Genomic DNA, 288,358 nt, shown 5'->3' with positions numbered 1-288,358 from the left:
GTCTATTATGAATAAAGCTACTATGAACATAGTTGAGCAAATGTCCCTTGTTGTACGGTAGAGCTTCTTTCAGGGATATGCCCAGGAGTGGGCATGGAGGAAGAGGATACAGGTAGTCCAGATGAGACTTTATATTCTGAAGTCAGATGTTAGGGGAGGAAGGCTCACCTTTCTGAGGACTAGTGCAGGGAGGGAGGATTGGATAAGGAGGCAATGAGGGAGGGGGCTAGAATCAGGATGTAAAGTTAAACAAATTTAAATTTAAAAAAACTAACTTTTTTTTTTCTGGAGAAAAAGGCAGAGGCACAAACATGGAAATCCATTATCCCTGAGCAGAACTTGTGAGACACGCACTTAGTGACTCACCCACTGTGCATTATCACACACCATGAGAACAAACCAAGAATCAACATGGGAAAATCTGAACATCTTCAGTAGTTGTCCACATAAACATACTCTTATTAGCAAGATGCTTCATGTGAAATCTTGCTTTCGTATCCAATTGATTGAATGTTGTCACGCTTCATGAATTACCTTCTACTGAAAATGTAAGGTGTTAAATCCAGAATTTGGTAACAGGTAATCAAAGCTTAGATAAATAATTTTCAATATTTTTATTCTTGTCACTAGGGAACAAGAGTAAAAATAGAGAAATAACAAGAGTCTTTTTCCTTGAAAATCTGATTTCAGGTTTAATATTATCATCCACTTTGAGAATAACAATGAAGCATTTTGACTACTGATAGTAAAAAGCTTAAAAGACTGTTTGGCTTCATTTTATTAAAATTATTGAATTACTTGCACAAAACATGCACAAGATTAAGCCAGTGGAAGTTCCAGCACTGATGGAGTAGATGATCTCCAACCCCCACAACTTATTGAGACGCTATAGGCAGTCAATTCACACACTCAAGGAGATGATCCCAAACTCACGCACACTTAGAAAGGGTAGTGGGTTGTTAAAAAAAAAAGCACAAAAACTACAAAGATGTAAAGTTAGGAGAGGGTTTGTTGGGGAACAATATGAGCTGGTTAAAAGGAGAAAAAAATGGTTCTAATTCTCCTTACCCACCTCCTTCCTCTTTTTAAGACAGGATTTTTCTGTGTGGAACCCACATTTTAGACCAAGCAAGACTCAAATGCAGAGATTAACCTGCCTCTGCCTCCTTGAATGCTGGGTTTAATGCCATGCTATCATTTCTGGCTTCAGAATTTCTTTTATACACATATGAAATTATGAAGAATAAAGAAAATTGTTCTAGAAACCAATTTGAATAAGAAAAAGTGAGCATTCTAAATTTTCTTCTAAGAACCAGCTGTCATAGTGTTAACTTTTATTAAAAATGACATTACTTTTAATAACCTGATTAAGAATGCCTTTCAATATCAAAACTTGTTAAAGTTGAGGTTCCCTATTTCCATGCACACTGTTGCTTGATAACATTCAAAGGCAGTATATTTTCTAATTGAACCAATAACTGACCAGTGGAGCAGATGTAAATATTTGAAATCACACTATTTTCATAAAAATTCTATAAGAAGAACCATTTTGTGAACAATTAAATTGTAGAAAAATTTATGTGAGAAGACTTCTCCATGACTTAGAGACAATGCATGTAATATTTGTGTGTTTAGGAATATATTTATAATTTTAAAATAGTATAGAAAAGAGAAGGGTTTTGTCCAAATTGACTTTTGAAATAATTTTTGGAAGTGTATAGTATTAAGCATGGTAATGTTTTGCGCTTATATTTTTGGTGTCTTAAAGACATATATTGAAGTGTTTAACATAACAGGAGACAATGTCATGGAATTACAGGATGAGCAATGGAGGAGTGGATAGATACAAGAGAAAACACATCTCAAAAGATGATAAATCTTGGAACTGCGAGGGGCCGATTTTGACTTATATGCATGACTACCTTTTTGTATGTATCCAAAAATTTACATAGTGTCAAAATGGGGGAAAAAGGGCTTTTTGTTTATTTTTCTACAACTGTACAAGAGACAACTAAAAATATAGTTTTCTTGGCAAGAAAGGTATTATTTGTTCATTATTTCCTGCCAGAAAGCTTGTTGGTTTCATTTTGCTTAAATTTCAATATCTGAAATGGCCATGCCTTGGTTTTTGGAAATTAATGTTATAAATCTTGCTATGTGACAAACTACATCTTTAGCTTTGAAATATTTTCTTCTACTGCATGCTTAAGTATCATTTGGTTTAATTTGTTCTGATTTACACAGGCATTCCATGTTGTTCTCCACAAAAAAATATTTCTGTTTCTCAGTTAAAGTTTATTTTTGTCTGAATTCGGAGGTATAAAATGCTGCTTTTTTTCTTGTTCTATTTCTTCTGTTTTTAATTAAGTCTGAAACAATTAAACATTCTTTCAGAGTTCTGAAGTTTTACTTGCCCATGTTATTAATATCTTCAATCTATTGTTTGTCTTTTAGCTACTTCCATTTTAATAATTTCTCCGTCTTTCAAATCTTTTCCTTTATATTCTTATTTTCCTACTTTCTAAGAAGAACAAAGGAAATATAGATTAAAATTTCTTGCCATACAAATCAGCCAGATTTCTAAAATATGCTATTTTCTGAATATGGTTGCTTGTACCCATCAATCAGATCTCTTGGGCAGTATCAGAAGAAGCTACCTAGATCAGCAGTTACTGGTGTCTCGGTTTAATTTATATTCAAAGCCCCTTAAAGAATTTAGCCAATTTAGTGCAGTCTTCATTGCTATATTTATTCCATTTTTGCTACCAAGAGTTTGCAATTTCAGAGCCCCTACATTGTATAGAATATCTTGTTCTGTGTTACCTTTTTTGGTGTTTGTGTCACCAGTCTCAGAATCCAAAACACACATACACACACCAACACACACAACATAATGTACTTCCCATGAGACAATGTTCCTCCTGGGGATGTACTCAAGAATAAAGTATTACCTATGTAGTCATTGACACTGGTTTATGTAGAGAGAATTTTAGGCTATTTGCGGTATTTTGGGCTTAAGTCAGTACTGTGTTGCAGAGTTTCCCTTATTCTCTTAGCTTCTAGATATGGTTCTTAGCATAGAGGAGCACTGTTCTCATCTGCAAATAACATCTCAAGATATATTCTCTTTCAGAAAGACTGATACACTCTCGGGTGATAATTCTTAGTGATCAGAAGCACTGCATGCTTTGAAAATCTCTTCTCAATAGTATCCAAATGACCTGACAGTGGACCAACATTCATGGTTACACCTATACCAGATGAAATAGAATCATATAAATGCTATATATTTATTGTGGCAAAGCAAAGGCAGTCCCAAAGGACAAGTGAATGGCATGCCCAATGATTATTAATTAGAATGAGTTTTGAACTAATATTTGAAAACCATTTTTTTTTTAAATTGCGGGATGTGTCTTTCAGTACTCAGCTGGCATAAAATCAAGAACTCTAGTCCGTGACCTCACATAACAATTCGCTGGTGCACCTTTTGCAATTTAGTCCTGAAGAATTCATTAAGAAGTGATATTACCTTAAAATTAAAATTAAATAATCATGTTAATTATTGAAGAGAATGGTGAGTGACTGGTAAATTGGTTTGGAATTTTATCAGGCTAAAATAACCGGAACCACGTTCTTCGGAAAAGAACTTTAGAGTCTTTGTCCAAATATTTTCTGAGAGAAATGCTTACTCCTGATCATCTGCTCTCTCACTTCTCTCTGTAAAGCTAATGTCCTTATTCAACCAGGGCTCTTCATTGCATTGCAGATAATTAATTGTGCTGCCCACTCAGTTGACTACTGATGTAAGCATATTCTATCTTATAGCATAAAGGATGCTATAGCCTCATGCAAAAGAATCCCCTGTTGTCCAAATATCATCAAAACTGTATTTGCAAAAATCAGAGAAGACTGCTCAGAGGAAAAGTAGTTCATTTATTTCTCCTATTCTTGGCTTCATCACTGCTTTAGACTGTTAATAAGCTGGACACTTATATTTTGGTCCCTGGCTTGTGCACTGTGGGTATACTGTCACTTTGTTTTTAGGAAAATAACACTATTGGGCATGATGAGTCACGTATTCTCTCTAAAATTGGCTCCATCCATAATTTTATCCTAGCTGTCCCATGACTTCATCCCTTTACTATCAATGCCAGTACAAATGTCTAATTGCCTATGACCATAGCTTTGTGCCATCACTGCTTCATCTTTTACACTGATGCCCACTTGTATTTTTTGATTAATTTATTTATCTGTTCACTTTACATTGACTGTAACCCCCTCCCTCCTCTACTTCCAGCCCCACCCTACTCTCTCTTCCCCCATACCATCTCTCCTTCTCCCCGGAATAGGGGAACGCCCCCGCCCCCGCAGCCCACCCCAGCACATCAACTTGCATCATGACTGAGTACATCCTCATCCCCTATGGCCTAGCAAGGCAGCCCTGCCAGGGGAAAGGGATCAGATGTAACCGAAGGACAGCTTACGTTTCATGTGGGTCCCCTAGTAAGGGGAGTGGGACTGTCTCAGACATGAACTCTGTTGCCTGCTTTTATTACTTCCTCCACTTGTATTCTTAACATTAAAAAATATACATTTTTGACCATGTCTCCTGGATGGGGAGGCCTGGTGGCACTCAGAGGAAGGATAGCAGGCTACCACGAAGAGACTTGATACCCTATGAGCATATACAGGGGGAGGAGGTCCCCCCCAGTCATAGTCATAGGGGAGGCAGTAAGGGGGAAATGGGAAGGAGGGAGGAATGGGAGGATGCAAGGGATGGGATAACCATTGAGATGTAATATGAATAAATTAATAAAATATATAAAAAGAAAAATTAATAAAAAAATATATACATAAGGGCTAAAGAACTGTCTCAGCTGTTAAGAACACTTGCCAATCTTGCAGAGGACATGGGTCCAGTTCCCAGCACCCACATCATGGCTCAAACCTTTCTGTTGTAACACGTGCAAGGGATCCAACATCTCCTCTAACTTGTGTGGGCTCCTGTGTGCACATGATACACAAACACTCAAGCACACGAACACAGACATAAAATAAATTGCTGATTGCAATATCACCCATATCTAGAATGGCACTACATTTTTAAAAAGGTCAAAAAGTACCATAAAGGAGAAGAATGACAACATTGGAAACTAATATAGATTGCCACATCATCCTGGCTGGACATTGTTCTTTTTATTAGTAATTCTGTCTTACATCCTTATGCAATTGTTCTTTTATTCTCTGTAGGAGGAAACTGAGGTTCTTGATAGGGAAAATTATCAGATGTGACACAGAGACAAATACAGAGCTAGATACCTAGGTCAGCCATTTCCCCCTCAATTATATGCTATCCATTAACTGGACACTCATAAATCAAACTCTGATGTTTATTTTTATTAAGCAAAGTATTTTTTATTGGGGATAAGTTATCTTCTATGTAGACTCATGGAACAAAGTTTTTTATTTCAGTCTACATTCTCATATACTTTATATAATTTAAATATTGTTTAGTATTGGGAAAGTTGTGTTTTTTCCTGGGTTCTTCACTAGCAAGTTCAGAAAGATTTTTTGTTTTTGTTGTTTGTTCATCTGTTTCTTTTTCCAAGTTAGGTTTTACCATACAGTATTGAATACCAATCTCAAGCTTGAATTTATTCTACTTTATTTACGTTCCTATCTCTGTCCACTATGGTTTCCTTTTCACTTACATTTAGGGTATAGAGTGTTAGTTAAATGTCCTCAAAGAACCTTTTGAGTAGGATGGCAATGTAGATGAACAGATGTATTAAATACATACAAATAATTATATTCTGGCAGCTGATTATTTTTCAGTGTTATAAAATTACCTTTTTTGAGAATCCTTTAGCATTATGCTCTCACTTTCCTGTGAATGAGGCGTAAGGAGCAACTGACACAAAAAGAAACAGTGCCAAGCAGGCATGTCCATTTGGGTGCATCCAAACAAGGGAAGAATGCGCCTTGGGTTCTTGTCTATTCCAGATGAATACTAGTGGGATGAAGAGTTACAATGAAGTCCTCACATCCTGCAGGTTGTTCAGTAGGAGGAGGAGGAGAATGAGGAGAAGGAGCAGAAGGAGGAGGTGGGAGGAGGAGGAGGAGGAAGAGGAGAAAGAGGAAGAGGAGGAGGAGGAAGATGAAGAAGAGCAGCAGCAGCAGCATTTTCATGTGCACTCACTGGCCTATGTCTTAGTTGGTTTTTTTTTTTTTATCCCCAAGACTCATTTTTCTGACCTCCTCTAACAGCATGAAGGATCTCATCAAAAGTGCTAACTTTGCTTTTAGTGCCACATTCTTCTATGTCATGGGTCAGTTTTTCATCTCTTTCTTTATTTGTTGTCCATTTTTTTGTGTGTGGGCATGGGTGGTGAACCTTTAATGGCATTCTATTTTGTCTCTCAGCCTTTAGTTCCTCTATCCTCCATTGTAGCAGGTGGTAGAATGCTTATTCATAGCCCCAGAGAAAGAATAGAGGAAGACAGAGAAGAAAAAAAGTTTGCAAGTATCTCTCTCTTGTTCTAGTGACCCATGAGTATAAGTGTATGAATATGTTTTCGTGGAAGTAGGAATAAGAATAAGGAGCACATATGTGAGCAATGGTCATGACAGGGTGATCAGAAGGGATGAGCGAAAGCAGAAAATGGTCAGGTAAAATAAAAGGTTCATAGGGATGGGTCACGCCTCTTATAGTACTGACAGGAGGATGAGGCTCTATGCCATGTCTAGGCAAGACAGATCATGCTATCCATTATGAGAATCCCAGGCACCCTAATTAAACTCCAGAACAAGAGATAGCTGTTGCTTTGGTAAGGAAGCCAAGGAAACTGGTGATTCCTTTCAGCCAATTAGATGGTAGCCTAAAAGAATGGTGACCAACATGGACAACAATGCAGGAATAATTTTCCAGTGGTGACAGGGGTGGACTCTTGCCAGACCTCTAATACCCAGGATCAAAAACAGAACTGACTCATTAAAAGATAATTTTAAAAGTGTTATTTTGACAAGCCTCAGTTTATAACTAATATTTGTGTTCTACACCTGTATAAGAAACTCCAGATTCCTTGTGGGCCCAGACACAAAACAAATTAATCACTCAAAAATACTAAACTAAATTGAAAGCATACAAATAAGCAAATATGAGTGAGATATTGAGATCTAGATTTAGAAAGATATTATATTGAAGGTATAATTTCTAAGTACTTTTCAGAACATCTTGTTATTTGACTATTGTGAAGACAGAATTAAAAACTGCCCTATAAAAATTTTTTTGTTTCTACAAGATTCATACATGTTACAAGAGTTGTGAAGAACAATTAATAACCTAATGTAAATTAACTTTTAAGTCTGTGATACCATTTTGATAATATAATTTTAGGTTCATACTATGAATCTTAAAATATGATCCTAAAGCATCATTTGCTCTCATTTGTTATTTTTGTTTGTTTGCTTGTTTATTTTGCAGACAGATGTAACATATAGGAAATGATTAACAATGACCACAGTTACGTTCTGAGTTAATTTTTATTTTTATTAACTTTCCATGCTTATATAAACATGGGCAATAGATCATTCTTTCAAATGACTATAGCTTTTCTAGTGCTTTGCCTCCCTGTTTCAGTGTGATGCTGGGAGGCTACATCCTATGCTGAATATCTGGACTACTTCTGTAAGACAGAGGATTAAACTCCCAGGTAACACAAAACATAAAATTAGCTTTCATGCAGTGATTTCCTAACCATTTCAGAGGGGCAGTATGTCTTTGCTATTGCTGCTCTCCTTAGGGTTTTAGGACAGTAAGAGGTTAATACTCTGGTAGTATCCTCTTACTCAAGTGCAGTTAATTTACTGTGAAACTTGAGATCTACTCTAGTATCCTAGTTTGCTTTTTATTGGTGAAATAAATACCATGGTCAAAAACAACTTGGGGAGGAAACAGGGTTCATTTGACTTACACTTCCAGGTCATGGTCTGTCATTTAGGGGAGAGAGGACAGAAACTAGCAAGAGAAGAGGCAGCAACCAGGAGTTAGGACCTAAAGCAGAGACTATGAAAAGATGCTGTTTAGCTGATGCCCATGGCTTGATCCCCGTGACTTTCCAGGCCTGCTTTCTCAGACACTGTTGTATCTTCCCAGAGATAACACTGTCCACAGAGAGTTGAGCCCTCCCACATCAATCATCTATTAAGAAGATGCTCCACAGACATGCTCACAGGTCAATCTGATTATGGCAATTACTCTAATGGGGGTTCCTTTTTCCAAGATATATTCAGATTTATGTAAATTTGACAAAAACAGACAGGCAAAAGACACACACACACACACACACACACACACACACACACACACACACACACACGCAAGCAAAAATCCCTAAACCACACAAAGGCTAATTACAGTTCACTCATCCCAATGTGATGATGCCAGTGGCTTGGAGGCTTGAGAACATTAACACACCTCTCATATTTCAGCAAAATCGCTATCTAAGCCCTTTCAAGGAAAACAAAACCCAGATATGTTTTGTGCACAACATACTTCACAGCATAATTAGTAAAACTATGAAGCCACAAGCTGGTCCAAGTCAGCCCACTGCAACAAGACTATGGAGACCAGAGACTTGGAAAGTGAATACATTTTACAAGGTTAATAGGCAGCCACTTGGCCAGGAAGAGGAGTCATCTGGAGTCAGATGTGGAGAGTAGCCTGCATTGCCAATAAAATAATTTAGGACTAATATACACAGAAAGAGAGTCAGACAAACAATGTTCATTTTTAGCTTTTACTAACCAGACTTACCTAATTCAAGCCTTTTTCTCTTTTTTAAAATTAATTTATTCATATATATTAGTAATTTATTCATATTTCCTCTCAATTGGTATCCCATCCATTGTATCCTCCCATTTCTCCCTCCCTCCTGCTTTCCCCCTACTCCCCTCCCCTATGACTGTGACTGAGGGGGACCTCCTCCCCCTGTATATGCTCATAGGGTATCAAGTCGCTCCTTGATAGCCTGGTATCCTTCCTCTGAGTGCCACCAGGTCTCCCCATCGAGGCGACGTGGTCAAACATGGGGCTACAGAGTTCAAGTAAAAGTCAATCCCCACTCTTCACTCAACTGTGGAGAATGTCCTGTCCATTGGCAAGATCTGAGTAGGGGGTTAGAAGTATACTGCACGTATTGTCCTTGGCTGGTGCCATAGTTTGAGCAGGAACCATGGGCCCAGATCCTCCCATCATAATGTTCTTCTTGTAGGTTTCTAGGACCCTCTGGATCCTTCTATTTCCCCACTCTCCCATGCTTCTCTCACCTAGAGTCCCAATAGGATGTCCTCCCCTCTGTCCCACTTTCCTGGTAAGTGAAGGCTTTCCTGGAACATGCCCCTTGGGCTAGTGTCCAGATATAAGTGAGTATATACCATTTGACTCTTTCTGCTTCTGGGTTAACTCACTCATTATGATCATTTCTAGTTCAATCCATTTGTCCACAAATTTCGGGAATTCCTTGTTTTTAATAGCTGAGTAGTATTCCATAGTGTAAATGTACCACAGTTTCTTTATCCATTCTTCTACTGAGGGACACTCAGGCTGTTTCCATGATCTGGCTGCTATGAACACAGTTGAGCGTATGTCCTTGTTGTGTGCTGGAGCATCTTAAATATATATATTTGTTATCCCATCCCTTGTATCTTCCCATTCCTCCCTCCCTCCCATTTTCACCCTTCATGCCTTTATTTTGTGACATAGAAAGTTGTACTGTGTTGATTGCTAACATTAGTATTTTATGATTTTGACATTATAAATGATACTTAATTACTTATCAAGAATAGATAGTTATTACCAAAGGTCTTACAGACCTACTACTTAGGGAGCAACAACATCTTCCAATTAGTTGTCTAAAACAGTTCTATTTGTTTTACCTTCTTACTGTGCGAAATATATTTGCAGAAAGCCTTCATTGAAAGTTTAATAAAAATTACAGGGTGGTCACTAGCAGTCAAGCATAAGCTGTCAGTAACCCACAGGTCTCCTCTCTATCACAGGAATCCATCTCCAATCAGGGCTCTTTCCTTCCTAGCAGTAACTATGTAGATTTGACTAATTTAGTTTAGCTTCGAGCTTCGAGTGAATGGACTCATTTTTTTCTTCTATTCTTTTCAATTTTGCTGAAAAGTATGACTGAAAATAAGAACCATAACTGTACCCTGAATGTTATTCCATTCTGTGATATCACAATTGCTTATGTATTCCACTCTTCAGAGCATTTAGATTTAATTCAGTTTAGAGATACCTGACACCATATGTAATGAATGTATTTCCTGTGCATTCTACAGCACAGGCATCTATGTCATAGAAGACATGCTGTGGGGGAGAGTGTGGGGAGGCAAGAGCTTAGGACCTGCATCCTGTGGACACAATTAGATTGACACTACATCATTTGCAGTCTTTCAACTTTATATACTTAAATTCTTAGGCTCTTTGAACATGGCCTTTTCCCCACCTGTACATTTGACAGGCTAACTAGGCTACTATTTTCAACTACTGATTCTTCACTAATCACTCCATCACTAATACATAAACTGCCTATGTCTGAGGTATTGTGTTAGGCCCCAGGACATACGGAGCCTATATAAGGTGACACAAGGAGACCATATAATGATAAACAAATGCCCCCGTATGAATGTTGTTTGTATCACAAGACTCTCAATGCAGCAGTGCAGAACTGCAAGCATCTTTCTGGTGATGACGAAAGAGCATGTTCAAAAGCAGGTCACAAAATCCTTGCCTTTTATACATAATATTTTCTAAAGTAACAGGAAAATATGTTGGGGTGTTGTTTTGAATGTTGTAGGTTATAGGTATTTGGGTTGAAAAAGTGCTGATTAAATGAACTAAGGGTGTCTCAAAGCAGGAAATAATTGTGCATTAAGCTTGATGTCAGAATAATGTTTAATCAGTTTAGTTTTAAATAGAAATTGTGATTTCATTTAAATTCAATAGATACTCTTTTCTGAGTGCCTCTGCTTCTGCACATGCATCCACTGTGCTCATAATTGCAAAATTAGTGCATGTAAACCATGTTCAATGGCCCTGAATCATTACAGCTTCAGTATTCAGTCACAAATATATGTTTGTGTGCATAAGGCAGAATAAAAGAAGAGTAAGAAAGAACCTGAGGAAAAAATCTAGCACTGAATATCAAGTAAAAAACTGTGCAGCACAGCAATTCTCTTATTCCCATACTAATTTGCTAGAAGAGTTAATTCAGATAACCCACGTCTAGCAGTGGTCGGCACAGCATGCAACAGGAGAATTATATAGCATCTGGAGATGAATTAAAAGGTGATTTTTTTCCCCAAAGCATAGCACCACGATGTTCTTAATCCATTAAACATCATATTATTTTAGACGAATGCTTCTTTTAAATAGATGTTTTCTCCCACTGACAGCACTTTTTAAATATTCCATAGCGCAGAATCTCTTGGTTTTTACAACTTGTCCCTGCATTACTCCAGTAGGAAACATGAGTCACTTACAAAATAACTACCTCCAAAAAGTTCTGCTCTTCAAAACGAAGGTGTTAAACAGCAACTGCCGAAAGAATGCTCAAAGTTCACACTGAGGGATTTGTGTTGAACACAAGACACAAGCGGCACGGTTCTGTCTGCAGCGGACAAAGAAAGGCTACCAGCTTATTCCAGGCACCTACCAACCAGACAGTCTGCCAGCATGGTTTCCAGTCACAATACAAATGATTTCCGGCTAGATATTAGGAAATAGGGTAGATTTATAGTGGCGGGGGAAGCTGATAAAACCACTGACAAGATGTAGCTTGTGGAAGTAAACAAGTTAAGCAGAAGGAAAAGCCGGGAGAGAAGTGCAGGCATATGTATGTGCATTTGCTTAAAACGCAATGTTGACTTCAAAATGACTGGAAGAGAGAGCTCTCTTTTCCCCGTGTTCCCCTCCAGGCACAGAATTTCAACAGGAGACTTTCACATTTCATTGTCTGCCTGCTGCTAGAAATCCGGTACAGTGTATGTAAGCCTTCTATTACCGCTGTTACTTTACAATTCCGCGCAACAGCCCCCTTGGCTATGAGTGAATGGCGGCTACAGAAGTGTACCCTGTCAGGTAAGAAAAGTGAGAGGGGTAAGAGTGCCCCGGGTTTTACAGACTTCTCTCCATCTAAATATGGTATGCACACTTCTTTTGCTTCACGATTTTGGGAAACTACACACACACACACACACAGAGACACACACAGAGAGACACACACATACACAACACATAAACACACACATACACACACACACACACACACACACACACACACACACACACACACACACTCCACTACAGAGAACGCGGCAGGGCGTTTCAAGTTAGAGAAAAGCTCTTCTTGGGTTATATAATTTTAATTATGTCTTCCTTCTGGCATTTTAGCAGGTGGCATTTCAGTGATCATTGAAGCTCCAGCATCTGTGCATGCCAGTGTGTTATGCGAGTTGCCAGTCCACTGATCTAGAATTACATTATTGTCACCGTCATTTATAGGTGCAATAAAAAGGAGGTCCTCTAGCATCTTTCCTCGTTTGTAGCAAAGAGTTATCCTTGAATCCCTTCTATTGTATTCTTAGGAACACTCTTTCTGCTCCCAAATTTTCATTCTCATCACCATTTCGGCTCCTTTGAGGACTTTCACTTATAGCACCCATGGTGCTCAGACAGACAAGGCCATGCTGTCAGAACCAACAGCTTAACTCTGTAGGTGATTGATGTATGTAGGTGAATGACTGAAGATGCCAAATCTACCTCAAAAAAGATGACATATGGACATTTCAGGACAATTGTATCCTATGTAATTACACTATAGGGACACTTCTGGCTTTTATGCAAGGCTTAATGCCTGTTGTAGTGTCTACCATAGAGTTCCTGGGGTCAGGCATTTGAGGAATGCATCCAATATGCACTGAGTATATTCTGTATGCCAGGCCCCCTCTTGGAACTGGGAGAGAAAAACTTAGAGAAATTTCCCCACTTAATAGGAGGGGAGTTACTCTACATAAAGGTTTCCATGGTTCATGTGCAAATGGAGAATGAGAGTCAGCCTCTCATAGGTTCTCACGGAGACACATCCATTAATCAAGGTTTCCATTCCCTGCTTCTGGTTTCCTGCACCTTTAATAACCATCTTTTGTTGAGTACCAATTCCTGCAATGAACAACAATGGCAACAAACCTTGAAGAGATAAATTGTTTGCTAATTGGAATTGGAAACATTACCTTGTGTTTCACAATACTTCATATGCATTTCATGAAGCTTTTATAAAACACTATTTCATATTACTAATTATCAGAGAAGTCAAGGCCTATTGTATGTGTTTGACTGCAATACAGGTCATAGTAGATTCAGAGCAGAAAGATTTTTTTCCCTCACCAAGGCCTCTTTAAGTACTGTCTACAATATATTTCCTCCTTTATTTTGCTTTTTAAATCACTTCCTAGCTTTTCACAGATGAGACAAACTTAAGATAGTCATAAATCTTGTTATTTTCTAATTTCTACAAGCTGGGGCCTAACCTAGGCTCAGTACTTCATATACATGGTAAGTATCATCAACTTCTCTGCTGTCAGTTCTGGTCCCTTTACCCCTTTTCCTCACAGAGCATTTTGACTTTCAGTGCTCCAGAATAGATCGGGGAAAAATGTGAAAAAAAATGTTTGCATTATGCAGATTTTGATGTCTAAATGTTGGCTTTTCTGCCTCTAACATGTTTCAGAGGTACTTTCAGACTCTTGGTGCAAACAGTCTCCCAGTTGCATATCGATGACAATCATGACGTCTTTTCTGTTTGTCTCCTTGGTCCTGTTTTGCAGTTGTCCATCCTGTATGTTTCCCTCAGTAAGATTATTTCATCCTTAAAGCTGATTTTATGTCTCCAAGTTGACATTCACTTCAGAATGGCCTTGCCCATCTCTTTCTGAGAGGCTCACACTAGGCTCGGGATCAAGGGGAAATGTAAGCTTGCCAACCTTATCTCTGGACTGAAGAGCCTATCAGAGCAAGTCTTAGGTCCATGGCAACACAATCCTGCCCACTTGACATCCACTGGACTTTGTAATTTTTGCAGGCACCTGTCAGGTATCCATAATTATTTCCCTAGTCCTCCGGAGACTCAGATACTTAAGATGTCCATGGAAGGAGTTCACACAGGGCATACAGCGAAGAGGCAAACTGTATGCAGAGATGAAACCCATCTTAGCACCACATACTCATTTCTAACAAAACCCTGTCTATTTCTCCATGTTTTTAGAGCCTATAACCAGAATGACACTTACTCGATCTAATGGAGCCAGAGATGGTTGGTTTAAACAGCTGTTGATGTCCTACAGTTCTAGATGTTGAAAGGGCCAAGATTCAGTTCCTAAAGACAGGCTCTCTTAAATGGAGTTTATTTTCCTATAGGTTCTCAGACTATAGCATAAGCACCCCTATCTCATAAACTACACGTATCTCCCCAAAACTCATCTGCATATATTACAGCACCAATTATTACAGATTTTGCACCTGATCTTGAAGAGTAATAAAATTCTGACATAGATTGACGCAGATACATTTCACTTTATTTCCAGTTTTGAAGAATTATATGTGCCAATTGAGAACACTCTGCTGTGCAGGGGTCCTGGGTTTCAGATTTATGAACAGCTGAAATGCTGAAAAATGTCATTGGAAAATACTTTGAAACACATGAGTACTTTAACAATTACCCTCTTTCTTCTGTTTGTAAAGATTCTTCTCATTTTTATAATTCTAATATTTTCTGTTTTTCATTAAGTCTTTGAAGACAAACCTTACATATGAGCAATAACTAAATAAAATTCAGGTGAGCCTACTACTTTATTAAGTATTTCATGATATGGTGTTAATTATTATATGTTTGTTTATTATTCCTATTTTCCTCATGTATATGGAAACCATGGGCTTTAGACTCAATCAATTGAGCAATAATAACTTAGGAAATGAACGTTTCCCCTGTGCAATGGGAGCCAATACACAACTTTTCTTGCTGAACACTTGCAATATGACTAGTGCAACTAAATAGCAACATTTTTAATTCTTCTTATAAAATTAGAGTTGAGATAAAATAACTACAATCATTTAAGATGTATAGTTTCAGGTGGCTTAGCATGGCAACATAGTATCTTGATTCCTAAATATTTTTCTTTGCACAAAATCCAGAATAATATCCAACCTACAATATTTTTTGCTGTAAAACTCAGAAAGCAATTAAGATATATAATTCTATTATTTCACATCAGGAAATACCATCACATAAAAGTATCTAGTTGGTGATATTAGAAGTCACCTACATCTATAAAGCCATACATATATGCATCATTTGTTCTTGATAAGAGAAATTTATGTTAATGAGTATTCATGATCTGAGACTGAGTCTATGTGCATCTGACAAAATGAATGAAGACACAAGGGTTTGTACATATGGATAATCTGCATTGTTATTTGCATATTGAATGTGGGGGTCACTTGGGTATCTTTTTTCTTCTTTATAGATTCATTCTAAACATCCAAGAGTTGGGAAAAAACAAAGAACACAAATGAAGGGGTAAGATTTCTAAAAAGTCGACAATGAACTTGGCTCTTTCTGGGCTTATTGGGAGCCCTCTAGATTCCTTTTAGTTGACCTAGTATATTTAGCATATTTCTTCCTGTTTTCTTGTTTTGTAACTACTGTTCAGTAGTTTGCCAAAACTCCTAGCTGCTAGGTGGCTGCCTATTTATTCACCAATTTAAGTGAAATGCTATGGGTTTCTGTGTGTTATGGGCACCCTTGAGATTTTGCTCTTCTACCCTGTAATTTGATTCTATGAGCAGCACAGAGGAACTGGTCATGCAAATGGACGATGTCATATGTGAGTTTTGAATCAGTTCTAAACCAGCAACATATCTATTACTTGAGGGCTGCAATAGTCTTCAGTTCCTTCTAGACTTTCCGTTTGGACTGACGCTCAACGTGATGGAAGGAAGCCAGATAAGGCTTTGCTGGGCCCAAACTCATAAGAGGTATCCCATCAAGTTCATATTTAATTGCCTTTTATATTTTGAGAACAAATTCCAAGGGAAAAATATGTTTTGCTTAAAACCAGCTATTCTCATTATACCAGTGGCTTTAGTCCAGTCTGATAACTTTATATAATGTAGCATGTTTAGAATCGGCTGGGAAATGACATTATCAGACACAATGGTGGTTACACAATCAAGCCCAGGGAAACCCTTCTGAATAAAGGTGGTGAGTAAAGACGACAACAACTGAAAACAGCAAATTCAATTATCTTCCTGTTGCATTCAAGAACTGAACGTCTTTCACATACATCTCAGTACCTTAAAACACATCAACTCAAGTATAAATGGTGATATGAATATAGCAATATTATCCTGATTCTTCCCTGAAGATCATTCCACTTCTTAACCTCAGGTCAGCCATTAATATTTTTCTGAATTTCCAGGCATTTATTTTCACTACGTGTGGCAATTTAGCAAAGCCATCTATATTTTCCTTACATACCTACTGTGCTTTTAGGCAGAGGCGCTGTCTCCCACACGTCCTCTGTGTCTCTTAGCATCCTTTATTATGCTGGAAAGATAGGAAGCATCTAAGAAATAGGTGTTTATCAATTTATTAGTAGAATGGTTAAAGCCAACCATTCTTCTCAAGGAAATTTAGAGGGTATTTGTTATATTTATGGGCAGTAAGTACATATTAATACTTCAGTTACTGAGAGAATGTCACCTGCACTTTAACACTGCAGACATCTTGGTTCAGGAAAATATAACTGTTCTTATTTATGCATTAGATCCTTTTTTTGTGGTTATTGTGACAGGTTAGACTAGCCATCACCATTTCCATGTGAATGCCTAACTAAACCGCAGGCAGTCTTCTAATGCTTAGTAGGGTATACTATAAACATGGAATCAGTCCTACAATGTGACATGAATGGAGGCAACTGAAGGAAAGACAATGTCTGGGATATCACAGCTACTTAACCAGGATAAGCAGGGCACATTGTACTCCCCAGGACAGTGAGAGGTGCTCTAGCAAGCTTCCCATAGCTCGTTATTCAGATGGATGGAAAAGAAAGAAAAAAAAAAAGGTAAAGGCATTCTGGGAATAGCTCTGTCTATGGCCCTCCATACACTCCCAGTACTGATTGTGAAAGAACGTTGAACACCAATTCCCGATTAAACATGTGACTCTACATTTGGTTTGGGATCATTGGAATCCATGTTTCTTCCTCAGTAACACCTAAGATACTCAGAGTTGGTTTTCTAGGATACCAAGACTACTGGGTTGTCTTCTAGTACTCTGCATTAAACTACCATAGGAAACGAAGCTTGCTATTTCACAACTTTTTCTCCAAACTCATGTCTTAATCTCTGCCTCTAATTCCTCCAGGGTTGGGAACACTATTAGTCATTGAATTGTGCTGTCCTCTCTATTTTGCTTACTCCTTCCATATGCGCACTGAAGAAGAGAATGTGAAATAAAGCAGAAGATGGAAGGTTAATTCATTGATTTCTGGAGACCTGAGCATTTCAAAAATGCTAGGAAAGTACAGGAACTGTGGGGCTCTGTGTCAATTTGGGAATCAATGGTTTGATGAAAACAATAAATATAAGTGATTCTAAAATTGCTTTCAATCAGAGGAGCATAAAGGAGTTATAAGTTAGAGGGTCCAAGATGGAAATAAGTAACAGGCCAACCGTAAGTGACTATTAAAGCATGACCAAGGTTTGCCACTTTAAAAAGCTATGAAACTTTTAGACTGCAGATCAAAATGGAACTTTGCAGCACAGTAAATAGTGCTTAAACTAAAGAGCTGCTATTGCAATACATCGAGGTGATGGTGCTTTGAAATTCATACAGTACAATTACTGGATGAAATGTGCACACAGCTCATTACAGCACCAGGAACAACTACCACGTTAAGAAAATGTGCTTTCAGACAACTTAGTGTTTGTTAGAAAGTTATTACCTCCATTGACCATGAATCTGATGCTTTGCAATTCATGGGATGAAACAGTAAGTAAAATTATGAAACTACTCTGAGATATAGATTTCAGTGTGCACGAGGTAGGATAAAATATATTTATCTCAATAAATTAGAGACACAGGTAATGAACAGATAATAAACACTAAAAATGGTTTCCTTCACTTGGAAAGCATTAATATATATTAACTTGGAAAATGCATGTTAAATCAAAATGAGCAGGAAAGGAATATACATTGCATGGCAGTCACTTCAATGATTATCAGAATAGTAAGTATAATCATTTTGAAATCTTGATGAAAGATGAAAGCACATTTAAGTGAACAGAGACAACTGCCAAGTCATTGGTGATATTAAAAGTCATTGTTTTTTGACACTTTCTAGTCTATTATTAATGGCCTTAAATTGAGTACACTTTCTGAGCTTCTGGGAAGAAATTTAATGAAATTTAAGTAGTACACACAAAGGCTTGAATTCAATCTGGCTATACACAATGGAAGGATTCCACATTTCATACAAATAGTGTTATATAGAAGGTTCACTCTACTCTTTTGCATTGAAATCAAGGAACTGCCTTCAAATTTTGTGGGTAGAATAAGGAGGTGTAAGCCAGAAAGGGACACATGGTTTAGAAGTAACGTAACACATACATGACAAAAATGGCTGCTGCAGAGTGAGTATTATACCCTAATCAGAAACCTGACTCCGATAAACTATGGCTAATTGCCCAAAGTGAAAAATCTTGTCACCAAGTGTCTTTGGCCAGAGTTAGTTACAGGGTCATTCAACTGCCAAGTGAGGATGCTTGCTCAGCTCTCTGTGACAGGATGTTAACACTGTCTCTTGTTGCTGTTTAGAAAACAGATGGATAGATTGTGTGGTTCTTGTAGGTAAACTGTCCAAAGCACTTATCAAACATAGTTGAAAACATACAGCCAACATCTCCTCTGTCTAATGTTATGGCTAATAGTAAGAGGCCATTAATTAGGAGGCAAGTTTGTACTTAAGATTTTAGCTACCTTAGTAGTATGCTTAAATTGACTTCTCAATCAACAATATAATTTCAAATTCTTTTAGTGAAGCTGGCATGAAACTTATCTGGGTCTGATTCATAGCATGACAAATGTAATTGTATATAAAAATTATATTTTTACTTACATTATCTCTTGTTGCACTGCATACAAAATATGGAGGTTTAGAGGACAGTAGAGGTACCAAGGTACTTTGTGGACATTGTGGAACTCACTAATACCAGATACTCACACACCCCTCTCTCTCTCTCTCTCTCTCTCTCTCTCTCTCTCTCTCTCTCTCTCTCTCTCTCTCTCTCTCTCTCTCTCTCTCTCTCTTCCTCCTTCTCCTCTTCTTCTTCCTTCTCTATCTCTGTCTCTGTCTCTCCCTCCCCCTCCCTCTCTCTTATTTAAATGAAAGCAAGGTTTGGTTTTTTCTCTTGACTTCTTTAGCTTTTTCTTGGTTTGCCAATGTTATGAGTTTCACTTAAGCCATGGGATATTATAAAGAATTTAATTTGTTGGGCAAAATTTTAATAAACTTTTAAGTTAGTGAAAGTATCTTTCACCTTGATCATGCCTCCTCCTGCTTCTTTTCCTCCTCCTCCTTCTCATTTTACTGTTGTGGATTGAACCTAATTCTTTAAATATGACAGGTAATCAGTCTACCACCGATTTATATCCCAAGAACTAATAATAGGAATTAAGCATATCCAATGCTGACCAATTAGAATATACATAAATACTTATCAGCTTTGCATAATTAGACTTTCCACTCACCAATAAAATATTATTTTCCATTTTTAAATGTATGTTTTTAATTTCTAAATTTAAGGAATTCTGTGTATGCATAAGACTTAATATAGATAAAATACATTCTTAAGTCAAGTTACATTTATCATCCTAGGAATCAGACCTAGATAAATTACAAGCCAGCTTCAATAAGAGAATTTGAAATTATATTGTAGATTGAGAAATCAGTGTAAGCGTACTACTTAGGTACCTGGAATCCTTCTAAACTTTCAAGGACAGTCCTGCCTCCTAATTAATGGCCTCTTGCTATTAGCCATAACATTAGATAGGGGATGTTGGCTATATGTTTTCAGCTATATCTGATAAGTGGTTGGACAGTTTACCAACAAGAACCACACAATGTAGTAACAATCCATTGTTGAAATAATGTCAAACCACTATCATGACATCCTATGATGCTTAGAGGGTCAGAATCTCATTTAAAAGGATAGAGCCTATTAGTTGTGCAGATACCCTTTTCTATGTTGTATGCCTGCGTGTCCTTTCAACTTCTTGAGAAGTGGATATGGGCCACAGAAAGAACTAGAGAAAGAAAGTCATAGGGGTGTCCTCGCACAGGTAAATAAACTACTTTTTAAAAAATAACATAACATATTTTTCCAGAAGGGCCTATAGATTAGATTCATGGCCTTCAATATTTCTGGTCAGAGAGAATGAGACACACATTTCTCATCTTAGTACAGAAGCCCATGTATCAATATTATATTGACGAATACCATCGTCCATCAGCCCCTGAACTATATTGTTGGAGGAGGAAGAAATCAATTTGTTTCTGCATGCACTTGGGTCTTAGTTTATCTTCATGATCAGCACAGCTGCATTGAAGTGCACCAAAGAGACAGTAACACAGAACCTCTAGGTGTATCTGGAAGCCCATTTACAGAGGAGATAATGTAAGCAGGGAAATCCTGCACTGTAGAGCCATCTCATGTGCTGGAGATCAGCTAAATAAAAAGTGAACATAGAAGGCCACTAGTGAGGGCACACACTGTCCTTTGTTTATACGAGCTGCTCTGGTCCACGACACAGTACTTACTGTGATGGACTCAAACATGAGAGCTTTGAGCTAAACTGACTGTTCATCCCAGAGTTACCTTTACAGGTATTTTGTCAGCGTGATTAAGGTCTTCTGAATACTCGTCCCCAAAATATGGCACAGTGAGTTTGAGAAAAGAGCCAAAGCTAAGGGGTGTCACTCTCTCTGTCCCTTTACCCTTAACACTTGAAGCAGATTCTAAGATGGCTGAGATGCACTCCTAAAGGATAGGAATGCAACTCAGAGACATCAAGAAGACGAACAGTCATAAGATTTATCTTTGCTGAGGCTGGGGTTGTTGCTTCAGCTATCCCTTCAGGTTTCACATTTAACAGTGGCAGACTGTATCACCAATTTATAACTAGGGACAATCTCTGAAATTCTAGTATGGGTTCTTTAAAACTTGAGTTAATGTTTTGTTTGTTTGCTGTTGTTTGTTTATTTGTTTGTGGTGATCAATGGTAAATGATACATTCTGGGCAATGCTCTACCACAAAGCTGCCTCGCCTGCCCTTCAGCGTTGCTCTTTGAGTGGTAGTGTGCTGCTGAGCACTGGACAAAGAGGGAGGTACCTGGTCCTTAAAGCAGTGTTGTCTTCAGACTGAAGCGAAAGGATTCTGGGCACCAGGAGACATAGCAGGAAAACTGCGTTTTAACCCAGGACTCTGCCAGGATGCTTCCTTCCAGCTCTCATCTTTTCTATTTTCTTGAAAATGTTGATGGCATTTTACTTATTGTCAAGGACTTGCACGTTGAATGATTACATAACGTACTTCATTGATCTCAAAATTTAGCAAAATAAAAACTTTTCCCAAGTATTTTCAGGCAAAAGCTGCTCTGTTTCCCACTGTTTTTTTTTTCCTTTTCATGCCTTTTCTAACAGTCAGTCTACCTATGGTTTGTGCCAACAGACCTCATTTACTTAGCCAGGTTTGCTGAGGATAATTCTGCTCTTTGAGTCCTTAGAGTATATAATACTCTAGGGCTCTTTTGCACTTCTCCGCATAATAGTCAGATTTGTCTAGTTAATGATTCTCCATGGAGACCTTCAATTTAAATCATAGCCAAAACCAAAATAAGTTTTAAGAAAAATGAGATTAAATAAACCTACACATTCTGCTTAATGTTTTACTCCTCAGAGAGAGGAAAAAATATAAACATGAGGATTCTAAAGATAAATGAGTCTACAACTCCAACAATATACAAATATATACAAATATACAAAAGTAGATTTGGTGCCTTAATCACATCCAGCCTCCGATATGTGTATTTGCTTAGAAGAATGTCGTTCTCTCAGCTTCTGACTCACTCTGGACCAATAGGACTTCCAGGAAGCCGGCTTGTCAAAATACAAAAACAAACCAAAAAAAAATAAAACCTATATAATAAATTTGTTTGGAGAATGCAATTGTTGGGTTGTTATAGTTTATATTAGCAGCTCTCAGAAATTGGATACCATTTTAAAATTCCCAATAAATAGTTACATACATTTAAAATTATTAAAGCATTATTAAAACACATTCAATTGAATTGTTATAATTTCTTAATAGGCTCAGACACAAAATATGTCTTCCCGTTATGACTCGCTGCTACAATATCCATATTAAATAGTTATTTGTAAACTCAATGGACCCACAATAAATCTCAAAGCACGTATATTGTTTCAAATGACACACTCCTGAAGCAGAATTATCTTGTCAAAGAAACGAACAAATGTACCCTCAGCAGTTAATAGACTGACTTACTTGCATTCAGAATGTTTTCCCCTTTGGAAATAGAGGAAAAACATGGAAATCTTACAAAAGAAAAATGATTTCATGGTTCACCTATGTAAGTAGCACACATGGCTTGCAAGCTGCTCTCAAGCTGCCACAATCCAGCAGGAATAAATGGACAGCAATTAAACAAGCATGCTAATTATCATGAACTCTGAGGACGGTGTGTACACAGTGCCAGGAGGCATCCATTCATTTTTATGCCAAGACGCACATTATTTCATCGCAGTACAAATCACCAAACCATTTGAAATCTACATGAAGGTAAGACACTCTTGTTAATTGAGATGTCTTTGAGCAAACTATACTGGGTGAAGAATGACTTGCCTTCTAATATAAATTTCCACAATGAGAAGAGGATAACCATTAGAGTGAACACATTTATACTGACTGTGACACATCCTCACAATTTCTAAATAATTAGTCAGGGTGAGAATTTCAGCCAAAAACACCAGGCAAACAAGTCGTATTGACTAATAAAGAAGCGAGTCAACAAAACAGAATAATTTGTTAATTAACTGATTTTTTTTCAAGATTAATACTTAATCTCTAATCTCCAGACAGTGTTTGCTTCTCTTCAACTAGGAATTGTTACATCCTTATATTTCCCTGAAACTTTTGATTTATATGCAACTTCCTTTGTTTTTTATATTAGCCAGAAGACAAACAACAGAAACGAACAGTAGATACTTTAACATCTCCATCCATTTAGATCCAATAGTTGAATTTTTAAAAATATTTTCATTGTTAAACTTAATCCTTAACTCTTTTTCTCAAAATTGTGCTACCTAATTTTATTATATTTATTATTCTTTCATATAATAATTCCAACCCTAGACACCTCTCCCTCCATTGTTCCCAGCTTCTCTCCACCTGGACTGCCCACTCCAGATTCAGTGTTTCTCCGTTTCACTTCAGAAAGGAGCAGGTTTTCCAGTGATATCAAGTGCACACGGCATAACAAGATTTAATTAGACAAGATACAAACCTTCATATCAAGTCCAGACAAGGCAACCCAGGAAGGGGGAAAATGTCCCAGTCTAAAAAGCTAGTCCAAACTTAGCTTTCACAGACATTTTTATGTTCAAATCAGTGACTTTGTCAAATGATTTATCAGCAGTAACAGCTTCATTTAATTCATTGTTTTAGTGAAATTCTAAGTCATAGAATTCAAGTCTAAAGAATTGTCTTTATTGAAGAGAGTCACCCAAAGGTAATTCAAATTTCCCTTAATCCCATTGACCTGTGTTGCCAAAATATGCTTCATTCTAGTTTGTGTTCATGTACAAGAGGCAAAGAGGCAAAGAGCTATTATAATGGAGGAAGATGATTTTTTGAAGGGCCAGGGCTGAAACTCTGTCCTCTGCATGGGTGGGACCAAGAGGGTGCCTTTTTTTTTTTTAAATCAAAGTAGCAGAGATCCCTAAGGAATCATCCGGAGACCTAGATGTGTGTATTTTAACCTGGCCGTTAAAAATGCAGTACAAACTTGTAGATATAGCCCTGCTAATATGGGTGGCCTCCTCAGCGAGAGGTCTAAGAGGGTGAAATGTATTACAGCCGCTGTATCTAAGAGAAATCTGTCAAATGAAAGAATTGGCCACCTCTTCTGAAGGCAAAGGCCATCAGGGAACACTATGGGAAAGTCCTCGTCAAAAGCACAACTCCTCCCACTGAAAGACATGGTTGAAAACATCTGCTAATCATAGAGAAGTGAACCATCTTTGTCTTGCTCTCTACTGGCCCCTCCTGAGCTGAAAGTGAGGTTATCTTGCTTAGGAACAAAGGTCAAAGAAAGAAAAGTTTAAGTAAAATTTACAAATTTTACCAGACTCTGGGAGCTGATCATTTTGTTCTGTACTCGAGGTCCTTGGGTAATTTGTAGTGATTGGTCGTTCAGTCTAGGTTTTCCAGTATATGTAAAATACAATCCTTCATTAGAAAAGCAAGGAGACAACAGAAGACAAAAATAATGAGTGCTTCTAAGTATATCCTAGGAAGCCTGTATAATCATTTAAGGCAATTATATCTCTGCAGGGGGAAAATGTGTAGAGAATCAGACAACTGAAGATAAACAAAGTTGGCCCGAAATTCTACTTGTAGGATTAAGTCAGACTATTTCCTGTGTGAGTCATGTCTATGTATGTCCATGTTGTAGTTTTTATTTCCTCTCTGTGATTGTCTCCTGGGATAGAGTTTCTAAGAAAAGCCAGATTTTAAGTAGGTTGCTCACTTAATGAAGCTATTAAGAGTTGCATATTCTATTCAGATCAGTGTGACCAAACTGTCATATGGGATTTTCTTTCAGACCTTTCTAAATCAAACTGAATTGATTGGGAAGGTTTCTAAAGTAGACCTCTACAACACAGAAGAAAACAGAAGAGAAAGGTCAGAGAAGAGGCTCAGCCAGGAAAGATATTGCCACCAAGTTAGATGACTTGAGTCCAATTCCTCAACCCTGCATGATTAAAAGAAATAAAGAATTGCCCACCCCAAATTGGTCCTGTGATGTCCACATGCAAAATATGGCATACATGGAATTCCCCAGAAACACAAAAAGGTAAAAATGTAATCATATTTTTTTAATTAGAAGCTGGACTGTGATGGCTACAAAATATATCTGCCAGATGTTCTTATGGTCACATACCTTACCTAGGGTAATCTTCAGTGAGGAAGTGTCACAAAGTTTCTGATAAGATCAAGTGAGATCTAGGAATCTCCTAGGCATTCTCCCAAATAAATAACCTAATACGTACAATCCTAATACATTGGAAGTATAGATATGCATATAGAGATGTGGTTATTGGTAAAAAGGTAATCAAATATTTTATATTAAAATGGAAATGTGAATGAAATATAATAAATTATTAATAGAATTCCCAAAGGTCACAGGTATCACTGGGAGATTTCAAGAAAAAGGGACCAGGAAAAATACTTTAAAAATGTGACCAAAATACTAGACAGCACTGATAAATGCAGGTCCTAAGATGAAAATTGCTGATTTTAATAACTAATGAAATCAAGCATTCACATACAATATCATAACTTCATTGACAAATAGGAAACTCATGGGGAGACTACAATTCAGATCACCTGACTAGAAATGCCTTTTTAAAGACAGGCGATGAGCAGAACTACATGCTTAATAACAATAGGATGCAATACTCAAATACTAAAGAATATTTGTTTAGGTTTATACATTCTAGCATCAAACTGCCATATGTTTACTTCTTAACTCATTAGTTTCTGTTTCTGAGGTAGCATCTTGAGGATGTACGCTAATAGAGTAGAGTTGGGGCAAGACGCAGGAAAACAAGTCTGGCCGATTTCCAGAAAATAGTGCCTCTAACAGAGAATTGTAGCCCAGAGAAACTTCAGAATCTTCAGCATGCCAAGAATAACAACTAACTCATGCAAAAGTAACATCTCAAGCACTCTAATAAGAATTTTTATTAAGAGGAATGGGATAATGGAGAAAATGAGTAATGTCCATTATAACATAAAAGTGAATAACCTGTTTTAAGGAGCCAGAAACAAACAAACAAAATAACAGAATATCTAGGGAAAACAAAAAGCAAGAGAAATAATGTCACATTTTGAAAATACCAATGGTGTTACTGTCTTTGCAAACAACAAAAGTTATCATTACCACAGGCATACATTAATATCACAGTAAAAAAATAAATTTAAATTTTGTTATATCACTTCCTTTTTAGTTGTCTTACAAATTAACAATGATAGACTATAAAGAACCAACACATACTATGATAATGATTCCTGGTCGGGGTGGAGCTTCTAACTCAATTTCTGGTGTGTGTTTATCCTACCAGGCCTGCAGCTCTAGAATTTCAGAACATGGTTACTGACTTCATTCTGCAACACATCATGAAGCCACCTGCACTGTCGCTATCCAAGGCATCTCAATTAAACGAGAAGCCAGCCAGTAATGGCCACTAAAAATGTGTCTTCAGATATGCCCATGGCCACAGGACATGCCTAGAGATTCTGAAACTTCTGGGACCTGTGAGGGTTACTGATCACAGGTTGGAATGACTTAACATATAAACCTCTGTATTGACAGATGTCTCCTCATCATTAGACACATTGGTGTCAGAACAGAGATCCCAAGATAAGAGACTTCCATGGAGTCTTCCAAAGGCCCAGGCAGATTATGGTGCATAAGACTGAAGTTATCTTTGTTTTGTACCTGTAGCTATTACTACTACTCCAGACCCTGAGTTGATAACATTTTTTAAAAATGTTGCATATATTATACAACATAAAGGACATGAATTGTTTTAGTGTTTGTTCTTACCTTGACTCTGAATCCAAGTAACACTCTGTGAGTGCAAGATTTACAAGCACATGTTGGACTGTAAGTTTGTGTGTGTGTGTGTGTGTGTGTGTGTGTGTGTGTGTGTGTGTGTCTAAGCATGCGCATGGGTATGTATGCTAGCACGCATGCATGTATGGAAGTGTGTGTGTGTGTGTGTGTGTGTGTGTGTGTGTGTGTGTGTGTGTATTTTATTGGAGTCTGAGTGTAGGGTGTTGCACATGCTAAACAAGAGCCACACCATGGTGCTATAAGCTATTCTAACTACAACTTATTTACAAAATGCTGCCACTAACCTTCCCAGACTGGTCTGCAGTTTCCTTGTGATGCTTACACTTCAGTTTCCTCGGCAGCTGGGATTACATGCATGATTGTTCACTATGCAGATTTATAACCTAACATCACTTTAAAGTTATAGGCTAATATAGTGCTGACCTTGACATAAAAAAAGAAGTCAGCGATACCAGCTTACTGCAAGAAATAAAGACGAGAAGGAGAAAGAGAAAACAAAGAGATGAGAAGGAAACTTCAAACCAAATATTGCCTCTTGTTACTAAAATGTGTTCTCAGTAAATCTAAACTAATAGTGTGGTAAACAGCCAAGACTGCGGGCCATTGTTTATGCTGTGATCCATTCAATTGCACAACTACTAGCCCTGACTACTCAGATAAACTGATCTCATTATATTACTAGGGGCTGAAAACAAGACTTGATTATTAAAGAATAAAACATTACTATACAATAATGTATAACATAGTGAATGAGAATTAAGATGTAGAGGACTACAAAAAATTCTTTACTATTAATCTGTATGGTAAATACATTAACTGCTTAATAGTACTCAAGGAGTTAGCAATCGCATATTATTTTACCTTTATATGACTCAAATCAAGTGTGGGGATCACTAAAGTCATTTACCTAGATGAATAAATATTCTATATTTAAGGGACCCTTCTTGTTTTCTTTGTTGATTTGACGCAGAGGTAGGGCTACACTGTTTGGGAAGCTGGGAGAAGTCAGTCAGCTCATTGTTATGCTATCTTTCTCATTAATAAAAAATATTCTTAGATGGAATGAAAGTTAATCTTGTCCTCTCATAGAACAAGAATATTCAGAACCTCAGGCCATAAAAATGCACAGGATAGAGTAATAACTCTTCATTCTTTAAATAATTATAATATTCAGGAAAAATAAGACATCAGTATTATTCAACAAGAAGTGCCAAGAGGTTGCTAACCTGTGGTCATGATATTTCAATATGTTGTCTTTATGATAATAAGTGGGGGCTTTCCATTCATCTTTTAAACAACTTGAAAATCATTGCAAAATTGTCTCTCCATATTTCGTCCATAAAATTGCTTCAATAATTTAGTTTTAAGTGTTCTAAAAAGGAATCTTAAATGAAAGGAGATGGAAAAGCACAGGAGATAAAAAAAAAGGAAGGAGAAAATAAAGAGTGAAATGAGATAAAAATGGAAAATTGGTGGAGAAAAAGAAATAAATGATTGAAACGGGGAAATTCAATCTAAATTAAGAAAGCTGTAGGAACAACAACAACAACAAAAAAATCAGATTTCTCCTAACTTTGTAACATACAAACCTGTCCTTAAAATCTGTATTGCATTTAAAAGTTAGAATGGCAAAATTTTATGATGGTGGATGGAGGATTAAGATTGGAATTTTATAGTTTCTAAGAAAGAAAGAGTCAATTCTCCGTAATAATATGACCCCTGGTGCATTGAACATGCCACAGGGTAGGGTCCACACTCAAGAGTAGCTGGGCAACCGAAACTGGACTTGATGAGTTTTAAAAGAAAAAGAGAGAGAGAGAGAGAGAGAGAGAGAGAGAGAGAGAGAGAGAGAGAGAGACTGGTTGATCGAGAATTGAATTTGGATGAGTAGTGAGTAGGGTGAAGAGAAAAAATTATATTAAATGTGTTGTATGAAACTCTTAATAAATAATAAAAATTTTATTTGTTTTTTATAAAAATCAGTTTATTTATTTAAACTTTATTTCATTAGCCAAGACAGCTGTTCCTCACAGGAGAGCAGCCTATTTCTGCACAGGCCTCCTGCAGGTATTCCTTCACTGGTAAGAACAAGGGAAGGGGTACTTTGTCACTAGTATGCCAGGTAAAGTTCATGGGCTTTTTTTCATTTTAGTTTTATGTTTACAATGTTATTACATTATTCCCTCCTTCACTTCCCTCCTTCCAACATCTCCCAAATATGCCTCTGTACACTTTTTAATTTTTATTTTATTGCCTCTTTCTTCATTTACTTATCACACACACACACACACACACACACACACATACACATATAAATTTCTATATACAATGTGCTTAGCCTGTATAATGCTACTTATATTTATGTTTTCAGGGTTATCCATTTGATATTGACTACCCAGTTGATATATTCCTCCAAGCAGAAGACCCTCTTAGCTGCCTTTAATTCATTGTGTATGGTTGAGGCCTGTGGGTTTTCCTCAGTCTTCTCTGTCCTGTGTCACTTGCTGATGTCGTTTTTCATCTCTTGTTTATGCAGTCAGGAACTACTCACAGTCTCACCAATATGATTTCCATACATAGGCTTTTATAAAGGTCCACTGTGTCCTGAGAGTGCTTTCTGACTATGCCCTGGACCTCATGAGCACTTTGAATCTGAGGTCTTTATCCTTTGATTTGTTATTATCAATGGCATTGCTGAGTAAAGATTAACTCAACACCATGTATGCTGAAAAGCTCACAAATTGATAATTGTATACTGTGTCTCCATCCAAAATGTTCACATGAAGCATATGCAAATATGCATATAGATATATTTAATATTAGAAATCCTATAGAACAGTTTCAATCTTGACACTTTCACTTTTCTGAAAGGCCTCCTCACTGAATTAATTCCTACATTTCTTCTAAGCCTCACGTTGTTTAGTAGGAACTCTCATGTGCAGAGTGTTGCAAAAGAGGAAATATACTCAGAACATAATTCACAAAGGGTATATCACTTTCACAGTATGATTAATATAAGATGAAGCAATTTTAAGACTCATAATAATAAACTCTGTTTATGTTCAGCTGTTTTCCATAAGAAATTCAAATCAAATTATGCTAAATAAAAATTAGTAATGAGCTCCTCAGAGGAATTTTGATATTATTTGCAGTAAAGCAGTATCTTTATGAGAGCCATTAATTAGTGTATCTTTTATCTCAAGAGGGACACCCAGGGTTGGATCCTTTGATCTTCATTTAACCTTCTAGAGGGCCTCTGTAAAAACAACCTGCAATCTTCTGGAAGGTGAGAGTGAGAGCTTCAAAGAGCAAACACCCAGAAAAACAAACACAATGATTTTTTTTATGTACTACTTATTCACTTGTTTTTACTATAGTTAAAATAACCGGGCCGGAGAGATGGCTCAGAGGTTAAGAGCACTGGCTGCCCTTCCAAAGGTCCTGAGTTCAATTCCCAGCAACCACATGGTAGTTCATAACCATCTGTAATAAGATCTGGTGCCCTCTGTACATGCAGACAGAACACTGTATACATAATACATAAATAAATCCTTTCAAAAAACCTTTTCCAACTGTAACCATAATGTCTACGTGTATAGTACATAATCCTGGTGTTTCTGTCTTTAACTCTGAACTCTATTACACAGCACTATATTGTTTTGTTTTAATTTTTCCTTTTTAAATAATTTATATATTTATTTATTTGCTTCACATCCTGATCACAGCGTCCTCCCTTCCCTCCTCCAGGTCCACCTCCCCTCCCTCGTCCCCATTCCTTCTCTCTATTTCTCAGGAAAGGGGATCCCTACATACATGTCCACCCCAGCTCATCAAGTCACAACAGGACGGAGCAAGTCCTCTTCCTCTATGGGACTATCAGTCTTCCATTAGAATGCATCATTATGAGGTATGTCATGCTAACAAAGGGAATTATTTTTTAGGGGATGTGCAAATTACCTGATATTTATTGGTTTAAACATCACGTTTATGATCTTGCAGTTCTCGGGTCCAGAATCTTGCAATCAGTTTTAGTGTCAGCAAGCATTGGCTCTTTAAGTGAGAACCCCTTTTCCCTTATCCCTACCTCACTCTGACTTTATTTGTGGACGTCTATCTTCAAAACTGGACTTAAGTCTGTGTCACCACAGCTCTGTCTCCTTTCAGCCAGATTACCCCCATGTCTTATGTGGGTAGAATGCATCACCCTGTGATACACTCAGGCTCACCAAGAAATCACAATACATTCTCCATTGCAAGACTCTTATCCTAATCACTTCTAAGTTTCGTTCACAGGAACTCTTATAAGTTTAGGAAGAGGGTTTGCCCATTTCTAGGGAGCTATTATTCAGTCATATTCTCTTTGCTAAAGAAGAAGAGCCTGGAACACATTGGCACAAGAGACAACTTCCTAAACAGAAAACCAACAGCCCAGGCCTTAAGGTCAACAATGAATAAATGAGACCTCATGAGGCTGAGAAGCTTCTGTAAGGCAGGAGACACTGTCAACAGAACAAAGTGACAGCCTACAGACTGGGAAAAGATCTTCACCAACCCTACATCTTACAAAGGTCTAATATCCAAAATATATAAAGAACTCAAGAAATTAAACACCACCAAACCAAATAACCCAATTGAGAAATGGGGCTCAGAACTACACAGAGAACTGTCAACAGAGGAATATTGACTGGCTGAGAAACACCTAAAGAAATGCTCAACATCTTTACTCATCAGAGAAATACAAATAAAAACGGCTCTGAGATTCCATCTTACACCCACCAGAATGGCTAAGATAAAAAATTCAAGTGACACCACATGCTGGCGAGGATGTAGAGAAAGAGAAACACTCCTTCCTTGCTGGTGGGAATGCAAACTTGTATAACCACTTTGGAAATCTATCTGGTGCTATCTCATAAAACTGGGAATAGGCTTCCTCAAGACCCAGCTATTCCACTCCTTAGAATATACCCAGAATATGCTCCATTTATAATAGTCAGAACATGGAAACAGCCTAAGTGTCCCTCAGTAGAAGAATGGATACAGAAACTGTGGTACATTTACACTATGGAATACTACTCAGCTATTAAAAACAAGAAATTCCCAAATTTTGTGGATAAATGGATAGAACTAGAAATGATCATAATGAGTGAGTTAAACCAGAAGCAGAAAGACTCAAATGGTATATACTCACTTATATCTGAACACTAGCCCAAGGGGCATGTCCCATGAAAGCCTTCACTTACCAGGAAAGTGGGACAAACTGGACGACATCCTATTGGAACTTTAGGTGAGAGAGCCTGGGAGAATGGGGAAACCAAAGGATCCAGAAAGTCCTAAAAACCTACAAGAAGAACATAATGGGCAGATCTGGGCCCACGGGTCCTGCTCAAACTATGGCACCAGCCAAGGGCTATATGTGTAGTAAACATCGAACCCCTACACAGATCTAGCCAATGGACGGGACATTCTCCACAGTGGAGTGGAGAGTGGAGACTGACTATCACACGAACTCTGGTGCCCCATATTTGACCACATCCCCTTGATGGGGAGGACTGGTGGCACTCAGAGGAAGGATAGCAGACTAACAAGAAGAGACTTGATACCCTATGAGCATATACAGGGGGAGGAGGTCCCCCTCAGTCACAGTCATAGGGGAGGGGAGTAGGGGGAAAGCAGGAGGGAGGGAGGAATGGGAGGATACAATGAATGGGATAACAATTGAGATGTATTATGAATGAATTAATAATAAAAAAAGAAAATATACACCCAGAAAAAAGATGCATATCCATCACATATGAGAAAGTCATTCACCATATTCCCGTAACACCTAAAGTCATAACCCATTAAAAATCAATTCAAGGTAAAAACTGATTTATAAATAACTGTGCTGTCTAGTTTTATGTTAACAACTTCATACCAGTCATTTTGAAAGAAAGAACCTCAATTGAGCAAGTGCCTCAAACTCTTTGACCTCTGGTAAGGATGTGGTGCATTTTCATGACTGATGGTCGATGTGGGCAGATCTATCAGACTGTGTGTAATGTCCCTTGGCTGTAAGAAAGTTGAACAAGCCGTGAGACTCTAGCTGTAAGCAGCACCCTTGTGTGGCCTCTGTACATTCCTGCCTCCTGGTTCCTGTCTTGGCTGCCTGTTCTGAGTTCCTTAGATAATGAACTATATGCTGTAAGAGGAAAATAAAAACCTCTGCCCCCAATTTGGCTTTGGTCATGGTGTTTTATCAAAGCAGTAGAAACCCTGATTAAGACAAAATTCACTGTGAGGATCTAAATTTCCTCCAAAGTCATTTAAGTCAGGTGTAGGCTAAGTTTGAGGGCCATACAATCTGAGAAAACTTTGCTCTATTGTCATCAGCAGTTCTCAACCCGTGGGCCACAAGCTTTTGGGCAAACCTTTATCCCCAAAACATTTACATTATGGTTCAAAACAGTAGTACATTTACAGTTGTAAGGGAGGAAGAAAAATAACATTATGGGTGGAGATCATCACAACATGAGGAATTGTATGAAAGATGCAGCATTGTGAAAGTTGATAAACATTGGTTTACATGAACTTGTACAATTACCTAATAAAATATCTTACCTCCAAAATAAAATGGTAGTGGTGCCTAGGAATGTAAGGGGAGGAAAACAGAAAGAAGAAAGGAGTCACTGGTTCTAAGCATTTTCAAATCCAACTGATCAGACTTTGTAAAGCTTTGGTGATGAAGAGGAATATCTTGCAGTGTGCAGGGTTACCCACTAAGGCCTTACTTAAGCCACAAACATTCTTCCAATTCATGGCATAAAAAGAATACTGGTACAGTGTGCCTCAGTATTGGGTTAGGGTTAGGGTTAGGGTTAGGGTTATATATATATATATATATATATATATATATATATATATATATATATATATATTCTTTGTTAATAATGGAAATTTTGTTTTTGTTTTTTAAATGTCTTCACATTACATTACTTCTATTGACAGGACTAATTCAAAATAAATAAATATATATACATATATATATGTGTATGTATATGTATGTATGTATGTATGTATGTATGTATGTATGTATTCCAGCATTAGCAGAGTGATACCAAAACTATGTCATCAAAATATCATCAATATATTGAAAAAATATAATAAAAATTATCATTGTAGATGTCTATATTATCCTGAAATTTAGCTAAGTATGTTTTGCCAAATAGAAAACTTGCATAATGTGGTTTTATTTTTTAGTGACATACAATAGTTACTCCAGGGTAATCTGGCCTGTGCAATGACATATGTACTTTAAGATAAATTTTAAAACTTCTGCATAGATTCAGAAGATAGGATGTACATGACCCTCAATTACAAATGTTTAAATTAATAGATGCATTCCTTAGCTCTAGGACCCCATATTTGTGTTTCATACAGCCACATTGAAACCCTATATGATTAAGAGATCCCAGAAGGTCACATTGTTAAAATAATACAGATGGCATCAATTTGTTTTGATATTTACTCAATACTAATCTCATAGCAAAAATTCAAATGAATATGAGGAATGGATTGTTTACTTTAAATGAAAATTCTCCCTGGAACAGAATTGTGGTGTCTTTGGAATACGAGCCAACAAAGCCTCTAATTCCACAAGCCAGCTCCCAAAGCAGGGGAAGAAATTTGGCTAGATGAGCTCTGCAAAGCCAACAAACAAATACACACACAAACAAAACCCTTTAATCAAAATTCCATATTTAAAGATAATGATACAGGGAAAGCCCCCCCCCTTATCAATTCTGATAAATTATTGCAAATTAAGACAAATACGTGAGAATTATTATGATAATTTGAATGAAAATGACCATCATAAACTCATATTTTTGAATATTTGTTGCACAGTTGGTGGAACTGTTTAGGAAGGATTCAGACATGTGGCCTTTTTGAAGTAAGGATGTCACTGGGGCCTGGCTTTGAGGTTTCAAAAGCCCATGATATTCCGAATTGGCTCTCTCTCTCTGCCTGGAGCTAGTGGATCACAAGATGAGCCATGTCTGCCTGCTGCTGCCACACCCCCGGACATAATGATCATGAACTCTACCTCTGGAGTTTTTTTCATAAGTTTCCTTGGCCATGGTGCTTTGGCCCCGCAATAGAAAAGTAAATAAGACAACTGTCAAACAGAAATCATGGACTGGGCAACTTACTCTTCTAATCCTGCACCATGTGATCAGAATTCAGAGATGGCAAACTTCTCAGCTGAAAAACATTTGCTATATTATGTTGAAAGATGGGGTTTAGACAACCACCAGAAATAGAAATGTGTCATCCAGAGCAAATCATCCAACACCAAAAGGGAGGAATATAAGGTAATTTTATCATAGCCATTTACCCTCTCAAAATCAAGTTTCCTTCATAAGAAGGATAAAGTCGGGAGGAGGGTGTGGGGGTGAGCCAGAAGGAGTTATAGGGCACCATGAAAATGAATATGATAAAACTCAATTATTGCATGTATGAAATACTCAAAGGATAAATAAAAACTTCATTTTGGAAATAAAGAGAGAGATCTGCACATGGACCTCAGTTGCATAATTCCCTACTTCCTGCTTCTTTATGACAGTGACAGCTTTGTTGGGTACAGTGCTCTCAGCTTCCTTTGGTACTTTGGCGATCACACTGCACTTTCCTGGCTTGCTATGTTTCTGCTGAGAAGTCAGCTGTCAGTTAAAGAAGACAGAAGACACCCTTGTGTGCTATTGGTTTCTCTCATCACTGTGGGAACCCTCTAGCTGTAGCTCTCCCTGTAGCATGCTTAGATTACACAGACTTCCATGAGTTCAGTGAGGCGACCTTTGATCTTCCGTACCTGGATATTTCTATCATCGTCTAGGTTTAAGAAATTTTCTGTGATCATCTCTTTGATCTCTGTACCTCAATGCATTCCTAAGTCTTTCTTGAATGACCTATCTCTTTGTCCTTATTTTTTTTCTGTTTTTTCCTCCTCTGTACATTTTCAGTCTGTCTTCAAGCATAGCACTTCACTATTCTACTTTGTTTACCCAGTTACTGAAACTTACCACATTTTAAGTTTTACTTAGCATACTTTGCAAGGCATGGAATTCTGTTGAAAACTCTAACACTGCTTCCAACACTAAAGTTTTTATCTCAGAATACTGAGGCATTTCTCAGTGCTTCCTAGATGCTCATTGAGTTTCCTTAAAACAACTGTTTTAAACTATCCCATTGAGAGTCTTTCCCCACTAGGTCTTAAAGATCTACTGCCTAACAGCACACAGGGATGATGTAATTTGCTGAGCTCGTGGTATTCCTGAAGGTCCTGATTCTTGTTGGTATGCAGGATGATCAGTACCTTGTAGGATTAGGACTTGCATTTTCCTTCATCACATTACTTTGTTAGTTTTCTGCTTTTTTTCTCCCCACAGTTCCCATCGGGCTGATTATTCCTTTTGAACCTATAACCAATTCATTGCTTAGCATCACTCCTATGGCACCTTCTATGTCTAGGTACCCTGCAAGGGCACTGTAGGGGTATTCTTATCATTCCCCTTTTAGAGGACAAGTTAAGCCCAGATTTCTCCAATCTGTAGTTGGTATGTTGTTCAACATGAACTGGAAGAGTGCCTTAAATGTTTAGTCAGTCCCCACAAGCCTTTCCATGGGTCCCAAGTTTACCCAGATCTAGCGTGCAGTCACCGCCAGGCTCCTCACAGAATCACCATGAAGGACCAGCCACAGTCTACTATGCCATGCTTATGTTCACTGATGTCCTAAAACTGTGTCACATCTTGAGTGCAGAGACAACGAAGAGTAGAGCATATCTCATAATGCTTTCTTGCAGTGCAATGGGTGTCCCAGTGCTGAGGTGGATTTAAAGCCCAAGACTGGCAATCACTAATGCTGGCTAGGCAATAAGTGAGTGGTAAGTGGATCCATCGCTGAAACCAGGGATGTTCCAGAAGCCTCATTCCCCAACAAATCTGGATTTCAAGGCTATGGGATCATCCCAGTGCCAGACTTAACACCATGACCCTAAGTTCTTCAACAAAGTCCATTGCTCAATACTCTATTGATTTGCACTATGTATCAAGAAGAATCAGATTGGTGAAGGCAACCCCTTTGGGCACTAGGGTTGCTACTAATCTGGGTCATGATCTAGACTCGTACCCAATGTCCCAGTCCACAGTAATACAGGTCAAAACACAAGCGTAATCTACTAGACTATACATCTCTTCTTGGAACTAAGGTAGGTATAAAAGCTCTATCTTAAGACAGTAGCCAGAGCATATGTACTACTACAGTTGTTGTATGTTACAGTCTTTTCACCACTGTTACAGAGATGCTATACTCTGCCACACAGAACTGATAATCACAAGTCTATATTTGTACAGTATAGAGAAATGGATATGCTCAGCATACCACTTCACATTGACAAGGATTCAGGCTAATACTCATCTGGCCCACTGAAAGACACATGGTACAGGATAGGTGCTAGGCTCTTGTCTATGAGATCTGGATTTTGATTTTATGGCTAGTGTTGCATCTTACTGCTGTAGGCATGGTGTTGAAGACCAAAATAAAGTCCTATGTTTGAATTCATATGCTGCTTCCGAGATTGAAGTATTGTTTTTCTTTCCTACCATCATACATGAGGACTGTAGATAGCAGCTGACTCTTTGCTGGTTGGACGTTGAAGTCAAGCAGCTCAGACACGTGCAGTGGACTGGACTTGGCTATCACAAGCCTCTGCTTAGCCTTGCGTTTTACTACAGAGGAGGCAGTAGCATCACTCTCAAACCTGATTGGAGTTAGAGAAAGGAAGCACCCGCAACTCATTTCTTCTGGCCTTCTTCCTCCAGTATTTTCCTTTTATTATAGAAAAATGTAGCACTATGGTCTCTCACCTGTACTGAAAATAGTTGCTGTGTGAAAAGCTATTTACACAGCTGTGCCTCTGGGGTAAAGAGCCTCGGAGCATGTTTCTTAACCACTGACCACTCTGAAAAATAATTTTAATGACAGAACCAAGAAAAATGTGGTTTTTCAGAAATGTTTGTCCAAAAGTGGGGTGTGTTACAATGTGTCCAGCATTATAGTGGTATTTCTTGAACCACTGAATGTACTGAGTTAAAGTTGTAATCTGTCCAGTTGATACAACGTATATTGTTTAAATTCATTGAGACACTCCCTTACTATTTTGTGTTATTTCATTCTCTGACTTGATATTTATTAATGAGATTTGATTCTATCTTATACATCCTTAAATATAAACTGAAACAGCCATTCACTGCTCTTGCAGAAATCTGGGCTCAGATTCCAGCACCCATATTAGGCAGCTCACAATAACCTGTAACTCCAGTTCTATAGAATCTGATGCCATCTTCTGGCCTCTGAAGGCACCAAGCACTCATATGGTGCACATGCATACACATAGGTACTCACACATACACATAAATTGAAAATAAAATGAAAAAAATTCAAAAATAAAAATGTATAAAATATTAATACAGTGCATAGTTTAGTATATCGTAAGATATTTAACAAGTTAAAAATCCCTAAAAAAATCAGTTGATAGTAGGTAGTATTGGAATAATTACAACCATGTTGTTTATAATATTCATTATCAAAATCACCTGAAGAAGTTTTAGATGTAATCAATTACACTATATCCCAGTGAAAGGCCTATTAAAAAAAAAAAAAAAAAACAAGGGACCAGTTCAAGAAACACAGTCCCACAAACCAGAAAATTCTCACTTTTGTCAGGTTGTTAGTGTACTGTTTTATCTTGTATCTTCTTGGATCCTTTAATACTCCCAACACAATGACCTTGGTGCAGAGGGACTTTCTACTTAATTTTTTCTTAATTCATTGAAGACCTTTGAAGAAAAAGTTTATTCCACAGTTGGAAAGAGATATTACTAATCTGATTTAACTCAAAAGACCCAAAGGGAAGGGGAGACACAGGACATAGCCAATGCAAACACTGCAGGACTCTGAGGAGACAACAACACTGAGTCCGAGGTGGCTGTAGAATAAATCAATCACTCAGTCACACTGAAAGGCATATAATAACCAATCACATTTCCTTTCACCTCATTCAGAATGAGTTGTAATTAATATTTCACCAATTTAGGTTTCAGTGGTTATTTAATTAGTACTCAGCCACCATTCCACCTGGAGACATGAAAATGAGACAGATCAGCCACTGCTCTCCCTATAGACACTAAAGTCCATGTATGATGGGAAGGTAAAAAAACATCTGGGAGTAGAAAATGCTGGTAAAGTTGTCATAGATAACAACAAAAACAAAATAGGCATGCTAGGAGGGGAAGAGAATGTGCATTAGGAAACTAATAGCTCACATTTGCCATTGGTTTGCTCTGGGTTGAACTATAACAGAATTCCATCTCTGTTAATGAGAACTACCATTAAGGCAGGCTGCAGTAGGTGTAAAAGCACGCATTGCTCTTCCACCAGTTACCCCTGTGATCTGTGTAAGTACACTTTACAGATTTACAAGACCTGGAATGTAATATTCCAAGGCAGTTTCAAGTCTACCAAAGCAAGAAAGTTGTTACGTAAAGTTTTATAAATAACAAATGAGTAAGAACAACAAAAAGCCCCAGGAAGTTCACATAGTTAAGAAATAAGCATGACACAATAACTATACAAGTAGAGTCAAAACTGCGACGTGAGCACTGTTAGCTGCCTCACACGCATCTGCACACCACTGTGCTCTGAGCACACAGCACTTATGTAACACAAGATAAACAGTGAGTTATGCACCAACAGTGGATTACAGCACAAGGAGTGCTATATTTGAGAATCGAGCGAACCAGAATCCATTCATCACCCCTCGGCTTTGGATGACAAAATTAAAGGAAATTAATTAAAGTACATTTCATAGTGTAGACAGAAATACATATAAAGCTGCTTATTTGTACCCTCAGCTTGCTTGGTTCCATTAATTTGAGAACAAAGTTTAAGGGGTGTGTGTGTGTGTGTGTGTGTGTGTGTGTGTGTGTGTGTGTGTGTTAGAGCAACAATGTATCTGTGATATAAATAGCAATGCATGGAGGATAACTTAGAATATATCATACTCTTGGCTTGATAGTACATCCCTGTAACCCCAGTATGAGAAAGAGAATCATGCATATAAGGTCAGCCTGTGTTACAGAGTAAGACTCTGTTTTGAAAAAAAAAGAAGAGGGGGAGGGGGAGGGGAGGAGAGGAATGGGGAAGGGAAGAAGAAGAAGAGAATGTGATGAGTTAGAAATGAATAGGAGGTACCATGCTTGCCTTGCATGGATGAAGCCCTGGGTTCCATCAGAAGTACTGCATAAACTGTGCATATTGACACACACATAGAATTTCAGCACTTTACAGGTCAGTCAGGAGTTCAAGGTCATCCTCAGCTACAAAAAAAGAGTTGTCGCTGGAGATATGTAAGTCTGTGTCACCAAAGCAAACAAACACAAACCAAAAATATAAATGATGGGGAAAGAATGTAATATTAGAGGGGAGGGTGGACACCAAAAACCAAACCAAACCAAACAAACAAACAAAATAAGCAAGGTCCTCTAAATCAACATGCAACATGTGAGCTCATATGAACTCACAGAGACTGAAGTAGGAGGAGCCAAGGATGTTCATGAAGGTCATGAATGACGTGAAAGATTTTAGTCTTGCATTTTATTCTGTGCATCATGTGAAGGAAGAAGCTAAGAGAGGGGAGATGAGGACATAACAGCACTTCTTGAGAGCTACAGAAATAAGTGAAAGTAGGTTGTGTTTATCTTGGGAATGTTCCAAAAGTGGTGCAGATACAGTTGAGCCTAGAGCTCTGCTTACAGCTGAGGTCAACATTTAAACATCTCAAAAACAACCTGTTTTGTCAAAAAGTCTTGGATTTTTATCCCCATCAAAAACTGGTGTGGGAGGAGTAGAAGAAGGGAAAAGAAATCTTTTGGTAGGTGGAGGTAGTCTCTTCTTCTAGGAATAAGAGTGATGGTCTACAATAGTAATTACTGGAGATGGCACATTCAGGATAATCGGTACCAAGAGAGACTATCTCTCTAGCTCATTTCTTCTGCATCTTTCTGGCTCCTTACAGCTGAGTCACCAGTTTTGTCCAAGCCAGCACACAAGTCTAACCACAAGCCCAAGAACAAATCCTAGGTGAATCACTATGCGTTTGAGCGTTAGTGCCATTTTCAGGTGGGGCTTATTAGTGGAGTGTGGGAAATGTCCTATTTAGCTGATGTTTTCTCTTTTCTGTAACTGTCTAGTACATACCTCAGGCTTCCTCCATGAGTCCTCCTTGAAACAGTTTACACCCCTCTCAGAATGAGACTGTCTCCAGGACCTCTCCACATTGAGATGTACTTTTCATCCCTCACTTGATGTAGGTGGCTCGTCTTTACTTATTATAACACTCGTTCCCGACCAGAATTTTTATTTTATTTTTTACAAAAGGGCCTATTTCCTAAAAAAAAAAAAAAAAGCTTCATGTGATTGTGGTTCACTCTCACTGTGCATCTCCCATTTACAGCCCCCACCTCTCCCTTTTTCCAGGTCATCCTCAAGGCCTGAAATGTATGGGACTACTCTTCAGTATGTTTTCAAGCATCTGAGCAACTTCACTGAAGGTTACCAACACCAACAAGCTGGAAAGTCCAGCTGCTTCATCGCACTGTTTTTGGAGTAGTTGCCTTCTCGAGAAACCTGCAGTTTCTCAGACGGACCCTGCAGTAGTAACACAATGACACCACATGCTTGCGAGCAATCTGGATCATGCCTGTAGATGCTTTAATTCTGTTTCTTTTCTTTTCTTTTCTTTTCTTTTCTTTTCTTTTTCCTTCTGCTTTCTTTTGTATGGTGGTAATGACGTCGACACTTCTGAACTTCTTGCTGACTTGCAAGTAGAAGAATTATGATAATGAACTCACAAATTTTTTATTCAATATGGGAGGAAATATTCTAAGGCTTGGCTCCATCGTGGAAAATATCCATGGCACACCAGTATCACAGAAGTCCGTCTACAAGATGTTCGTCTTATATAATATACTGGCGCATTCTCTCTCTCTCTCTCTAACCAGATTGTGACTTCTTCCCACCAGCCAAAAACCTGACATGTTCTTGGAAATGTGTCTTCCAGTTTTTAAAAAGAAGCGAAAATGAACATTTACACTCTAGGAAATTATTTCGTCCACAAAATAAATGGGTGAATTTTCCCTCATGGGTCGAGACCTCCCTGCCCTTCAGTGAAATTTGTTGAAGTCAAATTTGCCAAATATGAATGTGGCCTTTTATCAGGGGATGCTCCTAATTGGGTCAGGGAAGCACCATTCCTCTTATTGTAGAAGTTCTCAAGTCTGGGTGCATATTAAATATCTACTGAATATTAAAGTCAGAGGTTAATGCTTGAGTGTTATCCTCTGGGGCCTTTGACTTAATTGACCCAAAGAGAGGCCCAAGGTTGGTAGGTTTTTTTTTTTTTACAACCAATAATGAATAATATCTAAAGGGTCAGTTTCTCTGCCTTCCCTCTAGATTGGGCACAGAATCCTGCTCAGAATGGAGTATCTATCACTATTCCCTTCAAGTCTTACAAACTGAAATGAGTAATACACTTAAGGAGACCCAGAAGAGTATCCGTTGTAGTGCAGCCATCTTTCTACTTGAGAGCCCAAAGAGCTTTCCTGGAGACAGCCTCAGTCTCCTAATTTCTGACGCCTTAGAACAGATGGCTTGTCTTAACAAAACATTTCGCTATTTTTAACACACTTGATGATTTGAGGATAGAGTCTTCTCCCAGATTGCACAGAATTGTTCAGTAGATTTCAAGGCAAACTTATTCCTGCCAGGTAAAGGTGCCACCACCCCTAATAGTGTGTTATGTGGCACCACTTCATCCTTGCTTCATTTTGTGAGAGCAATATATCTCATTACTTTACATCCTTCAATAAATGCAGGATTTCATTTTATAATGCTTCCAAAGGTCTCCTCCAAATAGAACGTGCTTTTTAAAAATGAATGCTACTGACAGGAAAACTGTTTCTCTGCCCAATGCCACCTGCTATTTAAAATATTCAATATTTATTTTATGATTTTATTCTAGTTTTGCTCTTTAGGAAATGCCACTAGTGATATAATAAATGCTATCCCATTAAGTGACATATTTTCCTTTCAAATATCCTTCAATGCTGTCATGAAATAAAATCACATTGCAAATGCATTATCTGGAATCTGTCAGGTGAAATAAAGTGCATTTTAATACTTTCTGGGGAGGGCTGCAAGTGATTTACATTAACCATTTTTCTCCTTTTCCAAACAAAATAGGTCCACAGTATTATAAGGAATAAATGCAGGTGAATTAAAACAATCTTTTCTTCAGCTAGTGAATAGGTATATTTAAAATGAAATATTCAGGCTTACTGACAACTTAAGTACAAGTTTTTAAAATGCTTTTGTGAAAATTTTAAAGATAAGGCTAGTAATTAACAATAGAGATAGTACTGACTTAGAAAGTTTGATTTACTTGTGGGTTTGTTTGTATGCACAGGTGCCTGTGTGTGTGTGTGTATGTGTGCGCACACACACGTCTGTTTGTGTGTGTGTGTGTGTGTGTGTGTGTGTGTGTGTGTATGAGAGAGAGAGAGAGAGAGAGAGAGAGAGAGAGAGAGAGAGAGAGAGAGAAAGAGAGACAGACAGACAGACAGACAGACAGAGACAGAGACAGATATTCTAATTGTATTTATGTTTATCACACCATGGCAAGAACCCTGAGAAGTAAAAAATGGCTTCAGATACCCTGAGATTGGACTTACACAGCTTTGAGAGCTACAGCTTGGGGTCTGGGTACTGAACTCCGGCCTTCTGCAAGAGCAATAGGTGGTGTTCTTAGCCACTTTGTTTTTTGAGAAATTGTCTATAACTGAACCTGAAGCTCACACATTTGTCTAGACATACTGGCCATCCAACTGTGGGAATCCACTTGTTCCTGCCTCACCTGCTTAGGGTTAGGGACATAAACCACTGACCTTTTTAAGGATGGTGGGGACCTTTTAGTTCCTTCTCTTTGCTCAGCAGTCACATTACCAACTCTCCAACTCCTTTACTTTATCACTGCTTTTGTCATGAAGACTAGTCTTTCCTTTTCTTTAAGTATTTTTAAATTTTTAGATATGCATTTATATTATTGTGCATGTATACAAAAAACTACTTATAGCAAGAAGAACCATGACACATTCAGGAATTATATAATTGTTATATTCACAGTGTTTTGGCTATTTGTATTTGGCCATTTTGAAGAAAACATCTTTCCTATCATGGTGGCTCTAAAATTCTGAATGTAAATCAATCTCCGTCTTGACATTATCAACTTAAAACACCTATCTAGACCTAAAAACATCTTAACCCCTGAACAACTAAGCTTAATTGTAAAACTAAACTTTCTGGTCTTCAACCCCATCAGAGAGTTGAGAAAGAATAAAATTGATTACCTGAGTATACCGGGAGTGCAGGTTAGTAGCTTTCCAAATGAGAAGATGAAAGATACCGTTTTCTACTTGAGCAGTCACCCAAAACTCTCTATTACACTGGAGCATCATCTTCACCCTTCTGGGCCAATATATCCGACAGACATATTTGTGAGGCAGGAACTACTGAGGACTTGCTTACCCTGTCTTGTCAGAGTTTGGCTATTGATTCTGCCTGCACCCAAAGTTGCCCCTTTTTTTGGCAGAATTTTGTCTGTAGTAGAAACAAGGATGCTTGCCCAGTGGCTTGCTTGCCACACTTGAAGCTATGTCCATAAAGAAGCTCTTTGATGCTCATCATCCTCTTGGAAGTAGGCTGGATGTTGCCAGCAGTTAACCTCTCGTTGCCAGCAGTTAACCTCTCTCATTGTCAATGAATCTTTAAAATAATGAAAACGTTTTTTAAAAGCCATATTCTGTATGTCTCTGAGGTTTTAGAAGACCTTACCTAATTATTTTACCTTAACTTTCTATAGAATCATATCTATTTGTTGCACCTAAGATGTATATTCTTGTGATAAAAATAGACTGCTAATTGATATGATTATGATTTGATCAACTAGCAATTAACTTGTATATTTTATTTATCCTAAACAGCCTACAATAGCACTATCAAAGTATTAGAAGTAAACCCTGTATTATAATTGAGTTATATGGGTAAAATACCTCATATTAGAGTAGAAATATATGCAATGTGTGGGAAGAATAATCTTACTTTTGAATTATATACCACCGTATCTAATATTAAACTTATTTTTGCATCTATATACAAAATTCTATACCAGTGACTTAAAAACAACCTTGTGAGCAACAATTGAGGCATTAAGTTGAGGAGTAGATTCACTAATCTATTTTTTGTTCTATCTTCCATATATATTTCTATATTCCCCCAACTTTCTTTTCAAACCCTATCTCCAACATCCTAAGAATGTAAGATATAGGAAAAAAGAAATCTCTGAGTCCAACCTTGTTTTCTCTCTAAATAGGACAAATAATAACTTGTAACCAAGTCCCATTGAAAATAACCCTCTATAGTCCATCAAAGCAACCAAAAACATACTCGACCCTCCCTTAAAGGAAATGGGTCATTGTTCTTTTAAGGTTTCTTCTGGCTGATTTGGGATAAATAATACCTTCCTTGAGGCATGAATAAAATTAGGGAAATGGGTAAACAAGCTAGGAATAGCATTTGTGGTCCAATTTCTTTTTTTTTTTTTTAACTTTTAAAGAAATTTCTTTAAGTAATTTATTCAGATTACATCTTATTTGTTATCCCCTCACTTGTATCTTCCCATTCCCCTCCCATCCTCTTTCAATCTATTCCCATCCCCTAGGTCTGTGACAGAAGGGGGCCCTGTTCCCCACTATAAGAGCCTATCAGGTCTCTTACTGGTAGCCTGCTTACTCTTCCTCTGAGTGTACCAGGTCTCCCCAGGAAGGAGAGGTTGTTTAATAGCAGACACCAGAGTTCATGTCCAAGTAAGTCCCTGCTCTCCACACAATGATAGAGAATGTGCTGCTAGATCTGGACAGAGGTTCTAGGTTTACTGCATGAATTGTCCTTGGTTGGTACCATAGTTTGAGCCAACCCAACTAGGTTCAGATCCACCAGCCTTAATGGTCTTCTTGTAGGATTCTAGGAACCTATGGATCCTTCTATTTCCCAATTCTTCCTTACCTCTTTCACTTAGAGTCACATTAGGAAGTCCCATTATCCATCCCAATCTCTGGCTAAGTGAAGACTCTCCTGGGACATCTCTGTTGATCTAGTGTCCAATTATCAGTGAGTATATGTCATGTGCCTCTTTCTGGGTCAAGGTTAACTCACTCAGGATGATCATTTCTAGTTCCATCCATTTGCCTGCAAGTTTCAGGATTTCCTTGTTTTTAACAGCTGAGTAGTATTCCATAGTGCAAATGAACCACAGTTTCTTTATCCATTCTTCAACTGAGGGACATCAAGATTGTTTCCAAGCTCTGGCTATTACAAATAAGGCTACTATGAACAGGGTTGAGCATGTGTCCTTGTTGTGTAGTGGAGCATCTTTTGGGTATATTACAAAGAGTGGGATAGCTGGGTCTTGAGGTAGCCCTATTCCCAGTTTTCTGAGATAGTGCCATATTGATTTCCAAAATGGTTGTAGACGTTTGCACATATGCTGTCACTTGAGTTTTTTATCTTAGGCATTCTGATGAGTGTAAGATGGAATCTCAGAGTGTTTTGATTTACATTTCTCTGATGACCAAAGACATTGAGCATTTCTTTAAATGTTTCTCAGCCATTTGATATTTCTCTGTTGAGAATTCTCTGCTTATTTCTGAGCCCCATTTCTTAATTCAGTTATTGAGTTTGGTGGTATTTAATTTTTGAGCTTTTTATATATTTTGGATATTAGTCCTTTGTCACATGCAGGATTCACGAAGATCTTTTCCCAGTCTACAGGCTGTCACTTTGTTCTGTTAACAAGTGTCGTCTGGCTTACAGAAGTTTCTCAGCCTCATGAAGTCCCATTTATTAATTGTTGACCTTAGAGCCTAGGCTGTTGGAGTTCTGTTCAGGAAGTTGTTTCTTGTGCTCATGATTTCCAGGCTCTTCCCCACTTTTTATTTTAAAAGATTTAATGTGTTTGGTTTTATGTTGAGGTCTTTAATCCACTTGGACTTGATTTTTGTGCATGATGATAAATATGGATGTACTGGCATTTTTCTACATGTAGACATCCAGTTAGACCAGCACCATTTGTTAAAGATGCTATGCTTTTTCCATTGAATAGATTTGGCTTCTTTGTCAAAAAAATAAGTGTCCATATGTGTGTAGATTTATTTCAGGGTCTTCAATTTGATTCCATTGGTCACCAGCCTGTTGCTATTCCAGGACCATGCTGTTTTAATTACAGTTGCTCTATAGTACAGTTTGAGATCAGGTATAGAGATTCCTCCAGAGGATCTTTTATTGTACAGGATTGCTTTAGCTATTCTGGGAATTTTGTTTTTCCAAATTAAGTTGAGAATTGAAATTTCAATTTCTTTAAAAAATTGTGTCTGTATTTTGATAGGGATTGCACTGAATCTGTAAATTGCCTTTGGTAAGATGGCCATTTTTTACTATGTTAGTTCTTCTCCTGATCCATGAACAAGGGAGATCCTTCCATCTTCTGATGTCATCTTCATTCTCCTTCTTCAGATTTGAAAGTTTTTTTTTTTCAAACAAGCCTGTCACTTGCTTGGTTAGAGTTCTTCCTAGATTCCTCATATTGCTTGGGGCTATCGTGAAGGGTGTAGTTTCTCTAATTTCTTTTTCAGCACATTTGTCATTTGTATGCAGGAGAGCTACTGGTTTTTTTTTTTTTTTAGTTAATTTTGTATCCAGTTACTTTACTGAAAGTATTTATCAGCTGTAGGAGTTCTCTGGTGGAATTATGGGGGTCACTTATGTACACTATCATATCATCTGTGAATAGGGATAATTTATCTTCCTCCTTTCCCATTTGGATACGCTTGATCTCCTTTTGTTGTCTTATTGCTCTGGCTAGAACTTCCAGAACTATATTGAAGAGATATGATGAAAGTGGGTAGCCTTGTCTGGTCCCTGATTTTAGAGACATTTCCTTGAGTTTCTCTCCATTTAATTTGATGTTGGCTAATGGCTTTCTGTATATAGCCTTTATTATGTTGGGGTATGTGCCTTATATCCCTGATCTGAATGGGTGTTGGATTTTATCAAATGCTTTTTCTGCATCTAAGGAGATGGTCATGTGGGGTTTTTTTCTTTCAGTTTTTTTTTTATGATGGATTACATTGATGGATTTCTGTATATTAAACCATCCCTGCATGCCTGGAATGAAGCCTACCAGGTCTATTTTATTGAGTATTTTTGCATCAATGTTCATAAGAGAAATTGGTGTGAAAATCTCTGTCTTTGTTGGGTCTTTGTGAGGTTTAGGTATTAAGATGACTGTGGCTTCATAGAAAAAGTTTAGTAATGTTCCATCCATTTCTATTTTGTGGAGTAGCTTGAAGAGTAATGGTATGATCTCTTCTTTGAAGGTATGACAGAATTCTGCCCTGAAACCATCTGGCCTTGGGCTTTTTTATTTATTTATTTATTTATTTATTTATTTATTGGTTGGGAGACTATTAATAACAGCTTCTATTTCTGTAGGAGAAATATGACTATTTAATTTGTTTATCTGATCTTGATTCAACTTGCAAGTTGTCCATTTCTTTAGATTTTCATATTTTGTGGCATACAAATCTTTGAAGTATGACCTTATGATTCTTTGCATTTCTTCAGTGTCTGTTTTTATGTCTCCCTTTTCATTTCTGATTTTGTTGATTTGGATAGTGTCTCTTTGCCTTTTAGTTCGTTTGGCAGACAGTTTATCTATCTTGGCTAGGATTCTGCCTGTTCTGTCCAGGCTGTGGAGCCTAAGTTCAGTGCCACTTGAGAGAGCAGATACTGCCTTCTGGCTTGTGGTAATTGGTTGGGCTTCTGTCCCATCCCTTCAAGCAGGTTCAGTCCTGTCTGGGCATGTGTGGATACTCCTGCTGGGTTTCTGCAGCTGGTCAGGCTCCGCCAGAGCTTCTGGGAATGGCTCCCTGGGTTGGGGTGGGTGGCTATTTTTCTGCCTGATCTCCTTCAGGCCAATCCAGACCCTACTGAGAGTGTGGGAGCCCCTGCTGAGCTGTGGTAGTTAGATAGGCATCTGCCTGGTCCTCTCAGGCCAGATCAATTCTGCCCACATGTGTGTGAACAGTCTGCTGGGATGGAGGTTTCTGCCCCATCCATTTGAACCTTGTGGCCTTAGATCAGTCAACCTGAGAGTGTGGCTTTGGAGCTGTGGCTGGAGGGCATGTCCACAGTTGCTTGGGGTCCTGTGTGGGCCTTGGGTCCCTCTGTGGACTACCAGGCCTGATCCATACTCTTAGGTCCTCCTGGGCCAGTGGGAGCACATGGAGGCAAGCAGGCTTGGTGTTTGGGCTTTGGTTTTGTGCCCCTGTGATGGCCCACCTGTGGGGCTTTCTCGAGACTTGCAGGTAGGTCTGAGGTCAGAAACACCCATTTTCCTGCGTTTTTCTCATGCCAGCAGCTCCAGGCTGGAGTTCACAGTTCAGTCTCCTCAGACACCAAGCTCCTGATTATAAGGCCCAGCAGCTGCTCATTGGTAGGAATAGGTCCAGACCCTGGGAGCTGGGCACCCTTCCTCCATGGGTCAGTTGGGTGGCCCGAAGAAGGACCCACCTGTGCTCTGCACTTTGTGGACCCCTTTCACCTAGGGTTCTTCAGGTCTTGTGGTATGTAGCTCCCAGCCTGGTCCCTAGTGTCCTTCCAGCAGAACATAGATCCTGTGTGGTCAGTGCCATCTTGGAACAATCCCCCCTCCAGGTCCAATTACTAAATGTTGAGAAATTCTAGGTTTAATTAGAGTCCTGTGTAGGACAAGTCTGAAATGCTGGACCAATTGCGACTGGAAGCTTTCTTCGAAGGTGGAGGACTAGTCTTTCAACAGTATAAGAAATGACATACAATATAGGTTATAATACTTTATAATCTGTTTTTTGCCATCAGATGTTTATTACAGAAGCTCTATGAGACTTTGTGTGAGCTAAGACATCGCCTCTTCTACAGTACCTTATCCAGATCTGATTTCACACTTGAAGCTTCATTATATTACTCTACTTAATTAATTCAACATCTGATTTCATAAGATTTTCCCCAACTGACAAAATCAAATGGTTCCTTTAATGGGATAATAAAGCTAATTTAATTTTACATGTATTGTTCCATTTATGTGGGTGATTATATATCCAAGTTTAGGAATGGCATATTGTTGTTCAAATGTTAATGGGGATAGAGGCCTCCCACTGCATCTTTTAATGCCCTGTCTTGGTTGAAGCAAATAAATATAATAAAGTAAAGTGCATCTTACTTGCAGTGAGGACTTCTGCTCTAACAGGGGTTTCTGAAGCCAGTGACTTGATTCCCTTTAACTCCAGGTTCACAGCCAGTGAAATGAGGGTTAGAAAGTCAGCCGCAGTTAAAGCTATAGTCTTTGGGGACCCTCAAATAATGAAAGTGCAACTAGGGGGCTCTAGCATCTAGAAAGCACTTATGCAGCCCCACATCATCCAACCTGACTCCTATTTCATCTATTTTACAATTAAAGCCCAATTCTGGAAAGGGGAAGATTTATTTTTAAAATCTAACTTTAAAACTAAAGAGGAAATGATTTAAAAGACACTTGCCACTGGAGGAAGGGCTATATACGTGGGAGGGTCTGAAAGGGGGAAAGGGAAGGGGAAATGATGTCATCATAATTTTAAAATACACAGGACCATAGTTTGAAAATCAGTACAAGAATAGGCCAGGATCATCTTCGGTTTCAAGAAGTGAGCATTTTTACCCTTAGAGCCCAGCTCCTGTATGAAAAGCCCTAAGCCTCCAGAAGGCAAATTTTGCATAGTAACAGAAGATATTGTCCAGACTTCAATATTAGAGGATGAGTGTATCTGGAGAGTTCTACAGCTTGAGACTATTACTCCCATTTTTAATCCAGTTTGGTACATCAGAATGACTTGGAAAGCTTTTAACACCTGGCAGCACCCCACGTATCCAGTGCCAGAATCCGGGGAAAAGAGAGATGGATGTGTTGGTATACATTTTGTAAACACATTTTCAAGCCATTCTGCTCTTCATTCCCAATTAAAAACCATCATTTGCATTACTGTTTTATAGTTTCACTCCTCAGCCTTCTATTTGATTTCCCAATTTAAAATTAATGCTGGCTCAACCTGCTTTATATGAAAATGCTGAAGTGCTTCAAAATCTGAAATGTACAGAGTAATATGACACAAATGGAAAATTCGACACCTGGTCTCATAGGGCAGGCTGTGGTCAAAGTTCAGGCAAAGTAAACATATTATATAAAATTACCTTAACTTAACTATATATATATATATATATATATATATATATATATATATATATATATGGTAAACCTGAAATGTAAGTCCATTTTATGTTTAGACTTGGCTCCCATCCCAAAGATACTCCATTATTAGGCGGACATTCCAAGACCCAAAACTATCCACAATGTAAATATCTTGTGGTCCAAAGCATTTTAGATATGAGATGCCAACCCAGGATTGGTCTCTGCAGTGATCTAATAAGCTAGGTTTGAGAAACAGAATTTCATTTTCACCCTTATTTTCTTCAGAAAGAATGAGCAGCGCAGTGGTGCACAAAATGGCCTGCTCGGGCACCTGGAGAGCTCCTGAACTCAGCTGAACTTCATTAGCATCTATAGAGGAATGTTTGTGCTAGATTCCTGCTGGAGAACAGATAACCAGAATCCCCACTGTGCGTCTACTTCAATTGCAGTCTCCATCAATTAGCAAAGGCACTAAAGGCATGGTGTAGGGAATCAACTTGCTTTCACTTCACCACTGCAAACAGCAGGACAAAGAGGAGGGGTGGGGGGAGAGAAATAAAAGATCAAAGGATCTGGGTACCACTTGCTTTCCTTGGAGTATCTTCCATAAACGCACATGGAACTTTATAAATAGTTCCACCTCTGGGTTTGCAGGTGGAAAACTGGGATGCACATCAATAGAACTCTTTGGGCAGACACCCTCCTGAGTTTGAGCTGCAGCATGGAACTCCTATGGCCTTCAAGGCTATGTCTTGGATCAACTTCCAAGCACTTTTCGGTATAACTATTTTGGTTAAGGGAAGTCTGTGTAGCACAGCAGTATCTCTGAAATTGTGGCATTTTATTTTACAGCCCAATTTCTTTGTTTCCTAGTAATGAGACTTTTGGAAACTCTACAACCCGTCAAGCCATTAGTTCCCTGACTCAAAAGTTATGACGAGATGTTACTCGTTACTCCTCCCACGGTTCCAATAGTCATTCTGCCATAGATCTGAGGCTGCCCCTTCAGCAGGATATAGTAAACTCAGGATGTGGCTACCAACACATAACAAATAAGATGACAAGCATCACAGGTGACAAGCAAAATAGAAGGAGGTGGCAATGCATCTGAGACTATTTCGCTCAAGAGAGGCAGAAAGATAAGAAAGTATAAGTTATAGACTAAGTGCTGTTGGGAAATAGCTAATTTTATTGAGGTTTTGATGCAGTTGGTAGAGGAGGGTAGAGGTAGGGTGTTCTCTTAAGGGGCAGAGGTGGAAGTAAACTGGTAAGGGAAACATGGTCAAACAGAGGCAGGAGAGTGTGGGCTCCTTGTGGAGAGCAACATGAAGGCAGTGTGGACAAGCCCCCAGATTCTCCACTTTCTCCTCTGTAGCATCACTGGGCTTCACTGAGGTAAAGACTAAAGGAAATGACTACTTCTCAGTATTTAGGGAGTTGCTGCCATTGTGGGTGGCAGAGGATACTGGGGACACTGCTGATGATCTGGAAGGAGACAGAGCTCAAATACACACACACACACACACACACACACACACACAGAGAGAGAGAGAGAGAGAGAGAGAGAGAGAGAGACAGACAGACAGACAGACAGACAGAGAGACAGACAGAGAGACAGACAGAGACAGAGACACAGAGACAGAGACAGAGACACAGAGAGAGACAGAGACATAAAGAGAGAGAGAGAATTATTTGCTTCAAGAAGATTTTGGAATATGTTATAGAAGTCTGGGATTTTGGCCTACAAGAGGTGGTGAGATGTAGGATAGGAAGCAAGGGAAGCCCTCGGTGAATGGGTGTTACTGACATGGGCATGGCTATGTCAAAAACGCCAAAGACTCTAACATGTGGAGAACAGGTAAAACTCTCCCTGGGCTAGAATCAGGGAAAGAGCAAAGGGAAAGCCTCCTTTCCTGGTCCTTGTGTGGGTGTTGCTAGTCTGTCCAGAAAATGTCCACTGTAGCTTTCTTTGCCTACCTGAATCCTGCTCCCTAACATAGAGAGTTCCTACCGAGACTAGCTAAACCAGCCTCTTTGTTCAGCTGTAAGCAATAGCCTGCCCCACCTCTCTTTTCAGTATACAATAAACACCCAGCCCACCCTATCCCATCTTTTCTACATTCCTGTGTCTGTCCATTCTTCATTCCCTTGCCATCCCAATCAGGCCAACTGTTGGAGCAACACTGGATAGAATAATAAAGGTTTTATACATGAACAAGAGTTACCATAACAACAAAATATCAAACAAGCATGAGTAGGGATGAGAGCATGAATCCCTGGGAGAGAAAGGCCAGATGCTTAGGGGGATGCCGTGAGCAGAGGTTAAGGTACCAACAATGAAGGGAGATGTGCATAGGAATTGATAATGCAAACAACTAAGGGTTGATTTTAGCCAGATATGAGTAACTAAGGCTCTGCAGCAAGGATTCAGGTCTCATCCAACAGACAAAAAAATTTACAGCTATGGCCTCAACAGGAATTAAATATAGCTTATTTTAACGCCAAATTTGAATGACTGGCACAAGCACAGAGATTTAGGTTACCTTAAATTCCATGAAAGCAGTTGCCTGAAGTCTTTATAGTAACAAAAAATTACAAATCATAACAATTTTCACATACATTGTTTGAAACATCGAAGAGGTATTTGTAGGACAAGTTCCTACAGGTTTGTAATGTTATGTGATAACATTTTTAGTTTGGGCACTGGGTGAAAGTTATTCAAAGGCGTTTATCAATCTGTCACAGGATGTTAGTTCTGACATGGGGGTGAGCAAGGGATGACTATGTGATGTGGGTGAGGTTGAAGCTAGCCAAAGATAAGGTGATAGACCTCAACCTTGAACATCCCTCCCCCCATTACTGCAGTTCTAATAAGTCAATCAGTGTTTGAAGATGACCCTTCCTTCTAAGAGTTCTCATTGACATGAGGCTATTTGGAATAACATGTTCCAATGTGGAAATGATTTTATTAAGTTTATATAGCTACAAAGCAAAAAAGGAAGTCATAAATAAATATATAAATAAATAAATAAATAAATCCAGTGGGTAGGTTGCAGGGAAGCAGTGAAATCTGGACTAGAGGTTTCAGATGTTATCCGATTAACACATTCTTAGCTTTTGTGTTGGTAGATGCTTGTGATCAATACAGCCCCCAAACTGTTCTAAGGATCAGCAGAGCATTCTGTGAGCCTCCATTGTTCATCATGTGCTGTGCCAGCCGCTCAGGGGGAAATGCAGTGTCAAACAGCAAGACTTCTCTAGCATACACCTATCCTGTGCACGTAGGGACGATGTTCCCTCGCGGGGCTCTGATCTTCACAGACCAGGATAGATAGACGGCACCATTTCAATGACAGCTAATAGTCTCATCTTTACAGCTCTTGAACTCCAGGTCCTATCCATAACGGGATCGGCTTTTATTGTCAGCATTTCAAAAGTAAAATGGACACCTTTGCTCAAGTCCAAATACCTGGTTACTGACGGGGCTGGTACTCTCAGCACAAGCGCACTTTGATTCTAGCCCTGGTTGTATCTTAATAACCCTGGTGGGGTGTGTGTGTGTGTGTGTGTGTGTGTGTGTGTGTGTGTGTGTGTGTGTGTGTGTGTGTTGTGTGTGTGTGCGCGCGCGCACGCGCGTATGTTTGAAAATACATTCTTGCAAGTTTCTGAAACTTTGAGAACACAAAATCTACTGTAGAAAGTCTGATAGTTAATAGTATACTACGTTTAAAAATGCACAGCCAAATTTTAGCCAGAAAATATAAAACTTTAATCACAAAACTTGAACCCTGGAAGAAGTTCATTTAGGAAAAGGTTGAAACACACTTTGCAAATTACACACGTGTGAAGGGCTTGGCCTACTTGCACTGAACAAGGTTCTGTAACGCACACTCAATAGGTACTGCAGCCAGGCTGACTGGCTGGAAAACAATGAGTTAAAAGAACTTATTCAGGACTTACAAACTGTTCCACACTTTAAGAAACCCCGGCACTTCTACACTGAAAAGGATGTTTCTCCACTGAGGCCAGAAAATTGGGGAAAGTTTTCAGTAGTATAAAATAGCATAATTTGCTCCTTGTGAGGGCATTAAGGGGGATGGGCTCCTAACTCCAGAGGCCTGTGGCCCCAACTCTAGAACCAAGGAAGGTGGGTAGAGTAGCCACTGCAAGTCTGAAGGCTGTGTGGGCCTTACCCAAGAGAGAAGCCAGGCAGGAAGACTTTAAACAGCGGGACAGTCAACGTCCTCATTGCCTGCTCTTTTCAGATTTTCTGCCTTAAGATGCAGAAAATAACCAAGTTGGACCACTATATTGGCTTCTTTTGGAACTTCTTTTTAGAGTAAGTATTTCTCTTTCAATTAGAAAGCATTCTTCAGAATATGACCACATTTGCCCTGACTTTGGGTCCTAAACCATTATAAATGAGTAAGTTCCCATCAAAACTCTGAACAAGGATATAAAATGTTGTCATTGTACTTGGACGGTGAATGAATCCAACCATTATGATGAATAAAAAAAAGAAACTAGGATTATTTATTTTTATTTATTTTTAACTGTTATTTCTTTTTCTCTCATGTAGTGCACCTCAACAACAGCTTCCCCTCCTCCTACCAGTCCCCCAAGCCCCCTGCCAGGCACTCCTCCTCAATTTCACTTCAGAAAAGGGCAGGCCTCTCAGGGATAGCAGCCAAACCTGGCACATCAAATTGAAATGATACTAGGCACCTCCCCTTGTATTAAGGCTGGACAAGGTGACCCAGTGGGAAGAAGAGGGTTCCAAAAGTAGGCAGAAGAGTCAGAGACAACCTCTCTTCCTGCTGTTAGGAGTCCCATAAGAAGACCAAGCTACACAACCATAACACATATGCAGAGGTCATAGGTCAGAACCATACTGGCTCCCTGGTTGTCAGTTCTGTCTCTGTTAGTTGATTCTGTGGGTTTTCTTGCAGAGTCTTGGATCCTTCGGGCTCCTCCCCCTCTTCCACAGGATTCCCTGAGAGCCTTGGAATGTCTGGTTATAGGCCTCTGCATCTGTTCCCATCAGTTGCTGGTGAAGCCTCTCCGATGATGATTATGCTAGGCTCCTGTCTCGGAGTATAGCAGAATATCAGGAATCATTTGATTGACTTTTTTTTTCTGATCATGTTTGGTTCTACTCTCATTGCCTGGGATGTCCAGCTCTGGTTCCTAGCCCTCCTGGCAGTGTCAGGGGTGGGCTTCCTCTCAAGGTATGCTCTCAGGCTAGCCACTCCCCAATTTCTTAAACACAGTTGGTGACAATGAAATCCCTCCAATGATTTAATTAATGTTTAAGAATCACATAAGTTTAGACAACATTGGCTCCCTCCATCTCGTCCACTGCCTTGACTCTAACTTTGTTCCACCTGCAAAGATGGATGACTGGGATTTTATAGACCGCAGTCACCAAGTTTAGTTTCAAGGTGTGTGCTTAGCTGTGCAATCTTCCATGTAATATAAGTTGAGCAATGGCTGTTTTTGAAAGTTCTGGTGTCCAATCTGATTTTAAAATTGTATTGCGGGTTGAATGATTCTCATGTGCCAGTGCTTTTTAAAAATCTGGGAGGCAGAAGAAGAAAGAGATGGTCACAGGAGAGACAGAAGGGACAAAACATAAAGATGAGGAATTAAGTTTTATCATAATGTCTAAGCACTGGCAATATCGTCAAGTAAAGAAAATGAAGTCATGGGATTGGACTGAGGGGGTGATAGATCTAACTTTGTAAAAATTCACACTTGATTTGTAGTTACACTATCCTGTGAGTGGGTGGGCACACATGAACTGTAGCACGTGTATGGAGGTCAGAGAACAACCTTTGGAAGTGGTTTCTCTCCTTCCAACACGGGTTCAGGACAAAACTCAGGTCTTCAGACTGCAGTAAAGTATCCTTGCTTGCTGACATCCTTTCTGGCCCAGAAGTTCGTCTCAGAATTCATAAAGTAGCAATAGAGTTAAAACAAAACTAAAACTAAAGCTTGTAGTTTGGAAATGGGAACAGTTGCGAATCCCAAACTGGATCACCAATTCTGAACCAGTGACGCATTTCCATGTGGAAGGATGTTGTTTAGTGATGGAATGACTCGACATTCTATATCTAAATTAAATACTAGAAAGTTTATAAATGGAGACAGATGACACCCTATAATTCTAAAATGAAGAGCTCGGGTTAATATCAGTAATTTACCTGTGGCACTCCTGTTTCAGCCAAGCTAACATCAACCTCTGATTACAAGGGCCTGATTGGCTACTTAGATGATAGGCTCTGCTCAATATAATGGATGCAAACATAAAAGCATTCTGCTAGCTACATCATCACAGGAAAAAGTTAATTAATCAAAATTAAGAGTGAGCCAAGAAATGAGATCTACCCTGCCATCTTTGGGCACTTACCACTACAAAGGTTTTGTAATTTTGTTTTGTTTTGTTTTTCAAGAGAGTTTCTCTGTATAACCTTGGCTGTCCTGCACTTGCTTTGTAGTCCGGACTGGCCTCAAACTCACAGAGATCCACCTGCCTCTGTCTCCCCAAGTCCTGGGATTACAGCTGCGCACCACTGCACCTGGCTAGGCGTTAAACAATCCTTACACTGGTATCTCTGTACAGTTTACAATGGCTACTCTTTAAACTTCCCTGTGAGTTCCTGTCATACAATGCCTAGTGTCTTCACAATGCTGGCAATGACGAATCAAAGAGCGATTTATTGGATTTTATACAAGTTCTCCTGAAACAGCAGGTAAATACCATCTGGGTTTGCTTTTAGAACCACCAAAGTTCAAACAGAAGTGATTTCTCTAGGATCCCAAGTTCAAAGATGCTGGTCAAGGACGAAGCCTGTGTCTTAGCACTTGCCTAAGTATTGGTTCTCATGCAGCCAGGATTCTATCGGGGAAGTGAAAATCAAAACCTCACTGTGATTTTATGTCAACCAGTAAGAATGGCACAACCTCCATACCACCAAGTATCTCACACACACACACACACACACACACACACACACACACACACACACACACACACACTTTCTCTCTCTGTGCCTCTCTCTCTCTGTCTCTCTCTCTGTCTCTCTCTCTCTCTCTCTCTCTCTCTCTCCAAAGTGCACAGAATCAGAGATCATTATGTTAATCCAGATACACCAGTCTCAAAAATATAAGTATCATATTTTCCTTCAAATGCAGGACTAGATTTTTAAAAGATTTCCAAAAAAGCTATTCTTTTAATTGAAAATACATTCATCTCATAAAAATACATGCAAACCACAGTTTACCCCCTCCACTCCTTTCAGCCCCACCCTCCAATCTCTCTTTCCCAGCTCCAATCCCCCTGCATTTCCACTTCAGAAAAAAAAAAAAAGCAGGGGCTGGAGAGATGGTTCAGTGGTTAGGAGCCCCACCTGCTCTTCAAGAGGTCCTGAGTTCGATTCCCAGCAGCTACATGATGGCTCACAACCATCTATAATGAGATCTGCTGCCCTCTTCTGTAAAGCACTCATATGCAATAAATAAAATAATTAAATCTTTAAAAAAAAAAAGCAGGTCTCAAAAAGACAAGAACCAAACATGACAAAATAAGATTTCAAAAAGACTAGGCAAAAGCTCTCATCTGGAGGCTGAACAAGTCAACCCAAAAAGAGGAGAAGATAACCAAGAGCAGGTAAAAGACTCAGAGACGCATCTGCTTTTATTGCTGAGTCCACAAAAGCACCAAATCAATACCTGTAACATATACACAGAGGTCCTGATGCAGACCCTTGCAGGCCCTGGGATTTCCATGAGCCCACACGAGCTCTGCTTAAGTTGATTCTGTGGGACATGCTCTCCTGGTGACCTCAATCCCCTCTGAATCCTAAAATCTTTCTGCCCACTCTGCTGAGATGTTTCCTGAGGCCCAGATTTACTCCAATTTACTTCCTTTCTGCATGATATCTGGCTGTGGGTCTCTGTACCCACTCACATCTGGTGCCAGGGCAAGCCTCTTTAATGATGGCTGGACAAGGCACCAATCTATGTGTATGGCAGAATATGATGAGGAGGCATTTCACTAGCTTTGGGGGTTAGAGGCAGGCATTCATGACTGGTTCTATCCCAGGTCTCTGTGCTATTCGATCTCCAGTTCCCGGACATGCATGCAGTGTCGTAACCCAGCCACAAAACCTTTGACCTACAATCTGTCCTGTCTGCAAGACATGCTGGGGCCATGATGGCAAAGAACTTCTGGGAGGGGACAAGCAAGGTATGGTATGTATGCATGTATGTATTATGTATGTATGTATACACAGAAGGGGGAAGGGGAACATTAGAAATTACAAATGTGGTTAGTGGGAAGGCAGAAGAGAGCCAAAGGGGATATTGAAGGAATGAATGGGATCCAATTATGTCACACATATCCATTAAGCATAATGAAACTTAATTTTTATAGTTAATAAACACTAATAAAATATTCCAGGAAATTACTAGGATAGGTATTTAGGACAAACTGGAGCATAATGAGCTAAAAATAAACTTCAGACATTTATAGGCCAGTGACTGACTACTGGTCCTGTTGCTTGTTGGCTTCCTCAGACCATGGGAACCATGAGAAACCTCACCACTTATGACTGTGTGTGCCCCACTCTGTTCACCTACATTTTGTCCTTTGTGAGTCAAAATATTTTCAAAATACATAGTAGATGCCAATCCTTGTTTGAAGAATATTCAGGGTTTTTTTTTTGGGGGGGGTGTTGTTTTTTGTTTCGTTTTGTTTTGCCTAGTATGCGAACTGAGAACTTTTTTCTACTGTGAGAATGAATTTTATGTTTTTGGTAATAGTGCTTTGTTTTGGTTTGCTTGCTTTTTTTGTTTTTTGTTTTTGTTTTTGTTTTTGTTTTGTTTTTTTAGAATAGGTATTTTAAGTTTAGGTAAAATGCCAAGCAATGTATCTGTTCCTTCGTGTTTTGTTTCTTACCTACCCAAGAAGTTTGAAATATGTTTTTCTATGTTTTCTTCTAGAAGTTCCAAGTTGTTAGATTTTAAAAATAGACTCATTAGCAATCTGTAATTAGTTTCTATATATGATGTGTACTGGGCTATGGCTCAATTTCCCCCATAAAAGATATACAATTGTTCAAACCATATTCCTTTTGCAATGTAACAGCCTTAGAACCTTATTAAGAAACTAATTGCTTTGACGTGTGTGGGCCTATTTCTAAACCCTCTTTTATAGTTCACTGATATGTGCTGTGTGCTAATATTTATGCAAATGACATTCTATCTGTCTTTATTATTACAGATTCAACTATGTCTTGAAATAAGGTAGTTTGAGTATTATAATAGCTTTTTTTTATTCTCTTTCAAAACTTTTTTGACTTTTTGGGGTGAGGTCATTTTAATTTTCACATGCATTTAGGCACATAAAATTCCAAGAATAATTCTACATTGATCTCATTAAAAGTTGCATTTAATTAGTAGATAAGTTAGAGAGAGATTTATGATCCATAAACATAATTTGTCTCATTTTATATAGAAGATAAGCCTTTTTTTAGAAATATCTTATAAATCTTGGGTTTCAGTTCTTGAGTTTTCATAATTTTGTTAATTTTTTCATTGTTTTTCTTACAATTACATTTTGTTTGATCTTATCTTATACAATAAATGTAAGTATTTTATACTTATTCAACTGTAATGTTTTCAAATTCATACAAAATATATTTTCTTTATGTTGTTTAGGATTTTCTAAATAAAAAATTAATATATTTCTCACTTCTTCACTTATACCATGAGCCAGCCATTTACTTATTTATTTCCTCTAATTTACTGGCTAGCTTTCTCAACAAAAGTTAGAATGGACATGAACAAAGGGTGCCATATTGTTAGGTACCATATTAGGAAATAGTTTACCATTTTGCATATCATTTATAGACTCTCTTTAATATATTAAGGATGTTTTCATTTATTTAAACATTCTGGTAGTTTCTAGTCATCAAAGAATGCTAAATTTGGTCAAATTCTTTTTTACATTTATTAAAATAATCAAAAGCTTTTATTTTTCATTCTGTAAATGCACTGGTGATTGTGAACCTTAAAACATCTCCTTTATTGGATTAAACGATTTAGCATTTGTGCCTTGCTCTGCCATTTGATAATATTGTAATAAAATATCATCCCTCTATGTCAGTGAGGGGAAGTGTTTTCCCTGTTTCTTTTATAGTACCTTGTTGATAACCTGTATGGAGCTTCACCTAGTCTCATAAGAATGAATTTATATGAATTCTATGTCACTTTTTAAAATTAAAAAATGAAATTATCTGGGCTTATGGGAATTATTATTGTTAAATTATTTTCTATAATGGAGATATAAATTATTCTAGTTGTTAGATTTAACATATTTTATAAATTCAATAATCTCTTTTAATACATTTTGAAGTACATTACTACTGATTTAAAAAATCATACTGTAAATATATTCATAATCTTAAAATCATTTTATATTAACACTTTTATAAAGTTTATAGTTCCCCAAAATTTTACCCCTTGGTTAAAACTTTATAGATGCCATAGCTGAAATATATCCTTTATTCCATATTTGGAATTGAACTATACAATTTATAAAAATCATTTAGCATATTTTGTCCATGAATATGTGAATTTTCTCAATTCACACTTTAACTCTTTCAAACTTTAGCTTATGAAAACAAAGGACCCTCTAAACATTTATCCAAATCCAACAGCTTATGGTGCAAAAATTCCATTATTTCTTTCTTAGCTAAAAATATTTCAATGTTTTACACAGAGCTTCAATAAACTTCCTTACTTATAGCCGTAAATAATACCATCTACTTTTGAGACATTTTGAAGTGCGTCTACAAGAGGACATTAGGCATTTGGGAACTTTTTCATTATCTACAGAAAGAAGACTAAATATTAGCTTTTTAATCATATTCCTAACATCAGGCAAAACAGATCTTTAAATTCTTTGACAATGTTGTCCATATTGTACTCTTTTTAATAAAGAGTACATGTATGTACTCTTTATTAAAATCATGTTTATTAAATTTTAAAAACACTAAAAATATGTGAGTTATGAAGTATTTTACAACATGCTGCATCATTTTTCATTAAGTGATTCCGAGCCCCATGTATATGAAATGCTGGAGATAAACAGTGAACACACACACTCTTTCACACATACACACACACACACACACACACACACACACACACACACACCTTGTGCTCTTAGCATAAATATTCTTGTGGATGCAAATGAAAACTGATACTGATGCTGACTCACAGTATTATGCAATATTGGCTTCCATTATCTGTTGTCTTCCTTTACTCCCAACAATTTCTACATTTTACTATTGCCTCAGTCTTAATGGTATTTTTACATATATGGAAGTTTTGTAATTCATGGTTCATGATATAGCTTTATCATTCCTTCTTACAATTACCCAATATTTTGGTCAATGTTTTCTACTCTTCTTCCCTAATTCACTGTCCTGTTACCAGAAGGGATCCACCTCTGCTTCTCTAACGCCTCATCTGTACAGTCACTAAGATGGAGCTCGGATCTGAGCCTACTCCATCGGAGGGTTGGCTTTTCCCTCATTTTTCTTCCTATAGGGCCTAGCACTGTTAGGTCTACCACAGTGTTGGTGTTTAATAAATGTTTGCTCAACGAAAGCAATGAGTGTTGGTATGTCATGCAGATCTTGCACACGTGGCTTTAGGTGTAACAGGTGTCCAGGCATGGAATGAGCTCAGTACAGTAAACCTTAGTGATCACAGGCCCAGCAGCAAGTCATCAGTCCTCGGCCTTTGGACAGATACTAGGACTCACAGTCTGACTCTGGGTGATGTGCTGCAAGTTGTACGGAAGAGTTGGGGGATGGGGAGCTGTCAGGAGCTCCACAAGAAGACTATCAAGGCTGACAGATCTGGATTGGGGTGGTTGTAAAACTGGTGCACCAACCAACGACATTTTAAACAGAGAATCTAGAGCCCCTGTTCAGATGTAGCTTTGTGGGGGTGGGGAGCAAAGGATGCCTCTGACATGAACTCTGGTGCCACAGATTTGATCACTGATCCTTGGCCTTAAGGGAACACAGAGGAAGGGGATGCAGGCTATCCAGATGAGACCTGACAGGCTGTGGTCAGATGGTGGGGGAGGAGGGTCCCACCTGTCAGAGATCTAGGGGAGGGGAATAGGGCAGAAGAGGGAGGGAGGGTGGGGACAAGAAGATAAGAGCAAGGGGATTACAAGCAGATGTAATGTGAATAAATACTACTACTACTAATAATAATAATAATAATAATAATAATAATAATAATAATAATAATAACAACAACAACAACAATAAAAAATAATAAAGAAACTATACCCCAAACTTAAGCACCTATGCTCTGTATGTACACAGAATGGAATACTTGCACATTCACTGTAAAGTATATTAAAATCCCATAATACAGGCAAGGAGAATATGCTAACATTTATATAGTAACAGAAACTTTGGCTTCAAAAAAAAAAATAGCACTGACTTGCTTTGTGGTTAAAGCACAGGTAACTTTAACCATCGCTGCACTGCTTCCATAGTATATGGAATATACTCCAATATGGAATATACTCCAATATAAGCAAACACCCAAATAAAGGATGGGCTGAAACTATTCTAGTTTACTTATTTATTTTGATGCCAAAACATGAGATATAATAATTTTTAATGAACTGTACAAATAGAAGAACATTAGCACCTTCCTAAAAATAAAAAATAAAAAATAAAAAATGAAAGGAAATATGAGCAAGGTTAATTTTCTCTCTCTGCACAATACTGGAGTTCACTTTGCCCCTTAGTCTGATGTGATCCTCTAAGTCTTGGCTTTGATTTGATCATAACCACTATTATATTTAATGTCACATACCTCTTTTTATGTGGGCTGCAGCACATTTTGTATTGAAGCTGAAAGCAATCTTGTTCCAGAACTACAAAATCACCCTACCTTCATCTCCTCCACTTAATATACTCCAATCTATGCCTGAATGGCTCACACAAAAGGCAGCGTTGCAATCCCTACCCTTGGGAAAGTATATATTTTTCTTCAACTATTTCACAGCTCAGTTGATTTTGGTAGAGTTAATGTAAAATATCTCTACATTTATTTAATGTAATATCTCAAACTTTAATCTTGCCTGCTATCATTCAAAATAAAGCATCTCTGTGTTATAGCCCTCCCACTGCAGGGGGGAGGGGAAAATCCTTTCATCTACCATATGTCTTGTAAAAGCAAAACACTGCAAACAGTGTGATTTTTTTTTAGCAACTTCTGCTTTGATGTCCCCTCACTCTAGATCAAAATCTCATAGAATATTCTATCCCTTACTCTCTCCCAATATTCTGAATATGCATAATGTAGGAAGATAAAATCTCCAAAATATCTTCAGGATATACTGCCTTATAGCTGTCAGTACAGAGAGACTTCAGTTGTCCCAAACTAGGCATACATAAAAAAAGAGCAAACCCTGTCCTCTTCAAAGAGAGGGAACATACACATACACATACCACATGTAAGAATTTGAAAAAGAGTTATATCTTTCCATTAGAAAAATATCTTGTTTGGGTTAAAAAGTAAATTAGGTGCTAAAAATAGTCAAGCTAGGTCTGGATAATGAATTTAATGATTAATTAATCTTTTAAAAGTGTCTGCCATATGTCTCAACTATCTTAGGAATATTGACATAAAGAGTTGATTTTAAAAAATGAGATTCAAATGCCATCAGTTGGACTGATAAGGTACAGGCATACTAATATTCAAAAATACTAAATGGGAATATAAGTATTTCTTGAAGTCCTGCTTTATTTTCTTTTCTATGCTTTGAAATACTCCAGAAATTATTTATATTTAAGAAGGGCAGAAAGTGTAAGGAGACATTAGACAGAGAGATGTAACAGTGGATAAATATACTATGAAGGAGTCTAGTTTCACTCAGAGGGGAAAATTCTTTAAATTTAATTTGGAGATAGCTGTTCAAGCTGTTGATCAAACCTCCTCCGACTCAGTCTATACGTTTAAGAAGAAAGAACTGCAATCCAAGGCATTTTTACACCTTTCTCAGATACAGAGTTAGTGACAATGGCTGATTTTCCAAATCTTAGTAAACTTGTAAATATCTCTGGCTATATACAGAACACACAAGTCTTACGTCTTGTCTCTAAGACATCTTATTGGCTTAACAAGCTAATTGTCCTAAAAATGTAGTATCTATGAAACCTGATGCATTGGCCTAAAGTATTATAATAGAATAAAAGAAAGCCTACGCTTGTGGACTCTACCCTGTATGGAATATATGTATAATATGTATACATATAATATGTATAATAATATTAATATATATTATATATATATAATGTAGAATATATGCCCAAAGAAAACCCAATGTTGAAAACCGAATATATTGTCACAATACTCTCCCCAAAATATGCAGTTAGAGTCAGATTATAATTACATTGCTAAAAAGAATAAAAAGTGAAATGTTATTTTAGAGGACTTTTTCAAATTATAGATTCTTTTCTATTTTTAATAATAGTCAACACTAGCTGATTTTCATGTTCATATGCACGACTTATTGGAAATCTTTTGAACACTGTACAATGTCTCTTTGCTACTCAATGAATATTCTAAAGTTAATGTGGTGCCCGCGACGTCACTAGTTTCCAATGGCACACAATTCCCATCACTCATTCACATGTGTGCTTGCCTCCCCTTGTGTCTGCGTTATGTCATTACCACTTTGAAGCAACAAAATGTGGTGATGTGACATCTTGCCAGGTCTGAGACTTAGTCTTCAAGTTTGTGTTTTACCAGCTTTCAAAATAGGAGGGCTCCTGTAGCTCAGAAACTAAAACCAACAATGAACAAGTGGGAAGGATGAACAAGGAAGGAGCTCCTATACAACGGAGGAGATGGCCAATCAAGTGAAGAGTTAGCCTTGATATTAGGAGAAAATCTTTGTCAGTGATACATTGGAGAGAGGCTTAGTTTCTAAAATTCACAAAGAACTCAGAAAACTAAAGACCCAAAAGACAACTCAATTTCAAAATGTGACTGAGTTGGAAGGGTTCACCTGCCCTTAGCCTGGACTGGAGAGCTATGAGCAGCTGATGGCTTCTAGACGGGAGGGAGACAACATCCTTTTTCTTTTCTAAATCAATACAATTTCTCAAATTTATTTATTTTTCTTAAAGCATTGCTTCTAATCGCTGTCAAAAGAGGGGGCTGGAGAGATGGTTCGGCCTTTAGAGGCTGACAACCAAAAATATAAGAGACAACACTCTATATGTATGTAGCTCCTGGTACGTAGGTTGTCTATGCTTAGAAGATGGATTCAAACCCAGGAGTAGATGTCAACACACAGTGGACACAAATAGGGAGAGGAGGGAGAAGGAGGGGGAGAGGGAGGGGGAGGGGGAGAGGGAGGGGGAGGGGGAGAGGGAGGGGGAGGGGGAGAGGGAGTTTGAGGGTTAGGAAGTGGATCTGAAAGAAGTTAGATGGAGGAGTAGAGTGAATATGATCAAAATTCATTGTATAAGATGATGAGATAATAAATAAAAGGGTTTTGAAAATAATTTTTTTAAAGATTTATTTATTTATTGTATATGAGTGCTTTTTCTGCAGAAGAGGGCATCAGATCACATCATAGGTGGTTGTGAGCCACCATGTGGTTGCTGGGAATTGAATTCGGGACCTCTGGAAGAGCAGGCCGCGCTCTTAACCACTGAGCCATCTCTCCAGCCCCGAAAAATAATTTTTGAAATGGGCTGTTGAACAGAACAAAATGTTCTCAAATATACTCCAAGTGGCTAATAAACACCTTAAATAGTGTCCAACATTCTTAGCCTCCAGGGAGACAAGGAATAAAATTCCCTTAAGTTTTTCTCTAACCCAGTGAGAATGCCCATCAGGAATAGAAATGCCAGTAATTGTGGGCACACCACAGGAGAGAAAAGACCTTTGGACACTACTGTTGAGGTAAACTAGTATAGGACATTTGAAAGTGGTCTAAAAGCTTCTCCCAAAATTTAAAGTAGATCTTTCATATGACCCAGCACCATTCCTGGGTGCATACCCAAAGGTCTCCATATCTTACTACAGAGATACTTGTAAATTTATGTTCATTGCTGGTTTATTCACAATAATGTAGAAATAAAGTACATCAAGAGATCCATTGATTTATAGATGGAAAGTTCATATGTGATATATATACACAATGGAACACTACTCCACTTAATGAAATAAATCAGGAAATTTGCAAATAAATGGTTAGGAGCTAAAAAATTATACTAAGATCATCCTGTCCTCCAAGAGACAAACAGAAACTAGGACACAAGAAATTGGTTGCTGTCAGAGAGATGCATTTAGGGAGAGGCAATAAATAGTAGAATACTGGTGAAATGAAGTAGAGAGGGGCAACACTGGAAACAGAAGAGTTGAAGCAGTGGTGGACTGATGGGGATTGGGAAATGAGGGGCAAGTGAAGGAGCAGCCAAAATGAGGTAAACGAAGTTACCTGACAACTTGTGATCCTGGAATCCAAGTTCAAAAAAAAAAATAACACAAGACATAACATACGTGAAATAAAATAACAGAAAGACAATAAAGGGAGCTAAAGAGTAAACAGAAATGAGATGAGACGGGAGTGTGAGAGAAAGAAAGGTAAGAGTGAACTAACCAAAACTAGGAACTATGAAATGGTGTTACTAAACCCCACATGTTTGAAAGCTAATTAAAATGGAATTTAAACAGAAGTGCCACCATATTAGTGAACAATGAATTTGTCAATGCCAGGTACAGGTTGTCTCTGTATAAGTAATTGGTCAGTGTGGCCCCCGAGGCACCCAAACAAAACATCTGTAGATGGTAAGCCCCCATTGCTGGAGACACTACACCATTTGGTTGTAGGACAGAAATCAATCAGCTTTGAACTGACGAGGTAACTACCTATTGGCTAGCTTCCATAGAACTGGAACATCCAGGCAGTTGGCAGGAGGAGAAAAGACCCCAACAAGTGAACCCAGTACCAGACTTTCCATGCTACAATTCCAATTCTCTGTGCAAGATGTGCCCACTAGTACAGTAATGACAATACTGCTTGGGTCTGTAACTAATCACTGTCTTCATTGGATTCAAGGCCTGAGGAAAACAGGGGAATCACAGGTAAGTATTATAAACATGGTCAAAACTTATGCTTAAGAAAGTAATAGATTCTAAGGGAGAATCTATTGATGTTGGTTTTCTGGACAGTCATATTATCAAGCTACCTTTTAACTATTTAAATTTAAATCCATAGGGTTGTCTTGCTCTAAACCTTGGTCACACAAGTTTTTTTTTTTATTTATCACTCTGATTTTTAAAATTATTTAATTTTTGAGATTATATCACTTCTTCCTTCCCTTTTCTCCCTACAAGCCCTCCAATATAGACCTCTTTGCTTTTTCTTAAAATTCATTAATTGATACTACATACATAGATGTGTATACATATACATATATTCCTAAATATAACCTGCTCAGTTTGTATAATATACTGTATGTATGTTTTCAGAGCTGCTCATTTTATAATGAATAACCAAGCAGTGTGTTTTTCTCTGGAGAAGACTTTCTCCTATGTTCAGCATTCCTTAGTTGCCTGAAGTTCTTTGAGTTGGGTTAAAGACTCCTGGGTTTTACCCCCATCCACTTTGACACATCTATTGTTGTCCCTTCTCAGATCATGTGTAGGCAGTAGTGTTGGGGAAATTTCTGACATTACTAGGAAACACAGACTCACAGCCTGAGCCCCCTGGCTCTTACAATCTTTCCCCTACCTCTTCTGAGGAATTGTTTTGTAGACGTATCTGTTGAGACTAGGCCACAGCTCTGCATCTTGATTAGTTGCGGTTTCCTGTACGCATCATGCAATCTTCCAGAGGAGGGAAACAACCAACACTCTTACACACAGCTACGATGCCTATGAATGACAACGAACCAGGATGGCAAGGTAACCATATAAGTGCCATAATCGTGTGAATACCTTGGCTTGGCCGTAGCCAGGAGCTCACTAATTTAAGACCTGCTCATCAAGAGGAAAATCATGCCTGGTACTGGAACCCTAGGCAACTACCTAGGGCTAGTAAAGTCATAGATTTAGAGGAGAAACTACAACCCCCACTTTCCTAAACCGGAATATTTCCTAACCACATTCTAAATACTTGTCCTTAGAGTCACAGGTAAGTATAGTCATCACCCTTCATCGAGGAAAACTCTCATTGCAATGGACAAAGTCCAGAGAGACTTCTTACTACAGAACTGCCTTAGTGGTGAAAGTCCAAATGACACAACACTCTTACTTTTCCCTCCATTCTTCAGTTCTTTCCACCTTCTCTTGCATGGTATTCCCTGAGCCTTCAAAGGCATATGTTGAGACAGATGTCCCATCTATGGATGAACTCTCACATCTCTGAGTGCTTCCACTGGAGCCTCTACAGAGGCAATTAGTGACTGACAGCTGATAATCATAAACATCTGGATTTCTTCTCAGGGCCATGTTAATTTTTCCGCCTTCACATTTATGTTTTAGAGATTTCTAAGTACATCTATTTTTTATATCATTAGTCGAAGATAATAGAGAAGAAACAATAGTCTTCAAAAATAGCATCACAAGGCACAACTTTCTTTTGTCCATGAAAATTCAGCAATGGAAATTCTGTATTTTGGTGGTATACATTCACTTAGTATCTATTTATAATTCGGATATAAATAAGAGTCCTCTTGGGAAAATGATATGGTGCCTATCTCTTGCTTAAAGCCTTGTCAACTAGGGATAGTTGAGAAAAATATCATATGGCTGCAAAGGCAACAGCAGCCCAAACATGCACGGGAGAACCAATAGCTCCAATGTCTTCACAGCGGACTAAGTTCTTCACACACTAGTGAGAACCAATGAAGCTACCCGGCAGCATTATGACTGGTTTTTACAGCAAGTTTCCAAGCAGTTTTACCAGATAATCATCCTGAACAGGAAGAAAGAACATGAAAATTTCTGAGCTCTTCCCATTCCAGGAATGTTTTGAGATTTCACCTCATGATCCTTGAAAGACAGTGGGTGAAGATGTTAAATCCAAGTCTCTAGTTCCTTGTTAGGTTCTAGCTCATTCTGTGGACCATGGATTTTTCTCTATTATCAAGAAACCCCAAATGGTTACCGAAAACAGTTCATCAGTTGATATCTTAAATCAGAACATCCCATCAGAATAGCACATTTCTGCCATATGCAGTTCTGCTGCTGCTGCTACATTTTCAACTTTTAAAGTCCAGGGTAAACTGTTTACTAATGAACTACTATGCAGCTTAGGAACATCTACGTCATGTACTGAACTGATAGCTCATATTCACATAATTACAATGGGTTATGTAGGAACACTCCTTTACAATTTCCCTTCCACCTAACCTAGTAATATCTTATTTACAAACTGGAGACATAAGGTAACAAACATAAATAGATACGCTCATATCAACAATTGCACTTAAGGAAAGTACAGTTGCTGTCCAAGTGTAACTATGTGTGTGGACATGTAAGGAAGACTGAGATAAGCCTTTGGGGAAGAAAAGGATGTGAGTATGAAAGCGAGATGAACAGGAGCATCTAATAATATATGTGATATATTTCAGAGGCAGAAGTCATGGAGAATGAGGCCTTTTGTGGGCCTTTATCATCTTGATAGAAGAACTGTGCATTGAGGTGTCCACACACAAGGCACATTTTATTCAAAGCACTAAGTACTTTATTGAAAAAAAAAAAGTGGTAGAAACTCTAAAAAGTGCTCTGATAAAAAGGCAGCTAAGAAAAACTAATCAGAAAGAGGGTGGATCCCAGTAGGAAGAGTCAAAGTAATGCACATAAAAGAAGAGACAAGTGATTAAATGTATCCAAAGATATAAAAATTGAACATGTGGGTAAGTCAATGAAATAATGAATGAAAAAGAATCCTATGTTTGAGACTTAGAGAAGTTCTATTATAAATGGAAGGTTTGAAAGGGGCAGAATTAATGGCACATGATAAAGTGTAAATTAAAATAACATTGACTAGGGCCAAGATACTACAAAGTGTGACCAAAGAACAAAGAAATAAAGTGAATGCAAGAAGACAGAGCAAGGAGGATGACAGCTAGATATAAAGCACTTAAATCTTATTTTCTATTAAATCCCATTAATTTTTATCTTCACTGGACACGCATTTCCAAGGAATTTTTAAAGTCAAAAATAGAAAAACAATATCCCCCCAGGGGGAATTATAAACTAGTATACCTCTTTGAACTTTGGAATATGTATTTTTTTCCTTAAGTTCTGCTACAATGAAAGGTAATTTTCTTAGACTCTAAAACTTTGATTTGGGATGAAGAAGGTTTTAAAATGAAAAGCAAACGGAGAGAAATAAGGAAGCAGGAGTAAATGATGCTTGGTGCTGGTTGTCAGCACGTTGACATGGAGGAGGCAGGTGGACAGTCACCATTCAGTGAGGTTCTCTGACAAAGGCAGTGAAGTTTCACTTCCGCTTCCTCCTTGGGGTTTTGTTCATGAGTGGCAGGATACTCTGTGTAGATCTGCCTTGTGCAAATGCCTGGATATTTACACCTGACTCTGACCTCAGTTCTCCGTGTTTCATGGTCTCACACAACTATGCGTTGTTGGCTGTTGCTTCTCCTTAATAACAATTTTCTCTCTGTTTCACTAAGGAACTACAATTCATTAGAGATTGTTTTTGCTTTCTGGGTGTACACCTGGTCATATTCCCCTCCCAACAGTGATGTCTCTAATTTTTCAGAACTGCAGTTCTACACAGCAGCCTCGTCTGAAAATTGAGATGGAATCCCACTTTGATCTAGTATCTGATTCAGTGGATTGGAGGGAGGCTCAAGAAATGTGTTTTTAAGTTAAAGATAACACTGATGCTGCAGGTCTTGGGACCAAATGTTGGTTGAAGTGGTGTTGTAATCACTCACGCCAGATCGGCTTTCTCCAGGACTTGGTGTTTGCGCCCAAATAAAACAGTAAACAGGTATAAAAATCCCTTTATTAGAACAATGCTCTCTTTTGTAAACATGAACTAGAAAGCATCTTGAAAATATTCACCATTGTCAACAGCAAACTAATTGTTTGCTATCTACTCTATATGCAGCAGAATATAAGAAACCTTCTTTTCAAAATATGTGAAAATACAAATTATGTAAATATCATAAGTTTAAACTTTAAAATACATTCTGCCCATACGTCCCTGTAATGTTTTAGTTGATCTTGACAAAAGATAAGTTTCTATAAGGTTGATATGAATTACTGTCTAGAGAATGGTAACCCTTTTTTTTCTATTATCTTTAAGTGAGGCTTTGAGCTTTGAAAGATAATTCCAAGAGCTTTTCATGACAATATTTTAATATTACTTCTTAATTCATGTAAGAAGTAAAGCTTTATTCTTCCTTCATGCAATACCAACACTACTACTCACACTTCCCATGTGTGTTAATTGGTTGTTTGTTTACCCCATAAGTTAATGTTATCTTACTGCACTTAGAGAAATATTGTAGAATAAATGATGAAAATGCAGCAATGTTTTTGTTAATATTCACTTGGCCAAATGCTTTGTGAAGTATGTGTACACAGTTTTCTTGGAAGTAAAAGAAGTACTAGGTGTTCAAACTTGGCTGGACCCTTTCCTTTGTCAGCCACAGGGAGATGCTTATGGTACACGGCAGGTTAACTGATGTTCACAGATGAGACCATGATGGTATCAACATGTGGCCTGGGGATCTCCTGCATAAGACAACTCAATCTTGATGTAAAAATCTGTGTTTTCAAGTCATAAAACATCAGCAATAGATACTTTAAAACCATACCTGAAAGTCTGAATTCTAACCTGTACACACTGCAATTACAGAGGACAAAAATGTATGCTGAGCATTAAGCAAGGCATAGTATATACCTGGTATTGCATTATGGAGTGTGTTAAATACTCATTCAATACATTTTTTAAAATTTTGGTTAATAGAGATTCTATCCAGTGACTAGCACAAGCAAAGATGGCTGTATATCATGAGGCTATGGCAACAGATTTAGGTTTTGCTTTGTAAAATCGGTTGTGTAGACACAGTGTTCATTAAAAGAACATTTACAAATGACAGTAGCAATATCCTCTCCTGAGAATTTTTGTTTCATTATCAAGGAAGATATTTTAATAGGTATCCGCAAACAACGTGACTTGCAAAAATATGGTGGTTGCTTTAGAAAATTAAATGTTCAGCCTTGCAAACATATATACGAGTAACATTATACAGATTGAACAGGTTATATTTATCAGTATATATGTATACACAAGCATACATGTACATTTGCATACCAATACATATACATGAAATCATAATTAGTGAAAAGGGGCCATGGGTTTGAAGGAGACCACAGAGGAGTGTATGAAAGGAGTTAGAGGGAAGAAAGGGAATGGAGAAATGATGTGATTCTATTACAATCTTTAAGAAAGATGTCCTACATTAATAAGAATGAGTGTGTCTGATCATCCTCTTACATAATCATTCTACATTTGTGAAGTTTACTAAAATTGTGTTGTAACATACTAAGATAATATCTTAAATACTATGTCTAGTATACAGATAGGGTACAGTGTTAGTTAAAACATCACATTGCAATGGATTGCTAATATCATGACTTAAACAAACACATGATTTGGCAATAGCAGAACGAAAGTTTAGTAAAAATATTTAAGTCATTAATGTGTTCACAACCATTCTTTACAACAATCATTAGACATTAGCTTTTATAAATTAAAAAGAAAACGTGAAAAAGGTTGTGGGTAGGCATCTCCTACAAGACAAAACAAATCGAAGTAGTCTAATATGACTATCTGTCTCTAATCAATGGTTCATGGGGTCAAAATAAGTTCATCACATCAGAACCAAGCCGACCTCAGCCACCCTTCTCTAGATGAACGTCTGCGTTTCCTGTGCACATTTCTGCTGCCAAGGTTCTGAGCATATTTTCATTGCTCTGCATTGAAGACTCCCCAGTAATGCCCAGGCTTAGTCTCTGCCCTCCCTGCTCTGGCTCCCAATATTAGCACAAGCCAGCTTCTGTACATCTTTAGATTTTCTCCAATGCAAAAGGAAGCAAGTAATGACTTTGACTTCAAAATGGCCTTTCAAAAACCAGCTATTGTACTTCAAAGCACCCAAAATTGTAAAAATATAGCCGAACTGAGCAAAACAGGAATTCATCTAATCTCACATTCAAAATGTTATTAGTTTGATAGTCCATGGTTTCTGTAAATGTTAAAAAACGAGCCTTGAATTCAAATTAGTTTACAGTTTTACCTGCCATTTATATTGGAGTTTTAAAAGATTAATGTTCAATGTTTTATTAAAAAGCTATGAACTGTGTCCAAACAGATAAAAAGAAATGTTGAAATAGGTTTCATGTAGGAGAATGTATGGCCTTTATTTTCTGAATAGCAACTTCAATAAATTAAAGTGCTCGATACTGTAGCAGCCAGTGTCAGAAATGAATAGTGAACCTGCCAGCAGAAATGTTTTCAATTTCTTAAGCACTGTCCCGGGCCCTGATTGAATTGATTGGCTTTTTGACACAAAGTTGTAGTGGCAGAGACTTAAGAGGAAGAAAATTCCTCCTTAAAAATACCCAAGATACTCAGTGACAAACAGTATCCAAATGTAATCCAATACATCAAATGCTCTATTTTAAGTAAAACTAAGGTTCTCATAACATCACGTTAGGGATTTTTTCCCCCACAGTAATCGTAACAGAAGAATAAAAATTTTATTATGAAAGTTTAGTTTTTTTTTCAGTGTTTGGGGTTTTGCCTGTTTGTTTTGTGTTTTTGAGACAGGGTCTTACAAGGTAGCCCTGGCTGGTCTGGAAATCACGCTGTAGATCAGGCTGGCTTCAAACTCACAGAGGCCTGTCTGCCTCTGACTCCAGTGCCAGGATTAAAGGCATGTGACAGGATGCCTGACATATTTAACCATAGATTCCACCACACACACACAAAAATTAATGAAACACTCCACTTTAATAGCTATTGCTAATAACCAAGTAAAAGTTAATTGAAGAAGGGAAAAAACTCAGGATATAAATTAATAAATATATCTAAAATACTACTAAACATATATAAATTAATGTCTAGCATACATTTTATATGCCTTATCAGAAGTTCTAATGTATACAGCTCATCAAAATTTCTAGAAAGCACTAGAAGATTAATTCTATATGACCACATCCACATATATGTGCATACTGGCATATATGCATATATGCAAACAAACTAAACTGTGAGAATTAGAACCAGCATTATTGTGAAAATTTAGGTCAATGCTTCTGCATTTACTGTTTTTTTTTAAATAATTTCTTTAGTTATATTTAACCTAATAGAACAATGAGGGTTATTTTGTTGCCATCCAGCAAACAAATTTCTACCCTAGTAATGTTAACTAAGTCATTATTTGGAAAGTAACGTCTTGCACTTTAAATGCGAAAGTTTAACAACTATAAAAACAAATTTAAAATATACATAAAATTAAAAATGAATATGTATCATATATAATAAATATAAAATTAAATACCTATATATAGCAATTTAAATTTTAATACAACCATATTTTTATCAATTACCTTAGAAGTTTTGAAGAAAGCTTTTAGAAAAGTCTAAAATCATGAAAATTTCACTTTGCAAGAACATTTTCAACTCTTGCCTAAATATCAAATCCTACCTATGCATAGCCTCTGTTACGGACAACAACTTTTTACTTCAAACCGCAAATTTTAATTTAGAGTCATAAAAGCAAGAGACAGAATTTAGTTCAATTGTACTGAAAAATGTTCATCTAATATAAAAAATAACATATCTTATTCTACAATTTCAAAATAATGATGCCTTAAGAAATCAAATATCTAGTCTACGTCTCTATCATCAAAAACTTGAGCAAAAACATATCTTAAAAAACCTCTATATTTACAGTTTAGTCAATTTAAAAGTCAAAGGAACTGTAGGCTGCCAGGTATGTGCAAAATATCTCCATTTCAGACATCTCTGTTTATGATCTACTATTAGTGAGATGCTGACTCTCAAAGCAAACAGAGACTAACGCCTGTAGGACCAGGGCTAGGGTGGTAACTCTCTTGACTGAAAGATTTAGCCAGTCCTGGGCGTCACAGTCTACCAACTATGTGGAGTTCCTTATTTACTAAAAGGGCTTGATGTAGTTGGCACTACAAGCATTACTGCAGAGCACTTTTAAACACAGTGAACCATCACTAGAACCAGGATTCAACCCTTCCCTCTGCCTAGAAAATAAAGGAACCCTCAGACCCTGATCACCGTAACTGCAAATCTCAATCTAATTATTATTTCTTATTAGTTTGGTTCTTGGGCTTTTTGTTTGTTTGGTTGGTTGGTTGGTTGGTTGGTTTTTGGTTTTTCTTGAAGAAAAGCAAAGCCACGCTGTTGATCTTTCTACTTGTAGTTAAAATGCGCCCCCCCAACTTTTTTTTTTTTTTTTTGAGATTCCTTAAAATCTCCAAACTAATTCCATATGTTTCTAACTTCATGGTTGGGAAAAAAAAATCAGTTATTTTGCTGCAAAGAAAAACAGTCTCAATTACAGAAATACAAAAATAATGGTAGACATGAATTTTACTAAACGCTTTTCATGAATGTTAAACTAGGAAGGCTAATATGCACAAGAATTCCAGTGGTGCAAATATAATGGTTCTGTATTTCATTGGTTCCTATGAGCCCTGAAAGCAAAATATTATTTATGAAAAAGAGTCCTAAACTATTTACTGTCAAGTTGTTGAATATGAGACATAGGTATGTGTCTTTATGCTTAGCCATTCTAAAAAGATGAAAACACCACTCTAATGATAAGACAAAAAAATGTATAGAATGGAAAGTTGTTATACAATATGGAAATCTGGGCATGTTATTGCTGTAGGGCATACACATCAGACAAAGAAGCAGTTACTGGACATATTCTCCCTTGGAAGTTAGGATAACTGCATGAATTCCTGGCACTCACTCAGCTCCTGAGTCTTGTCCTAAGTAGCACAGTTTGCATCAATCCAGTTTCCACTGCAATGATCCAGAAAGGTCAGCATCACTATTCCTCACTTCTAGACAAACTATAATTTTCAACTTACTTGTTGGGCTTCCTGAACCTTGAAAAGTCCTTGTAGGAGTTACCCACAAGGTTCAACAGGAAATAAATTATTATCCTGGACTTCGAAGCTATGAGAAGAAAAGGGTTTGTTGCTCTTGTTCTTTTATTCAGCGTCTATCATACACATTGCCTATTTCAAAGACAATAGAGGAGATAAAACTTAAAGATGGGGGATGGGGCTGGAGAGATGGCTCAGAGTTTAAGAGTGCTGACTGCTATTCCAGAGGCCCTGAGTTCAATTCCCAGCAACCACATGGTGGCTCACAAGCATCTATAATGAGATTGGGTACCCTCTTCTGGCATGCAGGCACACATGCAGGCAGAACATTGTCTACATAATACATAAATAAATCTTAAAACAAAAGAAAAGAAAACAAAAACCACTTAAAGTTGGCCCACGAAAAATGGAAAGAACTAACCCATCTTGGGAAGATGAAAAGAAGGTGGTGTCTAGTGGTGGAAGTATGTTGGCAGGATGGAAGTGTAATATAAAGTTTTAGTTAATACAATGATTGCAAAGTTGTTAAAAGGGGAAAATAATTGAAAATAAACATGGGCAGGAACATAGTAATTGAAGCACATGCATCAAGCACTGGGAAAGTACTGAAGGATCCCAAGGGAGCCAATAACCACTGAGGGATAATTACTGTGGGAGAAAGAATGTCCGAGTCAGCAAGTAGCTCTCAATAAACTTTGGAAACTGACTCTTTAAGAAAAAGAGTCAAGTACAAAGGATTTATCAAAGAGGAAATAATGGGTTTTGGATATACTACCCTGAGGCAGGAGGATATAGAGTAATGTAATGATTCAATGCTTTAGCCATTCTGGAGAGATCAAACAACTAGCTTAATAATAAGACAGAAACACATGGTATGGAATGGAAAGCCATTATACAGTGTGGAATCTTGGCATGGTATGAGGTCATACACATCAGACAAAGCAGCAAGCACAAAGGTAGCAGGAAACCCGCACGGCTTTTACTGCAGGTGTGATGGATGCCAATGAACATGGCGTCATCTCTCCCAGACTTCATTACTATTACTAGATAAAACACTTTATTCTGTTACTGCAAGAAATAAACAGAAGCCAACCCTGCACGTGGTGTTAGATCATCAACAAACAAAACACCTATGATCCCGGTTTAGTTATTACTTTAATTACTCAGCCAGAATATCCATTCTGATAGAATACAGTGAAGAAATATGGGCTTGGAAAGACAAGTACACAAACTGACCTACTTCAGTCTGGTTCTAAAATTCAACACGTACTTTGACGTTATTGTACATTATTTGCTGACTGTATTAGAGCTAGGCATAGGCATAAGAAAAAGTAATAAGACTACTATCTCTTATGAGACTTGTACCTTCTTTGTTAGCTGAGTTTCGTAGATTGGATAAGACACTTCACAGCCTTAGAAAATACTCTACCTTGTAATATTGAGAAGGCTTATGTAAACATTGCTAGATACCGAGGTAGGCTGCGTGCCCCGGAACATCCCCACTACCTCACTATCTTTTTATCACCCCACCCTATCCCCAGCACTGTACTGTCCCACTTGCTGCACTCCAGCCTCCAACAGAGACATGTTCTTCCTGTTCTTCTAGAGACCTCACATACTGAGAGAAATACAGACCCACACCCTACTTCCTGCTGTATCCCAGCCTCCAACAGAGGCGTGGACTTCACGCTCCACCAACGACCACACAGACTGGGAAAAGCCCAGGCCTCACAGACCAGAAGACCAGAGAAGAAATAGAAACCAAGGAACAAGACACCCTCCTAAGAAAGATAAACTCAGAAATCTGTACCCATCTTTAATATCCCAAACCCACATGTCTAGAGGCCAGTATAGTAACACAAGAAACAACAGCCAATGCATGATGGCACCACCAGAACTTGGCTATCCAAGCCCTGACTACTCCATCACAGAAGAATCACAAAAAAACAGACCTTAATGGCAACTTTATAAAGATGACTGTGGTCCCTCAAGGAAGGAAGGAATAAAGAAATCCAAGGGGGAAAAAACAGATATAAAAAAAACCTGTCAGTTGGATACCTGAAATAAAATGATCTTTGAGAGAGCTGTGAAACACTAAGTCTCAGATGACTTAGCACTAAGTAGCAGAAATTTTAGTGGACATGATTGAAAAAAACTCTTGAGTCCAAATACTTGGGCCCTCAAACTCACCAACCACATTAATACTTCAAATCACCAGCCTCAAGTAAAAGATAAATAAATAAAAAAAATCTAGAAAAAAAAGTGTCTCAGTCATTTTGGATATAATTAGTTTCCTTTCAAAGTTAGGAGAGAAACTGAGCAGGGGGCACTGTTTTTACCTTAGGATCATCCATGTAGCACTCCAAAGGAAACTTCCTGCCAAAGTTTGGCCAAGTTTGAATGCATCAGAGAAAGTGAGACATTACTGGATATAGTGGACAACTATCCATCCTTGTCTTTTCTAGTTCCTCACACTTTCTCCACAGCACTTTGTTATTTTTGTTTATCTGTTTGCTGGTTTGCTTGCTTTGCATGTAAGTATGTAGTCATGAGCCTGCTACTGCAAACATGTGAAGGTCAGAGGAAAATTTATTGCAGTCAGTCTTCTGACTGCATGAGGTACGTCAGAAAAAAAAAAGTGGACTGAGGTTGATAGGATTGATACCAGGTACCTTTGCACATTAGATAATCTGGCAGGCTCCTACAGGACTTTTAAATTTTTTTCCAATATCAACAAATAATCATCCTTGGCACGCAGAGCCTTCAGTTTACTCTTCACAGTGTGTGGCTCCTTGTCAGAACATGAGAGTTGTGTTGTGATACCAGTCCATGGCAGACGCCTGTCTCCCTTCGCCCTGTTCTCAGGGACATGCTTCCCATCACTTCCACCATGTTCTCTCGCTGACCTCTGTGCTAGTCACCTCAGTACTTCGTTATCCAATTAGTCTCTCTTGTTCTTGACACAGTTTCCAGATACCCTGGACTAACTCATGTGATACACTTACGAAGTGACAAACTCCCCAGACAAGTAGAAAAACACACCAATTATGCATCTTAGCATATTAATTACGTACGAAAGCAACAGCAATAATGAACTTTTTAAAAGATTCAAAAAGCCTCATTGAAAAATAAGCAACAATAATTATACTTTTAAAAAAATCAAACATTTCCTGCTCCTCTAGGTTTCACACACTCTCCCCCTCCTCTTGCCTTTCACCTTGTTTTATCAGAATGGCTTAATACATGTCCAAAATTCAGAAAAGTAAAATTGTCACTGAATGCTAAACACATCTTCTGCCTTTATCATTCCCTTCAACATATCTGTATGCTTATTTAATTTGCCACACTAAAAGCCTTTTCATAAAGCCAGTCTGTTTTTCAGCCAGAATTGCTTTTTATTTTTTTATATTTTACCCTAAATAAAAATGAATGTACAATTGTAAAGTTTTATTTTATTATCATAAGATACACTGATACTTACCTTTACTATAAAAGAAAATACATGAATACTGTCTAAATAGGCACCATCATGAACAAGTTGTAACACATGCTATACAAAACCACTTACGATATGACAACATTTAAGAAAGTATTACAAAATGTTATCTGAAGGAGAGATAAACCTGTTTTGTCATTATCCCAAGTGGAATCTTGTGAGAGAACAGGTGGAGTTAACCCACTAGAACAAATCACTTCGTGCGTGATTGTTGCCAGCTGAAAAGATCCCGTGAACAGACTCTGGGAGGAGATATATCAATGAGCCCAAAACTGGATGTGGGGCATTTGGAGACTTGGGATAGTTTTGGCTGTTCATCGCTTCAATTTGAGACTCTCCTAGAGAGAACCACTCAAGGGAAGGCTTCGCGTCTCTACTCCTGCTGAGGTTCCAGGTTCTGGTTGCTCCAGGGTCCAGCAGAAGAAATCCTGCTGGCAATCCCAGGAGAAACGTTCATTGGAACTGATATCCTTACAGTTTGGTTATTCTTTAATCCTCTTTTCCTATTGTTTTGGTTAGTCAGGTTATAAGGGTCGTATGATCAGTTAATAAGTTTGTAATAAAATATATTGGGTAAGAAAACTGAACCTACAATTATCAACCCAGGATGGTGGAGTTTCATGAGTAACCAGGATGAGTGTCACGTGGAAGGGCAGTCAGTGTTCAAAGGCAAATAGGAGTCATCACCAAAGAGACTGGTCCACAAATCAGCATAACAAAGAGGAGAAAATATGCCTATTCTACTTAGAAGGTAGCATGTCTCCTTAGAAAAAGAGAAGCATGAAATTAATGGCCAGCAAAATATAAACCCATTTTGTGTTCTCCTTTGCTAACCTTAACTTATAATCCACAGAATCCAAAGTGTCAGGGTAGTGGTATCCCCAATGCTTGGTGAACACACAGTAGACATTTTCAAGAAAGTTCATATGTACCAGGTATCTGTGCTCAGCTATTCAAATGCTAAGGGGTATGTGAACCTTCCAGTAAACTGGCCTCAAGTACAAAGTTTTTATCTAGAACACAGAAAAGGCAGGAGGCTGTGTGGACACCTCCTGCAGACATGGGATCGACTTTTCTTAGACTAGAAACCAGCATCACTCCGGTTTTAATATTTGTGTTTTGTAAGCATTCAGAGTCTGAGAGTCCTTCTGCTTATGTAATCACAGCTAATCCTCCTGAAGCTCACAGAGCGGGCAGGCCATGTGCTATTTATCCTCATCTTCAAACGAGGAATAAACTATGACTCAAAACATTTGGGTAGATATCAGAAAGTCCACCATGAATGAGGAACTGAGTTCCTTAATATTATGATTCTGGTCAGATTTTAATTTTTAAATTTTAAAAATATTTTGTTATCTTCTTGATTTAATTTCTGCTTAAGTCTTAAATATGGGAAGTCACATGTTTTTTTATATCCCCATGGAAAGGCAGATTAGTACTCAACCCATAGAGACTAGCCTAGAAATGCTTTTACTATTCATTGCATTTACATCAGACTTTTATTTTATAAAGGTACTTCTATTTTATATTCCAATTACAGTATAAATTGATTAGAGTTATGACATTATTTCAAAAGTCATCTCTTCAACATAATCTGTACAGGAAAATCACAAATTTAAAGTATAAACTGCAGTGAGTTTGTGTGTGCTCCAATAAAAATTCCTACAAAGAAGAGGTACAGGAGTGCACATCAATTAGCATTTAGGATTTTCAATGTATATTTTGTTAACTCTTTGGAACTTTCATACAATGCGTTTTGATCTTATTTACCTCCTAATCATACCCTAATTCCTTCTATATCCATCTTCCATCCCTCTCCCCTTCCCAATTTCATGCCCTGCTTTTTAACGATTCACCAAGTTTAATTTGCATTGCCCATATACTTATGGGAGTGGGCTAATCCTCTAAAGTATGGTTGACATCCCAAGAGTGACACTGTTATAAAAGAAACAGACTCTCTGTCCTCCAGAAGATAGCAGCTGCCAGTAGCTTCTGATAAATGAAAGAAATATTACACAGAAAGGAGCATGTCCCTAAAAAGTACCACCTTGGACTGTATTATGCACACGGAAAAGAAATCTTTATTTTATTATCCACATCCATATCCTGAATTTAAAATATGGATTGCCAGCAGTTTCTCAAGAAAAACCAAATATATTCTTACTACTAGATGCAAAACTGTACAACTGATTACTGCAGAGACACATTGGTCATCAAGTATGTGCCCCATCTTAAGGGAGCGTTCAAATATATTAGGAAAGATGGGACATGCGGCCCATGATTATGTTTCAAAGTAGAAAGGTAGTTATCATAAAACCTCTATAGAAATATGACAAAGGAGTTTCAGAGAGGGCAGTACGTTGAGATGGAGTAGTCTGTGAAAGCTTTCTGCACTCCACAGCTTTAGATGGAAAATGTTAACATATCGGAAGAAATATTTCATATCTTGAATGAATGAATATAGTCTGTAATCTCAAAAGCTTAGTCTTACATAGGAAATGGTGATTAGAAGTTATACTAGCAGCAGCAGGATGGAATGAAACTTTAAAAGGTAGTGAACAGAAAACAAGGTTGGGTTTAGGTCTCTTAGTATGGGCTTTCATGCTGGCCTCTATCTTTTTCTGGCAGCCTTTACGCTCTAAGACTTTCAACAAACAAACTGAACAAAGGGACACGTGTCTATTCTTTAAGGTATTGTATGAAAATAGTAGCAATATAAATATAAAAAATACTTTATATAACATAGACAAAACAACTTTTGAGAAAACCCACAGAAACTACATAAACACATATAAGCATGCCCTTATGAGTTATAACTCATATGCATCTTTATAGAATAAGTATTTCTAATGGGAATTCTGCAAGAGTTAACACTTCCCAAATATATATCATATGCCAGAATATATACCACATTCCAAAACTTGAGAATAATTAGGGTCATAGAAGACAAAAAGATTAAAAAGCAAAAATGTCTACGGCTAGAGTGTAAATAAATTTTGGCCACAGCAAATCACCAAAGTCATCCAGGTCATAGAAGATAAAAAGATTAAAAAGCAAGAATGTCTATGGCTAGATTGTAAATAAATTTTTGACACAGCACAATCCCCCAAGTCATCCAAGCTCTAAACCTTGTCTTTCTATTGCCCTAAATATCAAACTTACATCCATAAAAAGAAAAAAAGCACAATGCTGGTTTTTAAACATATGAATAAATTAGGGTTTTCTAGATATCAAGATACCTAGATACATAGAATATTCTCTTTCCTTCCCTCTGGTACATATATAAATGGCATCTATAGAGAAAAGTAGAACACACACACACACACACACACACACACACACACACACACACACACACACACTCATACACACACCAAAAACCAAAAAATAAAAATAAAAATAAAACAAGAAAAATTATAGGTTCCATAGGATTTCAGTTCATGTTACTGTTTCTATGGACGAATGGAATTGGCTAAGATGGTGAAAACTGTCAAGCTACTTGGAAGGTAAGCAATTCTTGTAAATCCTAAATCATACAATTCCTGGGCGGGGGACACAGTACACACAAATTAATTTCCTCATTTTATGTATCTTTAAAAGAAAAATCTTTTGGTTCAACTTCAAACATATTTCCCAGAAACAAGGACAGATAATGATCAGATAATTGGAGAGACAGCACCGGTCACAACCACCTTTAGAAAGGACAGTTCTCGTAGCAAGAGTTTATGACCTTCTCAAAAGCTGTGAGTAAAACGGTAAGAGTCCCAGTGTTTTCTTACAATTAGGCACACTTCTTCTTCCCAGGTATTAGGGACTGTTGTCAGGCCTAGAGAGTCCGCCTCCTATTCAAGATATCCCTGGGAATCAAATGAACAGAACCCGAGGTTATTTAGTAAGATGCAGTAGCCTACACAAGTGGCTGTAAATTGGATGCATGAGGCTCTGCCACAAATTTCTTTGATACCCAGTACCTAAAAGTGACTATTAATTCCCATGGAATATATATGTTTAGAATGATTATCAGGTAATTATCATTTGATCAATACAACCTAACAGGTTAATTGGTAATAACTGCACTGAAGCTTAAAGATTGCATTCAGATAGTATGTGTCAATAATGTCTTGACACGATGGATTTTCAAAGGGAAAACTGAATAGATTTATTTACTTGTGATCTTACAATTCTCACACTAAAATAATGAAAGGTAGATTATTATAGCTTTAGTTGTAATGCCGGATAAATATCCTATCATTAATTGTTAACTACAGATAAAATGGTTAAACCTCAGAATAGGCTTGGTTAGAGAGATCCTTCACTTGGCTTTTCCTAGAAACTCAAAAGTTATTCAGGCAGTTGATATTACCTGTATTATTCCCTTTATATATAAACAAAGCAAATGGACCTTCCAGACTGTTTGTCAAGCTAAGATAACCTTAAATTTTCTAACTCTGTAGAAAAATGAAACAACATTTCAACATGCTTTGGTATGGTACAAATACGTTGCTTAATTTCAAAAATATCAATTACGCAAATTCTTATTACCCAAACATCTTAGCAATTTGCATCCTACAGACATAAATAGTAGTAGAATACGTTAGACAGGCTTAAAAGTTAGACCCAATCGGTCTTTAAGAAACTGTAAAAAATTTGGATTATGGGTTATTTTAATATTTTACTTATTTTATTTGTGCATGTGTGTGAAGCCATGGTCACACACAGTTGTGGAAAAACATGCCCAAGGAAGCAAACTGGGGGTGCTGATCCTTTGGTTCTTGAGTTGCAGGTGTTGGAAAGCTTCCCAATGTGCGTATTGGATTCAAACTCTGGTCCTCAGATAGAAGAGTAACTGCTCTTGTCTGTTAAACCATCTCCTCCATCCCCACTATGGGTTGTTTTAAGTAGGTCAAAGTAGAAATATATATGTAGGAAAATATACAGTATGAAAATACAAATAAATATGTAAATGAGAAACCTATCAAGAGCCAAAATGTACTGAGTCCACAGTTGTCAAACTCTGAGTGGGAGAAGTAATTTAGAGTGACTGTTGCCTTCTGAGAAATATGCAAATGTACTGTGTATATTCCCCTATCCATAAATAACAGAAGGGTCATTCTCCACAGAAACTGATGCAGAAAAAGACCACTATATAAAAGCGACTCACCAAAAGATCTATAACATTGTGAGAGGTCTTCACTAACATATGTATTGGAATTAATGATAGTCTGAATTACCATTCTAATTTAAAATGATGAAAACAACAAACATGTATCTATATATGATGTTCAGAGTTGGGACGGGACTATGTGCGCTAAACTGGAAAGAACTGACAAATCAGGAATGTGCACAGTATTCACTTAACTTTGTTCCCATGAGACAAGACATCATGGGAAGACAAGACAACCACTACAGTACAGCAGTTTATCAAACAGAGGGGTGTGTGTGTGTGTGTGTGTGTGTGTGTGTGTGTGTGTGTGTGTGTGTGTGCGTGCGTGTGCATGTGTGTGTGTGTACGCACAGGCTACTCATCTGAATACTTGTGTTTTTAGATGATGTGGATTTTCTTTTCTTCTCTATCATAAGGATACAAACATCCTCTGTAGCAGAGCGGCCAGAAGAAGCAACTGCTTTTGGGCTCAATTTTCCAAATAAAGTTCACTATGCCAACCTTATCAGTCTAACTTTTTCTCCAGAATTTGGGAAGGGAGAAGTGATGAAGTATAATTGTCCCTGAAGAAACTATGGGAGGCAATGGAAGAAAACAAGATGCTGTGCTCAATGTCATCATCTTAAAGCGCCTTGTTTGGAACTCATATTGGTTCCACATTTTGAAAATCACCTCAAAATTCAAGTTCAAGCTGTTAGTGTAACTGTTCAGCGTTCAATTCAATTGTTAGTATTGTTGGAAATATATTCTGCAGCTGCCTCCTCTGGGTTAACCCAATGTGAAACAGAGCTGCTCAAGGCCAGAGAATGCGAAGAAGAAATGGCCTGATTATGATCTTGCGGAGCTCGGCAGGCACATCTCTGGAGCTACAGCTAAGCACTTGTTGCACATATGACTAGATCAGGGGTATTTTTTTCTCACTTTTTATGATGTTCAGAATCAATCTCCATTGGAAAAATGCTATGGTAGCTGATACAGATATGGGGGTCTTCATTCTCAGATTTTTAGGTCATTTTTAAACTAAAATTAGCCAGTTCATTTATATGTCATTATTTTTATTGGATAAAAAGTCAATTGTACATATGCAATATAGACTACTCTTGTTTTTGGAAGAATTTTACCCTTAAATTTTTATCTATTGGCCCAAATAACAGAAAAAAAAATTCTGTAGGGGATAACCACACAAGTAGAGTTCCTCTCGTTCCTCTGAGATTATTATATTTGATTCAAGATAAGCGGCCTTCATTAACTTCACCTTCTACAGTAGCTGGCACAGAGGAAGCACTAAACAAATATTTGTTAATAAATATTGAAACATTAGAATGATGTTCTAAACATCTCTAAAAGAAAATTCTTTTTCTTATCTGTCTTGCTTAGTATCGTCAACCTCCAGGATCATATGATGGTAAACCAGATGTTGATAACGAACCCGCTCTGCCACTCAATGGTAGAGTGGCTCTGCATCTCTGTGTGATATTCTTTGTGTCTCCCTTCAATTGTCCTCTGCATGGGATGAAGCGTTCATGCTTATTTGAAAGGCTGAGGAAGAGCTTCCCCATGCTTGTGCCTCCAGAGGCAACAAAGCAGTGACTAGTGCTTATCTTTAGGATACGTCTCAAACAAGAAATATCTTTTCCCAATTGTAGAGCCAGCAGGCATGTTTTTATCATCATATTTGAATACAGTTTCTTTTTTTTAAAAAAAAAAATCTTATCTCTTAGAGAACTAACGAAATGACACTGGTGTAAAACTTAAGGTATTTGCTTTCACTTTCTTCTACATAGTTTTTGACCTTCTAGTCTAACAGCCTTACCGGTTTGTTGTCTTTTAGTTTAAGGTATTCACATATGGTAACTAGGGAAAGATTTATGAACAACTGAATTATTTAGACAGGAAATATGATACACCAAAACTGAAACATTTCTATGTTTGTACACCCTGGTTTCTTTAGCTCTTTCCATAGCCATCTACTGTCCGGTATGCCTACACATTGACTCATCCATGTCTGGGACTTACAAAGCCTGAAGTCCTTCCTCAGTGTGTGTGAATGAATGCGCTGCTGCTGCTGCTGCTCCTTACATGAACGCTAGTTGATTCTGCTGTCCCACTGGACCTAGCGTTGGTTCCCCTTCTATATGTACTCAGACAGAGAGTATGGTCCTGCACAACATTAGAAGCTTAGGCATCTACTGAGGAACTGAGGCTAAGACAGAGCACATACCCAGCCTATCCGAGCTCCATTACAAGTTCAGTACCAAGTACCACAGAGCTGACAATTGTTCCTCTAACTCTTGTCCTTCCCTTGCCCGCAACATCTACAGTGGTGTGAAGCTCTGAAGGCTGATCTGCCAATCTCTGCTCCCACAGTCACTTATATTTTCATCTCTTCCCATGCGCTTCGGAAGACTCGTTTCAGAATTTACTCATGGTCAAGTCTTTCACACGTACAAACATATCCATTTTCTCCAAATTCATCTCCCTAAAGCTAACTGTGACCTAATCGATGAAAAACCTAATAAGGATGTGCCCATTTTTACTCTTCCTGACCTGTTCCTCAGGTTGGATTAGCTCATAAGGAAATAATTATGACGTAAAATAATTGCTTTCCTTCTTCTGTGTATTACTCTTGATGCTTTGATGGCTACAATGGATTCTGCTAGGTCTCCTTAACTTTGTCATTTTTGGCTTGTGGTCTCATTAGTGTGTGGCTCCTAAGGTTTCAGTGTATTTCATTCTGCCTAGTACACTTGGGCCATCCTCCTGCTCTAAATATTCTATTTTCATCATTAAAAACCCTTCCCCTACATAAGGGTCCAGAACAACATGGAGAGGCTTCCAGAATTCCCTTCAGACACTCTCTGCAGAAGCTCAGTCCATCTTCAGGATATGCCCTCTTCCTTTCCTAGGTAGTACTCTAATAACTAACTGCAAAATTGTGCTAGTAATCTGGGTAGCCCATGTTTTGTGTTTTCATTCATAATTGGCATATGGTAGGTTCTAACAAAAATTCCAGTAACTAGTTTGTCTAATTATGGATTTGGACATTTTCATAATATAAAACATAATATGAAAAAGTTGGGGATTCACTGAAGAAGTCTATTGCCATTGCATGGAAGTTTGTTATTCTCAGACATCTATTAGTCTTCAAAAATCACTAAGACTAGACAACTGATAATCAGGAACATTGTGTTATTTAAACTACTCTAAGAGGATTCCAAAACAGTATCCCTTTGAAGTATCTTATACTTAGTTGTGAGTAAATGCTATCTTTACCCTAACCAACACTATTTTGCCTCAAAAACCCTATAACTGAAAATATTCTTTTCTCTACTAAGTTTTTTATGAGTAAGGATGGCATGTTTAGAAATGTATTGAGTAACTCAGAACGTTTAAATTATCTCAGCATTTAAGGAATGGACATCCTAACACTTGATAGGAACTGTGAATATTTAATTATCTCTATTACAATGTTTTTAAAATAAAAGTTTTCTTTATTCCTAAAGTTGACATAAATATTTCACTGAAGTTAAATTCTGAATTATACTTTAATACTGTCAGTGTCCACTAAATATAATATTTAGGCTTCAGTTAATTTCCCCATAACTGTATTTCGGGTATTTAGCACCCGAATACAACGTTTGATTAATTCTCTAAGGTTGTTCTATAAGTCATAAACTTATATGCTCTTTTTTTTTTCAATTTTGACATGATATTTCTCATGGGCATTCACTAGATAGTCATAATTTCACATGAAAGATAGAGTCATCCCCCATATTTTGATGATGGAGTGAAGTACTTCCTTATATAAATGCAGAAGTCCTTTTTGTGGACAGAGACTTGCTGTGTAGCCCAGGTCAAACTTGCAGTCCCCTACCTCATGGGCTAGGATGCTAGACATATGTGACTGCTGCTAGCCAGAGGTTTACAGAGACCTTTATCTTATTCCCATCTTGATGGTTATCACAGTATCCTTGGAGATCTCCTCTCTCCCTCCACCACCTCTCTCACTCTTGCTCCTTCTTAACACGTCACGCTGCCCCAAGATTAACATCCCCAAAGAGAGTTAGGCAATTGTCCCTGTATTCATCTACACAGGCTCTGATTTTAATTTGATTTCAGACTGTCTGATTAGCACAAGAAGAAGAAAAAAGGATGTTGATTATGAGCACATGATCAAAATAAAATATCAGCATGGTAGCATGGTAAGTGAATTTAAATAATTCTCAATATCCACAGTGACACAGAATACACATTCTTTCCCATTTTCTTAAGAAAGTCACTTAGACGAGTAAAATTCATGGTCACATCTTTTTTTTTTCCCCAATATGCACAGTGACACAGAATACTCACTCTTTCACATTTTCATAGGAAAGTGACTTATACAAGTTAAATTCATGGTCACATTTTTTTTGTAATCATCTGGTAAAACCAAGAGGGGTGTTAATAACTAGAATATATAAACTGGCCACCTAATTTGGGGTATGTAACCTTGGCAAACATCCTCAAAACATATCTGTTTTATGAAGATTGAATTTTAAGTACATTTGTCTCTCTCCTAATGAGAGAGAGACAGATAGAGACAGAGAGACACAGTGAAAGAGAACAGAAGCCAACAGACTTCAAACTCATCTTGCAGTCATAGTGATGAAAACTGTTAGTCACACACATTCAATTTTTCTTGTTATTTTTTCTTCTTGTTTTAATTACTAATTAAACAGAATGCAAATAAATAAATGTGAAAATTCTGGAGAGATGGGTTATGACAATGGGTAACAAGGTATGAAGAGGGCAATATAAACTTACAGAGGGCAAAACATCATGAAAACCAGAAGAACAATGCTCCCCTTCCTTACAGTAATATGAGCTGTTCACATAGCAAAGGGAGGGGCTTCCTTCTGACATCACTAAACCAGCACATGCACCTGAGAATGTTAAAAGTGACTCCAAGTAGCCGAGCCTCTTTTGATTGTTTTACCAGTTCTCTAAGCATTTTGGATGCCAAATTCAAGGAAATATATACATGCAGATGTACTGTCTTGATTTAACATTCATTAAATAGCACCCTGCAGTTTTATAGCAAGATCTTCCTAAAGTTTGAGTTGTATCAAAGTTAGCGATTTTCTAAAACCACAGCAGTGCCTAAGGTTCTAAGTCTCTTTTGCTTCCTAAGATACTAAATCAATTTTTCAGTTACCCTGTTTCCCACCTGTGTTATGATTCATGCAATATGATAAAAAAAAAGACTGAGCAATAACTTGATGGCACTTCTAGTGAATATATATATATATATATATATATATATATATATATATATATATATTAACCATAGATTCTTCCTGCATGGAATGTAATCTGAATACAGTGTTCTCTCACTTTAGTCCTCCAAGTTCCTCCCTACCTGTTCTCCTATCTGGACCCACTCCTTCCTGTCTCTCCTGAGAAATAACAAGCTTGAGAGAGAAACAACAAAATGTAACCAAAGAAAATATAATAAGATAAAATAAAAGTCATTATATCACATTGGGCAAGTCAAACCAACAGAAAAACAAGAGTCCTAAGAGAAGGCACAAACATCAAAGAAGACCTACTCATTTACACATTCAGGATTCCAAGGGGTGGGGGCAGTGGGGGAGAGAGAGAGAGAGAGAGAGAGAGAGAGAGAGAGAGAGAGAGAGAGAGAGAGAGAGAGAGAGAAGAGAAGAGAAGAGAAGAGAAGAGAAGAGACAGAGACAGAGACAGAGACAGAGACAGAGACAGAGACAGAGACAGAGACAGATAGACCCTGTGATTTATGGTTCAGTCTCGAAGATGTTTTAAAGGGTTTTGTTCTTTTGCCCTCTGTCCACTCTGTCTCCTACAGTCATTCCTGCATTGGGCAGAATTAGATTTTGAAAACTGTTTTCAGAGGCCAGCTGCATGTTCTCTTCAGCATGTCAAGGGGAAAGCAGGAAGGTGGGGTTTCTCACTATGTCCAGATTTTTAATGGCCCTTTTGATAAAGAGGAAGCAACCATCATGCCTACTGTCATCAATTCTACAAGCCACCCTCAAGCTCAGCTTTTCATCCCAACTCTTGACACTAAACTCTTGACATTAAGCAGAACACAGCCTGCTTTCCCAAAGCTTTTGCCTAACTCCTATTCTGCACCTTCAGAATTTAGACCAAGCCATGTTGAAAACATTACACGTGTCTGAGTCCTCAGATTCCATCCCCATTTTTAAGCTCAAAGGTACTGAAAGTAATTAGTTGCTTCTCTTTGTTTGTTTTTGTTTTTCTTTCAAGACAGGGTTTCTCTGTGTAGGCTTGGCTGTCCTGGACTCGCTTAGTAGACCAGGCTAGCCTCGAACTCACAGTGATCCGCCTGCCTCTGCCTCCCGAGTGCTGGGATTAAAGGCATGTGCCACCACCACCTAGCAGCAATTAGTTGCTTCTAAATTGCTAGTAGTGGTCCTTTGTCTGAACCTACCATATCTATATCTTGTATCATGTGTGCCGATATGGTAACCGCACTCAGAGACCATTGCATTTCTTTAGCTCATTTCTCAAAGGCCCCTCATGTTCTCATTTTTACAAATTGGTTTCTGTTTGTTTTTAGTGGAAGTCTTGACCTACTATGAACTATTTCATCCTTCTGGAAATGGAAAGCTTTCATTGTTTAGAAAGTCTAGTTTCCAACTGAAACTCTCATTTGCTTTAACTATTTTAGACTAACAAAAGACAGAGTATCCCCTTTCTGAGGACTACAGGAAGGGGGACGGGGGATGACGGGGGGAGGGTGGGACTGGAAGGAGACAAGGGAGGGAGCTGCAATCGGGATGTGAAGTGAATAAATTAAAAATAAAAACCACAAAAAAAGGATAGAGTGTTTATCAAACACCACTGTACCTTCACCCACATTTCTAAAAGTCTACAAATTGATCCAAGTCAATGAATGAGTACAGGTGAAGCCTCTTGTATACAGGTCCCTCACTGGAAACTTATTCCTTAGCTTGGACTTGGTACTTGTCATTCCATGGTTCCAGTGGAGGAACGCAATGGCTCTTTTCCATCCTGAGTTGGTACTCATGGTCTGGGATGCAGTAGAATCTTAAAGCAGAAAGTATGTATTCCCAGTGGAGACAGCTACAATGAGAGCAAGAATTATTTTGTGTAGGGAAAGACTGAGTTCAGGATGACAAGAAAAGTAGAAGCAGAAGCCCTGAGGCAGTGGGAACCCTCAGCAGCAGAGCCCACTTCTTCTGCGATCTTAATGAGCAAACACACCCTTTCTTTCCCTTCATCTAAAAATGCATTTGAATGTGTAGTTTGCTGCACAGTAATTTTGTTTAAACGTAAACTTTTTAACAGATGATATGTTAAAAAAATACCTGTGCAATTTGATTCTTTAAATTTAGCATGCTTGTTTTGAAACTTAATTGTAATGACACATACAGTTTTTGTTATATACTTTCAAGAACATCTGTGTGTTTCTATTATTTTGGTGATTTTACCAATCCTACTATGAGCATCCTCACTAGAGTATTCTAGTAAGATTTTCCTTTTTCCCCCACACATGCAAATATTTTAGAAAGTATACCTAAAGGTAGAATTGGTATGAAAGAACTATCCACTTTTACAATTTGAGCAATTTTCTCTCAAAAATGGCAATGCTAATTAAATACCAGACACTTTTAATGGACTTTCTTTTCCTCTATTTCCTCACTACTACATTAAGCACACATTTTATTTTGCTCAATCTGATGGCATTGACTCTTGTCTCATTTCATTATATTTCTAGTGCCTCGTTTATTAAGAGATTTTTACATGTGCTAAATATCAAGGCTTTTTGGATTGTATGTATTGCAACATCAGTTCAATCTCTAGGATGCAAATAGTTGAAGGAGAGAACAGAATCCAGCAAGATATATTCTGACCTTCACACATGCACAGTGATATTTTCCACCTCTGTCTCCCCTCCCTCCCCCTCTCCATGCCTACCTCCCCTCTCTCTGTTTGTCACACACACAATCAAGTAGTATATCAATACCTCTATTATTTTCTTCTAAACCAATAAATTCTTACTTTGTACATTGTATCTCTATCTAACCACAATTACTATCTAAAAGTAAATGAGTTATGTATCTAACTTTATGTTATTACATCAGTATTCAATGGCCTCATCATTCTTATCACTCTCTCACTGATCTGCCATGGCATCTGTACCATCTCCCGGGCTCTCAGATAGTCATAGGCTTGCTGCTGAAAGCCACTGTTCTTGGTCATCCTCCAGAACTTGACTGCAAGACCCTATTGATGACATCACATACTTGAGTCATAGAAGCCAGAACAATCAAGCAAGCAAGCTGGTGATGCCGGGGAAACCTTGTCACTAAGGGCTAGCCCTGATAGTGCTAGAAGGTGCTGTGCATGCTCCTGCAGGAGGAAAACACCCACCAATCCCATCCTATCCAGATATGTCTACTGGCTGGCAACCCCTCCTCCAAAAGTATAGGGATCACCTTAGAAAAGAGGAGTGGGAGAACCAGAGAGGATGAGGACCACAACATTGGCAGGGGTGGAGGGTGGTGGGTGGCTACATCAGGACAGCTGCCTTTAATGAACTCCCAGTGGTTGTGACATTAGCGGAAACTTGCAAACACTCAAACCAGACAAAACCTCATGGAAGGAGGGGGTGGGACAGTAAGTGTCTAGCTTAGGAGACACTTAGTCTCCTAAGTGTCTAATAATATTAGTTATTAATAATTGACAGGTGCTCCCTTAAAGGCGTGGTCCTGGTAACTCTAACATCCACCCATGGATGGCTACATACCTAAGAGATTATAGGTATCACTTATGGAACTAGATGAGGTTAAATAATAAAGGCCCAAAGTCGGATGGAGATAGAATATTTTAAGACTTCTAAAAAACACCCAACCCTAGTATAGTTCCACTCCAAAGCAGTCGGTTGAATACAATAGAAGTGTGAATGCCAGTTTCTGTTTGCGTTTCAGAGTCTTCCCATGTTGCTAAAAGAGAAATATGGTATTCTTGCAACATTGGATAATTTTTTTCACTGAGACTAATAAAGGTGCTTGTTCTTTAGTATTAATAACTTGTTAAAACCAATGTGCATGAGTGGCAGCTCTCTCAGTACAGCACTTAATACCACTGATTATAACGGGGCATCAGTTCTACATAGCTTTAAGTAAGTTCCTACCATTGACACCTTAGACACAGATATCCAGTGCAGCAACTATGAAATAACAGCATTACCTCTGGGCATAAGTTACTCAAGGAAAGCACATCTAAAACTAACGGAAGTGCACTCCTTGTTATTTTCTCTATTGTTATCATAGCATCACCTGAATACACAGCCTATTTCAACAGTCTGAAAATATTATATACATCAAGTGCTAATTTCTATTGCTAGAAAATAAGTCAAATTGTGCAGGATAATCCAGTTGGTCAGGCATTTCTTCAAACTGCAAGTATTTTTAGAAAGTGTGTGTGTGTGTGTGTGTGTGTGTGTGTGTGTGTGTGTGTGTGTGGTGTTTGGATACTAGAGAAAGAGTGATGGTCCCTCTTCAGCAATAATTTACTACACTGAAATCTTTACAGTGTATCATCTTGATCCCCCCCTCCCCCAGTACCTGCATTATAAGAAGCCACAGAAATAGAATCTCTTCGCTCCAGAGTATTAGAGCAGGTTTCTCAGCTAAAATTAAAGGAAAACTTCACGCCCAGCTATAGTTCTAAGTCAGACCTCAATTGAGTCTGTCATTGAGCCTTCTAAATTCTAACCAGAGCTGACTTCTCACTTTGCTCCCATCCATGGGAGACCTGCTGGGTTTAGGAGAGAAGACTAAAGCCCAGACAGCCTGAGAGGAACTAGGGGAGTCCTGTTGTTCACAGCAAAGCCCTAGTGTCTGAAGACGGAAGGGCCTCCAGGGGAACTCCAGCACAGTGGCTGCAGTCAAATGGTAGAGTTGACTTGATCTCCTGGGCCAAGTCCTGGACAAACTCCCACGTGTAAGGCCTTAAGGGAAAGGTGTAGAAGTGTATATATTTCTGTAGGTTATCCGCTGATTTAAGGAACATTAAAGTTACTGTTCTGACTGAATCTAACGGTTTGCAGGTTTACTTCGTATATTAAAGAACTAGAGGTAAGAAGTCACAGAGTAATTGCTAATGAGCATGTTTACTTTAGAGGGTGATAAGAAAAAGGTTACAGGAAAGGAAGCTAGCCTGCATAATTTGCATGCCCAAATACAAAAAATAACCATGAGTCAACTGTGGGCCAGAACAGCCTGCTCTCCACCATGGAGAGGAACTGGTCCCAGGTCAGTGTCCTCAAGCTAACCCGGAGATCACAGTGCTCCACCAGCAAGGCCATGTGGATGCCAGGGTGAATCATTTAAATGCATCAGCATCTTTGTTCATGACCGTGAGAAAACAAGCATCTTCTGAATTTTAAACTTGTCTTTCAGGGCAAACCCTCAAAGGCTCACCAAATATTATCCCCCAGGCTGGAACTCCAAAAGGATGCTTGGCATGTAAGAAACTACTTCAAAACGCGAGACTCTCTGTGGACGTAGATCTGTAGAGGTAAATTCCCACTGGAACTCCTGCCCAGCTACTAGCAGAAGGTGAGTTGCCTAAGAAAGCAACTGAGTTAAGTGAAGACCCTGTCAGAATGCAAGTGTCACACCTTGTTTCCCTTTAAGTCAAAAAAATTTTACTTTCTAATTTTTAGTCACCAATAAACTAATGAGTAAGTCAAGGCCTTTAACTATTCAGCTGAAGAACTCTTGATTAAAATTCTAAATTCCCCCATGTACTCATTTTTTCTCATATCTAAAATGAAAAGTGTGAAGTTAGCAGATCTTTAATACTCATCGCCACACTTAAACACTGTGGCTTTTGAAGATAAACAGGAATTATACTCTTTTTAAATATGTTATCTTTTAAAAGGGTGATTATAAGGGACATAGAAAATAATTATCAGTACTTATTTCTAGCATGCCAGGCTAGAACAACAGTCTTTGGCATGAGTAAATCGTCTATATCAAACTAATAGATCGTCAATATATACGTGTTGTTAGAAACACAGACATCCAGTTCATGTTTTTAAAAAGGAGAATCTGCTATAATCACTCCCTTTTGCCTTTTGAGAAGGATTTTTGAGAAAGCAAGCCGACAATGACAAGGTAATGAGATGTATTTGGAGCTACGTAAAGAGAACGTAGCTTGGCCTGAAGAGCCAATTATGTAAGGAAAGCTACAGATTATACCTAAAGCAGAAACATAGAGCCAGAATTCAAAACCCTGAGCGGCCCAGCGTGAGAATTGTGAGCTGGTATTGCAATAGTGAATCCAATAAACCAAGGGCATGAGCTAAGGGCAAAACCTTAAAAAATTAAATGGCAGAATCCAATCATTTGGAACTTAAGAGAAAGAAGCCTGAAAAAATTATTTAGCCACAATCAGAGAATTCCAATCTCATATCTGTACTATAATTTGTTTCAAGTGTTAGTTTGGACAAACAACCTTTTGATTATATTGAAACACTTTAAGTTGTAAAAACAAACCATTGTTTACCTTTTTACCATGTTTAACGTGATTTTTTGTATAAAGCAATTTACACATTTTTCAAAGAAATTATACTAAAATGTATTTTTTAAAGAGGAGTTAAGACTGCATTTAATTCAAGAGTCATAGATTTCTCTTTATTATTTGTGCTACCCATTTCAATTTATTTTTCTTCAATAAACATTTAATTAATAAGAAAATATTCCTTATTATGAAGACACATATATGAACTCATATATATACATATACATATTTATATATATACACATACATACACACACACATACACACACTTAGTTCAGAGCTTATTTCATAGGGAATTTAAAACTTGAAAATCGCTCATGACCTCCTTTAAAACTAACTTCAGAAAATGGCTGCTTCATGCTTCATCAACTGTCTTTAACATAATGAATTATAAAGCATGGTTAAATCACCTTACAGGGACTACTTAAAAGTGAATAAAGTCCCTTTACTTTCCTACTTATTATTCCTCTTAGAAGAAGATTAGGAGGAGATAACAGATGGTTAGTTTTCCATCCCTACTAATCTTAAAGGCAGTCAAATGTCAAATGGTCCGTGTTACCATTGAGCTACTTTTTTGAATATGGTGTAAGTCATTTTTTGAGGGTCACTAGTAGACTAATTATAATTACCCAAATTATTTGATCAAACTGCTATATGCATTTGTCATGTGCTAACTTCTATTAAGTACAATAAACTAATTAATGCTAACACAAAAAAGTTTTAAAGGCACATAATTAAAATCCATAGCAAGCCTTATATAGAAAGTACGGAGATAGTGAGACAAAAGCTGCAATGCTCTCATGTGGAAGCAGAATACTAGGACATTTCTAAGCAGAATATTGTAGAAAACGTTACACTCAAAACCCAGTTATGCGTGTATCTGTGGCAATAAGCCATGGGGGAACTGTGGGTGACCTGGGTTGTTTCTTCTAACTCTCACCAGCAAGAAAATATCTCTGATCCTATGTTAAGAAAAGAAACAGACAACTGAGCCCTTGTCAATCTCCAGAGTCAAGGTGAAACTCTGGAGATCTAGGTCACAGATGGCATACTCAGAGGACAGGCACAAATATTCAGGTTAGGAAAGAAATGTTCAGATTCTGAATGACAAGCAAAAGTAAAGGAGAGAGTAAGAGACACGTTACACACAGAGGCTGAGTGGAAAACACAGAGTCATTTTATGAATAAATGAAGAAAAGAATGGGAGGGAGGGAAAGAAGAAGAGAGGAAAGAAGATAGGAAGGAGGAAGGGGAAGGAAGGAAGGAGGAGGGAAGAAGAAAGGAAAGAAAGAAGGAATGGAAGGAAGGAAGGAAGGAAGGAAGGAAGGAAGGAAGGAAGGAGGCCCAGTCAGTGCTAAGGCTGAGAAAAAAGTATAATCAGAGCAGTCAAGTAATCAAAACAAAACAAATAAACAAACAAACACACCCTCAGTCTTTGAAGCATGTGGACAGCTTTCTTGCTCAGCTGCTAAGTTTCTAGGACATAAGTTTTTTTGTTTTTTTGTTTTTTTGTTTTTTTTTTTTTTTAGCAAAGCTTGCATTCCCAGGTCTCAGAAGGCAGAGACAAGAGGATCCCTATGAGTTCAAGGCAAATCTAGTCTACATAGCAAGTTCCTGCCACCCAAGGGAATACAGTGAGACCCAGGCTTAGAACAGTAACAAGATCCCATTCACTCACTTAACCAAATGTACAGTAAATAAACATTCTCCATATTAATACCAACCTACTCAAAAAAATTAAATATTTTCTTCTTAATAAAATAAGCATTCCTGGCTTTGTGATACAAAATTACACGCAATACTTTGAAAGTGCTATTGCAAGCTGTTTAGGTAAATAACTTATACAAGTTAATTGTTAACTGATAAAAATCATCTTCATATCAATTACTAGTCTATATTTATCACAAGAATATACACGTTGGCTGCAACAGCTAGATAAGATTCTATAGAAAGATAAGGTAAGATAGTTAGATAAGGTCTTCAAAAAGCTCAGAGACATACGGAACATGGCATTTTAAAAAGTTTTTGTTATTTTAAAGATTCATTAACAATGAGACAGGTTAACTACTGGCAACACCCAGCACACCTCAAAGAGGATGATGAGCATCAAAGAACCTCCTTATGGACATGGCTTCCAAAGTAGCAAATAAGCCACTAGGAAAAATGTCTCATTTCTACCACAGACAGAATTCTGCCTTAAAAAGTGCAAGCTTGGATGCAGGCAGAGTCAACAGCCAAACTCTGCCAAGACAGGGTAAGCAAGTCTTCTGTAGTTCCTGCCTCACAAATATGTCTGTCAGATATATTGGTCCAGAATGCTGAAGATGATGCTCCAATGCTGTAGGGAGTTTTGGGTGACTGCCCCAGATAGCAAACTGTATCTGTCATTTTCTCATTTGGGAAGCTGCCAACCTGCATCCCCTGTACACTCAGGTAATTAATTTTATTCTTTCTCAAGTCTCTGTTTGGGTTGAAGACCAGACAGTTTAGTTTTACAATCAAGCTTATTTGTTTAGGGGTTAATATTTTTAGGTCTAGATAGATGTTTTAAGTCGATAATGATGAGACATGATAGATATTGATTTATATTCAGAATTTTAGACACACCAAGATATGAAAGATATTTTCTTCAAGGCTGCCAAATACAAATAGCTAAAGCACTAAGAATGTAACATTTATGTAATTCCTGATTATGTCATGGTCCTTCTTGCTGTAGGTAGTTTATTATATATATATACACACATATATATACATATATATAGGTATGTATAATAATATAAGTATATGTAAAAAAATTAAAAATTAATAAAAAACAATTTAATTATCCAAAAATCTCCTTTTCACATGTCCAATATGCATTCTACATTCAGTTTTACACCTTAAATACTTTTTTTTTTCTTTCCTTTCCTAGTTGCTGACATCTGTAAACTCTACTGAAACAATATCTCAAGCAACTGAGCAGGGAAAACCTTCTCTCCTGCCTGAATGCTTGACTGTGCCTCACATGAGTTGTTGCATTTTTTTCTCTATGCCACATTGATTGTTTCAGGAACCATAATAATGTTGCATTTTGCCTTGCCTCAATTTTACAAAAAGAAAAAAAATGACTAGAAAATGAAAAATGAAAGCATTGTTTTGAAGAAAGTACAATTGGCACAAAATGGAAATGGGTAGTTTTGCCAAAATGATGAATTCTTCACTGATTGGCTCTGTTTCCAATTGCAAGGAAATACAACACTCAGCCTAAGGAACTGCCCGATTTCTATCACTGCAAATTTGGCCTAAAATGCCCCTTTTTACTGATGAACAAAACCAACTAGCATTTGAAATTATCAGTCTAAAAATCAAGGTTAAAAAGAATGTCAGTAATTCAGTCTCACAGGGAGCATCAGTCTTCCAGTGCAGCAGCTATGCAGCTGTTACAGGACTTTTATGAAGAAAAGAAAGCTTGAAACTCTCTCTCGGCAAACTTTTCAAGAAGCAGATAAGATTCCATTATCCTGAGCATAAGAGTCCCTCAGGGCTTCCCCTGGAAAAATGACTACCACGTATGTATGTCTTAGTACCCAACTCACTTATTTTAATTTGAATGAATACTACTCACAAAAACTTTGAAACTATGTCATTGATTATTTTTTTAAAATGGCATCTTTTGTGTAGTGAGTCAGACTTACGAAGTTATTTTAGGGGTGAATTTATTTATGTACTAATAACATTTTGCTTTAATTAACTCTTAAATGTTACTAATTTTCAAAACTTTGTATTGTGAAATTTTAGGACTTGAAAATAACTATGGGCTGTATCTCCCAATTTCATCTACTTGCGTATGGTTTGGAAAGTCACCTACTAATCCTATTTTCAGGTGTTTAGCTGCAGCTAGAAACAGCATCTAAGGAGACGTCTATATCCTGAACTAAGTGTATTCCTATTCATAAAAGCGAGGCAGCTTCACAAGCACTTGTGTGAGTAAATGGTCAAAATAACCCAATTCTGACCTACCCGGAAATCTATTTTGTGTCCAAAAGACAGGAAACAAGAGGAGAGAGTGTCATGTTAGTATCTCACTAGGGGAAATTATGTCATTGCTTGGGGCCTTGGATCCAGTCACAGTTTCATATTCGAAAAGTTAGCTGATACTTTCCATGAGGATCCCTGATATCATCAGTATTCTCTCTGATTTAACCGTTGGTAAATATCAAGGGGCACATATAAGAAAATAATGTACTTTCATCTCCACAGAGCTCGATCTAATAGGATTTAGCACAAGCCTCTGGTGTACTACATAAGAAGCACCTAGCTTTTTATGGGTGGCTTGAGGTTATCAGCTTCCTAAAGGACGACGCCTTACAGGGCTGGTGGAAATGTGAGTCACTGCAGCACTGTGGAGGTCAGTATTGAGGCTTCTGAGAAACTGAAACTAGTACGGTACTACCGCGTGGTCCAACTATTACCACTTCTGCATAGATATCCAAAGGAATCCGGGCCACTCACAGGCATACCTCCACGTCTGCTTGGTTTTGCACTATTCATAGGTGACTAATATGTAAAATCAATCTTGAGCCTCAAAACGGATAACCAGGTAAAGAAAATGTATATAAGAAAATGTATATAAGTATACGCAGTAGAAATTTATTCAGCGATAAAGAATTAAATTATGTTACATATACGAAAATGGGTGGAGCAAAAGATTGTCATTATTTAAAGCTAAATTCAGGAAAAATATACAGCGTTCTATTTTCTGTGTCTGTCTCTCTCTGTGTGTCTCTATGTGTCTCTATGTCTGTCTGTGTGCGTCTGCGTGTCTTGTGCACGTGCACTGCATGCATGCGCATGGGGTGTGTGTGTGTGTGTGTGTGTGTGTGTGTGTGTGTGTGTGTGTGTGTGTGTAACAGTAGAATGTAGGTTATTGGAGAAAAGGAAAGGGACCAATAGAAGTAGGAAGATGGTGTCAAGAAAGGGCAACAGATTTACACATCTTAAGTGATTTTTGTCTTGATTTACTTTTCTTTCTTCCTTAATTAACATAATTCCCTAAAAAGATGACTTGCTATTCTTCATTTTGAGATGAGGGGTTCACTTTCACTCAGCAATGTATTTAAATATGCCGTGGAGAGCTTCTTGAGTGCCTGGGTAGCTACCTACCATGTGGGATTGCATGACCCTCATTTATTCACTTAAATGTTTTCTATTGATTTTTTTTTTAATGTTGTTTTCTAAAACCACAGTCAAGTGACATCAGGTTATAATTCCTACAGGAAATGTTAAAGTGCCGTGAACATAGTTTTATGTTTTTATGTGTGGGTGAGAGCTTTGTGAAAAGAGGAAGAATGAAAGGGTGATGAGGAACCTCACAGAAGTCTAGCCATGCTCCGCTCTGCGCTGGATGTGGAAACCCTGATGGAGACCGGCTCAGATGGAGTCTTGAAGAGCAGCTCAGACTGTGGACCTATGTTAAGTAGAGAAACAGTGAACAAATTCACAATGCCAGGACAATCTCAAAACTAATGGGAAAGGGCAGCTACTGTTGTGTTCCCACCACAAAATACGTAGTAAACAAGGGGGATTAGTCATGACAACACAGGAGTCTAAGGCACTGACTTCAAGACAGACTCCCTCAGCTCTAAGACGTGGGACCCAAGGCAAGTAAAGGGCCAGGTTTCCTCGTGAGCCAGGGTTGGCATCTGATAAGGGGGCTGGCTGGGACACTGCATCTTCTCGAGGATCCAATGCATTAATCTTAAGGAGGAGATCAGCTCAGGGCTTGGCATGCCATAACTTTTGGATGATTAATCGTCATTAATCATTAAAATGTCTGTGTGTATCAGAGGAATCACTCACATCATACAAGCCCTTCCTTAATCAACATATAACAGAAGCTTCTTTGAGTTATAGCTAAGAATATATTAACATTGTTTTCTTTTTGCCCTTTCCATTGATAAAGGTGTGTGTGTGTGTGTGTGTGTGTGTGAATGTTGTACCCTCAGAAGTATCAGATCTCCTGGAGCTAGAGTTAGAGGTGTCTGGGGTCCTGGCAACCAAACTTGCAAGAACTGTTTGCACTTTTCACCACTGTGTTATCTCTCCTGCCCTTTCTTTTTGTCTTTCTTGACAGAAGCTAATGAGGCTGTTATTCCTGTATGGCCTCTATTAGAATAATTGAAAACTTCAATATGTGACTTATAAAAGCTTCTTTGTATTGCCCTGTTCTCGGATTACAATGACAATTGTTTTAGAAAACGATTATGATCATCATTTGCTTCTCTGTGCAGGCATCTGATAGAATCCCATTCCAAGATTCTGCTGAATAAGTGGAAATCATTGTTGTATCCAGACCAGTGCATGAGAAAATTTGACCCAGGCTCTCTGGAACCCAACTATAGCTATCATGAGCAACAAACAGCGAAACAAGCAAGCAACTAGTGGGGGGGGGAGGGAGGGCGGGAGTGGAAAGGAAAGGCTTAGAACTCCCTTCAAAGTTTAGAGATGGGCTACATGCAGATCTGTCTGCTGTAGAAATGAAATCAAGGTCATCAAGCTTAGTGTTGGCTTCGTTCCTAATGCACTCCACACTGGCATCATGAGCAAAAAGAGGTCAACCCTCAGCCTGCCCTCACCATTACTATTCTTTGCAGAGAGTCCTAAAACCATCACAGAGCAAGCCAATGGCTTCTAATGCTGAGGGTTGCCAATGCCCATTTGACCTGTATGCAAGTCAGCCTCCTCCTTCTAAGTTATAAATAGAACTAGTCTAGGCTCTCTGGAGAGCAAAGGCAACAATTTGTTTTAAAAAGTATTCTGGACAGCAACTGGCACCCTGCATACTCTTGATGGATAAATTTCTGAGTTGCTTAGACCCTACTGTCCTTGGTTCTAACTGGCTTTCTTTCTGTGGCTTGTTTTCAGAGAGATTTTTTTTTGACAGTCTCTGCACTCAGGGAGTCTATAGGTCATGTTCGCCAAGCATAGCTCTTAGGGATCCTGGCCTCAAGCCCAGGAAACTTAGGGACTCCAGGATTCTGGAGCCAGAATACTTTTCCTTACCTCGTAAGGGTGACATTGGATTGGCTTACATTCTTGAACCAAAAAAGATAATTCAGATCAGCACAGGTTAGTTTAAATAACTATGAAATACTGATTTTTTTTTAAGGAACATATCGGAGCTGCAGATAGCTCAGTAGTTAAAAACCATGTTGCTCTTCCAGAAAACTCCAGTTCAGTTTTCAGCACCCAGAAGATGACTCAGAGCCATCTCTAGCTCTAGCCCAGGGAATCCAGCTCTCTCGCATGTGGTAGACATATGGAAGCATGCAGACGAAACACCCATGCACATAAAATTAAAACTAATAAAAATAAGTTTAAAAAGATCCATAAAAATCATTGTATTAAAAATAAGTATTGAAACACGTTAATTTTTTATTTTCCGTTCCCAAACATCAGTGTTCTGGTGGGAGACTCCGAGGAAATCTGGAGGTAGGAACAGATGCCAGTCGTCTATCTTATAAAAATTAACAAACAGAAAATCCAATTATATAGCTAGACTTGTTAGGAAATGGGAATGGGGCAAATGTTTGCTTCTTGTGCTTGTGTAGTCTGTTAACGTAAGCATGGAAACACTAAAGACACAAATGAATCAAGCATCGGAGCCAGTTCAGAAGCTGGGTTCAAATAGTTTCATCGTTATACTTGCATAATCTTTGATGCTCTCTTCACTGACAACTTGATGGGCCTTGGAATCACCTAGATGACCCCCCACTCTGGGTGTGTCTTTACTGTAATATCAAAATAAGTTAGTAAAGAGGAGAGGTCTGCCCAGTTTGAATCTGCAGCTGATTGAGATGAGAAAATGTAAGTACCAACATTCCCCGCTCTCTGCTTCCTGGTCCTGCCCAAAGGTGAGACATCAGGGACGTACATTCTTGCAACCATGAGCTCTGTCACTCCTCTCCAGTCAAAACAGAATGTATCCACCCAAACTGTAAGACAAATTTGCTTTTATCAGTCATTTTATCACGTAAAATGTAAGTAAGTATCCACGAACTCTAACTAGTGGATTTTAGATTTTTTTTTTAATGTTGGAATGGATTATATTTGTTGTGTGAAATTTATCATGTAGAAATTCTGAAAATAAATAATCTCAGGGCTTAAACTCTATAAATTATTTAGAAAAAAATCTGCCATTTCCTTTACGTACAATCAAGAGCAGCCTGCGTATTAAAATACATAGAAAGGACTGGGTCCTTTGGAATGTCTTTGATGGAAATTACCTTTAGTTATCTGACTTCTGGTGTTTTAAGGCTGTATATTCTCAGTAAGAGTTTCTCCTACTCTTGAGACTGACCCTTCCTTCTGTGGCTCGACCTTCTCCTGATTGTTTCTTTGTTGTACAGAAGTTCTTCAACTTCCTGAAATCCCATTGGTCAAATCTTGGCTTTATTCCCTGAGCTATTAGAGCCCTATTCAGAAAGTCTTTGCCTGCATTTACACCTTGAAGTGTCCCCCCCCCCCTGCCTTTTTTTCTTATCATTTTCAAACAAATACCGTGATTTCATTCTTTTTTAAAAAGCAAAATAAAACTGACTTGTTGGTATAATGAAACATTTTCCTTCTGCCATTCAAACTGTCGCCCACTTTTAGTTTGGTGAGGAAATCCCATGTCGCTTTTCATTGTAGCTGGACTGACTTCCATTCCTACCAACAGTTGCTGCCACCTCCCTCCATCATCCTTGACATTTATATTTGCTTTCATTATTTTTTGTAGTTAATATTTTGGGAGGAGGAACTTAACCATGGCACATAAATAGAGGGCAGAGAACAACTTAGGGAGTTGGTTCTCTTCTTTCACCATGTGGTCCTGGCGATCAGACATGCAGGTCTTTAGGTTAAGTAGTTAGCATGTCTATCTACTGAGGCATCTCAAAAACCCCTTGATTTGTTTTCTGAGTGAAACAGTCTGACTACGGTGGGAAAAACTCTGAATGTTATCTTAATTTAAATTTCCCCTTATGACTATGGATGGTGAATGTTTTCTCATATGCTTACTGAACATTTGTACTTTATCTTTTGGTAACTGTCTATTCATTTCATTAGCCTACTTACTGCCTGCATTGTTTATTGTCTTGATATTTAGTCTTTGAAGTCCTTCATATATCCGATATAGTATCTTCTATTGGATGTATGCAAGGAAAGAGGTATGCAACTGAAGACAATCATACAAGGCAGCATAAGTCAGAATCAGAAATATTGCAGGCTTTTTCTTATTTGTAGATCATAGGATTTTAGTTAAAATCAAATATAGATGACATGAAAGTAGAAGGGAGACTTCATGGAAGGATTAATGAGAATAGTGGGAGAAGAATGGGAGAAGAAAAAAGAAGGGCAGGAGAGTGCATTGATATGGATAGAGTACATTACATATTTTTATTAAGATGTCTTCATGAGCCTGGCGTGGTAGCACACACCTCTAATCCCATCACTTGAGGAGGCAGAGACAGGCATGTTACTGTGAGTTGGAGGCCAGCTTGGTCCACAGAGCTAGTCTAGGACAGCCAAAGCTACACAGAGAAACCCTGTCTCAAAAATCAAAACAGAACACAACACAAAAAACAAACAAACAAAAAAACCAAAGCAGCAGAAACAAAGATGTCTCCATGACACCCATCACTATGCACAATGAAAATATAGCAATGAAAAAAGTTTTCTTTAAGATCCTGTAATTAAGCTTCATTATAATTATGCTTGCAAGCAAGTCGCAGGCCATCTTGCTGGGGAGCTGTGGAAGCTCACACTTTTATATGCTTTCTGAAAGTACCTCAGGGATAATGTCACTGCGCTATATGGGGCAGTGGTAGAGCAAGTTGGTTTTTTTTCTTCATATCTGGAGACCGGCAGAGGATACTCAAATCTCATTACACATGTCTCTCCTTAAAGTTGTACATACATCCTTTGTCATCTGACTTTTAGCCTCTGTTTCAGGTTCCTGAACTTAGTGTACAGATTCTATAACACCATCTGTAGTTTTATCAAAGTTGGAACAGCCTACACACTTCAGTGCATCTCCTGGTGTAAACATATTATTTATTGCATCCCATCAAACACCTATCATTGTTACAGAAGGCAGTAAAGACCCATTGAGGAAAAAATAAATTCCTTCTGATAAAGGGACTGGAATCTCTGGCCTTGGTGAATCTTTAATACTGACCTGGCTAAGGCACCCTCCCCCCCCACACACACACATACACACACACACAGGAGGCATACCCACCTTGGCCATGCTAAAGAGATGGAGGGATTGATTGCTTTAATGACAGAAGGATGAAAGTATTCATTTTCTTCATTTCTGTATTTCTTTTCAGATTCTGACCAGAGCCTGCATCTGCTCTTGTACTCTGACCTTCTTTGTTCCTTCTCTGTAACCTCCTCTTGCTATTTGGTTGCTTGTTGAACACACTTCTGTCCTCATTACCTAATTTAAATGGCATGGTTCTCTCTCTCTCTTTGTCTGTCGCTGTCTCTCTCTCTCTCTGTGTGTGTGTGTGTGTGTGTCTCTCTCTCTCTGTTTCCCTCTCTGTCTCTCTCTGTCTCTGTCTCCCTCCCTCCCTCCCTCCCTCCCTCCCTCCATCTCTACCTCTCTCTCAATCCCTCTCCCTTTCTTTCTGGTTTAGAATTTTGTTTCATTTAATTTCTTTTAAATTCTAATAAAATTGCCCATTAGCTTCCTTTTGAGCCCATTCTGGAATTATTTTATTAACTGGACTAAGAACTCCAAGAATAAACCAAACCCGTATCTCCCTGGCAGCATGCTTCTCAATGAAACGATTAAAGCTGTTTTCTTCATTTCCTCTTTCCAACCTACACTCAGGTTGGAAATGAAGTATTTCCATTGATCATATTTTAAAGTGTGACAACATTGAAAATAATTTTAAAAATACAAGCAAAATAAGGCTCAAACAGTTCATCCCATTAACACCAATATTCTTAGAACTGGAAAGGATGTGAATATTTTACTTGGCATTCCAAAAGAATCAGATCCTGTGGTGAAACCACACGTGGCTTACGTGAAAGCTGACTTTGCCAAACACTGATGGGGAGAGCTGAGGACAGGTGAAGAAGGAAACCATTAAAAGTGCGTGGTGGGGAAGGGGTGAGGCAGCTTCCTAGCACTGGCTACTGCTTCCCTTGGCTAGAAAGCAAAGAAAAAAATAGACTATGCCTCAGTTAATCCACTTTGGAAGTAAAGAAGCTAGATGCTTCTAACGTGAGGAGCTCATTAGATAAGATGGCAGCCTCTGGTGCTTCTCACAGTCTTTGCCAGGTACAGAGAGGAGATATGATGCGATTCCAAGACTTACAGCGATGACAGGTGACCCCTGGTCAATGTGGAGCGTCAAGAGCAAAAGAGAAATAAGGAGTGGTCACCATACTTCATTATCCTTCCTACATGATAGCCAGATATTATAAGTCATTCTTTAAATGAGATGAATGAGACCAGTATTTGTGTAGTAATTTTTTTTTGGATTGCCTATTAATAGTCAGAAAGCATTATGCTAAGCAAAAGGCAGGAAAGTTTCCTCAAAAGTTAACTCTCCACCACCCGGTATTGTTTTTGTTTTGGTTGTTGTAGTTTTAGTTTTGCTTGTTGTAAATGTGTTTTCATATTTTAAGCAAGTTAGTTCCTTAATATTAACAAGCCAAGGGCAAAACGTTGAAGTGATTTTGTTGTGAAATCTTTTGACCCCCAAACTCTGGTTGCTGCATCAACTCCTTCCCTAAATTTATAAAGGAGATAGAAAGCATGTAACTACTAGAATTTTAGCAGGGCTTTAACTGTTTATTTCTAAGTCTTGGTTAAATGTGAAAGATGAGCTTTACAGGCCTCTAACTTCCTAAAGCAACATGAATTAGAAGTTATATAAAACATATATGACTATCTGTTGAAATCTTCTGCAAGTAATTAGTAGGTAACTGATGCATGATACACTCTGAAGTGTCAGATAATGGCTAGAAAGCTTCAAGATACATCCTATCGGGTCAAGCTAGACAGAGCCCTTTTGCCTTTCGAATTGTATGGAAATAAAAGCTATCCCTGTATTTTGAAAAGATCTCCTCCCAACATGAACACGGTGCTTTCAAGGTAACTTGAAAAGCTGTGGATTAAAATCTGCAAGATGGAGTTATCTCTGCTTGACTTGCCTAGTCAAATGGCATGGGCGGTTCGTGGGAGATAGTTTGAATCTCATAAAAATTATAAATTATTCTATCGGTCCAACTTTCAAGAAGATGCTCACAACCTCTTTACTCTTCTTGAAACTGTTCTGAATAAGGGAAGGAAAGGAGGAAGGTGTTCCGGTAGTGACGCTCTCTGCCAGGTGCGGAAAACCCAAACTGGGAAGCAGAGGATGAAGGACGGGGTGACAGCCACTATCGCTCACTCTAGCTGTGTGTAAGAAACCCAGATAGCATGCCGCAGGCCACTACCTGACAGGAAGAGTCCAACCGAAGGCTGAAAATGGGCAGTGTTTTCTGTTGACAGACAACATCACACATTTAAACTGTGCATAAAATAAACATTCCTCCATTTTTGGGTCACAGTCAACAACTCCTAGAAGTTTATTCATAACAAGCTGGCTCTTACTCCGTCATTATAACATTAAAGGAAAATATTTTAACTCATTTTAAATATGAGTTGATGTTGAGAAAAAGAAACTACTATATTTTCATAAAAGGCAAACACTTCATTTTAGATGCTTTAACTAGTAAAACAATATTTCAGTTAGGTTTTAAGAATCAAGTGATGTATATCACACCCCCATGTCAAGACTCTAGCTAACTTTGTATGACTTACTCTTACACTGCTTAAGAAATATAACTTAGCAAGTATATTAAATATTCTTGTTCTACAGATATTTGGCAATCGTCACACAGAAAGCTTAGTTGTGTAATAGCTCTCCAATTAGAAACAGTCAACACTGAATATCTTCTTAGGTAAATTTAACAGAATTTTATTAGGATATGAGCATATACAGCCACATAATTTATGCAAAATATCTTTTCTATGGCTGTCATTTGTGAAAACAAAAAAAGGTCCAAAATCTGAAAGGTTTTAAAATACAAAATGAAATGATTGTATTAGATATTAAAAATGTACTGAAACATTTCAGCAGTCCAAATTAACAGCCTGATCATAATCCGGAAAAAAACACTTCCATGGAAAAAGTTCTCCTATTTACATATAAGCTAACATAAAATATGGCTTCTTAGTAAGAATGATAATTTAAAATGCTAAATGCCCATTCACATTTTTGAGCATTTTGGCATCTGACAATGACAAAATGCCATGCTGGCATATCAAGGCATAGCCCAGGCATTCTAGGAACAAATCATGTCTTTATTAGAGGGCCTGGTAAATACATGCCACCAAGGGGCAATTTATTAAACAACACACTGGCACATGCCTACTAGCTTATGATATCCTTATAAGTCAAGGTGATATGATATCTATGTGCCAGTCAAGTGCTTCTCTGAATCTACTGCAGGTAGAAAGCCAGGTGAACATATCACCAGGTAAAGACAATCTTTAAATAGTAGTCTTTACATCCAGAGAGATGCAATATATGAGCAAAGTTACCCAAACTTAGTTTTAATACTTTCATTGTTTTAGTATTTAAGCCAATGTCAAGAAAGCAACAGCATATATATACATATATAACAAATATATGTTATATAAATATGTAATATAATATATAATAAATATATAAATATATATATAACATTTTAAAGGTCTGATAACAAGCTCAATTTTAAAATGTTACACAATAACAGTAGTAATATCACTCTCCTCCCCATTTTTTTACTCTTGAAGATTAAGATCCTCAAATCTCCCAGCCAATGGAGCTCGTAATGGGATATGATTAGCAACAAAGCCACCTCACTGATCGTGAGGGCAGAACTAGAAAAGATACGCAACATATCGCAAGGCATAAGAAGAGTAATCGAAACAGACAAGTGTACTTTGTTTGGTCAAAGAGGAAAGACAGTAAGAAAAGTCCTGAAGGGACTAGCGAGATTGATGGAGAGTACAGGCACTTGCTGTGCCACCTTACCAACTGGAGGACTCTGATACCTAGAAGAGAGCATAAATGGAGAAGGGGAGAAGCTGTTCCACTAAGCTTTATCTGACCTGCATAGATGAACTATGACACGCACACACCAGTTCTCTCTCACAAACACACACGTCATACAAGCTCTCCTAGATGTACCTACTTGTTCTTTTCAAATTCACAGGCTCTTTTTTCATTAATTGTTTTTACACGTGTGCATGCACACACACACATACACACACACACACAATGTGCACTCACAACACACACATTTGTAAATATATCAATGCAACCTGCTTTTAAAAAACATCAGAGGCCTAATGGATACATCAGTATCACTTTTCCTGAATCTACGGCTAAGGAAAAGAATCACAGAAGAGGGGACTGAAAGATTGTGAAATCAAAATGCCAGGAAGTCTGCACTGGAATAGCCTTAGAAACAGCTGGGTAAACAACACTGGACCTGTGGAACTGTTAATGCAAATGTTCGTGTGGAAAGGGGCAATTTTGTGGAATTCTACCCTAGACAATGAACTAAAAGCACCTATTGACTAAAACCATATACACCCAAAAAACAAAACGGACTCAGTAGGGGGTGTGTGTGTGTGTGTGTGTGTGTGTGTGTGTGTGTGTGTGTGTGCGCGCACGCGCGCGCGCACGCGTGCGTGTGTGTCTGTGTGTACACAATCAAAATCAAAGAAAAAAGGCTATCAGGAGAGTCCAAGAGAGAGCACACAGGAGAAGGTCTAAAGAGGGCTCCTAGCAAGAGCTGGAGGGAGGGACTGGAAGGAGAAGGTAATGTAAATTCTATTTCAATTAAAAGCACACTGAAAAATGAAATAATTCAATTATAAATCCGACAGGAAAAAAACAACTCGAATAGATACCTCTCACTTGGAGAAGTACAAATGGCCAACAACTGTATGAATGAAATTTAGACATTGGGGAAGTGCTAATCAAAACCACACTGAAACTATGTCATCTCCGAATGCCTATTATCCAAAAAAAAAAAAAAAAAAAAAAAAAGTCTCTGAAAATAATAAATTCTGGAGCAAAAGGTATCCACAGTGTTGGGGGCAAAGCAAATAACCAAGGTTACTCTGCAAAACAGCATGAATGCCCCCATAAAAGTAATAATAAGAATACTTATCTAAAGCTAAAGAGAAAAGACGTTCTGAAGAGCTCTGCCATTACTGTGTGAAAATCTGAAGGGCATGCAGTCAGAATGCAAGAGAGGCACCTACATGTTCACTGGAGCACTGTTCACACTGGCCAAGAGAGGAAGTCAGCTGAGGTGTTAAAAAGTGAATTGTACGGAAGAGTTGGGGGATGGAAAGATGGGGGAGAGGGGAGTTATCAGGTGCTTCACAAGGCTGGCAAATCTGGACCCAGGGGCCCTGCACAAACTGATGCACTGACCAAGGACACTGTAAGCAGAGAACCTAGAGCCCCTGTTCAGATGTAACCAATGGACAGCTCATTACCCACATGGGGGAGGGGGAGGAGGGGAATGCCTCTGACATGAACCCTGGAGCCCTCAATTTGTTCACTGCCCCTTAGGAGAGAGGCCCTGTGGGAAAACAGAGGAAGGAGATACAGGCTATCCTGATGAGACCTGATAGGCTGTGGTCAGAAGGTGGAGGAGGAGGACCCCACCTGTCAGAGGTCTAGGGGAGTGGAATAGGGAGAAAGAGAGAGGGAGGGTGGCATCAGGAAGATAAGAGCGAGGTGATTACAATCAGGATGTAATGTGAATAAGTTATAATAATAAAAGTAAATTTTAAAAACTCAAAAAAGTAGAACCTATACAATACACTAGTGTTCCACAATATACAAAATAATATTGGGGGGAAAATAAGACACAAAAAAGCAAGTGTCACATATTACACATATCACAACTAACTAAAAAAAAATGGCCTGAATGTAGATGAGAGATAATCAGGACCTCTGAAATGAACAGAAAGAGAGAAGACTCTCAGAGGAAGGATAACAGGCTACCAAGAAGAGACTTTATACCCTATGCACATATACAGGGGGAGGAGGTCCTCCTCAGTCACAGTCATAGGGGAGGGGAGTAAGGGAAAAATGGAAGGGATTGAGGAATGGGAGGATACAAGGGATGGGATAACAATTTAGATGTAATATGAATAAATTAATAAAATATATTTTAAAATGGAAAAGAAAGAGAAGGTGGTGAGGACAGGAGAGACATAAAGTTAGACATATTAAATGCATGATACATACATGTGCGGATGTGTGCATGGCCAAACGCTCTCACAGCATTACAATGTGTTACCAAAAAATACTTTCACACTGTATTGAGATCTGTCGCTGCCTGCCAGGAATAAACACAAATACTGATATCATCTGCTATGCTCTTTCTTTCAAACTCTGTACATCCTAATGTTTACATAATCTGTGGAAAGTAGTACACAGTTGGATTTTTAAAATATGGCCTGACAGTCTTGTTCATTAAGCAAGGATGTTTATCAGTTTATATTTTATGCCATTAACAAGATATTTGGCTGTGACTGCACAATCTTATAGCTATGTGTTATTTTTTAATCAGCATTGCAGTTTTATCACCATTAATTTAGTTTTCTGCTCTTACCCTATGCATTCCTTACTTGTCAAAATCTAATGACCCTCTTCAGACAATTCAGGGAATAAAGAGCCAATTTCACTTCATTTAACATTCCCTTGTATCATTTTTTTGTTTGTACATTACATCCCTCCATTCAATTTACCCAATTTCAGCATTATTCTATGAGGCTGAGTTTCATTAGATTTACTTACACATTTATCACCCTCAGTGATCTTTACTGCATCCTGTTTCTCTGGATTAATATTCCCTTCATATAAAAGAGTCTGTTAAAGAAGTTCGGCTAGTGACAAACTGGACGATTTTTTTTTTCTAAAACTGATTGTATTCTATGGTTTGCTTTAAGAACATTTTCATGGGCTATAGATGTTTGCTTTAATTGTCATTTTCATTTGGGGCATGAAGTACATTTCATTGAGTCCTGCCTTCCAGTAGCGTGCTTGAGATTGATAAAGCCCCCCCCCCCACCATGACTGCCTAAACACGAGTGACCAAGGAAAACTGCAGTTTACATGCAAAAGTGGAAGAAGGAAAGACCACCATGCATCAACCATACACAAAGTACTACGGCCAACAAAGAAATGTTCGAAGAGGGGAAGTATTCTCCCCAAGGGGAGAGCATAGCCACTGCTTGTCCAATACTAAACGGTCTGCCAAAAACTCACATACAGGTAACATTATACAGGCTGAGCAGGGGGTGCGTACGTACTCAGGGATATATACATATGTATATGCTTACTTACATAATACTTCATGAAAAGAAGCATGAATTTGAAAGAGAACAAGGTGGGGTGTATGAGAGGGATTGGAGCGATAGAGAGGGGAGGGGAAAATGATGTAGCTGTAATCTCAAAAATAAATGGAAAGTATGAAAAACATATCTACTGAAGGTAATGTGTGCCCTTTCTCTTTCATTTCTGTGCTAAGTGTGGGCAACCTTCTCCTTCTCCTATAATTTATTGGATATATACATTGAACTTTTTCAACGGGTCAGGAGAATTTTCAGGCATTCTCTCATTAAATATTGCTTCTGCTGTTCTTTCTGTCCTATGTCTCGCACCAAATGCATGAAGCCCTTCCCGACCACCTTTTCTGTTTCTACGCTACGATCACTGGTTCATCTGCCGCCACTTTCAGCTCACCAAGTCTCTCCTCTGTTGTCCAATCTGATACTAAACTTGTGATGTTTCTTAGTCTCAATGATTGCATTTTTCATTCCTAATTTCTAGATGATTACTGTTCTAATATGCTACATTGCTTTCATGTAAGTTTTCATGTTTTTGTATTTTATAAAAACAAATGCTACTTATTTTTACAGTAGTAGCATTTTACATTATATTAATAAATTCAACATATTAAGTCCAACTGCATCTATTTTTACTTTCTACTTGAAAAATACTTCAAAATTACAGTAAAGACACAAAAGAACAACATACAGAATATACATAACCTTATGTGACCCACCAGTTAAATATTGTTAACATTTCCTACCTTTGCTTTACCCTTCTATTTATGAACATTTTATATATAATGGGGAAATATGGATAAAAATATCTGAGAATTAAGTCAAGCAGAAACAAACAGAATGTAATGATTCAGAATGAAAGAAGTACCTCTTATCATTAGATCTAGATAGACAGACAGACAGACAAGCAGACAGATAGACGGACAGACAGAGACAAGCTCATTCCCTGAACCTTTGATCCTGACTTGCTTCAAACGATAACAGAGACTTCCTAGCTTAGCAAGGTAGTAAATTTTCTAAGTTATTCTGAATTATGGTTTTTCCTACAGTATGTATTCTGTAGTGGTTAAAAAGATTAATAAAATTCTGCACATAACTATGGAACACTTTCAGGTCAGAGAATCATAACCTATGTGGAAGAGAGGACATATAAAATGAAAACTAGTATAAAAGGAGTTACATCTCTGGAAGAAAAAAAATGAAAATGCTAATTACCGTATTTAATTTATAATAGTAAACTCAATCACTTTCTTAATTACTAAAGAGTGGCATCAGGAAAAATAAAATGCACACACATGATAAATATATGAAAGTGTTTCAGATATCAGCTTGGTGTCCGTCATTTGCACTCTATACAATGTGAGTAAAACTGAGGTAAGTCTATACATGCTGGACACAGCTTCACAGCTTCCTGTCCAGGACGCTCAGCTACCTTGTATTTCACCAGGCACTGGCTCCTAAGTGATGCTCCATGGGGCTTCTTCTTTATCCTATCATAGAGAACACCATGCCAGACCCTTCCAATTCAAAACCCAGTCAAATGAAGAGCTACATCCTTCCTATGTCATCCACTAGGCACACTGGGGCTCACTTTGCCCCTCCCTTCCCACCCTCTATTCCTCACTCACCAGCTCTAGTCACAGCTGTGATGCTTAAGGTATTTGTTGTACACCAGGTTGATTTCGCCTAAAACTCTTCAAATTTCTCCCCAAATCACAAGACCTGGCCCTCATTTAATCCAGGTCTCTGACCAAATCCCACATCTTCTGGTTTCTTTTCTCAGCTGCCCTACTGAAGACACTTTCCACAGTCTACCTACGCACTATCCTCCTTTATATGTAGGACACACACTCTGGAAGTACGATACCATTTAATCTGTGTTCTTGCTCCCTCTCTCCCTCCACCACCTCTTTCAGATGCGGGGTCAAGGAGTGTGCAGGCTTTGCTTTTCCCATTGCTATATTCCAAATCTATACTTGGTATATAAAAGGAACTTAAACAAAATTTAGTTATTTACAAAATTACAATTAATGCAAAATGCTGTTCAATTCTTATAAGATAGTAAAATGATAAATAAGCATTTATGATACTTAGGACATAAAATTCTCTCTCAAAAAAATAATAATTTTCTTTGTGTACCACAATTTAAACTGCAGTGTGAAATAACAAAATAGTACTGTATATGACAGAAGGTACATGAAAGAAACTATAGATAATGCAAACAGAAATTAATTCCAACATCTGAAGACTGTGGGTTTTCCCCACTACTCATTGGATTTTTCTGAGTCTATTGGCTTTCTAGTATGTACAAATATAAACATAAAGTTGTATGTTTGTATTTAATATTTTGTCTCCTTTGCTGAATTTGCAGAAAAGTGGGAGAAAAAAATCAAATTACTCTATCCAAAGGCATGGAAGTACAAAAGAGTAGACATTTATTTAGGATTCTGACATTAAAAAAAAAAAAGTTATATAATTTATCTCTTGTCCTCAGTTTCAATATCCACATGAATGGAGATAATAACGCAATTTATTTTCTTATGTTTTCCTACGTATTAAATAATTTAACAGTTGTAAACTGATTAGCAATCCGGTATCTAAAACATAATATGATTCCAAAATTACCAGCTTTTATTATTCTCAATAAAAAGCCTAATGAGACAAAAATAATTTACTCATTTACTAAAGTGATATCTTACTTCATTTTCAAATTTTGTTGGTATTCCTACTTGTAATAATGAAATGAACACTAAAATACAAATGAAAATGTTTCTATATTTCGACAGGCTGTTGAAAGGCCACAAATATTTCAAATATCAACCAGTTGCTGGGGAAGCTGGGACACAGAGTGAAATGTACAAGGTTAAGTACATAAAGAGAAGAGAAAGACACATCAGTGGCATCCACAAAAGCTGGAATACAGTGAGGAAGAGAAGTTTTATCTCCACACAAATGTATTCTCAGATGCAGTCCTGGAAAACAAGGGAATAAAGTGGTACCCTGGTTGCCATGGCTAGACTTGTGCACAGCTCACCCAGCTGCACACCATCCTGCATCATGAGGTCTCAACGTCTCCTCAGCATCGTTCTGATGCTTTAAGATGGAGAACTTATATATTAGCTTATTTGACAAGAAAGATAAAGTAACTACAACTGTAAAACTTAGCGCTTCAGAAACAACACGGCTTGTACTCATTGTAGCCTCTTGGAAATGAACTGTGAACTTAATATTTCGAGGAGAATATGATAATCAGTGAGCAAAGATAACAAGGTAGACTGTGACATGAAATAAGCTTCATCAAAGTGCCAGCATGACTGCGTTTTCTTCACACATTTAGTGGTGAAGATACACACTTCATACACTTCCTTCCTGTTTTTTGTCAAGTTAATAAATTAACTCGTGTAAAATAGGTATTTTATTAATCCATTTTAATTACCTTCTTGTTTTAAGTGATATTTCATTGCTATAGGCAACATCACCTGATAAGTGTGTGTATATATATACATACATATATACATATATATATTATCATCTTTTTAAATGTACATGTTTAATTACTAAACATATACCATAAAGAATTAAAAGTTAGTACAAGTGAGTGAAGTCTTTTGCAAAAGTGTCCATAATTGTCCTTAATTTGTGGGATTTTTTTTTGAAGAATACTAATTTGAAAATAAACAATATCTTTCATAAAAGTTAAGAATAGAATATTATATCTAGTGGTCTTGAGAAAGTAAAAAGTCCACATAAGGGGAGTTTAGTGGAAGAGAGAAGGTTGGAATGTTAATTTGAAAAGTGGGCAGGAAGTCAGTTTAGGGCCTTTCAGAGTATCTGAACTTGATCTCCTACAGAGGAATAGAACAAAAGGGTGGAAGGGAGAGTGGTGATTGAATTTGCACTGACATGCGGCAGACGTCTGTGTTGCACTACAAACAGGAGAATGTCTCTTCTTCAAGAAGAGGAGACTAAAAATATCCAGATCACCAAAGAGTGGCAAAGAGAATACAACCTCCCAAAAAGACGACTGACATCCAACATAGGAATATTTAAAAAAAAAAGTATATTTCTGTTTTTTTTTTCAAACCAAACCTTAAGTTCAAAAGGCCATAACACATTCTATACCAGAGGCAAGGTAGAGAGAGAGGATTATGTGCACTTCACAACACATTTCAAACTCACTTTCTCCTTTGTGTTTTACCAGCTTTTGCAGTATTTGCTTATAATCTTGTAATGTATTTCTTCCCCCCCCCCCAAAAAAAAACCCCACCATCCTGCATGCCCCTTAGCATACTCCTCAGGTTTGATTGCCATGGTTGCGTGCCCGGCTCAGATGTCTGCAGAGAAGTGCGTGGCTGGCCATTTGATTACCTGTTTCTTTGTGTTTTACATGATGGATCTACTAATGCCTCCAAATCTATGGCCATTTCCATACTTTGCACTATTTCCCTAGGATAGACTCCCAGATGAAATATTAATAGATTTGACAGTATGAATATTTTATGGGTTTTCTCCCATATAATGGCAAATTGCTTTCCAAAAGGGCTGTGCCAGTTTTAATTGCAAGGAGCTGTCTGAAAGCAGCAGTCCCACTTATCCCTGCCAACATGGGACATGATTATTTTTAATATTGTCATTTAGCAGGTGAATAGTCATCACATTGTTCGTATAATTTATTTAGTCCAGTTAATTACAAGATGAGAAAGGAGAACATCCAAATTTAGGAAACTGGCCAAAACTCAATATTCTTGTTGTTATCCTGTGGTCAAGAGGACCTCACAGATCTCACGGGGTCACCAAGTGAGATCAGCTAGCAATACTTCGCATGCCCGTAAGGCCTGGTGATAGGTAAGTGCAAGTGCGGGCATAGAACTGTGGAAGAAATTGCCACCAGCTAGGTCTCTCATCCACTCCTACTCAGCACCATTAACTACCCTCCCAACTGAAACAGGAGGAGTGAAACCAAATATATAAAGATGAACACACGCATCCACGTTTCCAAGTCAAAAAGGAACCACATTTCAAACCACCAATTTCTTTTCTAGCACCTACCACCTCTTGTATAAGAGTAGGATTTGGTTAGTCTGTCCAGAGGATCAAATATACACTCATATAGCTTTTCAGCATGAATTTTCTCATAATAAAAACATTCCAGTAATTTCAACAAATGTAACATCACAGAACTTTAAGGAGACACTTTGTGTACAAACTTTGTCAGTCCCTTCAAATGTTGGGTTTAAAAAAAAAAAAAGCAAGAGGCAAAGCATTTACAGAATGAAATAATATCAGAAAAAAACTATAGAAAAAGATTTTAAAATATAGTGTTATGTAAGTATTGGCAATCTCTGAAGAAGTACAGTGCTTAATTTACAAGTCAAAGTTTGAGTTGGGTTGTAGATGCTAAGGTGGCTCAGACAAGGATTAGTTGTGCCATTTTGGAGAGCGAAAGGGATAGGAATTTGGTTAGGAAAATATCTCCTCACCATTAAGAGCAGGTGTCATCAAATTGTCTGAGGACCGTAATAGAACACAGAGGCTGAAGGAAGGTGAATGTGCCCTCCGCTTAGGTGAGGATGACACTCATCTTTCCCTCAGACAGTGAATCTTCTAAGTAAGTGCTTTACCACTGACTTATAGCCCCAGCCATCATTTCTTTTCTTTAGGAGTTATAATTGATTATGAATAGGTATGAAACAGTCAATTAATTATAACATAGTGCCAATTCCTATCCACATCATTTCTTATATTTAAAACTACAACATCTACAAGTACACAAGAGCACAATTACCCAAAATAATAAATGCCAGTATTTTATCTAATCTTACATATATACATATACGAATTTAAGGCCCTCCTTCATAATACATTTTGTGTCCTTTTATTTCATAAGCAAGGTCTAATGTCTTTCAAAATGATGCAAAATATCCAAGTTAAAACTAAGATATAGCTGTATGACACACACCTTAACCCTCACAGCTTTACTGGGTAAGTAGATAATATCTATGCTCACACTTCTCAATGGGTACTTTAATGAAACTGTGTTTCTTTCCAGTTAATTCAAACATGGTGCACATTAACCAACTTCTGTTACTGGAACAAAGAGAGTTTTTAAGGCTCATGTACACAGTGAATGTCTGGAGTTTTGACCTGTCCAGTATCTACTTTCCACTCTGGTTAATAACGTTCTCTGATTTTGGGTGGTTAAAACTCAAGATGTCAGGACTGGAGCGATGGCTCAGAGGTTAAGAGCATTGACTGCTCTTCCAAAGGTCCTGAGTTCAATTCCCAGCAACCACATAGTGGCTCACAACCATCTATAATGAGATCTGGTGCCCTCTTCTGACCTGCTGGTGTACATGCATGCAGAATACTGTATACATAATAAATAAATAAATCTTAAAAACAAAACAAAAAAACAAAAAAAAAAAAAACAAGATGTCCTCCGACTAAGGTATGGGAATGCACCAAAAGTAGTCCGGGTTCACATCCCATTCTAGTAATGTTGGTTGGAAGCAAAGAAGACAAGAAAGAATTGGTGTTGATTCCTAGCATTGGCAACAGGACCTGGAAAAGAACTCATCAGTTTCTCAGAAGATATCTGTAACCATTCTGTTTCTCTCTGTTGCTTTGGATTCTGTAAGGTACAAAGTACAACCCTTTCTTGCGCTTCTTATTCCTTAAGGTAGTCCTGAGTCATTTCTGTTGGACAAGTCAAAGAAATGTATGAACGTCAATGAAGATCCTTATCAGAAGTTCAGGAGTCTCTGTATTCTGCCTCTTTTTTTGTTTTGACCACTGTTTATAAATGAACCAACATTCACATAAAATTTTGATATTTCAGGGAAAGCTTTAAAAATGCCTAATAAGAAATTTACCTGTCTTATCAATAAATTAATACCTAAATGTTTACTGGGTTTGTGTGTTCGCCCATTAAAAAAATATTTTGTCTACTCTTGCTGTTGTGATATTTTAAAGTTTTATATAATAATGGTGCTCACGGTGCCTAATTACATTCAATGTTTGCAGAATAAATAACGAACATGAATCTCACTCTTCAATTAACGTTCAGTCCACTGGAGGGGGATAAACAGGTATTGAGAATTAAAAGATTGAAAAGCTCTCTATTTGCAGAAAACACAAATAAGCTCCTGTAAGGCTAGGTATTAAGTCATTATTAGTAATTTGTGCTAAGTAAATGTCTTGTTTAATTAATGTGTAATACTTGAGGCATTTATACAGGTAAAATGTTAAGTTGTATAAGGTCAAAATGTATATGTTCTTCATATGTTTATGGATAAAAAGTCTCTAGTCTCACTTAGTTTCAGAACATTTTATGCTAGCTATTCACTTTGTGTGCTCTTTAAATTAGAATGCAATATGGTCATATATTTTCTCAAATAATTACTCCATTTCCCATAATTGTATATTACTCACATTTTTCAGTTTCATATGGATTTGTAATTATTTAATGGTGTGTATTATTTTCAAGTATGTCTGCAGTTTCTCCATATTTGTTTGACGTCTGTTAATAATGCCTGGTAATGGGTGGAAAAATATAATTTGTGATATCTTTAAAGATTTGACAGATTAACTTACCAGTGTGATTTATATTTAAACATATTTGCCTGATATTCTAGATAAATCTTTTTTTTAAAATAATTTTACTGTGCTTCGGACTGAAGCAAACCACACGTTAAGAAGCAAGCGCTCTACCACTACCTAAATCTCCCCACCTTAAGATACCTGCCAGCATTTCTGTAAATTCCATGATAGCCTCTCTGTAATTAATGTGGCAATGTCTCTATATAACTCCACCTGATCATATGTGCATATATACACCTACACACACATTTGATTACATTTATTGCAAATGTCCTTCAGGTAAGTTTTCTGTTTTAATGTCCTCTAATATTGCTTCGTTTAATATATATGTAAGAAAAGTTCACAGTGTTGAATAACTGCAACATTTAACATATAAAGAGCCAAAATATACTTATATATGTATGTATGCATACATGTATATACATATGTATTTATATATACAAAAAGAAAGAGAAAGGGGAGGGAATGGAAGGGTAGAGGAGAGGTTATCTAGGGGAAGAAATAACTATTTATAGATCACCAAGTAATTTGAGGATTGGCCTATTTTGTAGTTTACTCAGCAAGTTTAGAAACTAAAAGATTATCATTAGGAAATGAGGCCAAAATAGTTACTAAAATTGTTTTAAAGATACAGCCCATTCTCTGTTACCTCTTGTTTATTATAAATTATAGCGTCTGTACCCTTTGTAATTAGATAATTCTATTCACTTACAGAAATAAAAATATATATTACTCATATTTGATCTGTGTCTACCCTCAAATATTCAAATTTAAGTAATTATTGATGCTACCATTTTATAGATATGAGCTAGAGTACTGATGGTTCAGAACGCATATTTACAACCTCAGGGTACCGCATACAGAGTATTCATGAGCCCGTGGCACACCTGTATACATTTAGCACGTTCTTTCTTGTCTAACAGCATTGAAACTAACAAACGATAGCACAGTAAGAAAGCCACCCCTGGCATGTCTCTTTACTGAGTGCTAGGACAGAGGGAAAGTTGCCTGAACGTCTAGGTCTGTGGGGAACTGAGTCAGCCTTTATGTCATTTATATATGTCAGAGAAACACTGGACATCAAAGAATGAAAAACAAGCTAACGACAACAATTTAGTATCAAGTACAGTTTATATCATTTATAAACTATCTCCTTAGATAGAAATTTGTTTTTATGACGTTTATTTTACTCTTCTTATCTCTGCACAGGGTATTTTATGATGGAAGTCAGCCACGGTTTCCTTTTCCTTTTTTACGAGAACTAAAAGGAAGACACTAGTTCTTAAAAATCCCTTCATCATTCATTCATTTTAGCTTCCTCTGCTCTGAAATTTCCTTTTTTGGTATGTATGGTGAATTTCTGTTACTGTTCTCATTTTATAAAGCTAACAGATAAGTACCTTTTGAGTTTTTATCTGCCATATGTCTTAATTCTAAAATATTTAAGAACAAAACAATAAAAGGTTGCCAACAGATTGGGAACGTCCCAGAATTTCAGAGACCCTGGAAAGGAAGAAATTTTGGTGTAGAGATTCTATCATGAAGAGCCGACTCTATGAGTCTATAAATATAGCATTAGAGATCATATACATCTGTTTTCTACGGATACAAGAAGTCATGTAGCTACACACATTTCACTGCAAGCCATGTACAACCCAATAAACAGTACACGGCATCTCTAAATGCACCACAATGTATTGCCTTTTTGGTTCTATTACAGTGATCAATGTAATATTAGGTTAGTATTAAGATATATTAAGATGGTATGTGTATATATATATATATATATATATATATACATATATATATGTATATGTATGTGTATGAGTGCATTTCTACTTTCCTGCCTATTTTACAAAATGTTAAACCTCAGAGTGAATGTGTATGCTGATAAACTGCATTTCCTAGCTCCACTTGACTGATTTTAAGTAAAATTGATGCTTAGTCATAGAAAAGGTTTGGGCTAAGGATCTGAGTTCTTCCAACTTTCATACATTTGATTTCTGTTTATCACCTATAGACAGCTTAACCATCTGTGTGCCAACTTTCTTTTGTTATAAAAACACTAGCTTTCTACAGTTTGCATTTGGGAAAGAAAGGGGGGGAAATACCATTAAAAAAATACCATGAAGTGCTAAGAAAGGGATACGTACATATTCTCGGCTCTAGAGAATAAAATATTAATGTGGTGACATCAAAAGGCTTTCCACATCTCATAAACCTAGACTGGATCACTAAAATTTGGAATGTCTTCTTGGATGATGGAAAATCATTGAGAAATAACTGTTAGCACTAAACATCTCATACTAATTCCCCACCCTGCTAGGGCTGCAGAGCAAGCTGGCAGTCGGTCATTATGCAGCACAGCTTCTTGAAAGCATAAATTTCAGTTCCCTCTAATAGGAATATATTATTTACAAACTAGCTTTCCGAAAATTAAACGGGTCCACTGTTCATATGGGGTAAATGATAATGATCCTTTTTAGATATAAGCTAAACATTAACGAAAATAATGGAATGGAAGAAAGCACAGAAAATGAAATTGGAATTATAATTACATACACACACATACATGCACACGTGCGCACGCGAACACACACACACACACACACACACCAAAGGCACAACTTTGCCAAGTTTTATTTGTAACTGAACTGGCTAGGTGATCAACTTGATTTTTAACTAAAGACAGATTTCCCTGGAAGATTCCTAATTGTTTGGGCATTTCTTACCAGAAAATCAGACCACAACGCTTTTAACGGTGATAACCTTAATGGTAACATTGACCCCCACCCCCAATCAAGGATTGTGATTGACCTCTACAAATATCATAGATTTGATACTTTTAACATGGAAAAAGTACAATATATTTCATTAAAAATTATGCTTTTGAATCCATCCTTAGCCACTACCAACTCAATTCTTTTGGATGAAATTTTATATTTATGTGGAATTTGGATCGTCATAAATACCTTTTAAAGGCTGGTGATTTAAATTAATTATGGTAAAGATCAAATGTTTCACACCTTAGTTCCTCTGAAACATATTCTGAGTTGGTTCACTTTTTTTTTTTTTTGAGCTAAAGATGGTTTCAAATTCACAATCCTCCTGCCTCAGCTCCCAGAAGGAAAGCTGGGTTAACAAGTGTGTGCCATCATGCCTGACTGAATTTAAAAGATAGATATCTTGTCATTCTATTGAATGATTTTCTTGGGGGCTCCATTCTTTACACAAACACTCATGCCCACTGTGTGTTCTTGGGGACCTCATACAAAGCTGCAAGACCTACAAGCAAGGTTGTCTTTAGGACTGATTGACAGCTCCAGCACAAATTCAAGTACTTGAGAAGGATAAAGGTTCTATGTTTATTAGCTGAGCAGGTAACTAAATGAAAAACTGAAGTATGGAGTAAGGGTGTAGAAAATGATCAATATTTTAGTTTTTTTATTGTGATCTATTTATGTGAATAGCACATAATGGCAGTTCTCTATCTTTATTCTGTGATAAAGGCCTAACACCTTCAACAACATTCACCTACACAATAGGAAGAAGGTACAATTTGCTAAAATTTACTTGGCTAAGCCAGCAACATAATCAATTACAGATTACTAAAGGGGTTGACAATATTGCCAAATGAATACCATTTCTCATACAAAATAAACTTGTAAATCCGTTTCAAGTGCATAGCAATCATATCCCACCTAGCGCTCGCTCACTCGCTCTCCCTCCCTCTCCCTCTCCACCCCCTCCTCTCCCCCCCCACTGTGTGTGTGTGTGTGTGTGTGTGTGTGTGTTTCTGTGTCTGTCTGTCTGTCTGTCTGTTGTCTGTCTGCCTGTCTGTGTTTGCAGCCTATGCATGCATGGGGAGGAATAAGAACAGAAAGACAAAGACAGGATAAAAATAACTTTCTGCTTTACTACTGATGGAGATTTGCATATCCCCTAAAATTTTTGTTTTTAGGGGAAAAAACGATTTAATAATGGATAAAAAGTAATTTGTAAAAGATAAATAATTTATTACATTTTATTAATATATTCTTATTTTGATTATTTGTCATACATGTTCTATTTCATAAGGTAATTGGACCTATTGCCTTGTTTCTCATACAAAGCATGGCCTTTTTAGAGGAATTACTGAAATTAAAATTTGGTAGAGATCAAAAAGTGAATTTAGTGGCCTGGAGATTTGACAACTTGACGTTTACTTGAGTTAGTAAAATCTCTGTAGAATATAAGGCAGTCTAAGCTCATGGGCCACCCTGTAATCAAACAAGACATAACTGAAGTAAATTTGAAGACTTGGAAGAACTTGAATTGCTAATGGAAACTAAGTGGCTACTTCACCCATAGATACCCACAAAGTGGTGCTGCCCCTCCTCCCTACCCTTACAGCCAGCATCACTGGGCTTGCACATCAACATACTTCTACCTTTATCCTAATTTATGAACATGTACACCTCTCTATGCACTTTAATATATTTATTCTCATTGTTTATAAAATATATTTCTCTAAAAAGATTTATTTTTCAAAGTAGAAGCCTCCCCCTTTAAAAAGGCCACCATAAAATGAGTTCATTATTTTATTCTAAGCCTTGTGACTTACCCTAATATATAATGCCGTCTACTTAGAAGTTACTTGATAGCAACATGAAAAGCATTTAGCCAAAAGCTAGAAGTCTCTTGAGAAGTTCCACTTTTAATCTTGGCAACTATTGTTTATTTCCTTCGGATTTAAGATTATTTGGAATTAATTATTAACAATGTATAACACCTCCCTCAGACACAAAGTAGCATCGCTGCTACTTTACTACTGTAAGTTGCCCATCTCTTTTAGAATAACTTTGTTACTAGACTGAGGGAAAACGGACACTTTACTCTGCAAACTACAAAAAGACATAGAGGCAAAAGCCGGGTTTTTGAACAGCCCCCTCCATGCTACCTACAACATCCAAATGGGCTGCCTTCCTTTCATTTTCACTGTTCTGCCAAACCCGAAATGAGCCAAAACAAAGCGGTTTCTGAATCTTAAGTCTGGACATTTTTTCCCCCTTGTGTTGTATGTAATTTGTTCTGTGCTCAGACAACAGATTTCTCCAATTTAAAAGATAAGCCAGCTTCAAACAGTCAAAGTGGTGTAGCCAGTTCAAGATCCAGGTGCCTGTATTCAGATAATTTTGGTTTTCCCAACACTGCCAGCGAGAGGAGCAGCCAGCCCCACCTCTACAGCTCCTGCAAACCCATCTCCAGTCAGAGACAGAGCCTTCCCCCTACTGAGCTAGGACTGGGAAAGTGCCTCGGTGCTGAAATATTTCACGAAGTTTCAAAGGGAGAGATCCACACGGAGACAACGGATCCCAGAGAAAACAGTCGCTAATACTAAGTTTGTGCGTCCTAAACAGGGATAGGGAATCACTGCAGTGAGCTGTGACCCCCATACTCAGCCTGAGAGCATTACCCAGTAGCAGCGGCGCATAAAATTCGTCTTCTGCGGAAAGGGTTGCAGTGTACATGGAACTCGCAATGGCATAACAATATGGAACATATGGGGAAAAAAATCAGCATGCTCCCTGGAAGAAGCTGGGTACAGAACCCTGGTTATCTTTAAGTCAATGTGCTCAAAATCTGGTGGCTAAGACTCACTCAAGCCTCAAGTTTCTGAGTGCATAGCACTCGCTCTCACCATCTGTCCCAGGACACACCAACCCCAAATAATAGGGCACACCTGTCAAGGCAGCTGGGAAGTAAGGGACTCCTCCAGAATGTTCCTCCAAGGCGCGCACTAGCTCCATTTCACCTCTGTTCATTTTGTCCTGTTGCAACCACCTGAGCCCAAAGGCGCTAATCATTTGGAGAGGAATTCTCCCCCCCCCCCCAAATCTGCGCTCCTGAAAAGTGAACTGAGCCTCCCAGGATCTGACAACCAGAAGTGGCCAGTACCCAAGCCGAGCCTCTGGCCCTCGCCCCACATCAACTTCTCTTTGCTTCAGCAAGATGGGCCAACCATTACTTTCTGCTCCAAAGTCCCTGGCATAAAGTGAGACTTTAGGAGCCTCTAAATGCGCTTCTCCCCTGGCGCGCTAGACCCAAGGGCTCCTTTTCATTAAGGCAATAAAGTTCAATTTGCCCGGCTCCTTTTGAGCCAGGGGAGACTTTCCAATGCACCGAGTTCTCTCTCCTGCCGCGCTAAAAAAAAAAAAAAAAAACATCCTGTTCACTCCATCCCAGCCGGGATCCTTGAAGGGCACCGTTCCACATAAAGGGGACCTACTCCTCTCCTAGTAAAGTGCCCCAAACCTCGTTCGTGTGTGCGCGCGCACACACACACATACCCACACTCTCTCACACACAATGCCATCCACGCGCTGTCAAAGTCTGTCACTGCCTAAGCGAGAAGGCAGGAGCTGAAGCCGCACCGGCATGAGCATCAGCCCCGCCAGGCAGCAGGACTCGCTGTCCAGGTCCGGAACGATGCTCCGGCCACTAGGCGCCCCGCAAGCACCCCAAGATCACAAAGCGGTCTGAAGAGCCGCACCTTACCCACGGGATGCGCGGTCTCTGGCCGTTCAGCTGGCCCGCGGGTCACGGGGACGTTGCAGTCGGGGTCCCGAAGATGCTTATTCTCCGCTGCCGCTGCCCGGATCCCTGGCGCCAGCATCACTTCTTCCCCGCCTCCGCCTCCTCGTGCTCCGCTCTCGCGCCCGCCCCTCCCGGCGGCCTCCTGCAAGCCCCGCGGCGCCGGCCGCGCGCGGTGGACGGCGGCGGAGGCGGCGGCGGCGCCCGCGCGGGCTCCCTCAGCTGCACCAAGCTAGCAGCCGCGGCGGCAGCCGGAGCACCGGAGCCGGGCTGCGATTCCCGGGCGACGGCTCTGGCCTCGGCGACTGACAACGCCCGGCAGCCAATCGCCGCCTTGCCCCGCGCGGCGGGGGGAGACCAATCAGAGCGGAAGGCCCAAGGTTTGCCTCCGCCTTTGCTCAGCAGGCTTGTTTCCGGGAGAGGATGCTGCTGGGGTGTGGGATTGGGGGTGTGGGGGGTGGGGAGACAAAGCTGTAGCGCAGGGTGGGGGACTCGCGGGGGCGGGGGCCCGAAGCCTAAGATGAGGGGAAGAAGCCGGGCCCACAAATCTGGGTCTGGGGCCACTTTCTGGCTATCCGCGGAGACCGTCTTGGCGTGACCCGGTACTCCCGGGTGACTCTCCCTAGAGCCTTGGCACAGAAATTCATTGTCCTGGCATCACTGTGCAGAGGTCTTGGGACCCCAGTAGAAGTGGCTCTGCTGGAGATTGAATCCCTGGAGGTGGTCGCCGCCTTGAAGGGAGCAAGCAAAGTCACCAGACAGCGCCACCGTCCTTCTTGTTTTGGCAGCTGAAAAGTGGTACCTCTACTAGTATAGTAATAAGCCTAGAGATGTCCAAGCTAGGACTGAGATACACTGAGAAACGTTTTCAAACTTCTTTGCGGAATGGACCTTCCTTATCTGTTCTCCATGTAAACTTCAACACCGCAAAGCAACCACCATAGGAAATAAAAACAAAAAACAAAAACAAAGGCAAACATACAGTGACAACCAGTGCAGTTTAAGCAGGTGACTTAAGTTCCTAGCACTTGCAGATTGGTTTTATTTACTCATTGGGTATCAAGTCTAACTGATCCAAGAGGTTTTGTTTTAAATGTGTATGTGCAAATGTGACTAAATACTAAGGGATACTCTTCGGAAACAAAACAAAAACAGAAAGAAAGGAAAGAGAGAAAGAAAAAGAAAGAAAGTGAGAGAAAGAAAGAAAGAAAGAAAGAAAGAAAGAAAGAAAGAAAGAAAGAAAAGCCTCCTTGTAGAGTATTTTAATTTTCCAGTTCAAATTTGCCAAATTAGCCATCGAGATAGCCCATAGGTCTAGTCAAAAGCTTCCACGCTTAATTTCTAGAAACAAGGAAAGCCTATGAAAATGTTAGTGCAAAAGCTTGTAGAGGAAAGCGACAGTCCCCAAGTGATCCTTGCTCCCCATTGGAGATGGTACGAGCCACTCCACATGGCCTTTTGTGAGTGTTAGATAAAAAAAAATCAGTTTTCTACATTTTGACTGCATTATTTTTCTGGAAAATGACTTGGAACTCACTATGTCCCTTATTTTTATTTCTATGCTGCTATTCATTTGGCTAGTCATTAAGTAGCTCAGTTCTTTTGGCAATCAACACCTGTTTCTTCATTTGCCGCTCAAAAAAAAAAAAAAAAAAAAAAAAAAGAAAGAAAAGAAAAGAAAAAAGAAGAAGAAGGAAGGAAGAAAGTATATTCTTTGATTTCTAGAACAAACCTTCCACAACAGTTTTGGACTGTATAAGAAAATATTCACTGTACAATAGACTTGTCTACTATTTGCACTATAGAGAATAGTCAGACCCTCACTGTTTTCTGTGCCTTCCTTCCCCTCAGCCATTTGACCCATCTCGCCAGGCCATGTCTTTCTAAAGAACTGGCTGTGCCAAGGGGCAGTAAGCCTGTTTCTTTATAATTAAGAACTGAGATGTAGTCCACACCTATATAATTCCCTTTATAACTTGGGAGCCTTGAAATTGCTTGCTAATTTTTAAATTATACATGTATGTATATACATACATACATACATGCATGCATACATGTATTCTTATCGCATAATGAGAAAAAGCTGTATCTTCATGGACTACTCAAAGAAACCATATAAGAATCAAGCTCAGGAAAGAAAACCAAGGGTACAATTTATTCAGCGTTTTGGGGGAGGGAGTAGTTGATATCTGTCAAATGGAGGAGTCAAGAAGCTGGTGAGATGGTTCAGAAGGTAAAAGCCCTCCCTGCCAAGCCTGGACATCCACAATCAACCCAGGAGACCCACATTAGAAAGAGAACTGAGAACTGATTCTCTCTATTGTGTGCTCTTACATACACAACCCCATACACACACACATAGAATTAAAAATATAAATAAGTGTTGCCTGCTTAACGGATCTATCTTTTACAAAAGCCATTACAATGTAGAAATGTCTCTAACTAAAAGTAAGCTTACAAAGAACTACAATAAAGCTATTTGGGGCTATAGAAAGACATAGACCAATTAGGACTTCGTAATCAGAGATGCATAAATAGCACACATAATTTTTATAGCTACTTTATTATATATCTCATCCAATGCATGATTTTGTATGATTTTTCTGTGTTAGGTAGTATTTTGCAGCTACTACTCCTGAAAGATTATGAGTTTTGCATAGCATAGTCTTAGTGATTAAGACAATCAAGGGATCATAAAAAATTAAAGGCTTAAAAAGAATCAACAGCCTCATGTATATAACACTAATATATCATTAGTGTTTTGTATTTTCAGCTGGCAGGAAAACAACTCTTCAGAATTAACACCTGACAGGAAGAATTGTGAAGTATTTCAGATCAATGAAGACTTTTTTAAGAAAAAAAAGAAAGAAAACTTTCTAAAAGTAGCTTTAAAATATTACATATTGGTGTCGGTTTCTCTGCATTTCTATGCATGTCAGCATAGGTGTCATGGAATGGTCATGTTATTTGATTATTTAACACACTGATTATATTTAATTGAAATGGTTTGAGGGTATTTTGTTTGCTTTTAATTCCTAATTACATATATTTGATTTTTCTACCTGTTATTAAAAGACGTTTCTTTACTCTTTATTTAAATCCATGGGGACTCACCTAATCAAAAATCATGTCAAGAAATTTTATATTAATTAATACAAACAATCTACCGTGGTCAGTTAGGATGAAAGCAAGAAAGTAGACAAGGTGAGAAATCTGTCTACTTCTACCTTGGCTCTGTCTGTGAGGATGATTTCAGGTCAGGTGTTAAACTTCTCACACTCCTCTTCATCTTAAAAAGAGAGATTGCACAAAATCGAACCTAAAGCTAGCTGCCTTCCTCACACGTGAAGCTTCACTTGTGATTAGTGCTGTTAGCCATGATAGGCTTCTTCAGAGAGGCCATTGTTAAAAAAAAAAAAAAAAAAAAAAAAAGGTAGAGAACATGAACTTAGTAATGATGTGAAGTAATCTAATTCTCACAGTAGCCGCTCCTCAGGGGTGGGAAATGCCTATTACTGCACATTACAGTATTGAGTTCTGAAGAGGCTCTTCTTCCAAAGCTAGGATAGGTTGGTTTTCAAGTACACTATGCTTTCTGTATTGATGTTACCTGGCAAGATTATTTTCCTGTACTCTCTTCCCTGTACTGTTAGAATATGAGACTTTAGAGCCTTGAACATTATAAAGGGTAACACTTGTTTTATTATCTTTTGAAAATTATACTTTTCATGAAGTTATTTTACCCAAATGAGATAATTACATAACTTCAATCGTAAAGAGCCTCATATTTAAAACTAAATGCCTAAGCAATGTAGCTGGGCTCTTCTCTGACTAGATAACAACTTAAAATAACCCATTTTACTAATGACCAGTCTCACCGTGGCTGGTTACCTCTGATCAGGTATCATGCATCCATCTTTCTCACATCTTGCTGGCTGAATCTTGCTCACCTGGCTCTGTCCCAGCATCTTTTCTGCCTACTGGATGTCCAACCTCTTATTTCCTGCCTTGGCTTGACAGATGATGCTTCTGTACAGACACAAGCTATTCTTTCACCATTTCCCCCTTTAAGTCTGAATAAAATCCTCCTTTTCTTTCAATAATAAACTATATACAACAATAATAATTATGAAACAATTATGAAAACTATTAGGTAAGATTTACATTCACATAGTCCAGTCCATATTTTTTGGCAACTTAAGAGAAAGGATTCTGTTATCTATTCTATCTTGGTAAGTTCAGAGCTCTAAACATAAATCATTCTCTATTATAGCTTGCATTAGCAACCTAAAAAAATTCTTCTAAAACTAAAATATCGCTTTAAGTCCCAAACAATTTAAACTTAATTGTAAGACTCTTAACTATCCAATTTTCAACCTATCAGACTTGAGAAGAAAAAAATATTTTGCCAAGTGTGTAGGAAGTGCTGACAAGCAGCCTCCATCAGGAAGAACTGACAGACAGCTGGCTGCCCGGACAGCCACCCAAATTCCCCTACAACACTGGAGCATTAATCCTCAGCCCCCTGCCCCAGTACATCTGACAGACACACCTATGAAGCAAGGACCATGAAGGACCAACTCACTCCATCCTGGCAGAGCCCACTAGTCCACTTCCCCACCTCCAAGTTTGCCCAGTTTGGACAGTATTCCATCTGCAGAGGGAATGGAACACTTCTTTGCCCAGTGCCTAGCATGTCACACCCAAAGCCATCTCCCAGTCAAGGTTCCTTGATGCCAGTCATCCTCTTTGAGGTAGGCTGGGGGGTGCTGACATGTCTCATTGTCCAAGAATCCTTCAAATAGATACATCTCTAAATGCCATAGTCTGTTGTTCTCTGGAGCCTTTGAAGACCACCCATCTATCCATTCGCACATACATAGTGCACAATTATATCTATAGTAAACCTGAACAGGCAAATGTTGGCTGTTTCCAACCATTCACTAACTGTTAAACCCAAGATGTATATTTCTGTGATGATTTAGACTAGTAACTGAAATGACATGAGTCTGATTGACCATTTGTACATATGTGTATCAAAAAATTAACTTAAAAAATTGTAACAGTATACAGTAATCTATACCAATGTGTCAAAAATAACCTTATTTCTGTGTCAAAATATAAAATTCTATACCAATGTAATTGAAGAGCAGATTCAATACTCTACTTCTTTCTCCTATCATTCTTATATTATGCCTATATGATATTTCTATAATATGAGAACATACTACCTGGCAAGAATAAAATAGGAATATAGTATGGTTGTTGGGATGAAAGCTATATGACCCACAAAGATTGAATGCAAAATTAAATCAATACATATCTTGTATATTATGGAAATGTTATATTATTTTTGGTTCAATATTCTGAAATGCAGGTAGAGTCATGACTTTGGAAGAGGGCTCTACACTGTATAATGGATCTGAATTAATATATAAAGTCTCTTAAAGTCTTCAATTATCGATGAACTTTATTGGTACTGCTATTAATAGTATTATTCCTTTAATGAATATTTGTTAATAATTTTATGGGAAAATTAGTACTAAAATTACAGCAAAGATACTCATTTACATTATTAAATTATGACTTCAAATTTTGTGATTTAAAAATAGGCTATTTGGGACTAATGGGATGGCTCATCGGGCAAAGGCACCTGCCACCAAACCTGACAACCCTTCATCGATCCTGTGGATTCATAAGGCAGAAGTAGAGAACTGACTTTTTACAATTTGTTCTCTGACCTCCACTTGTGTGCCATGTGAAACACACACACACACACATACATACACACACGCACACATTTTAAAAATGTAGTTAAAGGGTGTTACTTGATTGTCTAAGAGGATTCAGTATCTTCTAACAGGTTTTTGTTTGTTAATTAATTAGTTAATTAATTAATATTTTCTGTAATACCTGGAGAGAAGATTATATCACATTGGTCTAAACTGAAATGGAAAAATGGAAGAGAGAGAGAGAGAGAGAGAGAGAGAGAGAGAGAGAGAGAGAGAGAGAAAGGAAGAGAGAGTTGCGGACCAGTAGGAAGTAAGAAAGAAACAGGTAAAGACAAGTTTTCAAGGTATTTATGTACCAGCTCTTTATGACGTCATTAATCAACACTTGCATCAGGAACTAGTTAAAGCATAGGACACTGAAATGAGAATTGTTTAAAAAGCTATTTACTTCATTATTACCATAAAAGAATGTACTTTAAGTACCCATCGCAGTACTGGGAGCCCAACACATGTTTTGTCAAGAGTAAGTGAGCACATAAACATGGAGCTACTGGAAAGAGGGAGAAACATGCTCGTACAAATGTTACCCTCTGTAGCACTTAGCATGCGTCCTTACAACATTGCTTAATTTGGGTTTTGTATGAATTAAGTTTTAGCATGCAATTCTGTTTTCTAGAGCTACGTGGGTGGCTGGGAGGAAATGCTTGGAGTTTTACTCTTTTTGCAGGCTGAACCTTTACTTTTCTGCAGTGTTCAATCCCGCCTTCCTTTCTGGTTTCTAATGAATTCTCTGGGTATGGTAGGGTGATTAGAGAGAGTGTCGGTAGGATAATCTTACTAGCCTTGGGAGAAAAGTGCTAATAAAAGGTCAAAACTCAGTTCCTAGGGACTTGGGCTCCTGAACTAATAGCATGAATCATCATTAGCTTTTACTGATGCCAAGTCATGCAAGTCTGTGAAGCTCATACAGAGAGAGAAATTTAGATCAATAGGACTTTATGCTAGCATGCAGTTTGATAATTACTTTCTAGAAGTCAAGTTTGAAAAGCTTTTTTTTCCTTAAGAATTTCTTTCTCTGCTCTGAAAGCCTCTACTTTGAAATACTTGGTACCTGTAAAGGGAAGAAAATCCTAGAGTCTTTAATAGCTGAGTGGTATTCCATAGTGTAAGTGTGCCACAGTTTCTTTATCTATTCTTCAACTGGCTATTATGAATAAGGCTGCTGTGAACATGGTTGAGGATATGTCCTTGTTGTGTGGTGGAGCATTTTCTGGGTGTATTCCAAGGAGTGGAGTAGCTGGGTCTTGAGGAAGCCCTATTTTAATTTTTCTGAGAAAGTGCCAGATAGATTTCCAAAGTGGCTGTACTAGTTTGCAATCCCTCCAGCAACGAAGGAGTGTTCCTCTCTCTCCATATCGTCACCAGCATGTGATGTCACTTGAATTTTTTATCTTAGCCATTCTAATGGGTGTATGATGGAATCTCAGAGTTGTTTTGATTTGCATTTCTCTGATGACTAAAGACATTGAGCATTTCTTTAAGTGTTTCTCAGCCATTTACACTTTTACACATTTACACATTTACGGCATACTAAGCTTTTAAAAAGAAGGAAATCCCAAAATTTGTGGACAAATGGATGGAACTAGAAATGATCATATGGAGTCAGTTAACCCAGAAGCAGAAAGACTCACATGGTATATACTCACTTATAATTGGGCACTAGCCCAAAAGGCATGTCCCATGAAAGTCTTCACTTACCAGGATAGATATGAGGACATCCTACTGGGACTCTAGGTAAGAGAAATATAGGATATGAGGAAATAGAAGGATCCAGAGGGTCCTAGAAACCTACCAGAAGAACATCATGATGGGTGGATCGGGGCCCAGGGAGGTCTGCTCAAAATATTGTACTAACTAAAGACAATGCAAGTAGTAAACATCGAACCTCTACTCTGATCTAGCTAATGCACAGGACATTGTCCACAGTTATGTGGAGAGTGAGGACTGACTCTGAAATGAACTCTGGTGCCCCATATTTGACCACCTCCCCCTTGGTGGGGAGGCCTGATGGCACTCAAAGAAAGAATAAGCAGGTTACCAAAATGAGACTTGATAGCCTATGACCACATAGTAGGGGAGGAGGTCCCCCTTGGTCTTAGACCTAAGGGAGGGGAATAGGGTGAAAATGGGAGGGAGGGAGGAATGGGAGGATACAAATGATGGGACAACAATTTAGTTGTAATCTGAATAAATTAATTAAATAAAAAAAAATCCTACAGTCGCCTTCAATCATTCCTTTTCCTGTTGTTTGTCATATTGATGAGGAGGTTGCCCACATGCATACTTTACTTTCCAGAAACAATATATTGTGTATTTTCAGAAGACATATTTTATATCAGGAATGAGCTTTTAATTTAAAATGTATTTTAATGTTTTATTGGCATACATTCATTATATGTAATTATGGGTTCCGTTATGACATTTTTGTCCATGAAATGATTTTTTTTTATCATATTAGTGTCCTTTTTTCATTTCTTGCCCCCTTCCACTAATTGTCTTCCTCTTTCAACATTCTCCGAATGTCTATAATGCCAGGTTGTAAGGAGTGCTTCAGTACCCTTCGTAAACCTTGCTAGCACAGTGGCTATTGACCTGGTGATGGCAGTTGGACGGAGGCCATGTAGTTGCTAAATGGAGCATGCAAGGCCACTGATGCCTTTGTGGGATACACCCTACATCCAGTGGGAAGGGGTGGAATTAGAGACTTGCACATCACCCCAACATCCACTTTAATCCTAAAGTAAAAACATCCAACAAAATACTTTATGCCTTAGCTAGGTCAAGAACTTTTGAAGCTGAAAGCATGTTTATGAACTTAACCTCGTGTAAAGTCCCAGTTCATTCTGATAGGCACAGCCATGTTCCTTTAGCTGGGAACAGAAAAGGGCTTCCAGTTGTGACCAGAAAGGAAAAGTGCAATTAACACTTTTTGAAGTGGTAGAAAACACTATTATTTATTAATATTTTTATAATTGCAAAGTGAAGAGTCCCTTTTTACGTTTCAAAATTTCCTTACATCTGGCATAGGAGAATTAGAACAATCTTTAATTTTATTTTTCAGATTGTCCTTTTCCAGACTCCTAATGCTTTCTGAAATTATGTACATTATTTTTGTGAAATTACGTACTTACATTATTTCTATTTGGATGACTTCTTCCCCCCCAACCAAGAGATTTGAATTTTTATCAGTTTGATGCAAGATTTCAAGAAATAAAACCTGTTATTTTAACTTAGCTTTTAGAAATTACAATAGTGTTGGTGAGGTTGCCTAGTGATCCCAAGTCCCTGCCTCCAAGTCTGGTGACTTGAATATGATCTCCATGTTTCTAATTATGAAAAGAGAGAACTGACTCCAGAAAACTCTCCATGACCGCCATAGATACAGCATGGTGTATGTACATACACACGCATGTGTGTGCACTCACACATAGAGTGCCCTTCTATGTGTGAAATGTAATAATAACGGCTTCTGCTTTTGTGTATTTCAGTGCTTTGGCTGTGACTTATTGTGTGCATATACTGAATTCTTTTTACCATAATTATGCTCACTAGTTAGACCTATACAGTACTTGACTTTACTCAAGTACTCCACTCTTGGAAAGGCAATTCAGATTAATATCAAGCACTTTTCAACTGAAGCATTAATTATAAATATTTACAAGGAGGAAGTTGCAAAGCATAGATGCATATGGGCCATAAGTCAGCTGCACATGATACATTTTAAGATTTCCATTAAGGCTCAACTATTCTAGAAACATAGAATTTTAGAAGTAGTATTATTTTGCATAAAAAAGATAGATCTGAGTATATTTTACTTGGGTTTGACCATCTTGCCTAGTCTACGCATAGAACCTCTTCCTGCTCAGCTCCCAAACAGCCACCTCCTTTTGGCTTTTAAGTCTTTAGTATAAATCTCTCCAAATAAATCTGCTTCTAAGCCACATGTCATTTCAAGCCTTCTTAATAGGACCCCCGAGGTACATCCTCTAGCCAAGTACACCAGAAATGGTGTAAAAAGAATACCCATTAGACACTATATAAGTTCTCAAGTGCTTGTGGCAGCTTGTAAGTCCCTTAATAGTACACTAGATTGGGTTATTTAAGGTAACTAATTAGTGTCTTTCAGCCTTGTAGAAAAATGTTATTTCTGGGAATTGAAGAGGAACCCCTGAAATCTGAAAGCAACAGATGAAACTGAGCTGGAAGATAATTTCTAACAGCTGGTATTGGCACAGGAACACAAATACTCTTTGCCAGGCTCCAGCTTTTGGAGACAAGAGCATTATAAATTTCTAGAGAGTAAGAGAATAATTACATGAAGTACAAATTCAGATGGGTCAGAAGGGAAAACAAAGACCTAACATATGTGTTAAGCCAACTTTTGTGTTTGACTTCATAAAACATAGTGGATATTAGCCACTTGGTTGTATGTATATTCACTGTGGGGGAGAGGCAAGTGCATACTGCCATGAGCGCATGTAACTTTATGGGTTCTCTGGATGTGAGCTGACTGAAAGTGAAATAATCAAAATTACTTCTTTCAATGACTAACTGAGCATGGTTTTATTTATTTATTTATTTAAAAAAGCATCATTTGAGCGACAGCCTACAGATTGGGAAAAGATCTTCACCAACCCTACATCTGACAAAGGTCTAATATCCAAAATATATAAAGAACTCAAGAAATTAAACACCACCAAACCACATAACCCAATCAAGAAATGGGGCTCAGAACTAAACAGAGAATTATCAACAGAGGAATATTGAATGACTGAGAAACATTTAAAGAAATGCTCAACCTCCTTAGTCATCAGGGAAATGCAAGTAAAAACGACTCTGAGATTCCATCTTACACCCATCAGAATGTCTAAAATAAAAAACTCAAGTGACACAACATGCTGGCGAGGATGTGGAGAGAGAGGAACACTCCTTCATTGCTGTTGGGAATGCAAACTAGTACAGCCACTTTGGAAATTTATCTGGTTCTATCTCAGAAAACTGAGAACAAGGCTTCCTCAAGACCCAGCTATTCTACTCCCTGGAATATACCCAGAAGATGCTCCAGCACACAACAAGAACATTTGCTCAACCATGTTCACAGCAGCCTTATTCATAATAGCCAGATCATGGAAATAGCCTAAGTGTCCCTCAGTAGAAGAATGGATAAAGAAACTGTGGTACATATACACTATGGAATACTACTCAGCTATTAAAAACAAGGAATTCCCGAAATTTGTGGACAAATGGATTGAACTAGAAATGATCATAATGAATGAGTTAACCCAGAAGCAGAAAGAGTCAAATGGTATATACTCACTTATATCTGGACACTAGCCCAAGGGGCATGTTCCAGGAAAGCCTTCACTTACCAGGAAAGTGGGACAAAGGGGACAGCATCCTATTGGGACTCTAGGTGAGAGAAGCATGGGAGAGTGGGGAAATAGAAGGATCCAGAGGGTCCTAGAAACCTACAAGAAGAACATTATGATGGGTGGATCTGGGCCCACGGGTCCTGCTCAAACTATGGCACCAGCCAAGGATAATATGTGCAGTAAACTTCAAACCCCTACCCAGATCTAGCCAATGGACAGGACACTCTTCACAGTTGAGTGGAGAGCAAGGACTGACTCTCACAAGAACTCTGGTGCCCCGTATTTGACCCCGTCCCCTGGATGGGGAAGCCTGGTGGCACCCAGGGGAAGGATAGCAGGCTACCAAGAAGAGACTTGATACTCTATGAGCATATACAGGAGGAGGTCCCCCTCAGGAACAGTCATAGGGGAGGGGAGTAAGGGGAAAATGGGAGGATGGAGGATAAAAGAGATGAGATACCAATTGAGATGTAATATGAATAAATTAATAAAATATATATTTTTTAAAAGCATCATTTCAATTGCTTTAGAAACTCAGCCTCGGAATGTTTGCCAGTGTATGCATATTTTTATTTACATCAAATAGGTTATATCGGGGAGGGGGTTTTACAACTTAATTCTTCTGTTAAAGTTTCACACACGTAAATATTGTGTATAAACCCACCTCTCGCTCTGGCTCCTACCCAATCCAGGATCTTCTTCACAATGTCGGAGTTTAATTACTAATTTGCTTATTTAATCAGTCCGCTCAACGTCAGAGTAGTTTCAAATTGTTTTCCATTCTAAATAATAATATTTACTAATACTAAATAGGATTTAAAACATGGGTTCTGGGAAAAGACCAGTATCAGTTTAAACTTCAAGTCTCCCTCACACAGGATCTGAGAGCCAACAAGCCATCACATTTGTATCCAAGTCTCCTTGCTACCAAAATAGGTCTAACAATATCAGGAAATAATCACTTAGCATTTATTCTTTCTCCTCCCCCCCTTTTCTTTTCTGTTAACTTACACAAGCTAGAGTCACCTGAGGGGAGGAAGCTCAATTGAGGAAATATCCATGTACGTGAGATATTTATTTTATTATGATTGACGTAGGAAGGCCCGAGCCACCGTTTCTCCTTGTATAAGAAAGCAAACCGAGCAAGATTCAGGGACCAAGGCAATAGGCAGTCATCCTCTATGGTCTATGAATCAGCAATTGCTTCTAGTTTCTGCCCTGAACAGAGATAGATGATGTCTAATGTCCTTCTCTGACCTCCGTATGTTTATGTGTGTGTGCCACATATTCCCATACATACGCCACAAATTCGTACATCACACATACGCACAGTAAACACACACAGATGCTATCACACACCACGATGGTGTACACCTACGTTCGTCGTACTCACTTTTCAGCAATGATATGACATAACAGTTATGCCTCTTTGTGTCTACCTAATTTATTTGAACAGTTGGGGTTCTTATGAAATGTTTATCCTCCTACACATTAATAAAACTTTTTTAATCGCAAAAATCTCACATGAGCCAATTTGCCGTTCAGCAAGTGAGTGTATAAACAAACTACCTTAATGTAAAGAATGGCATAATATACCAAGCAGAAAAATAAAGGGATAAGCTGATACACCAGACAAAGATAGGAGTAAATTCAAATTACACAGCTAATTGAAAAAAAAAAAGGCTACTCTGCAAAGGTTGGATGCCGTGTTATTCTGCATTTACGACACTCTATCAGTAACAAAACTACAGAGACAGTGAGCAAATAGTGATTGCCAAAGATTGGATCTGAGGCTGCTAAGTGGATGTGTAGGCTTTGAAATTTCACGAACCTGCTTTATTTGCGGTCCTTTAATGCCTATACCTCCCTTTGAAGCTATCTATCCTAGATAGGAGAGAAAAGAGGTTAATGGGGACAGAAGAAACAGACCTTTTTAGACTCAGGCCCTTGGTTGGATTCCACTCTCTTAATCATAAGGATTCCAGCAGACACCTTGAACAGCAAAGCAGCAATTCAGCAGAAGTGACTGCAACCATAGTAGCCAGAACCTGACTCAGATGCCAGAACCTTAAATCTCATGTGTTCTCTGGAGTGTTTCTCTCTAGGAGCATCTCAAAGTGGAGTGGCGAACAGACAAACAATAGGAAGTGAGGCAAAACCCAAAAAGTCTCTGGCCTTGGAGATTATATATATATCCTCTCAGAGTCAATGTGAGGATGTTTATCAGCTGCCAAAGACCAGGGCCTCACAAGAAGCAGTTTTTCTAGCAGACAAACACCGAGTTTCCTCTTACAAGTCTGTTTCCAGTGGACATACACCGAACACCTTCACACAAGTCTGATTCACTTTCCACACTTGGGATCAAAGAAGAAACTTCATGGGTGGGCCACTATGAACTGCTTAGAGTAGTGAACTCTTCCACATATAAGCAAGGGTGGTTATATGACAAGACACAGTTCTCAGGATTTGATGTAGTTTATAACAGAAATAGTGAAGCTAAACACAAAACAAAGCTAGAAGACAATCTTTCATGGCGCTGGCAGAATGAGCGTGTGTTTAGAAACATATATGGAAGTTTATTTTTCTAAATTAAATTAAATCATATACTTCTCAATTAAGACTTATGTTCTATGTAATGCATACAAGATATTGATAATATGTGTTCATGTGTTGTATATCAATGTGCTGGATGGTTTTATATTAACTAGACACAAGCCAAAGCCATCTGAGAGGAGGAAACCTCAATTAAGAAAATGTCTCTGTAAGATCAGGCTGTAAGAGGGCATGAGGGAAGGAAGCTGGGATCGGGAGGCAAAGAGGGCAGGGGCTACAATCGGGACATAACGTGAACAAATGAAAAATAAAATAAAAATTTTAAAAGAAGATCAGGCTGTATACATGCCTGTAGGACATTTTCTTAGTGATTAATATGGGGTGGCCCAGCTTTTGGAAGTGGGTCACTCCTGGGCTGGCAGTCCTGGATTCTTTTTATTTTCATTCATTAATTAATTTGTATACTTTACATCTCAATAGGAAGTTCCCCTTCGTCCTCTTCTCCCAGTCTTTCCCTTTCATTTCCCCTCCCTTCCTCCTGTGCCCGACCCTTTCTTCTCAAAGAGGGGAAGAACAAGCCAGTAAGTAGCACCCTTCATGGCCTCTTCATAGGCTCCTGCCTCCAGGTTCCAGCCCTGTTGGAGTTCCGGACCCTTCTCCCTTCTGATGAACAGTGATATAAAGTATTAGCCAAATAAACCCTGTCCTCCCCAAGTTACTTGGGTCACGGTGTTTCATCACAACAGTAGAAACCTCAGCTAAGACAAGCAACTATGTCTTCTCTAGGTGGCAGTTATTAACCCTTGATTATGAGATTACTTGATTTTTTTATGAAAGTTATTGTCATAATAAACAGTAGATGTAAGTATTCATAGCAAAATCCCAAATCTTGCTTTAAACATTTCATGCATGACATGGCTCCTTCTCCTCAAAAATTAGAGAAACTTAGTTACTTCTGTGACAGTCAAATATACACATTTTTACATATACACTTATATTATTACACATAAATAAAATAAAGTTCATACAGAAAGAAGAACCATGAAACAATCAGGAATTATATAAATGGTAAATTCATAGTGTTTTGGCTGTTTGTATTTGGCAACCTTGAAGAAAACATCTTTCCTATTTTGGTGAGTCTAAAACTCTGAATGTAAACCAATGTCTGTCATATCTCATCTCTATCAACTTAAAACATCTATCTATGCCTAAAAATAGCCTGAACACTCCTCCAAAACTCTCTATAATGTTGGAGCATCACCTTCAGCCCTCTGGCCCAATATATCTGACAGACATATTTGTGAGATAAAAACTATTGAGGACTTACTTACCCTGTCTTGGCAGAGTTTAGCCATTGACTCTGCCTGTATCCAAGCTTGCCCATTTTTAGGCAGAATTCTGTCTGTGGCAGAAATGAGAGCATTTTCCCCAGTGGCTTGTTTGTCACATTTGGAGCCATCTCCATAAGGAGATTATTTGCTGCTCGTCATCTTCTTTAAGGTAGGCTGGGTATTGCCAGGAGTCAACTTGTCTTGTTGTGAAAGAATCCTTAAAATAATAAAAACATCTTTAAATGCCTATACTCTGTAGGTCTCTGGGGCTTTTGAAGACCTTATCTAATTGTTTTACCTTATATATCTATAGAACCATATCTAGCTGTTAAATCTAGAATGTATATTATTGTGATGACAATAAACATTTATAGCCAAGAGAGCAAGCAAAAACCTACCCAACCCCTCTTAGGGAAAATGGGACAAATAGCTGAGAAACACTTAAAGAAATGTACAGTATCCCTAGTCATCAGGGAAATGTAAATGAGCTTTGTTCCTAATAGCCAGAACCTGGAAACTACCTAGATGTCCCTCACCCAATAAACGGATGAAGAAGCTGTGACCCCCATCTTCATGTGATGGCACAATAGCAAACAGCTGTTTCCAAAGCCATCCAAGTTTACTCCGGCATCAGAGATGTTTGCTACCCCTCTCCTGTCACCTGCTTGATCCTTGGCACATAAGAACCTAATTTAATCCACAGTGTTCTCTTAGCTTAACTCACAGAGAACACAATTCTTAGTATTCCTTCTATATAACTCTCAGTATTTTTTAAATGGTGTGGATTTGTTTGTGTTAGAATATTAGAACACCTTCAAAGTGTACTGAGGAATCTGTTGCTCTGGAAACTCTCACCATATCTCTAAAACCAAACATTTTGCTGATGTGAACTTCTTTTTCCAAGTATAGTTTTATAAAATTGTGTGTGTGGCTGGAGAGATGGCCAGTGGTTAAAAACACTTGCTGCTTTACAGCTTATAACCTTCAGGGACTCCACCTCCAGAATATTGAAAACCTTTGCTGGTCCCTGTGCCCCACTTGCACATGTGTGCATATACCCACATACAGATGCATAAATGAAAATAAAATAAATCTTAAACAAAATTGTGGCAAGTGTTTGCCTTCCATCTTTTGCTTTTCTGTTTATTTGGTTTGTTTTGAAATAGCCATCTATTTCCTTGAAGAATTTTCTCAAGTAAAATTAGAGGAGGATATTAAAGTGGATGACATTGCTTTCTGAATATGAAAAAAACAACAACAGTGTAGACAGTACTGTGTCCTATGCCTCTCCATGCTTACCTCTCCATACTCAGTATTCTTATGCTGGAAGTCACAAACAGGCTATCTCTGATCTTAATACCAGTTTTCTCTAGCCATTTGAGGTCTTACATTTAAATTCTCACTTTCCCTATTTAGGAGATTGAGTTACAGTTCTAAATTTCCAATTTATCCTTTTGTAGATAGGTAATCTCTGCAAACAATCCCCATATACTGGAAAGCAAGCAGAGTCTAGTAAAGACTAGACTTAAATCTTTACTCTAAAGTACTCTTTACTCCAGTAAAGGATGGGAAGAGGCGGTCCTGCCACTCCCTTCTGCCCCCTGGTGTGGGAGTTTAGTATTATCTACTTTTTCTCAACAAGGTCACCCAAGCCCAACTTGCACCCAGCAGCTTTTGGGTGGGCTACCATTTAATCACCAAGGGGAGAGGAAAGCAATGCAGACATCTACAGCAGATTCTATGTCCTCTGCCCTGATACCAGTCTTAAATCCTAGTTGGAAATACGTTTAAATGTATTCGACTTTCTCATTTTCGTTCAAAATGAAGAATGTATTCAGTAAATGTATCATGTTAGATTAATTTTAATATGCCTCTTTTTCCTTGTTTCTGATGTTATAGAGTACAGGAAAAGATAATTAAGTAGTTGTCAACATGAACAAACTAATGATAAATGATGAACCTAAGTTGGGAGCTGTGGCAGGGGGAAAAGAAAAAGCTCCCATTAAAAAGAAAAAATTCTAAACCTCATGTCCTTGTAGCTCAGTCTTACCAAACATCTAAAAAGGAGCTAATGCCAATTCTGGTTAAATGTCCAAAAATGGAGGAATGCTTTAATTATTTTTCTCTTGGTGTGGTAAAACATCATGACCAAGGCGATATATCTAAGAAAGAGTTTGGAGCTCGCCATTTTAGAAGGTGACTACATTCCCATGATTAGGAGCTTGGCAGAAGGCAGGCAGGAATCATACTAGACCAGTAGCTGAGAGCTTTGAACTTGGTCCACAAACACAGGAAGGGAGACTAACTGGGAAAGTCATGGCCTCAAAGCCAGCTCTCAGTGATGTCCTCCAACAAGGCCACACCTCCTAATCCTTCTCAGAGAGTTTCACCAACTGGAGATCTAGGAATCAAACATATAAGCCTATGTGGGTCATTCTTATTCAAACCATGACAGAGAAGAAATAACCCTTCCAAAGATTTTCTATAATTGTGCTAACATTTTGATACAAAAACAAGTTCAAGGCAAAGCAATTTTTTAAAACTTACAGATTCATACACTAGATAAAAATACATACTAAAGAATTATAAAAAATTCTCATCAATATACTGGCAAACTAAATCTAACATCATGTTACAAATGTTTTAAGTATTTTGGATTTTTGGTTTTGTTTTGTTTTTTGTTTTTTTACCATTGTCAAGTGAAATTCAACCAGAGTGAAAAGAAGTCTTAACATATGCAAGTTAATAAGTGTAAAGTGGGACCAATAGATTGAAGGGCAGAAAACATGTGGTGACCTCAGTAGATGCAGAAAGACATTAGATAACATTCTACATCACTTACTGATGGAAATTTAAACACTAGGTATCAAAGAAATGTGCCCCCCAAATCATAGACTATTAATAAGCCAGGGGCTTTTGCTTTGTTGATGAGGAAAGTTGAAAATTGTCCGCAAGATGTGGAGCAAGGATGCCCATTTTCACCACTTTAATTCAGCATAGTGCTGAGTATAGTCTGAGCATCAAGAGAAAAAAATGATTATTCAAATTAGAAACAAGGATGCCAAATTGTCACTATTCTCCGATAACATTATATGAAGAAAAACCTCAACCTCTGCCAAAACCTACTAAAATCAATAAATAAGTTTAGTAAAGTTGAAGGATATAAAATCAACATTAAAAAATTAGTTGTTGCTTCATGTCAGCAATAAATTAACTGAAGTAGAAATGAAGACAGTAATCCCATTTACAACACCTACAAATATATATCTGAGCAAATTTTACCACAGAGCTAAAGATCTCTAGGGAAAAATAATGCATGAAACACTGAGGAGAGAACCTGAAGACACTCATGAGAAAAATGAGTACTACACATTCAATTATTAAAATAAGTAATATTATTATTTAATATTATTAAAAAGTCCGTACTATGCCAAGTCTATAGGGTCAAAGCATACCTTTATCTAATAATACTGGCATTTTTCACAGTACTAAAAACAATGTTAACATTTATAACAAACCACACACACACACACACACACACACACACACACACACACACACACAAAACCAAAACTAAACAAATAAACAAACAAAAAAACTGGGCATAAACCCAAGCCACTTTTGAGGAGGCATGATGCTAATGGGATACTGCTTTCTCGAAAGATTATACACAGCTGCAGGAGTCAAGGCAGCTTGATCTTCGTGTAGAGCGGACATGTCGCTCAACGGTACAGACCAGCGCCTAGAAACACATGTCTAGCCGACTGATCTCAATCAACGCACCAACGACAAGCATTGGAGAACGATGTCAGAAAGACTGGCTACCTGTATGTAGATGAGGGAAGCTTGAATTACAAATTAATATAATGTCTGAGACGGTGATGCTACAAGCAGAGAATAACGGACATCTCTGGAATATTGAAATGTTCAAAGAACCTTTAGAAAAGGCTCCCAAATCATAAGAAAAGAAATATACACAAGTGAATATCTTCTCATCATCAAATACAAATCCATCAATAGGGTGAGGAAGTAAACTATAAACTGTAGGGAGGGGGCTTTCTAAATTACACATCAATTGAGAGCTTAACATCCCAACCATATAGGAAGATTTTCCAAAAATTTCAATAACAAAAAAAAAATGCTGAAATAATATGATTTTTAAAAATAGGAGATTTAAAAGCATTTCAGTAAACATTTCAAAAAGAAGATATACATACCTGAGTGTAGTAGCATGTGCTTATGTTGCCAGGTACTTGACCGACTAGGGAAAGTGCACTTTTTGAGCATAGGAGTTGAGATTAACCTGAACAATTCAGTGAGATCCTTCCTTAAAAATATGTCTCAGCTGGAAAGATAGCTCACAGGATTAAGAGCTTAAACCATCTATAGTGAGGTATGGTGCCCTCTTCTGGCCGGCAGGTGTATATGCAGGCAGAGCACAGTATATACATATATATATATATATATATATATATATATATATATATATATATATATAAAATCAATGAAATTCTAAGTACAATTATGGAAAAATTTGTCTTTGTGATGGATGCGTGTTTTCTAGCACTGGAGAAATATATAATCATGTGTTCTAGGCCAGCCTGGGTTACATAGCACGAAACCACCTCCAGCACTAAAATCAATTAAACACACAAAAGAAAATCATAATGAGATGCCCCCTTCTCACAGTAAGCTAAGCTATCATCAGAAAGGCAAGAGACAATCTGAAAAAGATGAGGAGAAAGTAGAACCCTTTAAACACTGTTGGTGAAAAGGTAAATTTATACAGCCATTATGAAAAACAGTATGAAATTTTGCAAGTGTTTTAAAAAGCAGACCTATCATATGATCCAGAAATATCACTCTGAGGTATCTATCTAAGGAAAACAAATACCAGTGTATTAAAGAAACATCTGCACTTCCATTCTGAGACTGTTGTGTTACCCGCATTAGCCAAGAACTAGAAGTAATCTATGTGTCCATAAAATTAAGAATGAAAAAAAGAGAACGTAATGTGTATATTCAAGGGAAAACTATTCATGCACAAAACTGAAATACTGTCATTTGTAACAGATTGGGTGGGACTGGAGACTATTACATTGAGCAAAATAACCCAGACACAGAACGACAAATATCACATGATCTTATTCCTGTGTGGAATCTTAATTACTTGGAAGTTGAGGACAGAATGACGGTTGGGGAAAGGAGGGTTGTGAGGGAGGAGAGAGGTCAGTCACTGGGCTCTATCTTAGGCTGAGTTACGAGTGAGAAGGCATGACGTGTTGCTGCACAGCAGATGGCTAAAGACAATAACAATGCACTTCCAAACACAGGAACACATTCACAAAGTTTTTGCTATAAAGAAATAGGGTTCATAGGGCTCAAAGAGACAAGCGTGACAGTCAGTCACTGAGTGTATATGGATCTGCACTAATTCTTATGCATATATGCTATGGTTGTGCAGCTTGGTGATCTTGTGGGACTTCGAGGAGTAGGAGTGAATGGGGTCTCTGTTTTGTCTTCTCATGGGACCCTTCCCCTCCTTCTATGTTGCCTCATCCAGCCTCGAAATGAGGGTTTGGGCCCTGTGTTATTGCAACTTATAATGCCGTGCTCAGTCAATACCTCTGGGAGGCGGCACTTTTCTGAAAGGAAACAGAGGGGGAGTGGATTTGGGTGAGAGGGGAGATGGGAGAAACTAGGAGAAGTGGAGGGAGGTGAAACTGTGGTGGGGATTTAATGTATGAGAGAAAAATATGAATAAATAAATAAATAAAATTATGACTGAGGAGATAGATACATTTAACCTGATCAACTATCATACAGTATATATACAAACTGAAGCATCAAGTGTTTCCCTGTTAATATGTATACATTTTTAATGATTTTATGTAATATTTAGAAAAGAAAGACAGTAACATAAAAACCAAAATATAACTTTTTTTGTAAATATGTTACACACTATTACTGCCCCATGAGTGATCCATGATTCTCCCAGGAGCATATATGGATCTAAAAGGATGGATATCTTATCGTACCTGTGTCATTTAAAGAGTAGTTATGAGAGTGAAAATACCTTAGAAAGCATGAGGGCCTTTATAAGCTTGATTTATCTAATATAAATGAGACTGAAATATTAGTGAATAAAGCTCAGAATTTTGCTAATAGTTATTACTCTTTTGATCTCGCTGATAGACAGGGTAATCACTACAAACATGAATAGACAACTCTCATCACTAGGGCCTATTGATATATTAATCACTAGGTTCAGGTAAGACAAAGGCAATTGCGTGAAAATTTTGAACTAGACCCATACTCCTAAAGTGCTGTTCTTCTGCCCCACATGGGTCAGTGGTTGTGGAGGCTTCTAGAAGCTAAAGACAAGGAGACTAATGCTATCTTGATTCCACTAAGGAAGATAATGTTTGATTTGGTTTGGTTTGCTTTAGGAATTTCTGATTTCCAGAACTATAAGATTACATATTTGTGCTAGCCACTATCTGGTAACTTGTTATAGCAGCAGTACAAATCAAAAATACCCACATAGTATTACAAATATAAACATTCGACATGAGCAGAGAAATAAGGCTACAAACAGTACCTCTTCCTCCTCCTCCTCCCCTTTCTTCTTTTTAAATTTGGAAGTGAGATTGATATTTTTTTATTCTCAGTCCCAAGATGCCTCGGGTATCTTTACTTTGGTAAACATTTTATTTATCTGATTATTATACTCTAATTTAGTATCACCTCTTTTTAAAAAATTAAAATCCCACTTCTTATTATGGTGGGATGAAAACAAAGCAATGTTTAAAAACTTTGAGACTGTATTTATTCTTTATGAATTATGGTACTCGGTGACCATGTATTCTCATACTTCTGATTTATTTGTTAAGCTTTCACTGTTGTTTTGACCTGTTTCTGAGTGCTTGAGTCTGTTCCACTGGATTGCCTATCCAGGGTATCTGCAACTTTGTGGTACATTTTTTAAAAATTCTGTTGACCTAGTATATTATTTTATTTGAGGAGCTAGTTTAAGGTATCCATATAATACATATATACACACACACATAATTTATTCACATTGCATACTGATTGTTATCTCCTCTCTCTCATTTTCCTGTTCCCACCATCCCTCTCTTTTTCTCCTTACTCTCCTCTCTTGGCAGCATGAAGGGGGTGGTCCTTCTCCTCCGCCTTCTGACCACAGCCTATCAGGTCTCATCTGGATAGCCTGCATTCTCTTCCTTTGTGTTCCCACAGGGCCTCTCTACCAAGTGGCAGTAATCAAATTGTAGGCATATCCAAGAGCAGTAGACAGCTGGAAATCATCAAACTCGGGGATGAAATCAATAAATTAGGAACAAAGAACAATTCAAAGAATCAAGGAAACCGAGAGCTGGTTCTTTGACAAAATCAACAAGATAGACAAATTCTTAGCCAAACTAACTAAAAGACAGAGAGTGAGTATTCAGATCAACAAAATCAGAAATGAAATGGGAGACATAATGACAGACACAGAAGAAATCCAAAGAATCATTGAGTCTTAGAAAGGCTACATGCCACAAAATTTGAAAAATCTAAACGAAATGTACAATTTTCTTGAAAGCTACCAATGATCAAAATTGAACCAAGATCAGGTAAACAAAAAAAAAAATAGTCCTAAATCTCATAAGGAAATACAGGCAGTCATCAAAAGTCTCCCCCGCCCCCCCCCAAAAAAAAACAGGGCCAGATGGAGTCTGCTGAATTCTACCAGACCTTCACAGAAGAGCTAATACCAATTCTCTTCAAATTGGTCCACAAAATAGAATAAGAAGGAACATTACCAAACTCATTCTATGAGGCAGTAGTCACCTTGATACCTAAACTACAGAAAGACTCAACAAATAAAGAGCATTTCAAACCAACTTTGACGCAAAAATACTCAATAGAATACTCCAAATTGATTCCAAGAACACATCAAAAATATCATTCACCATGACTAAGTAGGCTTTATCCTAGGCATGCAGAGGTGGCTCAATATATGGAAATCCATCAATGTAATCCATCATATAGACAAACTGAAAGAAAGAAAGAAAGAAAAAGATGTTATCTCCTTAGATCCTGAAAAAGCATTTCACAAAATCCCAAAAAAAGGTCTTAGAGAGAGCAGGGATACAAACCACATACCTAAACACAGTAAAGACTGTTTATTTTATTTATATGAGGGCTCTATCTGGATGTACACCTGCATCGCAGAAGAGAGCATCAGATCACATTATAGATGATTGTGAGCCACCATACGTTTGCTGGGAATTAAGCTCAGGGCCTACGGAAGAGCCACCAGGGCTCCTAAATGCTGAGCCATATTTCCAGCCTCTGTTTTATTTGTTTTGTTTTTACTTTATCTACATCAACTGATACTGACTTAATTTTTTTTTTTTTGGGAAACTCAGCACATAGTTTATTTGTCCACTGTCCTGACACTTTTGATGCACCAGCACTCATGTGTTCTATCAAGGAGTCTCATCCACACCCACAAACATTCCTTACGCTGAAGTCCTTTGTCTATGCTTTGGGCTTTTTACCCTTTACCACCTTTTTTTCTCGTAACGAAGGGTTAAAAACATGCTAAAAACACATTTTTATGAACTGAAGATCACTGAAGATTTTTTCATAAAGAGGCTAAGCATCCTAGGCAATCTAGGGTGAAGAAAGAAGGTTTTCAAAATGAAATGATGTTCCCATTGATGTTACAGTACACAGATTTGATACAGCATAAACAGAAAAAATATCTCCTGAGGGAAAATGACATAATAACCCAGAGAGGAGTTGCTAGGAGAAGAGCAGGAGGAGGAATCAAAAGAGAAAGAAACACACAGAAACCACTTAGTTAAATATAACAACATTATAATATGCAAGTTGGAAGCACATACACAACAGGAGAATATTTATAAACAGTTCATCATGCAGTGACTGAGATCTTTGTGAAAAGTAAACACACAGACCTCCTGGGGCAGGTTCTGCTTTGAGGGATAGGAGACATCCATTGGATTTATCCACATAACAGGAACATTGATGTGGATAAGTCTCTTGGGCAATGTATGATTGGAAAGGAGAGTTTTCTCCTTTTTATTGAACATAGCTCCCCCGATTAATTTAATTAAAATGTATTTAATCAACAATAGCAACAGAATAATCTTTTCAATCAGGAAGATGTCCCATTGTGTAACATTTTGGACTTCATTCTTCTTTTTTTTTTTTTTCAATTTTAAAAAATTTTATTTATTTAATCACTTTATAGCCTGATCCCAGTCCCCTCCCTCCTCTGCTCCCAGTCCTGGGCTCACACCTCCCTCTCCCCATTCCGTCCTGTCTTTCTTAGAGAAGGGGAGGCCACAGAAGGAATAATAGCATCTTCTCCCACTGAGGCCAGACAAGGCAACCCACCTAGGGGAAAGGTATCCAAAGGTAGGCAACAGAGTCAGATATAGCCCCAGTTTCCATTGTTAGGGGACACACCTGGTGTCCAAGCTGCCCATCTGCTACATATGTGTAGGGGGTCTAAGTCCAGATAATGCCTGTTTCTTGGTTGGTGGTTCAGTCTCTGTGAGCACCCATGGACCCAGGTTAGTTTACCTGTGGTCTTCTTGTGGTGTTCTTCACTCCTTCAGATCCCTCAGTCCTTCCTCCCACTCTTCCACAAAACTCTGCAAGTCCGGCCTACTGTTTGTCTGTGGGATTTTGCATCTGTTTCCATCAATGAAGATAGCTTAACCACAGCTAAGTTTCTGGAGCTTTTGATAATGGGGAAACAGAAACTTACAATTCCTCCATCTGGTTCATAATAAAAATGCAGCAAAGTAAAATCTAAATGAGGAGTATGAGCGGCTTTTTTCCCCCACCACCACCACCACTCTGACAATCTTATGCAAAATGCATATAGTTCTAAATAGAGTGTAATAAATCTCTCAAAAATATAAACTCACTTTTATGGCAGGTCAATGATGCCTTTTAAACATCAGCACTGAAGACATTAGCTCTATCATGGAGTGAATGTATCAACTGAGGTCCTGTTTAGAGTCTCTTAAATTATTTATTTCATGGGGAGAAATAAACTTTGCACCTCCTCTTCCGGAAACTTTCTCTTTTCTCCCTAGCCTCATCCAACTTATGATGTATGATTGAGGTTAGTAGTAATTTTATATCAAATATGAGCTGGATTGACTCATTAGTTAATATGTTTGAAGTGTAATTCACCACTTGGAATTTAAAAATGCTTCCAAAAAACATCTGTGTCTTATTAGGAATCAAAGCCAGGCATCTCTATTAATACGAAAGACAAATTTTCTGTTCTTTTTTAAGATGAATAAAGTATGTAGCTTTCAGCACATGTGAAACATGAATTGAAAGTTACAGGTAACCATGAAGTTAGCTTGACCTAGCTGCCTTGAGAGGCAATGTGTCATAAGTTTTTCAGATTAGAGTCCATCGCTCCTGGGGTACAATGAGCCTTCCAATTCCTGAGCCCAGTGCACTCCCTCAGGCAGTACAGTGTTCAACAGATTTGTGTTTCTCTGTATGTTCCCTTGTAAGTCAGGTGGGCATGGAAGCTTCACTGAACAACTGGTCTTAGACATTAATCTTGTGTACCCTGCATAGCTTGCAAACATCACTGTATCCTGGTAACTATAACTCTATTGATTTTGGCAGTCGCCATTCTATTCTGTTTCTGATAAAAGCATAAAACATCTGACTGCTCTCAATCAAATTGTCACAGCCTCACTCAGCCTTGTTGTGGCCCCTCCAACCTGGCCTGATTTGATTCCTCAAGGCCGTATCAGGTGAATTTGACCTGGTAACTTAGAGGCTCTTACAGAAGGTAAAGTTCACACATGAAAAAATACCCCTAGATATTTAACACTTATAAACCTTCGTTAAGGACCAAGTTTGAGTAAGTACAATGAAAATACAAGGTGCTCTCAAAATATGGACAGAAATCACAAGACCAAATGGAAGTGTCTTAGGTCACAGAATACTGAACATGTCTGCAGAGGGCAGAGGGGCAGAGGGGCAGAGGGACAGAGCAGCATGCGTACAGTGGCCTGAGCAGCAGCAATGCTAGGGGACAAATGGGTTTGTCAGGCGCTTTTTGCCTGGTTCCAAAGATGCGCAGTTTTCCGTCATCTGCTCCTGCAAACGGAAAGAGGTCACAGATAATGCAAAGCAGGAGACAGCACCAATGCTAAAGCCATTCGTGCTTGTATTTAGAATGTCTTTCTCCCAGTACGTCATTCAGGTACTTGTCATCCGACCAGAATATGAAACTGGAGGCACAGCTATGTTAATCCCTTCTTAAGATCCGTCCTCATCCTTTACCCATCTCTCCAGACACTTTTAGGCTTGGTAACAATGCCCCATGTCTGATGGAATTCTGGGAGACTCCTCTTGTGCCTAACAAGGGCCCTTGGTTATTTTGTATCCTTTCTGTTGTGCTGAGCTAGTTTCTTGCCCTGTTTCCTGCTAGCCAGCCTCCTAAACCTTCTCTAGCTGCTTGCAACTCCCAGCTTCCCTAGGGTATGTTTGTAATCACTCTCCCACCTCTCCTGTTATCTGCTCTGCTTACCAGACTCCACTCCCCCTACTGTAATACCTGAAGTGGTATGCTCCCTAGATCCCTGTTGCACAACCTCTCAACTGCATCAATGAAGCCTTGTGAAAGGGAGACTGTACATCCTGGGATCACAACCTTTAAAAGAATATTTATCTATTTATTTATTTATTATTTGACACACTGTATTTGAACTAACTCACAAATAAAAACTATTACACAGCTAGTTTAAGGGAACAACTCAGACACCGTTCCACTCCTGAGCCTACACTCATAGAAGTCAATATCTATAACAGACGTATTTGCCAATCCATGTTTATTGCTGCTTTATTTACAACTAGTAGCAATATTAATTTAAAGGTAGCAAAAGAAGAACTGGTTGAGGTGGTGTGCACATTTAATAGTATCAATCAAAAGGTGAAGGCAGGGGAATCTTTTTGAGTTTGAAGTCAACATAGAGAGTTCCAGACCAGCCAGTGAGATGATGACAATACTATTTTTGAAACTGCATCTTACTACTGCTACTGAAGTGAAACAAAAATACACATACATACACAAACACACATAAAAGCATGTAAACACATGTATGATGGGTCTGGAGAGATGGCTCAGAGGTTAAGAGCACTGGCTAGTCTTCCAAAGGTTCTAACTTCAATTCCCAGCAACCCCATGGTGGCTCACAACCATTTATAATGAGGTCTAGTGCCTTCTTCTGGTGTGCAGGCACACATGCAGGCAGAATACTATATACACAATCAATAAATAAATCTTTAAAAAACACATGTATGCATACACACACCTATATGCATACAAGCATATGACATACATACACACAGAGCATACAAAAAACACATACACACAAATAGACCTACGCGCACACACATGCATACATACACAAACATGGCATACACATAGATATACAAACATGGACACACAGAAACACATGCACATGTACACATACACACACATATAAATATACACATACACATATGATCACATACACACAAATGCTGTTTCAGTGGATAACTCTTCTATTATCTATCTCTTTTTACTTTTTAAATACCCCAAGTTAGGATTTAGTACTCTAATTCTGGTCAGTATTCCTACGATAACCCATATCTCCCTGTTGTTTTCCTGTTTCTGAAAGGCAGACCTGGGAAAGTATTTTAGCTTCTTAAGGGATTGGTGTGTTTTCTTAGAAGTATCTTTTTAAGAACTTGGTCATGTAAATAAGCCTCAAGAGATGCCGCTAACATGTACCTCCAGTACTGAATAGGTATGACGGAGTATTAGGTCTGAAGTCTGAACTTGCACATGTAAGCATGCCGTCAGACACCCATCCGCTCTCCTCCTTCTGTGGCCCCTGAGGCTTTAGTGTGAGTGGCGCTGGGGACAGGGAACTGATTCTCTGTGAAGCATTGCTGCTTGCTTCACTTAAGAAGTAGAACGGACTAAGAAACTGTGCTACATTTACACTATGGAACACTACTCAGCTATTAAAAACAAGGAATTCCCGAAATTTGTGGACAAATGGATTGATCCAGAAGTTATCATAATGAGTGAGTTCACCCAGAAGCAAAAAGAGACAGACGGTATATACTCTCTTATATCAAGACACTAGTCCAAGGGATACGTACCATGAAAAACTTTACTTACAAGGAAAGTGGGTCAGAGGAGAGGACATCCAATTGAGACTTTAGGTGACAGTAGCATGGAAGAATGGGGAAATAGTAGGATCCACAGGGTCCTGGAAACCTACAAGAAGAACTTTATGACAGGCAGATCTGGGTCCTCCTCAAACTAAGGCACCAGCCAAGGAGAATATAGGCAATAAACTTCGAACCTCTACCAAGGCCTAGCCGTCAAACAGGACATTCTCCACCGTTGAGTGGAGAGTGAGATCTGACTCTCACATGAACTCTGGTGCCCCTTTTCTGACCACGTCCCCTGGATGGGGAGGCCTGGCGACACTCAGAGGAAGGATAGCAAGTTACCAAGAAGAGATTCGATACTCTAAGAGCATATATAGGGGGAGGAGGTCTCCCTCAATCATAGACATAGGGGAGGGGAGAAGGGGGAAGTGGGAGGGAGGGAAGAATAGGAGGAAACAAGGGAAGGGCTAACAATTGAGATGTAATATGAATAAATTAATTAAAAAAGAAGGTGATATATACTTCCGTCTGTTCTCCTTCAGAGCCCCCCTTGTTTGTCTTTTCCTCCCCCCAAAACATCCACTGAGTATTTGTTATATTATAATGTTAGAGTAGACAAAGGTCAGAACTTAAGACAGGAGCTGGGAAGACTTTGCGGGAGGGCAGCCCCCGTCAGGCCTTGCAAGAGGCAGTCGCAGACATCCAGGACAGCCAGCATGCTCCCGACTCCCTTCTGCGCTGGAATGAAAATATCAGTGGGAATTATTCTATAAATGTGGCCATTATGTTTTACTTCTGCTCATATTGAAGTCCGTTCCTATTCCCGGAGGGACTCAAGTGAAAGTAGAAGGGACGCTGTGGTCTGCGCCGGATGGAGACGCCAGCCTGGAGTTTAACATTTTCTGTAGGCAATCTCTCTGTGGGTAATTGAAAGTAGGCTCTTTGAAAAGCCAGTGATTTAATAATTTTCTTATGAATTAAAAAATAGGCATGTGGTCTTCCTTTCTTCTTTCTAAAGCAGCCATTTAAACATCTTCCAGTCTGGGAATATTTCTCGCTTAAATATTTCATAACTCTTAAAAATTAAAAGGCTTAGTATTTAGGGCAAATAGTTCCTGTTTTATTTCACATAACTAGGGCTGAATGTTTAAAGTTCTGACGTCTCCTGGCACAGGGACAAACGGCTGCCGTGTTTTACAGGCACACGGAGAGTGAGGTAATCACTAGTAGAAGAGGCATTGATGTCTTTCTCTGTTACTCACAGCCTTCAGGTCCCACATGTGCTGGTTCCTACCTGACGTCTCCTCTCTGCCACATTCAATTGCTTTCGTTAATTCCATCGATTTAAAAAGAGCAGTTCTGCTTTGTGCTTGCCTTTAAAGGAGGCAGGGGAATTGATGTATTTCCTTCACATCCATTCCCAGCGGTTGATGACATTTTCAATAAGGAAGGTTTTTTTCTTTCAGCTGTTCTTATTTTGCATCACACATGTGCCTTTGGAATACCTCGGCACCAGAACCAGGCACCAATCATGGCGTAATGTGTGGGTACAGACAGGCATACACAGAGAGATACTTGTACATGTGCGAACGAGCACAACAGCCATGTGAAAAGTGCAGCGTGTATAGACTTATGTGTCTTCATATTTATAATGACAGCACATGAGAAATAATAATAATCTGTCAAGAAACCAAACTTGATCAGGTAACCTAACTTCACGCATATTTTCTATAAAAAATGGTAAATCCTTTTGACATATCCATGGGGTATTCTCATGGGTCAAAAGAAACTCAAGGGTCATAATGCTTGTCCTTGCTGCGAGCTTGAAACAAAAGCAAAGAACAAATGAACACTACTGTGTGTGGGTGTATATATATTGGAGCAAACCCAGAACATTGTGTGTGCTATGTCAGCACTTTGCCATTATACGTTCATCCCAATTTATAGCACCTTTATATGGACATATATTGTTAATCTCTGTCTACAATTGATTGCATGTATGTGTGAAATTTCTAGTTAAATAATAGTTAATCTTGACTTTTTATTTTTTTTATCACGTTTTAGAAAATTTCCAAAGACTCTTGACCTCAAAGGTTTTTAAGTGTTTGCTTAAACAATCATAACTATGTCATATGTAAGTGGCTATGGGCAATGAAAATAATAGAAGTATTATCATATGAGTTTTCATACCATAAACATGGGAATGATTGGGTCATTTAAAATTCCCCATGTAACATCAGTTTGCTATAGGTATAATTGTGAATTTTTGCATAAAAAACTTACCATCAGCCTAGCATTTGGTTGTACAATCTAGATAGTCTATAAAAGTTAATGATCACAAAAATATAAACTTCTGGTGCCATCAAAGTGGCTCAGCAGATAGTGAGCTTCTCTAATAATCATGACAACCTAAATTTGATCCCTGTAACTTATGGAAAAGTGGAAGAGAGAACTGACTTCACAAAGCGTACTCTTCCCTCTACACATGCCATAGCATACTTGTACCCCACACACATCTATCTCACAGTAGTACCAATAATATATTTTGTAAAAATATAGAAACTTTTAATAATTGTGTGAAATGAACATTTTGAAAAACTGTTATAACGAGCATCATTAGATATTGTGCACTTATGTGTGTCTATTTTTCAATATGTATTAATTTTTACTATTTTACAAGAACACATATATTTTCTGTAAAGTTTGCCTAGCACTCCTCACAATAATGAAATGGACACATTTCCTTATTGTTCATAAGCCCAGGATGTCACTACTACCTGTTTTTACTAGCCTGTCTAGAACTGCACTTCTTTTGGAGCTATTGATTGAAGCATTATAAACATAGCCCCTGGTTTATATTTCCCAAAAGATCCCAGTCATATCTTTATAATATCCCTGTGATGCTCTAAGAGTGTTAACCAAGACTCAAGCTGTAGATGTACAGGACATCAAAAGTATGTGCCAAAAGTTTTTATTAGGAATTGGGAAAAGCTGAATTATAAACTCAGAACCCAGTCCTTATTGAAAAATTTAGCTAGTATAAAAGTGGGAGAAGTCTCCCACACATAAAGTAATTTATAAAATGACAAAAAGTCATGAGACAGGTACTAGGCAGAAAAGCTGAAAGCAAGAAATGTTTAAGGAATGGAAATCAGATGTGCTCCTTTGGTGCACCAGTCTCCTCAGGCGCCCCCTGAGTGCATGCTTATTGGCTCTGTAGATCTCCTTGTGCAACTCCTGTCTGTTCAAGGTCTTTCTATCCTCTGATTCTTCCATATGACTTCCTAGCCTCTGCCCAAAGTTTGGCTGTGAGTCTCAGCTTCTGCTTCCAGCCTCTGCTGGGTGGAGTCTATGGTAGGCTCCCTTCCTGCTCCCTCTCTTCAACAGCCTCTGTTGGGGTCTCCTACTAAGGGGAACAGGGGATGTTCCTGCCATGGACTCTGTTGCCTACTCTTTCATCACTTCCCCAGGCAAAGTGCCTTACCAGGCCACAGAGGAAGAGGACAGACAGTCCTGATGAGACTTGGTAGGCTGGAGTCAGTTGACAGAGGAGAAGGTTCCCCATCGCTGAGGACTAGGGCAGGGCATTGGCAGGGGTGGGGGTGGGGTGGGAGGGTGGGGGTGGGGTGGGAGGGTTGGGGTGAGGGGTGGGGGGGAGAAGGAGACAAGGTGGGACATGGAGGAGAGGAGGGAGGGGGCTACGACTGGGTTGTAAAGTGAGTAAATTTTTTAAAAAATTAAATTTTAAACAGGGAAAAAAATCAAATGCACTCAGAGGAATTTCAGTTGGAAGCACATGAAAGACATGCAGATGTAAAGTACGTCTCTTGTGCCTTCTTAGCAGCTGGTAGATACTGGTGTCTGATATATTGAAAGAGGAAAAGATTTGAGGTTGGATGTGGGTGGTGCTTATATTTGGACAAACTGTATTTAAGTGACATTGAAATATTCAAGAGAGATTAGCAACTACAAATTATTTACATCATTTCAGAGTTAAGAGGAGGAAGTAAGGAAGCTGATGGATGGGCAGGAGTCATTGATATTAAGGAGATACTTGAAGTCTTCGGCACGGATGGAATTATCAGAGATTAGTTGGGCATACTGAACAAGTGCACTGTGCTTGTATTACATTAAAGGGCATGCATCTGCGTAAGTGAGCACAATTACCACACCAAGTACAGCAGTTCAATGCAGGAATCACCTGGATTGAGAGGAATAAAGTGTACAGACTGGATACTGCAGTTGTGAAGACAAATTTTATCTATTTGATGGAAACACACAGAACTAATGCTTTTTGTTCATTTATAAGAAATATGTATTCAGAGTTGGTGAACTGATGACATTTACAGCAGATGCGTTGGTTTGTTGTAAATGGCTGCGCAGCATTGAAAGGTGCTGATATTGCTGTTTTCTTAATTTTGGCATGAACTATTCAATACATAAACTCACATTTATATATCTAAACATATGCACAACATTAAACTCAGGAATCAAGTGTTCCTTAATCAGTTAATGAGCTAGGGCATGACATTTAATAATTTTTCCGTTATTTGTTCTTAGAGATTGCCAGTGTTAATTATGTTTTATATATCTTCTCAATTACAAAATCATTGAAGCTTTTATCGAGCAATAAATATTCCAGGTTACGTAGAGTTCAAGAAACAATGCATTATTTTGAAATGCACTATTTAAAACTAATTTTGGGGGAGAGAAATAAAATAAAACAACCATACCTGTATCTAGACAAATGAAGACAGTGAGAAAGGTGTGTTTATTGGCTACATCATCTGACCAGCCTGTCTGACTTACAGAGAAAAATGACTTAATGGAGAACATAGACACCATATGAATTTATCATTTATCACCTTCTCACAAGATGTAGATGAAATGAAAAGATGGATACAACAGTGATTCCCACCTTTTTTTTTTTTTAACCTCTTTCAAGTTTTTAGGTCTTCATTAAGAGAGATGTTAAGTAAAATGGTAGTTTGAGGGAAGGATCAGTATAGCTGCATGGTTCCTCTCTATTGACAAAATAAACTGAGCTGGGTACAGAAGAAATAGGCACTGCATTGAGCACACTGCTTCCAAAGAGCTAGCCAGTACATCAAAGCACCTTCTGGATTTGACACAGGGTAACTAACACTTTCTTGGAGCTCCCCACCCCTTCTCGTGTGTGTGTGTGTGTGTGTGTGTGTGTGTGTGCACATGCTTATGTGTTCTTCAGTTAGCATCTCCTTTACGCTTCCACCAATGTCTTAAATTTCAGACCCTGGTGTTCAAGGGTTGGCACTGGATAAAGAAGCAGGAAGTGGAGAGTGCAGAGGGAGGGCCTGCAGCTGTATCACCAGTTTCTATCTCAGAGAGGGTCCCTAAGCTGCTGTAAGCACACAAACTGTATGTGCTGGATCTTGTACTGTCTTAGTTACAGTTTCTATTGCTTTGACCAAACACCACGACCTAAAGCAAGTTGGGAAGGAAAGGGTTTGTTTAGCTTGCATTTCCACATCCTAGTCCGTCACTGAAGGAAGTAAAGACTGCCACTCAAACGGGGCAGGATCTCAGAGGTAGGTGACTGATGCAGAAGCCGATGAGGGGAGCTGCTTACTGCTTTCTCATATAATGCAGAACCGCCAGGCCACAGATGACATCACCCACCATGATCCAGATCAATCCTAATTAAGAAAATTCCCTACAGTTGGACCTCATGGAAACCTTTTTCCCTTCTGTCAGATGACGCTAGCTTGTATCAAGACATAAAACTAGTCAGAACATGTATATTTTCTCTCCTTCTATAAATGAGCAGAGGTTTGTTGGACCCACATACTTGGGTCATATTCCTTCCAGGAGAGCTACGAATGTGACTTGGTACATTTATAAATGACAGTGCTATATTACACTGACAAAAGGTTGTCAAAAGTTATTAAATGCTGTGCCCTTCTAACACTAAGCTTAGCGTTCTTAAAGTCTGAGTGACCTGAAGTCACACACTAACCTCTGCCTTTTGCTCTGAGACCTTCCTTGGCTGTACTGGTGCAATGTATTACTTTGTGCTAATGCCTGGCAATACAGCCCAACAAAGAGTTACCTATATGTGGGGAACTAGGCATCCTATAGCTGTTTTCCTGAAACAGGCTGAGCCTTTAAGGTAAAGAAAAGTGGAAGGAAGACCTGGCATCTCTGTCTTCCTTTTGTGTCTGTATTGGAGGCACAGAGAACGTGTTGTTTTTCACTCCTTCCCCTGAGTAACCCTGAGTTTCAAGAAGGGCAAAACCTCCAGACATGCCCCATCCACCCACCCACCCCAACTCCAGGGTAGTGCCCATTAACAATTTATCTAGCCACCTCTCAAGGCTGGAGCTGGAATAAGGATGGGTTAAGGCTAAGTGGATCTCACACTGAGCCTAGGACTGCTTAATTATACATGCCTTTTCCTCTTTTTATACCCAAGGCCCAAGTCAATACCTGAAACCAGACTTGGGTTCTCGGCCTCTTTATCTCTTCCTCTTTGCAAGGGAACCAATTTGCAAGATGACCCCTCTCTACTTTTCACCACTACTTATCTTTTTAATTGGCTTAATGGTTGGGTTGTAGTTCCTTGAGGGTGGGCCTATGGGAGCTTGAGCTTTTAGAGGGAAATTCTGGCAACACTGGGCCTCTGGAGACTCTGATTTCAGGATTTTTGGGTTGTCAGCCATTCATTACTATCCATATTGTATATCTCATCAAAACAAAACTCCCTAATGTTAGCAAATGGTTTTATTTGTCACTGTGGTGCTCAAATATTCTCACAATGAAATTGCACCCACGTAACTTTTAGTTATTGGTGATTGCAATGGGCTATTTATTTACTTCTTCAGTAAGGTTCAACAGTGGCCATTAACCCAACTCCATTTTATTTTTATTTTTGGAACTGCTACTTTCTTCATTATCTCAACTATTTGATACATGGTACCAGGTAGCATTTCTTCAACCAGTCTAACCACTGTGTGCAGGATGGCTGAGAGTTTTAACATTGCCACCTGTGCCCACTGTCAGTCAGGCAGAAAATCATTTCTTTCTAAAATACCACTCCTGTGTCAGCCTCCTTGAACCACAGGTGACAGCAAGATATCCATGCTGGACTCTCCAAGGACTGGTTTTAAGCCAGAGATTGGACTCTGGTGTTCTTGGATATCAAGCGGGAGGAAGACATTGAAGGTTAGCTGAGGGAATGTCTCAAGGAAGGCCTCAGTCAACCCCATGGTGGCATCTGAGCTGAGTTCTGTTGAACTGTCCTTGCAGTGCTAACTGTTGCCGTGCAACATCGATAGACAGCTTAATAGAAAGCTCTTTTTTTTTTTTAGCAGAAACAGTCTTGTTAGTGGGGCTAAGAGAAATGGGTGCATGGGAACCACAATTTTGTGGAAGGAAGCCCTTAGCTTTAAAGAGGAATTTTCACTGTTCTTTCAAAAAAATTATGATTATGTGAATTGTGCCCACATCTCCAGGCATGAAGGCTATGCCTTTGATCTCAGCACTCAGGAGGCAGAGGCAGGCAGATCACTAAGAGTTTAAGCCTAGCTTGGCTTACATAGTGGCTTCCTGGGCAGCCAAAGCTACAGCCTGAGACTTGGCCCTCCTCCACCCGTCGGAAGACAAGGTTTTAAGAAAGTGTGGGTGGGTGATGTTTGGAAGATAGTGGGGTGGGGAAGGATCTGAGGGGAGCTGGGGGGAAGAGAGTGATCAAAATACATTGTTTGAAATTCTCAAAGACTGCATAAAAATATTATTTAAAGAAAGGCAAAACTGAGGCTGTTTATTCAAACTCCCAAAACTTTGTCTGCCTATTTCCTTTTATAGCCTGCCATATTTCAGTTAAATGCCAAGACCCGCCAAACAAACAACCAAGCACCTGTGTAGTTACATGGATTCCTGAGTTTTTCAGATCCATATGCAACACATTATTATTTTTTAATTATTATTTGAATGCCTCTTTTTTTTTTTTTTTTTTTTTTTTTTTTTTGGTCTGAGAGTTTCATGTGGGAAAGATAATGATTTCACGATTTTCTTTTCTTGTTCTCTCTCTCTCTCTCTGCACATGTCAGTGACTCCCTAAATGTTGGAGCCCTGGCTGGCCTCTAATGTCACAGTGAAAACGCATCAGCTTTCCATCCATTTCCCATTGGTCTTACTGTCTACCAAAAATAATCCTACATTAAGTGATAATGCCAACCTATAAACATTTTAACATTGCTGCTCCTTACAAATTCATTTATATCCAAACATTTGTGAGCTTAAGTTTTTCTCAAAATAATTTAGGAGAAAAATATCCATAGGCAATGAATGATGGGAGGCAGCTTAAATCAGCCACAGGACTTAATCAGTACTGATGAGGCAGGAAAGTGAAGTGTGCATGAGGCCTGTGAGATTAGCATATGAAAGAAAACAGTTGGCAAAGAGGAAGACTGGGAACCTAGCCACTAAGACCCACATGTAATAACCAAGGCCTGGAGAGGTGCAGCTAGTTGCCTATGCAAATGAGCAAGAGACTGCTCACTATGCAAATGACTCATAGAGGTCACTACCCTCTCAGCAGGACACCCTTGAGTTTCTAACCTTCATCCTAGCTCTGATCCACTCCCTTTCTTTGGGAGTCCAATGTCTATAAATGAATTATATCTTCTACTACTGTTCAAAAGCTTTTCCCAGGACACAAAATTCTGGAAATCTCGACGGTGTTCGACAGACTCCAATATCCATTGATACAAGGAGGCTAAATTACTTTTAGAGTGTATTTATTCTAAAGTATCTTCTACGAACTTCCTGGGGACTGAGGCTCAGTATTCATTTGCAACTCCCAATCTTTTCCTGGCTTTACTAACTTGAATCTGAGTATCCGTAGACAGTTTATAGTCTTCACATCAATTCATATTTTGAAAAACAGATGTTATACTAAATTTAATATTTGAAGATTTTAATTACAATAAGTTTGGAAAGCATACTTAGTTCTGAGATTGAGGAAGGCGGGGGTGGGGTGGGGTGGGGAGAGAGAGAGAGAGAGAGAGAGAGAGAGAGAGAGAGAGAGAGAGAGGGAATATCAGATCTCTTTTTCACTTTAACATTAACATCTGGAATTATCGTTTCAAGGTTCTATTTGGGTGATGGGAAACTTCCCTGTTCTCCAGCTGGCCAGGATCCAGTCAGTCATCAGGAGGTAACCAAACCATCAACAGAGACATATTCTATTTCTTCAGATTCCCTGAAAAATTAATATGCCCTTAGAAATTACTCCTGAGATGTGTGTAGGAAATGGTTTGTCTGGAGGAAAAGACCCAAGTGCACACAGTGGCTGCATATCTGAGAATGGGTAGTGTGTTTGAATTCTTCAGCTTTACTGCACTGTGAAAAAAAACCATTGTCCCAACCCAGAGAACGTGCTGCCTGGAGCCCCAAATCTGTCACAAGGATTGATTGTGCAAAAGCTGCAAGAAACAATTCAGTACAATTTTCTGGGAGATGGAACATTTTTAACAAGATTCATTAGGGCGCCACGTCATGAATAAATAACACAAAATTATTATTTGCCAAATCTGCTCTCATGTACTGTCCTTTATATAGTGCTTGGGTCTATCAGAGTTTACATTGACAAGAGAATTATGTTCCCAGGAATATTCATTTCAAAGCTTAACTGTGCTTTAAGTAGTTCTGTGATTTAAATCTTAAGACAGCAATTATTGGGAAATTATTTCATAGTGCTAGTAGTTATACGTTTAAAAATTAACAATTATAGATGCAAAACTGTGTCCCTCTAAGATTTACATTAAGATTTTTTTATAATTTAATTTTTAAAAGAATTTCACACATAAGTACTATATATCTGTATATATTATTTCCACCCTTCCCTTTCTTCCTCCCACTCCTCCAATGAACACCCCCTGAATTCATGACAATATCCATTAACATGATAAAGGGATTTAAATAAAGCTCCATGTCTAAATGAAAAGCTTCAGGGGATCAGATCAATGGCTGTTAACAGAGGGAGAATCTGTTTTATTTAGGCATGAGACCCCTGATAGCTTATTCTGTCTCAAGCAGTGAGCTCTAAACAGATATAGCTATGAACAACACAACTGAGAGTGCTCTCTCTCTCTCTCTCTCTCTCTCTCTCTCTCTCTCTCTCTCTCTCTCTCTCTCTCACACACACACACACACACACACACACATACACGCATATATACACAGACACTGGGGCTGGAGAGATGGCTCAGAAGTTAAGAGCACTGTCTGTTCTTCCAAAAGTCCTGAATTCAATTCCCAGCAAACACATGGTGGCTCACAACCATCTATTATGAGATCTGGTGCCCTCTTCTGGTCTGCAGGCACACATGTGGATGGAATACTTACTGTACAAATGCAAATAAATAAATCTTAAAAAAAAAAAAGAATATAAGAAGTCATATAATTAAGTTTTAGGTAGTTAAGGAGACATTAGTAGCCCTAGAGGCCCAGTATAGTTTGCTCTGACCATACCTCCCATTTTCCTGGTAGCACTAGAAAGACAAACATTATTTTTGCCACTCTTAGGCTTTCTACTAGAAGGTATGACTCTAAGTTACAGCCATAACATTCTGATCTTTTCCAAAGAATAGATCAATTCATACTATTTCCTCCTTCCTCAAGAGTTATTCCAAATCCTCTTATATCATAAAAATAAGAACCTAAGATACAGCTTAGAACCCTTGAGTAGCCCTACTAGTGTTGCTTTTGAAAGTTATCTCTCTTTAACTGTTACCTTTGCTCTGCTTCAAATAAAATTATCTCCCTACTTTTGTAAATATTCATAAAGTTTTCTTTCCAGTTCTTTGGATAAGAGCCTAGGGCCTGGAAATACCTGACTCAACCTTGACCACTGGTAACAAGGTTAGACACAGATACACACAAAGTGAAACCAAGTAAAGTCGTGAAGAATATGGCCTCAGTAGAAATCACTCTTGTAGATGACTTGATCTTGCACATTCCAAGCCTTTAGAATGGAATACATTTTTGTTACTTCAGTCTTCAGACTGTAGTATTTTGTTTTGACAGCCAGAAGAAAATAATATACTCCCTGAAACAATGAAAAAAGTCACTGAATTATTTTGTTTAGTTAGTAAGCTTGATATTTAGCTGAAAGAATTTGTCATAATACAGATGAGCTTGTTATTAATAAAACTATATTTGGGTTTTTAAGGCATCTTTGAAGTTTTGCACGTTCCTACGTATCATCCAGGAAAGGCAACTTGGCAAACAAGAGTAATAGAATACCGTTCTTAATTTAGGAGTGGTTTTGAAATAATTCTTTGGTGTTGTTAATCCCACTGGGCAAGAATAAGAACACTACCACAATATTTGAGCAAAAACTGAAGCAAGGTTCATTAAATACTATGCAGACCTATACCCGAGATTCCTACAGTATAGTGCCAAATTATATTAGATAAGGGCTTATAAAGGCAAAGTCTACAAGCTTCCTTACTTCCCACCTTTGTCCAACCAGGGGTAAGAATACATCCCATACTCTCCCACACTCAGCCCTTTGTTGCTGGCTCACCTGCCATCCCCACATTCAGGGTGGCTCAGCTGCAAGCCCCACATCCAGGGTGGCTCATCTGTAAGCCCCAGGTGGCTCACCTGTAAACCCCACATCCAGGGTGGCTCACCTGTAAACCCCACATCCAGGGTGGCTCACCTGCAAACCCCACATCCAGGGTGGCTCACCTGTAAACCCCACATCCAGGGTGGCTCACCTGTAAACCCCACATCCAGAGTGGTTCACCTGTAAACTCCACATCCAGGGTGGCTCAGCTGCAATCTCCACATCCAGGGGGTTCACCTGTAAACCCCACATCCAGGGTGGTTCACCTGCAAACCCCACAACCTGGGTGGCTCAGCTGCAATCTCCACATCCAGGGTGATTCACCTGCAAGCCTCACATCCAGGGTGGTTTACCTGTAAACCCCACATCCAGGGTGGCTCACCTGTAAACCCCACATCCAGGGTGGCCCACCTGCAAACCCCGCATCTATGGCCTTGCCTTTTGTCTGCTGTGCAGTAGCATTTGCGAGGGAGGGATTCCCTCTCCCTCCTTTTTTCCTTCACCACTGGTGGCAGATGGGAGAGTTGGCCCCCAACAGGGTCATGAGAACAGGAGAGCTGATGCAGTACTGGGTAGAGCAGGCTCAGCACCTCACCTGACCAGCACGGTAGGCTTGTCTTTTGTGTATGAGGCACAGATAAGCCTTCCTGGAGAGTCTGAGTGTGAGAGAGCTGGCCTCAACTTGTCTGCCATGTGGCAGGATAGGCAAAGGACCGATACCCTCCTCACCTTCCACCTTTGTCACCTATGGGAGAAGGGAGAGCTGTCCCTAGAACCATGAAAGGAGGAGAACTGGCCATGTCTCTCACAAGCTGCAGCACTCAAAGAAAGGTCACTGCACCTCCCTTGCCTGGGCAAAACATTAGAGCTGGCCTTGGATATGGGGGTTTTGGTGATATGGGGTTTTTGGATGAGCTGGCCCTAAGGATGTGAGTACAGGATAGCAGGTTCTGCCTCTTCTCTGCTCTGCAGTGGCAGGACAGGGGTGAGACACCCTCTTTCCCTCCCTCATACCTAGCCATCCACGGCAGGGGGAAGAGCTGTCCCTGCGGGCATGAAAGTAAGAGAACTGCCAATGTCTCTCACTGACTGCAGCACTTGGGCCAGTGTGCTCTGCATCTCACCTGGACGACAGGGTAGAGCTGGCCCTGGTTGTCGCGGTTGCTGGTGACCCAGTGCTGAGGGCATGAGAGCTTACTGATCAGCTCAGAATCCTCCCCGGCCCAGATCCGGGGCTCTGAATTGGCTCACACCAGCATCTATCCCATTAATGCACTGCTGGAATGCATGAAGTAGTTTAGTCCTGCAGATCCCAAACTACAGGATCTCCATGATACAAGGCAACAACAGGATATCTGAGATGAGTCCCAGTGCGGTTCTAGTGTTGATAGAGTAGTTAAGCCAGAGGTCTGGAACCAGACCAACGAGTCACTGCAGTGGACATTTGCAAGTGAAGAAGTGTGGACAAAAGAGTATACTATGGGACACACTGTGACACGTTAAAGCTTCCAAACAAGGTTTTTTGTTTTGTTTTGTTTTGTTTTGTTTTCTGCTGGTGGGGAGGTTGCAAAAGTGGATGACAAGCACAAGGGAAGAGGGAGATGAGTGGGACTGAGGTGCATGATATGAGACTCACAAAGAACCAATAAAAATTAAGGAAAAAAAATACATTCTGACGTACTTCCTGCCTAAGTCACTCCTGCCTATGTGTGATCAAGCACATAGCCCATGAAATTGGTGCAACAACCATGCTTGTGTACAGAAGTGAAAACATTGGCTTGTTATCTTATTCGGGCAGCCCCCGGCATTCCAGGAAGTTATCTGTCCTTGGGCAAGTGGGGCAAACAGGTTAGAGGCATTTTTGTTGTATAGGTCTCTTAAGGGTGGTAATTTAAAATTAAAACATGACTTTATCCATCATTGTATTTGTGTAAAACATAAGCAGAGAACTTTATGCTTTCAGTGATATAGACATTAGCCTATTTTAACATTAGACTTTATATAAGTACCAAAAAAAAAAAAAAACCCTCTTTTCTTTTCAAAAATAAATGGGCAAAGTCCCATGAGAGGACTTTTGTAAACTGCGACTTGTGTTTTTAGAAAGATCATTGGTGTTAAGTAACTATACTTCAAGATATCAATTCATTAGTTTTCATGATTTTTTCCTCTATAGAAACTTTCATGTTATATTAGCATAAATGATTATAGAAATAATGCTGTGTCATTAAGATTTCATGAAGAGCAGTGCGAAGTATAATAATTTAATTTAAATAAAAATTTTCTGTGATAGCCTCATAGTTTACCATTTTCTTAGCAGAATTTCACAGTGTTTTAGTAAATTAGATAGAAATGTGTGTTATGAATTGAACTATTGCCTCACAAAAATTATCTGTTGAAGCTCTAACACGTACAGTTACTAAATTTGGAAAAAAGATGTTAAGGATTTAAGAAAGGCTGCATGAAGTCAGATAGATGGTCCATCACTCAAGGACACTGGCATGCTTCATAGAAGAACAAGAGTCCTCTGGGGTGAGTATGCAGAGGGAAGGTAATGTGTGAGACACAGTGAGTAGACTGGTACTAACAAGCCAAGGAAGGCCTAAAAAGCTGCCATCTCTGCATGCCTCTACTTGGGTCTTGAACTTCCCACTTACAAAATCACAAGAAAGTTTTTGTTATTTAAAATCCTTATCCTTAGAAAGACTTCAGAAGCACTGTAGTATGTCTTACCTTCTTTCTGAAAGGCATACTTTCTGTTCAATCCTAAGCCTAATAGATTAAAAAAAAAAAAGCTCTAATTCTGCCTTAAAAAAATATAGTCCCCAGTCTATGTTACTTTTCTGTGTCGACTTCACTGAACTAGTAATGTGTAGGCCTCAGATATTGGCTGAGAACTCACTTGCAAGAGGAAATTTGTTACACTTTCTAAAAAGACATTATTTCCAAGACTGCCTTTTGGTTTCATATTTATAGAAAATCACGGTTTGTGTTGATGTAGGAAAATATGGGATAGGGTCTGTTTCATACATGTATATTCCAAATTTATGCAAAACCACTCATTTATATTCATGCTATTTTTCTCTCAGAATCATCAGATATATTTGAGGAAAGACAAAGTCAGCAGATAATTTAGAAGCCAAATTTTCAAAAGAATGTTTGGATAACAGGAAAAAAACTCATCAAATATTTTTTTGAAAGCCCAACAACCTGTAGCCATATAATCTTTACATTAATATATTCCTTAGAGTAAGCAAAAAATAATAATGTGTAAAATTTATTTAAGTAATTTCTTAAAATTTTTCAGTTGAGTTGAGTTCTGAGTATACCATCCACATTATTTTGAAGGAAAAATTGAAAATATTATTGAATCTTTATAGGCATATTTTGTGATAGCAGGTAATCTTTAAAACAACTTCAATAACTATATTTTTAAACAATAGACAACATTATTCTTTGAGATAGGAATTTGGGGTACAATATTTATACCTTCAAAAATTATGTGTATAAAAAATGGGAGTTATAACTAGGTGCCTTCTTCAATCTTTTTCCACTGTATGTATGTATGTATGTATGTATGCATGTATGTAGTATATATATATATGCTAGCTCATAGGCTTCAGCAATTCTACGTGTCTTTCTTCCTATTCCTCACATTCTTAGATTCATACTGTTGCATCTGCCTTTTATTCTTGTGGTGATGGGAGGTGGAGAGGAATCACTAGTCGGTCACATTTGTCACTCAGGGAAATTAGGTAGTAATTCAAGCAAAATCTTGAAGCAGAAACCATGGAGAAATGCTGTTGGATGCTTGCTTGATGGTTTATGCTCAACTACCTCTCTTTTCTTTCTTTCTTTCTTTCTTTCTTTCTTTCTTTCTTTCTTTCCTCTTCCTTTCTTAAAAGTTTTATATAGTCAGAGGTTTGTTTTTCTTAAGAAACCAGAACAGATAATTTTTATAATAAGGAATGGGAATACCCTTTCTTTCCTTTGCTTTCTCTGGTTTGTATTTTTAAATGTAACAGTCTTGATATTATAGTAATTTCATCATTCCCCCTTCCATTTCTTCCCTCCAAACCCTTCCATAAACTTTTCCTTGCTCTCTTTCAAATTCATGGCCTCTTTTTTGAAAATAGTTAGTGTGTGTATGTGTGTGTGTGTGTGTGTGTGTGTGTGTGTGTGTGTGTATACGTGCATGCATGTATTCTTAAATATATTAATACAAGCATTGTTTGTATAATATTACAGTGCCCAGGACTGACTGTTTGGTATTGGATAACTGTTTGGTGTGCCCTTCTGCAGGTTGCGGCCCATTAGCTTTGCCATTTCCACATCAGCATGTTCATTGGTGTGATTTTTGATCGGCTTATATTTATTCAGGCAGCATTTCTGATGAGAGTTTATGGGTGTAGGTCTTAGCATTCCTTGGCTTTTAACATAGGTGCTGGGGAAATCTAACTTCCAGGCCTCATCCGTGAATGTCAAGTACTTTATCTACAGAGATATGCCTGCCTCTGCTTCCCGAAAATGCTGGGATTAAAAGATGTGGGCGACCATTCTAGGCCTCCTAAATATTTCCCAAATGTGGGAAAACTTGGTATAAAAATATATAGGACAGAAACAAGCCACAAACTTATAGGACTTTGTATCTCAGGGAATTCAGTTTTATTTCATCAGTATTATAGAGGAGGCATATAAGAATTGTGACAAATACCAGCAGTACAAACCCCCAGTCACCATACAACGTAGGAAAAACAGTACCACACGTGCCATTTGAGAGGAAAATGGGGCCACCTTGTTTCACCTCAGCATTCCATTCAGATCAAAACTGAACTCATTGTATTGTGGAAAAGATGCAGGGAGGGTGATACAAGAAAGATGAGATTATGAAATGCTATCTTTATAATTTCATCAAAAGGCTAGCAATGATCCCCAGGGATAACATCATCCCTCAGTGTGAGCTGCAAGTGGCTAGAGACTTCTCAGTCAGCATCACTGTCACTGTAGCGCCTGTCCCGTTTAATCTGCTCTTCCACAGTCAGATGGTGAGCCTGGCACTGCATGCTGGAGAACACACGCTTAGCTGTGCATCCCTGGCTCTGCGCATCTAAGCCCATTTTCCTACCACTCTGAGCGGCTCCCGTGGCTTCACACTGCCAGCATTTGACGTCCTTTCCGAGTTCTCTTAAATACAAGCAAGACATATTTTTAAGTTGATCAACAGAATCTATTAAATGACACCCGAGGATGTTATGCTTCTTGGAAAAAGAAGTGATTTTCACAGTGTTAGAAAAGAAAAGGTGTACATTTTTGTTATTTTCATGGTTTCCTTTAATGTGTAAAAGGTTTACACTGGAAGAGGCTGCAAGGCTTTCCCCTTTAGCTGATAAGCCCTGCTGGAGGCCTGGCTCCGGAGGCAACTGCACAGGGCTGCCTGCAGTCACTCTGTGAGCCGTTTTCTCCAGAGCCAAGGCTAGGGCGTTCTTGGAGGATGCCTTCTGAGATTCAAATACATCAAGTAACTCTGAGATTCTAGATGCACTTTTTAACCTTTTAATTTGGTATTTGCTTGCACAGCAATTTGTTTCATTGGCTGGCTGTAATCGGTGAGGATCTTCTAAAATAGATGTCTTCTGCCTGCCATCATTCAGAGAGGAGACAGCCGTGGCAGCATTGTTATTGTTATTATTATTGAGGTTCTCTCTACCATTTTCTGGCCCCACCTCATCATCAGTGTTTGTAACTGGCAAAATGTCTACACCATCAGGTTCATTGGCATGTTCATTCTTTTCCCTTTCATCACTCTGAACACACACATTATTGTCACTCAGCTCTGTCCCACTCTTCCTCTTATTTTTCAAGCCTTCAGTGTCATTCAGCTTGTCCGGCACATTCCTCTTTGCTTCTTTCTCATCTTTTCTTTCTTCGTACACTTTCGTTTCTCTTATTCCTATAACGTCCTCTTTCTGACAAATATGTAGACAGGGCTGCAAAACAGGGAAGCTATCTTGCTCTCGCCCCTGATATTCCAAACTTTTCACATGTCCTATCAGAGACTCCCTTTTGAATTCTGGGGGGACAGGGCTTAACACTTCGGGTGGCCATTTGGCCTTACTCACTTTGAGCTCTTCCTCAGGGGGAAGGTTTTTCTTAGGCATCTCCTGGCAAGGAGGCCAAACAATTTTTAATTTCCCCCTCTCCCCCCATATTCTCAAATCATTGTTTTGCCACTTGCTGTTACAAACACCTGTATGTTTAGTAAGATCCCCAAGCAAGAGGGTATCTGCTGTGGGGTTTTCACACACATCGGGTTCTCCAGTGGAAAGTAAATCAACTAAGATGTTTTGGTTTTTGCAATTCCATCGATCTTTATGCTGCCTGTGTCCAAAACCTTCATCATAATTTCCTTTAGACTTAAAAAGTTGTTTAAAGTGAGGCTTGCAGTATATTTGTCCATGAAGTGATGCGTAATTTCCCAAGCTGCCAAAAGAAAAGAAATACTATTTAGTTTTCTGTACACTTCCTGTAAATTCATAGAGAACTGTGTAATTATTTTAGTAATGAGTCGGAGATTCAGTAAGACCCATTTATTACTGAAAGGAAGAGTCCGGCTAATTGAAATTCCCGTTATGTGGGTTGTCACTATCACCCACTGTGATGTGTGGCTTTCAGCACTTAGAATTTCACTCCGTATATTACCCAAGGGTAATAGGTGGTCTCAGGTACAGCACGTGCCATTAGACGGAGGGGCTCAATCCTGTGCCAACACAATGACTTCTGAGGCTGGAGTCCAGACACAGAATGGCCAGTGCCAAGAGCTGTTCTTGGTACCACCAAACTTTAAAAAAAAAATAATGAAAAAAAGAACTCTTTGTGACACCAGGCATGGTCGTACGTTCCTTTAGTCCCAGCACTTGGGGGACAGAAGAAGGTGGAGGTCTGTGAGTTTGAGGCCAGTTTGGTTTACATAGAGTGTTCTAGGACAGTCAGAGACACACAGTGAAAGCCTATTGTCCACAAGCAAAAAACAGAAGAAGAAGAAGAAGAAGAAGAAGAAGAAGAAGAAGAAGAAGAAGAAGAAGAAGAAGAAGAAAGAAAGAAAGAAAGAAAGAAAGAAAAAGCAAAAAAGCTCTTTGTGTTTTCAAGAAAAGACTGCATCAAATAAAAAAAGGAAAAGAAAATTGGGTTAGCAGGCTGTTCCAACGTGTCATAGCAGAAGGTAATGAAATAAAACATTTGAGACATTTGAGATAGTCAACGAAAGTAAATATCAGTCAGAGATTTTAATGTTAGCAGAAATGCCTTCCTACCATGAAGGCCACGGGCTGAATATTAGCCGTATGATAGAATGTAAGGAATGCTGGATCCACCAAAGAACTTTCTGATGAGTGTCAAAGAAAATACACTTGAATAACTAGAATATCTAAACAACTACCAGTGCTGGCTGAGCACGAAGCACTAATAAATTCCATGATACTTGGAGGATGGAAATGAAAGGTTAAGGGAGTAGAGCGGGAACTGTGTGCAGTCAGTGTCTAAATGACCTGGCATAGGTGATACAGTAACTTCCCCCTCCCCCCCCCCAAAAAAAAACATTAAGAGTGAGTAAATCAAATCAAGAATAAATTTTATAAAACTTTGGATCATTGTTTGGCACTACTAATACATTTTATTATTCAACTTAAAAAAATGTGTATTTTTGTCTATTGTATCTGTGTTCACTACTTGAGTGCCTGGTACAGGAGGAAGCCAGAATGGGGCATCAGGTCCACTGGAACTGGTGTTAAGGCAGTTGTAAGCAGCCATGTGGTTGCTGGTCTCTTATACCCAGGCTAGCCATGAACTCACTATGGAGCTATGGGTGACTGTAAACCTAGTGCTGGGATTACAGGCTTGCCCTGTAATTACTGTTCTTGGGTGATGCAGCACTCTCTTGCAAACTCATGACCTTGTGCATGTTACACAGATACCTCACCACCTCATTTGCATCACCAGTTCCATTCTGAGGCTAAAGAAATGAATATAAGACATTGTAAATCTGTTATATGTTTTCATAGTACTTGGCACTGAATCTAGGGTTATATATGTGCTAGAAAAGGTCTCTGCCCTGAGGCATATCTCAACCTCACTTTTCATATTTTATTTTTAGAGAGCATGCTATTTGATTGCCCAAAAGGATCGTGATGTTATTTTCACTTCTCAGCTGCAGGGTAGCTTAGAACACAGGTCTGTACCACTGAACCTGGCTCCATCTTCTTTACAGTTGAGGAATGGAGGACAGGACATACAGACATAGAAGGGAAGCGGCCACGTAGGCAAGTTCTGAATTTTGGTTGGGGATATAGTTGAGCTCACAGGGTATAGTGTATGTAAACATTTATTAGTTCTTCCCACTAAGAAGGCTTAGAAACAAAAACTGAAAGAATAGAACAGGTACAGAGTGTGCTGACTTGAAGTAGCGCATGTCATTAGAGCAGGGTTTCTCAACTGTCCTAATGCTGTGACCCTTTAATATAGTTAATTCCTCATGTCATGGTAACCTCCAACCACAAGATTATTTTCCTTGCTACTTTATGACTATCATTTAGCTGATGTTACGAATTGTAAGGTAAATATCTGTGCATTCCGATGGTCTTATGTGAACCCTGTGAAAGGATCATTTGACCCCCTAAAGAGTCTTTCCTCCTCAGTAAAGAAGCCTTACAGCAAGTATGTAATTAGAACTTGTGTTGGGATATGTAAAGCTAGGCTGCATCTGTCACACAAAGAGGAAGCCCAAAAAGGCAAAAGTACTCAGGAGACAACTGAAAGAGAAGAGATTCCTCTGGGCAGGGGGAAGAGAGGTGAGCATCAGTCGATGCATTTGATGTGAACCCAATCAACTACCACCACGAATACATACACATGACTAGTAAGTTTATGAAGACCACATTTTCTTTCTTTCTTTTTTAAAGGAAAATTTTTTAATTAAAATTTTTTTATTTAAGTAATTTATTCAGCTTACATCTCAATTGTTACCCTCTCAAGTGTAACTTCCCGTTCCTCCCTCCCTCCCTCTTTCACCCTATTCCCCACACTTAGGTCTTAAAAAATGGTTACTTGACCAGGAATAGTGTACACTGTGGGTCTAATCTAAAATCTAGCTCTACTTGTCAGTTTGGAAGTACCTAAGACAAAGAGAGGGATGAGATAATTTGTGAGTGTGAGCAATCAGCAACTTCAGACTGGAATGATCTACAGGCCAAATGTTCTGTGCTCATACCAAATAAATTGCCATGCAAGAAGCAAGTGCAGTGGAGGTTTAAAGATTCAAAAAAGAGTTGTAAGACACAACAAAATAAAAAATAAAATACAGTGCTAGAACAATATACAAGGGTGGAAAAATTAAATAAAAAGACATGATCATTAAAATTGTTTTTTTTAGTAATGGGAATGTGTAGAGGTGGTATTTAAAATAGAATACATAAAAGAATCTTCCAATATGGCTAGCAAAGTTTTATTCTTTCTTTTGTTTAGTGGTTATAATGTGTTCTTGCTATTTTTGTTTGTTTATTTCTTTTTTTGTACCGTGTATTCGACTTGTTTGGCCTTCTTTGTATTTTTGACACATCACTTAAAGGTGTAAGTCTTTGAGTCTGCGATTTTGACTCTTCATTATATGTCAACCTTTACTAGAGGAAAACATTACCACAATTAATGTCTATGAGAATTATATTAGATCATGTTGTCAGTAGGAGAAGTGAAAGAAATGAATTGAGGGTTAATTAGGAAAAATAACTAGCCTGTCCATGAAAGTCTAAATAAGCTTTGTGAATGATATAGCCTTCATTGAGGCCTGATGAATGAGTGCATATTAACCTGATGGAGGTCCAGCTGATGGATATGAAACATCCCTAAAAGGAGGGATTTATATGGCACTAGCCAGAAGTATGGGAGAAAAACAGCTATTTACTGGAACTGGAGGGCAGTAATTCGGTGTTGAAAGTAACATGTAACTGAGAAAGACTGGGTACTCTTCAATAATTGGACGGACACAGGGATAGATTTGAACTGCAGGTAAATTAATGTTTTAGAAGCTAGCCTACATTTCAAACAGAAGCAACATCAAATTTGTGTTTTAGAAAGATCATTTTACTACATTAAGGAAGATATTCTTAGGCCAGATTGTTGACAGTGGCACTGGTAACAGAAATTAACACAGGGAGACCAGATTGCTAGCTATGGTGGCTACGGCATGAGCCTAAGTGAGAGACAGTACGTGGAAGGATAGTTGGGTTATGCTTGTGATGGAATGTGCACAGCTTAAGAGGGATTGTAAGTCCTATAGTTAAAGAAGTGGGTAATAGCTTGGGTGTAAGGACTGAAGGAAAAGAATAAATGAACGATAACTTTATGATTCGCTTATGGTTAATGTTCATGTCATTTATGTGTACAGAGGGATAAAAACAAAGCTCAGAGACTGAACGGCAACAGTGAGAAGAGAAGGGTCCCATTGGCGTTCTTATTCTTACTGAGACATCTATTATTGGATATATGGTGCAATCCTGCCCAACAGTACCCCGTTCAGAGTTATCCCTACGTGGAAGACTGTTTAAGTTAAAGGATGGTATGTAATTCACCAGAAGGTAAAATAAATGACAAGAAGGCTGTATGTGCATTGCTGCCTTCTGAAGAGCTCTAACATTTCACTGGTGGTCAGAAAAAGAGTCCCCCGTCTGGGTGCCTGCAAGGGAGCACCCCAAAAGTAGAGGGGGATCATTATGCTGTGTTGTCATAGAAACTAAGGGAAAATGATGTTGCAATCAAGAGTATTTGGCATTGCCAATTAAAGTCAGGAAGCTGATTGTCTGAGAGGTGCACGTTAGATTCAACAAAATAAATTCCGTTCAGCATTATTTCAAACTACAGCCTTACCAAATGCCGTGCTCGTTTCAATGCATCTACTTTGAGACAAGTGGGAAAGGAAAGCTCACAGCACTGTGTTGATTTAGCATGCGTCTTTTTCTTCAGAAATAAACAGCTTTTCCAGGACCTGTCCCTAATATTGTTCCCAATTCCATTTCTTAACTTACATAATGTAGCTCAAACAGATAAGATCTTTACCATCACCTGCTGTGGGATACCAAGTGTCCCTGGAACACATCCAGACCTATTCGTTTACAGCCACACCCTCCTGTTCTCTGTGACCAGCCATTCCTAGACTCCAATGAAACATGAGTCCTGATGGGAACAGAATAGGCTGCCAAATGCCAATATTCACTATGTGCCTCTTACAGAAGGAGTTTAGAGCTTCTAATTTAAAGCTTATTACTTTCAGCCACAACACTAACTTAAAAATTCTGACTTGACCAGCTATGCAGGTTGCTTTCTTACCCAAGTGGTTCCACAACTAGAAAGGTGGCATTTGAAAGGGAAGGGTTGGCAGCTACACTGAGCACACAGTAAAACAGGAGTCACGTCTTGCGTGACTGTAGTAGGCAGATCTGGAAAATTCTACTCTCCAGACCAGCGACTTAACTTGTGGGTTACGGCGGCCCCCTTTTGGGAGTGACAAATTATCTTTTTACAGGGATTGCCTATGACTATAAGAAATATCAGATACTTATATTACTGATTCTTAACAGTAGCACATATTGCAGCTGTAAAGTAACAATAAAAATAATTTCATGGTGGGGGGGGTCACCACAATATGAGGATCTTTACTAAAGGTTCATAGCATTAGGAAGATTGAAGACCAGTGCTCTAGAGACTAGAGATTACACACATGCTCCAGGGTTAGTTAATCTATGCGACACACTCAATAAGACATTTTACCTCAGTTTACTGCTGCAATGGTGGCATCGGAAGCAAGATTTATGAAAATTCTGCTTGTCTGCTACTAGACACTCCATTGGATAAACTGTTTTTTGACAAATTATGCAAATTTCCTTGTCTTGGACCAGCAGTTTCTAAAAATGAAAAAATGAATAAAGACTTCTATATTTCAATTTTTAATAACAATTGTAAAAGCATAAGAAAACAATTATATTAATTATCCGTGCAGATAAAGTGAAAAAGCTGTAAAAATTGCCTTTAGGTCTCTTTGTCTGGACAGTGTATATTAGCAAAGAGGATCTGAAGCAAAAATTCAATGCCTCTACCACATACACCTTGGCTTATTACACACCAGACACATAAGCATGCATGATGCTGACTTATGTTAATGCATTAAACATATAAATTAAACTTTTGAAGAACCTTAAGAAAATGCATCATTTCACACAACTAAACTTCCTATACATATAAAGTTTTACACAAAATCTTAATCTTTAAAACCACATGGATAAATTTTTCTAAAGTACATAAGTTTTATAAGCGGGAAGTTATATAATTTTTAAAATACTTTTTCAACAGTGATAGGTTTGCCTCATGACGCCAACCATTATCTGTCTTGTAATGAAATGCTCCCATACAGCACATGTGCCTGGACCTCTAGTCCTTATGCACCCAGCTTTAGATTTTCCAGCCTTTTGGATCCATATATGTGCTCTTTCTGGTTTTTTTTTCCTGCTTCTCTTACCCACTTCCCATTGCTCTCCTGTGAAGGGTAGTCCTTATAAATAGCAGTAGTTACCTCAATAACCAATGGACATAGATATATTGATTAAATATGGGCTTTGCTTTTCACCATCCTCTGCTGAGAATGACTCAGCTGTTTTTGTCATTGTCACACAGGACAGCAAGGATGCCAAGGTCCTTCTTACAACACCTGGTCCAGTGCTTACACTCTGCGTGTCCATGACTGACAGGATCCCTTTGCCTCTTTGATTCCAGTTGGGATGTTTTTCTCTACTTAACACCAGCTTCTTTGTGTTGTCTATGGTTTTGAGCTGTCTTAACAAAAACTGCACATTTGAAATTAATTAGACAGCTTTGCTTAATTATGCCAGAAGCAAGGACATTAAAAAGCCATATTAACTTGATAAACTAGACACATATGTTGTAAATATGAAAGGCAAAATTATTAATTTCAGTGGTTTTTATTTTTAAGTTTGCTGTTTCCTTCAATCTGTCTAAAAGCATGGACCATATTAATGATGCCTATTAATTATGTCCGATCCTTTTTATCATGAAGCCTCATTATTTGTAAAAAGTGTAGAAAACAGAATAGAGTGAGGCATCTTCTGATGTTAAAAATATCACTATGCTCAAATGATTAATTCCCCATCATCTGAACACAATACATAGTTCTTATCCTCATCGGTGAATGAGGTTAATTTGGGGCTCTTATTCATAAAGGTGAAAATATCACTTATGGAAAACCTTGGTTTCAGTGGATGGTATAGCCTCAACTCAATAACAAAAGCTCATATGTCTAACATTACATCTATAATTTTATCAGATTGTTGAAAATTTTTACAGCATGTTATGCATACTGTGAGTTCTGGCTGGGGCTATCCCTAAGGTGTATTGAATTCAATGTAGAGGCCATTAAAGCATGCAGTTAAAACATATCAATACCAGGCTAACGGTTTTTTATCGGATACCACCATAAAGTACTTAATGAAGTCAATTTTGTCATGACATTTTAATAATAAGTTTGTTCTGCAGCAAAGAAATCATTGCACAATTGCTAAACCCACTACAGTGGTTATGTCTGATGCAATCTTCAAACTGTTATTTAACCTGAGTTTGAACACCAGGTTTAATAACGAATACGGCAGAGCATATTAGATGTTACTGTGAAGAAGAAAGTGGAGAAAGCAAGGGCAGTAGAGAATTCGAAGCTTACAGGGGTAGCGGTTAGCCCTAGCTTGTTACTTGGTTATTTCCACACACTGTTTTAATTGCAAATCTGCTGGCTGTGGCACACACGCTTTCCGATGAGTTAGCCGTCTTTCATGCGCTAAAATCCCATTTACCACTTCTAAAGGCGGATTCCTCCTGGAAGGCCCTGCTCACTTCAGTTGCATGTGCCTCTGAGGTCTCATATCCCAAGCTCTTGAAAACTCTTTCACTCTCCTGCCATGTCTCTTGAAAATCCCTTCTGAAGTTTGTAGGTGAATCTGCAATGTCTAGGATGTGGCCGGCGATCACGTCTTCATAGGTCGGTGGGGCGTGCTTGAAGTTAAAGCCAGATCTACCAGCTTCTGAGCTACTTGATGACGAGGTTGCTACCTTTGACCCAACAATCTGACTGTCGAAAGCATCCATGCCTAAGAAATGCTCCCTCATAGACCTCGCTTCAGAGTAAGCCCTGGGCTGCATTGCAGGCACTTGTTCTTGGTGCTGCCTAGGATGTCTGTAAGAAAAGCCTGTAAACTCAGCATTTCCAGACGATGATAATCCAAATTCCCCCTTACAGAATGTGTGATTCTCTTGTTTCATGTTCTGGTTTATTTCGCCATTTGCATAAGTTCTTCTATCTGTCTGTGCTCCGAAAACCGGGCCATTCTCAAATTCCCTAAACCATCTGTTTATTTCATTTTCACGGCCATTCAGAAAACGTTCAGCCACTTGAACAGTTTGATTGGTGGCTTCAAATCTCTCTGTGTGTTCTGATAGGCGAGGCCCTCCCACCTTGCGGATGATTTCAACTGCATCGTAGCTTTCGGTCTCTGGCATTGCTCTATTGACGGAATTCATTCCGTCTTTATGAACGTAAGTCTCCTTTTTTTCTATCTTCCTCACTTCCTCTTGAGTATCTACAGACTCTCGGAAGGACCCACTAACTACATGGTTTACGTTTACAGGAATTGTGATGGTGGGCGGAGAGTCCCCGCCACGACTTTCTATCTTAATTTGCCTACGGAGTGTGGCGGGGGACATAACCACTTCGGATCTCTTCTCTACAATTGGAACTGGAGTCCCTGGTGAACAGGGCATGGTGCCTCTGGCTAACCTGGCTGTGGTGTCTTTGAGTCTGACAAGTTGTTCTGAGCGACTCCTGGGCGGGGATGGGGGCATGCTTGTTCTGTGAAGACTAGATGTTTGCTCCAGGGGTCTTCTGGGGAGAGGTTCAGTACAACTGTTCTTTTTAGGGGACTGAGAAAGCTCACCCTTTGTGGGGGTTTCTGCTCGGCGGGCAGTGGACTCTATTGTAATGAAAGTTGGTGATGGTGGACGAGTTTTCAAAGAGGGAGGAGCCATCTTACTCTCTTCTCTCTTAGCCTCCTGATATGCTTCAGCAGGATTATGAGTCACTGCCTCATCATGGTGGGTTGCTACTTGGAGGTGTGTTAATTTTTCTTCTACAGTTTTACTTTCTTTCTTCTCAGTGCATTTATTAGAGCTGGCATTAACATTAGACACTTTCAATGACATTTCATTAAGACTGGTAGGTTTATCTCTCTGCTTTCCTGTTGGGGAGGCCATCATGGCTGTTTGAATTATATGTTCACAGTGACCGAGCATATCTTCTGCTCGGGTTTTAATATGTGTTATTTCTTCTTTGACTTTTTCTAAATTATTCTCCATGGCAACACGAACTCCATATTCTCTTTTTTCCTCACTTATCAGCCATACTGGGACAATATTTAACAGCATCTGAAATGTTTTCAGGCCACTTTCATTTGACTCTGCTTCAAACTGTTTTACTCTTGACAAAAGCTGCTGTAGCTCTTCCCGTTTTCTCAAGAATTCCAGTATATTTATGTTACATTTTCCATCATCCTGCAGGGATCCCTTCACAGAGGAAAATGAAGATTTGTTCTCTGTTATCTTTTGCTTTGACTCTTCAGTGTTAAGGAAGGCCTGTCTCTGCTGTGTGCCCTTGTCTCTAAGACATTTTTTCTCCTGCAGAGCATTGTATTGCTGGGGCAGTTTGTTATGCTCAATTGTACTTCCAGAAGTGTGTATTTGTGTCTGCTGAAAGTTCTGCATCTGGGAGTCCAGATGTGTATCTATGATCTTTTGTTGGACTACCCTTGGTACTCTCTGGTCCTGCAGATATTCGTGCTTTCTTTCAACTACTACTCGGTCGTCTTTTGAAGTGCTCATCGAGGACTCCTGACGTTTTTCTTCACTCCCTAGGACATTTCCTCTGTCAACCACGCCAAATCCTCTTTGCTTCTTGGGAACTGTTTGGAGCTTGCTTTTATGGTTTTTCTCTGCATATTCTTTAGGCATTTGTATTGTTACCCTTTTCTCTGCTTTAGGCGACTGAACATACTTTTCGAGCACTGATTGCTTATCAACACACTGCGAACTTGCTTGGGTTTGCTTGATTTCCTGGTTCATTTGTTCAGCGCGGCTTTGAAAGTCAAGCTCAGATTGCTTTACATGGCTTTCAGAACTGAGGTCTGCTCCAGCCAATGTTTGATCTAGAGTTGGAAGCTTGACAGTTTTCACTTTGAAACTTGGGGAGATGGGTTTGCTTTGGGGAAAGGGCAATCTGTCCACATGTTGCTCAAACGTTTGCTGTGTCTTACGTTCTTTGTGCCTTTGGCTAATTTCAGAAGCTGATTTTGATTGGAGGATGTCCCTCGAGCTCTCTATGCCTTCCTTTCTCAGGGAAAGCTTATCTTCTGAAGCTGCTAGAATATGCTGGAGCCGCTCAGTAGCAGCTGACAATGTGGAATCTGTGGAGAGCTGGCTGTCAGAGGATGTGCCTGCATGCACAGCCCTGTTCTTCCAGTCCAGGTTAGGCTGTGCCCTAGTGAAGTCCGCATCCTTTCTGGGTGTGGAGATTGCCTCAGATGCTTTGTGTAACTCTATTTCTTTCTCCTTCTCTGAACAGCTTTGGTGGTGGGGTTCTCTTTTGATGATGCTGTGGCAAGAACTCTCCCGCCTCTGTTTCTCAAGCTCTTCCTCCTTTTGTTGTCTATATTTTTCTTCAGCAATCATTAAAGGTGTCTTAAATTTTCTCACGTAAGGCTTTGGACTTGGTAGTTCTGAACGTGATGGGAGTGAGTGGGATTTAACAAGGGGTGCTGTCTGTTTTCCCCTGGGTGCTGGGATCTCTGGGACTGGCTGAGGGAGTGAATTTGCAGAATCAACGGGCAGCTGTTTTCTTTCACCAAGACTTTTTCTGAGCACTTCCTGCTTTGTCTCTGTGTGTTCACTACTCATTGTTACCATTGATCTTTTCTGATCCTCTGAGAAGGTAGTTTTCATTTCCGTATCTGACAGTGATCTTTCCAGTTCACCACTTGGGGAACACTGGCTCATTTTATCTTTAATTCTCTTGGGAAGTTTGGGTTTGGGGAGTATTGGAGGTGGTGATTTTCCTGTTAGAATTTTGGCCTGTGAGTGCAGCTGATGAGAATCCAAGGCTTCTGTTTGGGAAGACTGTTGTATGATTGCTTCCCTGTGCTTTTCCAGAAGAGAGGAGGAAAGCTGATGTACTGGTTGAGATGGAGTTGGTGGAGGTGGAGGAGGGAGGGATGCTGATAGACATTCTTGTTCAAATTTCTCATCTACTGATGGAGGAAGAGGGAGGTTTGGGAAGCCTTCTAATTCAATCCTTGTCTTCTCTGTGGATGATGAGGGAGGAAACTCATGTTTTTCAGGCAGCAGCATTAAAGGTGGTGGAGGTGGGAGAGGAAATTCAATTTCAGATGATGCATTGGAAGGTGGCGGAGGAGGGGGAGATGGAGGTGGAAGGGAGCCCTCATTTTCTTTTATACTACATTCAGGGTGAAGGTTGATTGGGTTAAGGCACCTCTCCATTGCCATTTTTAACTCTTTGGAAGTATTTGTCTTCATTAGAAAGTCCTGGTTTTCTAAACAAACATCAATTTTCTGTTTTCTGTCAGTTTCCTGAAACATTTTGTGGCTTTTCCCAGAAACTCTCCCTCCTGGTACACTGTGTACGTCCTTATCTACAGGTGAAGGTTGAAGGTTTGTGCCATTTTTCTTCATGTCTTTGTTAGAATACTGCCTTTCCTGACTTACTAAGGCTTGCTTCTGAAAGTCCTTCATCATCCCATGCATTTCTCTAGCTGCCTTGTTGGCCAGATGCTGGGTGGGTTCTGGAGTGTCACTTCGTACCTCTGCTGATATATTAATGTTTTGGGTGTTTCTTTGACTCTTCCTATAAGAATCCTGGAGCTGCCACTTCCAGTGGTCATTCCGTAGTTCACAGGGTTGGGTCTGTTGCTTTCCAAATGCTTTGTCCGCAGACTGGGTTGAGCCAAAGACATTGTCCTTTGATTCTTTCACATTATCTGATTCCTTGGTTTTTAGATTTTCCTTCACTGACATGGTGGCAGTCAACTGTTTACTCATGTGGTCTCTTCTACACAGAAATTCTTTGCTGTCGGTCCAGACACCCATTTTGTCACCCATGTCTAAGACAGTTTTCATAGCTCTGTGTTCTGAGTTAGACATTCTCCTAAGGCTTTTCTCAAGAGCATCATTGTTTTGCTCACGATCAATGACAATCTTTACAGTGCCCTTAGGAGCTTTAGGAAGATTGGCCTCATCTCTTTCTTCTATTAATGACCGATGGCAGGTTGTCTGCGAAGTTTCATCAAGAGTGCCTAGTCCTGCTTTCTGCCTGCTTGCTGACTCAAATGGTCCTGGCACTGGTTGAAGAAGACTTTTTTTGTCTCTCTGGGTAGCTGCTGGATAAATCCCTTTTTGTCTTTCTGAGAATCCTATTATCCCAGGTAGTACATCTTCCTTGATTATTCCTTCTTTATTAACCTCTTTGAAACCCCTCTGTGCTTCTTTCAAAGACCTTAATGATGTTTCAAGATCATCTAGGATCAGCTCTTTCTTCAATATTTCAGTCCTGATATTTGTAGCCTTCTCAAGGGACTCAATGGCTTGCCCAAAATCACTGGAGATGCCACCAGATTGCTTAGACCCTTCCTGTCTGTCGCTTGACTCCTTAAGTGACTTGAGTGAGGTCAGCTTGCCATTGTTCATAGTTTCTTCTGTTTTAGACACTGTTTTCTGATTCATGGCTTGGCTGAGAGAATTCAGGCTTGATTTCAAATCACCTTTTATAATCTCTTCTTTTGATGTCTTATAAGATGAACTCTGAGGCTCAGTCATGAAGACTTTGGCTGTATTATGCACATCTCCTGGGATGATGTCAGTTTCACTAATAGTACGTTCAAATGAAGATTTCCTTTTCTTTAGTAGGAATTTTGTGCCCTCAACATCACCACCAATTATATCTTCCTGTCCTTCTTGCGTTCTATCTGTGTGTGTTTCATTTGACCCTGTTTGGAGTTGTTTGAGGTAATCCAAAGCTCCAGCCTCTATACATGTTGTAAAGAACTGAACATTTCCTCTCTCTGAGGCATCGATTTTTGTCCTTTCAGACATTTTACCATTTGATGTAGAAGATAGCAGATTATGAATGGTGCGCCTCACGTCACCTCCTATGATGTCTTCACGCTCAGGCTTGTCACCAGCATTTTCATGAAGAAGACAATAGATAGTCATGTTAATATCTCCCTTTTCATCTTCTTGAATTAATATACCTTTCTTTGTACATCTTTCCTCTGAGAAAAGATTTTTTATTGCTTGTTTTACATCCCCTTTCATTATCTCTTCCTTTTCAACATGAAATTCAGTTGATCTGCTTAGTAATTGAGTTTTAGTCAAATTGACATTTCCCTTCTCTCCTTCGCTGACACATATCTCTTTCTTTGCACAGTCTCTTTGGGAAAGTAAGTTCATCATTATGTTTCTGATATCAGCCCTGATCACTTCTTCTTTCTGTACCTCAGGAGTTTTTTGGTTCATGAGCTTGTATTTTGCCATTCTGACATCGCCGACTTCATCAGCTTCAATAATAATTCCAGGAGCTTCAACAACTCTTTGGGAGTAAAGGTCTTCCAAGGTTTCTTTGATACTTTTACCAACAATTTCTACCTTTTCTACTCTAGTGTCATTAAATTCATGAATAGGTGTTGTTTCAAAGAGCCATGTCGTTGTCTTGACATCTGATGGAGGAATTTCTTCCTTAATCATTTCTGTGTGACTTTCATCTACTTCCTTAATAGAATCCAGTGTCTGATTTTCAAAAAGCCACACTGCTTGCTTAACATCACCTTTCTGCACATCTTCCTGGGTGACTGTCTTGATATTTTCATATTTGGACCCTTCTCCTAGCTCATCTATGCTGTGAGTTTCAAAGAGCCACGTAGAAGTCTTAACATTGCCCTTTTGAATTTCATTGACACTTACTGTTCTTATATAATTCTTCTTGCCAACATTTTCAGACTCAAAGAATTGCTTACTCATCTCCACATTGCCTCCTTGAATATAGTCAGCAATGGGTACAACATTAGGTGATTTGTCTGAAATCTTATCCAATGGTTGAGTTTCAAATCTGTATCTGACCGAACTCACATCCCCCTTCTGAATGTCTTCCTGAGTGACAGATTTAATAACGTATACATCTTCTGATTCATTAATGGAGTCTAATGGTTTTGTTTCAAAGAGCCACCTTGTTCCCCGTACATCTCCATGAATTACTTCTTCTTTTTTAACTGTCGTCACTTCATGATAAAACCCTTCTTGATCTCGAATTGCATAGAGAGGTTGTGTTTCAAAGAGCATTTTGTAGCTTTTTACATCACCTTTTATTACTTCTTCAGTATTTGTTTCCCTGGTGCTGACACCATCAGATTCTTCTTTAATCTCATCCAAAGAAAATGTCTCAAAAATGAAGCACCCTTTTCTCACATCCCCACCTTGTATGTCTGTCACGGTCTTAACCAATCCATCACCTTCTTGATTTTCTTTTATCATATCAATAGGTTGGTTTTCAAACAGCCACCGACAACTTAATACACTGCCTTTCTGAATGTCTTCAATTTTCAGGGTTTTGATCTTATTCAAAACATTCTCTGAACTGCAACTTATAGAGTCCAAGGACTGATTTTCAAACTTATACTTCATGCCAGAGACATCCCCAGATTGTATATCTGTCTCCACGGGCTTGTTTTCTTTCCCGTCATTCCCCTGTATGTTGTCCAGATTTTCTGTCTCAAAAAGAAAGCATGCTGTCCGAACATCCCCACCTTCTATCTCCTCCTGCTTTACAGTTTGCAGTTTGACTGCTGCTCCGGAGTCATCTTTTATGGCATCAAGTGGCTGTGTTTCAAAAAGCCAGGTACAGGTTCGAACATCACCTTTATGAATATCTTCAGTGTTGGTTATCATGGAAGCTTTTTCATAAAGAGACTCCATTGGCTGGGTCTCAAATAGCCATTTACAGGTTTTGACATCTCCCTTAACAATATCTGTAGTTTCTTCAGTTTTGCTGTCTGTCTCTTCCACATTGCTAAAATATTTAATTGAATCAAGAGGTTGCGTTTCAAACAACCACCTAGCAGATTTCACATTCCCAGCCTGTATTTCTTGAGCAGATATTCCTCTAATTATCTGAAATTTATGAAGACTTTCATCAAATTGGTCAATGGGTCTTGTTTCAAAAAGCCACCTACAGCTTCTTACATCACCTCTTAATATTTCTTCCTGCTGGACTGTCTTTACTTGATGGTATTTTCCAAGATGGTCTTGAATGGCATACAGTGGTGTTGTCTCAAAGAGAGATTTGTTTAACTCCACTGTGCCTCTTGTGACTCCTTCTACCTCAATTTGATGGGATGCATCAACCTTAATTAAATCACTGGATTCAAAGATGCGCGTATAGTTCTTTACCTGGCCTCTGTCAACTGCTTCCAGTCTCACTGTCCGTGTATACTCTTTCTTCTCTTCCCTAATGTCTTCTAAAGGTTGAGTTTCAAAAACCCATTTTTGATGCTTAACATCTCCCTTTTCTTCTTCAGAAGCGGTGATTTTTTGAAGCTTTCCAACATCAGGACTGTCTTTTAAAGCCTCCATTGGAAGAGTTTCAAATAGATGTTTCGTAGTTTTTACATCACCCCCTATTCTTTCCTCAGGTGATGTGGGATCTGTATCAGGAGTGTCTTTTAGAATGTCTAATGGCTGTGTTTCAAACATCCAACACTTTTTAGAAACATCTGTACCTATGACTGCTTCTTTTTTAAGGACAGCCTCATCTGACTCTTCTTTGATTTTCTCCAGAGGTTGAGTTTCAAATAACCACTTTGCTCTACTCACCCCACCTTTGATACTTTCTTCCATGGATATTCCTCGAACAACTTTAATTTCAGTGATATCCTTATTAATCGTGTCCAAAGGCTGTGTTTCGAACATCCAACGTGCTGTTCTAACATCTCCCTTTTCAATGTCTTCTCTTTGCACAGTTTTGATTTCTAGCATTTGGCCTGAACCATCTCTAATGACGTACAGTGGTTGGGTTTCAAAGCACTTTATGCTTCTCTTAACGTTTCCTTTAATTTCTTTGAGTTCTGACCTGAGTTGTAGTAAGTTTACTTCATCCACTGAGTAAAGCTGGCCAAGTTGATCCAATTGTTGAGTTTCAAACATGTATCTCACAGTCTTGACATCTCCCCCAGTTATATCCTTTATAACATTATAGTCTGTTTCTTCTTGGCCTTGATGCATTTTGTTCATTGAATCTAAAGGCCTTGTTTCAAACATACACCTTGCTGTACAAACATCTCCTCTAGCTAGCTCAGGAATCTTCTCAGTGTTTCCTTCAGTGCCAGCAGAAGGAACCCCCAGGGCATCTATTGGTTGTGTCTCAAACATCCAAGTAGTATACTTCACGTCACCCCCAGCAATGAGTTCTTGGTCAGCGATGCCTTTGGAAGTGTACCCTTCATCTGTGGAGCCATTGTTTATAGAATCTAGTGGCTGATTCTCAAAAATCCATCTCATTGACTGTACCTCTCCTTTCAGAATTTCATCCCACTCCAGGTTTTCTCTTCCTGAGTTCAGATCTCTCTGAGTGCTATCATTTGTATTTTCAAAAACATACCGAGCTTGTTGCACATCTGCTGTAGTTGAGTTCCCTGAGTTTGTCTGGCTAGAAACAATTTCAGAAACCTCACTGATGTAATCTTTTTCTAAGTTTTTTCTTAACTCAGGATGTATATGTCTGTAGAGGCGGTTTAATTCATACAAATTTCTTTGTTTAGAATATAAGTCTTTGGGGATTGGTAGTCTTCTAGGGGGGCTGGGGAATTCAGGGGACTGGGAAAATGCTGTCACATCCATTGGCACTTGAAGTACCTCAGGTGGGGGAGGAGGGAATTCTTCCATATTTTCTAAAGGAGTGCCGTTAACTTGTGCCATGGCTGTTGAAGTGAGACTACGATTGTTATAGCTTGAGGCTGAAGTTTCCTTCCTCTGGCTGGTTGATGTGTAAGAAGAAGAAGAAGAAGAAGAAGTACCTACAGCTGATGATGGCTTTAAGGTTTCTTCACTGTCATTTTCAATCTTTAAGGGAAAGAAAATCAAAGCTTAGAATGATGATTATGGTATGGAGATTTCCTGAGCCCCACCTTTCATCTGTCCACACCAGGATTCTCCAGTGATGACTTCCTTGGAAAACAGGTATGCATTGTGTGTAAGCCTACTTGGGAGAACAGTCAATATGCGTTAATAAATACCATTCTACTTTTAATAATAATGCTCTTCCATAAATCAATGGGTCAGTATTTAACATTAACAAGTTTTTTTTCCTCCTTTCTTTTTTCCTTTTGAGACAGAATCTCTTTTGTAACCCTGGCAAACTTTGAACTTGCAGAGTTCTTTCTGTTTCTGCCTTTCAAGTACTGAGATTAAAGGTGTATGTCACAATGCCCAGGTTAACATTTATGCAAACTCTTAATTTCCTCCTCTTTACTTGATGAGCAGAGTAAAGAAATGAGAGAATCTACAGAAAGAGAGAAAACGTCTTGAAGTACTTTCGTGAGATTTTTACATTTGTAGATTTTGAAACAGAACATGTAACCATCTGACATTTAAAGTTGACTTAATTACTTTATTTTATGTTAGAGACTAAAAAGTGTGTATGATTTTCTGCATTCATCTTCTCCAGTGTTTAGGAAGATCTTACTCTACCTCATAGATCAATGCCCTCTTTCTGAAATAGAATAAAAATCTAGTACAAAATTGTCTGTTAAGAAAATGCCACAAAAAGGTAAGTATATTTAAGCATGATTCTAACACCCAATATGTTCCTGTATAGAAAATTTACCCTACCTTTATGCACTTGGCTGGTGCTGTTGTTTCTTTATCACTGTAGAGGAACTTTTCCTGGGCAGACTTTTCAAATTGTTCTTTTAAAATCTTGGTGGAAACCTTCGGAATCTCTTCATCTTCTGGTGTATCAATGACTACAAAGAGAAGTAGGAAACAGGGATGCCGTGCAATGCATAAAATGGTATTTGAGAAGAAAATGCTATGCTGCTTTAAACTCCTTGTCATGTAAAGTAAGGAACAAGACTCACAGGAGACATTTATGCAAACAATATTACTAAATCTAGAAATTTAGAAGTGAAGCAAGAATTGTTAAGGAAGAAACACAGAAAAACATTTGGTGGTGGGGCAGGAGAGATGGTGCAGTGGTTGGGAGAGCTTGCTGCTCTGGCAGGGTTCCTAACCTTAGTTCACAACGCTCATGCTGGGCAGATCACAACAGTTTGGGAGTTGAACTGCAGTGAATCGGATGCACTCTGAAGGCTCTCTCTCTCTCTCTCTCTCTCTCTCTCTCTCTTACACACACACACACACACACACACACACACACACACACACACACACGACATAACTAAAATAAAACCTTAAAATAAAATTGATATAGCTATATTTTCAAAGTTTCTGCATCCATGTTCTAATTCTTTCTTTCTTTATCATTAATTTATTTAGATTACAACTCAATTGTTATCCCATCACTTGTATCCTCTTGTTCCTCCCTCCCTCCTCCCGCTTTCACCCTATTCCCCTCCCCTAGGTCTATTACCGAGGGGGACTTCCTCCCCATGTCCTAATTCTACACTCAGGAAAAAAATAATACCTCTCAAAGAACAAGAAGAGTAGTAGAGGCCTACTTTTCTTATATGTTTTGGATATTTTGGAATAAGTTCTCATTCTACATCTCACTATGGAGTACAGGATAGCCTTGAACCTCAAGCAGTCCTCCAGATTGAGTCTCATACTTGCCAGGATTACTGACATGAGTCACAGAATCTGGCCAGTAGAATGCTTCCTTTTTTAAGCAGCAAGACTCAAATAATACTTAGGACATGGGAGGGTTAAATCTTTCCTTTCCTCTCATCAGCGAAATAAGACTTTCCCCCTTGTACAAGTGGACAGCTCCATTTTATCTTCTACAAACATCTAGAAATTTCCATGTAATCTCACCTCTTCTCTTGCTTGAGATTTAAACATATTAGTTACTAAAGTTATTATTATTATTAATGTAATGTAGGTAATTTTATTGTCAGGATGTTTTATAAGCAATGCATTTTACTCTAGATCCCAGGTTAAAAAATATTCAGTTGTTACCTTATCAATCTTTTGGAGTTTAGGATGAGTTTGTCATAGGTCTGATAGGTAATGAGCTATTTTTAAAAATATTACATGTACTACGATAGTCAAAATTTACTTCTACACAGAAATGCTATCTTGTCCCATTTAGGGACATGAGTCACAGTTACTAAAGTTACTTGGTGGGGAGGACTGGCTTTTTAAAATCTTCCAACTGCAGACACACCAAAAGGACAAAGATAGTGTGGGACCAAGCATTCCTGACTGTTACCTGTTTCTTGAACATATTGATGAAACTGCGAAGCTTGGTTGGTTTCTTCAGAGCACTTTTCATGATGTGACATCTGTGTTTAAAAACAATTTTAAAAGAATAATTGTTTTGAAGAAGTTGGTGATTTGCATAGTGAACATAATCTTCATTTTACAGTGTTTTTCTTCTGAAAATGTGGTATGTGTTTAGCGATGCGATCTGCTATTTCTATTGTTTGTTTTAATGTGCACTCAAGTTATAACAGAACATATGTGAACAGCACCTAACTTTGGGCATATTTTTAGGGTACTTTTTTATTTTTAAAAAATGTTTAAACTGGAAATTAGGGTGAGACACACTGCTGTATATTTATACTAAATACATATAGTAAAAGCATATGCTTATACAAAAGCCAGAAATTCTACACAGTTCTGGAGATCATTTGAAAATGACTGTGTTCCTAAGCAATTACCATTTCTCTTTTGAAGACATCAGTTCCATGTGCTTTAGAAACTTCTTTATTCCTTTGCATTTCTTGTCTGCTGTGGATTGTTTCCTGAAAATGAACAATCAGACATATAAACAGACAGGTAATTTCTTAAGAGATGTCTAAAAATGAACTACTTTATTAAAGTAATTTCTGTGACAGATAATTCTGAAAAGTGGAGGGAAGAGGAGGAAGAGGAAGAGGAGGAGGAGGAGTAAAACCAGGAGCAGGAGCAGCAGTGGTGGCAGCAGGGTCTTTCTCTGTGTAACTGGCTACCAAACAAAATGCTGCAAATATAGTGATTTAAAATGGCATAACGTAATTGTTTTGCACATAGTCAGAAATCCTGACTATGTCTCACTGGGTGTTGACAGGCTTTAAAAGATATCAACTCTTTTCTGCAGGTCCTATGGGAGAACTCATTCCTTTGTGTTTAGAAGCCTCTAGAAGCTGCCACTCTCTTTTGCTCAAGATGCTCTCTTTCACCTAGCTAAATTTATTTCCCACCACCACCTGTCTGATGTCATCTTCAACTTCTAAGGATATTTGTGACTATATTGTGCTGATGCAAATGGACCTGAATTTTTCTCATCATATTATCAGGTGTCTGACAGCTTTATTTAACTGTAATCTTAATCCTAATATGGAAAATAATTGAACATATTCAGAAATTCTGGGGATGAAGATATAGACACCTTTAGAAGCTGTTGTTCAATCTGCTTCCTTCTATGAGTAGCTTTGTGTCTAGTGTGTGAATGAAGATGAAACAAAAACAAATGAAAATAAAAGTATTTTGTTTATTAGACACATTATCCTATGTCCGTAACCTGATATAATATTTATATAGATTATCCAGTATGATGTGATATACAGGGTTTAATTAAAACATAAAACCTTTTAGTATAACCAACATAAACATGGCATAATGTGACAGCAAATATGTGTCTGTCTTTATACATGAGAACATTTTTTTTTTTGTTTGAGTTAGGACAGGAAACTCACCTGAATTGAAATTCCTGATAATATAGGCAATTTTAGTCCTTCTTTTACTGTGGAGCACGGTTATGACACAAGTGACTGCTAAAATCGTATTACCAGAAAATAGTGATGCTTAAACATGCTCGCTGCTGCTCTATTCACAATAGCTAGAAGTCTCTCAACAGAAGAATGAATAAAGAACATGTGGCACACTTACACAATGGAGTATTACTCAGTTGTTTAAAGAAAATGACATCATAAAATTAAATTTGCAGGCAAACGGACAGAACTAGAAACAATTGTCCTATCTGTGCTAACCCAGACCCAGGAAGATAAATATGATATTTGTTTGTTTATGTGTGGGAATTAGCCACTATGTCTATTATAACCAAGCTACATTCTGTAGACCCAGAGAGGCTAGGTATAGAGGAAGGAATTAAAGGGAAGCACATGGATCTCCCTAAGAGAGGAGAATATGGGACTAAGAGGAGAAGATGGAAAAGAGGAGGGGAGATGAGGGAGGCGATGAAGGATGAGATAACCAGAATTGAGAGGCATCGGGGGAACCTAGTTCAGTGGAAATCTCCTTAAAAACGAAGTCAACACTAATGAAGGAGCCGAATAAAGGAGGAGCCAGCGTCCCAGCTGGCCATCTCTTTGTCACCAAAGTCTACAGTACTAGAACTTGGTTACATACAATTGAGCTGATCGCTAAAGTGTTCTGATAGTAATCCCCGAACCATCCCCAGGCTGTTGCCAAGACAATAGGTTGCTCTACAAACTGACAGCAAGACCCTATCACTGAAGACAACATTCGCAGAACACATTGAAGATGGAGAGGGTGAGCGCGTGCCTACATAGAGCCTTCATTCCTATGTCTTAGTGCCTTTGATACAGGAAGGTACTCTGCAGACTACCAAAATAGAAAAATAGACACCAAAACCCATCAACAAACTCTATGATTTACAATGCTCACCTTCTTTAAAAAAACATGCTAGGGCAATGGTAGCACAAAACTTGTGGGAGTAACCAACTAATATCTGCTTTGACTTAAGGCCCAGCCCATGAGATGGAGTCCATACCCTACACCATGTATATGACCCAGAGCCAGAGACTGGGATATAGTGTAAAGCCAAATACTACTGGTCTTAAAAGAATGATAAAATTAAACTTAATGATATTCTCCTAAACTCATAGATCAGTGTCTTACTTAGGAAACATCAGAGAAGCTTCCTCCTGCAGCAGATGGAAATAAATGCAGAGATCCACAGCTAGATTTTATACAGATAAACAGAGACAGAGAGACACAGAGAGGCAGAGACATCTTGGAACAGATGGCTCTAAGTGAGATACCAAATTCATCCCCTCAGTGCTCAGAAAACCACAGAAGAGGAGGTAGAGTGTAATAGCCAGAGGGGACTAAGGACATCAGGAGAACAAATACCTCTAAATCAAATGAGCAAAGCTCATATTAACTCACAGAGACTGAAGCAGCAAAGGCCGGATGGCTCTACACCAGGTTGTCTGTGTATATATTATGTACACATTACAGTTTTCACTTTTGTATTTTTATGGTACTCCTGAATATGTGAATGAGTGTATCTCTGATTCTGGTGCCTTCTCTTGGGATCTTTTTTTTCTGACAGTTTGCCCTATCCAACTTCTATGTGATTGTTTTTGTTTTGTTTTATCTTATCATATTTTATTTTGTTATGTTTTGTTATCTCTTATAAGCATGTTCTTTTCTAATGAGAGGCAGAAGGGAATGAATACAGATGGGATGTGAGGTGGGAAGGAAGCAGGAGGATTGTGGGGAGGGAAAACTAGAATCAGGATATATTGTATAAGAAGGAATTATTTTCCAATAAAAGGGAAACACAATAAAAAAAACCCAAAATATTGGAAAACTATTATTTAAAGATTAAGGCTAACATAAATGAAATTATATAAACTTGGGAAAGAATATACAAAATGGGGGTATGTGCACCAGAATGCATGTGTTTGAAATTATATAAAAATTGGACTCTCACATTCATATTTATGTTTAAGTGATTAATATTATTTTTGAGATTTGATTTTTAAAAATATTATTTGCTATTAGTAAGTAGGAATTATCAAAGTAACTGTGGTCTCATAGAATGAGTTTGGTAATGTTTTTCTGTTTTCTATTTTGCGGAATAGTTTGAAGAGAATTGGTATTAGATCTTCTCTGAAGGTCTGGTAGAATTCTGTGCTGGATATACCAGTGGTTGGGAGACTTTTGGAATGCCTCTATTTCCTTAGGTGTGATAGGACTATCAGTTTGTTTACCAGATCTTGATTCAATTTTGATAGTTGGTAACTAACAAGAAATGTGTCCATTTCATTTAGGTTTTCAAATTTTGTGGCACATAGGCTTTTGAAGTAAGACCTGATGATTCTTTGGATTTCCTCAGTTTCTGTCAGTATGCCTCCCTTTTCATTACTGAGTTTGTTGAATTGAATAAGTCCTATAAAGAATTACATGAAAATACATTGAAACAGATGAAAGAATTGAATAAATTTTATAAATAATAATAGGAAAATTCAATCAAATTGGAGAAAGAAATGAATCAGACTACTCAAGACCTAAAGATGGAATTAGAAGCAACAAGGAAAACAGAAGCTGAGGCAATCTTAGAGTTGGAAAACATAGGGAAGAGAACAGGAATGACGGACACAAGCCATACCAACCGAATACAAGAGATGGAAGAGAGAATCTCAAGTTTGGAAGATATAATCAAAGTTATCAATACATCAATCAAAGAAAACATTAAATCTAAAAAGTTCCCGATACAAAATACCCAAGAAATCTGCGACACTGTAAAAAAGACCAAATCTAAGAATAATAGATATAGACGAAGGAGAAGACTCCAAGCTCCAAGGCCCAGAAAACTTTTTCAACAAAATCATAGGAGAAAACTTTCCCAACTTAAAGAAAGTAATGGCCATAAACACACAAGAAGCCTACAGAACTCCAAATACATTCAACCAGAAAAGAAAATCCTCCCGCTACATAATAATCAAAACACTAAATGTACAGAACAAAGAAAGAAAAGCGGCAAGAGAAAAAGGTCAAGTCACATATAAAGGCAAACCCATCAGATTCACACCTGACTTCTCAACAGAGACTATGAAAGCTAGAGTGGCCTGGACAGAGGTCATGCAAACATTAAGAGACCACAGATGCCAACCCAGACTCCTATACTCAGCAAGACTTTCAATCACCATATATGGATAAAACAAAATATTCCACGACAAAACCAAGTTTAATCAGTAAGCACAAAGCCAGCCTTACAGAAGGTGCTATAAGAAAAACTCCAACTAAAGAAGCTAACTACACTCAGGAAAACATAGAAAACAAATAACTCCATATCCACAAATCCAAAACACAGACACACACACACACTCTAACACCACCAACATTAAAATAAAGGAAATAAAAACCGCTGGTCATTAATATCTGTTAACATTAATGGCCTCCACTCCGCGGTAAAAACACACGGGCTGACAGAATGGATGAAAAAACAGGTTCTATCATTCTGCTGCATACAAGAAACTCACCTCAACGATAAAGATAGATGTTACCTCAGAGTAAAGGGTTGGAAAACTGTATTCCAATCAAACGGGCCGAAGAAGTAAGCTGGAGTAGCCATTCTAGTATTGGATAAAATAGACGTTCAATGAAAATTAATCAAAAGAGATGGAGAAGGCCATTTCATCCTCATCAAAGGAAAAATACACCAAGAGGATGTCTTAATTCTGAACATCTATGCCCCAGATGCAGAAACACCCACATTCATAGAAGAAACGTTACTAAAACTTAAATCTCACATTGAACCCCACACATTGATAGTGGGAGACTTCCACCATCTCTCTCCCCAATAGATCATCAAGACAGAAACTAAATGGAAAGACAAGGAAGCTATGAGGCATCATGAAACAAATGGACCTAACTGATATCTACAGAACACTTCGCCCAAACACAGGATACCCCTTATGGAACCTTCTCCACAACTGACCACATACTTGATCACAAAGCAAACTTCAGCAGATACAAGAAAATCAAAATAATCCCTTGCATTTTATCAGACCACCATGGATTAAAGATGGAACTCAAACACCAAAGAAACAACCAAAAGCCTACAAACTCATGGAAACTGAACAACTCCCTACTCAATGACATTTGGATAAGGGATGAAATAAACAGAGAAATTAAAACCTTCCTAGACTTCCCTGAAACTGAAGGCACAACATACCCAAACTCATAGGACACAAGGAGAGCAGGGCTAAATGGAAATTTCATAGCACTAAGTGCCTTTATAAAGAAACTGGAGAGATTCCATACTAGGAATTTAATAGCACATCTGAAAGCTTTAGAACAAAAAAAAGCAGATAAACCCAAGAGGAGTAGACAGATGGATACCATCAAACTCAGGCATGAAATCAATAAATTGGAAACAAAGAGTTAAATAGTTTAAAGGATCAATTTATAACCTTTTAAAGAATAAAATTAATTAAAGGCATCTTGTTTTTTTGAGACTACACCTTTTGTAATTTTTATTCTACACATAGGGTGTTACTTGTGTGGCTTTCCACAGGGCACTTGCCATGAGAAGCAACAATAATAAACTAAGCAACATGTATTCATTGGTTTTGAGATATACACAATAATCTGATTCCATTGTAGTTTTTCCAGGAAGTAGAATTTAAAAATACCTCCACAGCAAACCACAAAATATAATGGAAAACCTGGGGTTTATACTGTAAAACTTATGTTATGTTTTATTAAGGAGAAACAGATTACCAAGTATATTTTTATAAAGAGAATAGTCTCCAGTCCCTAGTTAAGGACCTATGTACTTCAAATGATATTTTGTATATGCTTTTCACATAATTTCCATTAAAGAAAAGTTTACAATATGAGTGAATCAGAGCAGAAAGGAAGAATAAAATAGCAAATTCCCATTAATACATTACTTCTATTTAAACTACTATTTTCCAGATGTATTGTAAACTCTGAGGAACAGAAGAAAGAGAAGAAAGAAAAAAATTTCTACAAGGATAAATGTAGAAAATAGGTAACCTATGTTGCTTCCAGTAAATTCAAAGATTCCGAATTCCTTGTGACAAGATGCTTAGCATTGTCAGGCTTTACCTACTGGTACTGAAAGCATTGTGTGGGATAGAAAGATAAGAGACACCAAAACACAGGGGAACAAATGATAACTCTTTATCAGTATCAGAGCTTTCCATCTCTAGAGACATAATGAGAGCATCCTTCATTGTTCTTAATGCCAACCAGACTGTGAAATAGCAAAAGGGATTGAGAACAACAGGAGAGCCAGGAGAGGTAAGGAGGAGAACAAGTCCCCCTAACAAAGGTCGTATGAACCCACAGAGGTCTTAGCTGAGGTGTGGTGTGATCACTTCCACTTAGCCAGGTCTCTGTCTGGAAACCCACATGCAAGCACTAGCCTCCCAACATACCACATTTGTCCTATATACTGATTTGTTTTTTGTATTTTGGATTAGTTCACACTACAAAAATTAATTCTTTTGAATAAAGGGAAAATGGGAGGGAGGGAAGAATGGGAGGATACAAGGGATGGGATAACCATTGAGATGTAACAAGAATAAATTAATAAAGGAGAGAGAGAAAAAAAGAAAGGTGACTATCTAACAATAACCTGTTCATATTTTCAACCTTGCTGTATCTGGCCAACGTAAAGTAGTAGCCATTCTTCTTGCATGGGGCATGTACTATGAAGCCAATAACCATATTATTTTCTAATAATTATCAAGATGACATTTAAAAGATGCATTTACTCTGGTGACCATAGACACTTCCACCAATTATTATTCTGAAAGAGTAAGATGAGAAAATTCTCTGTTGTACAAAAGACAAAGGTATAATATTTGTGATAGCAAAACTAGAAATAAATGCATTTTGACATATGTCTAAAAATTTATCACTTTCCAGAGGAAAAAGATATCATTATCATGTACATACTCAAGAAAAACTAGCCAGTGCTTATCACCTCTAAATGCATCTTCTTATAGGAGACGGGAAAACAAAGATAGTACAAGTGCATGTCAATATTATTTATAGTTGTAGGTTTTAACTTTGGCATTTATGTGCCATTGCCGAGTAGAACAGAACTATAACTGCTGCACTAGTTTGATATGTGAGCATCAGTGCATCAATTTTACTGTCCCCTGGTTGCCATAACTTACACAAAGTCTTTCTGAAAATATTCCAAGATCCTGTTTCTATCATTTACTCTGGTTTCCATTTTGCAAGTAGTTCATTTGAATTTTTAAATTTGACTCTTTCCTTCTAGTTTTCTGTTGTCTAGAGTTTAGGATTAGGCTAAAGGATGCATCATTAGAATGCACAGGCAGACCTCAGATTACACAAATAAAATGTAATAAAGAATTCTGGTCAGAACACCACACACAAATTCACATGAAATGATTCATGAAATTGGCTGCTGAAATTAAATTCAACCAGAGACCAGGCCGAATGAGGGAAACATGTGGTTTTGTTCTCAGGTAGATTAGCAATAGCTAGGAATGAGGAGTCAATATTATCCTCCTACTGGACTGGATACACTGTAATCTCTGGTAAACCACTAAATCACACTTCAATTCAGGGTTTCCATTTCCTATTTCCATTAGGAGGAAGAAGAAGAGATTATATATATCCTGAAATATGAAAGACATGTTTAAGCACAATCACAAAACATTATTAAGGTATATGCATAGCTTACATGTATTTTATGTCAACTCATATATTAGTCAGCTCTATTACATACAATATATTAGGAAATTTTCATAGCACTGAAAGTGTTCACCTTCTGACTATCCAATTTGTTGTTGTCATTATGTGAAAAGGCTCTGTTAATTTTTACCCACAAAATGCATATTCATTCTAAGTCTGTTAGAGAAGAAAAAAGCCATTTAAAATGGTAACTATTATTATGTGCTTAAATATCTCTATCTCAGAATAAAAATGAATGGAAAAAAAAAACCGGCAGAATCATGGCTACCTGTCTTTCAAAGTGAAAAAGTATTTCATGCTCAGTATCAGTTGGGACATTTCACATACAACCAGTCTCATTTGTAATGAAAGCAGAAAGGATTGTGGTGTGTTAACTTGGCTGCATTTTGTGTCAAGCAGACATAAATGATACAAAAATATGCCTGTAATCCTGTGCAAAGCATCAGTGGTTTCAAGATTGACAGGACAAGCAGATCTTCCTTTTCAGGGCTAAGTTTAAAAGCTTATGGTTGAGCCAGGCATTTGTGTAGATTTCCATATATCAAGTTAAATATTTCCTTTGCTGTTTTTCTTTAATATTTAAAATAATTGCTAAAAGTTGTAGTATGCTACCTGACATACCCTTGTTGGATTAATGGTTTGATGTTTTTTATATTCATTATATTCATTGAGGGCTTGGCTCAAGTGTTTTGTTTTGTTTTGTTTTTCTTTTTTTATGGCATTTCTGACTTTTCTTCATGTGGTTAGATATTCTTGCTTTGCTCATTCCTATGGCTGTTTACATCTTTGTTATTTAGCTATTATGCTTCACAGCTGTAGTTAACAGGCATAACTGGTAGGTGAAGCTCCTGAAGTGACTATATATAACAGTGACGTGTCACTTAGCTTACAAAACCTACTCAGAGGCTTTGTAAGTTTACTCAGGGCACAGTCAGAACGTGATCAGAACGTGGCATGAGGTGAGCAGTGCAGTAGAAAGGTGCAGACAATGGGTATCCTCAGAAGGAAGAGGAGCTGTAACAAGAAGTGACAAATACACAGACAATAAACAAATGAATGTAGAGAATCTTCAAACCAAGGAAACACATTTTATTTTCCAAGACATGGTTTCTCTGTGTAGCCTTTGGCTGTCCTGGACTCGCTTTGTAGACCAGGCTGGCCTCGAACTCACAGGGACTCACCTACCTCTGCCTCCTGAGTGCTGGGATTAAAGGCTTGCACCACTGCCCGGCAAGAAAACACATTTTCCACTTCCCTTTTAAATATATTCAAGGTTCTAAGAAAACTAGGTCTTGGTCATTTTTTTTTCTTTTAGTAAACTACTTTTCCTCACAGAGCTCATGAACCTAAAGCCAAGCATCATGTAGAAACAGTGATAGAACACACTGGGCAAAATAATTGTGACTTGAAAACCAGATTGTGATAGTTGTAGCCATGACAAATGCATTGTTTAATGTTAAATTTATATAAACTAGTGAAAAACATGTGCTAAGGTGATTGTTAATCCTGATTTTTTTTATGACCTGATATACACAAAAGCAAAATTTTACTTCTTTTAGTAATAATCATGCCTAAAATTATGAGAATTTTTATTATATCAAAGGGTGGGAAACTTAGAATATTAAAAAGTTCAGATATTGACATTCCTTTAAAAAACATTGCCTTCTCACATGATGGTATATGATTTATTTGCACAACCAATTGTATTGCAAAAATATCTCTAGGTATTTGTGCTAAGCATTGCAGACATTATTATAGTAAATTTCTGATATCATATTCTGTTATCTAGCTATCTTTGTATCTATCTATCATCTATCTATCTGTCATCTATCTATCTATCATCTGTCATCTATCTATAATCTATCTTTTATCCACATGTAAGTATCTATTATATATATATATATATCGATTACTCCTTTTTGGATATTTGATTATATATGCATATGCAACTATACACATTCATATTCATTGATATACAGGGCCTCATCTTGAGACAAAAATATTAAATATATACAAATGTGTGTGTGATTAAAAAGTTTATTGCAAGACCCTTGAAGAGAACTGAAGCAAATCATTTTAACTCTCTAATCCAATTTCATTTTGGTTCTATTTAGACATGGTATCAACACTAATTTTAAGTAAAAGATGTTTAGTTTAAAAGTGAAAAGGTCTTGTTCCTTTCCAATTTGTGTCGCCTTGACCTCCTTTAGTCGTCTTATTGCCCTAGCTAGAACATCAAGTACTGTGTTGAATAGATACGTAGAGAGTGGGTAGCCTTGTTTTGTCCCTGATTCAAGTGGAATTGCTTTAAACTTTTCTCCACTTAATTTGATGTTGACTATTGGCTTCCTGTATATTGTCTTCATTGTCTTTAGGTGTGCATCTTGTATCCCTGATCTCTCCAAGACTTTTAACATGAAGGGGTGTTGGATTTTGTCAAAGGATTTTTAAGCACCTAATGAGATGATCATGTGCTTTTTGTTTCTTTGTTTGTTTATATGGTGGATTACACTGAACGGTTTCATATGTTGAACCATCCCTTCATGCCTGGTATGAAGCTACTTGATGATGGTGGATGATGTATCTGATGAGTTCTTGGATTTTTGTTTGTGAGTATTTTATTGAGCATTCTCCCATCAGTTTTCAGAAGGGAATTGGTCTGAAATTATCTCTCTTTGTTCAGTCCTTGTGTGGTTTAGTTATCAAGGTGACTGGACCTTCATAGAATGAATTTGGCAATGCTCCTTTTGTTTCTACTTTGTGGAATAGTTTGAGGAGTATTGGTGTTAGCTCTTCTGTGAAAGCCTAGTAGAATCTGTGTTATACCCATCAAGCCCAGGGCTTTTTTTTTTTTTTGGTAGAATATTAATGACTTCTTCTATTTCCTTAGGAGTTATAGTTTTATTTAAATTGTTTACCTGGTCTTGATTTAATGTTGGTAAGTGGTATCTATCAAGAAAACTATCCATTTCGTTTAAATTTTTCTTATTATATAGCATATAAGTATTAGAAGGAAGACCTAATGACTCTTTGGATTTCTTCAGTGTCTGTTGTTATGTCCCCCTTTTCATTTGGCTAATGGTTTGTCTATCGTGTTGATTTTTGCCTGAAGTTGCCACCTCCTGGAGCAACGTAGGACTTCCAGTGGAGGGACGATGACATGATCACACCCATAAAACCTTCCACCCAAAACTTGCCTTGCCTACAAGAAGTATAGCGATAAAGAAAGATCAGAGAGTGAGGAAATGGCCAATCAATGACTGCCCCAACTTGATACCCACCCCAGGGGACAGAATCAACCCCTGTCACTATTAATGATACAAAACTATGCTTGTAGACAGGAGCCTCACATAACTGCCTTGTGAGAGGCTTCACTCAGAAGCTGATGGAACCAGATGCAGAGACCCACAACCAAACAATAGGCCAAGCCTGAGGAGTTTTGTGGAAGAGTGGGAGGAAGGATTGAGGGGGCTGGAGGGGTAAAGGGCACTTCAAGAAGACCTACAGAGTGAACTAACCTGGGCTCATGGAGGCTCACAGAGACTGAACAACCAACTAAAGGGCATGCATGGGCTGGACCTAGATACCCCAAAACATATATAGCAGATGTGCAGCTTGGTCATCATGTGAGTCCCTTAACAATTAGAGCAATGACTGTCTCTCACTCTGTTGCCTGCCTTTGGATCCCTTCCCCCTAGCTCAGCTGCCTTGTCTGGCCTCAATGGGAGATGCTCTTATTCCTACTGTTACTTGAGGTGCCAGGGTAGGTTGGTACCCCGAGGGGCCTCCAATTCTCTGAGAAGAACAGAGGGGAATAGACAGAGGGGTCATGAGGGTAGGACTGGGAGGAGAGGAGGGAGGGGGATTGGATCAGGCTGTAAAGTTATTAAGAAAATATAATTATTTTAAAAAGTGAAAAAGAATATTTGCCGGGGTGCATTCTGAATACTCAGTGCTGAGTTTCAATGCTGGAACACTAACTGTCCTTTTCTTTTAGCATATTATTTATAGAACCATCAAGTCTGAATCTGAAAGGGCTGAAGATTCATAGAGAGAATATAAAATATGTACTTTCAACTGGGTCACCAAACATATTAGTTACATAAATAACATTGTTTATTTGGCAAATGGAAAAGTGGCCTTCTATAAACATTCAACTTACAATAAATAAAAAATTCTCTCTAGAGGATTTATGTAGAAGTATCTTAAGATATGCACATATATAATATTTCAGTTCCACGTAAACTAAAATATCTTACAATCAAATGGAAACTAGGATTATAAATAATATAATAAAGGGAAAGTGGCCAAAACTGTAAAAACAGTATTACCTATTAACAGTTTTTAAAGACTGAAACATTCCAAGAAAAAGATAGCCAGTGGGATGTTTTCCCTATATAAATTAATATAAACTAAGATGGAAGAGTTCTACCTCCTTCTTGGCCATAGCCCTTAGCTTACTCAAGCAAGGCTAGATAACACTATGTAGATTCCTCTTCAGCCAGAGCTCTCTTTTCTGACCCATTTAACTACTCAGAATCTGAACTGTTCTAATACTCTAACTCACCCTATCCCATCTATCCTTAACTGTACTTATATTAATCATTTACAGTCATAATCATTTTTCTAGAAAGCATATCTGTTCATCTTCGTCCCTGGTAAAACTTCAATGGTTCTTGGTGGCTTGAGAATAAGGTGAGAAATCTTTCACCAGGCATATCATTTTTTTCTAATAGCTTCCTCTTTGTTTATGCCTTCAACATTATCCACGAGCTATTCCCTATATTTACAAATTATAGTTCCATGTTGCATGAGTTGTTCCTCAGCCTAACTTATTCCACGTTTCAACTGAAGTTTCTTCTGCCATCAGGTGCCCTTGATCTTCTATTGCTTGGGCTAGAATTCTTATGTAAGTCCAGAAATAAAAGAAAACAAAGTCTCAATACACACTTACTTTCCCCTAGTGGAGAAGTAGTGGATTTGAATTGTTTCTTTAAAAGAGAGGGAAAAACTGTACATATTGTGGTCCTTCTAACAATCATGATCCCTTAGTCATAGAAGCAATGTCTAAAACATGGTCAGAGGGTAGCCACGTGACCACCTAGCCAGGGTTATTTTTTTTTTTAATAATTTTCTATAGAGTGAACAGCCAGTTCACAGCATTTACTCTATAGTGACTTCCATACTTTTCCCTTTAATAAAAGTCATTGATGTATGACTCTTTATATTGATTATAAACAGTAATAAAGTTTTAAATATTTATTTTTTTATCATCCATACCTCTCACTTTCAAGTACAAGGATCTTGACTGACAATATAAAAAGAAAGAAATTTATTAAAGAGATGATAGCTAGGTCTTGAGGTAGCCCTATTTCAAGTGTTCTGAGAAAGTGTCAGATAGATTTCCAAAGTGGTTGTACAAGTTTACATTCTCACCAGCAAAGAAGGTGTGTTCCTCCTTCTCCACATCCTCGCCAGCATGACTAACTCTGACATGAACTCTGGTGCTCCATATTTGACTACCTCCCCTTGGTGGGGAAGCCTGATGTCACTCAAACAAAGAATAAGCAGGATACCAAGGTGAGACTTGATAGTCTATGACCATATAGTGGGGGAGGGGAATAGGGTGAAAGTGGCAGGGAGGGAGGAATGGGAGGATACAAGTGATGGGATAACAATTGAGTTGTAATCTGAATAAATTGATACAATTTTAAAAAAGAGATGATAAGGGTGTAGTGTGCGTCTCAGGAGGATCTAGGAAAGCAAGAATAACTCTGTATCCAGTAATGATGTAGAATATAGTTGTCATACCGTCTGGGGATGGATCTTGCATTTTACATCATTAACTTCTTATGCTACTCCTTAGCTGGATGCCTGATCAGTGCAGTTTAGCTCAGAGAGAGAGGTGGGGCTTGCATTCTAGAAAGGCTAGTGAATGTGTGATAGTCGCAGTGTCTGCTTGTGGTGTCAGGTTCTGCTTCACTGAGAAGTGAAATCGAAGGAAGTTTGTATGTCCAAATATGTGATCATTTATTTCCTTTGCTAAAAATTAATAATTATGATTTCTGAAGTATTTCTTAATCAAACGGAAACCAGTAAAAAAAAACAAAATAGGATTCATGGCACTCACTTTTTACACTTGACAGCACAATAAACAGTACCCATCAAATCTTTCAGGGAATTGATTTGGCTTATTTATTTGCAGTGGATTTTGCATACATTTATAAGAACTGTATGCAGACCTTGGCAACACAACTTGCTTGCTAAGAATGTCATTAAGAGTTCCTCCTACACAAACCTGCCTGACTGCACTCCCCTTCTGAGTCTGTATGGCCATCAGTCTTTTTCACAGAATGAAATGACATTTTTAATCCTTGTATAAAATCCAAACAAGAAAAATGAAGGAGAAAATAGGTTTGGCTTTAGAATAAGTAACCTAGATTGTCTATGCAAACAAAAACATTTCATTATAAAAACTAATTATAATTAAAGATGAATTAGGTTGATCACTTGGGTTTTCTTTAAAATTAAATAGATGGGAAATGTGATTATCTGTGACTTTATGGATGATGTACCCACTGATGACTTCCAAGGAGAAAGGAAAAAGTTTAGAGTCACAGTCAGAACTGCTGATTTATGCCTGAAGCTCTCCAACAGTTGAAGTGAGAATTAAGGTAAAATCGTCATGTCTAATTTCTACTTTACATGGAATCCTTGCTGCTAAACTGTTGAGGCCTAGGTTGTAGAACGGCCGAAGGAAACAGGACAGCTACCGAAAACATGTTGCAGATATTGCATGTATCTCTAGATACAGAAGGACCATTATGCTGTATAATATCTAATTCCATGAAAATTCTAATTTCAGACAAATCGATTACACATCAGCTTAAAAAATGAAGAAAAGGAGTTGAAGGAGAAATGATGACAAGTACCCAAAGGCTGAGGCAAGATGATCACGTGTTTGAGGCCAGCATTGGCTACACAAGGTGACACTGTCTTAAAGCAAAACAAAACAAAACAAAACAACTTATTATACAATAAAACAAAATATCTTATGAGTATAGTGCTTTAAGCATCAACCAGTAAACTAATATTTTAACACTTCAACACAATAAAGTAGCCAATATGAATTTGCAATTAAAAGACGACAAGAACACTCCATACTTTTTAATGCTTTTTTGTTGTTGTTTGAGAAGCCTACAAAAGTAATTTTCAGGTATGGTGCATTAAAACCCTGATCTCAGCCTCCCTCCCTTTCCCCCTGTATGCCCCCCCCTATTCCTCAGATAGAGGGAAGGCTTCTTCCTTATCAACTGACTCCAGCCCACTAAGTCTCTCCTCAGAATTGCCTGCATCCTCTCCCTCTGCAGCCTGGTAAGGGACTCCGCTAGGGGGAATTCATCAAAGAGCAGGCAGCAGAGTGTATGGCATGGACAGCTCCAGCTCGGCTGCTTCTCAGCAGGAGGTCTAGGTCCTATCCCTGCATTGTCCTTGGTTAGCGCATCAGTCTCCAGTGGCCCTCCTGGGCCCAGATTTCTTGCCTCTGTTGATCTTGGGGAGCTCTTGTTCCCTTCAGGTCCTTTTATCCCCCCATTCTTCCATAAAACTCTCTGCTCTCTGCCCAAAGTTTGGCTGTGAGACTCAGCTTCTGCTTCTCTGCCCTGCTGGGTGGAGTCTTTCAGAGGACATCTATGGTAGGCTCCAGTCTGGTTCCCTCTGTTCAACAGCTTCCAGTGTTTTTTTTGTTTTTGTTTTTGTTTTTGTTTTTGTTTTTTTTTTTTTTTTTTTTTTTTTTTTTTTTTTTGCCTTCTGAAAGAGAATTAAGCATCCTCCAAGTACAGAGTTGCTTTTACAACTTTTCATTGTGAGAATCTCCATAGAGTAGCGAGTAAAAAGGAAAAAAAGACTACAGGGGAAAGAAAATCTTAGTTGACAAAGAAAAAAAACCTAAGGCTTAGATGGTTTATGTAATTTTTAAATGATAAACTACTCCTAAATGGAACTCTAAACTAATAATAATGACCTCGTTGAAGCCTGAAATATTTCCTCCAAATGCTTTGAAATGTTAACAACATATTTTTTCAATTCATATGCTGAGGATGGGCAGTGTACTTTAGACACCACACCAGGAGGTCTTCATGTCTCTCCAGGGCACTGGCATATACTCAAGGACAAGACATTTCTAGTGAACTTGATTTCTCTTGCTGGTATTGATTGAGTGGCCGGTATATTTTATACCCTGTTCTATCAATGGGGAGGGAAATGAAACAGCCCCCATTTCTTCCTTGTTACTAATGAGATGAACAACTTTTTCTTTACTGTAGGTAGATTACTCAGAAGAGAAAGATAAAGAAAAAATCCAAGGAAGGTCCATAAGGAGATACAGTCTTACTCTCTGCTCTTTTATGCTGAGAATTATGAAGAAACTAGAGAAATACTTATACGTGGATATTAGCATAGCATAGATGTCCTATGAGTCTACACTCAGTGGTGGATTGGGACAGATTCTGGGACTCGCTGCTGGACACCGGATGAGAATGGTATGGAAGAATGGGACAGAAGGACCGAGAGTGTCTAGGAGCCCCACAAAGAGACCATCAAGGCTGGCAGATCTGGACTCAGGGCTGGAGGCAGGGGTGGGGCTGCACAATCTGCCATACCAACCAAGGACAATGCACACAGTAAACCTAGACCCCTGTTCAGATCCAGCCAATGGGCACCTGATTCTTCAGGGCTGTGAGGAGAGTGGGGACTGCCCCTGACATGAACTCCAGTGCCCCCAACTTAATCATTTCCCTTGGTGGGGAGACCTGGAGGCACTCCAAGGAAGGGGAAGCAGGCTATCTGGATGAGACCTGATAGGCTGTGGTCATATGGTGAGGGAGGAGGTCCCCTTCTGCTGGAGGTCTAGGGGAGGGTAATAAGGTAAAAGGAGGCACAGGAAGATACAAATGAGGGGATATCAGTCGAGATGCAATCTGAATAAATTACAAAAGTTAAAATAAAATAAAAAAATTCCCAAACATATTTCTGCAACGGAATTGTTTTCAGTACAGAACCACTCAGTGCCTCTTCCTTTTCTCAGGCCTTGTGTTCTCCCAGCTCTTTTTTGGCATCATAATTTCTTTGTAATTATGCAAATTAATTACTAAATGAACATCCAAAGAATAGACAAGCTTGACTCAGTCCAATCATTTTTCAAGGACCCACAAGGAGGAGTTTATTTTGAGAGCTATAGACCGAGAAGTAAACCAGAAACAGATAATGATATCCTCTGATGTCAAGTACTTAAAACGAACACCTATTTTTATAAAAATAAACATATGAATAAAAGCACATTTTTCAGATTTCAATAAATTCTACAAGCATAATGATTTTGTAGTGTGAATGTTTTTCTTTTGTTGTTATGTTTTCTTTGCTTCCTGCAACATACCCAAATGCAAGAACCAAAAACAGTACAGCTTGCTATTTTATTAAAAAAACAACTGAAAACAGAGCAACTTTAACTAGTGTGGTAAGAAAAAAAATCATCCATATACATAGTTGTTCAAAAAGATAACCCATTTTTCTAAGCTACTCTGGGTTTTCTGGTAGAAGAACCAATGTAGTACTATTTTAAGCTTTTCTAAAATTCCATTAAGTATTTCACATAATTATCAACACCAAACACTTTTGAAAGCATTTTGAAAGTGTGGGGAGGTCACTATGTTAATAATTTTTGTCTCCGTTAGGGGACTCAAGTGATGCTTGCCTGGTTCTGGTCCTGTGAGAATGTCCCCTACTTCCTTGATAAATCAATTCTGACTCAATTAAATTTAAAAGAGTGAAAGGTATAAATGTAAGCATGCTTGTCTTCTGTAAATGAAACTGAAATTATGTTCTTTAAACACAAATAGGTCTATAGAAACAGCACCCCACAATACCACTAAAAAGCAGAGGTGCTGTGGCAGTGAGTCTCTAGTAATTGGGATGATCACTTGCTCCTACTAATTCCATTTGGAAAGATGAATAAGACAAAGTTCAGGGGGAAAAAACCCACACAATTCAAGATTTTCTCTTTTTTTGTAATAGTTTTCCTTAAGCCTCTTTGTCTCGTCCTTCACATCCTCCATATAATAACATTTCTCAACCTCTTGAAGCCATCGAGATCAGTTCATTCATTTATTTCTCCTCCTCCTCCTTTTAATAGTAGAGTAACTGACACTGAATGGATGCTCGTACAGATGGCCTTATTTAATTATATAACAATGGAGTCCATAAAAGACTCAGTCCCATGTTCTGCACAGTGCAGGTGGAGATGAGGTTTCTTTTATAATGAGGTACCAGAACGTGCTGCTGTGTTCCCAGGAGGAAGGCAGAGACAACTCCTCTACACTCCAGCAGGATGACTCATACACCAACAGGTTCCACCTCACAAAGCTAAAAGGCAAATTGAGAAGGGACCATGACTGAGGCATTACAGTCATGCCTCAGCGGGCAGTTAGCAATTACCATCAATTGCATTTGGGGACAGCAGAGGCTGCAAATTATTATGCATGACTATAGAGTAATGTGATTGATGTGAGCAGAGCACAGAGGCCTGTCCTACCCCTTTTTTATGAGTACAGCTTGTATCCTAGGAAAAGATTACATATTGGTTTAGTCATGAGAAGGCCTAAATATTTATAGACACTGTTACTACAATTAGTAACATTTTATACTTATAATTAATTAAAGTTCTGTGTCATTCATAAAATATTTTTACTGTCATTGAGATATCAAAGGTTCATATACAAGTGACATTAAGTGCAGATTACATAATACGGTGAATATATTTTTTCACTACAGATGGCCAGAAAAAATTTGTTAAATCTAAGTTTTAAAATTCATAGAATACTAATTTAATAACCTAATGAGTTCATTCAATCCATTGGATTTTTTCATTTAGATTAATGTTTTAGCATACCTTTAATTTATATTGTACTTAATGTATTTTAAAATTATAATCCACCACCTAGATGCATAATCATAGTGTTTTAAATATAATGTATCACTAAGAAGAATATTAACTTAGTTTGGGTTCTCATGTATTATCTGTTTGGCTGTTAATGTTTCCCCATTTTACCATAGCTCCTTTAAAATCCCACTTGCTCCACCTTTCCACCTTTCTTTAACTATAGTAGCCATCTGCGAAGAAAGGACCAAATGAGCAGACAAACACTACTATCAGGAGAGGACAGAGTGCTAAGCAGGAAGTAAGCCTCGGATGACAGAGAAAGGTAGAGGAAAAGAGGGAGAGATAGGAAGAAGGCTAGGAGGAAGAGGAGAAAGAGAAGGAGAGGGAGGAGAGAGAAGGAAGGATCAATTTTGAAATAATGAATTTTGGATCAGATTTGCACCACACTCGTGGTTGCACACTAGGATGACTCTGAGAAAGCCAGGCATTGCAGTACAGACCTGTAGCCCCAGTGCATGGGAAGTGGGAGCAAAAAGGTTAACAGGTAAAATAGTCTCAGTTACATAGTGAGTTCAAGGCCAATCTAGACTACACAGGACTTTGTGGTTCACAAACAAACAACCAGAAACACAAAAGAGTGATTCAGGGCCATACATATTTCCCAATGCTTGATCTATCAAATGAATGAGTTAGTGCTGTGTCCAGTAAGTTGCACAATCTAGGTCCAAATGGAAATGAGCTTCAACGCCAAAATTCCTCCTGAGACTCCCAGACCCAGACAAGTAGGGAAGATGCTTTGATTCTAAATTCTTATATAGTGGATTAGCTGTAGGATTAGGAAGTGCTTTTTCAGGAAGTCTGAATGGATGAATAAGTGCCCTCCTTCAGGCTTAGGGATTTGATGGAATAAGCAGACTGCGGACTCCTGCAAGCCCATCACTACATCCTGGGACTCAACCCAAGAAGTAGTAGGGCACATTTTTCCTCACACAGGTCCCAAGACAGACAAGTGAAAAATTAGTGGGTTTGTTGAAGATCATAGGAAAGTTGACCCTATCTCCTACCTTGAGGAATCCAAGACCTATTATTTTTTTGGCTTGTGTTTTATACCACATAGTTTTTATAGGAAGTACAAAATGCAGTTTATGTACTTTGCAACTTGAGCAAAGGATATTCGTTTAGCATATTATTTTATAGGATTCGATTTCTAGTAAAAATAGTGTTGGGTCCTGCCATGACCTATAGAGATACAGAGAGTTGAGAATGAGCTGGAAAAGGGCAAAGATACTGGTGATTGGTGAAAACTGGTTACAATATGGTACACCAGGAGAACCCTGGGTATAGACACTGGACAAGAAAAGGCACTGATGAAATGGATACGTAAAAACCTGGCATAAAGTTCTGAATTCAAGAGTAGAGAAAAACCAGTCAACTCATGAAACATGTACCTATGAACCCACGATGGGATCGGAGCTGGCGCTTTGATGTTTTTGTTTTTTGTTTTTGTTTTTGTTTGTTTGTTTTTTCGAGACAGGGTTTCTCTGTGTTAGCCTTGGCCATCCTGGACTCACTTTGTAGACCAGGCTGGCCTTGAACTCACAGCGATCCGCCTGCCTCTGCCTCTCGAGTGCTGGGATTAAAGGTGTGCACCACCACGCCCGGCCTCTGGAGGGAACAGTGAAGAACTCTGCAGAGCCAGTGGTTGGCTAAGGCGAAGTCAGCAAGTAGGCTGTTCTTATAATAATCAGTCAGTCAATTGAAGTCTTCAAAGAGCAGTTCTGGCCACACTACAGCTGTGAACTGATGAGGCCACAAGCTCCATTTAGCAAATACTTGATCTGATTCTGAGTCAGCGATAGGTTAATCTTTCGTCACTCCATCCAGAGACATTGAGGAAGTTAAGCAAGTTAAAGTACTGGAGGACTCATCATTATTTTTAATTTTTTTCCAAGCAAGCCTGTTACAGGCAACCTGTATATAGACTCAGTTTTGTGGCAGTATATCTGTAGGTTGTTCCAACTGCAAAAACCATACAATGTCATGAATTACTTTTTCTTCTTACACTTTGCTTTCTTTCTCTTCCACCCAATGACTAAAATGTGTTAAGTCATAATAGACAGTGAAGTAGGTTCAGCATTAGTAAAAACAGGCGAACCAAACCCCTCTATCTGTTCTCTTTTCTTCCTTTCTTCAAGTAGTATAGATTTTCCTCTTCTGCCTAGTTCCATTCATACACTAACTAAATCATCTTTTTCTCATATGTCTTCCCACAATGCTATGAACAAAGTCGACTCCAAAAGCCAATGTCAGCCTATTCAATCGTTTCCACTTAAAAACCAAACTCCATTCGCAGTGGCATCACAGGGACATGCAAGCCTGCACAAAAGAGCCTTTATTCTTTCTCCTTTCCTCTGTCTTCTGAGAGGTTCAACTCATCATCCTTTTCATTTCTTAGATGAGGCTAAGTACTTTTCCTCAGAGAAAGACCTGCTTCTGCTTCTGATTTGTAAAATGTGCACTCAGCAGTGTTACTGATGATCCCAGCACAACACATGCCCAAAGCACATACAGGTATGCTCATTTTAAGCAATTTCTAGTTATTTCTGGAGTGCATAAGAAACTGTTGCTACCTAGAGCTAAACAAAGAATTGACAAGAAGGTTGTGGTATAAAACTAAGCTTTTTTGTGTCCTTACACAAGCATAAAATTAAAAATTATATATATATATATACACATATATATACATATATATTCCAAGTGAATAATAATCACCCTCAATAAAAGGTTGGATATATATGAACTGCTGAGTTAATCCTCTCTCCCAGCCACACATCTTTCTCCTATCTCTCTCTCTACCTCTGCTCTTGTTGTCTGCTTATTAAGATGCAGAAAAAAAAACACCCCAAAAAACAAAGCAAAACAAAACAAACAAACAAAAAACCAAACCAAACCAAACAAACAAACAAAAATAGCCTTACTTGGTGCCAGGACCTTGGTGTTAGATACCAGCAGCCAGAACTTTAAGTCTTTACATTTCAGATCCTTATAAATGAGGCAGTTTGTGGTATTACGTTTACCAGCACAATATAGCATAAGATGGGCAGCTGACCCTGAGAGATTATAATCCAAGCTGTCTCACTCTGGAGGCAGAGGCCCAACACACTCCAGAGTGCTTTATTTTGAGTGCTATTATTTTTTAGTTATAATGACTATTTAAAATAGTGCATATAATTAAGATCCAGGGCAACTTTGGCCATTAACTTTATCACCAGTGATCAGGTTCAGGGCAGAGTTACTAATACCAATTTATGACCCTGAAAATCAATAATATATGTGGCATACATTAAAGGTAGTTTTAAATATGAGCAACTCTGTGGTGTGTACATTCAATGGATAAATATATATTTAGTTTGCTTGAAAATAATTACAGGTCACCTTTATAGAACCCAAAGCACATAGATGTCAGATTGAATCTGTCACAAGCTGTCAGAAATGATTTCTGTAGATATATTGTCCAGGGACCCCTCCAAAGCCATGCACTCTCTCTGAGGATGAATGTTTACACTTGCACGTGTGCAACAGAAGATATATGTGGAAAGCATGTGAGATAGGCAGAGATGTTTTCAACTCTTGCTGAGGTTCAGGGCAGCGTATTCACAGGAAAAACCATTTCCTGGGTGCTCCACCACACTGAGCACATTCAACTGTTTGGAGCCCCATCTGTTCCTTCCTACTCAAACCACAGAATGAAACAAGGAACAGAAAGAAGTCAAGCAACTCCCAAAAGGAAGAGGCTCCTGGGGCTCAACAGTAAGAGAGTGTCTCAGCATCAAACAAAGATGGGGAAAGAGAAAGAAGAGGGAATTCAGTTTAAAAAAAAATTGGATGCTAACTGAATGCTGAGCTTGGGAAGAGGGCTTAGAGTTCTAGAGTAGTAGTGTGGCATCTGAAGATTCTTTTGGAGGGGCTGGCCACATTTTAGAACTAGGCTGCAGTGACATTAAATAACTCCAGACGTGTATAAAATGGTCACTGAGCTGTGCCCATGAAGTGGGTAGATGGTATGATATGCAAACTACATGTTAACAAAGTTTCTGTACAAGGAAGTAAAGAACAAGAGGATGAAAGTACTAAAACCACCAGCCAGAAGCTGTGGCCTGCCACACAGGCATCAAATGGGGAGACTGTGGCAGTTTCTTTCCCGTTATGTGTCCATTCTGCCATGAGCAATGCAGCATATTATGAAGTCCTAATTTAAGGTGGAGGAAACTAAATTTTTAGGATGTTCCTTCCAAACAGTTTGCCATAGTGAATGGATAAAAATTGCTCACTAGTGTTGGAGAGATGGCTCAGTAGTTAGGAGCACTGGCTGCTCCTGCAGAGGACCTGAATAGCTCCCAGCAGCCACATGGCAGCCCTCAATCATCTGTAACTTCAGTTATAGAGGATCTGATACCCTGTCAGGCCTTTGAAGGTACTAGGCACACAGGAATTACATGATATACATGCAGGCAAACATTCATACAGATAAAATCAATTAATCTAAACTAGAGAAATTAAAATTAAAAAGGTGTCCCTTTAAGTGGTATTTGCCTTTTAGCATGAAGGATCAACTGTCTTTTCTAGTAATTCCGAGTAGCTCATTGGGGGGGGGGGAGAGGGAGGGACAGAGAGAGAGAGAGAGAGAGAGAGAGAGAGAGAGAGAGAGAGAGAGAGAGAGAGAGAGACAGAGAGAGACAGAGACAGAGACAGAGACACAGAGAGAAATTATTCCTGCTAGAAGCAAAAATGTTTCTTTCTTTCAAAGGCAAAGTCTACATGAGTGCTGTTAAAAACTAGCACTAATCAGCGTGGGACAAGCATTCATATATGTGTATATATATATGTATATATGCATCTCTCTATATATGAACCTTTATAAATGTTTAGTTGCTTTTAGGTTACAGTTTCATTATGCAGCCCGGTCAAGCAACTGACCTCAAATTTGTGATATTTCTGTTCCAGTTTCCTGGGTGCTGGGATTACAGGTATGCTCTACCACTGAAGCCCCAGCTTTACTCTTCCAAAAGGCCACATTAGTTCTTCCACTAATGCCTCTTCTCCCAGGGAGTGAGGTTGCTTCACTTCTTGAGTAATTTTATTGTGGCCATTTCACTGGGAAACAGCGATGTCACTGTTAAACAGAACCATAAAGCACGACTAGATGACTAGCCCTACATATGCAAATCGGGCATCATCTTGTTCACTGCTTCTGGCGTCTATGAATGATCCTATGTCTTTGTTTTCCTGCTTTGGTTGAGTGCAACACATGGGCTCATGGGTTTGAACACTTCGTTCCTAGCCAGCGGTGCTATTTTGTGATTTTATGAAACCTTTGGATTGTTGCCTAGCTAGCAGGAAAGGGCTGCTGATGGTGGTGGTCGGCGACCCGCCTACTGCTCCTGTTTAGGTCTGGTTCCGGTTCTGAACCATCTGCTTCCGGGTCTTCCGCAATGTGAGACGGAATAACCTTCTGGCGCAGAGGAAACCGCGCCACTACCCTTCTCCACTGTAAAAGACTAAGTCCTTTGAAACTGTGAGGCAAAATAAAGTCCACCCTTTTTGTGGTCTTTCTGTCAGGTGTTTTGCCAAAAGAAAAATAACCAACAGTTTTCTTTCCTGCAGGTATAAAGCAAATCTAAAGGATTTCTAACTTCACAGATAGCTCCATCTCCAAACTTGGTTTACTACAGTTGCCGATCTCTTGAGACAAACTGCTAACAAATAGCCAAGTACCTCGAAAACCTCGACTTCAATACACCAGAAAGGAAAGGGGGCAGATTGCACTTAATTATGGCAACTAATGAAAACTTTACTAACAGTGACATGAAATATCGTTAGAAATCCAACACAAATGTTCGTTCTTCTCACCCTAGTTAAATTGCTTTTCAAATTATTATTACTGCACGCCACCAAATTAAATATATTTGAACAATGGAGGGCTGTGTTCAGAGATTGATCTCAAGTACTTCCAATGAGACAAAGGCTTGAAAATGCTGCCTGATCTGACAATATTTTATGAAAGAACAAAATTAACTACCTGCTACTTACATTCCTGCTGTCCGTCCTCCCTGGTGCCAAAAGCACACATTTTTTAGGGTGCTTTCAGCTGTCTTAAAAAGCTTAAGTGGATAGCTGAGACAATTTTTACTTTTCTCTCTAAAATCAAATTTGACATTTGTCTTATATTCCTAATCAAGATTTAAATTAAAGCCTTTTTTTGATGTTTAGAGAGATTGGATATATTTCCTTTATCTGTCTTATTTTATTATTAATTTAGTAATCTATTTGCTTTACATCCTGATTTAACTTGCAGGTGGATGGAACTAGAAAAGATCATCCTGAGTGAGGTAACCCGGACCTGGAAAGACACACATGTTATATATGAGTACTTATAAGTAAATTTTAGCCATAAAGTTGAGGATAAACCTAGACAAATTGAGACTCACAGGAATCTATGAGAGGTACCCTAGCTAAGACTCCTAGCAGTGAGGGATTTGGAGCCTGAACTGGTCATCTCCTTTAACCAGGCAAGATTTAAGGAGGAGGGATTGGGACACCTTAGATCCATAATTTGTCCTGCCTACAAGATGTGCAGGGGTAAATATTAAGCAGAAATTGAGGGAATGGCCAACCAATGACTAGCCCAGTTCGAGTCCCATGCCATGAAGGGAAGTCTACCTCTGACACTACTAATGATATTCTGCTATACTTGCTGACAGGAGCCTGCCATAACTGTCTTCAGAGATGCTTCACCCAGAATTAATGGAAGCAGATGCAGAGACCCACAGCCATACATTAGCTAGAGCTTGAGGAATCCTGTGGGATAGGGCTAGAAAGGATTGAAAGAGCAGTTGGGTCAAGGACACCGCAGGAAAATGTACTAAAATCAACTAACCTGAGCCCATAGGGGCTCATAGGGAGTGAACCACAAAGCAGAGAAGCCTCCCCTTTTCTAAGGAGAGGGAGAGGAAGAGTGGAGGAGGTGAGAGAAGGTGACTGGGAGGAGAAGAAGGTGGGGAAGCTGCTTTTAATTTTTTTTTTAAACAAAGAATTGACTTGTTTCATTTTCTCACAGGATTCCATACGCAGAGGGCATTCGGTCAAAGACACTTCCTAAATTAATCCTAGTTGTGATTACCTTATATTATAAAGGGTGTTTTAGTGGTTTAGGTTTACTTATCCCTGGGGAGTTGTCGATATTATTCCTATATCTAAAGACAGATAATGAAACTGAAGCTTTAGCAGGTCACTGGAGTTCTGGGTCTGGACATACAGTGTGTGGTTTTTATTGCTTTCCTTTGCTTTGGTGTTTCACAGCACAACACACAAGAATAGTGGACTTGTGCTACTTCCTTTTGGTTACCACAGGATGATTTCTCTACTGATAAACATATGCTGAGAACTGCTATGTAAGTGAATAAGATGCAGGTACCCAAGGTAGTCAGTATGCTCTGGCCACAGCAATTTGTTCAGTGATGAATGGGTATCCTTCATTTCCCTCATCTCTGTCTTGCTGTCTCTGTCTCCCCCCCACCTCTCTCTCTCTCTCTCTCTCTCTCTCTCTCTCTCTCTCTCTGTGTGTGTGTGTGTGTGTGTGTACCCTGGGAGAAAGATTCTCAGTCAGTCTGGGTGGTAATAGAATGAACTAAATGGAACAAGACTAAGTAATAAAGAAGAAACATAATTAAAGTAAAACTTAAAACCAACCAATCAGCAAACAATTATGTAGTTCATATGATGGCCTACACATTGGTTTGTCTTTAAATGATTTATTTTTAATTTTAGGTGTGTGTGTGTGTGTGTGTGTGTGTGTGTGTGTGTGTGTGTGTGTGTGTGTGTGTGTGTGTGTGTACAGTGCCTGAGGAGGCCAAATGAAAGTGATGGATCTCCAGGAGCTGGAAAAGGTGGCTGTGAATCAAGCTATTGATGTAAGAGCAATATGTAGTCTACCATTGGGCTACTCTACTTCAAGTCTTTATATTGTTTTAAGCCTTATGAACTCCAACTTATTTCTGTAAATAAATCCTGGAGCTAGATTCCTTTATAATCTTGATGTTATACCTTAGAAAATTAAGACACAGAGAAGTTAAAGAGCTTGCTAACTCTCACACAGATAACTAAAAAAATAGGAACTTGAACCCTGATGATTCTAATATCTCTTCCCTTGACTCCTACAAAGAGGCCACACTTTGACAACTTTCCAGCTACTGATATATCATCTGTTTTGCAAAATTTTTCCAAACTATAATAACTAGAGAGTTGTACAAATCAGCTTTGATACCCCACAGGAACCTAAATCAATTTCTCATTTGTGAGTAAGACTTGGGTAGACCATAGATTTATTTTATGCTTCCAGATGTGATTACAATTGCACAATTGTGTAGATATTCAGATTAAATGAAAACATGTTGCTATTTGAACAAAAGCTATTGCAAATTTCAGAATGGAGAATAAGTGTTGAACTAAATCCAGGGTTCTTCTAAACAGAGTAGAAAGACCTTATACAATTACAAAGCTGCATACCAATGCAACTTCAGTGTAAGTTAATGACGGAGGCTTTAGATCTATGCCATTCAACATGTGAGTGCAGAGACTGAACTGAACTCTCATTTATGAATCTCAAAGCCTATGGTCTGAGAGTCTATAACACGACTTTCACATTAGTAAAGTGTCTATAAACACGTTCTTGTTTCTGTGAGGAATTTGTTAAGTTATTAACATAGTTATATTTTATATTTTTGACAAATTTTAGTTAATCACATCATCTACACTTGACCCACTCAGTTTCCTATATTTTAACAGTTATATATGAGATCGTAGGTTGACCATGTCTTACTTTCTTGGTCACATTATATGCCCCGAGGCATCATTTGGAAGAAATATATTTAGTTAAATAAAGTACACATTTTTACTTTCCATACAAAGCTAGAACAGGAAAACTATTGTCAAAGTATTGGACTTTTAACTATTCCACCTGATGCCTTGACTGCTTGCCATACATAGCACCCAACCAATTCATATTTATGAAATTTGTTTAGCTCTGCGTTTCCTATGGGTTTTAAAAAATAAAACACACCAACCTTATTTCATATCACAAAATTTCATATCCCAGTTACTTCCTTTCTCATGGAAAACAAAGGCTTAAAGTACATCTGTTTATACCAAAGTTGTGAATTTTCTGAGCTCCAAGCTCTGTTTGATGGGTTTTATTACTTGGGTTTTCACATTTAAAAACCATTACAGCTCATGAAAATATTTGATGATATATGATACTGAAGTAATGAAATGGGAAGGTTTTACATAACAGAAGCCATATTATGTGGTTTTATGTAACATCTGGGTTCTACTGCTTGACGTTTGATGATTTTAAGAAAACAAAATAAAGCTCCCACAACAAACTCTCAACAATGCTTCCTATTCCATCTATGCAAGCAACCAGCAGAGAATTTGGAATAAACCACAACCTAGAAGCCAAATCTCAAGGCAAACTTTATTCTTGGCATTTGTATTTACTCTTTAGTAAGTTATACTCTTTAAATTTCATTTACGTGTGAAATGTAAGACACCTAAAAAGAACATTTCAGCATGGCTCACATGGCATAATATTCCAAGTGAGTAAACCAACACGTTAATATGCTTGAATGATTTTCTAAATGATAATTTTTTTAAATGAGCAGTGAAAATATTCTAATATGAGAGGAGTGTTTTTACGTTGGTGAAGACAAAATCAACTTGAAATGATCTGCACATCACTTACAGTGGCATCCATTACCTGCTCAGACCTGCTTTCATGTTGGTATTGATACTCAGAAAAGGCATTACAGGTTGAAGTCATTTCATCCTTTTCAAATTGTCTCTTCATCTTCGCTAAACCACCAGGCACGGTGCACACTTCTGATTCTTCCATGACCTATGGTGATTTAAGGAGACATTTTAGCATTTCCTCTGCATAGATGGCATGCTCAGGCTAGTCTTTTACTATAGTTGACAGTTATTGATGGGTGGAACACATAAGGAGATATTAACACAAATGATCACCTTAGCCTTCTGTTGAAAGTAAACTGTCCAGTTGGTTTGTAATTTACCAGACTTTTTATATAATGTATCTTGAAAGCACTTAGTAATATCACCCAGTGTCAGATAAATTTTGATTTCTAGATTAAGTTGAATACTGTATTCCTCTAATAATGTACTAGATGACTGGTGGGTATAACAATGAAATCATTTGTAACTCAAAGTAAAGCTGTCATTAAGATTTCAAACATCTGTTCAGGGAAAAGACACATTATCAAGAATAAGTGCTAAAATAATTTTTAGTAACAACAAATTTTATGTCAATTATTTTGGACGAACAAAATGAAGAGCCTTATGTAAAATGACCTAAAACTATCAGTAAAAACTGCCGCTTCTGGCGGTACAGTGCTAGGCGAGCTTTGCATGCATTCACATATATCCCATCATTTCATGCTTCTTGGTATCCTGTGAGCCGTGGACATCCGTTATCTGCACTTTAATATAAGAACCTGGGATTAAGAGATGTGAAGCATCTTATGTTTTTATATGCAGGCCATTGTGTGCAGATATTAAATCTGTCTGTCTGAACCTTGATCTGAATGACATCTGTCTCAACCACCAGCCTCAATGAATAGGCTGGGAAACAGTTGCTCTTCCCCAGAGCTGACACATCTCAGTTCTGGTTTGATCACTGGCATGTCAGCAACACGTGGCACGAATAAGAGGCTTGAACAGGAGGGCATATTTTTAGATGAGAAAACTGATCTCTGTACATAGTTTGGGAAACAACTTGCAGGGCACTAAGAAGCCTTGTCAGATGATAGGACTCCCAGGGAAGTAAAAAAAGGGCCCAGGGATTTGGTTTGTTGACTCAACAACTTCCTTATCCCAGCAGGAGCTCTAGCCCAGCTGGGATGCCAAGTGACATGCAACCTGACCCATGCCAGCCCTTTGCCTGGGAAGTTTCTAGTTCTCTGTGTGAGGGGGTGGAGATTCTGTGACATTTCAGACCACACCGGGACTCCTGAGGTCTGGACCAGTACTGATATAAATAGCTCTGGGAGCAAAGGACCTTGTAAGTCATGGGAGGCCTGACAGATACGTTCACATCCTACAGACTCTGTGTACCCAGGGGCCTGGAGTCTTCACCCAAAATATGGCGTTTCTTGAAAGGTTGTGAGAAATATATCTACCTTAGGATAGGCCACACAAGTAGTAGCATCTGAACTCATGCATCAGAGTTGGATGAGTTCTTGCCAAACACTGTAAATGTTTGCACCCTCATAACATTTTTCTGAGTTCATGCTTTCTCAGTCATTTCAGAATGTGAATATTTGTTAAATGGGAAGAGACAGTTGCATGCTCCTTATGTATTCCATATATAATCTGAAATTTTCCAAATCTTTAAATTTTTTTGTAATCAGATTATATTTTTTATTTTACTTTGAAATATTTTTACATATATATTTACATGCATTATACATATATGCAATAAACTACCTACAGCAAGAAGAACTATGAAACAATCAGGAATAAATGTTACATTTTTAGTGTTTTGGCTATTTGTAATTCCCAATTAATTACTGACATTTGATATATGTTAAGGTCAGTAGAAAATTTGTGATCCATTTTGAAATTTAAGAGAGTAAAGAAAGAGATGGGTGAATTAAGATCACAATATTCTCTTTAAACCCATCTACCATTTATTTAGAATAAATGGCTTCTTTGGATAGATTATATGCAAATAAATATAAGTTTTAAATTTTAGAAATTAATTAATTATTGTCAAGAAGCTTTATAGTTAAATAAAAAGCTATAAGTAATGAAAAATCATATGAATTTTTATTTTATATTTTGTTTTTAGAGAAAGGATTTCTTTGTGTAACAGATCTCCTTGTCCTAGACCCACTTTGTAAACCAGGCTGGCCTTGAACTCATAGAGATCCATCTGCCTCTACTTCCCAAGTGCTGAGATCAAAGACATGTTCCACAACCACCTGGCTGCAAATATGTTTTTTAAGCCTAATTAATTATGCCAAGAAACCAGATACTCTTCCATAATCATTTGTTCAAAGGAGTATCAGTTCTCAATGTCTACAGCTTTCCTCTTACCTACCATTGATTGAAATATAGCTATACCCATCCCTTTCCCTTGACATCTACTTTGGGAGCAGGCACGTTACACATACACAGGAGCACACAGCTGCTGACTTTCAGAACCTTATGAACATTACTACCCCTGCTATTGTTGGGGCCACTGTGACACACTGTAGCTTTTTGTCAAATGGATTCAGATAGGTCTCCCCAATGGTGGATAAAAATGATGCTAAGAATGCCTTGAACTGGTCCTGTAGAGGAAGGGCCACCCAAGTGAGATGGCAAGTTATGCAGTCTGTGGCCATTGCTGGAGTGACACCTGCTCACCGGTTCACTCCGATGGTCTAGCTTTGTTTAGCTCCATGTTCTGAATGGCTCCAACTAATCTGTGTTATTTTTAATGACCTCCTGAGACTGTTTATTGATAAATCGTTCTTAAATTTACTTTTATGCTGTTTCTCAGGTTTGGGCTTGGAAACAAGATCTGGAATCTAATGGCTACCATAGACAAATATATTACACAGTCATCAATTTAAGATGTAAGCCCAATCAGTGGCATAGATTGGTTTTTGGGAGGTATGACTGAAAAGAAACAACATAATTTGGGAAGTTGGACAAAAGGTGATTTTTAATCCTAATTCTGGTAAAACCTGAGCTAAAGTTCCTGAAACAATTTTACATATTGGACAGGGCAACACTTCTTGTTACAGATTTATGGTGTGTGTTAAAAAAAAAAAGATAAAGAGAGTGAGACTACTCTACAGAATCTGGCATTTAAGTTGTTGCTCTGTACAAATTACCCCCTTCTCATGTAAGACTGTCTGCAGACTGCTGCTTTCACATGGGCACACACACACATGTCGAGCCACCATCACCAGCTGGCAGTTCACACAAGGAGGTCACTCTTAGCTGCTCAAGCATGTTTGAGACATATTGAAGTAGGTTTGGGAGAAGAGGTGACTTCTAGAATTTCCACCTGCAACGTTTGTGTCAGTTGTGTAGAGTCACAAGTAGCCTGGTTAGCCTAAGTGATAAAGTGTTTGGCAGCACTGACAAACAAGACTGTTATTGTACTTTGTTTTTCTATATATGGGTTGTTTTTTTTTTTTTGTGAGCTCATAAGTGTTCTTATTTGTTGTAATATTTTCTTGATCATAATATTTGAGACAAATATAGTATGGTAGCTTGAGAGCCAAATACTCTCTTGTATAACATACTCTTGTATAAAAAGAGAGTATAAAATGGTTTAAAAAAGCATCAGCATCATGAATCTAGGAATTTAACTTAGTAATTGTAGAAACTTTTAAAAATGGCTTTCACTAAAGTTTTGGCCTATAACTTGGGAAGAAATAAAAATAATTATATTTTTTCATGTAGAAGATTTTCATATCAGCCTTTTAAAAATATATTTTATTAATTTATTCATATTATATCTCAATTGTTATCCCATCCCTTGTATCCTCCCATTCCTCCCTCCCTCCTGCTTTCTCCCTACTCCCCTCACCTATGACTGTGACTGAGGGGGACCTCTTCCCCCTGTATATGCTCATAGGGTATCAAGTCTCTTCTTGGTAGCCTGCTATCCTTCCTCTGAGTGCCACTAGGCCTCCCCATCAAGGGGACGTGGTCAAATATGGGGTACATGAGTTCGTGTGAAAGTCAGACCCCACTCTCCACTCAACCATAGAGAATGTCCTGTCCAATGGCTAGATCTGGCTAAGGGTTCAAAGTTTACTGCCCGTATTGTCCTTGGCTGGTGTCATAGTTTGAGCAGGACCCCTGGGCCCAGATCCATCTGTCATAATATTCTTCTTGTAAGTTTCTAGGACCCCCTGGATCCTTCTATTTCCCCATTCTCTTATGATTCTCTCACTTAAAGTCCCAATAGAACGTCCTCCCCTCTGACCCACTTTCCTGGTAAGTGAAGACTTTCATTCCATATCAGTCGTAATTTTTATTTCTTGAATAGGATTCTTTAATTTACCTGTGGTGTCCATATTATTTATCTTATAATAAAAGAATAAAGATGTATTTAAGCATTAAGTAGCCTCCAGATACAGCACACTATAGTCTATGGAAAGTTAATAAAATCCAACAGCAGCTAATTCTTTACAATTCATGAATAAGGGCAGAACTCCATTCATCTCACAGTGAGATCTGACATAAATCATGCAGGTAGGCTGGGCAGTTAAACCTTATTTGTTATATGATAAAGATCACTGGATGTATAGGACACATAAGAAGTGATTCTTGTTCAATGCACATTGTCTGTAAACAGTAATAAAATATCAAAATGATTAAAATACCTCCTTTTACTATGTTCTTTATGGGAATTATTTTCAAGAAGAAACATTGGTTTACACTACAAAAGAGTTTTTCCCTCATTTTTTAAAAAGTCAAACAAATTTTTTCTTCATAGCATTTTACATTTTGCCAATTTGAAGATACAAAAATGCTATAGTGAACAGTAGTAAACACAACACTAAGTACACCAGGGTAATGTTGGCATTCCTGACAGCTAGATAATGGAGATCAGAGAGTTAGGATAAATAGAAGAACATATATATTTTCTTCTTCAAACAAAACCTATTAAGCTAGGACAAGATCAGTCAATGACTAAACATAATTAACATTTTATAGGACTATTGTTGACTATTATAACTTCTGTTTTACAAGTGGACTGTGTGCCCACTTTTAGCATTTTTTTAGTGCCTTAGAAAAACCAAATGATATCATGATACTAATCTGTTTTATGACATATCCAATTATGGGAAAAGATCTAAGTTTTCGCAAGCAAAACCATTGCTTACCAAATAGCAATTATTTAATGAGGAATTTTCTCATCTTAGAAATGGTCTGATAGCTTACAGATCACTTTTTTTTTTTTTTGAGGATTTTATACATTTTAATGTTGGCTGGCTGCTTCCATAGCAGTTTAGAACTACAAGTGTAGTGACATTCTTAAAATTACCAGCAGGGGGTGCTCACTAAGAAGACTAGCAGTGTAATGTTTGTTTTGAAAATGATCTACTTACTAACGTAACTTCTGTACACTCATCCCAAATCTACGCAGTATCTAAAATGTATTTTAATGACTATGTAAAAACTTAAATGTCATCTGCAATTGGAGGGCTGTTAATGAGTTTGGCATAGTCAGTCTTGTCTCTAAATAGTTTATAAATGTTAAGTAGCTATTTTTAAACCCTACCTGTGGGATCTTCTCTCTGTCTCTCTGTCTCTGTCTCTGTCTGTCTGTCTGTCTGTCTGTCTCTCTTTCTGTATATATTTATATATGTGTGTATGTGTGTATATACATATACATACATACATACATATATGTATATATATATTTGGGGATTATAATTATAAAAACAATTCTTATATTTCATTAAGCTGAAGGGCGAAGAATACAGAATCTATCAAATTCTTTTAAATAACACTTACTATGGGTTGGCTCTAAAATTGGTGGTCTTTCTGAATCTCATAGTTTTCCATAATTATAGTTGGTTTAGTAAAGTGTCTGCATTGATAATCGCTTTCATTTCTATGTTGATTAAGCCTCTCCAAATGGATTCAATGCATAGCGAGAAAAGCAAAAGAAATTACACTGCAAGGGAATTTAATGAATGATACACAAGGCAAAGGAGGCCAGCACATAAGCCCACATTATTAAGATTTGAAATTAATTCTCAACCTTCCTGAGGAGAACAGTTATAGGTTAAGTGGTAATGATGACAATAATAACACATTTCTGCAGTGCTTTCTGGCTTCCACATAAATTATCTCCTTGCTTCTTTTCCACGACCCTATGTGGCAGATGATTGTTTCCATTCCTCAGCGCAGGAAACTGAAGCTCAGGCAGACGGGTCAAGACAATAGTTCCGGTTCATGCCACCATCAAACAGGCACATCGGAGGCTTCAAATCTGAAGGTCTGTATCAGCTTCACGTTTTGTTTTTAAGTTTTTGACCCTCTGTCAGAAATATAATAATGCCTAGAACTATATTTGTTTTTCAAAAGTAAGGGAAAAAATATGGGCAGACAAGCCTGCATACCACACCATGCAAAAATCTCCAGAGGCGCTTACATTAGCCGAGAAGCTGCGGGCGTCACCCCTGGAAACAGCTGCCTGGTACCTTGCCATCCTCTCCTTCAGAGAGAGCGCCTCGAGGAGGAGATCGGACTGGCCTTCCCTGCCAGCTGTACTACTGGCTTCTCCGGACTTAGTAAGGTTGAAGGTCGCTGAAAACAAATGTAGCATTTTCAGATAGGTGTCAACTTGAGAAGAAAACAGCATCAGCTATGAACAGCCAGGGCTTCTAGAGTACTCGGTCTCTTAACCCGGACCGCAAGTATTACAGCACTCAAAGCTTCTCTGTCAATTTCTTTTCTCCAAGCTTCCAGGCAAAGCTGGAAAATGCGCACACAGGAGAATACCCTCATTACTGCCCGTCCTTCATACTTCTACAGTTAGTATGATGACAAATGATGGTTTCCTAATAGCTACATAATCTTAATTAACATTCAGGCCGGGCGTGATGGTGCACACCTTTAATCCCAGCACTCGGGAGGAAGAGGCAGACGGATCGATGTGAGTTCGAGGCCAGCCTGGTCTACAAAGCGAGTCTAGGACAGCCAAGGCTAACACAAAGAGAACCTGTCTCAAAAAACCAAAAAAAAAAAAAAAACCAAAAAAAAAAAAAAAAAAAAAGAAAGAAAAATTAGCATTCGTCAAGAACCATATCTTGCATTGATGGTAAACTCTGCATAAACATCTCATATGCTTCTCTAAGAATATTGTGGGTAATGCGATTTCCTAAAGTTTACATGAGTGAAAACAGAAGTCCATAGTAGTTAAAATAACAACAACAACAATAACCGCCAGCAACATCAAACTTCCCCAGGATCACACAATTCCAAAGGGGCAAGTTTGAATACAGTTGGATTATTAGCAAGTAAAAAAAAAATTGTTCTTTGTAGCTTTCCTCATGCTAAAACCCTGAAGGAGGTACATGTAGCTAAAAACCACTCTTTCCTTTTATTCAGAAGTAGATGCTACATAGGAAAGACCAATGGTATCACTAGAAATGGCATTTTTCTGTCACCCATATCAAAGAGTTTGCTATTTTTCCTACTAAACCATCTACCAGACACAGAAGAGCTGCACATCTGGTTCCAGTGCAAAGATCTGCTTGCAAGTTTACAGAACCCTAAGGTGAAAGGCTCCTTGTGACTAACTTAGCCTAAGCATATCCTTACACATAAGGCAACATGTTTCTCAGGACTTCCTGTCAGCGAAAGGAACATAAGGACCCCCATAGTCATGTGATTGTCCACTGCTAGGCAGCTCACATGTGCCAAAAACTGGTCTCAAAGCCAGGTTTGACATTTTAATGTAGTGCTTTTCTGCTACTATTTTGCTAGATGGTTGACCACTACTCATTCTAAAATGTGCATGTGCATACATGTGTATATGGATGTGTGAGTATGCATTCACCCCTTAAGCATGCACCTCAAGATTGTCTCCTTAGTGATTGTAGCTTCTGGGACAAAGATACAACCCTTTGGTGTATTTTATTATGTAGGTTGGTTTAATGCAACCACTCTAGACCAAGGTGTAAATCATTTCAAACACTAATGCACCAACCCACTTTCTTCTTTCTCCATTTCTCCTCAGCCCTCAGCCTCCAAGTTAAAACATCTTACTGGTTGTTATGTTTAAGTTTTTTGGTGTCTTTGAGATTTATGTACACAATGGCTTGTAAAAACAACTTTTGTGGTACAAAAAATAACTAACACTACTTGCAGTTTAACTTTCTGACTAGGTATTTGTGACTTCTTATTAGCATAAATATTTTATATGTTTAATAAAAGTATTTTTTTTACCATGTCATAAAATGCAAACTGTAAAGTATCAAGAAGTTGCATGCTATAAGCACTGTGGTTGACTGTACCACAAAGGTCAGCTATCTTGAAATTTAACTGCCTCCCAATGTTCCTGATAAAAATTTCTCAAAAATCACCATAAGTCTTTCATACACCCAAGAAGAGATATTCTAATTTTTCTGCATGTACAATCTATATGCACATATAGGTTCTATTATATTCAGCTGCACTGGTCTCATTTCATCGTGAGTAAGAGCTATACAGTTTTTAATAAAATATGATGCACTAAGTGCTTTTCATAATAAATATAAACTTTATTTTGTATAATAGTAAAAAATTTCATTCCTTTGTGATTAATCTTATCCAAACCTAGTATTCGTCCCCCCGCCCCCATAAAATGTTCTGATAGTGTTTTACACATGAAGTTTTCCATTGCTATTATATTCCAACTTCTGGGAAAATGCTCAAGGTTATTATTAAAGCAATCAGTGGCCTGAGCGCTCAAAGCCTTGGATCCCATTGCCTCATGGCCTTTTAGGCAGTCAAGAAACTACTACATTTTTGATGTGTTCTCCAACCTTTCTTCCCATTGCTCTTAAGTAACTGCATATTCAGCTAGGGGCATGGAGTAGAAACACCATAGTGAGCAAACTGGCAACCAAGTTGCTTCCTGATCTTCTAAGTCAACACCTGCTAATTTCCTATTAAGGAAAAAAATGATTTTCCCTTCCTCGTTCTGTAAGCATGGGACCAGGCACGCCTATTGTGGGGCCAGTCCCATCCGACACAGTACCTCAGCCTTGAGTAGACAGCTCCTTCCTTAAGGGTGTGTGGGGAAGAAAAGAAGACAGTGAGCGACAGGGCGTCATCATTTCTCGATGCAGAACAGCTAACTTAGTTTAGAGAAGAGCACAGATACATTTGAAGTATTTTTCAATGTAGGAGGTAATAGAATGATGAAGAAATATATTTGCTTTCAAATAGTACATGTGGGAAAGTAGAAAATGATGAAAGAAGATTGCTATAAATAAGACAAGAAACAGAGGAAGGACAGCAGGTTACCAAGAAGAGACTTGATACCCTATGAGCATATACAGGGGGAGGAAGTCCCCCTCAGGAACAGTCATAGGGGAGGGGAGTAAGGGGAAAATGGGAGGGAGGGAGGAATGGGAGGATACAAGGGAGGGGATAACCATTGAGATATAATATGAATAAATTAATAAAATTAAAAAAAGACAAGAGAGCAAAGTAAAAGGTCAAAGTGTCCCATGAAGAAGAAAAAAGCCCCAAATATTTAGATGAGCTCTGTTAGGAAGCCTCATAAGTACTAAGATCACAAAAAGACTTTTTTTGGAAGTTGTCTGTCTATGGGCCTTACAGGAAATTCATTGTACAGATGTGTAAGGTATAATCAAAGGAGGACAGCCATTTCCCTGTTGTTTACAGGCAAAGACATCGCTGGGCTTAGAATCCATCACATTCTAAACACTCCAAGTATCCTTTATTGCTTATACCAATGCAAATGACAGTTCATTGAAACATCAATTCTTTATGTGACATAATAAACCACATAAAAAGAAATAACATGGAGAGAATTATGAAATAAAATTAAATATTAAAAAATACAATCTGTTACGAAGACAAGCATTAGACACTGAACACAGGAATGCCTTTCATTAAGTGATCTGTTTGTCTTAGGAAAAGATGCAAATGATCACTTTTGTAATATAATGCATTCTATAATACATAAAACTCAAGTTATTGTGTCCATACATTTGCTTTTCTTCTACAACATTTAGAAATAAACAAACTTAATTGACATCTTTTTCTCCAGGCCACAGAAATTCATTATATCTGTCTTGGTTTTTCTTTCCATGTAGAGTTCATATTTAAAGCAGTTTTAAAGTACACTGGTGCAGTATTTATGCTCAGAGAATTCTTGACCAATTATTTACATCTGCACAACCAGAGAAGACTGTGTATTTACCAGCCTGTGTTTCTTAAAGGTGCTACCATAATGAGTCTCAGTTACCAGACACTAAGTATAGTAAGAAACCATCAATGAGATTATTTCAACCTGAGGTTTTCTCCTACTTTTATGAGTCTGTTTGCGTGGAATGGTACTTAGCAATACATAGCAACTCTCATTGATAAATATCCCGAAAGGTTCATTTATCTATTTAGTATGAACTATTGTCATTTAGCTGGTCAGATAGTTTGCAGTTTGGCATTAAACAGTTTATATATGTTGGATGTTAGAATGAAAATAAGAAGTGATGAGCTTGTCTCATTAAAATTTATCTTACAATACTGAACATTATAAATTCAGTCCTAATAATTTTATACAGTAGCAATGTGAAATAAAGGCCAGCCTCCTGAGACATAAATCCAGGGTCAATGTGTTACTCCAAAGTGCTGCCAGCATCATAAAAATGTCCGCACATAAAATGTCCAATGTGGCAGGGTTCACAGGGACAAGTGCTCTGTCACTGTCTCATTTATAAAGCCAGATTTCTTGTCAGCAAGTTTTCAAAATATAAATACTTCTTATTGCCTTTAAAGCTCTGGAAAAAGCCTTACAAAAAGGATGAGTGCATAATAAAATAATAGATTGTATAGGTTGAAATACATGCAGTAGGCATTAGACACTTTAAAACTGGCTCACCTACCTATAACTTAAATTGACGTGAATCATATGAAATTTCCCTACCAAACATGGAACACGCAAAAGTTTATAATATGTTTAAATGTCATAATGAAACCCATTTTTACATAAAATCATATTCACTAATATAAAAGGAATGCCTTGAAAGAACAAAAATCCTATAGAATGAAATGGAAAATATTTGAGCTTTTTATTCCAGTAAGAAACTGCTAGCTAATGTTGGTTGGGAGGCTGGTATCAGCCAAGCCAGATTCTCAGCAGAGATCAAGGTGAAACGAAAAGATGAGAAGACTTCAAGACTTGAGAAAAACACCAAAAGTATGAAGGTACTATGGCTTGCCACAGATTAAAAATGAGTGACATATTAGCAACAACATGAAAGCAGATGACAGACACAAGGAATAGAGGAAACTCTCAGCTACACATATCACATTGTAAGATATAGTAGAGGAAATACATTGTTGAGAGTGAAAACAGTTCCGTAACCCAGAAGTTAAGCTAATCAAATACCATACCAACTCATTAGTAAAATGCTATGAAAATTTTCCAGTTTATGACTCACTCAGAAATTTATAATTCTATAGGAGCATGAAGAGTCTTTGGGATTAAAAGAACATCATCCAGACACTCTCAGATAATATTTTTATACACTGGATATCATAAGGAACTAGAGAATCAGCCATTGACTAATGAAAAGTTAATTGTATGACCACCAAATGTCTGTGTGAATCTAAACTGATAACCATGAGGAAAAGAATGACTACACCCTAGGTTTAATAGATAGATATATTTCTATAGATATATAAGGTAAAATAGTTAATAAGGTTTTCAAAAGGCTCAGAGCCCTAAAGAATATGGCATTTAAAGATATTTTGATTATTTTAAAGATTCTTTGAATCTTTTAACCTCCTGGCAACACCTATCCTCCCTCAAAGAAGATGATGAGCATCAAAGAACCTTCTTTTGGAGATGGCTTCAAATGCAGCAAACAAGCCACTGGACAAAATGTCCTCGCTTCTGTTACAGACAGAATTCGGCCTAAAAATGGGTATAGTCACTGGCCAAACTCTGCCAAGACACAGTAAGCAAGTCCTCAATAGTTCCTGCCTCACAAGTATATTGGGCCAGAAGGCTGAAGACGATGCACCAATGTTATAGAGAGTTTTGGGTGGCTGTTCAGGCAGCAAACTGTCTCTATTTTTCATTTTGGAAGCTGCCACAGTGTATTTCTGGCTTACTCAGGTAATTAAGTTTTATTCCTTATCAAGTCTCTGATGGGGTTGAAGACAAGATAGTTTTGTCTTGTTTAGGGGTTAAGATGTTTTTAGGTCCAGATAGATGCTTTAAGTTAATAGAGATGAGATGTGATAGACACCAATTTTCATTCAGAATTTTAGATTCACCAAGATAGGAAAAATTTTTTTTCAGGGTTACCAAATACAAATGGCCAAAACAATTCCTGACTGTTTCATTATTCTTCTTGCTGTGTGTAGTTTATTTTATTTATGTGTAATAATATAATGTATATATAAAAATAATATAATAAAAATGAGAATAAAACAGTCCACACTAGCCATGCAACAAAATCAAGCAGCCAAAATCAAGGAGAGCCTCTTACATACTACTTCCAAAAAAAGATAGTTATAAAACCAAATGTGCCAATTATTGAATTAGTAAATTGCATTATTAGTAAATTAGTAAATTGAATTATTGAATTAACATTGTAAGACAGATATTTTTAAAAACTCCCAAAGAGTAGACAATACACTTAAAATCATCTAGAAAGAAAATATTGGTAAAATATATTAAGTACAAATAAAGAAAAGATTTCCAAACTGTATTTTTTCGCTGGCAAAATCATAATGGAATCAAATTCTACAGAGTAATAGAGAGTGTCATTGTATTGTTGAAATACAGTACTCATCTAATACCTGTGGATCTCCATGCTCATTATTATTGTTCAGAAACACAAGATATCATATGCAATAATAAAAGAGACATTTATGAATGGGTGTCTATAATTATATCCTTTCATTTTTGTCAGAGTAAATTAAAAATACATGATTTTAATAATGGAACTAATACGTTTACTTCTGTATATCTACAAAGAATGTAGGGTGTCTTTATTATTCTCCAGAACTCTCACCTTCTTGGAGGAAAACGTTTATAGCCCCAAATGGTAGTGTGCTTCCACAAGGTGAGTATGTGAAGGCAGTCCATAAGCTTTCTGTGCTGTAGGGGTGGGGCTGAGGGCTTGCCAGGGTCATCATCTGAGACACATTCTGTGCCATGTGTGCGTGAGAGAGATGCAGATAGGATGAGACAACAGCAAAGCTGACACACTGTGTAGGAAGAGGTGGGCTGTGACTGTAAGGACACCATAAGGAGATCTTTACCCCTCTGCATGTGGCAAATGAAGTACAGGTTGGGTTGAAGGGTTAAACATTTTTAAAGTGAAGAAAATATTTAGAAGACTATGGGTGGTTTATAAAATGATTTCAAGAGAATCTCATTTATATAAACAGGAAAAAACCTGGAATTTTATGTAGAAAATATAAAAGAATTCAAGGTCAAATATTTTAGACAACGTTTGTGGGAACAAAGAAAATTAGAGATGGAGAATAAGCGATGGGTTTAAGTGTTCAAATTTCAATAAAGATCACCAACAAGTCATCAAAACATTCTTGAGTTATGGGGGAAAGAACTGGAAATGAATTACAAGTGAAAAAGAAGAACCGGGCAGTGCAAAGTCAGACAGTTTTATTTAATACTCGTGATCATACTGTGATGGGGGGCTTATTTTTTTTCCAGGGCAAGCAAGTTTTGTTTATTAACTGATAGTTTTAAAACTTGCGCCTTGCCACACGGCTCATGAGCTGTACACTGGAGGAGTGGCTGGGCATGCTGGCCTCCAGTCTCACTGTCATGCTCTGCTGCAGAGGCCTTCCGTCTCTGGTGTTAGAGCTGACCTCTTTGGGATTCTGACACACACTGAAGACCAGCTGAGACATTCAACCTCACACGCTGAATAATTATCAGATTCTTAATAATTTCATGCAGGAGACAGAGAGTATTGGCCTAGCCAGACCACAGCCTGTAAATCAATGTAACAAATTCCCCTTTAAAAAAATATATAAATATATATACATAAACCATTCTATCAGTTCTGCTCTTCTAGAGAACGCTGACTGACACAGTGTCTTTCTGTTGTGAACTGGTTCGTATTACAGATATAATAAAACATTTAACAAACTCCCAGATGGCTAACACAGTTGTGAGTATGACGAAAAAGAGACTCCAATGCTCAACAGAAAGTTAAACTGTTTAGAAGGAAAAATGATTTGAACCATCTTTCTCTGACATTTCTCTGATGCCACCACTAAAGGCCTTGATGAGGCCCAAGAACAAGTCAAGAATGTGATGGTGGGTTCCCACGGATGCCTGTAAGGCCAAAGGAGTCTTAGATGCCACTTTCAAGATGGCAAGCTCTTTTACAGTGACATAGTAGTTGCCTTGCTATTTATTCTGGATGTCTTATAAAGATGTCAACTGTTTAGTACTTGGGAAATTGATTTAGAATTGAGTTGGGAAAGTGCTGAGCTCAATTTTATTAAATCTAAACATATGACCTATAACCAAATTTGGATCTGTATGATAGCATTAGACATAGCATAGGCTCAGGTTCGTTAGCCAGGATACATTTTTCTATACTTTAAATATTTGCATATCTTTCAGCCAATAAGAAAAATTCATCCCTATAAGCATTTAAAGTACTTCTGTCATGGCAAATATGTAATCAATTGAGTTTTTTATATTCTTATCTTTATTTGAATATTATAAGACCAGGAAATAGATAATAGAATGAAAGAGCAAGAATTCAGCCCAGTTTTTCCTAAATTGTAGCTTTTAACACAGTGAGGAATGACAAGGGAGTATGTGAATGCCACAGTAGCACAAAAACTATCTCACAGCATCCTTCTATCATGCAGATTGTTTCTTTAACCCATCATCCCATCGTCTCACTTTCCCCAAATCCATCATGCTGTTGCAGGTGTACATGTAACTTCCCCCCAATTCCATCCCTACATCCAATTCTACTGAACTTTCTTCATTTACAAGGGGGTGTCTCTTTGCTGCACTGTAAAGAATTAGTCTTTGTCTCCTTATCAAGTCTTCAATTAGAATTTTGTTTACCACCTAGCAGAAGACATCCTGGAAAGGAATTGGCCAAGTAGAATAACAAAAAGAAGAGAAGATGCAACCTAAGTTGGAAAAAATAGGAATTGACCTAAAGATGTTTATATCTCAGACCCTATAACCTATGATATATTAAATTACATAAAGATGCATAATATGGCTATTGCTATGGAGCTAATGAGTTTAATATGGGAAGATTTTCCTAGATGCTTCATAGGTTTAAATTGTAATCCCAAGAGACTTCATAAGTGAAAAAGAGAAACAGGAGATAGCATAGTAAGGACAGAAGAGCATGGGAGAGAGAGAAGCAGTGGTTGCACTGTTGGAGGTAAAAGTGAAACAGACTAGATTGAGCTTCTAGAGTCTGGGACAGTGGCTGTAAAGCTTTTTGGAGGATCTTGGCCTAGAAGTCATCTTGATTTCTAAACAGTAAACCTCCTTGGGGACTCAGGACGCCTACAACAGCAATATAACACATTTTCCCCTGATGTTTGTGAACAAAAAATAGGAGACTGTGCTAGCTTGTTCCTTTAAAAAAATTTTATCTTATACATTGCATTCCAACAACAGTTTCTCTTCCTTTCACTCCTGCCAGTCTTCCCTACTTCTGTCTCCCCCAGATTCATTTTTTTTCCTTTTTCCCTTCAGAAAACTATGTCAAGTTGACACAGCTACAGTTATTTAGGAAAAGGGAACTTCTATAGAGGATATGTTCCCCTGAGCTTGGCCTGTGGGCAATACTTTGCTGCACTTTATTAATTAGCAATTGATATGAGAGGCCCCAAGCAGGACAGGTGGTTGCGGAGTATATAAGAAAGCAAGCTGAAAAAGCCTCGGGATACAACCCAGTAAGAAGTGTTCCTCCACGGCCTCTGCATTATTTCCTGCCTCCAGGTTCTCTTCCTCATTTTCCTAAATGATGGACAACAAGCTGTAAGTTGAAATCAATCCTTTCCTTCCCAAGTTCCTTTTGGTCAAGGTGATTATCATAGCAATATAAACCCTAATTATGACAGAAACCAAAATTATCATTCATTGCACAAATATAGATAGCTGACTAGTAAGTAAGACAGCGAGAGAGAGAAGAGAGAGAGAGAGAGAGAGAGAGAGAGAGAGAGAGTGCACTTGGGTCAAATGTCCATTCACACTGCCCTTTATGGAAACAGCAATAACTTGCTCTATAGATTTTTTCCATAGGCTTTTTCAAGATTCTACCACACCATGGGAATGACTACTGGTCAGAGAGCAATTATGAATGAACAGAATTTAAGCGGAAATTTGATAATCATTAGAATGAAAATATTGCCAGTTTGGGCATATTTGAGAATTTAATCACACTGATGTTAAACATTTTTAATTAATTGCTTAGCTTAGAGAATTGGCTTGTTTAAAAATCAATAATTAAATGAAATGATTTAAGTTTCAATGAAATGGTCAAATAAATTGAACCATTAAATGCTTGTAGATGGTTTATATTTCTCAGCATAAGCTCCGGTTGGCCGTTTTTCTTTTCTAGAACAATCAGACCTCTCACACCATAATCATAGTAAGCTGTCAGTTGCTGAGTACCTATCATATGCCCATCATTTTTCTTGAATTATACATTGATTCTCATATTTGATAGGGAATTAAGTCCTGTTTTACTGATGAAATAATGAAGATAAGATAAAATCAAGAGCTGGGGAAACATTTCAGTGGTAAAGTGGCTGTTGTGATCATTCAAACACATACAATATTGTAACAGCTAAACATTTTTGGAGGACTGTTTGAAACAATGATTTCTAGAATCAACAAAGCCATTGCACACATGAACTCATAGTGACCGTGGTTGCACATACAGACCTGTACAAAACCCGCTCAGTCTAAACTCTAGCATGGAATGTAGGAGAGCCTCCTGAAGGCCTGCCCATAGCTGAGGAGGAATATGTGGTTAATGGCTGCTAGGAGGAAAGCTCGTTTCTATTTAGGATATGGCCCCTGATAGGTTGCCCATGTTTCAGTGGACAGCCCTATATAGTCCCATGGCACTGCTAATGGACTCAGTGGGTTTACTAACTAGAAAAGCCTGTTGGGAGGAAGAAACGATAGGGCTGTTTGCAATGAGTTTGAGGGAAGGTTGTGGGGGGTGGGTTCAATAAAAAACACACTGTACAATTCTCAAGAAAGAATTGAAACATTCTTTAAAACCTGCGTATGCACAACTGTAATCCTAACACTGAAGGGGGAGCCAGGTGGATCCCTACAGCTCACTGCAAGCTAACCAAACAAATCAATGAGCTCTGGGTTCCTGGAAACACACTTCTGAAAACAAACAACAGTAAGCTACCTGGTGTTGACCTCTGGAATTCACATGCATGTAGCGCAGCATTCATATGTGCACACATGCAAACATGCATTTATACACACAGTTTACAAACACATATACACATGTGAATTTGATATAATTAAATACAAAGTGGCTGAAAACATACATGAATTTCTGCAAATGCACTTGTTTTATTCTGAAATGCCCATAATGTAAAGGTATTTTTACTAAAATATTATGTTTACAATTTCAAGTAAAATTTAATTCAGGATACAAATCCTTTCTGCTTCCTGAATAACTGCATATTATCCCACCTAGTTATGATTTCAGTCTAATCTAAGGTAGATCAAAAGGAAACAGCACATTGTATTTCTACAGCCCTGAGTGGGTCCCTTTTCATTCTCATAAGCTTGCGCCTGAAAGTGGAAATCACTGTAGATTGTTCAGTTGCATTGCTTTGGTCATTACAGAGACCACACTAATGCAATGTTAGGTACAGAACCAAGAGAGCAGGGAGAGGAAAGGACGTCACTGAAAGATGGAGAAAGTGCAGAGTAGGGGGTCATGGCTTTCATTTTCTAGTGATTTATTCTGCACCCTGGATGAAGCGTGGAATGAGGCTTCTTTTTTCCCTCGATTTGAATCTATCCTCCTCCACCGCTGAGGGGATTTGGTACCTTGTCCTGGTAAAGCAGTCAATCATTGGCCATTCAGTGCTATCAGAACAAATCAATCATTATATTCAGTCATGATTTCTTGGAAAGAGAAGGAGAGAAAAGTACTAGAGAAATCCTCAAGAAATATGATATGCTAAGAAGTGTTCATCTGACCTTATTTCTAAAACTAGAAATAAAGCAATTTGTGCCACTTTATTGCTGGCTTCTGAGTTAAACAACAAAAAAAGTCCCAGATGGTCATCCTGCTGAGGAAGACAGATTGTCTAAAGACATTCCACGGGCAGCTATCGTTATATAAGTTATCTTTAGGAAGTTGCAGGCATATATTGCACATCTTTGCCAACACTCCAAACCATACTGATTTGCACATAAAAATAGATTAAATGATGAAAGAATTAAAATATCACAACTAGTCTAATGGCAACTCCATCTCTCTTCCAATTTTCTCCACTTAACTAAATAATGGATCTTTAAATTTAGAGATTATACTTATACCTACAAGAAGAACATCATGACGGGTGGGTCAGGGCCTCAGGGTGTGTCTGTTTAAGCTTTTGCACTAACCAAGGACAATACAATAGTAAACACCGAACCTCTACTCTGATCTACCCAATGGACAGGACATTCTCCACAGTTATGTGGAGAGCGGTGACTGATTTTGACATAAACTCTGGTGCTCCATATTTGACCACTTCCCCTTGGTGGGGAGGCCTGGTGGCACTCAGAAAAAGAGTAAGCAGGATACCAAGATGAGACTTGATAACCTGTGACCATATAGTAGGGGAGGAGGTCCCCCTCAGTCTTAGACCTAGGGGAGGGGAATAGGGTGGAAGCGGGAGGGAGGGAGGAATGGGAGGATACAAGTGATGGAATAACAATTGAGTTGCAATCTGAATAAATTAATAAACTTAAAAAAAGAAATTATACTTCTAAATTAAACAGGATGAAGCACATTATTTCCAAGCGTATGGGAGGCAAAGTCACAAAGAGACATGGGATAGATGGTTGGATTTTTCTATCTCTAAAATATAAGTTTGATTACTTATGGAATCTGGGTTAGATCATATCTATTCCCAGTTTATTTATATTGGATCAGCATCTAATTCACTGTAGAAAATTTTATAACTCTATCTCTATCAGTCTTGGTTGGACCTACTTTAGAAAAGCAAGGTACTAGGAGACTAACAATCTGCTTTGGACCCATAATTTTTTATTTCTAATCTTCCTCTGATAATTAATGTTTGACGTTAACTTATTTGCTTAATGTTTTTAAACCTCCTGTTTCTTACCTTTAATTGGGACCTAGGTAGTTGTCTGTGGAGAATATATGTAATCTTATGAAATGAAATATTCCAACATAGTACCTTTCATAGAATAAACTCAACGCTTTCTCTCTTTCACTCATCATAATACTATGATATATCCCTAGATGAAGGTATATGGATTCATATATTTATAAAAGGTATATAGATAAACATGCCTAGGGTGAGAAATAAAACATGTTATAAATATTAAAATTAGTATGTAGCAAAGAGGGGATTTGGCTCTGATATATCTAGTTTTGCATTTCCATAATTTAGGAACACATCCCATCCTGCTTTCTGTCATGATGCCCCAAATCAAACTCAAGACATGAAAATATTGGGTAATTTAGAGTAACGGCTGTAGCAAGGAATAATCGTACACGTGTGATCATACTGCTGATGAAAAGAATATGAAAGAGGAAAATTACTTAATAAAGGAATATGATAGTCACAAGTAGGTTTTACTGGTGTTTTGACAGTAGAGAGTGAAACAAGTTTGTTTGTGAAAATAGATTCAGAGAGACATCCTAGGACACAACACTTTGAGGATTGACCATGCTTGTTAAACAAGCTATTTTTCTGGAAGTCATTTCACTCTTTTAAAGCATTAGTGTGTGCGGGGAGACTCTACAGCAAGCCTTGAACACATCCCAAAGAGCGTGGGTGTTGCAGTAGCTCTTCTCGAACAGCACGATAGAACTACTAACGGCCTGAAAGCAGACATATAAAGAATCCATTGTGAGATATTACTTTTCTTAAGGGCTATAGTTTGTTATATTAAAGGTATAAGAGGTAATTGGTGCTCTGCTCCAGTGTGTGCATTGTGGAGATCACATTCTGATTATTGTTCCCTTTCTGTGGAAAGCTACATTGAAGTGTACACTAAAACCTGGATTTTTTAAAAAAAAGTTTAAAGTGCAGATGTTTATAAATTAAAGCAATAATTATTTATTTTCATTTTTAGTCTAAATTTTATACAGTATACTTGGATAGTATTTTCACTTTAACTCCTCCTAGATCCAGCTTATTTCCCTGCCTACCCAACTTTATATTCTTCCTCTTAAAGAAGAAATTAAAGTGAACAAGAAACAACCCCCTTAAGAAACCCACAAAAATTAAAAAAATAAACAGGTAAAAGACCAATAACACACACACACACACACACACATACAAAACAGATAAATCTAAAAGTCTACAAACATACCATTGAATTAATTTTGTGTTGTCCACCTACTCCTGGTCACGGGGCCTGCCCTGGAGTGTACTGATGTACTCAGTGACACTCCATTGGAGAAAGCTGCTATTTCCTTTGTCAGCAGCGATCAATTGCAGAAAAAGTCAGAACAACTTTGAATCAATCAGGTGCTGCATAAATCTCCCCTGTTACTCTTAGCATGATATAAATACCCTTTGCATCCAATTGCAGTTTGTAATTTCAACAGAGGTCTATGATGTCAGATTCCTAATGATGCAGTGGTTTAAGCCACAGCCTACAAGAGTTGGTGTAATGTGATAGTCTTCCCTGCTTTGGATACACATGGAGTGCACAGTTACTTAAGTCTCATTTGCCCTTAAGTTATAGTTATTTATCTGTAAAATTATGACATTTGCATTTCTCTCTTTTTCCTCAGCTTCAAAGCCTAATCCTGAGAGTAGGCAGAAAGTTGTGGAACTCATGTGGCTTCTTTCACCCCCGTCTTTACAGGAAGAAAATGTCAAAGTCAGTCTATACATACATATCTGATTGAAAGCTGTCCTTTGGCATGCCTATTAAGATAGCTATGTTCATGAGCAGGAAGTATTTAATTAACACTTTCCAGCCAAAGCTTTATTAATTCATGTTCCTTAAACTCAAGTGTAGTAGAAGATGAAGAGAAAAAGGTGAGAAGTGGAAGAGAGAGTGTAAGAAGATGTAAAAATGATCACATACAGGTCTTCCTCATACAGTTTCAAGTAAAGTCTTCATGTGCTTGCAACTTTGTATATATTTCCAAATATACATTTATTTTCTCCACCAAAAACCTTAGGTGGGTCTCTTGAACTTGGTTTGGTCTTCCACTGCATTAGGGCAGTACCCCAAAGTGGCTGGGAACTTATTCTGCAAAGCTAAATATCCTTTCTTTTCTTACTCAAAGTTATTTTTAATATTTAAAACAATAATGACTATATATTTTAACAACTTGCCAGCACACTATTACCATCTGTCTCATAACTTACTGATCTGTAGGTTAACCATTTCGACCTTGATTTTATATTCTCAATCTGAACTTCATCTGTTTTCAAAGGGGCAGCACATATTTTTCCATTACAATGGCTGGCCAGTGACGAGATTAGCTTATTACAAATCTTTTTGTGTGATCGCAAGAAGTAAAAACTACATATAGAAGGCATAAGCAGGTGTTTTTCTTACCAGTGAGTGGCAAAGTTATCCAAACACTTTTGCATAAGGGGTTATTGAATTTTTTATTATTGCCTGGAACTAAAAGTCACAGATTACCAAGAAACAAACTGATGTTTCAGATTAAAATAGTCAGCTTCTCATCTATGTAATATTTTGCATGACGTAATCAGTGGGTACCCTGAAATGTCTTGAAATAACATTACAAATTCCAATGCCTATGGTCTAATGGTCCTCACTGTTTTTTAATGCTATTTTTTTAATGAAAAGAAAGTAAGTCTTAAATTCTGTGATGTAAGTTTTTAAGAAAAGCAGGAAAGTTATGTAAAAGTTAAATTTAGTGATTCTTTAAGAGAATAAAAACAAATGCCTAGCTTGTGAAACTTTACAACAATAAAATCCAATTATTGACCCAAATTTGCCATGCACAGGTATGAGGGAAATGAGTATATCACATGAGCAGGTAAAATTTAAAACTGTGAAAAACATTTGCTGGAAAGTAAATTCAGTAATTGTTGCTAATGAAAAATTTCCAAAAGTAGCCATGTCTTCATCACCTTTCTCAGCTCCTTAATCCCATGAGTTGATTGTAGTGAGGAGATACAAAACCAGCACATGTTTGCCTGTGCACACTCACATAGATTTACACCCATCTTTCTTGGGATGACCATGTACTCAGAAGCAGCATTTTCTTTTATCTGAGTTTTGGTGTATGGGGGTGTCCCAGGACACACTTGAATTGCATGCTTGCTGAGGAAAGGTAATCTAGCACAAAACCCTAATTTTCACTCAGTATCTAGCAAGTTCTGAGGACTGTGATTAAACCCACCAAGCTTGACACTTGGCTGCCTAAGAGAAAGGATCACAGGGGAATCTAATACCTCAGAGCACACTACGTTTTATATAACTCCATGCTTGAGCATGTAGTTCTTAAGAGGCTTATACTGGACACAGATAAAACAATCAGACCAATAGCTAAACACACACACACACACACACACACACACACACACACACACACACACACGTGCGCGCGCACACACACACACCACAAAAGTGGATAATAGGTGGAGCTCCAGTCTTTCCAAGAGATGTTTTTCATTAAGTCTATTTTATCCATGTTACTTCTGACAAACACCTTGCAGTTGGTTGGAAGAAGATGTCTCTCATAAGTCTTGGGCATTTGAATATTTCTTCTGCAAGTGGCTGTTTGAGAGAAGATTAGATTGCATGACCTTGGTGGAGGAGGTATGTAGCTGGAGGCATTTTGAGGTTTTACAAGACATTATTTCCAGGTAGTTCTCTCTGCTTCCTGCTTATCTTTTCAGATTTGAGCTCTTAGCTGCTGTCCCAGCCACCTGCCTCCTGCTCCCTTTACTCCACCACCACAGACTCTAATCCACTGGAACCATAAGCCTCAATTAAACCTTTTCTTCTAAAATTTGCCTAGGTCATGATATTTTATCCCAGAAATAAAAATGAACTAATAACATAATTCTATGTTACAAAACCTTTTTAAAATCCAGCATGGCTTTTTTTTTTCCTCTTATTCCTCACAAATTTGTTTATGGACTCAAGCTTTCCAGTTGTGGAACAGTCAGAACTAATGAGAAATGTAGTAAGAATTCAATGAAATATGAGTAGACTTGTTGAGATATTAGCCTATGTGCAAGCATGTGAGCTTTTATTTGTTGTTAAGGGCACGCGTGCACACGCGCGCACACACACACACACACACACACACACACACACACACCATGAACATATAAGCAATAGATTAGGAGTGGAAATGCACCCAGGAAAGGTATATGGGATGTAGTTGAACTTGGTTTCTGTAAGGTAGACAGTCTGAAACCATGAGCCTAGATGAGACACATGAGTGGGAAGTCAGTTGTGACAGCTGACAGCAGACCCAGACTGGGTGGGTAGGATGGCTCCTTCAAGCCTTCACAAATACTCTCGAAATCACAAGTAGAGAATCCTGAATTGATTTTGGCCTTCATTAAAAAGCATGTGTCATTAGGACAAGATCTGAGTGCCTATTACATCTTGTTGTCCTAATTCTTTTTATGGTTGTTTCTTATTTTAGTTGTTTTTATTTGAAATGTTTATATGTGTATAAAATGTATCTCACACAACTCTCTAACTTCCTCAAGGAACCTTCCATCACATCTTATCTGTACAGAGGCTGGCATGGATTTCTCTTTGTTACCCCGGCAGGCCTTGAACATGTGACCATCTTCTTGCCTCAGTCTTCTAAGTGTTAGTATAACACCTGTGAGCCACTATACCTGGCATCCCATTTGTTTCTGCTCTTGTGATTAATTTTACTCTTTATGACTCTCTTGCCTCACTTCTAATGCATTGAATCATTTTATGAGCACATTGTCTTTTGATTTCTCTTAAGTGGTTGACTGGATTCTGCCTTGCCTAGTCTACCATAGATTCCCAAAGTAAAGAGTTTGTTACTTGTTACTGAATGAGAAGTCCCCTATCTTTCATTTATTGTGGGTGGTTCTAAGACAGAAAAAGAGGTGAGCAAGGCAAAGGGAGATGCAGTGAGAGTGCAGACTAAGGAAGTGTAGAATGTCTCGTGGGTCACTCTCAGTTTCCATTGTTTTTGAAGAGCAGAAGATGTAACAAGATTCAAAATAAGGTCAGAGGATATGTTTTGAGAGCAAGAACTAGGTCAAAATATTGAGCAGGTCCAATGTGGATGTGGTGGTTGTGGTGGTTAAGTGAAACTTCCCTTCATAGGCTCATAGATTTGATTGCTTCATCACCAGGAAGTGGAAACTATTTGAAAGGATTAGGAGGTGTGGCCTCATTGAAGGAATTGTTTCATTGGAGGTGGGCTTTAAGATTTTCAACAGCTCAAGCCTACCCCAGTGTCTCTCTCTTTCTGATGCTTATACAGACCCAGATGCAAAACTCCCAGCAACTTCCCCAGCACCATGCCTGCCTGTATGCTGCCATGCTCCCACCGTGATAATGAGCTAATCCTCTGAAACTGCAGCCCAGTCCCAACTCAACTTCCTTTACAGGAATCACTGTGGCTGTGGTTCTTCCAGATGAAAAATTGGAGTCACTAGGACTCAGGTTGGTGCAGAATTTAGGTTCTTGAATAATGTGATGCTGACACCAAGAATAACAAGAAGGTTATTCGTTTAAAGTGCTGGGATAATTATAATGGAAAAAGGGGCACTTAATAGCTTTCTGCAACTCTAGAGAGCATAGGCATTTAATTTGAACTGAAGACTGCATGTGTGAAAATTAAGGAACAACATATTCAATCAGGTTGATGATTCTGTTACTTAAAGAGTGGAACATTACCACTTTGAAGTTTAAGCATACCCAGAAACTTACAAAGTTGATAGTCTTACCTTGCTCCCTGAGGATCACTATGTTACAAGAATGTTACCATTAAACACTAATCATAATATGAAAGACCAACTCTTATGCAGCACTTACTATGCACCAGGCACAAATGTAGTCACTTTACAAATGAGTGTATCTGTTTCTCAGATCGATGCTGTGAGAAAATTCTACCAGCCCCTATTAGGTAATGAGTATAGATGCCTATTTGCTCAATATCAACAGTTGGTAAATGTAGGAACCAGAATTGAAACCCAAGGACCTTGAGCTGGTGCTAAAAGTCACGCTTGACCTCTGAGGGTGAACTCACCAGCATACCTAGTCTCCAGAGCAATGGAAAGTGGATTTCATATGGCTCTAGGAGACAATGTTTGTGTGATTCTGGTCAATCTAAGGAACTTCACATATATCAAGGTTAGTTAGAGTTCTAGAATAAGGGAACATATTTCAGAGATCTTTCACAAATATCTATTTCAGAGGGAAGGAGGGAGGAGGAGAGAGAGGGAGACACACACACACACACACACACACACACACAGAGAGAGAGAGAGAGAGAGAGAGAGAGAGAGAGAGACAGAGACAGAGACAGAGACAGAGACACAGAGAGAGAGAGACAGAGAGACAGAGAGACAGAGACAGAGAGAGAGAGAGACAGAGAGAGAGACAGAGAGAGAGACAGAGAGAGAGACAGAGAGAGACAGAGAGAGAGACAGAGAGAGAGACAGAGAGAGACAGAGAGAGAGAAGAAGAAGAAGAAGGAGAAGGAGAAGGAGAAGGAGAAGGAGAAGGAGAAGGAGAAGGAGAAGGAGGAGGAAGGAGATTTACAAATAATTTTTGAACTTTGAGTGATAAAAATGCAAAGATGTACTCATAAATGCCTTTTATATACCAACCCTCAAATTCCATTTCCATATATATCCTTAGAAGTATAATATTGTAGCAATTGTTTTCTTATCATTACTTTTAACTGTACATTTTATTAATACAAATATGTACATGAATGTTTGTCAGTCTCTTTCATTATTACACAAAAATAACATTTATCATCATGATATCATAGATACTGGTTATTATTTGAGAAGCACTGTAGCTCTTTGAACAGCCAAATGAGTTTTGATCAAGAATATTAAAAATATATAAAATATGGAAGCATAGACACTCTTATGCTTTACAAAAAAGAATGTAAAAAAATACACCTATGCTGTGTGCACATGAGAGAAAAGGAAATAATCAATATCAAAGATGGGGTCAAGAAGCTGTAATCCATTAGACTGGGGTGACAAAGTAAATGAAAGGATAAAGATGAACTTTTAAGAGATGTCCTATTTTTTATATTTTAGGAGCCTGGACACTAGGAACTACAAATAGTTGCTTTGAATTAAAAATTGCCATAGATAGATTGATAAATAAGAGTTTATCTTAGATACAGACACATGCCTTGCAAATGTCACTTCTCTGAGAATTTGGAGCCTAAGTGTAATTCTTTTCCAGCCCTCTAAGATGGAGAGATGATGAATCTTGAAATTATTTTGGCCCCTGAATGAGTCAGTGGCTGAAAGTGGACATGCTCTCACACAATTCCATCCCTAAAAATAAATGTCTTGCATTCCTGCAGGACACAGTGTATGCTACCTATTAAAGAAGCCATGGCTCTCATAGGGTCCTATCTCTTTTCTGGGCACCATGGGATGGTGCAGAGCAGAGACAGAATGCACACTGACTCTTGCTGGTGGCTCTCTATTATCATCTGTTATGCTGTCTGTGTTTTAATGGAGACTTGCGTTGGATTTTGCCTAGTGGAGAAATACCCACCTTCTGCCCCTCTGCCCTCTGAAGCATGCAGGGAAAAATGCCTCTGTATGGGATAAAAACAAGCTTGCAGTTGTAGTTGAGAACCTTTGCGAATATGAAGGAACTTACTATAATCTCCCCCTTTCTGGGAACACATACTCTTCACTAGAACTATTGGACTGACATGCAAAAATTCGAAATCGCTAAACACACAAATCATTAAGGGAGCTTTAACTTTATAGAAATACACTTTTCATTGTTTCTCTGGCAGACATAATTACATAGTTGGGTGTTCGTATGCTTTTAGTTATCTGTGTAAATGGCTTACAAGTTAGTTAACACAAATCTGAATTCTTGTTATGTCAGAGTTGACTTACTGCTGTTGAAGTTATAAAACATTAAATCCTTTAAATGTGACTCTTTTTAGCCAAACCCTAGCTACTCTATGACATGAGGTCTAACTGCATATCATTTCAATACAGTTAAGTTCTTGTAAATTGAAAATAAAAATAACAATTACTGTCTGAACATTATTTTATATTCAATCCATACTTATTGAACTTCTGACAAACATGGTTGGAAGGTATAATATTAATCTATTCCTTAATATGCATTAAACTTGTGATATAATTATAACTTATGGCATAATTATTTTAAATCAAGTAATTACCATATAAGAGCATCTACGCCAATTTATTCCAACTTGAAAGAAGGTGCCAGCAAATTGGCAGGATACAAAATAAACTCAAAAAAGTCAGTAGCTTTCCTATATACAAATGACAAACAGGCAGAGGAAGAAATTAGAAAAATTACTCCCTTCACGATAGCCACAAGCAATATAAAATATCTAGGAATAACCCTAACCAAGCAAGTGAAGGATTTATTTGAAAAAAACTTTAAACCTCTGAAGAAAGAGATTGAAAATGACATCAGAAGATGGCGGGATCTACCATGTTCGTGGATTGGAAGAATCAACATAGTAAAAATGGCCATCTTACCAAAAGCAATTTACAGATTCAATGCAATCCCTATCAGAATACCTACTAAATATTTTGTAGATATTGAAAGAACAATTCTCAACTTCATATGGAGAAACAAAAAGCCCAGAATAGCAAAAACAATCCTTTACAATAAAAGATCCGCTGGAGGAATCTCCATACCTGATCTCAAGCTGTACTATAGAGCAACAGTAATTAAAACAGCATGGTACTGGCACAGCAATAGGCTAGTGGATCAATGGAATCGAACTGAAGACCCAGAGATGAATCCACACACATTTGCTCACCTGATTTTCGACAAAGAAGCCAAATCCATTCAATGGAAAAACGACAGCATCTTCAACAAATGGTGCTGGTCTAACTGGATGTCTACATGTAGAAAAATGCAATTAGACCCCTATTGGTCACCATGCACAAAACTCAAGTCCAAGTGGATTAAAGACCTCAACTTAAAACCACAGACATTAACCCAGTTAGAGGAAAAAGTGGGGAAGAGTCTGGAACTCATAGGCACAGGAGACAACTTCCTGAACAGAACACCAACAGCCCAGGCCTTAACATCAACAATTAATAAATGGGACCTCATGAGGCTGAGAAGCTTCTGTAAGGCTGGTGACACTGTCAAGAGAACAAAGCGACAGCCTACAGACTGGGAAAAGATCATCACCGACTCTTCATCTGACAAAGGTCTAATATCCAAAATATATAAAGAACTTAAGAAATTAAACACCACCAAACCAAATAACCCAATAGAGAAATGGGGCGCAGAGCTAAACAGAGAATTCTCAACAGAGGAATATCAAATGGCTGAGAAACACTTAAAGAAATGCTCGACCTCCTTAGTCATCAGAGAAATGCAAATCAAAACGACACTGAGATTCCATCTTACACCCATCAGAATGGCTAAGATCAATAACTCAACTGACACCTCATGCTGGCGAGGGTGTGGAGAAAGAGGAACACTCCTGCATTGCTGGTGGGAATGCAAACTAGTACAACCACTTTGGAAAGCTATCTGGTGCTTTCTCAGAAAAATGGGAATAGGGCTTCCTCAAGACCCAGCTATTCCACTCCTTGGAATATACCCAGAGGATGTACTACCACACAACAGGGACATATGCTCAACCATGTTCATAGCTGCCTTATTCATAATAGCCAGAACTTGGAAACAACCTACGTGTCCCTCAACAGAAGAATGGATAAAGAAACTGTGGTACATTTACACTATGGAATACTACTCAGCTATTAAAAACAAGGAATTTCCAAAATTTGTGGACAAATGGATTGAACTAGAAATTGTCATAATGAGTGAGTTCACACAGAAGCAAAAAGAGCTAAATGGTATATACTCACTTATATCGAGACACTAGCCCAAGGTGTACGTCCCCATGAAAAACTGTACCTACCAGAATAATGGGTAAGAGGGGAGGACATCCTATTGAATCTTTAGGTGTGAGAAGCCTGGGAGAAAGAGGAAATGGAAGGATCCAGTGGGTCCTGGAAAACTACAGGCGAGTCTGGGCCCTGGGGTCCTCCGCAAACTGTGGCAACAGCCAAGGAAAAAATAGGCAGTAAAAACCTTGAACCCCTACCCGGACTAGCCGATGGACATTCTCCACTGTTGAGTGGAGAAGAAGATCTAACTCTCACACAAACTCTGGTGCCCCATATTTGATCATATCCCTTGGATGGAGATGCCTGGTGGCACTCAGAGGAAAGATAATAGGTCACCAAGGAGAGACTTGATACCGTATGAGCATATTCAGGGGGAGGAGATCCCCCTCAGACACAGACATAGGGGAGGGGAGTAGGGGGGGGAAGTGGGAGGAAGGGAGGGATGGGAGGATACATGGGATGGGCTAACAACTGAGATGTAATATGTATAAATTAATAAAAATGTATTAAAAAAAAAAAAAAAAAAAAAAAAAAAAAAAAAAAAAAAAAAAGAAGGTGCCATTGGATCTTCAAAAAACTGTAAATGGTTCCCAAAATGAATTCTTGTGCTGTGTGCATTTGTCTTATCTTATATGGATACCTGAAACACCCTGGCCATTATTGACTTTTCAGAAATCGGACAGATGCAGGCAATGAAGAAATATCCGCTGCACAATTAGAAGAACATGAAAAGAAAAGATGGACTTGAGAGTTTGCCAAACAGAGCTCTGAAAAATGACAAGTTTACAAAAACAGACCAGCAGGGGTGAGGGAGAGGGGCTCATTGTACAGAGAAGGAACACAAACACTGGGTAAAACCGGACTGCAAGCCAACTGTCACTTTCTGAGTACTTCCAGCACATGTGATTATGTCCTCTTTTAGATAATTAGTCTTAGTTTCAGGAGAAACATGAAGCAATACAAAAAATAACAAAATTCTGCTTCTGTACATATGTACACACAATAACAACAACAACAATAACAAAGGGTTTATCAAGATATGCACCCAGATGCCCCTCATAAGGTGGGGCTGTGTAGAGCACGGCCACTGTGCTGCAAAGACTCTAAGAAAGAATGCTGGCACTAAGCTGAGCTCAAGGAAGTGGGTTTCTTGAGTCTTGTCTTGAGACTTTGTGACTCATTCCAGGGTCTCTGTTTCTGTAATTTAGTATTTTAAGAGATTGAACTAAGCAGCCATGAGGTTCGCTGCATGTCAATAGAATCAGTTTTCATTATCTTAATTGGTACGGCTACAGTAGTGGGAATTTGGGTTATTTATTGTGCTCCCCTAGACCAGTGGTTTGCAATATGTGGGTCATGACCCTTTTGACAAAATCCTGTCTCCAAAAATATTAGCATTACAATTAGTAATAGTAACAAAATTGGAGTTGTGAAGTAACAGTAAAAATAATGTTATGGCTGTGGGTTACCACAGCATGTATGAAAAGGTAGCAGCATTAGGAGGGTTGGGAACCGCTGTCCTAAACTATTTTCATGCCATCATTAAGGCTCTCAAAGTCTTATATGTCATTAAATGTGAACTCGCTGCTATTTCATTTATCAAAACTAACATTAAGTATTATATCTCCTGATTTTAAGAAGATAAAACCTTTGCTTCCTTAATGTCCTAATTATTTTTGCCTTTTATGCTTTTGTGGATACAAATTGAAAAACACTTTTGGGAGTAAAATTTTCAAGAGATGGATTCCAATGAGGACATTTTTTTTTTTAATCTACAGTTTACAGGAGGCATTTCAAAGGAGAAGGGCCTATTGTAGACATATATCATATATTCTGGAGCAAATATCTGTTCTTTTATTTTGGTTCTTGCCATTAAAACCTTTAGGAGTAACGTTGTTGTTGGTGGTGTTTATGGGATGGCCTGGGAATCAGAGTGGGAGATATGCTACCTAGCTTCAGGAGGACAAGAGCTTGGTCAAGGAGTAAAAAAATTAGTACATTCTGACCCCGCCCCCACCTCTGCATAGAGGAGAGAGGCTGCAGGCTAAGTTCTACCATAGAAATCCCAAGTGAAAGACAGGATGAGTTTCTAGATTAGTGATAGGACAAAAATTGGGAAAGCTCTAAGTTTAATTGCACACATGGAGGATGTGAAACAGTAAAGATAAGGACAGTTTTCAGTTAACAACTTTGAAATATACCAATAAGATATATTCCACACGCCCATACATATATACTTAATATATAGGTATATTTAATACATAATACATTTAATATTTATGTTAAATAATAATAAAATAATAAATTAAAAGTTTGATTACAAATCGCATGCTTTAAGAGTAACCCCCAAGAACCCCATTCCTTCTCTTTGTAGCCTTGCCTATGTCAAAACTTAATACAACACCAAACACCAGTGTAGGCTGAGTAGAAGCAAGGCATAATTCTCTGTTCCCAAGATTTTGCTTTAAAATCTTTCTTTGCTCCAGCTTCCACAGACATTCTGAAATTTCTGTCTGGCTTTGCTGCTGACAGCTGTGGAATGTGTCCCAGGACTTGGTCCCTTTCTGACTGACACTATTATCATTTAAATAAACCTGGTTACTCCCAAAGGAGTGGCTTTGGTAAGGGACTCCGATTCCTCTTTTCCTCCAATGCCTTGCCATGGGCAGCTCTTCCATGTTACATTAGTATAATTGTACCCTTTACAATATAACAGTGGTGGTAAGCAGAGTGCTGTCAGCCACTTCATGAGTTATCAGACTCAAAGAGGATCTGTAGCAACCTCAGAAGGCTAGGCTGTAGGATCCAGCTGCTACGCGAGGCAGTGTAATCTTGTGTGATCCAGTACATATCTTCTGGGGACCTTGCTAAGGTGAAACAGCAGTGTCTGAATTGTGTCGAGTCAGTGGGATGCCCAGTGGAGTTAGGAAACAGGAGAGTTGCTTGTTACTGGAAAGGATATAATTGTCTTATAGATAGCGTCAGGAAAGAACAACACACCAAATGCAAACATATAGAGACCATGTGTCTGTGTGGAGGTTAGGGGGATAGATCAGTAGTATACCAGGAAAGTGCCCTGGATCTGAAAAGGGTAACGTTTGTCACTATTCTACAAAGGACGAAAGCATCAGCTGAAAAAAACCAATATGAAAGTTAGATAACTTTAAAAAGTTAGATAATCTAACTTTCACACAAACTCTGGTGCCCCATATTTGAACATGTCCCTTGGACGGAGATACCTGGTGGCACTCAGAGGAAAGATAATAGGTCACCAAGGAGAGACTTGATACCGTATGAGCATATTCAGGGGGAGGAGGTCCCCCTCAGACACAGACTTAGGGGAGGGGAGGGGAGTAGGGGGGAAGTGGGAGGAAGGGAGGAGTGGGAGGATACATGGGATGGGCTAACAACTGAGATGTAATATGTATAAATTAATAAAAATGTATTTAAAAAAATAAATAAAAAAAAATAAAAATAAAAAAAAAAAGAAAAAAAAAGGAAAAAAACCAATATGTTTTTTAGAAAAGTGAAAAGGCAAATTATGCCTTATTTGAATTCCAAAGGGTAAATTGAATATTTTCAAAAGACTGGGTGGTATGCAAATAAAAGAGGACATGGTAATTATATTAAATCCTATCTTACACAGATTGTTAATAAAAAACACCTCGGGACTATATTGCCTGTACTTATGGTCAACTCTGCCTCGTAAATTATATGACACTTGCTATCAAATAGCTCTTATCAATGGTTTCTGTTAATACATAAACTGATGAGTCTGAGAGAGAGAGAGAGAGAGAGAGAGAGAGAGAGAGAGAGATATGAGTCTGTGTGTGTGTGTGAGAGAGAGTGATGAGTCTGCGAGTGTGTGTGTGTGTGTGTGTGTGTGTGTGTGTGAAAGAGAGTGATGAGTCTATGTGTGTGTGTGTGAGAAAGAGAGTGATGAGTCTATGTGTGTGTGTGTGTGTGTGTGTGTGTGTGTGTGTGTGTGAAAGAGAGAGAGTGATGAGTCTGTGTGTGTGTGTGTGTGTGTGTGTGTGTGTGTGTGTATGAGAGAGAGAGAGAGACAGAGAGAGAGAGAGAGAGAGTGATGAGTCTGTTTGTGTGTCTATCTGTATGTGTTTTTATGTGTGTGTGTGTGTATGAGAGAGAGAGAGAGAGAGTGATGAGTCTGTCTGTCTGTCTGTCTGTCTGTCTCTCTCTCTCTCTCTCTCTCTCTCTGTGTGTGTGTGTGTGTGTGTGTGTGTGAGAGAGAGAGAGAGAGAGAGAGAGAGAGAGAGAGAGAGAGAGAGAGAGAGAGAGGAGTCTGTGTGTCTGTGTCTGTGAGAGAGAGAGAGAGAGAGAGAGAGAGAGACAGACAGACAGACAGACAGACAGACAGACAGACAGAGACAGAGACAGAGACAAAGAGACAGAGACAGAGGCAGAGAAGAAAGACAGAGACACAGAGAGATTGAGCAGATAGGGGAGAGAACATCAACTTCAGACTTGAAATTATTTCATTAAGTCTAACAGTTTTCAAGTAGTAAAAACAAGTCTGCTACACGGAATATTTTAAGTTTTTCTAATGTAACAAATCCAGAGTAAGAGCCGGAATTCTGGAATGATTAAACATCAAGGAGAACACTTTTGTAAATAACAGGAAATTACCTATGAACTTAGTGGGCTTTCTTTCCAAAAGCAGTCCTGGATAAAGGCAGCATTCCTGTTTCCTGTAATCACAGGAGACAGCAGGCTTGTGCTGACATTTTGGCAGGAACATTTCCTGAAACAATGCCTCTCATGATCATTAAAGAATGTCTACTTTCATTTTTCAGGAGCTTGAGGGAAGTTGCAACCAAAAGATACCCAAATGAAAGAAATCCCATCTCATTTAAACATCCGACTTTATTCTTCAGGCAAGCTGTTGGCAATTTGCCACCTTGCAGGCTGAAACACTGAGTGATATTTAAATACGGATCTAATTCTTAGCTGATATGTTGATAGCAAGAAGGGAAAATATTCACAGATCAAGCAAAGAAGCCGAGAGATGTTTGAACACACAATGCTGAGTTCCTAATTTCTGCCCCAACATTTCCACTCCCTTTAATACTGTCTAAAAGTCTCAACAAGTGCTCTTTCATTAAAAAAAAAAAAAAAAACATAACTCTGAATACAGTTGCGGTAAATATTTTACTTGCCTTTTGGCAATTTAACGCACAATTTTAAAATGTTGCAAACAACCTACAGCTTGTCAGTGACCAAATAGAGCTCTGGTAAAAATAAAATATCTTTCAGTTCAGCACCAGCTGGCTAAATTTAAACCCTGCATTATGCAATCTTAAAGTGTCCTTGCTTTTCCACCGTGTCTTAGGAGACTCTCTTAGAATGTCACTCCCAAATCACTTCAGTCTCTTAACATCTAAACACAGCACAACAGGACCAAATTAAGGTGTTCACAGGCAATTGAAGACAGAAAAAAAAATCCATTTGAAAGTGCATATAGGGCATGCTACCTTCAAAGCGCTATCTCAGTATCCTCTTTGAGATTGTAGTTACTATAATTAGGCCTGGCAGATCCAACCAGCAGTGCTTTCCTTAATTCTGAAAAACATGTAAGAACCTGATTCTTTAATCCTTAACTCCAGTAAGACTCCCAGAGGACATAAGCCCACAGCCAGAGCAAGAGCTACAAAATCAAACTATGGCAGAGAAGGAATACCTTTCCTTCCTTTCTTTGAGCGTGCTGAAACACTTGAAAGTATTTCAGACTCCCGTTCCTCATCAAATTTTATGAACCATCATTTATATTTCTTAATGGGTATTTTTTTTTTAAGCTTTGTGTTCAGAAGAGACAAACCATTTTTCAGTTTCCGTTCTGGCTGTAAATTATAGAATTACTCTTAAGTCATGATTGGTTATTAAGATCATCATTCTTTAATATTAAACATGAAAATAGGTTATTGCAAAGAGCCTGACATATGAGGTGCTAAATTTCATATCCAACAGAGCTAAGCACAATTCCAAGAACAAGTCCCACCCCATCATGTTTCTTTATGACGAAGACAGTTGACTTTTAGTCTTCACTGCCCTTCAGTGATAGCAGAACATTCTATCGCCTTGGTACACACACAGTACTACATTACATACCTTTGCACCAGAATGGACCCTAACTCCGTAGAAGTGCTTTCTAGACCTCTATATCTTCCCGTAGTAGGTTTCCTCCCTGTTTCACACACAGCACATTTCCCAGTCCCCTGAAAACAACCAGCAGTGTGGAGACCAGCTCCACTGAAGAGTCTATGAAGCAAGTAGATGCGGCTGCTGAATTTATTTTAGCCCTGTGTCCAAAGGATGCTACTTAGCACCTATTTTTAGGAACTGAGCTCTGTATAGGTGGGGCCTGAGTCAACTGCTCTTTTCAGAAGTGCGCCTCTGACAGCAAGTTGCTTAGAACTGTCCTGGGCGATGTATGCATGGCTCTCACACATGTGCAGTCAATCAAACTTCTTTCTGCAGCCACTACCACAGCAAAGTCTGAACTTCCCAATGTATCCTAAGAAATAAATTATGAAAGAAGAGGTGTTATTAAAGCTTTGAATTGCTTGCATTAAAATATACTTTTACTTATTTGAAAGTAAAGTATGTAGAAATAAATATTATTTAATCTGTTAGGATTGTGATAGCTAGGGATATTTGGAGGCAAAACTGATTTTTGTTTTATTTTTGTTTGTATGGGAAGTAGGGTGTGTGTGTGTGTGTGTGTGTGTGTGTGTGTGTAATGGACTGGCAGGGAAACTGGCATTCCTGTATCTTGGCCTCAGGAGACTGGAATTATATGAGGATAATCATGGGATCAACATAGCATTTTTAGACTTATAACTTAAATACTCTTGATATGTAAAACCCTAATTGCTTTTCAAGTCTTCACTCATAAAGCAAAAGCATATGAAGTATTTATAAGTAAAGGGAGTATTATTTATTTATTTATTTATGTCAGAAGGAAAGGAAGAAAGGGATAAGAGGCTTTGTAGAAAGACTAAAAAATCTACACGCATTAGTATTAGCCTTTAATTATTTGGCACAAGAAAGAACAGGCAGGAAAAGGGGTCATCTCAGGTTCTTCTGAGTAAATTCTATTAAATACCCATTGCCAGTGTCCTACTTTCTTGGCATACCCTAATAGCCCAGACTAGAGAAAAATAGAAGTTAGCTAGTGCTATCCTTTAGCTCCATAGTGGCAGCACCAATCTACACAAATATCAGGTAGCCAGCTCATCACCCTTTCATCTCTCCTATAACTTCCCTAGCATAGAGTGGTGTTCTCTGGCCTCACAACAATCCCAAGTGAAGGAAATTCTCCTGCAACTTGAAAAAGCATCTTACTTATACTGGGTTTATTTCATCCAAATACAAGTAAGCTTCTAATCATACACTGTCAATGGAAGAGGAGCACTTATGCAGTTAAAATAAATGCTAGTTTTGAAATTAAGGCAGTACAATGAGTGATATTGCATCTTATTAATCCCAAGAAAAAGTTTGTTAAATGGTCCTGAATTTGCCAAAAGGTTTTCCAGTGCAGTCTACTTCAAGGTTTACTGACTCGTATGTGTTGTCATGAGGCCATTGGAAATTCCAATGATTAATAATTAATGTGCTTTTAAAATTCAGTTCCTCACTTGTACTAACTACATTTCAAGTACTCTGCCACCATATGTGACATGTGGTTCTGCACTGAGAATGTTTTTTATCACTTAGAAAGATCTACTGAACATTAATCATGTCCCCTCCAGGGTCTTAGCACAATTTTACACAAACTGGGCTCTGTTACCTGGACATATTCCATGTTCTTACTCATTTTAATATTTACAACCTTGAAAAAATTGGAGCAAATTTAAGAGTCTTTGTATGGTTGTTGCCACGATTAAATGATACAATAAAATAATTATTAAATGTATAATATCAATACTCCAATATACTTCCTCAGAAAATCATGTTATTGCACAATGTTCTCTAAGAAAAAGACAGCATATATAAAATTATAATAGTTATGAAACTGATCCTAAAAGGTAAATGAGATCAACTATTTTTAAAAATTTTTAAATTCTTTTACTTGGTTACTAATAATACTCTTTTGAAATAGGTTAAATTGTTCAAATATCTCATGTCTGGATCCATCATGGTGCTTACTCAAACACATTCCTTTTTATTTTAGTGACTAGTTTTTAAATTTGATTCCTCACATCTCAAGATTTCTACTTTTGGCTTTTCAGAGAAAATGTTTTGGTTTAAGTACTTATATAACATATGAAAAATTGATTAAGATAGGTATTTTTAGCTCTACTTAAATACTGTACAATGTATGTAAATATTGAAATATCACATGGTATCCATTAATACATAGAAGCTTCATATTTATGTGCATTGGTTAAAATAATTTAATGAAAATTTAAAAATGAGCCAACATCTTTAATACATATATCACTTGAGGTGGTCATAGCTGGCCTATGAGCATGTGAAAGACACCTAACACCATTCACCATCTAGAAGATGCAAGTAACAACAGTGAAATTTGACTGCCTAACTTTTAAGAAGAGTGATATACCCAGCGATACAACCAGAAAACAACAAAGATTCAGGAGACTGGGTGCCCAAGCCACTGCTGGTAACAGTGAAAAAGGAAGAGCTATTGTGGGAGATGATTAGTGGTGCTTATAGGACCAACATGTTCATAGTAGAGCCCAGCATGAAGCTAAAATTTCACATCTACTCAAAAGCCTGCACATGGGCGTAGATAGCATTGTAAGACATGTTTACCAAAATTTGTTATAAACAGATCTGTCCTTCATTGATCAATAGAATTTTGTACAGTTAGAAATTAGAATACCACTTAGTACTAAAGAAAAGACATTGAGAAAAAAAATAAATATTAAATCCAGTGAGACAAATCTGTATACTATATGGATTCAATTTTATGACATCATGGGGAACATTTTTGCCTATGGACAAATAAAAGGTTTTTAAGGGCTAAGGAAGAGTGGGTGACTAAGCTGAAGTAGAGGCTCTTTCACAATGATGCTGTAGTTGGGAATGTGAGTTATCATTCACTTGTCAATCCCATTGAATGCACAATATCAATATTATTGCATAGACTTGTGTGATAAAAGTGTGTCATTGTGGATTCATCAAATTCATAAGAAATGTTCTACTCTGCTCAAGGACATTGATGAAGAGAAAGTCTGTGCATGGAGAAGTAGGTGGAAAATTAATAATTCTGTTCCCTTTTGTTATGACCCTAGAACCATTCTAAAGATAGTCTATTAGCACTTTACAAGAAAAGTAATGTATGTTCTTATTTCTGTAATTTCCCTAAAAAATAACATCTAGATTATATAAGAGGATTATGTCATAGATTTGATTGTGCTATTTACATGAATTTTCTCTTGTTCTCAAAAGAAGAGAACAAATTGACACTTTTATTATTTATTATAAAACAGAAGATTAGAAAAGTTAAATAACTTTTTCAAAGATGAAAGTAAATAATAAATCAATTGTAAGGGTCAATGGTCTTAATTCTGCTGACTTCTTAGGTTCACATTTTTAGAGGGATTTTTTTTTTATCCTGATTGCAACTTAAAATTTCCAAACATTATTATGTGTCATGGTAATATGCTTTGTAACACATAGAATATTTCTTGCATTAATAGATGATGATATAAAGGCTTAGAGCATGCTTGCAATAGCCAGGCTCTCTGTGAAGGCAATTAGGGCAAGCTTACTGGAGCCTTCTAGATACAGGAAGGGCCTGTTTTACAGTTGGGCCAACTAGATTTCAGTTACAATATCTGAAATCTCTTGACAGAAGGGGGCCCATCTAATAGTTTTAAAATAAAATAAATAATTTATTGGTCATCATATTTGAAATACTTGCATACCACTTATAACATAACAATCTGCTTTGAACATCATAGGTGACATGTTGACCAATTCAGTTATTTTTTTGAACAGGAACAAAGTCTTAGTAAAATGAATTGTGTCTGAATTTTGGTTAATGACAACTTTTATCTATTCAAGTTTAATTACATTAAAAGTATGTCATTATATTAAGGAAGCATGATAAGATCATGATGCATATATGACTCATTTAAATCATATCTCATAATCTATGTGGAGTGATGATCTACTTGACAGTACAAACCAGGGAACTTCAGAGAATGAAATAAGCACTATTAATAACTGTGCCAACACACAGCGTAAGCTGGGACTGTCTGGGACAAAGACATCTGTAAACATTTGACTAATAAGCCAAATGTAGACCCTCTTGACTCACACTGTAGGCACACACTGAGGGATTTTTAGATGATCTATCTCTCAATATGAAAAAAATAGTTTTCTTACTGAACATTTCATTGTAGATCATCTCTACCCTTTAAATTGGATTATATATCCATCTTCTAAGAAAGAAAGAAAGGATGAAAGAACTCTAGAGAATATTTCAATTTGATCAATTTGAAAAGAAATAATATGATGACAATGTTCTTAGTTAAAAATCACAAGGAACACACATACTGCATGTGTTTTTATTAGCAGCCAAAGAAAATAGAAAAAAAAGTCCTATATAATATTATGGATTGCTTCAGACAGAGACAAAGACAGAGATGGGGGCACATAAAGAGGTGTGGCAATACAATTATATGAAAATAACTCTTACATTAGAAGATAATTGGACTTTTTCTGGATCACACATTCTAGTTCATAATATGCCTTGAGATCACTTCAGTATTGACGGATATCCTGCTGAGTACTCAGCATGTCTGTTTAACCTGCCTTAAAGAGAACAATATAACAATCTTTTCCTTTTCCTTTTATTTTCCTTGGATTTCTCATAATCACCCTTTACAACGTAAGCTAATATGTAGCCTTAGTCTTTACATACTCTTCAGTACTCTGGTCCAGAGAGCAGTGTGTGTGTGTGTGTGTGTGTGTGTGTGTGTGTGTGTGTGTGTGTTATGGTAGTCATTTACTAAAAAAGCAAATGAGTTAAAAACAATTTTATACAACAAGTATCTGCCACAAATGTTAACAACAGCATATAGATATAACTTGAAAGGGTATGTTAACACTATTTAGTTCTTTGGTATCCTTTGTAAAACCAAAAACAAAAGCAAAATACTCCATGAACTATTTTGTAGCATATATTCATTCCTTCCCTATTGAGATGGTTTCTCTACTGGTCCATGAGTACAGAGCACAGCTGTTTGTTAGAGACAGCATTAGCAATAGTATTAGGGACAGATAGATATGAGAAAGCCACTTATAACCAGAAAAGGAGACAGATCATATTCACAAAACAGAAATACTATGGACAATCAGAAACCACAAACTACCAACAGGTGGAAGTCTTTGGGAGAGAAGTGGAGGATTAAACATTGGGGATACTCTTGGTCATATTAATTCAAGTAGAGTGATGAATTTTCATTCCTTGATGCTATGCTGATACATTTTGGTGCCATCAAGGCTATCGTTAATGTATCTAACCAATTCAAAGACAGACATATTAAATGAGTTATATTGAAGTTGTGTATAGAATTTCCAGTGTGGTTATCATTAAGAGCAGTAAATACCAGTTTCACTTTGGAGTCAGAGGAAAACAAAGTTTTCCCAAATTATAGAAAAAGTTTTGGCCCACCCCCATGTTGCTATACTAAAACTAGGTAGTATTTCACCAAATGTGTGCAATATAGCTTCTCGGCCATTTCAAGCTACATGGTTAATATACCTATATCACAACTTTCTCATTGACATCCACTTCCCACAGACCGAAATTTAGTGCTTGGTTGCTAGTATCCCAGGAAATGACTTCAGCGTGTGCATGATACAACTCTACAATAGTTCTTGCTATGTATTTTGCAATGGAAACACACTCACCAAGTCTTTCAGCCTGAAGCAGGAGTGTAAAATATGGGGTAGATATTGCAAGTCCTTTTAGCAAAAATTTTTCCTGCTAGAATATTAAAAAATGTTGGTGTAACTGAGAATATTGAGGGAAGTATGTATATTGAAGTTGTAGGATGTATGTAGTGACAGCAGAATACGACAAATTGGCTCACCTTATCTGAGAGAAGGGCCACATGTAAAGAAATTTTAGAGAATAAATTTAAAATAATTAAATTCAGATATTACTCATCTGTTTGATGAGGGAAGTCAATAGGATAGCTCTTAAAATTAGCTTATTCTGAAGTAACTGGAAAATATAAATGAATTGATCTCATAAAAGCTAGAATTAGAATGGCTAGAGAATGTAAGGAGCTTACGGGTGTGCGCCTATCATGGCAAGTGTGGGTGGCACCTATCATGGCAAGTGTGGGTGGCAGAGTGCACCAACACTAACCAGACATGTGTGAAACGACACAGTGGATTGGCTATAGCTGACAGTCACTGACTTTGAAAACCACAGAAAAGAAACATTAAAAGTTTCATCATAAGTAGTGTTTCAAGAGGAGGTAAAGTTGTTTGTGATTTAAAAATATATACTGCAATTTAAGCATGCATAAAAATAAAATTATATTAATATAGTTTTAGTTTTTATGAGATAGGTAAACTTAGCTTAAAAATTTAAACACCAATAAATACTTGATAATATTTATAAGCATCCTTTTAAAAAGATTCAGGGGAATTGCTTCTTAGAAACTATATTAGATGTTTCTATAAAAAGAATAAGAAGAATAGAAAACATGAAAAAAGTAAAATACAATAGAAAAAAATATAAAGTCCAGTGAGAATGTTGCAAGCTATTTGAGATAGTAGAGAATAAATGTAAAGGTTAATTTCACTCAATGAATTGTGGGAAAAATCTTAAATTTTATACTGAGGGAGCAAAGTCAAAGAAAAAAAAGATGACCTAGATAATCTTCTGCATGAAAGACAGAGAAACTATCAAGGAAATGTAACTCTTTCTGAGGAAGAGAGAACTAGCCCAAAAATAAATATTTAAACCTCAAAAAAATGGAATGACTCTGAAAAAATTTTGAAGTGAAAATCTTGAAGGTTTATCAAGATACCAACACATACTATCTCTTGAAAAAAGGAGAAAAGAAAAACAAATCAACAAAACCTTGTAAGATAGAAAAAGGGAAGCATCCTACTAAAAATGGGAAGGTACTTAAATATATACTTCAGAAACTACACAAAAATTGTAAAACGAGCAATCAAACATATAAAAACAAAACCAAAAAATCAAATTAAACCTACTTCCCAACCTATGGAAAGTATTTAACATCACTAACCATCAGGGCAATGAATGCTAATTAAGTCTAAGATAAAATATTACTCATCCCTACGAGGATGGCTAAATACCAGTAGCAGTGGTTGAAGATGATGTGGAAGACGTAATAGAAATAAATACCTCTCCCATTGCTGATAAGAGTGCAAGTGGCCCGGGTATGAGGGAAAAGAATTTCCTGGTTCCCTAACTATTAATCACTACAAGACATGAAAATCCATGCATCTCAGATCGATGCAAGAGAGTTTGTAACAGTTTGGTTATTAATGATTCCAGACAAGAAACTGCCTGATCATCAATAAAAAAATATAAAGAAATATCAATTTTGGTTATTCACAAATAATAATATTACAGTATTTAGAAAAGACGGATGGGCTGACCTAAACAAACTTTACATTAGATAACTTGTAAGATAGTGTAGAATGAAAGGAGACCTCAACAACTGAAGTTTGTGAAGTTCTAGAAGAAGAAAACCTGATAGAAATGGTTAAAACCAAATTGTTGTTACTTCTGGCTTGGGTTTAATTGATCTGGAGTGTGTACTAAAGAACATTCTGAGGCAGTGAACCTGGTTGAGACAGAAGTCAACACTCATGGAATTTGTTGTAAGCTACAGGCTTCCTCAGTAGCTTAGGGGGCCATCGAGGTGCTAATCATGGCCAAATGAACTTTTATGATGAATTCATACCTGAATGTGCTTTTAGGTGACTCGTCTTAGCTGAAAGCAGTAGGTCACTGGGTGCATGACTTATTAGGATCTGTTTATCCCTAGCCTCTCCTGTCTCCTATGAGAAGGGTCCTTGCACATATCCCCATGGTTTACCTGGCTATGCAATCACTAAGAAATAATAGAACCAAATTTCAGTTTCCTGCAACATCTAGGAATGTCAGTTAAAAAGAATCGTCCTCCTCTCCCTTGCTTTTCCCATGTATTGTTGCAGTGGTGAAGAGCGGCTAAAAGAGGTGCTGATGCTTAGGGAGCTCTGTGGAGGATTCTGTTCGCATTATATCTCAACAAAAAGTGGATGGATGAGCAGGTGGAACTGTGAGGAGAAGAGGAAGTCGGATGCGATTGGCGTGTAAAATGAACAAATAATTAGATCAATGAAGAAATATCATATAATCTAAGAGTTAAAAACAGTGCTAAGGGGCTGGAGAGATGGCTCAGTGGTTAAGGGCACCTCCTGCTCTTCCAGAGGTCCTGAGTTCAATTCCTAGCAACTACATGGTGGCTCACAACCATCTATAATGTTATCTGATGCCCTCTTCTGCAGATAAAGCACTCACATACAATAAATAAATCTTTAAAAAAAAACCACCAAAACAGTGCTAAGGTGATGTTGTGGGCCGTGGTTTATTGAGATGTTTCCTTATGAAGGAAGGGAGGCATCGTAAATGAAAGAAACATTTAAGGGGATCAATTTTAATCTTAACTAGAACAAAATTATATAGAAATATTCTCACAGCATTTTTGTGTCCATGCTATTGTTCCTATTAAACAAGTAGCACTCTAAACAGAGGAGATGGCAATGGAGGTATATCAGTCAGAGTCAAACAATGAAGGTGGATCTAATCTAGGTACTGGTTGGTAGTATATAAATAGAATTTGAGTTTCTATACTAAACAGACTTATAATTTTCTGTGGACATTATTTGATCTTCAGTTCTTTTATTTCACAAATAATTTAAATACTTAAGGGTCAAAATCCAATTTAAATAAAAATTTTGGGATTATTTTGGGTTAAGAAAAAGTGGATAGAAGTACCAGTGCAGTAAAAAGTATAATATGAAATGGTTGAATTGCATAGGACCAATTTTCTTAAATTTTTAAAAATTTTATTTTATTATACTTTATTCACATTGCATCCCCACTGTTATCCCCTCACTCCTGTCTTCCTGTTCCCACCCTCCTTCCCTCTTCACTCTACTACCATCACCTAGACCTCTGACAGGTAGGGTCCTTCTCCCCCTGAGCACAGCCTATCAGGTCCCACAAGACCTCTCCCATAAGGGACAGTGATCAAATTGCAGGCACCAGGGTTCATGTAAGAGACACTCCCTTGCTCTCCCCTCTCCCTTCCCCAATGTACAGCTTACCTGGGTCATAAACAGGACCGTGTGTGTGTGTGTGTGTGTGTGTGTGTGTGTGTGTGTGTGTGTGTGTGTAACTGTACGTATAGATATGTGTGTGCATTAGTGTGTAGAGTGCAGAAGTCAACCTTGTATGCAATTTCCCCTTGATTTTTCACTCAGTGGGACCTTAGGGTCACTATTTAGATTAAAATGTCTAATTATTGACCACTAGGGATCTCCTTGTTTCCACTTTTCCTCCTCTGTGTTTACACATCTGGCCATCATGGGTTTTTTTCCCATTGGCTTTGCATAGACTTTGAGGACTGACCTTGGGTCCTCATGTTTGCATTGCAAACACTAACAAATATCACCAACAAACAGCTTCTACCCCAGTTTTTCTATAGTATTACAATTTATTCAGATTACAACCATATTGTAATCCCCTCACTTGTCTCTTCCCCTTCCCATCCTCCTTCCCTTTCACCCTGTTCCCCTCCCCTAGACCTCTGACAGAAGAAGACCTCCTCCCCCAACATATGACCACAGCCTATCAGGTCTCACACAGATAGCCTGCTTCCTCTGTGTGCTGCAGGTCTTCCCCACTAAGGGGAAGTGATCAAATTGGGGCCAGTACCAGTTTTTAACAGCACAGGCTTTATAGCATATAAGCAGTAGCATAAACATAAATGCAGGAAAACATATCTAGGAGGGAATAGAATTGTGTTTTTCTCTGGAAGATGAATCGGTGATGATGACTGTTTAAACAGTTCTCCATTTTTTTCAATAGAAAGTGACATGCAGTTGCCCTGTATCCAAAGACTTGATCTGCATATCAGAAATATTTTGAGAGGAGTTGCGTTTTCACTACTGTCTTTTTAAGAAATACAGTACAGCAACGATTTAGATAACACATTTTAGGAGTTATTACAAGAAATGTATTAAATCATATAAGGCCTAGCGCTTGGGAGAGAGCTCAGCAGTTAAGAGCTTTTACAGCTCTTGCGGAAAGAGAATCAGGTTGGTTCCCAGCACCCACATTGGCCTTCATAACTGTCTGTGTCTACAGTTTCAGAAGCTTTAACTGCCTCTTTTGACATGTGGGGGAACGCACATACATAAGTACAGGTCTAACACCTATACACATAACATGAAAATAAGTAAGGCTTAAAGACAATTAAGAAGATAGAATGGTACCCATAGGTTACATGTAAACACACTTCTGTTTTGTACAAAGGAATTGAGCATCTGTGGGGATTGGAATCTGTGGAAGGCCTTGTCACCAAATCTTACTAGAGGATGATTCTGGTGGGGTTAAGAAAGCAGAGAGACATAAGAAAGAGGATTAATACTTATTTTTCAAATAGGAAATAGATGACTATTTGTCACTAGATAAGATGGTGTACATTGTATAGTGTCAATGAACTTTCTGTGGACTTTATTATTTATGTCTCATTTCTCTGTTGCATTTTTGACATGAGTAAGAAGGGCCTTGCTTGTTTATGGAATGATTTATTAATCATCACCTCTCTGGGTTCTCATCTGTCATCCTTGCTCTACGCTGCATACACTTCACATGTACCCTGAGCGCTGTTTGACCTTTGCTGATTTGTGAGCAGCTAACATTCCTTTCCAAAAGCCTTGTAGATTTTGAGTTCTCTATTCTATCTACTTAAGATATTTTAATAAAAAAAGTAATTTAATAACACGATAATAAGAAATACTATAGAAGTGAGTATTATGCATGTGCCAATAACATTCTGGGCTTATTGAAATTATCATTTAATCTAAAATGCATGAGAAATATATAAGTGGTAGTACATGATTTGGTCTTGCCTTTTATGTTTGTATAATAAATTAACAGAGAGACAAGAACGTTGAGTATATTGACCAACATATTTATCCAAAGTTTAACAGTCAAAAACTTGATCCAGACAGGCTTAAGCCAAATTCAGCTCTTTCAATTATCAGAATACCAGCTTTATTCTTTGTAGTAATGGAGAAAATCATTAAGCTTTGCATTATCTATCTTTCAAAATAAATACATAAAATTATTTTTAGATGATTTTATCTGATATGCAATAAAATTGCATTCTTATTCTATTGTTTGGCAACCAGATACAGGCCTTTTAGTGTTCTTAATGTACTAATGTACTGACTGTCACTCTACCCACTCTCTGCTCCCAAGCCTCCCTTTGTGGCTCTGTCTGTGATTTCAGAACATTCTTCCTTTGAGAGAAGGCAACATGATAAGCTTTGTGGAGATAGGGAAGGGCCCTGGAGGACACTAGAAAGAAATGGCTCTTGGTTTTTGTGACATCTCTCCTGAAGGTCCGTGCAGTGTGAGTTGGTAACTAACATCTGGCAGCTATCTATGGCACTTCCTCTGCATCCTGGGAGATGCCTTCCTAGGATGACTCCAAGGGCCGACTCCCAGTGGAAGACTTTCTTACACAGCAGGTCTCACTGAGCCCTTTCCAATCCAGCCTGGTACATCAGCACTGGATGAAAGAGTCATCTTATAGATGCTTTTTCCAATGTGTTACATGTTTCATGGGATGGCCAATGTCAGTTTGAGGGAGAATAGTATCATCTGTAGGGGGAAAAATCTTGGTTATGTTAATTGATGTGAAAAGACCCATTTTAATTGTGGAAGACGCTGTTTGCTGGCATGTGATCCTGGTCTGTATAAAACAGAGAGAGTGAGAGGACACTGGAAACTACGCATTCATCACTCTCTGCTTCCTGTCTGTGGGTGCAGTGTGAACAGCTCCCTTGGGCTCCTGTAGCTGTTACTATCCAGGAGGATGGACTAAAACCTGGGACTGTGAACATAATCTCCCCCCCTCAAATTCCTTATGTGCACACATTTTATCACAGCAACAGAAAGAAAGCCATATTACCCTTAGAAGCAGTGACTTCTTCCTGTGCGTGCTATTCCCAGGCCCCTTATTCATTTAGAGGCAAGCCCCGGTTCCCCAAAATACTACTATTATTGATTTAAATAGCACTCTTGCTTTTTCAAGTAACTGTAAGTTTCTTGGCCTTTAGTTTCAAATTTCCTGTTAAAAGCTAAGTGCAATGATATATAAATGACTATTTTTATGATATAATATTTCACACTTGGAATTATCTCTGCTTGTCCTGGTCTTAAATTTTCTAAGTTTCAGTTATTTTCATTTACATTCTTGGAATAATATTGCCTAAATCAAAGAATAAGATGCGAATAACAAAAATGTTTGGGAAATGCTTCATATTGTGAAAGTTATAAATGAGAAATAAAAGAAAATATGGAGAAATCATGCAGTTTCAGACAGCAGGACTTCAGTGTGTTTTTTCACTAAGGTGTTTCAGCTGTATTTTATAAAGATATTTACATATTGTAACAAAGGAAGTAACAAATATTAATTATTCTTTTGTTATCTTCAAAAGCAATCTGTAAATTCTAGAGGCAAACACTGTTCACAATATACCATAAGCAGAGCAGCGTGTTACAGCATTTCAATTTTGTGATAACTTCATATTTTTGTATTTTATTTTCATTGTAGAGGAATAGTTACTATATATTTGTCCATTCTGAATAATGTCTGCTAGACAATCTTTACCAAATTTTCAAGCAGCTATCAAACTGAACTGTGTTACTGTGGTTAAGGTGAAACTACAGTTTTTCTTCTTCCATCAGAACATTGGATTGCATACTCATATAAATACATAGGTAATATATATTTATCTATTACAGTATTGATAATAATGATTATCAATTATCCTGACAAACTTCATCATTTCCCTTAATGTACATTAAAGTAATGGTTTTGTGTAACTACTTTTTGTAGGAGGAAGGAAGGGCAAAATTAATTATCAAAGATTTTATTTTAGTGTCTCCCTTTTCTTTGTAGTGTTTATCTATTTGATGATTTGAGGGGGAAAATCTAGGTTCCAAAATATTATGCAAATGGAATTATGTTATGATGTGTGCATAGACTTCTTCACTCTGTTTATTGAAGATTAAGAATATTAGTATAAATTCCATATTGACCTTGAGATGGGAGAAAACCCCAGTAAACATACCAGCATTAAAATTAACTCTTAGAAAGAATGATGGGTCATGCTAAAATACAGGTAAAACATATATGTATTTTATAGATTATGGGATAAATAGAGCAGCAAACTAAAAAAACAAATAAACTATCAACTGATCACATGAACTAATTTCTGAAAGTTGAAAGGATGTAAGGAGTAGATCAACACTGTATAAGCAAGACTCTCAGTCCTTGACCATTTTACATTTTCAAGAACAAGGTGTGAATGGCAGATGTTGTTGAGAATCTTATTGACAATGCTTGCTTCTGTGCTTTTAGTGAACCAAATGCACTTTGTTGTTGTCAATAAAACAATACACTAAATGGTTCCATGTAATGGTTGAGTGGTTCCTATTGGAAATGGAGAAAATACTAAATATGGGTATTTCCACATAGAATAAAAAGAAAAGAGAAGGCAGTAGGAGCCCAAAATAAGCCAGGGTGTTTGGAGGAAGGAGATGAAAAACAGTCATGTTCACGACTACTAAGCCTTTAGTTTAGAAGTATCTATGTCCTCATACATTTTTATTAACTAACCAAAACCACATTCACACTTGGTTTCAATTGTAGTTCTACACTGACAGACTAATTCCTCATACTTACCAAGTCCTAGTCATTTTCAAGTTATTCTGTCAAGAGGTCATAAAAGTATGGAATGCCATTAAAACAATGCTTTTCAGACAGCACTTGCATTTAGTTCTGAAATGCATAATCTATAGCCTGCCAACTATTTCTAAAACCAGAAAGCTATCTATATCACACACATGGGTTTGTGGTAGGCACTGGGTGTGTCAAATACTCTTTAACAAAATACCTAAGAGAGAATACTAACCTTACTACTGTCTAAGAATCTATTACAGCCTAATCACCAATATTACTGGTAACATTTTTAGGTTACATAATTTGTGATACTTAGAAGAATATATAAATATGATCATTTCAAAGAACAAACAAAAATATTATCAATTTTTGCCTATTACTTCAGTGCAAAATAAAGTCCATCTATTAAAAAATTCCTTGTAATTACAAATATAAGTATGTTTGATGGTCTTTCTATTTCCCCTTTTGGAAAATTACTCCATTTGATCACTCAATGACTTTTGAACTTACACTCAATTTAGATAACATAATGCTATTTAAGGATATATGATGCATAAACATGTCAGATGATTAAATGCATGCACACAGAAAGTACAGGTGATGTAAGGAACCTAGGTTATACTTGGAAAAGTGCTAAAAAGGGCACTGACACCATTTTCTGTTACTCTGACTAGGCTAGAGCAACAGCTTTTTCTGCACTCCTAAGCAGCGTACCAATCAGCTAATACACCAACAACACAGCCCCTGCATCTAAGGCTCAATGATCACTGTGGAAGAGAGAGTAGAAAAATCTGTAAAAATCTATAGGAACAGGAAGTTTTGTGTGAGATTGTGTCTCCTAGCAATGTCAAAAGTTGTATCCATAAAGTCTCATTAACATGGCTGCCTAACTATTACGTGACAAAGGACGACACTAATGAACACAATAATATGGAAGGAGAAACTCCCAGGCACTCTCCCCTAGAGAAAGAACTACAGGCAACTAAGAAATCCTGAGGGTGGAGAAATTATCCAATACCAAATGGTATGCCCTGAAAACATATACGTAAGTAACATTGTATAGATCAAGAAGATTCTGTATATATGTGTGTGTGTGTGTGTGTGTGTGTGCGCGCGTGCGCGTGTGTATGTGTGTGTGAACTATTAAAGGAATAGAGGCCATACATTTGAAAGTATGAGAGTGGTGTGTAGGAGGGTTTGAAGTGAGGAAAGAAAAGAGTGAAATGATGTAATTACATTATAATAAAAAATTTAAAGTATTTAAAAAAACTTGTATTTTAAGGCCTTAATGGCTATTTTGGGGATATTAAATGTAGCGGTATATTCGCTCACCGTGCACCTTTTGCTAACTGTATTAGACATCTACTATCTAGAGCTAAATCACTTTTGCTCATTAGCTTTGGCTTCTGTGTTTGCTCATCAAGACCACATGGAGATGAGTATGGAAGATATATTAATCTTACTGTCATGAAAAACCAAAGCATGAGTAAGATGTCATTGCTGTGGATCTTTAAGAAAAGAGACAATGGGACCCCTGACTGTAAGAATGAGGGGGTCTATGACTCTTGTCTGGGCTTAGGACATTTTTTTTCTTCTGTCAGGCTGCCATGTCCATCTTCAGTATGAAAGTTTTTGCTTCATTCTATTGTATTTTATTTTGTTTGGTTGGTTGTTATCACTTTATAAGCCTATTCTTTTCTAATGAGAAATAGACGGTTCTCTAAAATGGATCCTGAAAGGAGGGGAGGTGGGGAGGAACTGGGAGGAGTAGATGGAAGGGAAACTATAATCAAGATATATTGTATGAGAAAGGAATCTATTTTTAATTTAAAAAGAGGCTAATAAGATAAGAGTACTCAACTTGATTTAATTAAAAAAATTTTTTTGGCACAAGAGACCTTGTAAGAAAATGAAAACCCCAAGAATTAATGAAAATGCATGTGCTTTATAGTTTGACTTGATGGCATGTAGAAAATCCAGGAGAAATACAATGGGACAAGCAAACACAAATAATCACCTAAGTAATACTGTTAAAATTAATTCTTTCTATACAACATTAAAAGAATACACTAACCTAATGCATCTCAAAGTTTTTCTTTGTTATGCCATCTGAGAATTATCATTCCTTTTTGTTATATGGAATATTTCATGAGAAGGGATAAGCCAGTTTGGAGAGACACACCCTAATATGATGGACATACATCTGTATTAATCTGTCTTCCTAAAAACAATTGTGTAACGTATAAACCACATCATTAATAACCATTGTCACATGCAGCTCTTCTTTTAGCTAAATAGATGAAAGCTGATGTGCAACAGAATGGTCCTTTGAGTATCAATTAAGCTAACATCTCTCAAGAGATTATACTATTTTTGTACTAGTACAAATACATTTGTTTATACATTCCAAAACCACCCATTGTTGAACATTCCTTTGTTTTTGCTCCTCAAATGAGAAAGTTTGCATCTGAATATTATGGTAATATTTATTGTTTTAAATATTAATATCGATGTTCATATTTTCATATGATTTTTACCCATTTTAATTTTGATTTGGTTCTTACTCATTTCCTAGTTTTATATTTGATTCTTTTCTTGATAACAACATATTGAAATGTTGATGTTCATAAGTATTGGGAACTTATTCTTATTTTTCTAGTCTTTTAATAGTTAATATATTGAGTATGGAACAGAAGTTTAAATGGATTTATTAAAATTTATTCTTACATTGTCACTTTGGAGTTTCTTTTTCTAGAATTCCTTATAAATGCTCTATGAAGCACAACATTATTTTCAGCAGTTTGAGTTTTTATATTTAACTTTAACACCATGTGAAATAAGTTTTGTACACACTCAAAGAGAAGTTATTTTGCTACCGTTAAGTTCCAGTTACTAATCCCAGGAATGTATATGAGGCCTTAGTTTTATTCCTCCAGAGAGAATTGATGTTTTCATCATTTTAATGGATTTACTATAATTTCAAGAATGGATGGGAAGTTTTGGTATCTCTCCAAGACCTCAAATCTAAATGGGGTTTAGTTGGGAGCCACTAGTCCTTTCCTTAAGAATTACTCAGAAATAAAATTATTTCTGTTTATTCCAGCCAAATGTTTGACATAAGCATATGTTAGACTACCTCTGATTCACTTAGAATTTATTGTACTTTTTAGCTTTGTAACTGGTTACAGATGCACGTGCTCAATCAGTGTAAACACAGGGCCTAGTATCCTAAAACAATTCCATGCATTCAGCTCTGAAATACAAGTTCTACCTATTCAGAAAGAAAACCAGAGAAATGGACAGATTTTATGCTTCTTGTCCTGCTACTTTCATTTTATATGCAAATCTTTCTCAGAAGAAATCCTTTACTTTCCAAAGAATTAGTCAAACAAGCATTAATCAACCTTTTTGGTACTTAATGTCTGGATAATTTCTGAAAGTACAGCCCATGTAAGGTCTACGAAGGAGACACTTTTAAACGTTTGAAACTATATTTTATAGTAAAGATTTTCTATCATATTTAATTACTATATGCTGTGTATGAGATAATTTAATCAAAATACATGAGAATTTCTCTATAACCCTGAATAAAGGCTCTTAAACAGGCTGAGGCCAGCAGACTGCCATCTTAGACTTAAGAGGATTGCAAAGTTTGGATTTTATTTAATACCTATTACATCACATCTTGAGAAGTGGAAGTGAACACGACAGGTTCCCAGAGGTTTCTGTCACAACCTCAAGTTGGAAGTCAGAATCAGATTATAGCCAGTTTCCGTAGCTATAGGGTTTTCTATGTTTCTTGAGGATTTTCTATACTTGCTTGCATTGCCTAAATAAATATTTATTTTAAAATATATCTAAAATATTTCAATTATTTTGGTAAACAATTTTGGTAATTATGTCAAATATAATTGGTTTTGTGTAATTTGTGATAGAAAACAAGTTGAAAACTACAGTGTGGTTCTTTTAGAAATTTGTTTCCTGAGACTACAATAGCCATAGCAATTTTGCTAATTTTTTAAATCAGTACTTATTTTTTATTTTTGGACATGATGATATAATTGCATCATCTCCTCCTTGCCTTTCCTCCTGTCAAACATTCCCATGCTTGCAATCTCCCCTTGCTTTCTTCAACTTCATAGCCAGTGCATTTTAATTCTTCAATTTGTGTGTGTGTGTGTGTGTGTGTGTGTGTGTGTGTGTGTTTCTAAGCATGTAAATACAACCTTTATTATGCTGTTAAATGTCATATATATTTTTTTCAGGGCTACCTCTTTGGTATTGAAGGAACAATTGGTGTGCTCTTCCACAGGGAAGAGTATTTTATTAGCTTTCAGAATTTTTTGGCTACCTATAGTTTTTTGTTTTTGTTATTGTTGTTGTTGTTGTTTGTTTTGTTTTGTTTTTGTCTGTGTTTGTGGGTCTTGGAGCTTTCCTTTAATCTGCATTAATAAATCTTTTTGTGTTTTCCTTGTTCAGGTCATGTGTATCAACTATTTTGGGACCACTTTATGGGTGCAGCTTCTGACATTTCTGGGAGACACAATTTCATAGCAAACACCCTGATCTTACAAATTTTCTCCTCTTTTCCACACAATGATCCTTAACCCTTAAGCTCAGGAGTTATGCTATAGATGTATCTATTGGTACTAGGCTCCACAACTCTGCATTTTGATTGGTGGTCATTTTCTGCAGAGGTCTTTATGTGTCTCAAAGAAGTTGGGAGTTGGTCTGGTGATATGTATTTTTGATGCCAGTTACTGGCTCCCAAGATCTAGTTGCTGTCAAGGCAAGCGTATTCTCATGTACGTGCTGTGTAAACCTTGTCTGAGAATTTATTCCTACTTAACCAATAAAAAGCAGACACCTGGGCAGGGCTGAAGGAAGGTTGGGGTGGCGAAGGTTCTGGGATTTGGGGAAGAGAAGGATCTCGGGAGAAAGAAGCAGACAGATGGAGGAGGGAGAAGTGTACAGGTAGCCGAGGAAGAAGCAGGGCAGGTATCAGAAGGAAGGCAGAGAGCTAGGATGGGTTAGCGTTGGGGGAGACATGGCCCAGTTGTAGAAGATGGAGGAAAGTGGCCAAAAAAATGTTATGTAACTATGGAAGGGAAGTAGCCCACATAGATATGTTTCAATCAGCCGACCGTGGGTGAGGGCTGAAAGACAATGGAAGGTAGTTTAGAAGGTATTATCTGCCATTCCTCAGGTGAAATGAGGCTATTCTAAAATCTATTTGATGTCTATGCCTTTATTGATTGTGAAAGTGGGGTTAAATAATACCACTGTAATAATTATAAGCCTAATAATAATAAACATTCTAGGGCCATACTTATTAAATTAATAGCAGCACAAAGAGAAGTTTTCTTTATGAGGGGTAAAAAAAAAACTACACTAATCTGTGGGCATAAGAACAAATATTATGTAGGTAGAGAAATTGCTAGTTTCAAAAGTTAACAGTTGCATGTTCTCTATCTCTGGATGGTTGGCTAGGTTAATAGTACCTTGTGTTTCCTCTTGTTGAATAGGTCTTAAATATGATTAGAGAGCTGTTTGCTGTTAATTGATATTTGCTTAAGTCTTTCTACCTTTGTGGTACATTCTAATTTTTGAGAGTGTCTGGTTTTTTTTTTTAATACAATTTGACAATCATACTGTTTTAAAAAAAAGCCTTACACTCATATTTGTAAGGAATGTGATCAGTTTAAAATTTTCATCTGTTTTTGATGTTATAAGGACCTCCACTACTATGTAGACTTGGTTTCTCTTTTCTGTCTCTCCTTTGACTTATTCAAAGTTACTTGTTCTACTCTAGTGGTTTAAAAACTATTTTAATTAAATCATTTATTTGTTAATTTATAAACTTCAATATGTTAACTAAACAAAATTAATTTTAGTACCTTTCTTTTTTTTCCAAAGAATAATATAATAACCTAAGGAAGTTTAGGCTGATCCTATGATTTCTGCATTTCATGCTATCATTTGAAATTTTAGTTCTCACTTGAACCCTTGAGATCCTCAAGATTCCCTTCAGCCCATTAATTCACAAAGCTCAGGAAAGCCTTTACACTTAGTTATTCTTTACTATAGCAGTAGCATGCAGATTAAACCAATAATAAAACGGGAAGTCATGCTTAGAGGAGCATGCAGGGGAAATCAAAAGGAGCTGTGTGGACATTATTTAATCTCTCATCAAAAATTTGTAGAAATATGTTTGGAGTACGGCCAACTTGAGAAACACTCTGCAATCACAGATTTTAAATCATCTTATCCATTTAGAATTTCTTGTGTATTTTTGCCAGTGTAATTTCTTAAATTAAAATCTGCACATATTTGATCTTTTTGTCCTTTTTAAATTTATTGTGATCCATTCACATTGCAACCTGATTGTTATCCCCTCATTCTTGTCTTCCTGTTCCCAACCTTCCTCCCACTTCCTCCCTATTCCCCTCCCCTAGACCTCTGAGAGTGGGCTCCTCCTCCCCCACCTTCTGACGAGAGCCAATCAGGTCTCATCAGGACAGCCTGCATCCCCTTCCTCTGTGTGCACACTGGGCCTCCCTGACAAAGTTAAATGATCAAATCACCCATGTGAGCGGTCTTGCGAGAGGCAGTCTCCACTAACCCCCAACCATGGAGAGTGAACTGTTTATTGGCTATAGCTGAAGAGGAGGTCGAGGTTCCCGCTATGCACTGTCCTTGGTTGTTGCATCAATTTGTGTAGCCCCCGCCCACCCTTGCCACACCCCCCCTGCCACACCCCCCGCATCCAGATCAGCAGGCCTCAATGGTCTCTCTGTGGGGTTCCTGATCCCTCCAGGTCCTTCCATCCCTCCTGACTCCTCCATACAACTCTCAGCACTCTGATCAGAGTCCAGCTACAAGGCTCAACATCTGTCCCGACCCCCCTCCCTGAGTGGAGTCTCTCATAGGACATCTATGTTGGGCTAATATCCACTTATAAGTAAGTATATACTTTGCATCTCTTTCTAAGTCTTGATTACCTCACTCTGGATAATCTTTTCTAGTTCAATCCACTTGTCTGAAAATCTCATGATTTCCTTGTTTTTTATTAGCTGAGTAGTATTCCAATGTGCAGAGAATTCTCAACAGAGTAATATATAATGGCTGGGAAACACTTAAATGCTTAGTGTCCTTAGTTATCAAGGAGATTCAAATCAAACTATGCTGAGATTCCATCTTACACCTATCAGAATGGCTGAGATCAAAAACTCAAGTGTCAGCACATGCTGGCAAGGATGTGGAGAAAGGGGAACACTCCTCTTGCTGGTGGGAGTGCCAACTTGTACAGCCACTTTGGATATCAATCCAGCGCTTACTCAGAAAACTTGGAATAGCTTTACCTCAAGACTCAGCTATACCACTCCTGGGCATAAACCCAAAAGATGCTCCACCATACAACAAGGACATTTGCTCAACCATGTTCATAACAGCTTTATCCATAGTAGCTAGAACATGGAAACAAGCTACTTGCCCCTCAACTGAAGAACTGATAAGGAAACTGTGGTACATTTACACAATGGAATACATATTTTGACCCTTCTTACTTTTAGCATTCAGAGTCAATGGTTTTCACCATCAACTCTTCCGCTTGACACATGTTTGTGTCAGAACTGTCTTTCTCCATGTCTGGAAGCTTCTGGAAAATGGCATTGTCGAGTGGATTAATGAAGGATTTCATTCCACAGCTGCATCGTCCTGTGTCCCAATGTGTTTCCCTTAGTCATTAGAACACTAGAACTCTTATTTTTAACATTTGTATATTTAATTTTTCAACACTAGAAAAAAATTAGAATTTGCCTTTAGGCAATTCCATGCCTTATTCTTTCTCTATTTATTCCCGTAAAATTTGTGTTGGTTTATTTTATTTTATTTTATTTTTTACTATTTCTCAAACATTCTATACCTCTATTAGCAAGTGTTCATGAAATAAACACCTCCCCTTCTGTAATGGAGGTTTTGAACTGACATTTTAGTCAATCCCCCTTTCCACCTTTTTTTTTTTTCTACTTGTGCCTATTTACAAAAAGCTAGGATTTTAGATTAGGGCTGACAAGAGCCCTCCCCACTAAATAAAAATAAAATACAACTTTTTGTTTTATTTATGCAAATACAGAAAACACAATTGACCAAAGGTTTCACTATTTTCCTATTCGAAAGATAGCTATTTCAAAGTGAATATCCAGGAGAGATAGATCACTCTATGGACTAACATGATCACCAAATATTGAAAATAAATAGCTAACAGAAGCAGTGGAAGATAGTTAACAGCACAAGTGCCTAACATAGACGCCCTCTGAAAGACTCCACCCAACAGCGCAACGAAGGAGATGCTAAGACTCACAGCCAAACTTTGGGCAGAGCACTGGGAGTCTTTTGAAGGAGAGTTAGAAGGGGACAGGAGCTCCAGGAGGAGACCAACAAAGCCAGCAAATCTGGACCCAGATGGGCCTGCAGAGACTGATGCACCAACCAAGGACAATGCATGGAGAGAGCATAGACCCCCCCTGTTCAGATGTAGCCTGTGGGCAGCTCAGTCTACATGTGGGTTCCCTAGTAAGGGGAGCAGTATCCTTCTCTGAAATGGACTCTAGTGCCCTCTATTTGATCACTTCCGCCTGGTGGGGCAGCCTTGCAGAGCCACAGAGGAAGAGAATGCAGGCAGTCCTGATGAGGGGTCAGATGGTAGAGGAGGGGGCCTGCCCTCTCATAGGACTAGGAGAGGGCGATAGGGAAGACAAGGTGGGAGCAGGAGGAGACAAGAGGGTACAACTGGGATGTAATATGAATAAATTATAAAAATAGAATTAGGATTGTTGCTGTATATGAGAATATGAATTACAAACTTCTGAGTGAAAAAAAAATCAACCGAAACAATTTAAATTTAAATCAGAGTATCTATCTATGCTCACCAAAATTCTCAAAAATGTATTCATTAAAATGTTTACTTATCCGATCTTCTATTCTTTTTTTTTTAAGTTGTTAACCTAAATTGTTCCATGTGAAATTGAGAGGGGTATTAAGTTTTTAAAAATAATTCTCTATATTGAATACAATTTAAAACCATGGACTACAAAATGTGATACTAACTTCTGAAAGAGCAATACATTAGTATTACGGCTGCCCAGGGGAAATATTTAGATAGTTATTTCTTTTCACTGCAAAGCAATGATACAAACTGAGCTTGAAGGTGATGTGTCAATTTATTCCTTCATAATTATGGAAATTGGTGTTCCTTTCAAGCTTCTGAGAACTAAATATGTATCGTCTGAAGCTATCTAGAAAATAAGCACTGAAATATTAGATCAAATAAACTACTAACTGAATAAAATAAATTTCCTATTTCATTTGACAAGATCTTAATTTTTTAAAGGTAATTTTATTTTAAGTCCGTGGACATGGCTTTCTGTCAGAGGCAATATGGAGGTATTGTGCTATCATTTACAAAAGCTCTAAGCACTTCTGCCAAGGACTTCATGTACCCTAATAACTGAGAGCTCGTGCTCTGTTTCATCAGCTTGGAGAGTCTAAGAGAAGAATCATAGCTATGACACGCACGGTTTATTCATAGGAAATTATTTTAACTCTACACCCATATTTATAGGTGTAAAAACACATGACTCTGTAAATATTACTTCATGCCCTATTATTTGCGAATTCATATTTATTGTTTGGTTATTGTTCTTACAACATATTTCAAAAACATGTCAAACTATTTAACCAGAAACATGACATTTGCTCAGAATTGAAATGTTTATCATTATTTTAATTTCAATTTGTATACATGGAAAGCTAGGTGCTCATAAATTGAAAAAAAAAGGCATTTTAAACAAACTATCTAATTTAACTTTGGAAAATTATTTTAAAACTTCAAAGTTTTAAAAATTGAATTCATATCTTAACATCGCTAATCAGGAAACACATGTAACCATGTTCCCCAATCTACACGTCTGAGTCACCTAAGATTAAAGCTGTAACTTTTTTAGCAGTAACTTTTTAGCAGCAGTAACTTTTTCTTAGCTAAGATGAAAAATAGTCAAAATATTCCTCTCTAATTCTTAAAAATTACTAATGTATGTCAATGTACATTATGATCAATGTAGAGAGCACAGAGATAGAGCCTTCTCATTTCACATAGTACAGTATTCTTCATTTAGCAGCAGAGTATATTAACCTCAGCCTTAATTATTTCACCTCCAGATTAGAATCCAGTGAGTACTCTGGCTGTAGCTCATTAAAATACACGAATATCTATTGAAATGAGCCATTAAGCCTTAGACATATGGAAGGATTCCTATTTCTCCCAATTCCTCATGTTTGATGTCACTCCGTTATTTTATAGGCACTTTCTAGAATTGGGTTCCTTTTCCTATTCTTTCTTCTCACAAATCCCTTCTTTTTCTCCTCTTCGCCCTTCTCCTCCTCTTTTTTCTTTTTCTCCTCCCCCGCTTCTCCTCCTCATCCATCTTCATGGCTGTCATGTACACTTCAGGGACATGTGCACCCTTCTCCAGTCAATATTTCTCTAAATAATCTCTGAGTCCAGGATAATGGGATGATTCCTATCACTCTTCTTTGTAGTGTATATAGCCTGATATTTCTTTTTTTTCTTTCTTTCTTTCTTTTTTTCTTTCTTTTCTTTTCTTTTTTTTTTTTTTACAAGTTTTAATTTAATTTATTCAGATTACATCCCAATTGTTATCCCCTCCTGGGTATCTTCCCATTTCCACCTCCATCCCTTCTTTTTCTGTCCTATTCCCCTCCTCTAGAACTCTGACAGGGGGTACCCTCCTCCCCAACTGGTTGACCTTAGCCTATCAGGTCTCATCTGGATAGCCTGCATCCCCTTCCTCTGTGTACCCCTGCTGGGCCTCTCCACCAAGGGGAAGTGATCAAATCGGGGACACCAGAGTTCAGTCAGAGGCAGTCCTCACTCCCCCCACACTATGGAGAATGAGATGTCCGTTGGCTAAATCAGAATAGAGGGTCTAGGTGTGTTTTCTTGAGTGATAGAATGTTCATGGATACAGTCTTTGTCTTCACATACTTAACATACAAGTACTGAGTGAAGGGCTGTGTTCATAGTCCACAGTCCATAAATGTTTGCTTAGTTAATGGATGCTGCTACTGTGCTTATCTCTAATGATATCACATATCTTTTCATTTAATTAATTAATTATTAATTAATTTTTGCTTCATTTATTTATTGCTATTCTTTTCTAGCCTAGGATAGCCTCAGACTTGCTGTGTAGCAGAGGAGAATGACCTTGGCTCCTGATCCTCCACCTTCCACCTCCAGGGTTTGCAAGTGGATATCACCACATTTGGCCAAAGTTCTTTAGTGACTGGATTATAGCTGCTTCTCTAAAGTGTTGCGGATAGGTTTTATCTTTCAGTCACTTTTCCATTTCTTCTTCTTCTTCCATTTGTGGTCTTTGCCTATTTTCCCTTTTCTCTTCATCTTTCCCTTCTTCCATGTCTTACTTTGCACCTTCTATTCTTTGAAATCCATTACATCACAGTAGTATGTCCTTTTAGCTCTTTCCTAATCTTTCATCACTAGACTTCCTTTCTGACTTGTATTTCTTCTCTTAAACTCATTCTTGCTGAGTTTGCATCATTAATCTCTCTCCTAGTACTTCTCTGTGTAGACTGACTATCCTGTTAGGTCTCTCACACTGTATTATTTTAGAGCCCTGGTAGTAGTCAAATGAACCAGCCTGGATAACCTCATGAAGTCATGAATTCACTTTAAGGTGCAGGCATCTTGGGTTTCACCTTTGTACTGACATTCTAATTTCGAAATTATTATGCAATGCAACTCCCATGTAAACAAGCCTAAAATAATGAACTCTGGTGTGGTTCCCATGTGTGGTTGCCAAGTCTTCAGCCAGCCCTATGGTTCTGCCTGAAGCCCTTGCTTTCTGTTGTCCTATCTCAGTGGGTTCTGTCTATGGCAAGGATGAGCAATACCCTGTAGACCATGATGCAGAGTGGAAAGTCAAGGAAGGAAGTGTTTCGCACACTTTGTGTTCGGAATACTAGTTGGTATAAGGATTCGTGGTGGCGCACGCCTTTAATCCCAGCACTCGGGAGGCAGAGGCAGGCGGATCTCTGTGAGTTTGAGGCCATCCTGGTCTACAAAGCAAGTCGGGGACAGCCAAGGCTTCACAGAGAAACTTTGTCTCAAAAAACCAAAAAAAAAAAAAAAAAAGGGTTCCACACTTGTATGTTTGCTCTCACCTCAAATAAACTACACAGAAAACAACAATAAACTCAATCCAGTTATAGGGAATTGATCATTCAGTCACTCCTTCCATTCTCACTGGATATATTTCTCTTTTAAAAACATATAAGTTTGCATATTTATGCTTTTAAATGAACAAAACAAGAATATTTTTAAGACATTGATGAAATGTCATTTTCTACTGTTGCTGATACTCACATCCTAATCTTATTGACAAAACTCCACCATGCCTCGTCCCCTTGCTTCTAATTTCATTCCTTTTTACTTGTATTAATTTAATATGTAATTAATTTAATTCTTATTGCTATTATTCGCTTTGTGTGCCCCACTGTTATAAGTTACAGATCGGGGAGTTTATTTTTATGAATTTTCTGTCTTAGTCATTAATATTCCAAACTCCTGGCATAGGACCTGGGACAGATAGCTACTAAAACTATTTACTTAATCAATGGTCAGCGACTGGACAAGTGATAGCATGCTCATATAATTCTGTAGAATAGTTGTATATTTTTATATTCTCCTATCACAATAATGAAAATGTACTTAGCTATTTTTGAACTTCAAGCAGTTTCAGGGGATATTTATATCTGGCGTTCCCCTGTTGTGGTGGCATCATGTTGTAAAATTAAGTATGGCCATGCACATGCTCAGCATGCCATCCTGGGTTTGGAATATTAATTGGTGCATTCCAAAGCAGTGACTTGCGGTTACCGTGTGAATACTTCATGAATAGTCCCTCCATTACCTAGTCCTCAGAATAGCCAACTCTTAGCTGTCCCTTCTGACTGGGCTCATGTCTTCACTCTGAAATTTGCATTCACTCCCTGACTACATAAGATAGTGACTAAAAATAATGTAGGGAATTTAGTGAAAAACTGCAGGTGAAACCACTTCAAGAAATCATCAAGAGGGCTGGTGCTATAGTTCAGTTGGTAGAGTGCTTGCCTGTAATGCCTGGTCCTGGGATTCCATCTTCAGAACCACCAAAGTGGGAAAAAAAAAAAAAGATAAGAAGGAAATAAACAAAGGCCCAAACAAAGCACTGGAAAGTGATTACTAATATGAAAACAATCTTTATTTTGCCTGTCCAACTTACACTATTTTTTTTTAATATTGGTAAATATATTTTTGTTGTTTTCTCTTCAAATCATATTTTATGTTCTGAGGGGATTTTCTTTTCTGGTCCAATCTATTTGGTGTCCAACCTTTCCAGGCATCTCCTTCTCTAGGCTGTGATAACTTTCTTCTCTGATTTTGTTGAACACATCATCTGGCCTTTTAGCTGAATTTCTTCTCCTTCCTCTATTTTTAGATTTGGTCATTTCGTGGTGTCCTAAATTTCCTAGATACTTTGTGCCTGGATTTTTTAAAACTTTTTTTGAATAAGCTATGCATTTATTCTATCTCATTTTCAATGCTTGAAATTCATTCTTCCATGTCTTGTAATCTTCGCTGAGGATGATCTCTGGGATTTTTATTTGACATCCAAAATTTTCATTTCCTGTTTATTTCAGTTTGGGTTTCCTTTAGTGATTCTATTTCTTCGTTAAATTCTATTTTATGATTTGAAATGTTTTCATTATTTTATTCAACTGTTTGTGTTCTCACAGACTTCCCTGAAACATTCTATATCCTCTTTAAGGATCTTAGATATATTTATAATTGCTATTTCGAAGTCTTTGTCTTGCACTTCACCTAAATTACTTTTGTCTCCTTATTTTTTTATTTAATTAATTTATTCATATTACATCTCAGTTGTTAGCTCATCCCTTGTATCCTCCCATTCCTCCCTCCCTCCCACTTCCCCCCTACTCCCCTCCCTATGTCTGTGACTGAGTGGGTCAGAGGGGAGGACATCCTATTGAGACTTTAGGTGCGAGAAGCCTGGGAGAATGAGGAAATAGAAGGATCCAGAGGGTCCTGGAAAACTACAGGCAGGTCTGGGCCCTGGGGTCCTCCTCAAACCATGGCACCAGCCAAAGAAAATAAAGGCAGTAAACTTCAAACCCTTACCCAGACTAGCCGATGGACAGGACATTCTCCACCATTAAGTGGAAAAGGAGATCTGACTTTCACACAAACTCTGGTGCCCCATATTTGACCATGTCCCTTGGATGGGGACCCCTGGTGGCACTCAGAGGAAGGATAATAGGTCACCAAGAACAGACTCGATATCCTATGAGCATATAGAGGGGGAGGAGGTCCCCCTCAGTTACACTATTTTTTTATTAAAATACTTCTGATGTGGATATTTATGTTTAAAAAAACCACACACACACAGAGGAAAATACCTGGGATCTGCAATAAAAGACAAGGGTTAAGGGAAATATCCCGATATAAGTTTGGAGTCTTGGATCATCTTTACTATATCCAGAAATTGTTCTGAAAGCCAGTGCTCTGAGTGTTTCTGAGGGAACGGAACCAGTCAGAGCTGAATACATATTGCCAGGGATCCTCCCTGAAGCTGCTCTATGACTCAATGGCTGACTTATTTATAAGTTTCCAGCTGAATTCTTTACTTATTTATTTAGTTATTTTTTTTTCATACAATAACCTAAACTGCAGTTTACCCTTTCTCCACTCCTAAAAGTCCTCCTCC

At 38.1% G+C, this 288,358-nt stretch overlaps 2 protein-coding genes across 4 annotated transcripts; one reads left to right on the top strand and one right to left on the bottom strand.

Moving 5' to 3' along the window:
* Positions 1–129,626: 129,626 nt before the first annotated feature.
* On the top strand, positions 129,627–196,129 carry LOC311607221 (uncharacterized protein). Of its 2 annotated transcripts, XM_084798903.1 has the most exons (3): positions 129,627–130,041; positions 192,844–192,953; positions 196,033–196,129. In XM_084798903.1, exons 1-2 carry the CDS (start codon positions 129,633–129,635, stop codon positions 192,867–192,869), a joined length of 435 nt encoding a protein of 144 aa, XP_084655029.1. In that variant the 5' UTR covers positions 129,627–129,632; the 3' UTR covers positions 192,870–192,953; positions 196,033–196,129. The 2 variants fall into 2 exon arrangements, with proteins under 2 accessions (XP_084655029.1, XP_084655028.1); XM_084798902.1 differs by lacking the exons at positions 192,844–192,953; positions 196,033–196,129 and adding an exon at positions 140,042–141,239.
* XIRP2 (xin actin binding repeat containing 2) lies at positions 175,909–259,775 on the bottom strand. 2 transcript variants are annotated; one of them, XM_084798899.1, is made up of 9 exons: positions 259,615–259,775; positions 230,585–230,739; positions 224,159–224,296; positions 195,614–195,697; positions 195,163–195,235; positions 193,605–193,738; positions 183,464–192,836; positions 181,377–181,510; positions 175,909–176,042 (listed from the first exon to the last, which is right to left on the bottom strand). In XM_084798899.1, the coding sequence occupies exons 2-8, from the start codon at positions 230,639–230,641 to the stop codon at positions 181,416–181,418; spliced, it is 9,954 nt and encodes a 3,317-aa protein (XP_084655025.1). In that variant the 5' UTR covers positions 230,642–230,739; positions 259,615–259,775; the 3' UTR covers positions 175,909–176,042; positions 181,377–181,415. The 2 variants fall into 2 exon arrangements, with proteins under 2 accessions (XP_084655025.1, XP_084655026.1); XM_084798900.1 differs by lacking the exon at positions 230,585–230,739.
* Between the last annotated feature and the right edge of the window lie 28,583 nt (positions 259,776–288,358).

The sequence above is a fragment of the Acomys minous genome, assembly GCF_964271855.1.
Source record: "Acomys minous genome assembly, chromosome: 10".
In the NCBI taxonomy this organism is placed as follows: Eukaryota; Metazoa; Chordata; class Mammalia; order Rodentia; family Muridae; genus Acomys; species Acomys minous.
The sequence above is the reverse complement of the archived record's forward strand: the minus strand, read 5'-3'. Positions and strand labels throughout refer to the sequence as shown.

Coding starts and splice junctions, on each gene's coding strand:
- XIRP2 (XM_084798899.1), bottom strand. CDS start 230,641: ATGGCAAGGTACCAGGCAGCTGTTTCCAGGGGTGACGCCCGCAGCTTC. Junction 195,698..224,158: donor ATGAAAGCAGGTCTGAGCAG/GTAATGGATGCC, acceptor GTTCATTTTCAG/GAAACAATCCACAGCAGACA. Junction 195,236..195,613: donor ATGTCTTCAAAAGAGAAATG/GTAATTGCTTAG, acceptor TTTTAAACACAG/ATGTCACATCATGAAAAGTG.
- LOC311607221 (XM_084798902.1), top strand. CDS start 129,633: ATGCGCGGTCTCTGGCCGTTCAGCTGGCCCGCGGGTCACGGGGACGTT. Junction 130,042..140,041: donor ATCAGAGCGGAAGGCCCAAG/GTTTGCCTCCGC, acceptor TATTTAAAAAAG/CATCATTTGAGCGACAGCCT.